This window comes from Ursus americanus, chromosome 4 (assembly GCF_024610735.1).
Source record: "Ursus americanus isolate L20-20 chromosome 4, mUrsAme1.1.p, whole genome shotgun sequence".
Lineage (NCBI taxonomy): Eukaryota > Metazoa > Chordata > Mammalia > Carnivora > Ursidae > Ursus > Ursus americanus.
Genome location: NC_142130.1, coordinates 16375608 through 16663965, shown reverse-complemented (window position 1 = coordinate 16663965; position 288358 = coordinate 16375608). Strand labels below are relative to the sequence as shown.

Here is a 288358-nt window from a genome sequence, read left to right as displayed (position 1 = left end):
TGGTTTAGTTGACATCCATCATCTCACATAGATACAATAAAAAGAAGAGAAAAAAATTCTCCTTTTGTTGACAATTCTTAGGATCTACTCTCTTAACAGCTTTCTGTATATTATACAGTGATGTTACCTGTAGTTGTCATGCTGTACGTTCCATTCCTAATACTTATTCATCTTCTAACTGCAAGTTTATCCCTTTGATCACCTTCTTCCAATTTCCCCTTTCCCAATTCTGCCACCCCCTTGCCTTTGGTAACCACAAATCTGATCTCTTTTTTTATGAGTTTGGTGGTTTTTTTTTTTTTTTTTTTTTTTTGTTATATGTGATCCTACATATAAGTGAGATCATTCAGTATTTGTCTCTCTCTGTCTGACTTTTTTCACTTAGCATCGTGTCTTCAGTATTTGTTAAAGTTCACAGGACAAGGTAGAACATGGTCTATGTTGGTGAATGTTTCATGTACATTTGTGAAGTGTGTATTTTGCTATTGTTGGGTGGAGTGCTTGATAAATGTCAACCAGGTCCAGTTGTTTGATGGTGTTGTTCAATTCTTCCATATTTTTTTGATTTTATTATCAAGAATTATTATTTATTTTATTTTATTATTGTTCTATTGACTGTCAAGAGAGAAATGTTGAAGGCTCCAAATATAATTGCAGATTTTCTCTTTTTTTTTCTGTTCTGTCAGTTTTCCGTTTTGGTTATCTTCAAGGTCTATATTCAGGTGTATACAAATTTAGGATTGCTGTGTCTTCTTGGTATGAATTGACTTTTATCATTGTGTAATGTCTTTCTTTATCCCTGGTAACTTTCTGTGCTCTAAAATCTTTTTTTGCCTGATATTAACATAGCCTCTCTGGCTTTCTTTTGAATAGTGTTTCTGTGGTAGATCTTTTTCTATCGTTTTACTTTTACCCCATCAATTTTATGTTTTGTCCACTCTGACCATCTCTGTATTTTAATTAGTATATTAGTATATAATTAGTATATAATTAGTATATTTAATTAGTATATTAAACCATTTGCTCATTTGCTTTCAATGCAATATTGATATGGTTGGATTTAGGTGTACCAATTTTTAATTTGTTCACTGTCCCCTATATTTTTTATTTTTCTACTTTTCCTTCCTGACTTCTTTTGGATTATTTGATTTTTTTTAATGCTTTCTCCAGATATTACAATAAACAGGCTTAAATTTTCACGGTCTACTTATAATTAATATTTTTGCCATGTGAAATGAAAACCACAGTTATACAGACACCGTTGTCTCTTTTTTATGTTGTAGATGACATATGTATAACATCTACATAATTTTAAACCACCTCAGGCAATGCTACCATTTTTGTTGCCAACAGTCACAGATATTTAAGAGAACATAAACAGAGAAATAGGGTACCTGGGTGGCTCAGTCAGTTGGGTGTCCGACTCTTGGTTTCAGCTTGGATCATGATCTTGGGGTCCTGAGATCAAGCCCTGTGTTGGGTCCCGTGCTCAGCAAGGAGTCGGCTTGTCCTTCTCCCTCTCCTCCTCTCCCCACACCCTCCCCCCCATAAATAGAATCTTAAAAAAAAGAGAAGTATAGTTTATTTTTTACCTGGATATTTACCACTTATATGTTTCCTTTTTTAATTCCTGAAATTCTGTTATAATCTCCCTGCTACCTGGAAAGTTTCTTTTAGTATTTCTTTTAGAACAGGTCTGCTTGCTAATAAATTTTCTTAGTTTCCTTCACCTGAGAATGTCTTGTTGCCCCTCTTCATTTGTGAAGGATGTTTTCTCTGGATGTCGGAATCTTGGTTGGTAGTTCTTTTACTTTAAAATTATTCCATTGTATTTTGTTCTTCATAATTTCTGATGTGAAATCTTCAGTCATTTAAATTGTTTTCCCCCTATATTTCCTGTGTTGTTTTACTTTTTCACAAAAATTTTTTCTTGAAAAAAGGAAGTTTTCAACAATTTTATTATGATGTATCTAGGAGTGTTCTTCCTTGAATTTAAGCTGTTGGGATCGTCTGAGCTTCTTGAATATATAAATTTATGTCCTCTACCAAATTTGGGAAAATTTTAGTCATAATTTCTTCAAATGTTTTTCTGTAGTATCTCCTTCTTTTCTCCTTTTGGAACTCTAGTGACCTGAATGCTAGAATTTTGAGGCTATTTCACAGATTCCCGAAGCTCTGTTCATTTCCCTCCCCTGATCTTTCTTTTTCTTAATCTCTGTTGTTTAGATTGGGTAATCTCTATTGATCTAAATTTAAGTTCCCTAACTCTTTACTCTGTTATTTCTGTTTTGGTATTGAGTCCATCTGATTAATATCTTAGTGCATGTATTCTTAGTTTCAAAATTTCCTTTTCTTTTTTTATAGTTTCTATTTCTTTGGTGAGCACTTCTGTCTTCCCATTCATTCCACAGAGTTTGCCTTTCCTTAATGGAGCACAGTTACAATAGCTGCTTTAAAGTCTTTGATAATTCTAACACCTAGTCATTGTGGGATTGGCATCTATTGATTGTCTTTGCCTTGAGAGTGGTTGAGATTTTACTGGGTCTTTTGATTAATGTTGTATTGTGTCCTGGACATTTTGAACATTATGTTTTGAGAGGTCTTTGGGTCCTATTAAAATCCTCTGGAGAAAGTCAGTAGTCAACCTGGCTCCATTTAGGTTGCAAGTCCCAATCCACCCTCTGTAGACTGCATCAGATGTCAATTTAGTTTTCAAAGACTTTCCAGTGACCATTGCCATCTGAGACCTGCAGCTGATGAGAAGAAAGGAGCCCTGAGTTTCTTGTGGGAACTCTGCCTATGGTCTATTGGTCTATTCAGGGGCAAGTCTGGGATTTAAGCAGTGGTCTGCTCTGTAAGGGCACTCTCAGAACCTTTGCTATTCTGCTTTGGATCAGTTCCACACATGCACAGCTCATTCATGAGCCCAGGACATCACGTATAGATTTAGGGGGTCCTCTTCTCTTCTATTCCTTCTTCTCTGCGATTCCTCCTACACTCTCCAGTTCTAAGAGACTCCCTCTCCTAGACTCCTGGCTGCAAAGCTGGGGTTTTATCTTCCCTGCACTGTCACACATTTCCCTTCATCAAGTCAGCCTCAGAGGTGAAATAGCAAGAGAACAAAGAAAGAAAAATAATGGGGATTTCTCCCTAAACTGTTCAGAACACATCAGCCTTATTTCCTAGTTTCTCCAGTCGAAGAGATGTTTCTGTCAGAGTTTTGGATGCCTGAATATTGCTCCAGCCACAGGAGTGCTGCCTGTGTCTGAGTTTACCTCAGGGAAGCACCAGGACAGTAAAAACAAAACAAAACAAAACAAAAAACAAAAACAAAAACCCTGGGGATTTTTCCCTACACTCTCTGTCACATAGATTCCTACCTCCATTCCCTGTTCTCTAGCTAGAAAGAAAAGATTTTCTTGGAGATTTTTCGCTATAAACTTGCTATGCAGGTCTGTGATTCAGGCTGCTTTAGTATCTAAGTAAGGAGATAGAGAAGGCGAAAAGGAAACTCCAGGAAACTCACTATCATATTGATAATTTCTCAAGTTTTGATTTCCCTACTCATTTCACATGCTAGTAATAACCTTCCAGAGTCTTCGGGAAGTTCCTTTATGTATTCTTTCCAGATTTTTTACTTGTAATTTGTGGGAGAGATAGCAGACTTTGTTGATTCAAACTGGAAGCTGCCTCTTATTTTTCAAGGCATTGACTGAAATGGTGCCCAACTGTAGTTGAAATAGTTTTCTATTTGTTGTGTCCTTCAGAGATGCTATGAATTAAATAGAATTGCAGGCTATCTGGGTAACTTATTTCCACACTACCATTATTTCTACAGGAAAATATATTCTAAATTCCAAATAGTCATCATATGAAAATAACATTTGGCACACAACTTGGTCTCATCATGTCTTCCAGATGACAAAAGAGCTTGGAGCCTAAAGTAGAAATTTGCTTTGTCCTGAAAGTTTCCTCTCTTTCTGTGTTCTGTACTCCACTGGTGGTTTTGGTTTGGGCAGATCTTTGTCTATGGCTGCCTCTCTGATGCAGAATCTGTGCCATGCTCTTTCCTCATTGGTTCACGGTCTTTTTGTTGATCTTCCCCTTTGCTTCTGTACTTCTGGGTCTTGATCTCATGCTACTATAGTCTGTTCATACCCTTCATACTGATACTTGGAGAAAATTACATTGGCTGAATGTATGTGCCCCTCAAATTTGTATGTTGAAACATAATTTTTAATGTGAGAATATTAGGAGATAGGGCCTTTGGCACATAATTAGGTCATGAGGGTGGAGCCCACCTAAATGGGATTAGTGCCCTTCTAAGAGGAGACACAAGAGAGATGATCTCTTTCTCTGCCACATGAGGGCTCAGCAAGAAGACGGTTGTCTGCACACCAAGAAGAGGGATTTCACCAAAACGTGATCATACTGGCATGCTGATCTCAGATTTTCCAGCCTCCAGAGTTGTGAGAAATAAATTTCTGCTGTTTAAACCACGCAATCTATGGCATTTGTTACAGCAGCCTGAACTGAGACACTGACACTACTGTGAATTTCTCACTACTGTGAATTCTCTCTTGATTGATTGATTCAAAGCTTTTATACTCTGTTCCAAGCATTGCTTTAGCAGTTGGGAGCTACCAAGTTAGCAGTGCACAGACCCTGACTTTCAGAGGCTTATCCTTTAGGAGAAGACCATAAACGACCCTATTATAAGGGCAGAAGAGAGGCTAGGGGAATTTAGAGAAAGGCTGGATTATTTCTTGCTGGGGGGTTTAAAGAAGACTTGATAAAGGAAGTAGCATTTGAACCGACCTGAGAGAAGAAGCAGGGTTTAAGTATGCATAGAAAGGAGGACAATCACACTTGGAAGAAACTGGAGGAAAGTCAAGGAACTGGAGAAGCATGAGTGGCAAACAGTGGGTTCTGTTCTTGGCTGGCGGTAAGGGATTCAGAAGGAGTAGCATTTGTTCCCTCCTCAGGCATAGATGCGTCATGGTATATCCATGATCCTGTTGCTCAGGAAACCTCCTCATAGCCTCCTATCTCTTCCTCAGCACCCGGGCTTCCGTAAGATGTGGTCATTATGAGGACTAAGAAAGCATTTATTGTGACGGAAGATGCCAAATAAATACCGGGGTTCCTTATTCTCTGAGAGCTCTGCCCAGTCTCCAGGTGTGGGTGATAAGGAGCACACTTCGGGAGAGGTCTTTTATCCCCTCAACACCATGGCTCTTCCAGCTCAGGGAGGCTCTGCTTCCGGGAAGCCCAGCGGTGAGCCCTCTGCTTCCCAGATGGAGCAAATTCTTCCTTATAATGACTGTAGACTGGATCCCTTCTGAAGCTTCTGGAATCTCCTCAACCCGCTCTGAAGGCATGTCCAGAAGGAGCGTTTCTAAAATATTCTAAGTAACTAGAAGGATTTTTAGAATAAGCAAATTGACTCCTAAGATGACGGCACTCGTTTGCATGTAAATTTTTTGGTCTATTTTTATTTTAAAGTCTCCTTACATCATACTCATCCTGCATATGGCTCAGAGCGGCCTGACATGCTTTTATTTTAGTCAGCTTAAGGAGGCTAATTGTCTCAGTGTCTCGTACAACCTGTTATTTATTCGAAAGTGCATTTGCAATAATGCATTAAATGGTAGCCTGGTGACCTGAAAGGGTTAACGCACCTCCCCCTTTGCTGAACTTCTTTACCTTAGAATCACTTAGGCACGTAGGGCATTCGACTCAGTGGATGTGAAATAATCATGTCTGACCCAGGTGCAGCGAGTATCAGCTTTTAAAACATGTTAAGACAGGGTCGTCTGCTGACCTGTGACAAATATCAGAGAGTTAAAGAATAACTGTGTGTTTTCTCACAGCAGTGCTTGCCATCATGGAATAAAGTCAAATCGAACCGAGGCTGGTGATGAGCAAGCCAAATATAAACAAGTAACAAGGGTCAAGGCAGTTTGAAACCTAACACACAAAATAAACTTTAAAAATGCAAACCGGTCATGCAACTTCCCTGCTTAAAACCCTTCAGTGGTTTCAGGATAAATAGGTCCTCAGCATGACATCAAGAGCCTCACGAACTGGTTCTAGCTGGATTCTCTAGGCTCACTTCTTGGGCGTACACCTGTGTGACTTTGCTAGGGCTGCCGTGACAGAACACCCTAGGCTGGGGGGCTAAAATAAGACAAGTTTATTTTCTCACAACTCCGGAGGCCAGAAGTTTAAGAACGAAGCAGCAGCAAGGTTGGTTTCTTCTGAGGCCTTGCTCCTTGGCTTGTAGTTGGCTGTGTCTTCGCATGGTCTTCTCTCTCTGTATCCAGATTTCCTCTTCTTATGAGGAAAGTTGTATTGGATGAAGGCCCACCTCAATGACCTTGTTTTGACTTAACCATCTCTTTAAAGGCCTTATCCCTAAATACAGTCACATTCTGAGGTACTGGGTGTTAGAACTTCAACTTAATGAAGTTTGGGGGGACACATTCAGCCCATGACAACACCTATGCTCCAGTCATACTAAACTCCTCTAGGCCTTGCTTGCTCTCACTTCTTGACTGTACGCATGCGGGTCCTTTCCATACTTACTTGTCTGGCCAGTGCCTCCCTGGCTTGAGCGATCCCCTCTGTCACTGCTGGGCTTCATCTAGAGGGCTGCTTAAAATCAACAAACATCAATCTGAATTGGCAATTTTAGGGGCTCAAAAAAGGAAATGAAGTGGAAATGTTATTGATACTTTCCCTGTCTCTCCCCCCATTTCCACATCTCTCCTTTTTAATGATACTTGCCAATCCTGGTCCAATGCAGGCCCCCCATCTGGGTCAACAGGTTAAAAAGGATGCCATGGGAAGGTGAGGGTCCATGTAGTCGTAAGAGCTAACCTGCTCAATATGGTAGCTGCTAGCTATGTAATGTTACATATGTTTAAATAATTTAAAATTAAAATAAAAAATTCAGTTCCTCAGTTGTACTAATTACATTTCAAGTGCTCAGTAGCCAAATATGGCAAGTGGCTACTGTACTGAACAGCACAGATATAGTCCATTTCCATTATCGCAGAAAGGTCTATCGGACAGCTCTGTGAGACCCCACAAGACCAACTTGGTCTGCGTTTGCTTCTTCTGCCTCTACCCTGACCCTTTTATTTATTCTGAGAGCAATCTCAGGTGTACTGAAGTAATAGTTTTTGGCTTTCCTGAAGCAAATAAAACCTTGACCTCAGAATTCACCTGTTTACTATGGTCCTTGGGTATGACTCACTCTTCACACCCTAGTGCTACTTGGCAATGGAATAAACTCCCCCCCCCTTTTTTTTTTTTTAAGATTTTATTTATTTATTTGACATAGAGAGAGAGACAGCGAGAGAGGGAACACAAGCAGGGGGAGTGGAAGAGGGAGAAGCAGGCTCCTTGCTGAGCAGGGAGCCCGATGCGGGGCTCGATCCCAGGACCCCAGGACCATGACCTAAGCTGAAGGCAGACGCTTTAATGACCGTGCACCCAGCTGCCCCCAGAAAAAACTCTTTAAACACAATTCTATTTATATTTATATCCAAAACTGTAGATCGGTTCAGGGCAAACATGGGATACAAGTGAAGGCTTTTATAGGTCCTCCAAGTTTCTTTTATATCCTAAGGCTAAGCTATAGTCTAACTTTATAGTCACCAAATATTATTTCCTCTTTCTTTTCCAATTAAGACCCAATCTTAGGGAAAAATGATATATAGTACTATTAGTCATTTCTTCCTTAGCATAGATTTATCATCGTACCTTGCCCTACAGTGTAGGATGAAATAGCACAATAAATATGGGATTAAGAAATTTGATTCTATCCTGACCAGTTATGTGAGCCTGGGAAAGTATTTTGTCCCTTTGGAATTTCTGTTTCCTGTGTTGTACATTGAGGACAATATGTCTACTTCATAGTGTTGTAAGAATTGACATAGGGTGTATAACACCTAACCACAGTATACACATACTACGTGTTAGCTTTTTTCATACTTTTTTCTCTCAAAAATGTTTGATTATTGGCAGGAAGAAGCTTTTTTGGTGTGTGGCGGTACCTTGCAGGAGAGGTAGAGTGCTTTCACAGAGCTCCTGACAAATATTCCCATGACCAACCCTGTATTTTGCCTAAAAATTCATTTGAGCCTGGGAGGAGGCACAAAAGGTGAAGCATTGTTTGGCCTTCTGGATTTCTTTTTCTGCAAGTGGTATTTTTTTTTAATTTAATTTATTTATTTGACAGAGAGATAGCCAGTGAGAGAGGGAACACAGCGGGGGAGTGGGAGAGGAAGAAGCAGGCTCCCAGCGGAGGAGCCTGATGTGGGGCTCGATCCCAGAACGCTGGGATCACGACTGAGCCACCCAGGCGCCCTGCGGGTGGAATGGTTTTTTATCTAATTTCCCTGACAGTATTCTAAGTCTCTTCATCATAGACAGAAGCCTCACATTTTTTTACAAGTGACTTCTGGAAGTTCTGGGAAAAGTTTCAGGGTGGCAGTTCATTATTTCTAGTGAGAACAAGCAGTGGATTTGACCCACCAGCAGACTGCATTCGCTGGGATTAGCTATGCACCTTTGCCTCTGGGAGAAATCCATACTAGGTTGGCCCAGTGACCTCAGTGTCAGCAGACTGACGACACTCTAGGGACGTGGAATAACAGGACAAGGTGACGATTGACTACCAGTGTTTAGTGAAGAGCTTGGTACTGGAGAGACAAGTTTATTTTTAAAATTATGCTTTTAATGGATTTTTATAATTCTCAATTACTAGAAGGCAACTCCAGAGGGAGAATAGTTGGAATGTGGACTTCTGATTCCATCATGAAGAAGCTGATTCAGGATTTTAGCATTTAAAGGAATGCCTTACTTTTGAGGAGAATATTCCTCTTGTATAGGAACAAAATTTGTTTTTCAAGAGGGTCACCTGTTGTTGAAGGTCATCACTGACAAAAAGGATGTGGTTCTTAGGAGTTGTAGAAGTAAGACTAATAGTGCTGAAAACAGTTCTTCATTTAATGACACAAAAACCTTCTCCAACTTTCTCCCCAAACTGAACTAAATGTATGTGGTTCTACCAAATAAATTACTTTAACCTTGTTTTTCCATGATATATTTTAAGTTTGAAAAACGTATGTGAGAGTGTTGCTATTGAAAGAGATTTATATGCCGCCATCTTATTTGTTTTTTCTGTGTCGTGACTTACTCAATAATTCAAGACATTTTAGATCTGAGCTTTCCGACCTTGTGAGTAGCCATGATGTCTGGGGTAGAATTAGTTCTTGAAGATTGACTGAGTTGATGGGGTAATGTGACAGTATTTTGATGGACTTCAAAGTATTCAAATTGTTATTTCTTTTATTCGCTAAGAGAAATGAAACTTCATTCTACTGATCTTTCTTTCCTTTCTTTTCCTCCCTCTTTCCTTTCTTCCATCTCTTTCTCCCTTAGTTCATTTCTTCCTTTTTCCTGATGGGCACAAGGAGTCTTAGTTTTACTACTTCTATGTAACATTAAATCTATGGAATCACTTAAACAGTATCTACCTAATACTCCTTTATTACAGGCATAGTCCTAGGCACTAGGGATACAATGGATGAAAGAAGTATATAAATTTCTGTCTTTGTGGAGCTTACGTTCTTGAAATAATTTCCAGATCTGTTAGGGGTCCTCTGGAAGAATTTTGGAGGATTTGTCATAAAGTGTAAAGGAGAATTCAGTTTCTCTGGTTTTCAGCACACATTAAAAAGCCATTTCCACCTATTTAATGAATTCCAGATGGCTCATTACCTAAAGTTTGGGATACTTGACCTTAACTTTGTTGTTATGGTCAAATGCCTTCAATATCTCTATCCTTAAATCTCCCATTTAAGTGAAACCCATCTAGAATCTTCCGTGGTTATAAGTCATTTATTAAAAATGAAAATTGTCATTTTTACTTTTTTTCTTTTTTTTAAAAATTAACCTTGATGTGTTGTCCTGTTTCCCCATTTCCACTGGAAGGCTTCTGAGACAAATGCCACCCAGATACGAATTCATCTTATTCATTTAGATTCTGAAATTTGCATCCCTTTTACTCTGACAAACAATAGATGGCAACATGTTCTGCATCAAGATCACAACCATTCTGTTTTTCTTATGCTTAACATATATTTGAATTCCTAAGCACGAACTGTCCAACTCTCAGACCATATGTTAACAAATTAGGTAGCAGGATTCAAAATACAAGCAGAAGAGAAAGCCCTCAGTAAGATCCATTTTACATAAATCTAGCATTTATGAATGGGAAAAGCCCAGCAAGTTTATAACAATTCAGCGGAAGTGAATAGTTCTTTTTGAACATTCTCCACTATATCACTTTCTATCATAGTCTGAACTATACCTAGCAATGCAAACTGAATACACTTAGCTAAGAATACACTCAAATGCTATCAGAAGAGAGGCTACTTGGAAAACCGTTTTCATTTTTCATATTTAATTTTCTCTTTCCCTAAAAAAGTGAGACAAATTATCCTTTAAATTACATAAACTTGATTTCTGATCCTCTATTTAAAATGATTTTTCCCGAGTACAACCATCTTAAAGTTTGACTTCTCCTTCAATGAGACTTATGTTTTTGGACATAGTATAGGGACTCTGGATTTGAGGGTCACATTCCCTTTCTTTTAAAGACTGAGGTCTCAAAATGGTGTTTGGTAGTACTTCTTTCCTTGGAAGCTTATATGTAAGACAAGAAAAAAACCCTTGTTCCTTTTTCCATTATTTCTTTCCTTTTCCAAACTTTTATCTCCAAATATTTAATGAAATCTTAGTTCGTATAAAGCCAGGTCTTCAGGATGATATTCTTGGGAATGAGAATTAATAAAAGTAATATCGTGATGTTAATAATAATCAGTAAATGCCATTTAGTGCCTATTCTTGCTGTGTACTTCACATAGTTTATTCATGAACATTATTTCATAAACTCTGGCTTAGAACTCTAAAGTTAGGAGCATAGGGTCCTGCTCATGTACGGCGAGTACATTGTAAATGTTAAATAGACTTGGTCTCTACATATTGTTAATGAAGAACTCCTTTCATTGTTACCCTTTAATTTGACCTCAGAGCTTTATTTTTGAAAGGGATATCAAGTGGGCCCAAGGAGGTGATTTGGTCCCTGGCTTCAATAGGGGTATTTATGAAGAGGCTGATCAGTTGAATTTCATGTCACTAGAAGACAGAAGCGGCGAGAAGGGCTTAAATTAAAAGAAGAGACACATGAGTTAAGGTGACTGAATTGACTGTTGGTGTGATGAAAGATGGAGTGAGCTCTCAGAGGGGCTTGTTGTGTATTCTTTCCTGAAAAAGTTTAAGCAAGTAATTAATAATTGTACATTTTTGTCACCAGAAAAAATATAATGATGAAAGGGTCAGTCTACCAGGAAGTTATAATAATTATAAACATATATTGCACCCAATATCAGAACACCTAAATATATGAAGTAAATATTGACAGAAACAAAGGGAGAAATAACAATACAAAAATAGTAGAAGAATTCAATACCTCACTTTCAATAAAGGATAAAGCATCCAGACAGAATATCAATAATGAAAGAGATGATTTGAACAACACTGTAAACTAAATGGCCCTAACAACATATACAGAGCATTCCACCCAACAGCATCATAGTACACATCCTGTTTAAATGTACATGAATCTTTCTCTAGGAAAGATCACATGCGAGGTCAAAAAACAAGTCTTCTTAAAAAATTTTTAATTCGAGTATAGTCAATATACAGTGTTACATTAGGTTCAGTTGTATAATATAGTGATTCAGCAATTCTATACATTACTCAGTGCTCATCCTGGTAAGTACACTCTTAATTCCCTTGAACTCTTTCACCCATCCCCCCACCTGCCTCTCCTCTGGTAACAATCACTTTGCTCTCTAGAGTTAAGAATCTGTTTTTTGGATTTTCTCTTTTTTCTTTCTTTGTTTTGCTCCTTAGGTTCCACATATGAGTGAAATTATTTGGTATATGTCTTTCTCTGATTGACTTACTTCCTTAGCATTATACTCTCTAGATCCATCCATGTTGTTACAGATGGCAAGATTTCATTCATTCTCTCTAGATCCATCCATGTTGTTACAAATGGCTGAGTAACATTCCATTGTACATATATATATATATATATACTTCTTCATTATCCATTCATCTATTGATGAACACTTGGGCTGGTTCCATAATTTGGCCATTGAAAATAATGCTGCAATAAACATAGGATGCATATATCCCTTTCAATTAGTGTTTTCATATTCTTTGGGTAAATACCCATTAGAATTAATGGATCATATGGTAGTTCTCTTTTAAATTTTTTGAGCAAACTCCTTACTGTTTTCCACAGTGGCTGCACCAGTTTGCATTCCCACCAACAGGGCACAGGGTTCCTTTTTCTCCACATCCTTGCCAACACTTGTTTTTTTGTGTGTTTTTGATTTTAGCCACTCTGACAAATGTGAGGTGATATCTCATTGTAGTTTTGATTTGCATTTCCCTGATAATGAGTGACGTTGAGCATTTTTTCAGGTGTCTGTTGATTATCTCTATGTCTTTGGAGAAATGTCTGTTCAAGTCTCCTGCCCGTTTTAAATAGGATTATTTGGTTTTTGGTATTGAGTTACATAAGTTCTTTATATATTGGATACTAGCCCTTTGTTGGATATGTCATTGGCAAATATCTTCTCTCATTCAGTAGGTTGTCTTTTAGTTTTGTTAATTGTTTCCTCTCCTGTGCAAAGTTTTTATTTTGATGTAGTCCCAATTGTTTATTTTTGCTTTTATTTCCCTTGCCTCAGGAGACATATCTAGAAAAATATTTCTATGGTTGATGTCAGTGAAATTACTGCCTGTGCTCTCTTCTGGAATTTTCATGATTTCAGACCTCTTATGTAGGTCCTTAATCCATTTTGAGTTTATTTTTGTGTATGGTGGAAGAAAGTGTTCCAGTTTCATTCTTTTGTGTGTAGCTATCTAGTTTCCTAACACCATTTTTTGAAGAGACTGTCTTTTTCTCCATTGTATATTCTTTTTTTTATAGTAATATTTTTTATTATATTATGTTAGTCACCATACAGTACATCCCTAGTTTTTGATGTAAAGTTCCATGATTCATTACTTGCGTATAACATTCAGTGCACCATGCGATACGTGCCCTCTTTAATACCCATCACCAGCGTATCCCTTTCTCCCACCCCCCTCTCCAATGTATATTCTTACCTCCTTTGTTCTGGATTAATTGATTATATAAGCATGGGTTTATTTCTGAGCTCTCTATTCTGTTTCATTGATCTATGTATCTATTTTTGTACCAGTACCACACTGTTTTGATGACTACAGCTTTGTAGTAAATCTTGAAATCTGAGATTGTGATACCTCCAGTTTTGTTCTTTTTCAAGATTGTTTTGGCTATTCAGGGTCTTTTGTGACTCCATACAAATTTTAGCGTTGTTTGTTCTAGTTCTGTGAAAAATGCTGTTGGTATTTTGATAAGGATTGCATCAAATCTTTAGATTGCTTTGGGTAGTATAGATATTTTAACAATATTTGTTTTTCCATTCTATGAGCATGACATATCTTCCCATTTGTTTGTGTCATCTTCAATTTCTTTCATCATTGTTTTATGGTGTTCAGAGTACAGATTTTTCACCTCCTTGGTTAAGTTTATTCTTAGTTATTTTATTATTTTTGGTGCAATTGTAAATGGGATTGTTTTCTTAATTTCTCTTTTTGCTACTTCATTATTAGTGTATAGAAATGCAACAGATTTCTCTATATTGATTTTGTATCCTGTGACCTTACTGAATTCATTTATCAGTTCTAATAGTTTTTTGGTGAAGTCGTTAGGGTTTTCAGTATATAGTATGATGTCATCTACAAATAGTGGAAGTTTTACTTCTTCCTTACCAATTTGGATGCCTTTTATTATTTTTTTCTTGTTTGATTGCTAGTGGCTAGGACTTCCATTACCTTGTTGAATAAAAGTGGCAAGAGTGAACATCCTTGTCTTTTTCCTGATTAATGGAAAATCTCTCACTTTTTCCCCATTGAGGATGATGTTAGCTGTGAGTTTTTCATATATGGCCTTTATTATGTTGAGGTATGTTCCCTCTAACCCTACTTTGTTGAGGGCAACATCATGAATGGATGTTGTACTTTGTCAAATGGTTTTTTCTGCATCTATTGAAACGATCATATGGTTTTAATCCTTCCTCTTGTTGATGTGGTGTATCACATTGATTGGTTTGTGAAAGTTGAACCACTCTGGTATCCCAGGAATAAATCCCACTTGATCATGGTGAATGATTCTTTTAATGTATTGTTGGATTTCGTTTGTTAATATTTTGTTGAGGATTTTTGCGTCCATGTTCTTCAGAGATATTGGACCTAATTCTCTCTCTCTCTCTCTCTTTTTTTTTTTGCAGTATCTTTATCTGGTTTTGGTATCAGTGTAATACTGGCCCCATAAAGTAAATCTGGAAGCTTTCCTTCCTCTTCTATTTTTTTGGAATAGTTTGAGAAGAATAGATATTAACTCTTCTTTAAATATTTGATAGATTCATCTGTGAAGCCATCTAATCCTAGACTTTTGTTTCTTGAGTTTTTTGTTTACCAATTCAATTTCATTGCTGGTAATCATCAGTCTCTTCAAATTTTGTTTCTTCCTGATTCAGTTTAGGGAAGTTGTATGTTTCTAAGAATTTATCCATTTCTTTTAGGTTGTCCAATTTGTTAGCATATAATTTTTCATAATATTCTCTTATAATCCTATGTATTTCTGTGGTGTTAGTTGTTATTTCCCCTCTTTCACCTCTGATTTTGTTTATTTGAGTCCTCTCTTTTTCTTGATGAATCTGGCTAGAGGTTTATCAATTCTGTTGATCTTTTCAAAGAACCAACTCCTGGTTCATTGATTTGTTCTATTGATTTTTTTTTTTTTTTAGTTTGTATTTCATTTATTTCTGTTCTAATCTTTATCATTTCCTTCCTTCTGCTGGTTTTGGGTTTTGTTTGTTCTTCTTTTACTAGCTCCTATAGGTGTAAAAGTAGGTTGTTTATTTGAGATTTTTCTTGCCTTTTGAAGTAGGCCTCTATTGCTCTAAACTTCCCTCTTACAACAGCTTTTGCTGCATCCCAAAGATTTTGGACCATAGTGTTCATTTTCATTTGTCTTCATGTATTTTTTTTAATTTCCTCTTTGGTGTCTTGGTTGACCCATTCCTTGTTTAGTAGCATGTGATTTAACCTCCACGTATTTGTCTTCTTTCCAGATTTTTCTTGTGGTTGACTTCTAGTTTCATAGCATTGTGGTCAGAAAAGATGCATGGTATGACTTCAGTCTTTTTAAGTGTGTTGAGTCTTGTTTTGTGGCCTGACATGTTATCTATTTTGGAGAATGTTCCATGTGCACTTGAAAAGAATGTATATTCTGCTGTTTTAGGATGGAATGTTCTGAATTTATCTGTTAGATCCATCTGGTCCAATGTGTCATTCAAAGTCACTGTTTCCTTGTTGATTTTCTGTTTAGATGATCTATCCATTAATGTAAGTGGGGTATTAAAGTCCCCTTTAATTATTGTATTGCTACCGATTACTTTCTTTATGTTTTGATTAGCTGCTTTATGTATTTGGGTGCTCCCATTTTGGGTATATAAATATTTATGATTGTTGTGTTTTCTTGTTGGGTTGCTCTTTTTATGATTATATAGTGTCTTTCTTTGTCTCTTGTTAAAGTCTTTTTTTTTTTTTAAGTCTATTTGGTCTGAGTGCTACAGGGTAACAATACTTCTATCTTTTCACTTCCACTTGCATGATAAATGCTTTTCCATCCCTTCGTTTTCAATCTACATGTGTCTTTAGGTCTGAAATGAGTCTCTTGTAGGCAGCATATAGATGGGTCCTGTTTTTTATTCATTCCATCGCCCTGTGTCTTGACTGTAGTATGTAGTACATTTACATTGAAAGTAATTACTGATAAGTATGTACTTACTGCCATTTTGTTACTTGTTTTGTGGTAGTTTTTGTAGTTCTTTTCTGTTCCTTTCTTCTCTTGCTCTCTTTTCTCACAGTGTGCTGGCTTTCTTTGGTGATATACTTGGATTCCTTTCTCTTTGTTTTTTTGCATATCAATGACTAGTTTTTGATTTGTGGTTACTATTGGGTTTACATATAGTATCTTATGTATATAGTAGTCTATTTTAAGTTGATGGTTGCTTAAGTTTGAACACATTCTTTACTTCTCTCCCTCCCATGTTTTAGGTATATGGTATCATACTTTACATCCTTTTATTTTGTTTATCCTTTGACTGATTTTTATAGATATACTTAATTTTACTACTTTTATACTTTTCTTACTCCTATTTATGGTCTTTCTTTCCCTCTCAAAGACCCCCCTTTAACATTTCTTGTAGGGCTGGTTTAGTGGTCATGAATTCCCTTAACTTTTGTTTGTCTGGGGTACTCTTTATCTCTCATTCTATTCTGAATGATAGCCTTGCTGGATGGAGTATTCTTGGCTTCTGGTTTTCCCCTCCCCCCCAGCATTTTGTATCTATCATGGGACTCTCTTCTGGCCTGCAAAGTTTCTGCTGAAAATTCAGGGGATAGCCTTATGGGGTTTCCCTTATGTAACTGTTTTCTTGGCTCTTGCTGCTTTTAAAATTCTCTCTTGATCACTACTTTTTGCCATTTTAATTACTATATGTCTTGGTGTAGACCTTCTTGTGTTGATTGTGTTGGGGGTTCCCTGCGTCTTCTGGATCTGGATTTCTGATTTCGTCCTCAGATTTGGGAAGGTGTTAGCTATTATTTTTTCAAATAAATTTTTCTGTCCCCTTTTTTCTCTTCTGCTTTAGGATCCCTATAATGCAAATGTTGTTATGCTTGATGATATTGCTGATTTCCCTAAATCTATTTTCATTTTTAAATGTTTTTTTCTTTCTCATGTTCAGCTTGGTTGCTTTCCATTACTCTGTTCTCCAGATCACTGACCCATTCTTTTGCTTCCTGTAGTCTACTATTTATTCATCTAGTATATTTTTAATTTTAATTATTGAACTCTTGGTTCAGAAAAGAACTATTGGGGGCGCCTGGGTGGCACAGCGGTTAAGCGTCTGCCTTCGGCTCAGGGCGTGATCCCGGCGTTATGGGATCGAGCCCCACATCAGGCTCCTCCGCTATGAGCCTGCTTCTTCCTCTCCCCTCCCCCTGCTTGTGTTCCCTCTCTCGCTGGCTGTCTCTATCTCTGTCAAATAAATAAATAAAATCTTTAAAAAAAAATAAAATAAAAAAAAAAGAAAAGAACTATTGGTTCTTTTTTTATGTTTCCTATCTTTTTGTTAAGGGTCTCATTGAGGTCTTCCACTCTTTTCTCAAGTCTAGGGAGTATCTTTATGACCATTACTTTATTTTTTTTTTTTATTTATTTTTATTTATTTATTTATTTATTTTTTTTATTAATAATGATTTTTTATTATATTATGTTAGTCACCATACAGTACATCCCCGGTTTTCGATGTAAGGCTCGATGATTCATTAGTTGTGTATAACACCCAGTGCACCATGCAATATGTGCCCTCCTTACTACCCATCACCGATGACCATTACTTTAAATTATCAGGCATACTGTTTATCTCCATTTCCTTTATCTCTCTTGTGATCAGTCCTATTCTTTCATTTGGGACATATTCCTCTATTTCCTCATTTTGTCTACCCCTCTGTGTCTGTTTCTGTGTGCTTGGGAAGTTAACTAAGTCTTCTACTCTTGAAAGTAGTGGTGTTATGAAGAAGAGCTCCTGTGATGCCCTACAATGCAATGTTCCCTGCTCACCAGAGCCTGGTGCTTCAAGTGTGTCTCCTGTGTGTGTTGCATGCACCCTACTGTTGTGGCTGAGGTATGTTTGCCTTGTCAGTCCAGTCATCTACAATAGTTCTCTTTGCCTGTTGTGGGCAGGGCTTGGTTCCTTTGTTGTTAGTGTGCTAGTCTGGGGCTGCTTCGGGATTGAGTTGAGTCAGAGGAGGAATTTGCCAGAGATGCAGTAATGCTGAACTGCAGGGTGCTTTCCCAGTGTTTCCCCCTGAGAGGCTTTCATTGGTGGCCAGGGCCTGCAGTCAGACCAGATGTTAGTCCCCAACCCATTGCTCGGACTGTAGTTGGACTGGTGTGTGTCATTATCTTTCTATATTGCTGGGGCATGAGTTGTTTTCCAGTGGTGCTGGTCCCTCTTGGCGCTGCTTGCACATTTCCCAGCTTATGCACCACTTTGGATGGGCTCTGGCCAAGAGTATATTGGAGGGGCAGATTCAGGTGTGGGGTGCCCAGTGCCAGCAAGGTCCATGCCAGTATGCTGTGGGAGGGGACTTGCGGCTACCCAGAATTCCTGCTGAGGCTGGCCAGTTTGGAGGGAACAGATCTGCAGAAATGTCCAGGGGCAGGGTGTGCTGTTATCAAACTAGATGCAGAGTTTTGGTACTGCACTGGTCCCCACAGGTGACTGTATATCTAGGCTGGGGGATCAGAGACGAAAATAGTGCCTGACAGTTCTTTTGTTCTTGGAGAAGTCTCCCAGTGATCCCTTCCCCTCTAGCACGTGCTCTCAGATTAGTAAAGAAATCTTCCCTGTACCCTAGGCATTTTTCAAAATGCTACTTCTATGCTATATCTCAGTGGGGCTGTTTGTTGTGCTATCTCTAAGAGTGAGGACTCAGTTTCCTATTGTCCTCCTGACTCTGAGCCAAGCCTGCTGACTTTTAAAATTTCAGGGGTTAAGCTCCACGGATTGTAAGACTTTGCAAAATTAGGCCCTTCTGATTTACAAAGCCAAATGTTATACGGATTTGTCCTCACTGTATGGGTTCCCCTGTGCCCAGGGTGCCTAGTGTGTCTGTTTCTTTCCTCTCTCCACATCCACAGTGTCCCTCCCTCATGGACAGTCTCAGAAGTCTGTTTAGCTTTGAATGCATCTCTGCCCTTCCTACCCTCTTCGATGTGGCTTCTTCTCTTTTAGCTGTGGAGTCTGTTCTGCCAGTCTTTGGATCATTGTTTAGGTTATTTACAGTGATGTGGGTGTTTTCTAGTGGTATCTGTGAAAGGAGGCGAGCTTAGGATCCACCTACCACTCTGCCGTCTTCCCCAGAAGTCCAAAAAGAAGCCTTAACAAGTTTAAGAAGACTGAATTTTACCAAGTATCCTTTCCGACCAAAATGGAACTAGAAATCAGTAGCAGAAAGAAAACTGGAAAATTCACAAATATGTAGAAATTAAAAACATACTCTTGAGTAATTATTGGATCAAAGAAGAAATAAATAATGAAATTAGAAAATACCTTGAGACAAATGAAAATGAAAACACGACATACCAAAAGTTACGGGCAAAAAAGAAAAAAAAAAAAGCAGTACCAAGAGTACAGTTCATAGCAATAAACAACTACAAAAAAAGGGAGAAAGATCTCAGATAAACAACCCAACTTTACACTTCAAAGAGCTAGAAATAGAAGAATAAACTGAGACCAAAGTTAGTACAAGGAAGGGAATAACAAAGATTAGAGCAGAAATAAATAGAAAATGAAGAAACAATCAAGACAAATCAATGAAACTTAAAAGTTGGTATAGTAAAAAGATTTTTTTAAAAAAGACACAGAATTGACAAAACTTAGACTAAGAAAAAAAAGACTCAAATAAATAAAATCAGAAATAAAAGAAAACCTGTTAAAAATGTTGCCACAGAAATAAAAAAACAACAACAAAAAAAGAAGAGATGTTATAAATTTTGCCACAGAAATCATGAGACTAAATGAACAATTATATGCCACAAAATGGACAATCTAGGAGAAATGGATAAATTCCTAGAAATACACAAACTACCAATATTAAATCATGAAAACAGAGAAAGTCTAGCAGCCCCATAACTAATATGGAGATTAAATCAGTAACCAAAAATCTCTCAACATAGAAAAACCCAGACCCGATGATTTCTTCCAAAGATTTAAGGAAGAATTAACAACAATCCTTCTGAAATTTTCCAAAAAATTGAAGAGGAGGGAACAGCCCTAAACTCATTTTATAAGGCTAACATTACTTCTGATACTCAGCCAGACAAGGACACCACAAAAATAACACAGGTCAGTATTCTTGAATATAGATGCAAAATCCTCAATAAAATGCTAGAGAACGGAATCCAGTGGCACATTAAAAAGAAAATACACCATGACCAAGTGGGATTTTATCTCTGGGATGCAAGCATGTTTCAACTTATGAAAATCAATCAATGTGATATACCACATTAATACACTAAGGGATAAAATCACATGACCATCTCGGGGCACCTGGATGGCTCAGTAGGTTAAGCATCTGCCTTTGGCTCAGGTCAAGATCCCAGGGTCCTGGGTTTGAACCTGAATTGGGCTCCCTGCTCAGTGGGAGTCTCTTTCTCCTCCCCCTCCTGTCCCTTCCCCTGCTCCTGCTCTCTCTTTCGTTCACTTTCTCTCTCTCAAATAAATAAAATCTTTTAAAGAAAGATACAGAAAAAGCATTTGTCAAAATTCAACACTTTTCATTATATCAACTTTCAACAAACTAGAAATAGAAGGAAATGCCTTAACAAAAATAAGGGCATGTATGAAAAACTTAACAGTTGAGATCATACTCAATGGTGAATACTGAAAGTTTTTCTTCTAGGATTAGGAACAAGGCAAAGTTGTCCATTCTCATCACTTCTATTCAATTTAATACCAATCATAGTCCTCGCCAGGACAATTAGACAAGAAAAAGAAAAGTTACCTAAATCAGAAGGGAAGAAATAAAATTGTCTGTTTGCAGAGAACATGGTCTTATATGTAGAGAGCCCCAAAGATTCTACCAAAAAACTGTTAGAACTAATAAACAAACTCAGTAAATTTGCAGATACAAAATCAACATGTGAAAATCAGTTGCATTTCTGTATACTAACAATGAACTATCTGAAAAAAAAATTAGAAAATACTTTCATTTATAATAATACCCCCAAAATCTAGTAATAAATTCCTTAAACTACTTAGGAATAAACTAGGATGATAGATGTGTATACTGAAAACTGCACAACATTGATTAAAGAAATTAAAGAAGGCACAAACAAATGGAAAGAAATCCTGTATTTAGGGATTGGAAAACTTATTATTGCCCAAATGTCCAAGCTACCTAAAGTGATCTATAGACTCAGTGCAATCCTTATCAGAGTCCTAATGACATTCTTTACAGAAATGGAAAAAAGAATTTTATAATTCATATGGAATCACAAAAGATCATGGATAGTCAAGTCCTGAAAGAAGAATAAAGCTGGAGGCATCACACCTGATTTCAAAATACATTGCAAAATACCTTGTAATATATATTACAACGTAGTTCACTAGCCAAAACAGTGTAGTACTGGTAGAAAGAGAGACAGACAGACCAGTGGAACAGAACTGAGAGCCCAGAAATAAATCCACATGTATGTGGTCAGCGTAACTTTGACAAGGGTGCCAAGAATACACAGTAGGGAAAGGACGGTCTATTCAACAAATGGTGCTGGAAAAACTGGGTATCCACATGAAAGGAATGAGATTGGGTCCTTATCTTACACCATGCACCAAATCAACTCAAACTGGCTAAAAGACTTGAGACCTGAAGTTGTAAAACTCCCAGAAGAAAACAGGAGAAACAGGTCATGATGTTGGTTGTGGCAATGATTTAATGGACACGACGCTGACAGCACAGGCAACAATAACAAAGATAAGCAAGTGGGACTAAATCAAACCAAACTGTTTTGTACAGCAAAGGAAGGAACCAACAGAGGGGAAAGACAACCTATGGAATGGGTGAAAATATTTCAAACCGTATATCTGATAAGGGTTTAATATCCAAAATATGCAAGGAACTCCTACAATTCAATAGCAGAAAAACCTAAAAACCCAATTGAAGAAATAGGGTAAAGACTTTACTAGACACATTTCTCCAAAGAAGACATAAAAAAGACTAATGGCTGTATGAAAAAATGCTCAGTGTCACTAACCATTTCAGGGAAATGCAAATTGAAAGCACAATGAGATATCACTTCACATCTGTCAAGACAGCTATTTTCAAGCAAACAAAAGACAGCAAATGTTGGAGATGATATGCAAAAGTTGAAACCTTGCACACTGTTGGTGGAAATGCAAAATGGTGCAGTACCATGGGAAACAACGTGGAGGTTCATGAAGAAATCAGAAATGCCACAACCATGTGGTCCAGCAACCTCATTTCTGGGTATTTATCCAAAAGAATTGCAATCAGGATCTTGAAGAGATAGCATAGAATGTTCACCGTAGTGTTACTCCCAATAGCCAAGATGTGGAAACAACCTATACGTGCACTGACAGAGGAGTGGATAAACGAAGTGTGGTACATACACACAATAGAATACTGTTCAACCTTAAAGGACATTCTGTAATATGCAGCAACATGGATGAACCTTGAGGACATTACGCTAAAGGAAATGAGCCCCTCACAGAAAGACAAACACTGCATGATTCTACTTATATGAGGTACCTAAAATAGCCACATTCATAGAATTGAAGTGTAAAATGGTGGTTGCAAGGGGCTAGAGGTAAAGGAAAAAAAGAGTTACTAATCAATGGGCATAAAGTTTCTGTTAAGCAAGATGAATAAATCTAGAGGTCTATCGTACCTATAGTCTGCAATAATGAATTATACCCTTAAAATTTTGTTAAAAGTGTAACATGTTAAGTGTTTTTACATCAATAAAATCAAAAAGAAACCAATTTTCTTCAGATACTTTTATGGTTCCATTTAAACCATTGATTCATTTAAAATTTATTTAGGTTTAAGTTTTGAAACAGTGACTTAACTGTATTACCTTTCCAAAAATTGATAGCTAGTTATCCCAGTGCTGTTTGTTATAGCTCTTATTTTTCCATTAATTTGAAATCCCATCTTTGTCAAAGATTTGATGTGTCTCGACTTTGTCTTATTTCAGTTATTATTTTTTCCTATTTCTGTACTGGTGCTATGCTGGTTAATTGCTTTATCTTTAGTATCTGGGAGGGCCAGCCATCTCTATTATTTCTTTTCAAATTTCTCTTGAATAGATTTTTAGTTTATTCTTTCAGAGGAAGCTCAGAATTATATTGTCAGGTTCTCCAAAAGATTTTTTAAAAGTTTGATGGGAATTATATTAAATACATAGATTGTTTTACTGAGACTCCTTTACAATATTAAATCTTTTCATTCAGGGATGTGGTCTCTCTCTAATAAAATCTTTTATGTCCTTTGGTTAAATTTTGTTATTTTCTTCATAGAAATGGTATGCTTTTCTTTTTTTGCCACCGAGAAAGGTATTTTTTTTCCATTTTATTTTATAACTAGATATTGCTCGTATAAAAAAAGCCATAGCTTTTTTTAATAATAATTTTTATTATGTTATGTTAGTCACCATACAGTATATCCTTAGTTTTCGATGTAATGGTCCATGATTCATTATTTGTGTATAACACCCAGTGCACCATGCAATATGTGCCCTCCTTAATACCCATCACCTACCTCAATACCCCACCCCCTCCCCTCTGAAGCCCTCAGTTTGTTTCCAGCGTCCACAGTCTCTCATGGTTCATTTCCCCTTCTGTTTACCCCCCCTTCATTCTTTCCTTCCTTCTTCTACCTATCTTCCTATTTCTTATGTTCCATAAATGAGTGAAACCATATGATAATTGTCTTTCTCCTCTTGACTTATTTCACTTAGCATTATCATCTCCAGTCCCATCCATGCTGCTTCAAATGTTGGATAGTCATTCTTTCTGATAGCTGAGTAATATTTCATTGTATATATGGACCACATCTTCTTTATCCATTCATCTGTTGAAGGGTATCTCGGCTCCTTCCACAATTTAGCAATTGTGGACAATGCTGCTATGAACATTGGGGTGCATATGGCCCTTCTTTTCGCTACATCTGTATCTTTGGGGTAAATGCCCAGTAGTGCAATTGCTGGATCATAGGGTAGCTCTATTTTTAACTTTTTAAGGGACCTCCACACTGTTTTCCAAAGTGGCTAAACCAACTTGCACTCCCACCAACAGTGTAAGAGGGATCCCCTTTCTCCACATCCTCTCCAACATTTGTTTCCTGCCTTGTCAATTTTTGCCATTCTAACTGAAAAAAAGCCATAGCTTTTTGTTACATTTATTAGGTAATGGCCACCTACTAAACTTGCTTATTGTTTCTTATAGGTGAGACCATTGCTGGTGTTTTTAAGAGGAAAATAGGTGGCCTGGGATCTGGGGAGGGACAGCTAACTGGTCACCTTAGAGGCCTCACAGATTGTGAACCTCAGTCTTGAAGTTACAGAAACTGGACTTTTACCAATTCTTCTCTCCCTGCCCCAGAAAGATAAAAACCACATTAGTAGGGGACTAAGTGGAAAAATGGATAAACCAGAATGGTAACTTATTTGTATACCATGGAGTGGTATACTTCGTAGGAATGGGATGCTCTTATGCTTCAATGCAAGGCACACTCATTCTTTATTACAAGGTAGCTGGGAAAGAAACTGAATGAAAAGTTTGCTTGGGGAGCAGGCAGATCAACGGTCTTGGAGTTCATCTCAGTTGGGTCATGCTGGAATTGAATTTCCTCGAATCCTAAGCAGATAGTAAATGTCTCTTCAAGGTCTAGAATATTAGAATTCTGCCTGAGCCATATTTATTCTCCTGGCTAGTCCTGGGCACATGCTCCTAGGTTTGCCTTCTGGACCCTGCATTTTTCTTTTGGCCACTGACTTCTATTAGTACATTCTTTGTTTAGATGTGTTCTTACTATGAAGAAAGTTGCTGTTTTTATTTTTATTTTTAAGTTTTTATTTATTTATTTGAGAGAGAGAGAGAGAAAGCACATACACGGAGAGAGGGCTTTCATGCGTGGGGGAAGGAGCAGAGGGAGAGGGAGAGAATCTCAAGCAGACTCCAGTTGAGTGAAGAGCCCAATGTAGGACTTGATCTCCTGACCCTGAGATCATGACCTGAGCCTAAACCAAAAGTCCGATGCTTAACTGACTGAGTCACCCAGGCGCCCCAGAAAGTTGCTATTTTTAGAAGAGTGAGTCTTTCTATAGGATCAAAGAGACTTTCTGTATCTCACCATTATGTCAATTTAATTAGATTAACTTTCAGAAGGTGTCCTTAATTTGCTGATTTCCAATTTAGAGAATATGTGGGAAAATTACCTAACTATGAATTCTTCCACCCCATGATTCCCATAGCCATAGTGAAAAAAGAGAAGGTTTGGTGGCCATGTTGGTTTCTGCAAGTCTTTTTGTGCAAATTAAGGTTACTAATACACACAGGTAAAAAAGTACATTTTGATGACAAAGGGGGCATCACCAAAGATGGGGAAGGATGGGATGGATAAAGTTTGAATGTGCATACCTGTGACCTTCGCCTGGTTCCCTTTCCAAGGCCAACACCAGCACTACAGCTGTGGCCATCGCACTGACAGTTGACGTATGCACCAGGGAAAAAAAAGCCTGGATGCTTTTGAGAACATTGTTAAGATAATGCACAGAGGGTTCCTTTCCTGTCTGTATCTCAGAAGAGTATGTTCTGTGTTCTCTTGAACCAGAAGAGGAAGATTAAGCCCCTTAGTAAAAAATGAGCAGATAAAACCACTCACCAACTTAATAAATAAATGTCACCTCATTATAGTTTGGCTTAATACAATTTATTGGAGTCAGTTCATTGGGTGTGATCTGAAACATTTGCCAGAAAAGGTTTCAGCTAGGTCTGCTTCAGCTGGGAAAGCATGCGGAATGTCTACCACATTCAGCAGAATACAAACAGAAAGAGGAGCCAGACAGGAAATAACATAGACTGTACAAGTAACCTTATGATTAACAAAGACTAATTAGCTTGAAAAGGAGCCCTTTATTTGCTGTTTGAACATTAGTGGTCCTTTGTTTGTTACCTTTATGATTTACGTGGTTGCTGTTTATAAATCACGCTCTAGTCTTCCCACATGCTGCTGAAAAGCGCTGATGATCTTCCTTCCACTTTGCAAATAGAGAGGTTTTAGAGTGTGTCTTCCTCAATGGGAAGTGTGAAAGTGAGTAGCCTTCCCAGAGCCTGTGTTTCATAAATCTTCTTTTCAGGACCATCAAGCCTGTCACAGTGCATTTAGCTAGCGGGCCTTCAGCAGGTGGGGGTTGGCACACGGTAGCCGTGTTCTGGAAGAGCTTCCGCGTCTCTCAGAATAAAAATTTGAGGACTAGAAGGGGAAGGCCTCAAAAAGTTGTTGTCGAATGACTAAAAGGAGTCCTACAAATAGGGCTGATTTGTTAATCTTTGGAACTGGCTGCCCGCCAAAGGTTAAGAGTATAAAGACTCAAGAAGATGGGTGCCTGGGTGGCTCATTTGGTTGAGTGTCTGCCTTTGGCTCAGGTCATGATCTCAGGGTCCTGGGATTGAGTCCCGCCTCAGGCTCCCTGCTCAGCGGGGAGCCTTGCTTCTCCCTCTCTCTTTGTCCCTCTCCCCTGCTCGTGCTCTTTCTCTCTCTCAAAAATAAATAAAATCTTAAGGAAAAAAAAGATTCATGAAGAGAATCAGGAGCAGACCTGAGCAGCCCAGGATCCAGCAGAGGCAGAGTAAGTGAGATCAGAGAAGGAAAGCGCAGAGCGTGGTGTCCCTGAAGGCAGGAGAGAGTAAGATGGCCACTTTGAGGGGAACCAGGAAAAAACCACTGATCTTTGGAATCGAGAATTAATGGCCCTCAGGGAGCGGTTTGAGCAGAGTGGGCAGAGCAGGGTCAGACCACAAGAGGTGGAAAAGGGAAAGGACAATCAGGGGAGGAGGCAATACAGCTGCGTGGTTAAGCACAGACATTTGCAGGTAGCTAGTCCAAGTCCAAATCTGCATTCTCTTTCGACCAGCGCCGTGTTTCCGAGGAGTTACTTCAACTTTCCAAGGCAGTTTTCTTGTTGGTTCAGATGAGCTAATGGCAGTACCTGCCTCAGGATGAATAAATGGGGTAATGCACATAATCACTTAGCCTGGGCCCGCAAGAAGCATTCAATAAATTTGAGTTGTTAGAAAGAAAGAGAGGCCATACATTTTAATATTTTTGAGGAAGCTGGAGAAAAAGTGATCGAAGAACAAGAAAACTTGAGAATATTTATTGGCCAGGTGAAGCAGCGAGTGTAAAGGAAAATATTGGTGCTGGAATAAAGGATGGTTAGTGCAGGTGTGGGGGGGGACTGAAGACAACGTGATGAAGGCAGAGGGCATTGGCCAAGCAGGCCTTTTCAGGCAGAGTAAAAGGATGCTAAAGAGCTTGCTAGATTACCCTAGAGGGAAGCTCACAGGTAAATTTATTTGCTGAGAGAATGGAGATGTAGTGAATGTTGAACGGCTTAGTAGAGGGACAAAGGTTGGAACAGAGCCGCGGTGCGTGCTACGGCAAGCTGGTCAAGAATGAGCACAAGATAAACGGCTGAGCCCTTCAGGCCTGGCTGATGACAGGATGATTTTGTGGTGGACCACGCGTCCAAAAGGCTGGTGAGGAGACTCTAATATTGGCAAAGCTCCCTGTGCAGAAAGAAGGTGCAGGGAGGGTGGGAGGGAGAGCTAAGCTAGAGTTGGGACTGGCAATAAGGTACAGCAGAGGGTCTAGAGAAGAGGGGTTCTGGAAGGTGGGTGAGGGCATAGTTGATGACTGACTGTGAGGTCCAGGTGGGAAACAAGCCAAGTGATGCCTGAAATGAGCTGTTGGCCAAGGAGACTGGGGAATGGAAGCAGAGGTATAGGCAGAGGTCAGATGGATATTTTACTGCGTCTGTTTAGAGTTCACATGAACTTGCATGGGGTTTGAGACATTGACTTCTGGAACAAAACTAAGGTAATTTTTACAATCAGAGAAAACCTGGCAAACCTTCACTAGAAAAAGAAACAAGCTTTGGGTCTGTCCCCTTTTGATAAAAACTAAAAAAAAATGCATTGAGGTCATTCAGTTTTCTTGGCTTAGGGCCCTCCCTGAAAAAGGACTTCAAGGTCAGGATGCCAGGAAATTGAAGAAGCTTTCTCTTAAACGTATTTAATCCTATGGGGACATATGGGGTGCGTTCTACTCCACACGTGGAGAACTGAACGCACAAAAATGAACTCTGTACTTAAGACTTTTTTGAAAATCTGAACGGTTGAATAGAAGTATTTTTGGCTTCCAGAGACAGTTTATGTATAGATGAGTCACTTCTCAGAATATTGAAAAAAATAGCCTCTTCTAATAATAAATATTACCTTAGTTAAAAGAATGCTTTTAACTCTCACAACAACTCTGATAGGTTGGTATATTAAGTTTCCTACCGCTGCTGTGACAAATTACTACGTCCACCGGCCTGAAACAACATGAATATCTTACAACTTTGGAGGTCAGAAGTCTGAAATGGGTTTCACTGGGCTAAATCAAGGTTTTGGTGGGGGCTCCCCTCCTTCGGGACACTCTACGGGAGAATCCACTTCCTTGCTTTTTCCCACTCCTAGACAGAGGCTGCCTGACTTCCTCGGCTGGGGCCCATTCTTCCATTTTTAAAGCTGGTAACACAGCATCTTCAAAGCTCAATCTTTCTCTCCCTGATCTCTGTTTCCATTGCCACATATTTCTCACCCTGACTCTTCTGCCTTCCTCTTCTAAGAGACCTTGTGATTATACTGGGCCAACCAGGAAAATCTGGAGAAATCATCCCATTTCAAGACCCTCAATTTACTCCCCTCTGCAAAGTCCCCTTTACCACGTATGGTAGCATGTGCATAGGTTCCAGGAGTTAGGACATGGACATCTCTGGGGCCATTGCTTCGCTTACCACAGTAGGTATTGTGACCCTGTTTCATGGATAAGGGAACAGACTCAGCATTTATGAGGTTTTCCTGAAGCCATGTAGCTAGTGACCAGCTCAAGTCTCTGAACTTTAAGACCCCATTCTTTCCATGACACCATGGCTACCTCTCTAGTCCTAAAAGAAGCCTTTGAGTTTTACAATTTTTTATACAAGTGCTCCATGAATATGTGCATGATTATTAGTTTCCCATGGCCAAAAACTTGATGGCTTAAAACAACAGAAATACATTCTCTCACAGTTCTGGAGGCCAAAAGTTCAAATTCAGTGTCACTGGGACAAAATAAAAGTGTCAGCAGGGCAATACTCCCACTGGAGATTTCAGGGCTTAACCTGTTTCTTGCCTCTTCCGGCTCCTGGCGGCTGCTGGCAGTCTTGGACTTGTGGCCACGCAACTCCAACCTCTGCCTGTCTCACGTGGCCTTCTCCAGGTACAGTGTCAAGATTCCCTCCACCTCTCTTATAAGGACGCTTGTGATGGCATTTTATTTTAACTAATTTTATTTTCTGGAAGCACCAGAAGCTAGTTTATTCAGTTCCTTATTTCACACCCTTTAATTCACAGATATAGCATTTTTCTTACAATAAAATCAATGACAAAGAAAGCATGAAGTCAGTGGAGAAACTCACAGTCTGATACCCCAGTGTCATGCCAGTGATGGGGCTGTTTCTTAGTTTCCCTCTGTATTATTTGTATGTTAGCTTTTTTTCCCCCTGCTGTTGTATTGATGGAGAGTTAGTTCCCTATAGTTTCATCTATTATAGTAAGGATCTGAGCTGGAAATGGTGTCTGATATGAATATTGTGTTTGTTTTTTTTTATAACAACATCTGCCATTTCACACTGCAGTAATTGGTCCTGGTCAATGCATCACCATCACATTACACGGCTTCAAATGACATTCCCAAATCCCAGGAAACACTAGATATGAATGATTACCCTGTAACGTAGTGTAATGGGACTCCCTGTTGGGCTGCAATTCAGTACTCACTTGTTTCTTTGATGTTTTGCCCATTTCAAAGTGAATCTCCACAATATTTTTATGTACAACACTGAGTTAACTAAAAATTCTCTCTGTAGGTGTTTATTTTCATGAATTCCTTCATCCTGATCATGGCCCCAAAGTTTGGCAAATACAGAGACTCTCCTGAACAATTTCAAAGTCTTAAAATTGTGTTGTCCATTGCACCTTTCAAGGTGTAGACAGTTTTTGAGTCACACTTCAAAGTTGTGTGTTAAGAAGTGACTGTGTTCCAGGTCAATCTACCTGGGTGGACACAGATAAGACCTGAATAGGGAGAGAAAGTCAGCGAGAATTAGAATTATACTCTTTTAAGGAATTATATCTCTTTAAAGTAAAAAAAAGGTTTTGAACAGGTAATGACTTCAAATGGTTCAAAACTCAGTTACTAAATGGTACCTGCTTAAAAATGTCTTTCCCTTCCCTATCTTCCAGCTACCGAATTTCTTCCCAGAAGGCATGTAACAATACCAATTTCCTGGGCATTTTGCAGAGATAGTCACGTAAACAAGGTAAATATACGTAGGGCAGACTGTCAGGAGGGTCCAGCCGGAGCTCTCAGCCATGAGCTGACGGTGCCGGCCATGACAGCATTTTGTCTTCTTCAGGAAAACCTTGGTTCTGCTCTGAAGGCCATTCAACTGCAGGATCAGGCCCACTCGGATTATCTAGGACAGTCTCTCTGACTTGGAGTCAATTGACTGTAGACACTAAGCACACCTGCAAATAATTGAACTAGAACACCTAGATTTGTTTGGATAACTGAGCCTGTGTCCTAGCCAAGTCAGCACATAAAACTGAAACACTCAATCCACATTTTGTCATCTCAACACTTATACACATCTCCCTAAACCATACTTACCTCAAATGAAGGCGATAGTCAAGTCATACTTTCACCTAACGTGACATAACTACCCTGCATACTGTGAAAACACGCTAACCCTTTCCCAGAAGAGGACACAAAGTCCTTGGCTGATGTTCACCCTTATTCTTGATATTCTGTAACTTAACTATTGTGATGTCAGCTTACCTATAATTAGTATTTCTTAGGTTAGATGATAAGGGGATAAGAAAGGGGTGAAAACAAATATATTTGTTTAAAATATATACAAACATTCATAACAAAATAAGGAGGAAGTACCCATAATTACTATAGTCCTCATTTTTGCAACTGGTCAAGCAGTTGTAGCTGGTATTTATAGCTACCTTCTTCCGCTACCCATTCTCTTTGCCCTCAACAAGAACCTCAGCTTATTTGATCTCTTTGGTAACCCAAATTTCATTGCTGAAGTGTCTGGGCCATTAGCATTCCTGCCTGAATTGGGTTATTGTATCTTTCCGTTGATTCTAGTCAGAGGGCATGATAGTACTAAGAGACACCCCAAGAGAGCTCCTATATTCCAGACATACTGTTCTTTTCCCTCATTGTGTAGTAGCAAGTCAGTTTCCCCTTGGTAATTAGGATCAGTCTCCCCAGCCAGTACAGCAACGCTCTCTTTGCCTATTGATTCAGAGCCATAAGGAGCAAGTAGCGGAGTGTCAGTCTTAACTTCCATTTCAAATAAATCATTGTTGTGTTTACTGGTGAGAGCATTGCTCCTTGTGAAACTTGGACCTCATGACTAACAGAGCAGAGGTTTACTGGGGATGGGAGGTAATGGGAATAAGAAGCAAACATTTTGGTAGTTGATGATTAGGGCTAATAGTGAGCGATGCCACTCCCACTCCCAATTCTCAATTCCTGGACCCATGAATCCTGGCTCTGGGAGAAATAGAACCATATTCTGGATGCTAAATTAGAGCATATATAGCCTCCTGGTGAATCTTGCCCAGCCCTGCAAGGTATTGCATCATTGTAACTGAGTCTTCAAAAGGCAATTCCACTGGTCTATCAAACCCGATTCCCTAGGATGGTGGCAACATGGTAAGACCAGTGAACTCCATGATCCTGGGCCCATTGCTCAACTTCTTTTGCTGTGAAGCGAGTTCCTTCATGAGAAGCAATACTGTGTGGAATAACATGATAGTGGATAAGGCATTCTATACGTCCAAGGATGGTAGTTTTGGCAGAAGCATTGCATGCAGGGATGGCAAATCCTTATCTAGAATAAGTCCGTTTCAGTAAGAACAAGGTGCTGCCCCTTCCGTTAAGGAAGTGGTTCAATGCAATCAACCAGCCGCTAGACGGTTGATCATTCTGGGGAATGGTGCCTTTTCAGGGCTTCATTGTTGGTCTCTGCTGCTGGCGGACTGGGTACTCAAGCAGCGGCTATAACCAGATCAGCCTCAGTGAATGCGTGTCCATGTTGCTGAGCCCACGTGTAACTTCCATCCTTGCCATCATGGCCACTGTGTCTGTAGCCCAGTGGATGATGACAGGGGTGGCTGGGAAACATGTTGATGGTATCCACAGAACAGGTCATCTTGTCCGCTTGAAGCGCGCCCTACATACTGACCTCTCCCTTAGTTCGTTTCACTAAATAAGTCCTTAACAGATACTCCATATCAGTACGTGAGGAGTTTTAAGAACACGCACATTTCTAAGAGTTCATTTTTTTCTTTCGTTTTGTGCCCAGACCGGATGTATAGCAACGTGATTCAGTGGAAGGCAACAACGAGGAGCAAGCTCCTTTCTAGACCCACATTGTGTAGTATATCGGATGTGTTGAGCTGACCTCGCAGAACTAGAATTACTCAGTCCTCAGCAGGAAGCTGTGCCAGCAAGACGCCAGAGACGTTCGCAGAGCTTCAGTGTCTAGGCCAGTTTTGGTCATGACTGTTGAGCCCTTGCATATGGTTAAAGGGCAGTAACCTAGACGAATGACGATTTGTTGGCTAGCCTTTTCTCTTCCCAAAGTTCTTTAACTCAATAGTGTCTATTCCTTTTATTCATTAGTTTGCGTATTCCCTCTGCAATCTTTTTGTGAGCAGGGACCTTGTTTTATCATGGTTGTACTTCAAGTGCTTTGCATAATACCCAATACATAGCAGGTACTCATTTCATAGTCACTGACCACTTTATTCAGCAAATATTAACTGAGTCCCTATTATTAATGCATCTTGAATGGGCACCCCCTCCTCTTTTCCTTATTTTTTCTGGCTATCACTTTTTCCCCACTTTCTTTTCTTTTTTTGACATAAAAGGAAAACAAGTCTTATTGAAAGGTAACTTAGTTCAGTTCAATTCTACAAATATTTACTGAGTGCTTACTTGGTGCTGGGCGCAAAATTGCAGAAGACTTTCCCTTGAGGCACTGCTTAGTAAAACAACAAAAACAACATAAAAATATAATTAAATATAATCAAAAGTAAATTCCATGGTAGAAATGAACTTTTGGAGCCAGGAGAGTGTCTTATAGCCACTATGGAAAACGTTATGGAGGTTCCTAAAAAAATTAAAAAATAGAACTACCGTATCATCCACCAATCCCACTTCTGGGTATATATACAAAGGAAGTGAAATGAGGCTCTCTGAGAGATATCTGCAGTCCCATGTTCATTGCAGCATTATTCACAATGACCATGATATTGACACAACCTGAGTATCTGTCTATTGATGAGTGGATAAAGATATATGTATGCCTGTGTATATACATACACATAGATGTGTATATATGTAGATATATATACACACACACATATATAATGTAATAAATAAATAAAATTTAGCCATGAGAAAAGAGGAAATCCTGCCATTTGTGACAACATGGATGGGCCTTGAGGGCATCATGCTAAGTGACATAAATCAGACAAAGAAAGACAAATAGTGTATGACATCACTTCTATGTGGACTCTAAACAAGCCAAACTTATAGAAAGAGAGAGCAGAAGGGTGGTTTTCAGGAGATGGGGGAATAGAGAGATACTGGTCAAAGGGTATAAACTTCTAGTTATAAGATAAACAAGTTCTAGATCTCGTGCAGCGCGGTGACTATAGTTAACAATATTGTATTGTATTGTTGACAGTTACTAAGAGAGTAGATCTTAAATATTCTCACCACATACACAAAAAAAGGTAGTTATGTGAGGTGATGAAGATGTTAACTAACCCTGTTGTGATAATCATTTCTCATTATATTAGGTTGAACACCTTAAACTTATACAATGTTATATGCCAGTTTCCCTGTGGGATGACGTGTCCGCCACCCACAGATGTAGCTGGCTTGATCATGTTCTCTTTATTGGGGAGATCTCTCTTCCTTTTCTCACTTCCTACTCCCCTCCTGGCATTTTCTGAACCTCCAGATAAACCGCTCGCACTTGAATCCCTGTCTCGGGGTCTGCTTCTCGGCGAACCCGAACCAAGACAGATAACACACCCAAAGTAGAGACAGAATCTGAATGCAGGCATTTAAACCCTGAGCCCATGCTCCTACCAGTTCCTCCACTGACACTAGGTGTCAGGTTGGGCAGAGAGCAGGGTAAAGACACAGAGGCTTAAGAAAGTCTCGTGGATTTAAAGAAATAGTTTAGTATGGTTAGAACAGAACATCTAGGGGCCAGGATGTGGGTGGGGGAGATGAGGTTGGAAATGCTACCTGGGGTGAATTCATGGTCGAGTTAAGGCATTTGAGCTCTTTTACGAAGACGATGGGAAGTCATTGCACAGTTCTGTTCAGGGTGTGATATGATCAGATATCCTTTGCAAAAGTTCCTTTTGGCGTTAAGAAGGAACTGGGGGTGAGAGGCCGTAGAGAGACCGGAGAGAAGACTGGTTCTGAGCTGTAGCCACTAGGCGAGTGACAGTGTGGTTAGAAAAGAAGGAGCTGATGTGACAGATGCTTAGGTCATAGGGTCAGTGCCACATGGTGATGGGTGTGGTTGTGGGCATGTGCGGAGAGTGAGAGGTGTTGGGTAGGTGGCAGGGAGAACTGGGGTGTGTATGAGTACGTGTGTTTCTGCGGGGTTAGAAAGGGAACATTTCCACCAGACATATTGAGCCATAGGTGGCTGGAGGCACCCCAGGTGAAGATATCCAGAAGCAGATAAAGATAGAGCTCTGAGATTTTGGAAAAAGCTCACAATTAGATAAACAAATTTTGGAATATCAGTTGATATTTGAAGATCTTAGAGCCTTAGGCATGGATGGAGTTCCTCGGGAAAAGGGGGATAAAGGCTGTGCACATGATCTCGTTTGCTCGCCACAATAACCATCTGAGGCAGGGAGGAAAGATTATTTCTACCATCATCTTGTAAGGGAGAAAATCAGGCTAGAGAGAGGTTAGGTGGCTTTTCCCTTAGCTGGAAAGGGGAAGAGCTGAGGCAAGGAAGAGATCCATTGGCTCCATGTCCAGTGCTCCTCTCATCATACTACACTGTCCCTCCCCAAATATGTTTGATGCCTATATTGAGTGAGACAGCCTCTCTCCAGAAAAGCTTTTTAAAAAAGAAAGTATCGTATCTTTCCTCATGTTATACATGTCTCTATTATATTGTAGAAATCTAGTGTATGTCTAAGCATGGTCTATAATGTTCTTTTCTACATTTTTACTTGTTTGCTGATAATTGGACAGACGCTTAACATAATGGTCGGATACATGCATAGATGACACCAAATCCCATTTCTCAAGGCAGTGCTTGCTTTGCTGGGGCCTTGGTGGAGGCTCAGCTTATGCTTGGTCGTTTTTCTCGGTCCATTCATTCCTGCATCACCTGTCACCGTGGTTGTCTTCCCTTTTCATTATTTTTGGCCGTGTGCTTAACATCCAACCAACTCTATAGAATTAAGTTTTAGGCTGTAACAACTCACCTTTATTCAGTGGACATCCTAAATGCCTCCAGCAAATCTTCCGGAGGTTTTTCTCTTCCTCCTTTTATGCTCCAAACAGTATCGTAAGTCATGTCAGCAAAAGACCCTGACATAGAGCCGCCTCTGAATACAGAGAACACAACCAGCCATTTTTTTGCCAAGATTTTTAAAAAATCTATTTCCTTCTCTTATTTGCCAGGGAAATGATACTGAGCTTTGGAAAACATTGCAGGAGCGGTTTTATATGTAACCCATTGTGACATGTGTTATTGCCGTATTTGTGTCATATTTTATCTATTTGGGAAAAAACCTGACAATGTCACATACACATAAGTGAGTTGGGCCCTTGCAACGTTCCTGGGGCAGCCGCACTACGAACTCAGTGGAACAGACTGAAGGAGCAGTTTGCAGATGCAGAGAGCAGAAGGGGGCTTGTCATGTTCTTGCTGTGGTTGACAATTTGCTTTGCCACCCTCTTTGAGCATATGGTAAGTGACAGTGAGAAAAAATGATCCCAGATTATGGCAGGACACCCTCCGTTGTGTTTTTTTCAGCTTTCTGCTGTTTTAACTAATTTCCAGTCAATTTTACTGATTTTGTTTTTGGCAGAAAAACATCACCATCCTGATCTTTTTCTTTGACCACCAGAATTTGCTTCTTTTGTTTTAATTGTGATAGAAATCAAGTTATAACTTACTTATAACTTATAAGGGACAGTTTCTAGAACTTCTGTCCCTTACCTTCTCCTCTCCATCCCCCTTTAAAATGTCCAGAACAGAGCCACTATATGCTAATGACTTACTCAGGAAGCAGATGTCAGAAGCCCTGACTGATAAAAAAAAAAAAAAAAAAACTTGAATAAGTTACTTTTTCCCCCAGAAGCATGTGTGTCTGCGTGCATGTGTGTAAGATTTCTTAAGCACTGCCACCCTTTTCCTAACACCAGACCTCCTGATTATCCAAAGTATTTTTGTGAGGGCAGAAAGTATTCTGCCTCTCGCTGTCTTTTCCTTTTTGGGAGAATAAAGCTATTTCCAGTGTGAGGCTATTTCGCTATAGATTGGGTCATTTTCTTCTTACTCTTTTCACTTTGCTGGAAATTGGAGACAGAAAGTAGGGGATGAACAACATTTCCATTCCGGCGTTAATAGCTTATGTTTATGTTCTCACGCTCAAGTGAAAGTAAGTGCCCTGTAACGCTGTGCATGAAAATGTCCACGTACTTGGATAAGGTGTGCCAGTTTCTTGACGTCTCAGAAGAAACAAGAAGTTGGATCCAGTGTCTGGCACTCTTGAATGGAGCCTTGGTGTTAACGACTCCGGTTCAAGTGTATACATTCATTTTCTACTCCTTTGCTGCATTTCCCCGTGCACCCTTGTTTCATTTATGGGTGGTTCTCTGGAACCCCTCAACTCAGATGCTTCTTTCCTCGGCCTCTTGTGCTTCTATTTTTTAATTTTTATTTATTTATTTGACAGAGAGAGAAAGACAGCCAGCGAGAGAGGGAACACAGGCAGGGGGAGTGGGAGAGGAAGAAGCAGGCTCACAGCAGAGGAGCCCGATGTGGGGCTCGATCCCAGAACACCGGGATCACGCCCTGAGCCGAAGGCAGACGCTTAATGACTGAGCCACTCAGGCACCCTTGTGCTTCTATTTTTAAAAATATTTCTAGGATTTCATGCACTGGCTAAATGAGGTTTGATACAGGGACCGAGTCCCTTCTCTTACTGCTTGGTGGGGAGCTGTGGACAGAAATTGCTTTCAGGGGTTTCTTCTCCAAAGAAACTGGGGAGCCTGTGATAGCCTGTGATGGAATACTTCGAATCAATCTCTTGACTCCCCATCCACTTTCCTGTGTTGATAAGGATGCTTTCAAATCTCCTCAGATCTGGCCTTAGGTATGAGACTTTGTCTGGCAGCGCGAAGGCTGGGGCCAGTCCCAGAAACAATTGTAGAATCAGTGAAGCTCATCTCACTCATCTCTGATTGACTGTGTGGCATCCGTCTTTGTACTTTTGCCTTCAAACTCTTAGTGCTTAGTACTAAAAATAATAATAGCCTTTGTCTTTTATTATTAATTGCCGTAAAGTGATTGTTATCATTTTATATTTATTATGGGCTAGATATTTTGCTAAGCATTTTAATATGTTATCTCGTATATCTCATATCTCATTTGGCTTTATGATTTGAATATTGTTATTCCCGTTTTCCAGATGAAGGAACTGATGCATGAGTGAGGTAAGTCTATTTCCCCAAGTCTCACAGCTAGTGAGTGGCAGAACCAAGATTCAAACTCAGGTCTGAATGATGCCAAGTCCTGTGTGCTAATCACTTGTTTACAGTACCTTCCCCTTCTTGGGCATTATTTCAGTCTCTAGCTGTCTGGAGTCTTCAGACTCTAGCTGTCTCCCATCAGAATTTACCTTCTGTTTCCCTATAGGTCTACTCTTAGGTTTCTGGTGGCGTGCATGGTTCTAGGGTGCGGAGGACTTATTGGCAGAGAAAGACAGCATTGCCTGGGGTCATCTGCAATTTTCCTGTTAGACCACCAGAATCTACAGTAAAAGGAACAGATCTCTAACTGTTGCTTTTCAAGTATTTTGTCATTTGGGAACATCTTCCTAGACAGATAAATCAACTTAATTTGCCTACTTTTTATTAATATATTCTATTATTCATTTATTGATGTAAGTAACATTTATTGAGCCCCTTCTATGGGCCAGGAATTGTATTGGACCAGATGATAAAAATATAACAACAAAATAAAACAGAGATGAATAAAATAAATCCATGCCTTCTAGAATCTTATAGGAGCACCAGAGAAATAAACCAAGATAATAATGTGGGTGATAAGTGTTTTTATAGAGGGGTGCAGTGGGGTGTTATGGAAGCAGAGACGGCAGGCACCTGGCCTGGGCCTGGGGAGCTCAGGAACAGCCAACTGGTGCAGACGAAGTTTGAGGGAAATCTTAGAGAATGAGTATAAGTTAGCCAGGTGGATAGAAGGGAGATTAGGGAAGGGAGTCTCAGGCAGAGGAAACTGTAAACACCAAGGCCCAGAGGTGAGAAAGAATTTGGAAGACTGGGGATGGCCACTGATTAGATGGCTAAAGGGTAGGGGTGTGTGGGGGGTGACAATGGGAGGGAGACTAGGAGGGCCAGTTCACTCCGTGATCCAAGTCATTGGCAGCTGCCCTTCTTGGGGTGTATGTCTTCCTAAGTAAAGGCAGAACGTCAGACTGGTCTATTGTCAGTTGAATGAAGACTTCCTCCTTCTAGAAGGCCTAAGATGCCCGCAGATGCCAGCATTGGGCTGGGCTCAACTTACTGCTTTACATACATAGAGTTGAATAAGAGTGGAAATGGGGGGAATGACCACAGGAAGGTGGTGTGTAGTTTTCCCAATGGGTGCTGTTCAGGGATCATAGGCTACACTGATACCTGAGGTAAAGTAAACTGCTGGCTTTAACTGGTCTTCTGAAGGGCCCCTTTGTTCCAGTTCTGCTTGGTTTTTGTTTTGTTTTGTTTTGTTTTTAATTCTGTTTCATGGTAAATGCTTGTAGTTTCTGAGGCTACTCAACTATTAAAATGCCTCATTCTTTAAAGCAGAGACAGTTGCTGATTTCCACTATTGGATAATTTGGACATGTGGCTTTTCAAACATACCAAGTAACATCTCCTAAACAGTCTTGGGTGTTTGCCAGGCTAACGTGAAGGTTGTTAGTACTTAAGGAGCTGTTTACTTAGCCAGACAGTGCGGCATTTTTAAAGAAACTGAGAATTGAAAAGCCTCTTTGATGGTGTTCGCACAAAACCAGTTTGTGGCAAGTGGCCTCCACTGGCTGGGCTCGACCTGGCTCCCGAGATTTTTGTTGCCAGATTCCTGAGCTGTGTTTAGAGCACTCTCTTTATCTAGGAAAGCTGAAATTTCTCAGCTGATTATGACTTTCTAGAGATGGACCTAAGTGGCATTGGCGTCGAATTCTGTATTTGCCACAACTGTTGAAAAGAAGGGATATATTTTATATGCAGTATGAGTCCTCCAGTCTGAACTCTGTACCTTCTTCCCAGTGTTGCTAGATGTTAACTACTGCAGCTGAATACTTTCAGTTAGATACAAACCCTGTTAATTGTTCCAAAATGATACTGCGGTCCTGTCATGGATGAGGCGCGGATGGCTGTTGTGTTTGCTTACCACCGGAAGGAGCTAAGTGTCGGGGTTTGCAGCTGCTTCACAAACTGCTGGATTTTTAATGCAGCAAATAAAAGGGTTGAGCTTTGGTGACTGTCCAGCTGGAGGAAGCTGATGAGTTTGGACAGACCTAAGTTGAGGGTATTATATCGATGTCTTGATGTTGAAGTCACCACGGCTTTGCAGATGGTAGGTCAGGTTGCGGGTGGTGAGTAATGCTTCCTGTGGATGTCTCGGTGACAAGATCTCTCATTGCATGCTCCAAGAAGGAATAATTTCCTTCTTCTCCTCCTGCTCTTTCTTTTTCTTCTTCCTCTTCTTCTCCTCCTCCTCCTCTTTCTTCTTCCTCTTCTTCTTCTTCTTCTTCTTCTTCTTCTTCTTCTTCTTCTTCTTCTTCTTCTTCTTCTTCTTCTTCTTCTTCTTCTTCTTCTTCTTCCTTCTCCTCCTCCTCTTCTTTTTCTTTTCTTTTTTCTCTTCTTCTTCTTCTTCTGTTAGGAATCATTTTCTTAAATGTTATGATGTGTGGAAATGTTAGTGGGTAGAAAGAATCCAGGCCTTCATCTCTTCATGTGCTCCTTAAATGAATTTACTTCCCAAACAACAGACAATGGGGCAACTGAATCTGTGCTAGTCCAGATAGGTATTTATCAGCCCAAAGAACAAGGCCTTTAAGAAAAGCCTGGAGAAATTCTAGTATCTGATGGAGTAGCGATAGTTTCTTTAATTAGATTTTCTAATTCCCACTCTCCTTTTCCCATGGTTTATGATCCCCTCCCTTCTTTTAATTTAGGTTGTTTCCTATCAACTCTTTCCTCTTCTTGCAATATCATTTGTTTCTAAGGGAACCTCTTGTCCTTTGCTGAAACCAAAATATCCCCAAATCTCTCATTGAATGAAAATCAGAAATTTCTTTGTCTTTTAAATTTTATTAATAACTGATAGAAAAATTGCAAGGTAAATTTTGCACACTAATTCTTTCTCTCCTTTACCCTCTTAGTCCCATGAGTTTTTTCTCCTTATATCAGGAGTATTTTTCTCCTTCAGCCAAAATCTCTTTTGGTAGAAACACTTGGTAAGAGTCTATCCAAGTTGCAGGTAGTGGACATCTGTTGTTTTTGCTTGCCCAGCACCTCTTCTTCTCTTCTTTAACATACACCCATTTTCCTTTGGAGAATTACTTGGGCCGCACTCAGTGGGGCTGCAAATTACGTGCCCTGCCTCTGTCATGACAGCTGATACAGAGAGAGTTGGCATTTTGGAGGACTGTGAGAAATGCTGGGTTATTGTCCTTCTGCAATTATAGACACAGGGGATTTTTGTGAACATGGGGCCATCTTTGCTGGTGTGTGAAGATTAAGAATACAACCAACAGAAGAAAACAGCTGAGAGAGAGTGACAGAGACAGAGAGAGAGACAGAGAGAGAGAGAGGAGATTTTTATGAAGAGAAGTTGCAATTTCTACCCAAAGCAATTTCTGGTACTGCTAATAGTGCGAATAGGGGTGAGATTGTGTAGAGGACCTTGAGCCTTCTCCATGTCCTGATTTCACACTATGTTGGTAACAGGTCATATTACAGCTTGCAAAGCCTTGGGGATTACATTTGTTTTGGAAGAACCAGACTAAAGAACAGTTCTGGAAGCTTTAGTTAAGTGAGTATATTGAGAAAACAACTTCTCTTCCTACCTAAATGAAGCACTTAATTCAGAAAGTCACTCCCAGAGTTCACAGATTGACATTTCCTTCCAGTTCCTTGGCCTTGCTCTGGGGAACAGTACCTTAGCCAAGACGAACTCATGGCATAATTGTTGCAACGTTTTGTCAGGAACATACTATGCTCCTAAGTAATCTGGTTACTTAGACAACTTAGTCTGGCATCATAGAGTTGGATGAGAACCTAACGTAGAACTTCGGATGTGTTACCATTCCTACTTGAGAGGGGGTACGGATTAAAATCCACACGGGCATCAGTGGGTTAAGCTAGCACATCAATTTAATTCATTCATGAATGTTTAGGTTCTAATAGGTTATTATTAATCTTTAAAAGTTGGTGTCATTTATAATTTTTTATTTATGTCATAATCCTGGTTGAATGTGTGATTTTCCATGGTTTTATATTCTAAACAAATGAAAGTTGCTCTTTTTCCATTCCCTCCTCTATTTTTTAATAAAATAATAGAATAAGTTAGTGACACAGAAGTACTGATCTGATTTTGTGTGAATTTAGTGGGTAGATATTATAGGGAGGCAGATTTCAAACTGTTATCAGGAAAACGTTCCAGCACTCTCTTATTAACTGGTAACCTATCCCACTGCTGGCAGGATTCAAGCAGTAAGTGTCCCTGTCACTAGATGATTCCTCCTAAAAGTGTTGTAGAAAGGAATTATGCATTGGTGTGGATTCCGGGCACGATGACATTTTAGAGCTAGTCTAGCTCTAAGAGACTATAAACTACTGGTGGTTATACTAATACTATTAATACTACTACATTTTGCTATTAATAGTAATAATTACCACTTGTAAGCATCTATTATATGCTATATACAGTACTAGGCATTTTGCGTATACATCCCAGGTAAGCCTCGTATTGAGCCCCTGTAGATATTATGCTCACTGGGGTGGATTAGAGACCTAACTGTTCTCTATTTTTTTCTTCATGTGTGTTGTCTTGACCTGTCTAGTGGATTACAAACTCATTCTTAGGAGAGAAGGCAGTGTCGTATACTTTGTATTATTCCTTACAGTTGCTGCAAACATGCAAGGGTGGAACAGATGTACCTTAAAAGTTGTCTGCTCGGTTCTGTTGTGCACATCACCCTAACGGGGTTTCAGAAGGGTCCTGAAACTTTGTTCTTTGACTCAAACTTCCCGTGTGGTACATACATTGGAATGGTTACGGCAGAACTGTGAGATCATTCTTACCGAATGTTTTACAAAGGGAGAGGGAAAAAGTAGTAGTTGGGAAGAGAAGGAACAACGTCCAACCTTTAATCACCTCCTCTTCCCCACCAGGACAAAAATCCCCTTACTTGCTTGAGCATTGTTCACTTCAGTATTTTGACAGGGGAGGGGAGGAAATTTAATTAGGCCTGTGAATGAGAAATCATTGCATTAAAATTATTGTTTTAACTCACCAGAATCAATTGATCATATTATTTTGCTCTCCTACAGATCTCCCTGTTAATATCAATGGAGTCATTACAGTGTCGAGATTTCACCCACTGAAATGTGATAAGATGTTCATGCTTTGACATATTGAAAATAATATTTGTTATATAAATGCTATGCATAATCACTCTTTTGGTCATTTACAGCAATGAGAGAAGAGTGACATGCTGGAACCCTAAATGTCACGTGGCCTACATAAGAGGTATTTTATACCATCATTACGATCAGTCATCTTTCTATAGAATCATATTTTTTATTATGGCTATTTGCAAGCAATCATTGGTGTATTTACCATTTTCTGGGTTTTAATATAATTGTAACTCAGGGAATTTGAAATCAATAGTTTTAGATGGGATATGCCAATTGGATAATGAAAGTGATTTGGAAGCACAGATACTCTGCAAGGGATATCGTCTTTGTTGAGTAATGTGAAGGCTCAGAGCTCTGCTTCTGGCAGGTGTAAATAAAGCTTTGGGCCCTAGCAAAGGGGCATGTGGCTTATGGGGAATATTAGCAGGGAGGCTGCTTTTAATCCAGGGACTGACACTAGTACGTTCTATCTGAGGATCAGATCTGTGCTATGCAGGTTGGGGAATGGTATTCAGTCTTCTTCCACACTCCTAGGATGAAATGCTAATGTTAAAAGGGAACTCAGTGGTCAACTGGCCTCACATTCTAATCTTATAATCAAAGAAGTCAAGAGACTAATTGAGAAGGCTGAAGTCATCGCCTAGTCACCATGTCTTGAATGACATCTTTGACTTCTAGTTCAGTGGTCTTTCTTCTTTACCCTTCACCCCTATAATCCTTTCTAAACCTTAGCATTCCTTGGTCTTATCTAAAACACCCCAAATCCACAAACATGGTTACTATAATGGAGCAGCTACAAGCTGGATATTGTCTCAGCTCTCTGCTGAATCTCAGTTTCTGTGTAACCTTGGTGAAGTTACTAAACATCTCTAGGCTTCAACATTCGTTTCTATAGAATGGGAAAATAATAGTGCTCCCTCCAATAGGGTTACAATAAAGATTAAGTTAGTTAACGTGCAATGTATTTAAAACATTATTATTAATCCCAGTTTATTCTCCTTTAATAATGAGCATTTTAATTGTGTGTACATTTAAATTACTTAAAGGGGCTGTTGCTTTTATGGAATTCAGAAAGGCAATAGTTAACGTTTTTTTCATGTCATTATTTTGAGATTTCTTAAATCTTATCTGAAACATCAGTTGGGAATTTTTAATTACAAGTACGAATAAAAAATAACTCATCTTCAGGTTACTTGAAGGGAAGCTCAAGGAACATTAGAGATTACAAATTTTCAGCTCTGTAGTCACAAAGATTTTTCTATCATCTTCAGAATTATGTTTTTCAATTAGGATAGGAATCGACTTTTCCATCATATTTTCAAGCAATATTCCTAATATTGTTTGAAAGTTGTGTGTGTTTGGGTGTTAAGGGAACTTTCTTTATAATCTCTTTAAATACGTTTATATATAGTGAATCATAGATTTTGGGACTACCACGGGCTTGTCAGCTTAGAATGCAAGAGGTATTCAAATCTTGCTGATGTAATGGATTTTGTTTTTAAAAATTTTAATTACACATCTGAAGCCCCAATTGCACCCTAAGGATTTATGTGCTTATGGAAAGTCAAACTATGAATTACAGTATTGCAGGAAACTTTCCACTGCATCAGATGGGTTTCACCATGCATTCCACAAACATGTTTTGTAAAATTTCCCAGTGTTTACAAAACTTTGATACTATGTTATAAAAGTGTACTTAAATATAGATGAGAAAGATAGATGTTTTTCTTCTTTTGATATTGATGTTAAATAAAAGATGGAATGTTTTTATTTAAAACCAATCCCTCATTCTACATCCATCCCCCCTGCATAATAAGTAAAGGGCAATGTGAACAAAGTCTTCCTTTAGATCTGTTATTCATTTTAAGTGCATGTTAGGAAAGGTCTACTCTGTGTATAAAATCTAGCAACAAAAAAGAGAATCGTAAATAGAAAAATAAAACATGTAGAAGAGACAAATATTCTGTGCACACAGTTTTAAAATCCCAACGGGGCACACTTGTCAGAAAGAGAGACTACACACTCATTAGTTTAAACATAAATTCCCAAAGAGTAACATTCCAGGAGGGAGTTAAGATGGCGGAGGAGTAGGGGACCCCTTTTTCAGCCGGTCCCCTGAGTCGAGCTGGATAGGTACCAGACCAGCCTAAATAACCACGGAATCAGCCTGAGACGCAGGATGATGCATCTGGATCTCTACAAATGAACATCTCCAGCGCTGAGTATTGAGGTACTAAGAGGGGAGCTGTAAACCGTGCACGGATATCGGAAGATAAACGGAAGGGGGAGGGAGCCGCCGCGTTTGGGCGCCGGGAAGCGGCAGCCACCTGCACGGGGGAGCGGGGGACACACAGAGGGCACCCGCGAGAGAGCGGACTGAGACCGGTGAGCCGTGAACGCGCGCGCGCCACCAGGCATCTCCCGGAACACCGGAATCCCGGTGCGCTCACGGGATCCAGACTGAGACCGGGAACTCCCGGAGCGCGCGCGGGGCGGCTGGCGGCTGGCGGGCCACCTGCACGGGGGAGCGGGCGGACTCGCGGTCGGCACCCGCGAAACAGCAGACTGAGACCCTGAACCGGGTGCGCGCGACACCAGGCTTCTCACGAAACTCCGGAATCGAGGTGTGCTCACCGGGCATAGACTGAGACCGGGAGACCCGGGAGCGCGCGGGGCGGCCGGTGGCTAGCGGCATTAGAAACACAAAGGACAGAGACGCGCGGGCCCGTGGCTGGCGGCATTAGAAACACAAAGGACAGAGACTGGGCGGCCGGTGGCTGGCGGCATTAGAAACACAAAGGACAGAGACGCGCCGGCCCTGGAAGTGAGGGCAGGGTCGCCGAGTTGGTGCGCACATCCCGGGACGCTGCAGGGTTGAGCAGCACCAACAGTAACAGAGTTAAAGTGGCCGGAACATCAGTGGAGAACGGGCCGCAATCCCTCTGTTCTGCGACAATGCAGCCTCTGCTGCTCTGACCCTCAGAAGAGGCATAGCCGGCCGCCAGGGAAAGCCGCCAGAGAACAAAAGCCTGGAAATACCAGCTCAGAGAGTGCCCATCCCCATCCTCCCTCGCAGGGGACACGGAGACTCTAACCAAACAGGGTTGCCTGAGTATCGGCGCGGCAGGCCCCTCCCCCAGAACACAGAAGGCAGGCTGAAAAATCAAGAAGCCCACAACCCGAGGCGCCTGGGTGGCGCAGTCATTGAGCTCCTGTCTCCGGCTTAGGGCGTGATCCCGGCGTTCCGGAAAGGAGTCCCTCATCGGGCTCCTCCGCTGGGAGCCTGCTTCTTCCTCTCTCACTCCCCTGCTTCTGTTTCGTTCTTGCTGACTGTCTGTCTCCCTCTCTCAGATAAGTAAATAAATAAAATCTTTAAAGAAGAAGCCCACATCTCTAAGATCCCTATAAAACAAGAGGCACGGCCTGGGACCCAGTCAATAATTTTGGGCTCTGGAAACCCCGCAACCTCTCTTCATCAGAATGACAAGAAGGAGAAGCCCCCCCCAGCAAAGAAAAGACAGTGAGTCAGGGGCCTCTGCCACAGAAGTAACGGATATGGATGTAACCAAATTATCAGAAATGGAATTCAGAGTAACAATGGTCAAGATAATGAGTAGACTTGAAAAAAGTATTCAGGAAAATATTACTGAGAATATACAATCCCTAAGGGCGGAAATGAGAGCGAATTTGACAGAAATTAAAAATTCTATGAGCCAAATGCAGGCAAAACTAGAGGCTCTGACGGCCAGGGTCACGGAAGCGGAGGAAAGGGTTAGTGAATTGGAGGATGGGTTAATAGAGGAAAAAATAAAATTAGAAGATGGTCTTAAAAAAATCCACGCCCACGAATGTTGGCTACGGGAGATTACTGACTCAACGAAACGATCCAATGTTAGAATCATCGGCATCCCCGAGGGGGTGGAGAAAAACAGAGGTCTAGAAGAGATATTTGAACAAATTGTAGCTGAAAACTTCCCTAATCTAGCAAGGGAAACAAAAATTCGTGTCCAAGAGGCAGAGAGGACCCCTCCCAAGCTCAACCATGACAGACCTACACCACGTCACGTCATAGTGCAATTCGCAAATATGAGATCCAAAGAAACAGTATTGAAAGCGGCCAGGGCAAAGAAATTTCTCACGTACCAAGGCAAAGGCATCAGAATTACATCAGACCTGTCTACACAGACCTGGAATGAGAGAAAGGGTTGGGGGAGCATTTTTAAAGCTCTTTCAGAGAAAAACATGCAGCCAAGGATCCTTTATCCAGCAAGGCTGTCATTCAGAATTGATGGAGAAATAAAGACATTTCAGAATCGACAGTCACTAGCCAATTTCGTAACCACGAAACCAGCCCTACAGGAGGTATTACGGGGGGTTCTATAAAAGTAAAAAGGCCCCAAGAGTGATACAAAACAGAAAGTCACAGCCAATACAAACAAAGACTTTACTGACAACATGGCAGAATTAAAAGCATATCTCTCAGTACTCAGCCTGAACATTAATGGTTTGAATTCTGGTTTCAAACGCCACAGGGTTGCAGATTGGATAAAAAGAAATGACCCATCCATTTGCTGTCTTCAAGAGACTCATTTCGAACCCAAAGATGCATTCAGACTGAGAGTAAGGGGATGGAGTACCATCTTTCACGCAAATGGACCTCAAAAGAAAGCTGGGGTAGCAATTCTCATATCAGATAAATTGGATTTTAAACTACAGACTATAGTTAGAGATGCAGAAGGGCACTATATTATTCTTAAAGGAAGTATTCAACAAGTGGATATGACAATTATAAATATATATGCCCCCAACAGGGGAGCAGCAAGATACACAAGCCAACTCTTAACCAGAATAAAGAGACATATAGATAAAAATACATTAATAGTAGGGGACCTCAACACTCCACTCTCAGAAATAGACAGAACACCCTGGCAAAAACTAAGCAAAGAATCAAAGGCTTTGAATGCCACACTCGACGAGTTGGACCTCTTAGATATATATAGAACACTACACCCCAGAACCAAAGAATACTCATTCTATTCTAATGCCCATGGAACATTTTCAAGAATAGACCATGTTCTGGGACACAAAACAGGTCTCAGCCGATACCAAAAGATTGAAATTATCCCCTGCATATTCTCAGACCACAACGCTCTGAAATTGGAACTCAACCACAAGGAAAAATTTGGAAGAAACTCAAACACTTGGAGACTAAGAACCATCCTGCTCAGGAATGACTCGATAAACCAGGAAATCAAAAATCAAATTAAACAATTTATGGAGACCAATGAGAATGAAAATACAACAGTCCAAAACCTATGGGATACTGCAAAGGCAGTCCTAAGGGGGAAATACATAGCCATCCAAGCCTCACTCAAAAGAATAGAAAAATCTAAAATGCAGTTTTTATATTCTCACCTCAAGAAGCTGGAACAGCAACAGAGGGACAGGCCTAATCCACGCACGAGGAAGCAGTTGACCAAAATTAGAGCTGAAATCAATCAAGCAGAAACCAGAAGTACAGTAGAGCAGATCAACAGGACTAGAAGCTGGTTCTTGGAGAGAATCAATAAAATTGACAGACCACTGGCAAGACTTATCCAAAAGAAAAGAGAAAGGACCCAGATTATTAAAATTATGAATGAAAAAGGAGAGGTCACGACGAACACCACTGAAATTGGAAGGATTATTAGAAATTTTTATCAACAGCTATATGCCAATAAACTAAGCAATCTGGAAGAGATGGAATCCTTCCTGGAAACCTATAAACTACCAAGATTGAAAAAGGAAGAAATTGATTTCTTAAACAGGCCAATTAATTATGAAGAAATTGAGTCAGTGATAAACAACCTTCCAAATAACAAAACTCCAGGCCCGGATGGTTTTCCTGGGGAATTCTACCAAACATTCAAAGAGGAAATAATACCTATTCTCCTAAAGCTATTTCAAAAAATAGAAACAGAAGGAAAGCTACCAAACTCATTCTATGAGGCCAATATTACCTTGATCCCCAAACCAGGCAAAGACCCCCTCAAAAAGGAGAATTACAGACCGATTTCCCTAATGAATATGGACGCCAAAATCCTCAACAAGATACTTGCTAATAGAATCCAACAGTTCATTAAAAGGATTATCCACCACGATCAAGTGGGATTCATACCTGGGATGCAAGCGTGGTTCAATATTCGCAAATCAATCAGCGTGATACATCATATCAACAAGAAAAGACTCAAGAACCATATGATCCTCTCAATTGATGCCGAAAAAGCATTTGACAAAATACAGCATCCTTTCCTGATTAAAACCCTTCAGAGTGTAGGAATAGAAGGTACATTTCTCAATCTCATAAAAGCCATCTATGAAAAGCCTACTGCAAATATTATTCTCAATGGGGAAAAGCTGGAAGCCTTTCCCTTAAGATCAGGAACACGACAAGGATGCCCACTCTCGCCACTATTATTCAACATAGTACTAGAAGTCCTTGCAACAGCAATCAGACAACAAAAAGGGATCAAAGGTATTCAAATCGGCAAAGAAGAAGTCAAAATGTCTCTCTTCGCAGACGACATGATACTCTATATGGAAAACCCAAAAGAAGCCACTCCCAAACTATTAGAAGTTATAGAGCAATTCAGTAACGTGGCGGGATACAAAATCAATGCTCAGAAATCAGTTGCATTTCTGTACACGAATAACGAGAACGAAGAAAGAGAAATCAGGGAATCCATCCCATTTACAATAGCACCAAAAACCATACGTTACCTTGGAATTAACTTAACCAGAGACGTAAAGGACCTTTATTCTAGAAACTATAAATCACTCTTAAAAGACATTGAGGAAGACATAAAAAGATGGAAAGATATTCCATGCTCATGGATCGGAAGAATTAACATAGTTAAAATGTCCATGCTACCCAGAGCAATCTACACTTTCAATGCTATCCCGATCAAAATACCGAGAACGTTTTTCAAAGAACTGGAACAAATAGTCCTTAAATTTGTATGGAACCAGAAAAGACCCCGAATCTCCAAGGAACTGTTGAAAAGGAAAAACAAAGCTGGGGGTATCACAATGCCGGACTTCGAGCTGTACTACAAAGCTGTGATCACAAAGACAGCATGGTACTGGCACAAAAACAGACACATAGACCAATGGAACAGAATAGAGAGCCCAGAAATGGACCCTCAGCTCTTTGGGCAACTAATATTTGATAAAGCAGGAAAAAACATCTGGTGGGGAAAAGACAGTCTCTTCAATAAATGGTGCTGGGAAAATTGGACAGCTACATGCAAAAGAATGAAACTTGACCACTATCTCACACCATACACAAAAATAAACTCCAAATGGATGAAAGACCTCGATGTGAGACAGGAATCCATCAAAATTCTAGAGGAGAACATAGGCAGCAACCTCTACGACATCAGCCAAAGCAACCTTTTTCATGACACATCCCCAAAGGCAAGAGAAACAAAAGATAAAATGAATTTATGGGACTTCATCAAGATTAAAAGTTTCTGCACATCCAAGGAAACAGTCAGAAAAACTAAGAGGCAGCCCACGGAATGGGAGAATATATTTGCAAATGACACTACAGATAAAGGACTGGTATCCAAGATCTACAAAGAACTTCTCAAACTCAATACACGAGAAACAAATAAACAAATCAAAAAATGGGCAGAAGATATGAACAGACACTTTTCCAATGAAGACATACAAATGGCTAACAGACACATGAAAAAATGTTCAAAATCATTAGCCATCAAGGAAATTCAAATCAAAACCACACTGAGATACCACCTTACGCCAGTTAGAATGGCAAAAATAGACAAGGCAAGAAACAACAATTGTTGGAGAGGATGTGGAGAAAGGGGATCCCTCCTACATTGTTGGTGGGAATGCAAGTTGGTACAGCCACTCTGGAAAACCGTGTGGAGGTCCCTTAAAAAGTTAAAAATTGAGCTACCCTATGATCCAGCCATTGCGCTACTGGGTGTTTACCCCAAAGATACAGACGTAGTGAAGAGAAGGGCCATATGCACCCCAATGTTCATAGCAGCAATGTCCACAATAGCTAAATCGTGGAAGGAGCCGAGATGCCCTGCAACAGATGACTGGATTAAGAAGTTGTGGTCCATATATACAATGGAATATTACTCAGCAATCAGAAAGAATGAGTTCTCAACATTTGCTACAACATGGACGGCACTGGAGGAGATAATGCTTAGTGAAATAAGTCAAGCAGAGAAAGACAACTATCATATGATTTCTCTCATCTATGGAACATAAGAACTAGAATGATCAGTAGGGGAAGAAAGGGATAAAGGAAGGGGGGGTAATCAGAAGGGGGAATGAAACATGAAAGACTATGGACTATGAGAAACAAACTGAGGGCTACAGAGGGGAGGGGGGTGGGGGAATGGGATAGACCGGTGATGGGTAGTAAGGAGGGCACATATTGCATGGTGCACTGGGTGTTATACACAACTAATGAATCATCGAGCCTTACATCGAAAACCGGGGATGTACTGTATGGTGACTAACATAATATAATAAAAAATCATTATTAATTAAAAAAAAAAAAAAAAAAAAAAAAAAAAAAAAGAGTAACATTCCAATATGTTAATTTGCCACAATAGATTTACCCATTGAAATCAGTCCACCAGTCTTGACCAGCAAATAGGATCTTAATTTTACCATCTAACAGTTCAATTGAAATAGAATAAAGATTTTCACATAAATATCTTAGTGACATAGACTTTCCTGGGTGGCAATAGTACATTTACTCAATGTTCAGTCCATTCACAGGTAATGAAACTCTTTGTTAAGTGTTATCTCCTCACACAGTAGCAGGGTCTTAAATGGAAAAGAGCTCTGTTCATTTTCTATTTAAACCACAGGAAGTGATTATAGAATTGCTTAATGAAAACAGCTTATTTTTGGAAATCAGTTAAAAAATCTAAAGTTATGAATAGAAAATAATAAAAGAGAAATAACTGTCTGGATTTCCCCCCTTCTTTACAGTGATATGGTAGAAATGTAAGGAAAATGCTTAACATCCTTTATTTAGGAAATCTGGTCCCTTCACCTGCTACCGGGCTCAGTTTTGAGTAAGAAAAGAAAGAATATTTTTGGCTGCAGCTTTAGTAAACAATGAATGATGAAAAATATTGCAGAAATGTCTTCAAGAGATCTGACAATTGAGAACACAGACTTTATCACGTTGATATCGTCTACATTCCTCCACAAAGCTTGGCAAATGAATAACTGAGCCCTATTTTGGCGGAACGAGAGAAGGATGTACTAGTTCCAGCATCAAAACAAGATTATGAAAACAACCAATCAACACAAAACAGTTTTCTTCTTCTGAATAATAAAGACATCATGTTTGCATATAGAACAGCTTTTGCATTATTGCTCTACGTATAAGAATATATTAAGGAACTCATAACAGACTGCACGTTACAAACTTAAGGTTCTTTGGTGAAGAATGAAAGAAAACAGTATTTGAGCTTTAAAGAAAATGATCTCATCCATATTGCTTTTATCTATTGATCCGCTGGATCCTCTCACAGAGCAAGGAGAGGTACTGTGTGAGTTTCACCATGGCAACGATTACCACGCCCCCAGCCATCATACATGTTGGCCAGAACAGTGAATGGAACAGCACGTTGGAACTGTAGAGTTTGGTTAGGATGACACTCTTCTGGTTTCCTTCGGGGTCAGAATAGCAGGAGAAGTGTTGATACTTCCTGAAGTTTTCCATGACAACACTCACCAGGGACATGGATTCTTCAAAATTTTTTCCACACTTAGGTATATAGGAGCACTGTGGAAAATGAGATAAACTGTCAGCAGAAGATACTTTCTCTGTGTGTATCTGATACTAGGAGGAGATGGGATATTGAGGTCAACTTAATGACCTGTGAAATAACCATGACGGTTATTCCTCTCATATTCAAACCAGTGTCTCCAGAAATCCCAAGACCTCACATGGTAATAAAAACAATGTTCGTAGGCGTCTGACCCAGATGTACCTAAATAGTTCATCCATGTATAGTTTAATTGTTGATTAGAATTGGATGACTCCAGTGGATTCTTTTTACCATAGCTAAGCATGGTGAGTTTTAATTATTCCCTATTGAACACACTTTAACATGAAATCAGAGTGTCAATCTTTCTGTCTTTTGTCTAGTCTCAGCAGTCCATGTAATATCAGAAGCTACCAGGTCTCTCAGGGAAAGTAGTTTATTCTTCTCTTTTAGGCTTGGGGTAATTTATTCAGCCAAGTCAACTTGGTCACTTTACTACTGTAGTCAAGGAAACACCTATACCTCTGGTGAGTTGCTGAAAAAGAATCCTGGAAAGTGTACAGATATCGAATAGTTAAAGAGCTGCGATGAATTGTTCGTGCCCAGTTAGTGTGGCAAAGTAACTTTTTCCATAAAAATAAATAAAAAATAAAACAGAACCAAATGAGTTTACTCTTCAACCATCACTCATCTGAAAATTTACACTGTCTTTCCTTTGATCTTTTCCCCTCTCTTATCTTTCTTATTGTATCTCTTCTACATGTCTCTCTTTTCTTCCCACATACTTATGTCCTTGGATTTCTTTCTTTTTATTTCTTTTCCTTCCCTGCCCTGCCCCGACTCCTCACCCCACTTTATATTTTCCCCCCTGTTCCCTCTTCCTGTCCTTTCTCCCTCCCCTGCCCTCTCTTTTCAAGATATAGATGGAATTAAGGAACTTTGAGTTTTTATTATTTATTGCATATACTTTTGAGCACATTTTTTCCTAATTTAAAAAGCAGTCTTTAAGAAGATGAAGTCTCTGTGACCCTTTTTCCTTGGTCTGTAAATGGGCAGTGACAAAACTGATTTTTTAAAAAGTTAGGAAGAATGTAATTTAAGTCACTTTCCAGGGAGATGTGTGGGTCCTTAGCTAACTCTTTCCCCTCTTTACAATAATTGCTTCCCAACAGGGAAAAAAAAAAATCCCTGCCCGTTATTATACACATTATCAAATGGTTAATTTAACTGATTTATCTGAGTTGGTTTGTGACAAGATCGCTGCCAATCCATATAATATTTTGGTGTCAATTAGAAAATTATGCCCCCTCTTTAGAACATATTATTTTCTGTCGAAAAATTGTCATAATACATTGATTTTATGAAAAAAACCCCACATTTTTCACTGCTGTTACCAATTTTTAAGTTTAAATATGCACATCTATGACTTTTACCATGTGACTGGTACCCCAAAGGTTGTGCAGTGCACAATTCCCACAACTGTATGTGGAGACACAAATGAGGTGGGCTATTGTTGAACTTTGAGGTACATTGATGGAAGCTTTGGCGGTAGGATCCTGGAAGACCTGTAGATTTCACGGGTAGAAAATGTAAAAGAGGTGGAATGAGTTTTGCTGATGGAGTATGTTTGGATTACTCTTTTCTCTGGCTTTATTAGTGGGCACACAGGCACCTAGCTTTGTTTACAGTGCTGCAATCGTTGGATTCTTTGGCTCTGCACAGCAGGAAGGTTCTTACTTCGCTAAGAATGGAGATTGAGCATGCTGGTATTTATCGTAACCCAGGCTGAAAGTAATGTTCTCATAGCAGGGCTGGTTGATACCTTCAAGTTTCATCAGCTAAGAATAAATGTGAGCCCACTCATGAACTTGAGTGCAGCGGCGAGCGGCACTGGCACAGCATTCAGGGTCTGAAAGTATCTCCAAAAACGCAGAATTTCTCAGTGAGTTACAACCTAGTATAAAATTAGCCTATGACTCCATGAAACAAATTTCCTACCAGTTCGATGTCTTTTGGATTAAAAGGGTTTAAGGCAGGATGGACATACCTACCTTGATCATTTTTTTCCTTCTTCAGAGCTGCCTCATGTCTTCACAGTTTTTAAAAATGTTTTCTGAAGCAAAGCGTTACAAAATCACAGACAAGCCATTTGTGGTTGAATTCGAACAGAACCCATTTAGATTACAAATGCATCAGGCTTCTGTACATTTTTGTGCCATAGTAGTAGTTTCCGTAGCTAACAGTACTGAGTTATTGAAATGATCTCAATAAAAATAGCATTCCATTAAAAACGGAGTTTTTTCTTTTCTAATACTCTTGTGACTTGATCTAGCTTTAAGATTTTTTTTAAAGAAATGTTTGTTAGTCAAATGACAATAATTCTGTCACTACGTAAGATTCTACCAAGTAAAATGAGATATAAAGTAGTTTTGAGACTGTCTAGCATGGTTGCGTACTGGTTTAATACTGCTTATTAAAGTTTCATGCCTTCAGGGTCTCAAATGTGTGTATTTGGAATGGCCAGATAAAGCACGTTCCATACGTGATCGGGACTGACTCTACCTTATGTCAATCATGCATTTACTTTTATTATTGATGGGTCCTTCCTTTGTCATTACGAATGCATGAGGTAGTATAATGAGCCCAAGTTGTGTTCTGTGGATCTGGTTCCTATGTTTCTATAGGCAATTCACTTGGCTTCTCAGAATCCACTTCTTGATCCACATAAAGGGGTTAACAGGGCCTTCCTGGCAGGGTTTGTGTGAAGATTCAATGATGAATATGCATAAAGCCTCAATGAATTTTCATTGACACATTTTCTTCTTGGAGTATCACATTGTCCATATGATCTTCTAAAGCCTTTAACCAAGTGCCACTACTAAACTCTGAAACTTCTAAGGAGGGCAAAATTATTAGTTATGTGATGTTCACAGGGGCAGTCCCGTTCGATGGCTCTTATGTTCCTAGCTTTTGTGTCCCAGGACATTTGACATTTTGCTGAATCCTACACTAAGATTCTCAGTTTCTTTTTCTATGGCTCAAAGTATAGCCATGTGTATGTTCTTGAGGCTGGTATGAATTTGGGGTAGAAGATTTAATGATCTCATGATTTTATCACATGCTTGGCAGATAATTTTATGTGATTGGTTTAGACTACACAGAATGCATTTCAACAAATGGAAACTTTACTATCCATGATTACTTGGAAAATGTAAGTTAGCCTAAAAAGATAAAATCCCAGCATTTTATTTTATTTTATTTTATTTTATTTTTTATTTTATTTTTTTTAATGATTTTATTTATTTATTTGACAGAGAGAGAGACAGCCAGCGAGAGAGGGAACACAGCAGGGAGAGTGGGAGAGGAAGAAGCAGGCTCCCAGCAGAGGAGCCTGATGTGGGACTCGATCCCAGAACGCCGGTTTCACGCCCTGAGCCGAAGGCAGACGCTTAATGACTGCGCCACCCAGGCGCCCCCCAAAAATCCCAGCATTTTATATCATACTTTTTCTAGCAGGAGGTGTGTGATAGGAAAGATTTAACTTTTAGAATCTGCATGATATATAACATAAAGGAACATATGAGTAATAATTTTATATACACAAGACACTTAAGTACTAATCAAACTGTGTTAATATATATTTACATATATTTTTACCATGGCCTTGGGTCATTCTTTCTTTTGTGCTTTAATATATGAAAATAGAAACCTTGTGAACCTCTGAGGCAGCCATTCAATGGAAGATTTAGTTTCACATCTCTCTTCTTAATCCGGAGTTTTGTTAATAAACCTTATTGCTTTCCCAAATCCCGTGAATTCTCCTTAGTATTGAAAACCGTAGAGCTGGCCCACAGGTATGACCTTTCCTCTCCCAGCTGAAGAAACCTGGCTCGTGACAACTTCTGTTCCCCTTCCACGGCAATGAAGGTACAGCAATTGCATCTTTTCTACAGTTCTTTGAAAAAGTGACTGAAAGTTTTCTTTTCTCAGCCTGAATTCCAGAATCTTACACATCAATAGAGTTATTTTTATTCTGGTGATGGAGAGAAGTTTTGAGAAACTACCTGTTGGGCTTTGCTTAGACGTACTTTGCGAGGCATATGTGAAGCAAATAGTGACAGGCCTTCACCCTAAAAATAAAAGCTGTGGGGAGAAGTGGGGGTAGGGGAACGGGGATGGTTTGGCTGAATAACCTCATGGGTCAGCCTCTTTTTTTTTTTTTTTTTTTTTGATGGTAGAAAAGGAGCTATCAATTCTCAGCATCATCCCAAGGGAAGGATTTGTTCTTCATTCGTACTTTTGTAAAAACAGAAGGGTTTTATTTTCAGAGAGGGGTTAGAACTTTAATGAAATCCAGTCAATGTTGAGTGTCTCTAATGTGCCAGCTAGTGTTCTAGACACAGCCATCAAAAACAGAAACAACACAAGACAGAGCATGAGAAAGAAACAGCAAGATGTTACAAAACAAGGGTGGGGGGTACAATGGGACCAGGAGTGAAGATAAAAAACTTGGAGTAAAGATCTGCCCTTCGCAGAGGTGGGCCACAAATTTGCTCTGAGAACTTGTTAGTAGCCTGGGCACCCTAAGCCCACCATGACCACGAGATAAAAACGAAAATATTCTCATGTGAAACAGAGGTATTCTTGGTTCTAAAGTCAGATGGATCTCTTTCTAGTGTCCTCAAAGAATGAATGTTGTGCACCTGTTTAGTAAGCCTGTCTGGTGTGTGATGTGCCAGGGTTTGTGCTCTGTGCTGGAGAAGAAGATGGGGTCACCATGTTCAGCGAGTGTAGAGATCAGCAACTGGAAGCCTTGGGTTACTCTGGTCCACATGTGTACTTTGAACTCTCGAGTTTTTTGGGTATCAGTAACGGACAGAAGAGGTGAGAGAGTAAATTCAGATGTTTCTTTCGCTTTTGAGACTTCTTGTTCCTTATCATCACTTCTAAAAAAGCAAATCCCACTAAATTTGGTTTAGATTGTTTAGTTTGCACTTTTAGTGTCTGCTTGACTTTGGCAAATGGGAGCGTTTGAGATGTTTGGGAGAGGAAAGGAAAACAGAATTCACACTCTGCTATGCACTAACATTTCTGTCAGTATTGTGACACAGGTCCCTCCCAAGAGATGTGTTCCTTTTCTGTGTGTCCCAGAGCTTTCACCTCTGTTGCAACATTTCTGCTTGATTTGGAGTAGAGAAGTGAAAAGGACCTAGGAAATCTACTAACTAAATGCAAACCATCTGGAGCCTTGAGATTAGTCAATATCCAGATGGCTAAGCCTTGGAGGCCAGCCCCTCCTGGTTTACAATGTATCCAATTAGGCCTAGAGTAAGTCACATACCTCCTCTGACCTTGCCCTTTGCCATGGTCCTCCTTCACAGCAATTGGAAAGCAGCAGATTCCTTCTCCATGCTTTTTTTCTTGATGCTTAGTGCAGGCTTCTTTGGGGGCACACTCTTCCTTTCATTTTTGCACAAAGGTGCGCTGGGCTGTCCCAGAATTTAGTGTTGGTGAGCAATGACTAAACTTTGTCAGTCATAAAAGTATTTCTGAATCTCTGGTCCATAGGTAGTTTCAACAAATGTCTAATAGGTATCCTTCAATTTAAAGTGCTAATTATGGGGATTTCATATGTCAATTTCCGGGCACTTTTCCTCCCTCCCCCCCGCCCTCCCCCACTTTGAGGGTGCACTTCTATCTGTTTAATATCTATTCTGTGTAAACTCATGCTGAATACACAGCCCTGGCCTTCCCTATGGATCACAGATAATTCTATTCTGTGTGCAACGGCCTTTTGGTCTTAAGCAGCTCTTGGTATGTGACGGAATGGCATGGATTCTCACCTCTTCACTAAAACGTGCCATCCGAGGATAAATATTTCATAGAATTGGATTTTTCATCCTCTCAAGAGGACACTCTAATGTTTTTCTCTTTAAGAGATAGCAGGATGAGATGAAGAGACTTAGATTTTTATTCAGAACTAATTAGTTAGTGAATGTGTGACTTTGGGAAAATTATTTCATTTTCTGAGCTTGGCTACATTATTGCAAAAAGCGGAGATAATAGTGGTACCTAATATGTGGGGTTGCTGCTCTAATTAAGTGAGTTCATGTGAAATATTTAATATGATACAGTGCCTGGCATGTTGTAAACTCTTGTTAAAATTTGACTATTATTTGAAGAGTGTGGTTTTAGTCAGGATTAAATGAGATGATTTTTATAAAGTTCTTAGCAGAGTGCTGGGGACACAGTATATAGCAGACACTTGATAAATGTTTGATCCTGTTATTTCTTATCTAGATTTTCAACTTCTATTTCATGTCTTCCCTCTTACCCTTACCCTACCAAATGCAATGCAAAGGAATTAAGTGCTTCCAAGCTTTGCTTAGCATTTTGGGATCTCTCAGCATCCAAACTCAGTTATACAAAATCTAGAGCAGTGGTCCGGCCACTGTCTGGAGATGGTTTTAGTTGTCACAGTTGGAGGAAGGAGGATGCTAGACATCTAGTGGGTAGAGGCCAGGGATGCTGCTGGATATCCTACGTTGTACAGGGCAGGACCCACCTCATAGAACAACGAATTATCCCACCCAAAATAACAGTGGTGCCAAGGTTGAGAAACCCCGGGCTAGATATGTATATATTCTCTGGATTTAGGAAACCCAGAAGGCTTCAGAATGGGTGGTGAAGAGAGGGACGGTGGTGAGTTTGGAGTTGCAAATAATTGGGTAATTTATAGAACTTATTCTCCACCAAAAATAGCTATCTTCCCCATGACAATTATCTAAAAAATATAATATAATATAATATAATATAATATAATATAATATAATATATATATATAATATATTACTATCCCACATACCAAAGAATGGATGTGATACTTGTTCTTTGTCCCTGTTTCTGGAACAGAGGTCCTAAAACCCTTGAAACTTCCTAAGTGATAAAATCTAGAAAGGTGTCTTTTGTGAGGTTAATAAGGTTAATTGGGGACCACACTTAAGGGTGGGGCTGGCTGCCAGGAGAACCACCCTTGTGATTAGAGGGTTAGAACTCTCCATCTTAATCCCCTGACCTCCGGGAGAAGGGATAGAGATTGAATCAATTGCCAATGGCTAATGGTCTAATCAATCATGCCTATATAATGTAGCCTCCATAAAACCCCAAACGACAGGGTTAGGAGAGCTTCCAGGTTGGCGAGCGCAGGGAGATCTGGGGAGAGTGGCATGCTTGGAGAGGGCTCTGTGCTCTTCCCCTACTTAGCCCTATATGGCTCTTCCACCGGGCTGTTTCTGAGTATCATTTTAAAATAAGCTGGGACTCTAATAAGCACAATGTATGTCTGAGTCTGTGAGCTACTCTAGCAAATTAATAGAGCTTAAAGAGGGGGTTGTTGGAAGCTCTGATAAGCAGGGCTTGTGACTGGCGCCTGAACTCTTGTGGGACGGAGCTTTTAACATACACAATCTACTGCTATCTCCGGGGAGAGAGTAGCAGATTTGAGCTGAACTGTAGGGCACCCAGCTGGTTTCGGAGAATTGCTTGATGGTGTGAGAAACACCCCCTCTTCCTGCCCCCCACACATTGGAATTGGGTTCAGAACCCCTTTAATGGACCTATTTCCTTGTTTTATACCAAACTTCATTTTAAATCCACTGTCAGACCAGATAGTCCTGCTTTGAGAATCCCTGGTAGGCAGAATAGGTTTTAAACTCTCAAAGGAGATCGCGTTGAAGAATGTAACAACCATAGTGAATTAATACTCAGGCACTGTTTATGCTGCCTCTGATGGCCTTGCGGCCCTGAGAGGCAGGGGCCCTTGAGCCCACTTGCAGCTCCCTGGACCAGTGGGCCAGTTGCTCTAAGGGAGCACGGGAGCTTATCAGCTTAAGTAGCTCCAATTGTAATGTTGAGGAGAGGCTGGGCACTGGGTTTAAAAGCTAAAAAGAAAGACTCTAGGAGAGAGTGTGAAAATTTAAAAATAAAATTCTTTCGGATATTTTCTACAAAGATACAGACAGCTTGACTGATACTCTTTTGCCTCCTGTTTGCTCAGTTCAAACATGGTCAGTAATGCCTTCTGTAGCTCAATAAAATTCTGCCCATTTCTTGGTAACTCTGGGGAAGACCATTCTTTCTAGTGAGCTGGGGGGGAGGGTAACAGGAAGGAGAGATCCACATACAGATTATTATTTTGTTTTCCCCAGGAATATCCTGAATATTCCTCATGTTGCATGAAGATTGTGGTTTAATGAGCTTCAAATGTGGAAGTAACTGTATTTTCAGTATATATGTTTCTTTTATTTTTAATTTTTTTAAAATTTAAATTCAATCAGCCAGCCTATAAGTACATCACTAATTTTAGATGTAGTGTTCAATAATCTGTCAGTTGTGTATAATACCCAGTGCTCATCACATCACATGCCCTCCTTAACACCCATCATCCAGTTACCCCATCCCCCCACCCACGTCCCCTCCAGCAACCCTCAGTTTGTTTCCTATAGTTAAGAGTCTCTCATGGTTTTACTCCCTCTCTGATGATTTCCCATGCAGTTTTCCCTCCCTTCTCCTACAGTCCTCTGCCTCTTATAATTCACGTATGAGTGAAACCATATGATAATTGTCTTTCTCTGATTGACTTACTACACATATTTCTGATTAAAGGCAAGAACATAGGTATCCAGGTGTGAAGAGCTGCGGGGCCAGGAAGGTGAGCCACGTTTGGTGCCAGCTTTTCTTGGAAGTATATGCTGATTGTAGAAGGGGACTGAGAGTCTAGAAAACTGAATGGCATTTTGGATAGCCTTGCAGAGCTGGGGGCAAGAACCATCACTGAGGGCCTATCAGGTAGGGGGCCTGATGACCTCCCATTCACTTTGTGTTGGGACCCTAAGGACTGCATCCTAGGAGTAATGGCAACAGACAAATCCTCACAGGGACTTGAGTTCAGGCTTGCATATCTCAAGTTTATGAAGTCAGAATGAGGTGATCACGTATGGCTCATACACTCAGGAACCTGGCAGAAGCAAATGGAAATACTTTTTGGAAAAGATTGACATGATGACATCATCCTAGGCTTAAAATTATTCTTATAAATGATTTTGCAAATATGATACCTAATAAAAAAACCCTAAATATTACAAGATAAACATGAAAACAAACAGGAGAAGAAAATTAAATAGCATAGGTCTGTAGTGGCTCTAGATATTGAAGTCCTCAAGACAAACTTTAAAATAACTATAAGTTTACTTTTTATGTTGAAGGACTTAGAAGACAAAAATGAGGATATTTCAGAAACCCGGAAATGGCAACACAGACTCCGATGGATTTTCTCAAAATGAACAATATAATATGAGAAATTAAGAATGCAGTGGGTGGGTTTAACAGTAGATTTGTCAGAGCTGAGGAATGAATTAGAAATTAGAAGGTAGGTCAGAATGTGGAATGAAGCACAGAGACATTAAAAAGAGAGAGAGTAAGTAAATAAGAGACGTAAAGAGAAAGCTTGGTATATGGACCAGCTGGAGTGCAAAAAGGAGAAACAGAAGTGAATCGGAGCAGAGATCATATTTGATGAAATACTGACCTAGAACTTTCCAAAATTGATGAAGAACATCAAGGAACAGCGAAGGAAGCCCTGGGAACACTAAGCAGGCAAATAAAAATAAATGCATACTCTGCCACATAACAGTTAAACTGTGGAAAACCGAATCAAATGGTCTTTAAACAGAAGCAGCGATTAGACTGAGAGCCGATTTCTGAATAGCAATAAAGCTCTCCAGAAGACAATGGAATGTTTCTGAGGTGCAGAAACGAAATACCAGCCAAGTTAGAATTTTATGTTCAGTGAATCTGTTCTTCAAGTAATAATGTCTGCATGAACTTCGAGTATCCATAGAATAAAACGGTAATAATATGTAAGTTGGAAAGATAATAAGTAGGAGTGAAGATGTTTTAATGTTCTTAAGTAGTCGAGATTGCAAGTTGTCATCTCTAGGCTAACCCCTAAAAGAATAGTAATACAACAGATAACGTCCAAGAAAAAAAAAGGGGGGGGGTAATGGGATTATTAAAATAATCCAGTGAGGAAAGGGTGGTCTTTTCATTAGCAAACTTGGGCAAATGGCTGTCCACATGAGAAAAAAAGAGAAACCCAGAAACCAGACCCCGGATAAAAATCAGTTCCACTCTAAACGTGTGAAAGGAGATCGTACTCTAAATGTGGAAGGAGAAATAATAACGTTTCTAGAAGATAATTGAGGAGAGTGACTTTGCGAACTCAGGACAGGTAAAGGCTTTTTAAACGGGACAATACAATACCAGAAAAACAAACCAAGCCAAAAACAAAGCAAAACAAAGCAAAACAGAAAAGCAAAAAGCAAAACCAAAAACAACAACCACCTCCCCAAGAAACCAACAATAACAAAAAACCCTCCCCAAAACCCAAACGTCAAAACCACCACCACCACCTTCACAACAGCAAAACCAGACTGACAAAGTTTGGCTATATTGAAATTAGAAAGTTCTTTCCTTCAAAGACATCACTAAGGGAGTGAAAAGACCACAGAATGAGAGAAGATATTTGCACACATATAACCAACAGAGGTTCATATCTAGATCTAGAAATTCCTACAATGAATATGAAGAAACAATCTGATAGAAAAATGGACAAGGGACTGGAACAGAGATTGTACAAACGAGGATATCCAAATGTCTCATAAATAAATGAAGAGGCAGCTGGCAATATTAGTCGTCAGAATCCCAAGGAAATATCACTACGTTAGCTAAAATCAAAATTACAGATGATACCACGTGTTGGTAAGGATTTGAAACAATAAAAACTCTCATATCTTCAGGGTTGGTGGGAGTTTGGAAAACCATTTGGTATTATCTACTAAACTTTCAGATAGGCGTACCCTGTGATCTCGATATTTCATTCCCAGGTTTATACCCAACAGAAATGTGCATGCTTGTGCACCAAGAAGACATATACGGGACTCTTCACAGCAGAAGTATTTGCAATCGCCCCAAACTGCACATGACTCAAAATGTCCATCAACAGTAGAATGAATAAACAAATTGGCACATCCATGCAATGGGATACGATACAAGAATGAAAAGGAATGTGCTACCACCAAGTGGCGTGGCTCTAACAAACGTGGTGTATGAAAGAAGCCAACACAAAGGGAAATATTCTGTATAATTCCATTTATATAATGTTGAAAACCAGACAAAACTGAAAGATAATGTATAAGGATATATGCTTAGATGACAACACTACAAAGAAAAATAAAAAAAGTAATGGCCATACTGTCAGGATAATTGTTATCTTTGGTGTGGGACAGAGCCTGTCGTTATTGGGAGGGGCAGGAGGGGTATTTTTGTGGTGCAGGAAGTGTTTTACTTCTTTACCCTCGTGGTGGTCTCTGTAATAAATCTTGAGCTGTGCACTCTTTCATTTCTTGCATGTTTCTGTATATGTGTTATAATTCACGGTTAAAAACAAGGTAATGGGGCAAATAAACCAAGCAGTGACCTAGTATCATGCTGACAGCAGACAGATACTGGTCCTAAATTTTTAACTGAGACTTTCTTTCTTTCTTTTTTTTTTTTTAAAGATTTTATTTATTTATGTGACAGAGAGACGGCCAGCGAGAGCAGGAACACAGCAGGGGAGTGTGAGAGGAAGAAGCAGGCTCCCAGCGGAGGAGCCTGATGTGGGGCTCGATCCCGGAACGCCGGGATCACGCCCTGAGCCGAAGGCAGACGCTTTAACGACTGCACTACCCAGGCGCCCCTAACTGAGACTTTCTATGGTAGGTTCACTCCCTGTTCGTAGCCTAACTAATGCATTCACAGGGCTGTGGTGATAAAATGTCAAAATGAGGAAATGGAAATTTGTCCTATTTTTGGATGCCTCTTCAACTTTGGCCAATTTCCAGTTCCACGGAGATCTGAGAGTTTTATGGGCATTCGCCATTGCAGGTCAGCTTCGATTTAAAGATCTGACTTGAGGGAAGATCTTGAAAAACAAACACTTGTGGGAGAGCTAAGCTTTCTATATTTGCAGAACAGGGTTAGGATTGGTATTATTTGTGGCTGCCACAAACGAGCGGAAGAGCAGACATTTTCAAATGACGGTCTCTGAAATATTCATTATGTCCAGTCCTCAGGGGTACCTGCAAGGATTCTTTTAAGTTATTGTGACCAAAAGGCAAGGTGGATTTCCTTACTTTGTGTCAATATATCACAAAGCAAATCCTATGTTCTAGCATCTAATTTCCAAACCACTGCATTTTTTCAATACATATAATATGTATCATCTAGGTGCTGATAATTATGATGAAAATAAGTTTTTACAAGAAAGAGTGGGGTTCACGAGAGTTGTACCCTAGTAATGAGGGCCAATTGTCCTACTGGAGAGTAGCATCAGGTTCTCTTGGCATATCTAAATTGCCACCATAAATCCCAAACTCAATATATTTAACTTAAAATTGGTAACGGCAGGTTAGTTCTGTTGACACTTTACTGGAGATCCCAGGCCTTATAAATACAAATGTTATGTACAGCTTTCATACAATACACATTTGTTAAGCATCCACCCCGTGGGTTTGAATATATCAGTGCTGGAAAATTCAGCCTCTCTGAACATAACATATATAAAGAAAGAAACACAGACACACGCACTATGACCATGGATGGAAGGGCTCCCCTGTGCCAGGCACTAGGGTCTGCTCTGCACCTTACAAACACAGCTCTGATCCTCAAAATGACCTCGCAAAGATGTTAGAGAAAAGGAAGCCGAAGCTCAGAGAGTGAGTTACAGCCCCATGGCCACAGAACTAAGTGACAATGACTGTGGGAAAGGAAAATACAGTTTCACCCCAGGGCTCTCAGGTATATGATGAATACCTGTTTTTTTGTTTGTTTGTTTGTTTGCTTTTCGGCTTGTATGACTTGGACTAAGCTGCACATTTGCTTTGAAAGACTCGGTCTATTTGTGTATAAATGATAGGATGTTTACTCTTCTAGATGAAAGTAAAGGGTAAATCTGTACTACCACAAAATGGGGGAATGATTTGTCTGCAACATGCACAGAAAATAAATGTCTCCTAGGCAAGAGTCAAATAGTTCTGTGAATGGATGAGGCAGGGCCTGCTGCCTAGCGGTAAATACCTTTGAAATGCTGGCACAGGGGAACTTCAGAGGGAGACGGGCTGAGCGTGGGAGCTCGGTGAGGGGGTGGCCGAAATGCAGTGTGCGTGTGCCACGCTCCTACCTTCTGATTGATTTTCATGGTCTCCTCGGTGTGGTAGAGAAGGAGCTTTTCCCCGGAAGAAGTCAGGTTCACGTACACCTGGAGGCAGGGGTACTGAGAGAGTTTCCAGCAGTCCGGACCACAGCTGAAGGAGCAGTTAAAGGTTTCTGTGATGGACGCATTCACCAAGGTGCACTGAGACTCCTCGGTCCACACGCTACAAGACAGGGGAGAGGAAACACAGGCCCAGATGCTAAGGACGAGGAAGGCGTCATCAGAGGGGATCATCTGAGGCTCCTTGAGCTGGAGAACCTTCCCCAAATCGACCTTACAATCTGTCTGTTAGAGTGAATGCCTTTGAATAGAGAAGCTTTAGACAAACTGCAACAGACACATGGATAAGCTTTGACTGGCACCTGAAAACTTTCCAGTGACTTCTGTCAGACATACTATAAGATCCAATGCTTGATTTAAGTTCGGTTGTTACTTCCTTCTCAAATTCGCTGGTAAGCACAAGGCATCTTTTACGTCACAACCTGTATCCCCCTTGGCGTCTTACGTTGTAAGCAGATCCCTGCCACACTCCAGGCCTCGTGTGCAATGTTTGGCCAGTTTGCAGGCAGCGAAGGTGTAAGGGAGAAGGGGAGGGAAGACGGCAAAGGGGCGGAGGGGCTTGACGTCTAACTCGATAGACAGAAGGACTGATATATTTCTTTATGGTCTTTCTAATAAGGGGGAAAAGATAATTCCACCCTTTTGTTGTACCAAAAGCAATCACTTGTGGCGTCTATCTTCACCCTAACTGCTGCTTTATATACATTTCTAAAACTTTGTAAGTTGGGTATATATATATTTTTTAAAAGGTGAGGGTCAGAGAAATCAGGAAACTTGCAAGGGCACGCAGCTAGTCAGTGATGGAAACAGCGATTCTACCCACTCCTGTATTTCTCTAAGGCCCAGGCTCATTCCATGGTTCTCTGTTGCCTCCCTTTGAACACAGTGGCAAAGAGGCCCTTCTATGGAGATAATGGGTTCATGTCAGTGCCCTGGGAACTGCTATTAGAAGGATTAGAGAAGAAAAAAAGCAAACTTCCAGCTGCCCATTGGTTAGTTTTTCATTCCAAAATACTTATAATTTTATGATCAAGGATAATATTTGTGATTAAGAAGTGACACACTAGCAATCAAAGTGTTACTTCTGGGTCTAAGCTGATTACCATAATGATCAGGAAACAGCACATTTTCTTTGCAGATTAATACCTCCTCCTTTTGCTGGACATGTGTTGACTTCCATTTTCATGTCCAGCTTCATTCCAGAGGCAGAATACCAGCCCTTACCCCCTCTGGTGTGGCAAATTGCATTTTCCTAGGGCATGGGTGGTCAGATTTTGCTTATACAGAGGGGAAAAGAGTCTTAGATGGTTCTAAGCAGATGTGACGATCTGAAAGCGGTTCTGGAATCAGTGAACACTCAGGCCTGAGGCATCAGCGCTTTCATTGAGAAGGAGCACAGCTGAAGGCATTGGAGACACAGAGTGGAGCAGCCACAAATGGGAAAGATGATGCCTTAATTTTAGCAAATTACTGTATTTCTGCTCGATTTTGCTTCTAAAATGAAAGTATTAATTTAGGTGGGGAAATGAATGCCACAAAATGGTTTGATTCTCTTTCAGATCGAAATCTCAAATTTTCATGTGAAAGGGCCTCGTTTCTTTAAGCTGAAGTACTGTGAGACTTTCCCCATTAGTTACAGCAATGCCAGGCTCCCCTGTGCTCAAAGCGTCCAATTTATGGACAACAGTTAGCTGGAGAGGCTGTGGGGATTTATCATGCGGCTTACTCAGTGGGAAATACACTTGCTGTTTCAGTATTTAATTGCCTCCCTATCTATTCAGTAAACCCAGGGCAAATTTTAAAACGAAAAGGGTCCAAACTCTGTTATTGTTAAAAGTTGATTCTTAGCAGTGTTTCTCAGCCTTGATAGCACATTAGGATCACTGCGGGGAACTTTGAAAGATGCTGGTCACTGGGTCCCACTACAGACCATTCAATCTGACCTTCTGGGGGTGATGGTGGGGGTGGGGCTGGGCATCAGTATTTTTTTAAGTTTCTCAGGAAGTACAAATGTGCAGCTGAGAACCACTGATGTGTGGGGTGACGAAGAGGGGCATGGGCTAGAAAAGGAACGATGGTGGAGAACAAAGGTGTGGAGAGGCAAGAATAGGGACTCTGGAAGGAGTGGGGTGTGGGTTTGAATCTTACCTCTGCCTATGCTACCGTTGTGTGGCATCAGACAAATTGTAACCATCTTGAGGCTCAGTTTGGCCGTTTTTATAGTGAGTATACTCATGTTGAACTTCTCTTATAAGGTATTTGTGAGCCTGAAGCAAGTCATGTCTGGGAAGGCCCTGCACGTAGTAGGCAGCCTATACACAGAACTATTTTTATCCTTGTTATTTGATAAGATTATTAAAAATAATATGCGCCAGGCATTGCTCAAAGTTCTTATTGGGAAAGAAGGAGAAAGAGAAGACCAATGACCGTGTCCCAACCACCCAATAGCATTACCTCTGCATGTACGAGCGCAGGAGCGTGATTCCCAGCAGAAAGTACATCATGATGGAGCAGACCATCATGGCCAGTCCCAGGAGAATGGCCCGGTCCTCTCCTGCTTTCAGTGCTGTGACAGTTTTCCTTTTGTCCAGGAGGTCGTGGTCCCTGATTTTTTGGTAAATATTTCTGAGGTTGAAAATAATACAGTCTTACATGAAGTTCACAGGTAATCAGCACACCCCTGAAGAGCAGGTAAGCCTCTGCCCATCGCTTCCTAGGGTAGAAGGATCTAGAGGAGCCCCCCAACCCTACCTGAATGCAATCAGATCCGAGCATGTGACTGACGGTTGCCTCCCAACACACACGTGTACATACCAACCTTGAGCAGAAACAAGTCACCCTTCCTTACTTGGGGCCCATGTCTAATTGGAAATACTTTTTCCTTCTCTTAAATCTGAAGAAAGAAAGCACTCCCTTCAACTCTTAAAATACTGCTTTGGATTTGCCATTTAACCTGCAGCTGATTATCATTGATCTTTTTATACTCTCTGAATACCTAATGGAGCACTAATTCAAATAAATGGCAGTAGACATCAGAAATCTATCAACTTAATACCTTATTTCCCTTCAGTAGTAATAGACAGAAGTTATTTTGGTTAACATTTTTCTCATGCTTAGGGTTGCTTAGGGCTCTGTTGACTTGAGATTTGTAAGCAATGTGAAAATAAGAAGTGGTGACCCGGTCTTTTTTCTTATAGGTATAAACACTTGAGTGAGTTTCAAAAAATATCAGTCAGGACTAGGCTCTATAACCTTGAATAGTTTTATTAGTATTTTTGTTTTTTTTTTAATTTAGAGCAGAAACATAGGGTAAGAAAGAACATGAGATTGGACCAAAGTGACTCCTGAGTTCAAAACCTGATTTCCCCAATAGCATTACCTCTGCATGAACGAGCGCAGGAGCGTGATTCCCAGCAGAAAGTCCATCATGATGGAGCAGACCATTACTACCTATGTGATCAATGCAAATTCCTCAGTCTTTGCAAAGTGGGAATAATGTGTAACTGAATTGTAATAGTTAAATGAGATGACGTAGGAAAATTATCCAGGAAAATGATTGACATGAAGCATTTAACAAGTGTTTGCATTGGAAAATGGGGTAGGGAGCTACAGCTCCATGACAGGAATATCAAAATATCCTAATATTGCTACACTCTTCCAAAGAATTTCTAAAGGACAGAATGGCAGGGAAATAAATAATGTAGAAAGCTTATGAGTGGAAGGCTTGATCCGAAACAAGATCTAGAGGAGAAGACAGAAAAGAAGTTGCTGGGGAGCTGGATGCTTGGGGAGATAAATGAGAAGTGTGGGATTTGGTAAAACAGATGACCAGGGAAGGAGCAGCTCAGGCTCCTTTAGTTTCTATTTTGAGAAGGGAGCTTTGGATTGCAGGGGTCCAGGAGTAGGGGAGTTGCTGGCCTTATTTAGGGCCTGGGAACAGAGAGAAAGATAAATAGAAAGCTGAAATGGAGGAAGAAACTCTTATGCCCTTTTTTTAGCTTTAGGCAAGAAGCCAATATACACAAGAATAACTTCAGATTTTCCTTTAAATTTTCTATCACTAGTCATTCTTCTTGCTTGGAAAAGAAACCAGAGTAAAGTAAAGAACGGAACTTTGCAGGGGAGGGGAGAGATGCCTGTTATTTGTACAATTGTGGGTATATTCAGGGCTTCTCTTTAGCTTTGTGCTCCAGCATGGCCTTACTGATGTTTATGGTTTGCATGCCATCCTGGTCGGCTAGTTCCTTCTGGGCTGGTTGTTAGATATTTTGAAGTGTGAGAACATGTATGGACTTAATATATTTCCAGAAGTCTTTAGGGTATTTATTAATCCAGTTATTAGAGTGTAAAATTAACCAATTAGCTTATTATTATTTAAAGTTCTCTTCATGAGGTAGTTTATACAAACCTGTTTCCTTGAAGAGTGGGCCCATTGTAGTAGGAGAATCATAGCTAAATAGAAGCCATATTTCTGTGATCATGTTCTTCCTAGCTCCCCCCCTTCTCACTCCCTGCTCCTCATTATCCTCAATGCCAGAGGTCCTGAGAGTCCATATCTTCCATTATTCTCTAGCTCCCAAGCCCAATTCCTCCAGACCAGCTGCTCTGCTCTGCTTTTGACTTCCATAGACTGGCAGTCACCCGTCCCCTAAGTTTTTCTATTTGTTTCCCGACATTTCCTTTGGAAAACATAAGATTCATATCAAAGTTCTTTAAACTTGACTCCTTATTAACTTGAATTTAAAAAATCTGTGCCCATTAGCTGCTAAAGCCAGCAGTAGGCAGGGAGAGATGGGCTCAGTTTCTGAGTGACTTCAAAGAGCTGTTGTAATGTGATGCTACTAAGCTATTATTTATCAAAATGTATTTAATTCTGATGGCTGCCTCGAGATTCGCATTTCCTGCAGATGGAAGCCAGCAAAGGAAAGCAGCAGTCTCACAGTTCCAGGGGATTAGGCTGTCACTCCACATCACTCATGTCAGACCATACCCATGAAAGATGCAGTGTAATCAGTCAGTTATGTCACCAGGACAAGAAGCATATAAAAATGATTCAAATGAGCAATTTAAAAGCAAATCACAATTTAGAAATGTTTAACAAATGTTGTTCATATGCTCTGAAATTTGTAGTGAAGAAGGAAAATGATTGGTTTCCGCACAGGCCAAAAGGTATGTAGGAAATCGGGATATTACTCAGCAAAAAGAAAGTGGATGAGTGGGGCCGTATCCACCAAAATCATCAATAAATTATTGTTGAATTCATGGATAAATTAAGGAATGAATGATTTGGGAGAACAAAGAGCTCAGTTTAAGTCCACAAACTTATCTTGAGTGCTGATAGCCTCTAGTTACTGGGGATATGGCCCCTGCCCAAGACAGGCATGAAAATAAATATCAACATAGGGTAGTGAATTCAATGATGGAGCGATTCACAGAGTGAGTACAAAAGAGGAGTAATTTTCCTTTAGCCTGAGAGAGCAGGAGAGGAAGCAATGAGGCATTAAGGTTAGGGAAGGCTTCCTGGAGGTAATACCTTAAGCAGAATCTTCAAGATTGAATCAGAGTTATCCAAATGAGACGGGACTCACGGGTATTTCAGACAGAAGGAATCACATGAACAAAGGGATGAAGATTTACAACTGTATGGTGACTGCCAGCAACTACAAACATTTTCATATTACTGGGATGAGTGTGGGGCCGGGGAAATGAGGTAGACGACTTTGGAAAGGTGGTAGGTCATGAAGGGTTTCGTAAGTCATTCTAGAGCTTGGCCTTTATCCTGTAGTTAACGGGAAGCTGTCAGAGAGTGACATAATCAGAACTGAGTTTCAGAATGATCACTCTGGCTGCAGTGTGGAGATTAGATTAGAAATGGAGCAAGACCAGGGGGCGCCTGGGTGGCACAGCGGCTAAGCGTCTGCCTTCGGCTCAGGGCGTGATCCCGGCGTTACGGGATCGAGCCCCACATCAGGCTCCTCCGCTATGAGCCTGCTTCTTCCTCTCCCACTCCCCCTGCTTGTGTTCCCTCTCTCGCTGACTGTCCTATCTCTGTCGAATAAATAAATAAAATCTTTAAAAAAAAAAAAAGAAATGGAGCAAGACCAATCGGAAAGAATTAGGAAATTGTGACTGTAGTGTTGGCGGGGGATGATGAGGCCTGGATGTAGGATGGAGGTAGGATAGATGGAGAGAAAGGGATGTATGGAGAAACACATGGAGATAAAACTGCAGGGTTTGGTGATTAATAGAATGTAGAGGATGATGAGGAAGTCAGAAAGATGTAGTTTTGACTTATGCCCAAGTACTTGGTTTGCATCCCTGGGGAAATGGTAGAAAGTGTTAAAACCGGGATTCTTACATCCTTACGCTTCAGGGTTTCCATGAAGGGACTTTGCTGCTCTGGCCAAGAAGGGAGAGGCCAATGGTGCCTTTATAGATTCTCCCCTTCACAAGCATAGTGTCCTGAGCTCAGGTGGAGGAGTGACTAATTTGATTGGCCAGATGGGTCAGAGCCTGACAGTCAAGGGGCCAGGTCTATCTTCTGGGTGAGTTTGCGTGTCATCGTTCATGTATGGCACAATTAAAAAAAAATCCTTTTGGACTTGTCTTTGTTCAGGCCTGGTATGTCTTGGCCTTCCTTTCTCCAGGCAGTAAGCCCCAGTGGGGAAAGCATATTCACAGCCTGAGACTATGTGGTTCTTTAGGTGAGCCCTGCCACGCCAAGCCATCTTCCGTGCTGTGTTTCGGGCTTCATACTAGGAAAGCGTGTACTTTGGGAGTTACTGGGCCACTACTAACACAGGTGGTGTTTCATCTCCCTTTAGTCCTTTGCATTTATTCTCTATGAATCTACCTGAAAGGGGGCAGGGAGAGACATAAGGGAATGAAGGCCAGTACGGTTCAATGAAGTAGAGGTCTCAGGAGAAAAAGTATGGGGCATGGCTATAAATTCAGTTTTGAACATGAAGGAGGTCCAACAGTAGGTATAGAGCATGAATTTGGATTTATAAGCTTGATGCAGATCTAGCCTTGGTATGTTCCAGAAAAGCAGTAGGTTTAAGCTCTGTTGAGGCCGTCTTGGCTTCATGGTGAACTATGAATCGATATGATGACATAAGTCAACATTTATAGATGGTGACAGCAACAAATAGTAGATATGTACAGTCTTTATTACATAGACAGGGAGTATTCTGTCCAAATCCTTTTGGTGAATGGGAGTTATTAATGTACAAGCCAAATCCAAGTACAGCAAAAGTCTGATAATAGATCGACAAGGCAAATCCAAGTATAACAAAAGATCTTGCATAGAAAAGGATTTTCTATTGTCCAATAAAGCTTTTTTTCCCAAGCAATAGTCAGCACAATACAATTTTTTTTCGAACTCCGTATTTGGATAGCTTCTTAAAGTTTGATATTAGGACTCAGCCTGCAGTTCATAAACAAATTATTTATGAGATTATGTGATAACAAACACGGCTATAAAGAGTAAAGTGTGTAAGATTTTTCTCCTTTGTCTTCCCTATTTAAATTCAGATTCCCCTGGTAGTTAGCCTGCTGGGAAATAAACTACTCATGTTAAGGCAAGGTAAAGGTTATTTATTAATTCATTTGTTTATTTGTCAATATTTTAAAATCCTCATAAGATGAAACACATGGTGCTGAGTTCTGGGGATACAAAATGAGTAAGACTCATGAGGGGGCTGGGTGGGAGACCAATGAAACCGATCTCAGAGTAGAAAGGGAAGCAAGTCAATGTGGTGGGACCATTGGCCAAAGGATCAGTTACTGAATAGCTAATTCACCAAGAGCCAATTTGCTGAAGGATCAGTTTGCTAAATGAAGAGTTTGCCTACTTTATTACATTTACACGAACAAAGACTCATTTTAAGAACTATTGTCTTAAGTATAGTAAATGAATATGAATACCTTTTTGTTACGGATATTGTTAAGAACACATTCAATCAAAAAGTACATTTTTCTTATGAATATATTCTTTTTAGCAGCATTGTAAGATCTATTTGACTTTTTTTCAAAGCTAAGCTTCCTAGGGAGACTGAGTCTCTCTATAAATACATTCTTATGAATACATTCATAGATATCTTTCTTGACTATGTGAATATATTCTTCTAATAGATATAACAAAAATTTAGTGTTTCATTTGTGAGAATCTCAGTTTATACTGATTATTTTTCAAAACTTTTTTAGAGTCATTTGCTGTTTTCCTAACATTTTAGCATCACTGAGATTCTTACGGCAAATTTCATACTGACTACTTTGATAGATTTGTCAGCTTTACCAATTAACCAAAATTTGTTTCTTTTAACTATTCATAAGGTATGGTAATTAATCTGGGACAGGAATTTTAACAGCTATTGAAGATTCTGTAACGTTTCATTTGAAAAGTTGTTTTTTTTTTCTTCCTTATAACATCATCTTACAAAATGTTTAATTTGTTTCTGCTCTGGTTCCTGCTATTGCAACCGGAAGGATCTGGGTAAAAATGGTGGGACCCTTTGCTGGGGGAAGGTTGAAGAAGTTGAACTGTGCGTAATGTGCAGTTTGGCAACCTGCTAACCCATAGAACTCTGTGGGGTTGCAATAATCATATTGAGTTTCTGGCACATAGCTAAATTTGAGAAATTCATTGAAATAATTGACCTTCTTCTTCTCCTCCTCCACTCCTCCTCTCCTTCTCCTCCTCCACTCCTCCTCCTCCTCCTCCTTCTTCTTCCCCTTCTTCTCCTCCTCCTCCTCCTCTTCCTCCTCCTCCTCCTCCTCCTTCTTCTTCTTTATAATGTCTTCAGGCAAATTGGCTATCACTGTGTTGGGTATCCCCTGAACTGGGCATTCAGCAAATTGGTGGTAGTGAACTGTCCCAGGGCTATGCTTTACAAGCATGAAGGTGGCACAGAAGTGTGCCAGTGAAGGCCATAACCTGATTTCAGCTGCAAAGATTAAGGGTCCTGTAACAGACTGAAGTGAGTTTTTGATAAGCAAACAATTGAGAAAGAGAAGAGTATCCAGGCAGAATGTGAGAGATTAGGAGTAGTTGAGTATGGTTGAATTCTAGGATCCTGTGGGTGGGGATGGCAGGCAGCAAGCTGGTTAGATATGCGGGGGCCAGAGATAAAGAATCTTGTGAGTCTTCCGAAGTTAGAAGAACCATTGAAAGAATTTAAGGAACGAAATAATATAATTACATTTGTATTTTAGAAAGATCACTCATGTTAGTGTTGCTGGTTGTTTAAAAAATTTTAGAGGCTGATTCTGAACCTCTCCCTGTGTTTCAGGTGTTCGATAAAGAGGAGTGGAAAAAAAGCAGTGACAGAGGAGGTGACAATTTAGATCTAAGCATCATTTGTGTCCAGAATCAGTAACACTGTGGGGTTTTAATGAGACTTTCTCATCAGAGAAACAAAAGACAGCGAGTGCTAGAACACAGAGACGGCAGGAAGATAAGTCCAGAGCTATGAGAGAGGTGAGAGGAGACAGGTGGGAAGGAGAAGTAGGTATGATATGAATAAAAGTAAAGAATTCTGTGTATCTGAAGTTACTTGGAGGAGATCCTTCAGAAACTCACACGTAATACTTAGCATACTGAATATTTATATTTATGTCATTTTGGCCTAACGAATACTGAGCTGCTGAAGAGTTAGAGCCAGACCACATTCATCTCTGTGGGCTCGGTCTCTCGCATTTATTAGGGTCACAAAACATGTTCCTTTGATGTGGCCTGGAAATGGCTACGATATGCTTAGGTTGTGAGATACCAGCGTAAGGAGGCTAAATGGCCGACTGAAGCTGAAAAAATCAGAGACCATGGCTAGAATAGGCTCTTGGCTTTTTTTTCCTAACAGTGCCCATTGGACTCTACCACCAACAAATTTAGTATTCTTTCCAGAAAAACTTCAAGCTTTCCAGGGACTGTGAGCTCTGATTTCCAGACTTCAAGGAAAAGAGTCATTTGTTAGATCCTATGGGAGTGAATCTGGGGGACAATGGATTGCAGAGTGTCCGCTGAGCTGAGTTGCTCTATGTTTCTGCTCGAGGAACAATAACCCATTATCTCACATGGCAGAGCTGGGAGTGGCATCAATTAAAACAACCATTGTTCTGCCTTTTGTCCAACAAAGCCTTCCATGGTTTTGAGATATGCTTCTTCATATGTATATCCTTTTCTATGAGTTCCAGATTTCATGTTTTTTTGTACCTTGAGCTAGGAGGTGTATTTCTATGCAGTCCATTTTGATTAATCTAATTATTATTGTTTCCAATCTTTCAAACTACACATTCCATTGGGTGAAATGTGTTTTGAGTTTGGGAACGAATGGCAGTCACATTTAATATAGTTATTAATATGACAGGTTTTGTCCATAAACCTAATGTTATTGTGAACTTATTAATCCACAGGACTTCCCAGGAAGTCTTGTAAGATTATTTTATGAATAAAAGACAAAAGATGAGAGCAAAATTATGGAAACAAAAGTAGGAGTTATTTCTTTTTAGTCCTGCCTTTAACTTACCAGATGACACAATTTCCCAATGATATCTTAATTTTTAATTCTTATTCATTTTTTACCTGATCTACTAGCATATTGGAATGAATAAAATGTCTTTAGTGAAAAATATAGAAGGAAAGAGAAAATTGTGTGAATCCTTTAGATAAGTCAGGGTATCCTTATAACCTAAAGCACTTTTGAGAAGCATTACCTTTATACTGACCACATTATTTGGCTCTAGGGCAATAATGTTATAAAAATAAGTAACAAAAAAATAACTAGAATGGCTCTATATATGGAAATAAAAATCAAGTTCCAAAGAACTCATGGGTCATAGAATAAAACATGATAAATTAGGATCTATTTAGGACTAAATGATAATAAAAACACTGTAGAGTGACTAATGGGATGTGACTAAAGCGATACTTGGTTAGAAATGTATAATATTATATGCTTGTATTAGATAATAAAGGGGCCTGAAAATTAATATGCTAGGCATCTAACTTAGGGAGTTATGAAAAGATTAAGAGAATGTATTAAAAGAAAATGTAAGAGGGAAATAGTAAATAATAGAAGATAAATTATATTAAAGGATCAATGAATACAAAATTAATTTTTTGAAAAGACTAATGAAATAGACAAATCTCTGACAAGACTGATGAAGAATAAAATAGAGAAGGACCAAATAAATGTTAAGAATTAAAAAAACCGGGGCGCCTGGGTGGCACAGCGGTTAAGCGTCTGCCTTCGGCTCAGGGCGTGATCCCGGCGTTCTGGGATCGAGTCCCACATCAGGCTCCTCCGCTGGGAGCCTGCTTCTTCCTCTCCCACTCCCCCTGCTTGTGTTCCCTTTCTCGCTGGCTGTCTCTATCTCTGTCGAATAAATAAATAAAATCTTTAAAAAAAAAAAAAAGAATTAAAAAAAACCATAAATACATACAGCATGGATTAGAAAGATAATAGAGGATATTTAAAGCAACTTTATAGCAAGACATTTGAAAACCCTGATATACATAATTTATTGAAATATACAGCAAATTCTTACAAATATATAACTTACTGAAAAAGATTCAGAAATAAGTAGAAAATTTAAACAGTTCTAAATTACTAAAAAATAGAATCATAAATTTAAAAAATCCTCATAATGGAAATACCAGGCTCTGATATTTTATAGGTGAGTTCTACCTATATTATACAAATCATTCTGGAGTATAGAAAAAGATGGAATGTTATCCAACCTATTTATGAGATTAGCAAATTTTGATGCCAAAAGTAAATCAGATAACATAAAAAGGAGAATTATGGACCAATTTCATTCATAGACGTAAATGCAAAAATTTTAAAAACAAGTTGGCTTACTAAATCTAGCAATACATAAAAGTGAAAACACATCATGATCCATTTGGGGCTATCCCAGGAATATAATGTTGGTCATTATTTGAGTGTCTATTAATGTTACATAATATATAAACATATTAAAGTGTTACCATCATATGAAGAGAAACATTTCTGATAATACTTAACACCAATTTATGATGAAAGCTCTTACTGAATTAGAAATTGATAGGAACATCCTTAATGTGATGAATAGTATAGAGGAAATATCTATAGTAAACCTGATGCTTAATGGTGAAGTGTTTAAAGATTCTCTTTATAAGCAGGAACAAAGCAAAGATGTTCACTATTATCTGTTTTATTTAATATATGGCATAGTATAATATAGCAAGAAAAATAAATAAATGGTTTATTTACTGATAAAAAAGCAAAAATATGTTATTCACTCTTGATATGACTATGAAAAAAATACAAAAGAATCTATAGATAAATTGTTAAAATTAATTAGAAAATTAGCATAGTTGAAATAAAAGTTGATATACCATTTCCCTTTCCATCTGCCTGTAAAAGTAGAAAATACAATTTAAACATTAAAAAATCAGTACCTATGAGTACTTAGGAATAAATCTAATGAACTATGTGCAAGTTCTCTTTAGAGAAATTATAAAACTTTATTGGGAGACATTAGGGAAGACAAATCAATGTAGAGATTAATTATATTCAGAGAAAGACTTGATACATAAGGATGCAAATTTTCCATAAGCTGATTAATAGATTTCATAAAATTCCAGTAAAATTTCAAGAAATTCAGTAAAAATTTCGAGCAGGGTAGGTATGACTTGACAAGCTGGCTCTAAGATTTATATGGAAGTACAAACATCTAAGGATAGCGAACACACTCCTGAGTACAAAAGAACAGGTAGGTGACTTGTTCTGTCCGGTGTCAAGGTTATTACAATGTTAAAGTTTGTAAGCTCAAGTGTGGTGTCTGTCTGAGGTAGGCAAAGCTGACCAGTGACACGAAATAGAGATCCCAAAACGTATCCATGTGTATGTGGAAACCTAGTATATGACACATGTGTGCTTCTAGATCACGGGGGAAAGGATATCCTATTTAATAAAAGGTGCCGGGCCAATTGGTTACCTACAGAGAAAAAAAATTGGATGCCTACTTCACAAAACTCAAAAGCCAACTTCAGATGATTAAAGATCTACTTGTGAAAGGCAAACCTACAAAATGTTAAAGAGACTGTGAACTTGGAGTAGGAAGGGCTTTAAAAATGTTCAAAAAATTGCCAACTTAGAACACATTAAAATAAGAACATATGTTTATGAAAAGACATCACAAAAAAAGCGAAAGCAAGTATCAAACTGGGAGAAGCTATTTGTGCAGAATAAACAGACAAAGGGTTAATATAAATTTTTAGAAAGAATTCCTATAAATCAATAAGAAAAAGACAAAAAATCCAGTAGAAAAATTGACTACATATTTGAACAGGCACTTCACAGAAAAGAGCAAGGGAAATTGGCTAAGTCTTATTAGTAATCTGAGACATGGGAATTGAAAGCACAGTGCCTTCAGGATTAATGAAAATTAAAAATCTGAAAACCCTAGGCAAGGTTGAAGAGCGATGAGATCACATTAATGGCTGCTTTGGGAAACAATGGCATTACCTGGTAGAGTGGAAGCTGTGCGTACTTTTGAACCATATATTCCTAAATTAGGTACATGTCTTAAGAAATATTTGTGCAAAGTGTATGAGGAGATATGGACAAGAGGGATTCTAGCAGCACCGTTGGTACAAAAAGAACTAGAAATAATGCAAATGTCTATTAGCAACAGACTGGATGAATAAATGGTCATGGATTCATATAATAATGTACTACACAGCAGGGAAAAGGAGTTAGAGTTACATCAGCACTGATAGATCATAGAAACATAGAAACTTTTTTGGTGAAAAAAATCAGTTGCGGAATCTTCGTAAGCCATGATTCCATTTATATAAAGTCTCCAAACGTTCAGAAGTAAACAATATATTGCTTAAAGATTCAAATGTGATAAACTCATGAAGAAAAAGCAAAGGAATGATAAGCAGAAAATTCAGGAAGGTAGTTATCCCTGGATAGGGGCTGGGAAAGGGAGGAGGGTGCTATTAGGGAAGCATCCTCAAGGACTTAAAAAATTCTGATTGCTTTATTTTTTAACCTTAATGAAGGGTACTCAGATGCTTATTATATCATCATCCTTTGTGTGTTAACATGATAAGTATTCCTTTATATCAGTTCACTATTTAATAAAAACAATCCAAAGAATATTTGATAAAAGCTCAGCTGTAATGTCCTTAGCCGATAAACGCTCTCTTCTTTAAATTCTGAATTAGTTATTGTTGATGCTGTTTTATTTTGCCGCCTGCAATTCAGGGATTAAACTAAGCTCACCTAACAAAGAAGTTTGTTCAGAGATGAAAAAGTATTCCTTCTTGCTGCTTGTGTGTGGAATAGAGGATAAGGATAGAAATCGGTGTTTTGCATACAGCAGATGATCAGAACAAGAACTGCCTTTGAATTCAACGAATGAAAAAAATGCAAAATTGACTTCACCTTCCCTTGAGCCATAAGACATTTGGTTTCAGAATTTTTGGTGGACTTTTCCTTCCACTTGGTTGCTCTGCCTGTCTGTAAGCTATTTCCTGATGTTCCGTCTTTTGAGGAATCCCAGGGAAGCCAATATCCTGACAAGCTTGGCTGTGGTCTTGGGAAGCGGTGGTGTGGAGTGGAGCTGAGGCTTTTTGGCTGCCTGGCCCCTGGGACTGCTGTAGGAGCACAGCTGGAGAAGCCAGACACCCAGAGGCCAGGTTTGCAGCAAGAGAAACTGAAGGTGGAACAATCACCAGCAGTTCTGGGCAGTGCTGCCCGACCACCTAGTTAATTTATCTCCAAATAATTAACTTGAGGACCTTAATTATCTAGACTCATTATCAGCCATCATCACCTTCATTGTCACCATGATTACTGCCACTAAGAGCATCTTAAGCAGAGCAATAGACGCTATTCCAAATCACTTTTAAAATCTGAGTCCTATCCTACCAGAGTCTGTGAATCAGGCAGTGCAGATGAAGGTGTGGTCCAGGGCGAGGTACAGATGAATGAACCATCACAGTCTGTGAATCAGGCAGTGCAGATGAAGGTGTGGTCCAGGGCGAGGTACAGATGAATGAACCACCACGCTGAGGATACTGGCTCAGTAGCAGATTCTATTGCTCTATTCACTGGCTGTTTTTCCATTTGTCTTTGACTTTCAAGGCTAAAACCATGCAGATTGATTTCACGGGCCTCAGCATTTCTACCCCATAAAGCAAGCTTGCTGAAAATTACTTCTTATAGTCAATATTTTAATTCTTTTAAATCTCATAGTTATTGAAATCATAATTTGAAAATAAAAAAATGAAAGTAGTAATTTAAGAGTTTCATATAATTTTAATGGTGTAGAATATAAAGCTAATTATTGGCTCCCTTTAACTCCTCAAACATTGCCAATATATCATATCCCCATGTTTGCTATCTTCTTTGATATTCAATTTTCAGCTGTAATTTAACACAATCTCTCCCCTGCAGGCTTGTCCCTTGACTGCTGCTCCAAGTATCTCATGTTTGAAAGAGCCTATGTAAACTATGGGATGCAGGGAAGAGAATATGACCTTGAGTTCAAATTCTGATTCCATCACTGGCTAGTTGTTGGACCCTGGGAAGTTATTTAAAATCGCTGAGCCTCAGCTTCCCCATCTGTAAAATGGACACAATAATCTCTATCTTATAAATTAAGAGAGCAGTTTATGTAAAACATATAGTATCCAGTAATTGCTTCTTAGGTATTAATCTTTTTGTAAAAACATCTATATGTGTATATATATTGAATAAGTTAAGTATATATATATATACACACACATATATATATATTATGTATTAATTAACTTATTCAATAAGAATAAATATGGGTATTTATACCCATGGGTATTTATAATAAGTAATATTAATTAACTTATTCAATAAGAATAAATATGGGTGAAATAAATCACACTTCACCTGCTCTGATGAAGTCTTCAAAATCTCAGACAGGCTAGCCGTTGGAAGTCACAATATTGCTGTAGGGCAACAAAATCTCTGCCATTTTTTCGCCATCCCTGTCAGTGGACTTTTTTCTTTTATTTAGGAAATGAGATTACATGCAAAATATGGAATTTTCAAATGACACACCAAGTGTTAGTCTTATAGTAAAGATCTTGCTGAAAAAGGATTCACTTGGCTTGAAAGCAAATGAAAAATAACTTGATTAAGCATTGAGAAAAAGCATGTGGAAATCTTGAGATGAACAAAGATAGGGAATTTTCAGTTGATCTTGTGTTGTGATGAGCACTGGGACTTTGTTCAAATGCTAGTTGCCTTCTGGGCAGCAATTTTACTTAAACATCATATCATTATTTTCCCCATAATTAAGATAGTATGACACATTACAAAGGATTTGGAAAATGGAGAAGGGAAAAACATGTTTTTCCTTCCAGGCTTTTTCCTATGTATATATATATTTTTTGTGGCTGCAATCATAGTTTGTATATAATTTTTCAACTTGATTTTTCAGTTACTATTATGTCAAAGCATTTTTAAGTGCTAAGTGATATATTACATTCCATGATTTATTTAACAGATTTTCTGTTATGAATACTAAAGTTGCTTCCAAGTTTTTTGCTGTAATATATAGTTACTGTGAAGAACAATTTTGGTTTTAGAATTTTTCAACGGATTTTCTTTGTAGGATAATACAGACTTTCTCAATTCTGTAGGATAATACAGAATTCTCAATTTCTCAAAACTGCATTCGAGTAAACCTCCCTCAGCTCCTTCCTTGTGTCCAGCACCATTTACCAAGCCTGGTTTCTATCAGATGCTGCAGACAGGTGAGCCTTGCTTAAGTTGCAGTAGATAAGCTGGTATAGATCGTGGTGTTTTAAACTTCACCAAACCCAAGTAATAGTGTAAGGCCAATGAGAAAAGAGAGAAGCAAAGAAAACAAATGGAGAGGAAATGAATATTTAAAAATGGTCGGAGAATTTTATGAATGGATTTATTCTCTAAGCCCAGGTGGGGGGGGGAGGTGCTGGACTGAGCTGTGTAATTGTCATTTTGTCTTTTATTAACATTGCTTTTGCCTTTCAATCTTTCTTCTCATTCCCCCATTCCTCCCTTACACCAAGCTATTCTTCTAAGGCCTTTAGGGCTCCATGGACTTGTCTATCCTCTTTTCATCCTCCCATAGTTTCTGCTTTCCTTCCCTGCCATATGTCTTTGAAATGCAATTTTCATCGTTTTGATTTCAGATACTTACTGTGCCGGGTACAGTGGTGGGTGCTGGAAATTCAGTGGACAGTAAACCACAAAGTCTGTGCTGGTCAAGATGACTGAATGCATAACTGAAAGCAGAGCAGGAGCTAGCCAAGTGATGAGTGGGTGGGGATGTGCATGGGTGAAGGGCATTTCTGACAGGGAACAGCCTTTGCAAAACTGCATAGAGAGTGCAAGGGGGAGGGCCAAAGTGTCAGAAGGCCTACTCCCTCGGTATAGAGCCCACCACACATTAACACTCGTGAAACATAAAGCTCGGTTGCCTCATGCTTTCTACTGGCATGCTGCCTGGGTGGTCAGGTTAAATGATTCTGGAAAGCCCTCTGAGTCCCTGTGATGTACCTTTTCTCATCATGTCTGTAAGATGAAGAAGTCCGGCCACTGGTCCATATAAACATCTTAGAGGATGTTGGTCCAGGGTCTCCTTTCCTTACGGTGGAAGTCCTGAAGGAATGGCGGAAAGACCTAGAAGGGGAACACACTGAAGTTAACTCCATTACGTTAAGTTTGGGAGCTCTGTATCAACAGCAACCACTAACTTCAGTGACTGGCTCTCTTAAATAAGGCCAGATTTCTGTTGTTATAGAGCAGGGCTTCTCAACCCTGGCTACACTTTAAAATCAACTGGGAATCTTTTAAAAAGCATGGAAGCCCAGTCCCTTCCTCAGAAATGTGCATTCAATTTTTCAAAAGGTTCCTCGTTGTTTCTAACGCACTGCTAGGGTGGAAAGCCACCGCCGTAGGGAAACATGGCTTTCTGATTGATGTTACATTCTATTCCTCCCTCACAAGTCTAATTTTGGTACGGTTTCACACCCTGTAGTACACTGTATTTTTCCAAAATTTTGGTTCAGATTTAGATACTAAAATTCTATTTCTCCTTTCCTATTCAAACTGTTTTCCTTGATGCTGACAGATGTGACATATTGGTGACGAAACATCATCTTTTAAATATGCTCTGCTGTTGCCGAAACTGTGGGTTCATTCCGTGGCGGCTGAGTCTCTGAGGAAGTCACAGCAGCAGAAGCAGAAGCAGATACTCTCTGGCCCCCCGAAAGCTAGGTTTATAGGATCCAGAGTCAGGATGTTAGAGGAATGTTGTGTTCTCTTGGTTAGGATTTGGCTTCTGGGTTAAGTTTTTTCATCTCCAAGCATAGCACTAAAAGTAGTTAGCTATTATTACTTATTTTCTACATAGTAATCATTTTCTAGAGATTTAGAAACATGAAATATCATAGAAATCATAATCATATCTGAAAGTTAAAATAATATTGAGCCAATAGAACAAAGGAAAGAAGGAAAGTGATTTCTTCATGATGTACAATCACTTGTGGCTTTCCTTTTGGTTGAACACCATATTAATGGGAGGCATGAGACTGGGAATATTAGCTATTATATGATATATTAGCTACTACATGTCAGGTACTTTGCATATATTATTTATGCATGTATCATGAGATGTATATACATATATTTATGTTGTGCTTATATTATGAGAACTGCAAGGTGGATGGTGCTATTATTTCCAGATTACAAATGATGCTTCCAGGAGATTGAAATATTTGCTCAGATTTAGAAAAAGTGAAGCCACGCTCCAAAACCAATGTCGGCCTGCCTCCAAGTCTCATGTTCTCTGTAGAAAGACATGTTATGGTCTTAGCCCAGTGATTCAGGAACTGTAATGTGCATATGAATTACCCTGGGGATCTTATAGCAATGCGGATTCTGATTCAATGGGGTCTGGGGTGGGGCCTGAGTTTCCACACTTCTTTCTTTTTTTTTTTTTTAATAATAATTTTTTATTATGTTATGTTAGTCACCATACAGTACATCCTTAGTTTTTGATGTAGTGTTCCATGATTCATTATTTGCTTATAACACCCAGTGCACCATGCAATACCTGCCCTCCTTAATACCCATCACCGGCCTATCCCTGTCCCCACCCCCCCTTCCCTCTGAAGCCCTCAGTTTGTTTCCCAGAGTCCATAGTCTCTCACGGTTCATTCCCCCTTCTGTTTACCCTCCGTTCATTCTTCCCTTCCTTCTCATACTGATCTCCCTGCTATTTCTTATGTTCCATAAATGAGTGAAACCATATGATAATTGTTTTTCTCTGCTTGACTTATTTCACTTAGCTTAATCTCCTCCAGTCCTGTCCATGTTGCTGTAAATGTTGGGTAATCATTCTTTCTGATGGCTGAGTAATATTCCATTGTATATACGGACCACATCTTCTTTATCCAGTCATCTGTTGGAGGGCATCTTGGCTCCTTCCACAATTTAGCTATTGTAGACAATGCTATGAACATTGGGGTGCATATGGCCCTTCTCTTCACTACGTCTGAATCTTTGGGGTAAATACCCAATAGTGCAATTGTTGGATCATAGGGTAGCTCAATTTTTAACTTTTTAACTTTTTAACACTGTTTTCCAGGGTGGCTGGACCAACTTGCATTCCCACCAACAGTGTAAGAGGGATCCCCTTTCTCCACATCCTCTCCAACATTTGTTGTTTCTTGTCAATTTTTTGCCATTCTAACTGGCAGAAGGTGGTATCTCAATGTGGTTTTTGATTTGAATTTCCCTGATGGCTAATGATTTTGAACATTTTTTCATGTGTCTGTTAGCCATTTGTATGTCTTCATTGGAAAAGTGTCTGTTCATATCTTCTGCCCATTTTTTGATTTGATTATTTGTTTCTCGTGTATTGAGTTTGAGAAGTTCTTTGTAGATCTTGGATACCAGTCTTTTATCTGTAGTGTCATTTGCAAATATCTTCTCCCATTCCGTGGCCATACCACGCTGAACATACCCGATCTCGTCTGAGTTTCCACATTTCTAACAGCTCTCAGGCGATGCTGATGTTGGAAGTCTTTAGAAAACACTGAGTAGCAAGGGCTCAGAGCAATGGACTTAAAGTCAGTTGTTGATTAGAGGCCCAATTTTGTCACTACCTAGCTATGTGGCCTTAAGAAAGTCACTTAACTTTGCTAGGGCTTGGCTGTTTTTAATCTGTTACATAGAGTGTCTGAAACAGAGAACCTTTACAATTACTCTCACCTCCAACATTTTGTGATTCAGTAAGTGGTAGAATGAATCTAGGCATACTCAGGCATCGTGTACTGCATTTCTGGGACTAGGTCTAGGAATAGATCTCCTTCTGCAACCAGGGGGTTAGCATCACAGATAGAAAGAACAGAGGCCATGGGGGTAGCAGGGGCCTGGTAACCCGTGTAGATGCAAGAAGTCATCCTCCTGTCCCTGGTCTCCTAGGACAAACGGTGGGAACTAAAGGGTACACCTGAATGATGCCCTCACCAGTTTTAGAAGGGCTTAGAAGTTGAATTTGCTGGCTCTTTAAATGACTTGCATCTGAGATATTTAAAGTTAGTTATGTTTCTTTTTGAAGATCTTTAAAGCATATCAAATAAGAAGGAGATTAGATCCACTATTAAAGCCAGTTAATCTTCAGGGAATAAGAATGATTTGAATCTACATTGAATGATCTACTCCATAAAAATGAGGATTGGCTTAAACTTCCAGGAAGCTCTTTCAACATTGACTCTGGTGGAATCTTCTGCTCGCCTTAGTCACTCCTGAAGGGCTAGGGACGTGGAATGGACAGAAAAGTGACACACGCTTGAGTTAAAGCAAAGCAATAAACTACTGAGGTCCCGCCTTGTTACTGGTTCTTAACCAGCATTTCATAGACACACCGTATATATTATAAATGCTTTGAAATCATTCCAAGGGAAAGGAGCTGCTGTGATTTTAATATACTTCGGATACTTTCGACTATGTGTCATCATTCTAGCGTGGCACCCTTGCTCTGTTGTTTTAAGATGGAAAGGGGGAGACGAAAGATGTATTCATTCCAATTAAATGTCTAAAGCTTGTTGGAAAGGACTTAATGGCTCCTCGGGTTAGTCCAATAAGTGGATTTGGAGTTTCTCCAGCCCAGTTTTCTTCGTAAAGACAAACTGTTACTTAAACCCTGCTAGGTTTGCTGTTAATTAAAATGAAAGGGAGTAGCTGCTTTAAGGACAACAGTATAAAGGTTCTGCGGGAGTTGAAAAAAATTTCTAGGCTTCAAAGAAACGCCCAGGATATGTTAATGGAAGCTGGTTTGGAGGTTTTCTCGGCTCAAAGGCAGGCCTCCTGAACTCTTAAATAATTACCTCAGCTCCGCTCACTTTATGAGACAAGGAACATCTCATTTGAGTTGTGATTAGGAAAGTGATAAAGAGACCAACAAAAGCACTTTCTACAATTTGGTCATTTGGAACCCTAGCGTCAGCGGAGATCTGCGTTAGCAGGGGGCTGCGGGCCGCGGCGGGCAGCCTGGGCCCCGTTCCATCACGAAGTGACCTAGGGTTTGCAGTGAACCTGGCAGAGCCGTGACTGTATGACGGCAGACGAATGTGGTCGGAGAACCAGCAACCCTACAAGATGCCATCTCAGCCCGGAATGAAAGCAGGTTGTCCCTGAGAATGTAACAATTTCTTTGTGGCAGGAACGATTTCTCTGTGTCAAGCACACCCCTCGTGGGTTTCCACCTCCTTGACTCAGTTTGCGCTTTCTCTCTGCCTTCCTTCCCCGCCTGGAGAATGAGAGCCTTTGTTTCCAGGGCCGGCTCGGATGCCACTTCTGTGAAGCTTTCTTTCACCCAGGTTAGCAGCCTCCTGGGCTCTGCTCCCAGTTCTTGGTATTCGACCCGTGTTCCAGCAAGGCAGGCTCTACCCTGCTTCCACGCAGTCTCCTCTGCTAGGCCGCGGGCAATGCAGGCCAGGGCTGCACCTGACTCACTTTTGTGGCACAGTGCAGGTCACACGATGGCACCCCGGTTGTGTTTGCTCCCCCACCATCGAACTATCCATTTGAGAACATGGTTGTCCATCTGACTTTGGCCTCCTGCGCTGTGGCTCACGGCCGCTGGGTGCCACTGGGGCTCCTTCCTGACACTTCCCTGAGCTTGGGATGTCCTTCTCTCTTCTCTCTCCCACCTCCTCTTGCTCCTTCTCCTGACTGTCCTGCCCCCATGGTCTTTTTATATTGACTTCGGCAGAAAGTTTCTATTGCTCGCTGAACGGTCATCCAGTAAGGTTTCTTTAGGAAGGCAGCATGGTCCCAGGAGAGCCAGATGGGGCCTATGCCTCCTGGTATCACCACCTACCAACTGTGTGCCTTTGGACAAGTCAGTTTAACACTTCTGTGTCTTCGTTTCCTCAGCTGCAAAAATGGGAATGGTAACACTTGTTTTTCTGGGTTGCTTGGAAGATTGATGAAATATCAGATGCAAAATACCTAAAGTTGGATCAAGGTGCCTAGTAGGAACATATTAAACATTCGTTTCTTTCTTTTTCCCTCTGTTAGTAGCTTTTATAGCAAATGGACTGTATTTTATCTTTTCGTAAAAAAAAATCCAATTAAGTTGCTTTGTACTTGTACATCGAGACTATTGATTTTTTTTTCCTGTGGGTCAGTGGCACTCAATAGAGGAAAAACAGTCTTCTGAGATACTGAGAGAATAAAATCTGAAGTACTTCCTCATTCACGTTAAGTTCTGATACCTATCCTGAGCAAGGAGAGCAGAAAGAGAGTATCCCTGAGCCCTGGCCACACATTACAATCATCTGGGGGAAATGTCTAAAAAATTCGGGGTCTCCAGCCAGACCAGTGAGAACCTTTGGGGTGGGGCCCTGGAACTGGAATTTTGAAAAACGCTGCTCAGGGATTCTGCATCGGGGATGCAGCCAAGGGGAGAAACGTTGCTACCAACTCTCAGCTTCTGATTTTGTTTCAGTCGAATCCTTTATGGAGACTCCTTCTGTCTCTAGAAGCTTCAGTTGGAGAGTAACAGTTTTGAGTACTACTCTGTGCAATGGCTTCTCCACTGGTCCCCGTGCCGAGGCCTTGAGGTGACAGCCGCAAGGACGAGTGGCATATGAGGCGGGGAAGGAGCGTACGGATGCAGTTTTCTTGTGTCAGTGGCCTTGAGCTACGCATATGGGGCGTTCTTAATGCACTCCGCTTTATTAACCAGCGAGCACGAGCCAGCAGAACTATTTAACACATAATTACATGCCTAATCTTGCGTAAAATTGTAACACTAATGACATCACAGCAGCAACTTAAAAGGTCACTCCGAGCACAGAAATTTAGGAGTGCTTCTAATCTGTGAGACTTTATCTTTGCAGACGGCAAATTACATGTTCTCCATAGGAACTGAGTTGTTTTGGCTTCAGGGCCTTTGGAGGGAGAAGCCAAATGTATGGTGATAATTTTAGACCTAGTGATTGAATTTAGAAAACACTGGTCCATCTTAAGAGCAGTTTAAAATGTCTTGGAGATGTTTTTTTCCAAAATAAGCTACTACGTCTTGTTTTAATTCATTGGGGCGTCCATTTGATGGCACTTATTAAGTGTCTTGTAGGTGCCAGGCACTGTACTGGGTGCTGGGGGCTCCAAGCCGCCATATCTGCTTCTAAGGGTGCACAGTCTATGGAGAAGTCAGAATAATAAATCAACACTTGCACTCTCCTGGAACTGCTCTTTCTCAAGGGTTCTGTGATTTCCCAGTGGGCATATCTCATAGTTACTTGTCTCTTCACATCTTATTTAACCTGCTCAGCTTACTGAATTTGATCCTAATATCGTTGGCCATTTCCCACTTCTAAAAATGCTTTACAACCTTGACTCATAGGACAATGCTCTCTTGTTTCTCTTTCTCACTCTCTAGCTGCTCCTTCCATTTCTTTGTTGGGTTCCTGTTTCTCTCTCCACCCTCTAAATGTCAGTATCATTTGGGGGACTAGCAAGTACTCTTGAAAAGTCTCTTGACAATGCCTCCTAACAGGGATGTGAAAGACATTTCTTCCCCAGTTTGATGCCTGAAAGACTGAGTGAATGGCTCTGTTTGCGGCTCAGTGGTGGGGATAAAGAAGTGTATTGCTGAACACTAATGGCCTCTTTGTGAAGAACCAAATAACAGAAAAGAGGTTCTGCGAATTTTTTATTGCAGACTACTTTTCAACAGCTGGGTTGATAATGTACAGACTTCTCTGGCTGGAGATGGGTGCGGGAGTTACTTGCGACCTCTGTCCCCTGTGTGGGCCGACTGTTGTTCACGTAATCAGGATGTGTTTGACTTCTGCTTCCAGAAGGACATAGCCCCAGTTAAATAATGGACCTGTCCTTTAGCCTGCTGCTGACTCGGCTCATTGAGCTTAGCACTTCAGAGGCTCTGGGCTTCTAATCTTCCCTCGGTAGCTGAGTAACTCTATTCTCTTAGTTAATTCAGTATTCATTTCCTCATTAACAAAAACTTATTATTGAAGATGTAACATATGGCAGGCACGGAGCTGGGTGTTGGGGATGTGTTGGTGAGCACAGCGCGTATGGCTCTTCTTTTGTGCACCTTATGGCCTAGAGGACGGGACAGACTGGTCAGACGGGTGTGCATGGGGTCTTTAATATGAGATCGTTATGCATGTGTGTAACGAAGTAAGTTTTGCATCACATCTACATCAGAAATGACTATCTCAGGGCTTAGTTGAAAAAGCTTCGAAACTAGTTTCAGGTTGATTCCCAGTTCTACAACGTGGTAATTATGTAACCTAAGTACATTGTTAGACTTCCCTGAGCCTCATTTTCCTCATCAAGAAAATCAGAGTAATAACAGATATCATAAAGATTCACCATGCAGATAATTTGAAATAATGTATGGCATTGAGTAGGCGCTCGGTAAATGTTAGTGTTTTTCATTTGGAGGAAGTAGTAGAAATTTTTTTCCCAAATTGCCATACCAATACATCAAGCCCTTCTGCTTGAGTCACTTAAAAAAAGTCTTATGCAGAAATGGAATACACATTTCTACATGGGCTTAATTAGTCCACTATTCCATAATTCATTTCTTAATGAGCTTTTCAAGCGGATAATCACAACTGATGTTCAATTTGATTCCCTCAATGCTACATATTTAAAACCAGTGTAATTGTTAAACATTCACTCTGTTGGGCATCACACATACACAGCTGGTGTAGGAAAACCTGCTCGTAACTCACGTGCACCTCAGATTGGTACAAATGACAGATTTATGCTGAAACCAGCCATCTTTTCTTGGTGAATGTGGTTTAATTCTTCTATTTCAGTTGAAAATCAACGACGCCAAACTATAATAAGAGCTTTTTTACAGAGAAGAGCTAGAAATGCCAATAATAAACATGAAGGTATGAGGTTCTTCTCCAGACCTATATAAATAATGCGTTTATATGCGTTGTTTCATTTAATTCTGTAACCTGTATGAGAGCTCTCAATATTTACCAAGACAGCAAAGCGATATTCAGAAAAGTAAACAAAGAGGCTCAAGCCACAGAGTTATTAAATGATGATGTCCGATTTTCAGTTCAAGCCTCTCTGACCCCGAAACCCATGCTCTCTCAACCTCTTTGGAGGTTTTGAGAGCCCTTTTGCCTCCTGGCCTCTTATTCCTCATATATAACATGAGGGAGTTGAAAGAGATGAGTCTAAGGTTCCTTTCATCTGAAAAATTTTACTTTGTTCCACTTTGGAAAATTGCAGCCAAGGTCCGTTCCTACGACTTGACTTCTAATTTGTCTTTGGTGAGATATAATTTCTTTCTATTTTACATTCTGTTAATTTCTTAAATGAAGTCTTCAGTTATACTAATGGGAAATCTAGTAAAGTAGAGGGAGGAGAGATTAAGCGCCAAGTAAGGAGGCAAAATGAAAGCCTCCCAGTGATCCTTGAAAAGGTTTTCTGTAGACCCAGGCATTGCTGTAGAGCTGGATATCTTGGGCACAAACCTTGTTTTGATGTTAGGATTCCAACAGACTCTTCTGCCTAATTTCTCCCGTTCCCTAGGCTGCCTCCCCACACAGCCCATCTCTACCCAATTGTTAAACCACCACTCTATCCCAAGGGGGAGCTGTGATAGTTGAAATTTTAGATGCTGTAGCAGATTGGTGAGAAGGATATTTTGGGGGCAAAAACATGGTTCATAGGTCCAGCTGTGGTGGTCACTGAATGAACTCTATTTGTCCATGGCCTCTCCCAGTAGGCTTTCTGAACTGACTATTGATAAATCATGTAAAATTCTACTCCTAAAGGAAACCAGCTGAACTTACTGTTCTCAGCCCCAAATTGAGTACCCCAGCTCTTTCTTTTTGCCAGTGGGACCATTCCTTTGATTTATCCTTGTCTTTAATTGCTAAATGGAATAGAAACCACGAGCTCAGAAAGCAGAGAAAACTTGAGTTCAAGCTCCATTTCTGCCCTTTTGCTATCAATATTACATTGGATACAAGCTAATTAACTTCTCCGAGTCTCAATTTTCATATCTATGAAGTGGAAATATGATGCAACCCTCAAAGTTTGTTGTGAGGATTAATCAAAATAATGAACCTGACATTATTGGCAGCTATTTATTTATATGTAGCTATTTATGTGTACATAAATAAATGTTTATTTATATATCCTAATACACCTAATATGCCAAATTAAGACCATTATCCTAATGAAGGGTTTTGAAACAGAATTCCAAACAATCATTGAATACTAGCTGGAAGAGATATCAGAAATAGTCTAGGGCTTATGCCAATATTGAGGCTTGGTGGTTTTGGGTTTTCTTGGATAGTTAAACTTTTTAAGACTGAAGATAAAAGGCAAATGTGTCTAATCACAAAAATAGGTTTTTACAATGCAAAGGCACTAAGCAGGTGAAGGAAAAAATTTTTAAAATTCTAAATCCTACTTTGATCCAGTGGAAGGAACTGTATTTAAAGAGCCAAGAAAAAAAAAAAAAAAAAAAAAAACCAGCACCGGAAAGTGATTCTTTTTTGATGGCTACAAGTTGAAGAAAAACCCATTCAAACTACTTGGATTTTATGGTGAATAAATATGAAATTAAATATATAGTCCTTTTTAAAATCTATGTTTTTACTCTTGTCTGGAAAATACCTGATGTGATAATTCAGTTGCTGAGGGTAATTATAATATAAATAATATAAATACCTTGGGATAGTTTGCTTAAAGAGTTTATATCTTCTGTTTGTTTCATACCTGATTTGGGGTTCTGCGTTAGGAACTAAGAAGCCGGGAGACTAATTGACCACCTACGAAGATGAGTGAGGGTCAGAAACTAGAATCCTGGTTATTCTTCAACCCACACATTAACCCCTAAATGACTACCCAAATTGAAAAGAGGCAGCACGGATCAAGGAGGCCGATGGGAATCACTTTTACCTCTCACTTTCGTTTCTTCCTTGCTCTGTGACATGGGATGAGTTAATTAACCTTTCTGAATCTCAATTTCCTTTTCTGTAAAAATGAAGGTTGTAATACCTCCAAAAATTGTTTCAGTATTTTCAGTATTAAGTGAGAAGACATGTCAAGTGTCTAGGACATCACAGGTACTAATCAAGGTAAGCCTCTCCCCAAAATGAACTGATTTGGTTACCTTGTCCAACATCTGTTATCAAGACCCAGAAGAACTGTCTGTATTCAAGTAGGAAAAAGCAGCCAATGCATATGGTTGGTTTCTTGAAAAACTGGACACCAATCCATTAAGCAGCATTGATTAAAAGTTTCTTCATATTAGAATGTGTTAAATAGATAGGGGTCAATGAAAGAAGTGATTTTCCTATCCCTCCTACCTCATCCACTCAGTCTCCAAATTCTTGTATATAATTTATTACTATCTCTAGAGAACCACTGTCCATAAAAGTATAATATGAACCACATATGTGATTTTAAGTTTTCTAAAAGTCACAATGAAAAGAACAAAAAGAAACAATAGAGATTAATTATAATAATAAATGTTATTTAACCTAATACACCCCAAGTATTATCAACATGTAATAAAATAAAAATTATTAATGGAATAATTTACACCTTTAAAAAAAACTAAGGCTTTACGATTCAGTGCATTTTTTATACTTGTAACACATGGCAATGCAGACTAACCGCATTTGAAGAGCTCAATAGGCACATGTGGCTAGTGGCTAGTGTTCTGAACTACTTTCAATCGTACTCTCTGTCACTACGTCAATTTTTGCAACAATAATACATCATCACGAACAATCGTATTTTCATTTATTGAGTACTTGCCACGTGATGAATCCTGTGTTTTATGTGCATCACTTTGACTACCGCCCTATTTTATGGAAGAGGAAGCTGAGGCTTAAAGAGATTAAATGATTTGAAGGTCATACAACTTTTTAAATGGCAGATCTGATGTTCACGTCCAGGTCAGTCTGATTCCAGTGTCTATCATGCTGTCTGTCTGGATTCCTCGGATAGCCTCCTGACGTTAGTTGCCTCACAGCAGGGCATTTTGATACGGTATGTCAAAAGAGGCACTTCAGATTGTAATACCAGTATTTGATTATTATTATTATTATTATTACCAAGTAATTTTTGTCCCAGGCATTCCTGACCTTCAGCCATCTTTGAGCCAAACCTATCTGTCCTCACACTCATGAGGACCAGCCACACCCTCATTTCATTCACAAGTCACTTAGAGGTGTAGGACTGGGGTGAGGTGCAGGGATGTAATCAGTGCTCAGACTGGGCCAAGATTGCTGGCGAAAATGCCAGCATTGTCCCTAAAAAGGGATGAAGTTTCCTTAGCTGATTCCAGATCTAGAACAGGTGCTATGCAAGAGGTATCATACCAAGGAGCAAGGCGTCTATCAAGGACTCTCAGGATCATGTCAAAAAGATTTAGGAACTGACCTAAAGATGTAAAGAAAGAACGATCTATCAATCAGAACAACAATAAAATGGATAGAAATATAGTTAATACGTTTAATTTGTGATTTCACAGTATTATTTTAAAAAACTAACTGGTTACCATTAGAAGATGGGAGGAAACAAACTTACTACTTTGAACACTGGTAAATATAGGGAAATAATCACTTATCCTACTTTTTCAATATTAACTAAAGCACTGGGAAATCAAATAGTAGGTTGAGTAAAGTTTCTCTTTATAGCAGTATTTCACCTAATTAAAGAGGATGGGTTATTAGAATTAAACTATCATCATTTTTCAACTCTTAAGAAGCCAAAGTTCCTAGACTTTGATCATCAATGACTGTTATCATCAAAAAAGGGAGCCAGTCACAATAACAATTATGAATTAGTCTTGTAGAAAAAACCCCAAACTTGAATCTGATCAATCCTCTGGAGCCAATGAACAATTCATGGAAAACAAAGAGAACAGAAGAACATGTTATAAAATATAGTGGGGATGCAATCAGTGAAATTGAGACTTTGAGGACAGACAACCTGGAGTCTTTAATAAATAATTGCTAAGATAAGAGAAGGAACCTTTAGATTAAATGAGACTAAAAAAAAAAAAAAACATTTGCCAATTGCAGTGTGTGAATTTTATTTGGATTCTGATTTATAGACTGTGAAAGAAAAAGTCATGTTCTCTTCTGTTTTCAGTCTTTATTGCAGTCCAGTTCCTCTAGAAGTGTTTTTTCTAAGCATACTTTTCGTCAGGTTACTTCCTTGCTTAACATCCATTGATGACTTTCTATTATCTGTAGGTAAATCCAAGGAAAGCTTTCACAGGCTCCACGTGCTCTACTTTAAGGAGGATGGAATGTGTGAACTCTAGGGAAAGCTTCCTGGAGGAAGGGGAATTGATAGGACAAGAAGGGGAAGAGTATTAGGCAGAGTTTCTGGGAAGGGGAATCCAATAAGCTCGTTGATGTGAGCACAGCATGTGGGGATCGGGTGGGAGGTTGGAACTTCTTGAAGTGGAGGGTGGATGTTGTGTAGCTGGAGAGTGAAGAGCTATGAAAACCAAGTCTGGGAGGAGTTGATACTTGTTGCAGTGGGATTCATCATTGTACTTTCCTTTTGTTCCCTAAGTATCGATATAAGATGAGGCTCTTCTTGAAAGCGGTGATTCTTAATCTTTTCCCCTTCATGACACACATTCCCATGCACTTTACTCCATAAGCATGACCAAGTTCTGAAGGTCAGGCTGCAGCATAGGCCCCCAGTTATGTGCCAGCTTTAATGCGGTGGCTTCATAACCAATCACAGTGCAATGTGTCTTGCCAGCTGAAAAGCCCTCTTGTGGTGGTGATGGTAAGGTAGAGTCCAGCGGCTGGTGGTGGAAGTCGGGGTCAAGAGTGCTAGAGCTACAGAGAGGAATGTTCTAACTGGCTAACAGAGCCAGCAAACAAATCCAGGTCAGAGAATGAATGCAAATACAAGCACCAAGGATTATATTTAGATTCAAAGATTGGCCTTGGTGTGTTCCTAAGAGAGAAAGGTGGTTCAGAACCATGGAGAATGACACACTGGCTTTCAGTCCTCTCAAAATTTGAGACAAGCTTGGCTCCAGGATGCAGGGAATCAGCCTGGAACAAGTGGGGAGAGGGTCCTCTACAAGTGAGGCAGGCTTGGAAGCAAGTGTTTTCCGTCTTCATCGGTGCGTGATTCTCTGTTTTCCCCCTTATTGACTATGTGGCTTTGAGTTGGCAATTAGGCATATCTTAGCTTGTTTCCTTATTTTTAAAATGGAATTATTACTGGCACATGGAAGGAACTCACTCAGGTAGCTCTTTTTAATGGATTTATCTCGAAGCTTCAGTTATGTCAAGGTCAAAAGATAACCCATTTCTTTTTCCCGACCATTCTCACCTTATATAAATTGACATATAAGATTAAAACTAAGCTCTTCTCAAACTCATGTCTGCCATATTGCTTTCAAAACATGTCAAAGAATGGAAATAAAAACTCCAAACAAATTGTAGAGGAAAAAGATGGTCATTGTTTCTTTCAAGGAATGGAATTTTGTAAGAAACAAAAGGAAATGCAGCTGCAGTAGCCAAGGATAGCTGCCACTGGAGTACATTTGGCTGGAATAGTCCATCATGAGTTGTCAGGCCAGGGAGATTGTTTCGGATGCTGCGGGGTATCATAGATCTAGAGTTTACACAGCACTGGATACGCAGGTTTATTGAGGGAAGCTAGATGACCAACCAAACTAAACTAGTGTGAGTGACATAAATATTTATGTTTTATGGAGTTTACTGAAAAGAATCAATTACTATAAACACCTATTCACTGCTAACTGACATGGTAAGCCCTTTGTCATCTGGGACTCATGAGATCCTTAGAGGTCGTTCTTCTCTTTTGTATCTGGTACTTCAATGTTTGGAATGTTCTAAGAGAGGAGTTATCTGGCTATTGATTAAAAGACTCCAGTGGTGAGGAATCTACTTTATCTGGAGACAGTCTTCCTCCCTCCCTCAGACCCATTTTTGGACATTTATATTTGTTGGAAAGTGTTTCTATAATTTGAGTTGGAATCTGCTGCTCTAATCTATTCAGCTGTCATATCCTGCTAATACTTCTTCGTTATAAACTGAATGTTATCCAACTGTTTTTCACATAACATGATCTCAATTTCTTTTCTTATTTTAGTCTCTTCCTCTGGCTATACTCCATCAATGTATTTCCCAAGTATCATGAGCAGAACAATACTAAAATTGATTATTTAATAGTGCTATATATTTTTAAATTAATTTAGTTGCCACAGAACCTCTACAAGATAGGTACTCTTATTATTCCTCTCTTACTGATGAGGAAACAGAAGCATGGAGACTTTAAATAACGTGCCCAAAGTCACGGAGCTGGTAAGTAGAGAGCTAGAAAATGAACTCTAGCTGCCTACATTCAAAATCTCTACTCTTAAACATGGCACAATTGTATTTTTCTGAATATAGTACTGCTAGTGTCATCTGATTAGGGTTGAGAATGACAAAACTATCACCTCTTTCTATGTATGTATCCTGAGAGACCACATTCATACGTTTGGCCGGTATGATTGACTGTGATACATACAGGGGTTAAGTCGAGAGTCAGATCCTAAAATTCCATACCTGCCTTGCAAAGACCATGCAGAGGTCCTTATCTTAAAGATGATGGAGTCCTACTTTGCATTTAAGATGATGGAGTCCCAATTTGCATTTTTTATTTTGATATCTGTCACGTATTTTTGAACAAAGGGGCAAACCACATGATCGTATTTATATATTTGAAACATTACTGTGAAGCTAGTAGTGAGGATCAATTAGAGCAGGATGAAATGATAAGCCAGGAATTAGATGATGATGAGGGCAATAATCCAGGCCAGATCCAGAGGGAGATGGTAAAGGATGAAGAGATCCAGGCAGTGTTTGGAAGGGTGTGAGGTCAGCACTTGGTGACTGAGTGGATTAAAGGGAGACAAGGTGATGGGAAGGAGATTTAAAAAGGATTTTCAGGTTTTCCTTGAGGACTGTGTAGATGGTGGCATCATTTATCACAGCGGGCAATGTAGTAAAAGGAGTGGTGCTTTGGGGCAGGGGTAGGGTGGATGGAGTTTGGGGGAGGGCACGGGGTGATCAGGAAAGATAAAGAAAATGCCAGGCAAAACGTCCAGGAGAGAGGGCTGCGGGCAGTGGACGTCTGCAGGACCTCAGACGGGAGGCCCAGCTGTACCCAGCATGCTACAGTTTGGCTTCTGTTCTTGGGAGCCCCAGAGGATGAAGTTTCTGAGCTGCCCTTGATGTCTTCCTGTGTCAAAACTCAAGCAAAAGCCTTTCTTTATTGCCTTGTCAGTTGTAAATGAATTTACTTTTACATAAAGGATGATGTTTGACAAGAGCCATATTCATCACTTCAAAATGTTCCCCGAATACTCCAGCAGGGTGACCATTTGGTATAAATGGCATGTCTGATGATTGTAAGTGGTTCTCTCTCAAGAAAATGAATTCCTATTGTAAGAATCTAATATTTTTAGTGTAAAAATACAAGAAATTCAAGTCCCAGGAAAATAAGAATTAAGAGTCTACTTTGTCTAGAATACAGATGTTAGGTCATTCTTCTTCAATTTTCTCTCTAAAAAAAGTATTCTCCTTTTTTTTTTTATCTTTTAAACAACTTTTGTGAGCTCCTCATTACAGATGCATTCATTTATGCAATATTTGTTAGAAATGTACTAGGTCAGATACCTACAGGATGTGAGGGATTAATTCCCTGTTTTTGGCCATTATCAGAAATATGGGAATTCTCAGGAGAAATCAAATGCTGAAGTACAACAGTGAACGTGGCGAATTAGCAACAAATATTAATTGGTGAACTGCTGACCATTTTTAATAGCCCATTTATTCTTGCGGGAATCAAATATTAATTCTTTTTTTTTTTTTTAAGATTTTTTTTTTTTTTGACAGAGACAGCCAGCGAGAGAAGGAACAGAAGCAGGGGGAGTGGGAGAGGAAGATGCAGGCTCCCATCAGAGGAGCCTGATGTGGGGCTCGATCCCAGAATGCTGAGATCACGACCTGAGCCGAAGGCAGACGCCTAACGACTGCGCCACCCAGGTGCCCCAAATATTAATTCTTGCTCCAGAGTATCAAACATGAAACAGTAGGTGTCTGAACTTTGATGCATTTTCTGGAATCAGGCTGCAAATATTACATGAAATAGAGAAAAGAGCCTGGTTCAGAAAGCAGTTCTGTCACCCGCATTGTTATGAGGGTGGTTCTGGGAGGTCTGTTAGCCTCTGGAAGTTGACATCTTTTGCTACCTTACAGAAGAGCTTCTAGTCAAAATTAAGGTCAAAGAGACAAGGAAAATACTGAAGTATTAGATAGAGGGAACACACATTTGACCTTTAAAATTGCCCTAGGTTTTCAAATGACATCCAAAATGTTGGTATCGGTTTGAGCTGTTGTCCCTGCCGTCTGCTCTGAGAGTAGGGAGAGAAAGATGGTAAAGTTGTTCTAAGTTTGAGTGGAGAAAAGGAAGTTCCTGTACTTCTAGAAGTAGTTCTTGGCAAGCCTATTACATGTGCGTCCTTTCCAGTCCAGAGCTGGGTCCTCCCAGTGTGTGCTTTCCCCAGTGTCTGTGACACGGGTCTGGCCCCACATGCCTGCACCTGTCCTGGTATATGAATGAGAGCAGATGACTCACTGAACTCTGAGTATTTTCTTGCTCAACCCCTTCAGATCTAACCACTTTCTCAAGACTGAGATGGAAACAAGGAGATCTGTGGAACAGAGGGTCCTAGGACACTGTAATGGACTGAATGTTTGTAATTCCTAACCCCCAAGGTGATAATATGAGGAGGTGGGGCCTTCAGGAGTTGGTTAGTTCACAAGCTGGAGACCTCATGCATGGGATTACTGCCCTTATAAAAGGGACCCCAGAGAGCTCCCTCGACCCTCTGCCATGTAAGAACACAGTGACAAGATGGCCCATCTATGAATAAGGAAGTGAATCTTCACCAGACATGGAACCAGCTGGCACCTTGATCTTGACCTTCCCAGGCTCCAGAACTGTGAGAAATAAACTTTTGTTTATAAGCCAGCCAATCTGTGGTATTGTTATAGCTAGTGGACTGCATGGACTAAGACAGATGTTAATGCTCTGTAGATCTCTTTCTTATCCTTATTTCCTTTACCCTCTATCTTTCCAAGATCCAGTCTGAAGAAAGGGGTAGCATTGACGGCTAGGGTTGTAACTGAAGCAGAAAACCCTGTCCTAAAAAACCCGAGTTAGTATGTTTGAATAGGGGCACACCGAATATTTTCAGCTCTGTGGCTGAAATGAAAATATAATGGCACTTTTTTTTATAAATGAGAACTGGCAAATGGAGAACTCCTTATCTCATGCAGTTTGGCAATCATTTTGGTAAAAGAAGATGAGGTATCATGAACTTTCAGAGGAATATGCCTGGTAAACTTCTGGAATCCCAAGGGGGACACTGATCTGGAGTGTGGGTTAGTGAGGAGGGTGAGGAGGAGCGGGGATGGACGTGCCTATGTGGTCATTTCTAAGATGTGCATACTCTCCTCACTACATTCCAGTGAAGATAATGTTCTGAGTATAGGAGTGTCCTCTTTTGTTAAAAATACATTTGTCTGAACAAAGGGGTAAGGCCTATTTGATTATTCTGGACTCAGATTTAAGAAGGGGAACAAGCTGGCCTGAGATTATTAAGCATTTACTGCTATAAAGAAGTAATCATTATGCAAATATATAAAGGTCATATTGATTAGTAAGGAAGCAGTAAGAGAGGAGTAACTTGCCAGAGAATAATGAATAAGAAATAGAATGATTTAGCAAGTGTTAAGACTAGATATCAGGAATCTCTTAGCTTCAAGCAAAGGGAACAGAAAGGGGGGGGGGGGCTTTGGCCTTTCCTCCTTTTCCTATTCCCAAATCAAAAGAGCAGTCATGACTGGGTGATCTGGAAGCCTGCCTGGGGCTGTAAGATGCCCTGGCCTATGCCAGGTTTCTCTTTGCAAGTACGGAAGTTGTAAGGGGAGTCAGCAGCAAAAAGTAATGGATAGCTTCTTCTTCTGAAACTGTCAACAGAGCTCAGAGCTCTGAAGTCTTTGAAGTGATGGAGGCAAGTAGTCTGGTGCCACTGGCTTTGAGATCCAAAGAAACCACCAGGGGTGTTCGGGTCAGGCTAAATATCTGAAAGGGTTCAGGAGGTGGTAATGGGGGAGGACCAAACTGAGCTAAGACAGAGTGATTGCTACCAGTTACATAAGACCCCTGACAGGCTCTAGTTCTTTAAACCTTGCCTCAAACAAGTCACTTTTTCAACATGTATTTACTGAGCACTGTTATACGCAAGGCAGTTACCTGCATAGGAAGTATTAGCAGAGGATAAACCCGATCCTCCTAAAGGTACTAAATTAAACCATATAAAATAGTGGCTATTTGGCCATTTTTGACCTATGCAAATGGCAATTCCATATGGTTTCATCTAACACATTCATGTGGGGATAAAGAGATGAAAAATAAGTGAGACCATACATTTATCGTGTCAACTGGGGACAAGTGCCTTGGGGAAGGTTACGCAGGGTAAGGAGGGTGATGCTGCGGGAGGAGGGGCTGATCATTTATAGACAGCAGTCCGGGAAGCCTCACTGATAAATTCACATTTTGGTAAAGAAGTAAAGGATTGAGCCAGGGGTATGGAGGTAAGAGATTTCACATGCAAGGCAGGAGATAACAAGTATAAAGATGCCAAGGTGACCATACTTCTCTTTTTTGAGGAACAGCAAGGAGGCCGGGGTGGCTGCAGCCGAGCAGTCGGGTGGCGATGGCCGGAGGTGAGTTAGAGACTTAGGAGGCAGGCAGCCAGGTCTCCAAGGGGCTGGAGGCTAGGTCGGGACTGTCTTCTGCCCAGAGTGACACGGCAGTCATTGCAGGACTTTGAGCATTGGAAGGCTGTGGTCGATGCAGACTTCCCTGGACTCCCTGTGCCGGGTGTGTTGAGGGTAAGGGGTGAAGCACAGAGTCATTTTCTGAGGTTGCAGAACTAGTCAAGGCACAAGAGGTCGGACTTGTGGAGTGGTGTGGTAGCAGTGGGGGTCCTGAATTGTGAGGGTAGAGCCTGACAGGATTTGCTGAGAGCTGATGGTAGGGTGTGTGAGAAAAAGAGGAGGCGAGGATGAGTCTGAGATTAATATGCGATTTTGCCGTTGTTAGGTAAACACAGATAAATTATCACTCCAACAGATAATTATAATTTAATGAGCATGGATGCACTTAAAAATCTCTGACTAGATTCTGTGCCATTGTTTTTCCCAAGAGTAAGTGTCTATTGGATTTACCCCGTGTTTATAGGCCTTTCTATTCATTCACTGGAAGAGTAATCCTTGTAGTAACAAGACCTAAAGGCTGAGAGTCAAACAGAGCTGGGTTCTGACTCTGCCACTTAGCAAAGGTGTGAGGTATCTTTCCTGGAAGCCTCAGACACCTCTGTTAGATGAGGCAAATAAAACCTACTTGGAGTGGTAGTTGTGCTTAAACGAGACGACGCATGTAATGCATGTACAAGATAATGCACGGCTCTGTGGAACAGCGATGACTATTTTATCTAAGGTCGGTGCTCATAAAATGTGTCCGGACACTGGGGGAGTGCTTGGCAGCTCTCTGCAACACCTTCACATGCTTCATCTTTTAACCTGTGGGGCGTTTATACTGAGAACAATTTTTATGATGGTTGTTCTTTTTATGTTGGTAAAAATAATGGTCATTCTATCGCAAAAAGGTCACTGAAATTTTGTGACCCTTATAAATTAATAAAAGTAATTAAGTGAAAACTGTGCTAGGCCCTGCCTGGTCCCTGCTAATGTCACACTTGGTCTCCATCTTCTGGCCATAATGACTTGAGGCTGCCCCTCTGGATCAGCTTTGGGCACTCAAGGTCAAGGTAACCCTAAGTCATTCAAACTAGATTTCTGCCGTGATTGCTATCCCTAAGTTCCCACAGATGTAACCTACATATTATCCTCTGATCCTAAGAATGGGGGACCTGCCTTCTTCTGGCTACAGCTTCTCTCAGAGCCTGGAGCTTGGTTCTCGAATATCTGCCTGGTGACCATGACCCTCTTACCCTATTACCACAGAATTTAGTGCCCAAACTGGACCACTTTGGAGAGTGAAACACAGAGCTATTGACAATTACGCAAGGACAACCGTATTTATAACTATGTAACCTATAGGTCTGGATTTGCATAGGCCAGTCCAATTTTTGCCATTGGTGCTTTTCTGTTCTTGAATTGTTTTGATTTGAACAATAAATTGTACAACCCACCTAAAGAGTTACAGAAACCTCCTGGGAGCAGATCTTTTTCTGTTTAATGGTAACTTTATCAGAGAACGAATTCCTATGTAATACATGCATCTGTTTCTAAAGTGTACTCTGGTCCATTTATATCATTTTCTTATTCTGGCATCAATAAAATTTTGATTACTATAGCTTCACAGTGCATTTTAACACAAGAGACACCGAGCCATCATTTTTTTTCTACCAAAAATTTCTTGGCTATTCTTAGCATTTATTCTTCCAGATGAATTATAGATGTATCTTGTCAAATTTAGTTTTAAAAATATTAGGATTCGGTTTGGAATTGCTCTGAATTTTGGGGTGAGCTTAGAGAGAATCAACATTTTTGCCAAATCAAATGTTTCTGTACTTCCTGCCTTCCTGCTTGGACATTTGACGATCATTGCTGCGGATTTACAATTCTTATGCTCTATTCACCTTTTGGGGTAGCCCACTGGTTAGATTTGTTGCTGGTCTCCACAGTCATTATTTATGCTACACAGTGGGTCTAATGCCCTGCACAAAAGATTGTACCATTTTTCAGGGTCTTCTGCTGAGTCAGACCCTATGTCTGTCGCACCCCAGTAGGAAGGCACTGTTTCCCATTCGACCCTGACCAGGTATGAGAACCGGTCATGCAAACGCCAACCATACGACATGATAAAATGTACTTTCATTAAGCAGTACAAGCATTCTGTACTTTTAGAGAACTTGAAAATGCATTTACATTGTGCATACTGTAATGGGAGTATAATGGTTAAAAATTGAATGGTTCCAGTGAATTCAAGGTAAATTAGAGACTGTACATATCAGGGGTGAAAAGCTAAATCGATGCGGTCAATTAAGGAAGGCACATTTTGGAAACCGAAGGAGTCTTTGCATTGCAAGTGGCAGGCTACCTTTCAACCTCATCCTGCTGGGCTGGGTAATGGTCCCAGATCTGTAAATGTGATGGCTTCTTCCTTGGGGGAGGGAGCGGGTGGTGTTTTGGGGTTTGTTTTACTTTGAGCATTAGGCAGTCCCCTCTGGGTAAGCCGGCAATTGCTGTCACGCTGTTGTTCAATGTTAGTACATCACAGGGTGTCCTTCTCTTTCGGCTTCCCTTGTGCAAAAATAAGAGAAATGTGTGAAAATTAAACACTGAATTGATGAGTCTGGCTTAGTTTTCTATTTGCTCTGTAAGCTAGAGATGGGCTCTTTTATTATTCTCTTTGTTTACGTGAAGGGAATGACGCCACAGGTCGGTGGGATGAGGAGAAAATGCAGGTCTGCAGCCTGAGAAGTACAAGCCCGTTGACTGTCTCCTGTAAGGGAGGCTCCTCCGGAGAAGTGAAAGGGGCAAAGCAGGGATCCCGAAAGCAATGCTTCTTGACCTTTTAAAATTCATGCCTCCCACAGTGCTTTCCATTCTGTTTTCTGACTAGTCTTGTGTGATATTGTGATTTATACTATGAAGTGCATATTTGGTCTTCTTCCTGTTTCTGGCACAAAGCTCCTAAAACCCTTACTTTCCTAAGTAAGGAAAGCTGCAAAGGTGTCCTTTGTTATGTTAATGAGGTGACTTTTGGAAAGCACCTTTGGTTGGGGTCTGGTTGCCAGGAGAATTGACCTTGTGGGTCAGAGGGTTGGAACTTTTGCACCCCCAACCTCTGGGGACGAGGGTGGGGCTGCAGCTTCCATCAGTCACCAATGGCCAGTGATTTAATCAATCCTGCCTATGCAATGCAGCCTCCCCCAAGCCCCACAAGGACAGGGTGAGGGGAGCTTTTGGATTGGTGAACACACAGAGATTTGGGGAGGGTGGTGTGCCTGGGGAGGGCATGGAAGCTCTGAGCCCTTCCCCCACAGCTTGCCCTGTGCATCTCTTCTGACTGTTCCTGAGTTACATCCTTTTACAATAAATGGGTAAGCCGGTAAGTAAAATATTTCTCTGAGTTCTGTGTTCTAGCCATTCTAGCAAAGTAATTGAATCCAAGGGCGGGGGCAGGTTTCAGGAACCTCTGATTTATAGCCAGTAGGTGAAAAGCACAAGTAACAGCCTGGAGCTTGTGATGGACATGATGCAGGCAGAGGGCAATCTTGTAGGACTGAACCCTTCACCTTTGGAATCTGATGCTGTCTCCAGGTAGATAGTGTCAGAATTGAGTTGAGTTGTAGGATATCCTGTGGGTGTTTGAGAAATGCTTGATATTGTGCGGGAATCATTCCATACCCTCCCCAACACACACACACACACACACACACACACACACACACACACACACACGGAAATAGGGTCCAGGAAGTAAGGTTAGGCAGAAAATCTCAACCAAGGCAGCACAGCAATTGGGGGAAACTGGCTTTAGGAGAGGAGCTCCTCCACTGTCTGGGAGGCAGATGGTCCAGGCATCAAGGTTTGAGGTCCAGGGACCTGAGAGCAGGTGGTTAATAAAGTGTTGCTGAAAGAATCTTTGATTAAATTGTTCTGGAGGAATCTATACTTAAGATCCTATCTGCATGGAGTGGATAATGGAGGGAGATCATCCCTGGGAAAAGAGCCAGTCAAACGGAATGTGGACACAGCAGCCCTTGGTCATGCAGATGATTAGATCGAAGGAGGAAGTGTCCGAACACAAGTCCCGTCCAGTGGATTGGCCCAACGTAGAGTGTGTGTGTGGGTAAGGGGCACTCCATCTCAGGACTAACGAGGCACAAACCTGCACACAACTTCAGGCATTGGGTTGTAGATGACAGGTGGGTCTTGACTGAGATTTTGTGGGTGAGGAGAGAAGGTGGATGGGGGAACAGTGGTCATACCTGTGGCACCTCATCCTAAGTCTGAAAATGAAACCTAATCCCTAGCTCTACTCACAGGGGTTGTAGATGGATGAAGAGGATGTTTTGAACTACTGGCTCCTTGTACAGTAAGTTCCTGCCTTTGGCATTTATTCAAGAATTTTACACAAGTAATTACTTTTTAAGAGTTTGGTTTGTGTTTCTGTTTGTAACACATGAAGAGATATGGCAGAAATGAAATGACAAAATATGAACGTAAAATAACAAAAATAAGAAAATATGAAAGTAAAGCAATTCAAGATAATATTGTAGTTGTCACAAGGCAGTGAAATTAATAACTGAATCACTTGCATAAAAGATATTTTTCATAGGAATCTGGGAGAGGGAGATATCTTTCTGGGGATGTTAAGGGAAGATTTTATATATGAGGTGGGATTGGAGATGAATTTTTTTGTTCCAATGAAATTTGGAGAGGCAGAGAGGAATGGAGATGTACAGAAGTAGATGGGGAGAGGAAGAAAAGCAGTAGGTGTATTGAAGGGATGGTGTATTGAAGAACAAAGAAAATCTTAAATCAAGATTAAAGGAGGGAGAGGGGGACAGAAGAAGGTTGAGTATAGAATAGAGTATTTGGAGTAGAAACGATAGGATATTTTGTGTCTTACAATTGCCATCTTCTTAGTAGAAGTAGGAGAAGGGCATTTAATTAAATGTGAGGGGAGCAGAGGTAAGCTTGAGGGTATGATAAATAGGGAGAAGTTCTAGAATATCAATTTTTGAGGAATTCTGGGTACTGGGGAGTAGACAAGTGGTTAATAAAAGCATTGCCTTGTACAAAACCAGAAAGGATAGAGTCCCCCCCCCCTCCGCCAAATACACACACATATATAAACAATACACAGCCAAACGGACTCTACCATAGCCGATCTAGATGCCTGACTGGCACGTGCTGAAGAGGAAGTAGGTGGGTGTTGTAAGAGGAGACTTGGTGCCTGGTCGTGCAAGAGGCAAGCTAAAGCATGTTTACTAAAGAAAATGTCCTTTTCTTATCTCGTCTCATGCTCCCTTTAGAAAAATAAAAAGAGGTAGAATGAAAAGTCAACAAGAAATGGGAGGTGGTTTTATTTTACAAAACAGAAAATGAGCAAGGCTGTGACAAGTCTTGTCTCTCCTCCTCTCTTAAGGAGGGGGCAGAGTAGTTGGCAGGTGGCAGGCTCCTTTCTCTAGCACGTGTGGGGTGTAGATGCCACCACAGGGCCCTTTAGGAGAGAAAGAATGGACTCCAGGAGCCCATGTCCAGTCTCACACTCTGGGATGATTATTTCTTTGGCGCCTGCTTTACAAGAGGGCACAAGTGCCATATTTGTGAACAGGAGGGTACAATTTTAATTGGATGTGCTCGTACTATCAGGATTGCTGTACTACATTATTCATTTCAGACATGAAAGAACAATATACTATTTCTTTTTCTTGCTGTTCTAAATTTAGTTCATTGTTCTCATTGATTGGTTTTCATAGGGTCACATGAAGCATTATAGTTTACTTATACTGGTTCAGTTACCGCATATCATTCTGGGTAATACAAGCCCAGACAAACTGCATTCACATCAGTCTAATGATAGTCTGCATTGGGCATCAATGCTCAGAATAATTAATTGCTTTGATTCTCAATGCTCGACCCCAGAAGGTGATATGTTGTAATGGTAGGGTATTAAGGATGTCTGTTTTTTGGGTGAATATTTATGAAAAATCAGTTTATAGTTCAGTATACCACCATGCTTATTATAATGAGTTTATTCACATAAAGATCAGAATATGCAAAAACATTTGTTCTTAACAAATGGGAGTTAGATTTTGTGTTTGATTGGCAAAATGGCAAATGGTATGACAGAAAGAACATTGGACTGTGAATCGAATCATGGGAGTTTAATTCTAGCTCCTTCATTTACTGTCTAAACTTGATCATTTAATTTCCCTGAGCCTTGGTTTCCTTTCCTATAAAATAATCCAAATAATGACTTGCATTCTAAAGTGGTTTCCTAGTTTAAAATGTCACTCTATTTAAAAGTGGCAATTGGGACACCTGGATGGCTCAGTCGGTTAAGTGTCTGCCTTCAGCTGGGGTCATGATCCCAGGGTCCTGGGATCGAATCCTGGGTTGTGCTCCTTGCTCAGCGGGGAGCCTGCTTCTGCCTCAGCTTGCCACTCTCCCTGCCTGCACACACACACACACACACACACACACACACACACACACACACACACACTCTCTCTCTCTCTCTCTCTCTTTCTCTCTCTGACAAATAAAGTCTTAAAAAAAAAAGTGCCAGTAACTTTGTGAGTGTTGACTTAGTCATTATTAGCCCATTTTTCAGTTTGTGAAACTGAGGCACTAAGGTATTTTTCATAGTCATGTCACTAGAAAATGGTAGAAGCAGGACATTACTTACTATTTTCTACTTCCAAATTGAAGATTTGTCCCACCACTCCACAGTGGTGTTTTGGCTTGATTCCTTTCCAAGAAATTGCTCAGGATCAAAAGATATCATCTAATCTTCCTCTCCACCTCAGTCACCGACTCCCATGGTCGTTCCCTAAATTTTATCATCACCAGTAACTGTATCATCTCAGGAATCTTGATTTCAAGCCTCCTATTCTAATGATTTCTAAATGGGGACTGTTATGAAGTGTGTTTATTCCAAGATTCTCTCTGTTCCAATTTTTTTTTAAAGATTTTATTTATTTATTTGACAGAGATAGAGACAGCCAGTGAGAGAGGGAACACAAGCAGGGGGAGTGGGAGAGGAAGAAGCAGGCTCCCAGCGGAGGAGCCTGATGTGGGGATCGATCCCATAACACCGGGATCACCCCCTGAGCTGAAGGCAGACGCTTAACCGCTGTGCCACCCAGGCGCTCCTCTGCTCCAATTTTTTAATCTTATTGAGTCCCCCAACCCAATGCCACTGCTTCTTCTCAATATCCATCAACTTGTCACCTCCTCTTTTTACTTCTGTCCTTTCCTAAATTGATTTCATGGTCTTTCACTATATCCCTACCTTACAGACACCCTTAACTCTTTTGCCTCACTTTCCCATCATTGTTTTTGTTGGACTAAACCCCAACCTTGGGTCAAAACAACTATCCATCTTCTTTGTTCCTGTACAGTGGCAGCCAAACTTTACTGAAGAAAATCACAAAGCCTGACTTACCGGTTTTACATTAAATAATGACTGTAAATTTCAAATGGCATTCAGCCATCACTTACAGTTCTCTAGTGAGTTCTATCTCTCTCTCTTTGAAACAATTAATTCATCTCTTCACCTTTTCTGTCAAACGTCCCACAGTTTCCAGTTCCCTAACTGATGACCTTGCCGTTACCACCACCGATCTATATGATGGTTTCCCCTATTCTGTGGGGGATACGTTACAGGACCCTCAGTGAGTGCCTGAAACCATGGGTAGTACTGAACCTCAGATATACTATGTTTTTTCCTATATAGGCATAATTCAGAGATATTGTGGGTCTGGTTTTTATTGTGAATAAAATGAATATCACAAGAAAACAAGCCAAATGCATTTTCTGATTTCCCAGTGCACATAAAAGTTATGTTGACACCATACTGTAGTTTATTAAGTGTGCAATGGCATTATGTTAAAAAGTAAATTACTTAATTTAGGAATACTTTATTGCTGAAAAATGCTATCATCTGAGCTTTCAGTAAGTCGTAATCCCTGATCACAGAACATCATAAGAAATATAATAATAATGAAAAAATTTGATATATTGTGAGAATTACCAAAATGCAAAACGGAGACACAAAGTGAGCAAAGGCTGTTGGAAAAATGGTGCCAATAGACTTGCTCAATGTGGGATTGCCATGAACCTTCCATTTGTAAAAAAAAAACCCAAACGGTATTGTGAAGTGTAATAAAATGATGTATGCCTGTACATACATGCCTATGATAAAGTTACTTATAAATTAGTCACAGTAAGAGATTAACCACAAAAACTAATAAAATAGAACAATTACAATAATTATAACAAAATACTGTAATAAACGTTATGTGAATGCACTCTCTTTCTCTCTGAAAATATCTTCTTATATTGCACTCTTATGATGATGTGAGATGATAAAATGCCTGTGATTAGTTGAAGGAAGGTGAATGACATAGGCATTGGGACATAGGTTTAGGCTGCTACTGACTTTCCGACAATATGTCAGGAGAAGGATCATCTGCCTCTGGACTGTAGTGGACCATGGGTAACTGAAACTGTGGAAAGGAGACTGTGGATTGGCGGGGACTACTCTACATGTGCTAGTATCTGTTTTCACCTTTCCTGTTTTTCCTCATGGAATGCCCTCACCATACACCCATCCAAAATCTTTCACTTTATTCTCAACTTGGGATCCTGTTCTCTCCTATTTCTGTAAATTTTTCTCTTCTTCAGTTGCTGTCCACCTCTCTTCCTCTTTATTGATTTGGTGATTATGATCATCCAAGTAGCAGGATTCTAGAATATTCCGTATTAAAAAAAGACACAAAAAAATTCACCTTGATCTTGCCTCTCCCATTCATTACTAACTCCTTGTTTTGCTGCTCATCTCCACAGCAAACCTTTTGAAATGAGTTGGGTATACCTGCTGTCTTCTCTTCCTCATTCTGCATTCAATCTTCATACATTCCAATAGGATGTTAATCCCCATCTTTCACTAAAACCTCTTTTCAGGGTCAATAATGATTTCTAAGGTGCCAGAACCAATGGACAGGTCTTTATTCTAAATTTACCTAAACTCTTATCAGCATTCAGTATAGTCGACTACTTATTTCTCAAGCAACTGTCCTCTTTGGGATTCCATAACACCATGCTGTGTTGGTTTTTCTTTCCATCTCTCTAATTGTTTCTTTTCAGTCTCCTTGGGTGGCTTCTTGGTCTCTACCTGTTCTCCAAATGTTGAAGTGACTTCTTTTCTTTGAGCTTCCAAGATGGCTTCATCCAGTTCCATCACTTTAAATACCATCTATAGCTATGTGACTCAAATTTGTACCTCCAGACTTACCTCCTGCACTCCAGACTCCAGTTTCTCAAGTCATAAATTTAAGAATAACTTGATTGGTTTCTCTACTTCACCATGCTTCCCCACATCCAGATAATCTCCGTACTTTGTTGTTTATATCTCCAATATATCTCTCAAACCAGTTTTCTTTTCTTTATTACTACTAAAACCTGGGTTTAAGCTACCAACATTTCTCCTATCTGCACCTCAGTGATAGCCTCATTTCTGATGTCTCTGGTTCCTTGATTTTCCCCTTATTGTTGACACATTACAGCAGTTAGAGAGATATTTGAAAGAGGGAGATTAGTTTGGACCTTTCCTCGCTCTAAATCTGCTAATTGATTTCCATTGCTCTTGACATTTGAACTCTTGTTGGGCCCTGTGTGCTCTCGCTGACATTATTATGTCCTATTCTTCTCCATCCATCCACATTGGACATGGTAATTCTCTTCAGGGCCTTTGCACATACTGTTCTCTCTTTCTAGAATGCTTTGCTCCCAGCTCTTGTCTTGGCTAGATCCTTCTGATCTTTTTGTGTTCAACTCAAGATCATGTCTCCAGGAAGGCTTTGAGTCATCATTCTTTCTAAGAGTCCCACTTGCTTTTCTTTTTTCCCCCCAATTACTTTCTACCATTCAAAGTTTTTCTTTATAATCATTCTCACAACTGAAATTAGTTTGTGTATTTGTTTATTTGTTTACTGTGTGTCTCTCTCAACCATAGGGTCAATGCATGACATTAGGAATCTTGTTTATAGTTTTTCAAATTTTCTCCAGTGCTTGGTATGTTTCCCATCACCTAGTAGGCTCTCACCAAGAATATTTGTTGAATGAATGCATATGCATAAGGCATGTGAAACTATTTGTTCATTGTGCTGTAATGGTGTAACACATTGTGGGTCTGAGCTGGATTGCTTTAGCAGATCAGTAACACGGGTGGTCTGTTTTGGGTACTAAAAGCTAGAAATCATAAGCCATATTGGCTATATTTGCCACACAACAGCTCTCTTTCCCATACGAAGCGCTATCTTTTGTTTTGTAGAATCAAAACTAGACTAATAGGATATGGATAGACTGTAAGGAAATGTTGACTCAGGTAAATAATATCTATTAAGAGAAGTTTATGGGGAAATGACTTTGTGTAAGATGAATATAATTGTATTTCTTCTATGTTTTGAAAAAACAACATTGAGCTTCTATTGCTTATTCTGTATGAAGGTCTGAGAAGAATACTTGGGCACCATAAAAAATAGTCTTAAAACACTAATATTACAGAGGTAAGGGATGGGAATCCAAGAGTATCACTCACCATGATTCATTCCTAGCTTCTTTGTCCAAGCTTGAAGGTTTTCTTTAAAAACAAGTTAAAGCTCATTCAGACTGAGAGTTAATGCAGACCGAGAGAAACTGCCCATCTCTCGACTCAAGTATCTTTGTAATTAGAGGTATGCTACTTTGAAAGGTCTCATACCGTTCCATTTTCATTGAATTCAAGAGATTAAAGAAATCATCTAGTATCTTGGGGTCAAGGCTCTAAAACTCAGAATTTCAATTGGTACACATCCTTATTAGTAAGTCAAATTATTGGATGATTTATTGATCTGAAAATGGTATAAGTAAGTAAAAAAGTAAACCCTAAATATCTTTTTTTATAAACACCCTTTCATTTCATGGCCTATATTTGCATCTTTTCCCACCTGATACTTAACTCTGAGGAATTGTTTGGCTTATAAACATTTTTATTTAGAGACCATATTTCTTATTTAAATTAGCATAGCACAATAGCCCATTTGGAAGCCAGCCTTGCCTCCCTATAGCCACCCTTGCTTAGTTCCTCTACACTTTTCTGCCAATGTCTTTGTTTTTCTTTTTCCCTTAAGTTTATTTCTTTCTTATAGAAGACAATTTAGCAAATGCTGTTAGGTACAAAGAAAAGCAAAGGAAGAAGGGAAAATTACTAGCCAGAATCAACTGTAGTTAAATTTTGAAATATGATACTCTAGGCATGAGGCTAATTTTGAGGAGTCCTTCTAGTTTGACAACAGTGTTGGGTGAAAATTTGGAAGAAGGTTGTGTTGTAGATGTAAATTAATTAATTTTTGAAATAGTTTGGACAAATCCAAAAATAGCACAGCAATAACATTGACATTTTGCTTTACTTGCTTGATACAAAAAGGTAATCCAACTGGGGTTAAGATTTTTGATTTTTTGTTATTAAAATGACCTCAACCAAAAGAATGTTTCTAAGATACTAATATGTATTTTTCTCCATTCCACATTAAACTTTAAACAAAAATTGAAACATTATAACTTTTAGAGTTTCCAAACCTGAACTTCCCACCCTTAATATGTGATGGAGAAGAAAAATAATGCTAAACTACAAAATAAGTATGAGCGAGTTCACAAAATGACATTTGTCAAAATGACTCTTTTGAAACCTTTTTATTTTTTAAATATCAGGTTCTTTCGCGGAGCATTTATTGGGCCCCCTGCTTTGCAGGTGCCCAGGCATGTCTCCTGTCATTGCCACTCCAGATGGAGGAGTTGCTGACGTTGCCTGCCACAGCGATGGTGCTCTCTGAGCTGTTGGTCATGCTTCCCTCCTCTCCTGCTGGCCTTAGCATCCCCGGGATGCAGGGGGAGCCTAATGTGTGCCAGCCAGAATGGGGAAATGGTCCATCTGCTCTGTGCTGGGCTTTAATTTCATCACCAGTGATGGCTGCAAAGCAGATGTCTGAATACGGGGTACGCAATGGCCATTTACTCAGAGTCCATGGTAGAGGAACTTTAGTTAGTCTGTTTATAGCCCATAACTCAGAAAGAGGGCCAAACTTGCTAAACAGGCTGTCTCTGAAGCTTGGAGGTCTATGCAGTCTCAAATAGATTGAATTGGATGGGAAGCTGGGCATGCATTGTTTCTAACTTGGCGATGCTGCTATGTAGTGATATGACCTTGGGCAAGTCCCTTCACCTTCATGCTTTGTCATAACAATGTGTCATCTGTAAACTGCAGATTATAGAATGTACTCTACCTATGTTCCCTGCCTGTTGTGAGGACATAACATCAAATCTCATTTATTCATCTGAGCACAGCACAAATGCTGCCTCCTTTGTAATCATCAAAAGGATAATCATTCTTTTTGATTTCTATGGGCATTTTATTAGCATCTCTCTTTGGACACATAATAAATACATTAGCAAATATGTATTAGATGTGCCCACTTTATTCCGGTGCTATTCTAAATCCTTCAGTGGTTATGGGTGATGGGGTGGAAGGGGGAGTAGTGGAATCAGGTGCAAAGAGAAGTAACTGAGTTCTTGAGGATTTACTTTAAAAATGATGCAAATTACCTATATTCCATCTGATTTTTCCCCCAACAACTTCTAAACTTTGATGATGGAGCCTCTTGCCTATAAAAAACCCTTGACTACCTCAAAGTATCCATCAACATACCCTGTGGAAAGTAATGACCACATATTGGACACTTACTAATGCCAAATGGTTTTCCAAATGCTTTACATGACTTAACTCATTCAGTCATCACCACAACACTATTACCATACACATTTTACAGATGAGATCAGAAAATGCTATAGAGAAGTTAAGTAACCTAAGGTTGCATAGCAGGTATGTGGGAGAACCTGGCATAGGCAGCCCGACCCCCTAGCACACACTTTTAATTACCATGATTACTTCTCACGGCAGTATGTGAATGAGTGAGGAATGTTAGAATGTTTTAAAGAGTGTAAAACACTTGTTACAGTTAAGTCATTACTACTACTTTTGTTCTATGTGTAACTATTACTATAGGATTATACTTGATATCGTATAGCATTTTGAGGGAAAGAATTCTCAGCAGTCTACTTTCGATGTTGGAGCCCAAGTACAGATAGGGAGCAAGCACCTGACCACAGTGGAGCAAACTTAGTATAAAAGATAAATTCAGTTGTGGAAGAACTAGAAAAAAAATGTCCCTAATTTCTTATCCTTACCTTGGGGCCATGACATTTAGGCAGATCTGGGTGACTTCTCATTACAGGCTTAGCCCACAGTGATCTCTTCCCCAAAAGACTCTGCATGAGTTTGTCTTTTGTACCCCAAACTGATTCTTCACTGACATTATTTTCACCCCCAATATACTCTTTCTATACCTGAGCTAGATAATGTAGCCTCATCTTCAGTTTGCCCTCTCTTTCACTTTGTGGTTATATCTTGCCAATTAAATGTTTCTCAAAGATATCCCTCTCCCTTCTACTCTGACTGCCGTTAATTTCAGTATCTCAAATTATACCACTGTAAAATGTTTCCAAGTAGCATCCCAGGCTCTGATCTGTATTTTCTCCAGTATTTCCTCTGGCTTATCATTCTCTAATTTATGTTGATCAAAGTCACATCTGATAATATCCTTCTCTGTTAAAAGGTGTTATTGGCACCTAATTGTCTCTAAGATAGACCATAAGCTTCTTAGCGTGGTGGACAAGGAATTCCTCAATTGGGTCCCAACCTGCTCTTTGGATATCATCTCCCATTGTACTACCTTATTTTTTTTTTGAAATTTTTATTTACTTAAGTAATCTCTATACCTGACGTGGGGCTTGGACTCATGACCCTGAGATCAAGAGTTGCATGCCCCTCCAACCGAGCCAGCTAGGTGCCCCCCAGGTGCCCCCCATCATACTTCCTTTTTAATCCAAAACATTGTAGCTACGTTGGACTGTTTACTGTTCTTGAAATGGATCATGTGCTCCCATGTCCCCAGGACATACACCCTACCTTCTTAAAAAATTCCTTTCCTTCTCCACCTGTTAAAATATTTGATCTTCTTCAAGGCAAGCTCAAGTGTCATTTCCTGATTACCCCAAGATAGAATACATTGCTATTTCTAACAACTCTGTGTTTATAGTTATCTTCAAACATTCTTTTGTTACAGGGTGGTTAATTTGCCTTTTCCATAATAGATAGGAAGATCCTGAACTTAGAAAAAAATAAGTCGTCTTTGTAGCTACACACCACCTAGCATGTTATTTTAGCTAGGCCTATATACCAAGTCCTATAATTTTAGCTTTCTGAATGTGTAGGGTTCTACTCCGTGTATAGACTGTAGGCTTTTGGGAGGCAGTGACCATTTACAATATGAGTTGGCTTCTGTATTTGGGGCTTTAGTTGACTTTACATTCGCTTTTACCAGTTAACATGCATGTGTAGGGGATCAAAAGGAAGCTATTAACTCTGTTCCTCCTTCCAGTGATTGCTGGGAGAGGGCTAAGAGAAGTAACACCTGCAAAGCATTGGATGCGTAATAAAAGCTCAACAGAGGTAACGATTGGTTAGCTTTATGGTTGAACTCCTTGGCATGTCATTTTATGTGACTGAGATTTGGCCTGAGCCATCCAATCTCAGGACTGATGGTCTCTCATAATAAAACACATGCGGAGTTAAATTCTAGAATACCCTCCAAAAGAACATTTCTCTTCCCTTCTTCCCCATTGTACCTTTAGGCACTTTTACCATGAAGCCAGTTGCTCTAGAGATAATCTATTAAATACTACCTTGTAAATGCCTCTAATTTTGAAGAGTTTTATTATCATCATTCTTATTATTTTATCTGTTTGTTTCTAAGCTATTTCTTTGTATCCCCTTGCTTTGGTCTTTGTGCAACATAGAAGAAAGCCCCACTTTGCAGATTACCATGCCTGAAGCATAGTAGGCAACAAATATTTGTGGACTCAAGAAATGGAGAATAAGTGAATGACCTCCATGCTCCTTAGGCAAAAAGGACACACTATTTATTTACATGAGTTGTCCAAATCAGTCATGCAAAACTCACTGGGACTTTTAGGCAGCATAGCTGGAAATGGTTTTCTACTCCTCCCTCAAATAACAAGTAGACCCATTGAAAGAATAGTGCCATGGTGGATGCAGGCAGAATTGCAAAGAACATGAACATTACATGAGGCAGGAAATTAATTTGTCTGCTGGAGTTGATGAGGAAGTTATAGTGGGGAATCAATGACTGTTAATCTCTATAGGATCTCTCCCTCTCTCATTATCTAACGAGGCTCTGTCAAGCAGGGAACTCATAAACTCTTACTGTCTGAAGAACAGTGTGGAATCAGGGTTCTTACTGGAAAACCTCACAAAGGTCTGTGTGGGTGTGGAAGTCCGTCTGAGTCCTTCTGGACAGTGTGTGCTGAACGACAAGGCAAACCTCCACAGTGATTTCTAAAACCCAAATGGGATTAGATGAGGATGGGGGAGGGGGACAAAGTTTATGAAGACATTCCTTCATCTATCAGACCCTGAAATAAGGGGCTGTTTGATTTTCCCTTCCAATTGTAATGGCTGACTGGCCATTCTCTTGCCCTCATGAATGGAGAATGTTTAGAAAAAGCTGAGTTGATTGACAGGGGCGTCTTTTGTAGATAGCTGCCACAGATTGGAATAATACCATGAGATTATAACATCAGCTACCTTATCTTCTTCTTCTTCTTCCTCCTCTTCTTCTTCTTCTTCTTCTTCTTCTTCTTCTTCTTCTTCTTCTTCTTCTTCTTCTTTTTTTTTCCAGAAAAAACAGTACTAAAACTCTATCTCCTTTCCCCCTCCTTCTCAGGATCCCTAAGTCTCCACTATTTTTCCAAACCATTTTTTTTTTTTTTGTCAAGGTCATTGACTAATAAGACCATGAGATCTTAATGGCAGAGTGGATTATTTTAATTTTCATTTGACCTCTTTTCTAGGTGATTTTCTCAGCAATGAGTGAGTTCCCATCTTTGCACCCTAAGAGTGGTTAATGGATGTATCTCTCACTTCCAGTTTTGTGCAGATTGTGTCTTCCTACTTATCTTTTCATAAGAAAGTGTTGAATCTGTTCTTTGCGTCCCTGCATCAACATTTGTTGACTGACTAATGTTTGAGAGTTTAATAGCTAATATTTATTTGGACACTTCTTAAAACACATGTCGTGAGACTATCCAAGTTCCATTGGCCCTCAAAGACACATGTCATGTTCAGAAGAATCTCTGCTATAGTTCTGTGATTTTCACATCTGTGCCCTTGGGAAAGAGCCCGTGTCTACAGTCTTACATAGTTACTCTGAATGCCATCACCAGATTAAAGGCAGAACAAAATGCTGAGATGATAAATTTAATCAGCTCTCCCAGAGGTTAGAAACATTTCTCAGACACCTATGCCCTGACACATCTATATTCCAATCTGTTCAATTTGGCTGTCACAATTTCACCCCAATTTACCCATTGCAAACACTTGAAATGGTGCCTTTAATTAAATCTCTGCACTCAGAACTTTGAGCAATGCCAAGTGAGTTAATTACCCAAGTTTATGGCTTTAAGCATTTCCTAGATGCAAATGATGAAAATTCTTAGTGAGTGCCAGCACCCAAATCTTCAAAGACTTCAGCCTTCTTCATCCACAGTACTGTTCCGAGGAGTGAGAGATGGGTGTGCTGGGTTCAAAATGACCAGATGGCACAGAACAGTATCTAGATGAAAGTTTCACTGTCAACTAGCAGATAGTTGTTTTTAGAAACACCCTCTCTTACTTTATTGAAAAAGTGGGAAGTTTCAAAGGAAAGTTGTAATCTGCTTTTGAGTAAAATGGATTAGAATTGTTACTGTATAAATTTTCTTAGGATAAGTTGCTTATTGCCCTGTGCTAGGTGTTAAAATTTGAGGTCAGGTAATGATCATGGATGCCAAAGTGTCCTGTTTTGGTGGAAATTTGTTTTATAAGGAGTTTCTCAGAAGGGAAGGAAGGAAAGAAATAACCTTTATTTTCCTCTTCTTTGCAGGCATTCAAATACATCAAATGTATTCCTCATGATAACTGTGTGATAGATATTAATATCCCCATTGTTATAGATAAAGAAACTAAAGCGCAGAAAAAGAAACTACATTAAAGATATTTGAAGGATTTGAACTCAGGTTTGTCAGACTCTTGGGGCCATGATTTCTCCATTAGACCACACTGTCTCTGTGGGTAATTTGATAAACAGCATTCAACCAGTAGGAAAGTCATTGAGAAAGTTTTTCTTGTTCCCTCTGAGATCACTGAGAACCATTTGTTTGTTAAACTGAGATCCTGGTTTGTTGCAATCACTACTACTTGTCAGTAAGAGATAGGTTTCTTTAGTTTCTTAAATATAAGCACTTGTCTTGCCTCTCCTAGTACAGGACAAGTCTCTGTGACTATTTCAACATAATGGACATGGTGTCACCAAGACACAAGGCCTCAGGATAGCTAAGGAATAGTTTTGTGTTCCAAGGTAACTTCAAATGTAATGCTCCAATCTCAATTTTCAGTAGCTGATTTCCATTTGTAGACATTAATCCAAAACTGTTAAAAATGTAAAGCTCACAGTATTTCCCATGGGCCTGGGAGAAAGAGTATAGACAAAAATCCAAACTCTTAGTGGAAAACCAATTAGTATAAATAAACTTTCTACTGAGCAGTAGAAAAAAGGATTTTATCCCATGCTGTCTAATTTTCTACCTCCACTCATAAGTCATCATTTTTCTTTTCTAAATATTGAATTTTTGCAGATTATTCTGGGAGTCTTAGTTTCCCCCAAGTTCCCCTTCCCTCTCCAAAATGGCATCTGGCAACATTTGAACTGGTAAGAACTGTGTGTTGACAGAACTGTGAAAGGTTTGTCACTCCTTCGTACATAAGCAGGAAATCTTGATATAGGAATCAAGAGGGGAAAAAGCAAATGTCTACTAGAGAGGATTTATTGTATCAGGCGAACAAAGTACTTTTACAGTAGACAAAGCTCCATGGTATGGACATAGCTGACTTCAGTTCTTTACTTTTTACTTGCTATTGTTGACTATAGTTTTGGCAGTAGTTACTTTTGAGTAAAATGATGACTCCAAGCTCTGCAGACTTTGGCCTCCATATACACAGAAATATCCCAGAGGAAATAAGAAAGGTTCATTGATTTCCAAGTCAAAAATCCCAGGTGGGAGTCCTACCTCTGGCAACAATGAACAGAATGAGCTTAGTCACCAGACTTTTTAAAGCTCAATTGTTGTACGTGTAGAATGAGTACATTAGAAATGTCAATCATAATTCTTGCCCTGCCTACAGCCCCTTTTATCTGGCCCTACTTGAAATAAGTAAACTCACTGCTTATAGCCCCAGCAAACTGACCCTGGGTAGATGCTGACATAAGGCAGGCCAGCAAACTTTGAGGGGATTTGTCATGAAAAGATGAGTGGGGATTTGAAATAGAAGGGGGGCCAAGAGAGGTCATGGTGAGTAGAAGTTAGAAGTACTTCAATCAAGCAACACTGAGATCGAGAAAAGATTTGCTGATTCAAGGACAGGACTAAGTTAGTTATTATGTCAGCACAGTCATTAAGACCATAGGTTTTGGAGTTTGTGGACTCCTATCAGCTGTATAATTATCAGCAATTTATTTAACTTCTCTAAGACTCTGGTTTCCTTTCAGCGAAATGAAGATAATAATAGTCCTTTCATCATAGGATTGTTGTGAGGCTTGCATGAATTAATACATGGAAAACCCTTGGAACACTACTTGGCACGTCACTAAATCCTATGTCAGCGTTGTGATGACTGTTATGGCCTGAGAAGCACCGTGCCGTGTGCTGTGTATTGACTTATGGCAGTGGATCCTTCAACAACTTTGTGAGGTAGGTTTGTTAATCTCTCCATGTTAAAGAAGTGGGAAATAAGGCACAGAGAAATTAATTAACATCTTCATGGTCACACAACTAGTAAGTAGCGGAGCTGGCATTTAAACGTGGGTTCTTGGGCTCCAGAGCCTGCTCGTTGACCACTACTTTCTGCTGCCTCTCTGTCATTGATCTGCCCCAATGAGAGGAGAGCACAGTAGAGCAGAGAGTGGCCAAGTCCTAGAGATGGCTGACAACTGGTTTAAAGAAGAGCAACATCAGCCCGAGGAGACTTACGGCTGCCCTGGGTCCAATTACAAGTCCAAGGAAGGCTGACCATGCTTGTTCCTGGTCTTGGAGTCCCACAAGATCCTTGTATATCCTTCCAGAAGGTATTCCTTTTCACGAGAGGGTTCCCGTGAGCCTCTGCTCTGAGCATCACAACAGCAACGAAGAGGAATTGATGAGCGAAGCCAGTGGGCACCAACCCTTGCTCTGCCTTGTTCTCTAGGATGGATGAAAGGTTGCTTGTGAACCTAATGAAACAGGGTTGCTTTGTTTTGGTCTTCTCCATCTACTTGACATTTAGCATAGTGCATAGCAGGGGCTCCTGAAATAGTCACTGAATGAAAGAGTAAAACCCTGTGATGCCTTATACAAATGTAGAGTATCATTACTTCCTTCTGATGACGGATGTCACTACTCTTTCTTTCAGAGACTAATTCCTCATGTACCAGGCTATACAGTTACAGAAAAGGACCTTCTGCTAGGAAACTGAGAATTCGTATTATAGGCATAAAACTAAGTGGTTCAGATTTCTTTTTCTTGAAGGACTAAGAGAGCAAAGAGGCATTTCAGGTTATTATTCCATATTTATCATGTCAACAATTTATCAGGCATGCCTAACTATAAAAGGCCCATTATAGCTTCATTTAATGTGAAATACTGTGTTATTAACTTGCCATATTAAGTGTATTTCATCCTAACCATAGTCATTTCAGAGATCACGGTCTCTTTCCATCTCTGCTAGTAGTTAAAATAGATTTAACTTCTATCACCACAGCACATCATATGCGAGCGCATCTTGACCTTCTCGAGGGTCACATGTCTGTACACTCTAAATTAGAATCTGTTAATGATATCATGTCATGAATCCCCAGAAATAGATGTTTTACATTCTGACTAACGTTGCACTCTCTTCAAGCAATGCCCTTCTTTTTCTGGCCGAAAATTCATAGCAAGACCAGTGGTCGATGAGTCTGAACCCTTCTCCCGCTTCCCCTTGATCCTCCTGCATTAAATGCTTAAAATTTAATGCTGGAGCTTATAGCGCCGTGAGCTCCAGAGAGAGAAGTGAATGAAAAGCCATCCTTTTGGGCTGCATCCCTGCGCAGGCTTTGGTGTCTGTGTTCCCCTCTTCCTCCCACGGCTGCTGAAACAGTTTGCCGTCAGAACACTCTCCTGTCAGAACTTTGTGGTTGACATGATGCAGAGATTGGAAAATGTCACTATTAAAGAATTACAGTAAGCAGGCCTCTTTCCGACCAAGTCCATTTGCGCCGGCAGAATTTTGTCCACACAGCAGGGGCCTGGGGGTTCGCGTCATCTGTAGTTGAGAGTCTCTGTTTGCTTATTCTTGGGGAAAATTCTGAAGATGAGAAAGCTCAGCTGTTTTGAGAATTCCTGAGCCTCTGTAGCCTTGGAGGATGGAGCTATAAAGAGGAGATGGGGGGGGTGATTGGGGTCGAGGTAGGGGGGAATATAATCTGCTATCTGATATGGCTGAGACAGGTTACCACCATAATTTATTTTTTTTTTGTTTTTGTCTTGATAAAAACTTAAAAATTAAATATAAATATTTCATTTCTAGAGTTGATTTTTTATTCTAACATATTTATAAATACCTTTTTTTTAAAGATTTTATTTATTTGAGGGGGAGAGAGAGAGAGCGTGAGAGAGTGAGTGTATGAGCGGGGTAAGGGGCAGAGGGAGAAGCAGACTCCTGGCTGAGCAGGGAGCCTGATGAAGGCTCGATCCCAGGACCCTGAGATCATGACCTGCGCTGAGGGTAGATGCTTAACTGACTGAGCCACCAGACACCCCAATTCTAACATATTTAGACACTTATAACTTCTTAGGGGGGGCTGAAACAGTAGGGAGAGGGTGTGTGCTGAGCAGGGAGAACATTGTGTCCGATTATGGCCACAGCCCCCTGGGCCCGTTTCTGCACACTCTGTTGTACTGCGATGGAGCTCGCGGGGTCCTATCTTAAGGCTTTTCTTCCCTTTACTCTTCCCCCTAGCAATCTCACTCACTTCGCAGACCAGGCTTCGTCCTAGTATTTCCTCAAGACCCCACTCCAAAAATCACATGGTTTCCTCGGCCCTGAACCCCACACAGGCCCGTGAGACATGCCTGGACAAGGCTGGGTGCCTTTGCCTCAACCGTCCAGTCCCCATCTGGCAGGGCAGGGGGCTGGCTACTTTTTGGCCAGCGTATGCCAGAGCATAGTGATGGGAGATGGCGGTGCCCCACGGCCATATTGAAACAATATTGCAAAGTGTGTGAGGCCATCAGCTCAAAACCCTTTCAGGGATTCCCCCATCCCCAGCCATATGCTTGGCACTACAGGTATGTTTGTCTTCCTGTATCTCTTAGGGCATTTTTTGACGGTTCCTCCATTATACCCGATCTGCTCCCCCGACAAGGGCTTTCCATGAATGCCTTGTTGCTGTTCAGGGAGACAGAGGAAGAGCCTCAGATTTCAACCTAGAAGATGTTAATTATGCTGGTGACAGACTTGCTGTAATGGGGCTTTATTGGCATCTTTGCTCCAATCTCAGAAAATTTAAACAAAACCGACATTTAAAATTCTGCTTTTGTTTTCACCTTGACCAGAGAAAGATTGCTATTCCTATGAGTTGAGTAATGATATATTGGGGCCAGACGGGAGGAAATCTTGAGGAACATCCGATGTCATTAGAGTTATTTGCTTTGCCACAGTCACGATTCCACAAGCATAGAAGGAGCATCAGATCAGAGAGATTTTACTCTAGCCGAGCCTGGGTTGCAGGTGCAGAACCCATCTGATAAAGGCCCCTGCCTTGTTGGGAGAGTGTGCTATTCCACTGGAGGTTTTATGAATGTGAGTAGCATTTGAATCTTCCTAAATGAATGTACCTAATTTTCCTAATCATTTACTGCAGAGTAATTTTAATGGCTGAACCCCATGGAATATATACTGACAGTGAAATTGCCTTTATAAGGTATTCTATGACTTTCAATGCTACGATTCCTTAGTGAAATGTATTTTTATGATGGATATTAACAGTTGGTTAGACTCTCCTTACCAGCAGCCCATTATATCCATAAATCAGTGCATCTGCAATATTTAAGAAAGATGAATTTGTTAAAACTTAGGCTTCTTCTTTCACATAATAATCTTTAGTGCTTATTAATTACCCAGCAATGTTGAATTCTCTACAATTACTGGATAATTCCAAATCTAGCCTATGAGCCTTGGTTAGATGTGGAGTTGGGATTTATAAGAGGGAGATTTAAATCATTTGTAAGGCAAGTGCATTCATTCAGCAGGCATGGACTGATGGTGTGCGGTCAGCCTGACCCCAAGCTAGACTGGAGGCCTGGCCAACAAAAGCAGGATACAGGCTGGCTCTCGAAGGTCTTGCATTCTCTGAAATCAGAAACAGCAAGCTCAGAGAATATCAACACCTTCCCTTTTCAACCCCAGCCCTGAAGCAAAGCACTGTAGCAAGAAGAGTCTTCATGGGTGAAACAGGAAAGAAAGCCCTGCTCTTAAGGGTAAACCACAGTCAATTAAGGATGGAAAAGAAAGCAGGAAGAAAGGATAGGGATAGATTTGATGAGGGGTGAGAGGCCTTTATAGAAAACTCATACAATCAATGGGAAAGAAAAACAAGGTTTGTCTCCTCTTCCTCCCAAGAGGGCTGAGAGAGGAAGGAAGCATCCGTTGAGTTTTGGCTACGTGCCATACACTGTGCTGGTGGTTCCACACATGCTGTCCCAATCATTTCCTAAAACAGCCCTCTAAGTAGATGTTAATGTTCATTTTTTAGGGAAGGGCTTGAAGCTAGAAAGGTTAAATAACTGCCAAAATTCACATTCCAGTATACGGTGAAGGTGATGTTCAAATACAGGCAAATAACTCCAAATACATTCTCTTTCATGCGACAGATCCCAACGCCTCGACCGCAAATGCACAGGCATGTTCATTCATTCATTCAGCAACTATTGAGACCCTAAGATGTGTCAGACAGTCAAGATTATTTCTCTCTCATCCCTTTCTTGTTGGCTTTAATGCTACTCTCTCTCCTGGCCTTCTGCTTTGTACCTTTTTAAGTTCCTCTAAACTTGTTACTTGTGAAGGATTGATGATTTTGCAACCCCAGTCTACTGTTTGGGAAGTGAAATCTTTTCGTTACGTTGAGAGTCTGATTTTTCTCCTGTAAAGTAGAGAATAGTAAAAATCCCTACCTCATGGTGATGGGTAGTTTAAATGAGGTAATGGATCTGAGAACATCTGTTGGGCAGATGGTAGGTGTTTAGCGTATGCGTGCTCATTAGTGTGTTCACAAAAGAGTCTTTCTCTGCAATAGAAGGTGATACAGACACGTCTCTGGAGAACAATTGTCCTGCTCATGGTGCTGATGGTGAATAATGAAGAAAATCCTTAAAGACAGAGGTCACAGGCTGCCTGCCTAAATACGTGTTTTATGTGGTACACTCAGTGTTAAAAAAAAAAAAAGTAGTTGCCAATATTTAAAATGAGACAATTTTGTGTAAAAAGCACAATTTTTTAATTCTCTTGAAGAGTGGGAAGACCTGTCGAGAGTAGGTTGGTGTTCCCACATTAACTGGAGCCAGGCAGTGACCACATGTCCTGGTTTGCCTGGGATAGCCGGGTTCGTGCCTATTTCCTTAGGATAATTAGTGGTAGCACACCTTTTCTTTTTGGTTTGGACAATAATTTATGTGTTCCCCTCATCTCTAGTGTGCAATATTGACCACTCACCTCGACTGCCTATTCTCACCTTTATGTTATCTGCCTGCCTCTGTAAGTATTTGAATTCGTGACCTTTCTTAAGGACATCTTATTCCTCTTGACTTTGTTTCAATAGCACACTGCTTTCTAAAGGATGCATCAGTTTGGAGGTCAGGAAGATTTAGCTTCTCTACCTTTAGAAACTATATTCACCAATCACTCTTAAATGCAAGGAAAGGGTAATGTCCTGTGAAGTGGCACCTGCCCTACGGAGAGCTTCCACCAGCCTTGGTAATTCACTGGAAAATTTGGACAGACCTAGACTGTCCAACTAGACAATTCATTTTGCTCTGCAAGGAAAAAATATCTGGAGTTGTCCCCCAGAGGCAAATTCATTGAAACATTTAAACAGTGGAAATAAGATATTATTTCCATGGCTATCCAATAATGGCCTATTACTTTTTTTAAAAAAGAGTTTATTTATTTATTTGATAGAGAAAGAGAGAGAGAGAATGAGCAAGGGGGAAGGGCAGAGGGAGAGGGAGAACAGACTGCCCACGGAGCAGGGAGACTGACTTAGGGCTCAGTCCCGGGCCCCCAGGATCATGACCTGAGCCAAAGGCAGATCCTTTACCGACTGAGCCATCCAGGCGCCCCATGGCCTGTTACTTTTATAGAGCTCCTTTCCTTTGACATAGAAGTCTCTCCTTCAACATGTCGCTTGAGATGGGCAGAAAAGTGTTTTTATTTCTAGTTTTACAGATAAAGAAGCTGACTGAGAGGTTAAGCAACACAGCCTAAAGTCACATAGCCTGTAGGTTACAGAAGTGGGTCTGGCCTTCAGTTCTAACGAATCCTGTGCTCCTGCATCCCACCTACCACAACATGCGTGCATGTACACATTCTTTTTCTGTTATCTGAGGACATGTCTCTAACCTAGAGGCCCCCCTCACACACACACACCGTTTATCTTGTAACTTTTTCCCAATTACATATCAATTGATCGCTGGAAATTGTATATTTTTATAAAAATATATGACCTTTCCATGGACTTCCATTACCCTCTTCTTGTTGAGAGATCGAATGGCTCAGTAAACATTTATTGTAGGGATACCATGGGCTAGATATGGTCTCTGATTTCAAGACACTTAAAGTCTGGTGAGGAAGGGAAACAGACATTAGTCAAATAATCACAAAGAATGTAATTAAAAGTTGTAACTGGTGGGGCGCCTGGGTGGCACAGCGGTTAAGCGTCTGCCTTCGGCTCAGGACGTGATCCTGGCGTTATGGGATCGAGCCCCACATCAGGCTCCTCCGCTAGGAGCCTGCTTCTTCCTCTCCCACTCCCCCTGCTTGTGCTCCCTCTCTCGCTGGCTGTCTCTATCTCTGTCGAATAAATAAATAAAATCTTAAAAAAAAAAAAAGTTGTAACTGGTGGAAATATAGATGGTCTCTGCCTTTAGAGAATTTTGCATTCCCGTGGGGGAAAAGGACTGTGAGTGGTAAGAGGGCACAGTGGAGGGGGTGGAATGAGGGGGTACTAGGTAGATCTATAGAGAGACAGAGAAAGCTTTTCTAAGCAAATGAAAGTTGACTTGAGGTCTAAAGTGGGGCTGGGGGTTGGGTAGGAGAGCTCTAAGCAGAGGAAAGAGGATGTGAAAAGGCCCTGAGGCAGGAGGAAATTTGTCTTACTGGGAGAAGTTGGAGAACACTAGTGGGTTAGAGCACAAACAATGAAGGGGAGGGTGTTACAACCTGAAGCTGCCAGATCACATGGGACTTTGGGGCCATGTTGAGGATCCTGGACAGTATTCTGAAGGCAATGGAGAATTAGTAATAGTTAAGCAAGGGAGTAGCAGGGTCAGATTTGAATTATGAAAACATCAGTGTTCCTGATATTCTAAAGTAGAATAGATTGATGGAGCAGGACCAATGGTGGATGTGCACATGTTATAACGCTGGAGGGGCTGGTGGCTGGGACTAAAGGGGGAGTGAAGTTGGAGAGCAGACGTAGCGTGGGATTAGAGACAGAGTCTCAGGACTGCTCTTAGGGTTCTGTCTTGGTGGTGGTGGTATCATTCATTGAGTTAAGGGGTGGAGCGGGGAACAGTTGTGGTGAAGGTGAAATTAACACTAAAGAGTTGATACCAATGGTTTGTCAATGGGCAAACATGCCGACTTTTCCTCACCAACAGACACCAATGTCTTCTGACCTCTTGGTGGGAATGTATTGTGGCCAATTTGTGGCCATTCGGTAGATAAATATGTACTGGCACCTACTTGAGTTTTTACAAAATATCAGTATTGTCAGAAAATGTGGTTATTTCATATTACACTGCTCTCTTCAAAGTGAGTATCTTGGGTTCCATTGGCCAAAGTCATGGCACTGGGGATCCACTTAAAAGAATTTTAATCTAATTCTGAGTAATCTTGTCATGTCTGAGCTGACCCTCAACTCACATTTTATGTGCAGTTCCCTTAAACCATTATGCGGAAATCTAGGTTTTTTTTCATGTTAAACTGTGATTGTTTTTTGTCTCTATCACTACATCGAAGGCTTCTTGAGGGCAGGGACCAGGCCACATTCACATTTGTTTTCTATGTGTCCAGAATATGCCTGGCGTGTGGGAGGTATGCAGCAAACGATTGTTGAATGAATGTTTTATATCATAGGTAAGTTTTAAATCTGTCATTCATTTGTCTCATTTTTGTCCCCACTGACCATGTACTACAATGACTATAGGAACGCTTTCTAGGAAGTAGCGAGGACGAAGTTTGAGGCCTAAACTGAAATCTTTCAGGCTATAGTTGGTTAAGGTACAAAGAAAAGCTGTGTTAGTCCCGTGCAGTATGAATCGTAGACTCGGAATCTTTAGCTGCCCGATTTGGGGGAAGAGATGAAGGTAAAGCTTACCATAATGCCGCCGTAACAGGGTTTGGTTACAGAATTTGGGAGGGGAGTAAACTGGGCTCTGGTCCTACCTCAGCTTCTCCTGTTCTTTAGTGAGGCTGGTAGACAGCCTTTCTGTGGTTATTCTACAGACTTCCTTTAAATTACCTGGGTAGGGTCATTCACGCATCAGAGACCATTGTTTGGCACCAGTACGTCAATTAATTTAAAAGATTAAACATTCTTGATTAGTTTGTTTTTTAAAAAACACTTTTTTGGTATTATGCCTCTTCCTGACTTTCCAACTTATTCTTGACAATATTCTGATGTGAGTCCGCCAGGAACTCGCAGAGTCTGTATATCCAAGAGGCTCCTTTAGAAACCCTTCTGACAGCTGGTGCACATTATGAATGTCATCCAAAGCCGTCCATCAAACTCGTTACCACGTGGGCAGAGGTGAATGGGCCTCTGGTGTTGGGTTGGGTGCTTCTACAGCTCGCGGGGCTTGGTCTTAGACATTCGTCTTTAGCCGCAGAACAGCAAGGTCCAGAAAGGAGAGTACAGGCTGTTCTTTGACGAGAAAGACAAGAAAGCCCAAGTGGGCACGGATGAGGGAATCTCAGTCTAGCAAAACATGTGCAGAATTTAGAAGCAGCCCCTTTTAAGCTATAAACATTTACCGTGGCTCTGGGACATTTTTGAGTCTTTTAGATAAGTTATCTTTTAAGTAACATTGAGTTTTCTTATGTGGCAAGAAATGGGTATTTCTATTTAATTAATTGTCTTTATTAATTGAAAGTTATCTTCTTTGCCATACTTAAAATACTGATGTTCAAGTTACTGTGCTATTCTGGAAAAGGCATTGGTTTGGTGTCCAGAGATATGTTGGGTTTGCAGCCAAGCTCTATTATTCACGAGTCTTGTGTCCTCAGTCGGGTACACTGTGAGTATTAAAAGGGGTATGCGAGATGGGTCAAATGTGTAGCAGATTTTATTTGTACTCATACAAACATTTTTTGGTTGTAATTGGATCATCTTTAACGGTGGATACACCAGTATTTTGCAAATATTTCCTTCCCCATATGAGTTATTAAAAACTCCTTCCTTGTAGTTGCTGAGGTCCAAAATCTTGATCCTTTCTTTCTCTCATATCCCACACTCAATTGGTCAGGACATCCTACTAGTTCTACTTTCCACGTATATCTAGAATCGACCACTTATTACTGCCTCTACTGCTACCACTTCTGACCCCAACTACCACCATTTCTTACTCGGATAACCACAGTGTTCTGGGTCTCTTGGCTTTCATTCCAGATTCCTTACGCTAAGTCTATACTCAATAGAAGCTAGGTGATCACTTAAAAATTGAAGTTGGATCATATCATCCCTCTTCTCAAAACCCTCCATTGACCACCTATATAATCCAGAATAGAGGTCAAAGCACTTATAAGGACTGATAAGGTCTAATGTGATTTGGCTTCTCATTACCTCTCTGACATCATCTGCTCTTGCTTACTGTACTCCAGCCACACTGGTTTCCATTCAAGCGCCTTGAGTATATAAGATATAACTTGTTTCAGGGCCTTTGCACAGACTATTCCTTCTGCCCACATGCTTTTGTTCCAGCTCTATATATGCCAACTTTGTTACCTGTTTCTAAAATGTCACCTTCTTGGCAAGACCTACCCTGACCATCTTAATTGAAATTGTAAACTTCTGATGCATGCCTCCTCAAATCCTTATTTTGCTCTTGCTCTATTTTTATAACTTTTTGTTATGGAAAATTTCAAGCATATGCAAGAATAGAGTACAATGAAGCCCCAAATATTATCACCCAATTTCAACAATGACTGACTATGGCCAATCTTGTTTCATTTACCCTCACCTACTACTTCCTACCCTAGATTATTTTGAAGTAAATCCAAAATCCTATAATTTCATTTGTTATTCATTTGTTATAAATTTGTTATATATAATATCATTTGTTATAGTCCATTGTCATTTTTTATTATTCAGAATTTTATTTTTAAGCACTATATATATACTTGTAAGTGCACATATGACATATATTATGTACATGGATTAGGTGGGTGTTTAAGAACAACATAAAGTGTCTACTAGAAAATTAGTAAAGTGTAGAAATCCAAAAATCACATAATTACATTTGTTATACGGTCAATTCTCATTAGTTGTGGTAGTTACATTCTATAAAGTTGCTACAAACACTGAATTAGCATATACTGAACCATTGCTTCTAACGGAAATACAGGGTTAGGATTCCATGAGCACTTGGTCACGTTTATGTCAAACAATCCATGCATAACTTTGTTTACGTGTGGTTCTCTTTAAAGACACCTTATTTAATATGTGTAATTGATTCATTGACATTGAACTCATGGCCCACAGCACTATAACTGATACACATATTTTCTCCATATGGCACATCAAAGCCTTCTTGTGCTTAGGAACACTACACAGGCTTCAGCACTATGCTTGGGGGCCATTTTAAAAAAAATCACTCACAACAGGTACAAAAATGTGAAAAATGTGGCACTAAAGAGATCATGAAAAGGACACTTGTTTATAGTTATGAAAGCTGAAACAGGAAAGCAGATCACTGCCTTGTTTGACTTCAGTTGAAAGCTTGTGTGGCAAATATTTTGCCACTTTGTGCGTGTCCATGAGCGATTGCGAAAACATTATGAGTATTGATTTTGGGGTTCCAAATAAATTGTAGCAAGTAGGAGAAATTGCAAATATGGAATTTGCAAATAATGAAGATTATGTTTTAATATTTACCTAACAGATAGAGCTTCTTTTAAAACACATATCATAATATTATTTCACCAAAATTTTAACAATTTCTTAGTACCACCAAATATCTAGTCCTTGTTGCACTTCCCTAATTTTTACTAAGTCTCTTTTAATCTATAGATTCCTTCTCTACTGCTCTCCCTTTTTCTTTCTTTCTTTCTTTTTTTTTATCTTACAATCCTTTGTTGAAGAACAGATTGTTTCCCATGGTCTAGATTTTGCTGATTGTCCTTCTAGTGTTGTTTAATATGGTCCTTTGTCCCCTATACTTCCTGAATATTGGTAGTTACATGTCTAGGCTTAATCGGTTTCAGGTTCTGTTTGTTTTTCTTTTTTGGAGAGATGATTTTATGGGTTGTGTTTTGTACTTCCATCAGAGAGCACATAATGTCTATCTCTCATTTTGTCATGAAAATAGCCATTGGTGTTCATTTCTTAGATCAGTGGCCCTTAAGTGATTTTTCCTCCCAGGGGTATTTCGCGATGTCTAGAGACAATTACCAGCATCTGGTGGGTAGAGCTGCTAAATATTGCATAATGCACAGGACAGTCCCCCACAACAAAGAATTATCTAGACCAAAATTTTAGGAAATGGTGATACTCTAATTCTATCATTTCTGATTTGTTGATGAGCTGAATGAAATACTTTTACAGAGAGAAACTCGCCCTCAAAGTTTAATCATGAATTTCATTTATGCTGAGATACAAATCATATAGAAATGGTAGGATTTAAACACAGTGGTGCTCAATATTGTCCCATTTTCAGCCAGTAGGAGCTTACTCAAGTAAGACCTGTTTTGCTCTATTTTCTTTCTCTTCCTTCCTTCTTGCCTTCTGTTTTCTTTACCTCTCTCCTTTTAATAAAATACATAACTTACTTATTTAATGTATTTATTATATATTATGTATCTCCCCCTACTGGAACAAGCATATTTCTTTCTTTTGCTTGTGAGTATATTTAAAATAGTCTCTGGTGCATAGTTGACACTTAAATATGTGTTAAATGAATAAGGAACATTGAGTGATGGGAGGTTACTATTTTAGATTGTGTGATCAGGGATAGTCTCTCTAGAGGGTGCATTAATATAAGAGCTGACTGACAAGAGATGCCAGCCAGCTAAAGAATTGGGGGGAGAGTGTTCCAGGCAGAGGAAAGGCTTAACACAAAGGTTCTGATGCATGCATTAGCTTAGTTTATCTGAGGATTGAAAAGAATACCACTGTGGGTAAAGAGATATGGTGCCAGGCAAAGTTGAAGAGATAGAGCTTAGTTTATCTGAGGATTGAAAAGAATACCACTGTGGGTAAAGAGATATGGTGCCAGGCAAAGTTGAAGGGTGAAGATCGTTACAGGCCATGGTGGAGAGTTTGTATTTTATTTTTTGTTGAGAAGAAATTGGAAGGTCTTAAAGTAGGAGAAGCGTTGATTTGATTTACCTTTTGAAAAGAAAAGTCTGGGTGATATGTGAAGAACTGGCCTTTTGGGGGCAAGAGTGGAAACAAGGAGACCAGTTCGGAAGCTGTTGGAGTCCTTGAGAACTAGGTGAGCCAGGGAGAGGGGGAGGGTGTTTGTGTGTGTGCTGGGGGGGGGGGGAGGTGGTAGTGACAATGGAAAGAGAGAGAAGCAGTTCAAATGTAAAAAACTGAAACATACAGGTGGATTCTGACTTAATAAATGCAATTACCTAAAACGTCTAGTAGGCTGTTATAATAATAAGCAACTGCACAGTGGGCGAGGTATGCAACTTGATAATTTGTGGAGCAAATGACACATGAAAACACAAATTTTTATGGCAGCACTTGATCGTCATTAGTGTTTTCAAATATTTTCAATCTCTAACTTACTACAAACGGTTGGCTTGTACTTCCCCATTTGCTTGTGGTTGGTTGGGGCAATCAGTAGTGAATGGAAGTGATGTGTGTCACACTGGGCTAGAGCATTTATGTATGTGTCAGTGTAAGACTGTCTAGAGGACTCTTTTCCACCAGGATGGCAAGATCATGGCTACTTTGTCAGCCTGGGTGAGCCTCTCCCAGTAACTATAATGAGATACCTCCCCCTCACCCCAACCAGCAGGCGAAGGACATGTAGCATGAGTGAAGAATAAACCCCTGTCATTTTAAGCCACTGAGATTTTATTTTGTTTTTGTTTTAAATGCAGCAAGTTTAGCCTCCTATGACTAATACATGGCATAAAAGGCAAAAGTCTTAAAGACAGAAAAACGAAAGCATCTTCCAGGAAGTGTCTGGGAATGACCACTATTCAAAAACAATGTCTACAGCCTGTTGAAATATATATAATACGCTGGGATGAAGAAAAGTATAAAATATGCCTGGAAATGAGATCTAGAAAATGTCATATTCTGCTGAGTGGCCATTTTATCAGTCTATTTAACAGGAAAAGAACTTTCTGAAAGAACCTTTGACCTGGCTGAGTTCAGCCCAGCACTAGGCTAATTGAAAATCTTACCACATGAAATATAAAAGTCAGGATAGCAGGAATCCAAAAGAAAATGACTTAAAGAAATAGGGTTTTCAAGATCATGGGTGGTACGGGAGATTAAACAAACAAACACAATAGAAGAAGAGTTGGAGAATTAATGAAATACCTGACTGGATTTTGGTCTGCTTGCAGCTGCGGATCCTGACTATGGAAGATACAATCATTTCAGCCATCTTCCTAATCAATACTATGAGCTGGGGCCAAATTGATTGTACGGTACATGAAACACAGTCTAGGAGAAGCTGATGAGACTTAGACGCCATGATATATTTGGCCTGACTCACTCGCTTACTCCATGCCACGTTTTGGTCGGTTTTGATAAAAATACAGTACTAAGGATTTTTTTTTTCTTTTCCTCATGTCCTAGTGTCCTCTTGGTTAACAAAGGTGACTAGAATGTGCGTTTTTGTTCTGGTTTGGTTTGGGTTTTTTTTGCCATGTTTGTTCAAGATTTGCTAACCTAGCACCAACTAAATAACTTCTTTGCCTGTTTGTTTTTCCTACATTTCATTTCTGGGAAATAATGTGATAGGCTAGAGTGACACACAAGCCTCTCTTCTAAGGAGTTAACCAGGCCTAAATATGCACTTACACAGCAACCCTTGATCCCTTGATTCTAGGCCCTGAGGACATGGGGCTAGGTAAGCTTGCAGGAGATTGAGATAGGTGCAAATGATGAAATAGGAATTGCATGCCCGGGTAACTTTCCAGAAGTGGAGAAGTTCTCAGTTTAATAGAAGGTGAGATACCAAGTCTGAAGTACATTTACCATTTTTTTTTTAAGGTAGAGAACATCCCTATAGAAAATGTCATTTCAAGGAGCATAATTTGCAACTGGGGGTGGAGGCAGGCATCCTCCTGCTGTAAAAGTACAGCACATATAAGGGAGAACGCGGATAAGAGAAAGCTGAACCTTCCCAGACCTGATGCTGACGGAGGCTACTGGTAGGCGCCTCTTGCAAAGAGCCGACAAGCACACAAATTCATCCCCAAGTTGATCTCATCTCTTTTGCTTCTTAAACAGACAGCGTTAACATGATTCATATCTTGGCTTAGAAATAGTCATTCATCTGTTGGTGTCGTGGGTAACATTGCTTGATGCCTTCTCCCCGACACTCTTTGTGTGAAAAATAAGCAATTGCATTTCCTTTCTGCAGTTTCTCCCCTTCTCCTTGGCCTATCATATTTCCCAAAATAACCTCACTGATTCACTAGAAAGATTTTGTGGATATGAATATGTCTTTAATGTCCTTTGACTGCCGGATCTAAAGATATGAATGCCGTTAGGGTCCACGTCCAGATGAAGTCACCCATCTTTATTATGCCTGATTCTTGTTCCATTTCTTTAATGAAAAATCACAGGCAGGAGATCGATTGGAATGAAAGAGCAATGTTAATATGCATTGTCATTATCAAAGCCTGTCCCAGAGCCAGGTGTGAAGTGACGGCTCAATAACTGTTTTTGTGATGAATGAGTGGATTCACCAATAACCACATTCTCACATAAGAATCGTACCTTTCAAGGCACTCACAGTCTATTGCAAGAAACAGACAAGTAAGCAGATGGTATCACTGCTTTGAGAAGTGTGATGTACATATTGTTAGCACTGTCTGTGGAATGTAACAAGAGCTTATTGAAGGGGTGATTAACACAAACTGGAGGGGGTTGTATTAGTCCCCATTGCTGCTATAACATACTACCACTAACTCAGTGGCTTAAAACAACACTAATCTATTATCTTGGACCTCTGTAGTTTGAAAGTCTGACACAGGTGTCATTGAGCCAAGTTTAAGGTGTGTCAGTAGGGCTTTCTGGAAGCCCTAGGGGAGACTTTTTTATTTGTCTTTTCCAGCTTCTAGAGGTTGTCCATATTTCTTGGCTCATGGCTCCCTTCCTCCATCTTCAAAACCAGCAATGGTGGATTTCTCTGACCCTCCTTCCTTAGTCACATCTCCCTCTGACCATAGCCAGGAAAGGTTCTGTACTTTTAAAAACTCAAGTGATTAGATTGGGCCAACCTGAATAATTCAGGATAATCTCTCCCATCTCAATTAACTTAATCACATCTGCAAAGTTGCTTTTATCTTATGTAAGGTGACATATGTTCAGGTTCCAGGGATTAGAACATAGACACCTTTGGGGAGCTACTATTCTTCCTATCACACTGAAAAAAGAGAAAGTGGAGGAAAGGCCCTAAAAGAGGTGACATTTTGATTTGGGTTCTAAAGGCCAAACTGAAATTCTCAAGGTGAACATGTGGGAGAGGAGGGATGAGAGGAGACGGAGGAGAGGAGAAGAGACATGAAGGAAAGGAGGGGACATGAGGAAAGGATTCTAGGCTGGATGGAACCTCAGCTTAGGTGGGGGAAATACATCCTGGCTAATACATAGATTCAAGGTATAATGAAAGCTAAAATTGATATTTCCTTGGACTTTCAAAAAGGCGTATGACTATTTCCTGTTACTTCAATAAATACCTAAACATTCAAGGGGTTTGCTGTTATTAGCTTACTAATTCTCGTTTAATTAGCAGCCCAATGAGGGAGGCAGATGCTAGATATTATTAATGAATATTGTTTGGTTTTAACTTGCAAACCAGTGGTGTCTAGTCAGGGCAATGATGAAGGGGTAATCACAACAGGATGAGAAAATCAAATGAAAGGAGAACTAGAACTGTAATATGAGAGACAATATGCTTTTTCAGTTGGTTGTGGGAGAGAGACCAATTATTAAAAATAGTGACAGGCTGTAATCTTGTGCTATGTTGGCTCCATAGCTCTTATTATTGTAAGCGTACATTTTATGTTTGCTGTAGCAGCTTTTCTACTTGAGGGCAACCGTAGAAGTACAAGCAAATAATATATTTTAAAGTCTATTTCATAAGAAGACAAAATGGAGCACACTCTTATCCATTAAAATAATCTCAATGTTCTTCAGATTCAGTGTATATTAGAAAACATCGAAATAAATACTTGAAGAAAAAAAACCTGTGAGCCCAGAATTCTATAGCTAGTGAAAATATCCTTCGGGAATGAAGGTGAAATAAAAGAAGTTTCAAGCAAAGAAAAACGAAAAGAATGGTGTGGTCTAAAAGAATCAGAAAAGGAAATTACTCAGAGAAAAGAGAAATTATACCAGAAGGAAACTTGGAACATCAGGAATGAGGAACGAGCAACAGAAATGGTAGAAATAGTAGACAAATGATATAGGTAAGTTCAAAGTAAAGGAGTAGGAAATGACATACCATGCAATTATTAATCAAAAGAAAACTGAGGTGGCTATATTAATATCTGAAAATGTAGACCTTTGATCAAACTAAATTACCAGGCATAAAAAGTAGCATATTACATCATAATAAAAGAGTCAATTCACTAAGAAGAAATAGCAGTTCTAAAAGTTGCATACTAACCACAAAGTTCAAAATACATGAGGCAAAAACTGACATAACCAAAAGGAGAAATGGATACATTCATAATTATAGTTCAAGGTTTCAAAATTTCTCTCTCAGTAATCCATGGAAAGAGCAGACATGAAATCAATAAGGACATAAAAGATCTAAACAATATTATCAACCAGCTCAATCCAATGTTTATAGAACATTCCATCCAACAACAGCACATAAAATGTTTTTTAAGTGCACAGGGGAAATTCACCAAGATAGATCATATTCTGGGCCAAAACAAACCTTAACAAACTGGAAGAACTTGAAATAATACAAAGTACATTATCTGCCATAATAAAATTAAACTAGAAATTAATATCAGAAAAATATCAGGACAAATCTCCAAATACTTAGAAATTTTAATTTCTAAATTTTTAAATTCTCTAAATTTTCTCTTCTAAATAACCTGTACCTATTTTGTATGCTAAAAACAACAAAACACCGATGAAAGAAATCAAAGAAGATAGAAACAAATGGAGAGACATGCTGAGCTTATGAATTGGAAGAATCAATATAGTAAAGATATCAATTATCCCCAGGTTGATCCAGAGATTTAGTGAAATTCCGGGCAAAATCCTGGGAGCCTATCTTTTTTTTTTTTTTTTTTTAAGATTTTATTTATTTGACAGAGAGAGACACAGCGAGAGAGGGAATACAAGCAGGGGGAGTGGGAGAGGGAGAAGCAGGCTTCCTGCTGAGCAGGGAGGATCCCAGAATGCTGGGATCACGACCTGAGCCAAAGGCAGACGCTTAAAGACTGAGCCACCCAGGCGCCCCCTTGGCAGAGTATCTTAAAGATATAGGCAATCTGGTTCTAAGTGTTATATGGAAAGACGAAGGAAATAGAATAGCCAGAACATTTATGAAAATGAAAACAAAGTCAGTTATACTACTGATTTTAAGACCTACTATAAAACTATATAGTATTCAATCCACTGTGGTATTAGTGAAAGCATAGACACATAGATAAATGGAACTAAAAAGAGTCCAGGAATTGATCCACACAAATATAGTCAACAGATTTTTTTTTTTTTTTACAAAAGTACAGACAATTCAATGGAGAAAGGACAGTCTTTTCAACCAAGGTGTTGAAACAATTAGACTTATATATGAAAAAAAGTATACAGAAATTAACATAAAATGAATGATAAATCTGAACTTTCAGCATTAAACTAATAAAATTTTAGGAAAAACACAGGAATAAATCTTTGTTACCTAGAATTAGGTAACATGACACCAAAATTCATCAAAATTCATCAAAATTCATTATTTTTGCTTTGCAAAAGACTATGTTATAAGAATGAAAATACAAGTTATGGACCAGGAAAAAATATTTGCAAGTTACATGTCTGACATGTATCCAGAATATATAAGGAACTTTAAAAATTCAACAGTAAGAAAATAAAGAACTTAATTTTTAAAATGAGCAAAATTCTTGATATACAAAGTATATCTAAAGATGGAAAATTAACATATGTTGAAAAGATACCCAACACCATTAGCCATTTGTGAAAACTAGTTAAAAGTAAGATAAGAGAGCATTACACATCTATAAAATGGTTAAAATTGAAACACACTAACAATTCATACTCAGTGCTTAACAGGATGTGGAAAAACTGGAACTTTCATACATTGTTGGTGGGAATGAAAAATGGTACAGCCGCTCTCCCACAGCATGACAGTTCCTTACTTAAAGTTAAATATACACTTAGTATATGACTCAGTAATTATGTTCTAGGCCATTTATCTCAGAAAAACGAAAATTCACAGAAAAACCTATAATGAATATGTATAGCAGATTGTGTATAATCCCCATAAATTGAAAACTACCCAAATATCCTTCTAATGAATGGATAAACAACTATTATATGTCCAGAGAACAGAATACTACTCAGCAATAAAAAGGAACAGACTGTGCATATAACAACATGCATGAAACTCAAATACATTGTGCTAACTGAAATAAGCCAGACTCGAAAGACGACAAACTGCATGGTTCCATTTATACGTCATTCTGGAAAAGACAAAGCTATAAAGCAGTGGTTGCCAGGGGCCAGAAGTGGGGCAAGGGTTTGAATACAAATGTGCAGGAGGTTGAGGGAACTCTGCTTTGAGTGTGGCGGTAGTGGCTACATGAATCTATACATTTCTTAAGATTCATAGAACCAAACACCATACAGTTGTATTTACTATATGATAATTTTAAAACATGAGAAGAAAAGAAATACTTGGACATCAAGATGGTAGAAGCTGACAAATCTGCTGCATGTCTCCAGTTTACAATTGTTTTTTGATGTTGAACAGGAGAAAACATAAAAACTGTGAACTTGGTCAGCTTGAAAATCATACACATTCCCAAGCCACTGGAGGAAAACAGGCTTGGGAAGCTAAAAAAATCAAAAAGAAAAAGAAATCAAACTTGGAGAAGGAATACGATGAAGCCAAATGCTGCCAGCTGCCCTCTGAGAGCAGGGTTCATTGCTTCTGAAGTGGCTCGGAGGCCCACAGCAGAGTCGCACCGGCTGTCACCTAGGAGTCATAAAGCAAGGCCCTCCCTACCTATTCACGGGGGATCGAGGTCAACAAGGCATTACCATAGCCTGAAGAGGAGGATCTTGAAAGAGAGCTCACTGGAATGTTCAAAGGTCCTACCCCTCCCTTGTGGTGAAAAGACAGTAGTGAGAGGAAAGCCCAGGACTCTGGCCTGCTCGGAGCAATGCCAGCCTCCCCACGCAGGATTCGGTCTGCTGAAAGGGAGTGCTGACACTCCGTAATTATAAGAGAAAGAATAAAGCAAGCACTGAAACTGCAAGAAACTGGGCTAAAATGTCACACACACTGTGCTCCGTAAACAGCCCTAATGCGAAGAGAACTGATTAGGCCCTGCCTGGTATAGGATGTTCATGGAAAATTCACAAGGCTTGGCTGGAGGCTGTGAGAGCTATTAGTTCAGGGCCCCTTCCTGCCTTTGGGGGTCCATAGCCTGAGTTGAACCCCATCTCACCATCACCTGGCTATCTCCGGAAGGGACAGATCTCGTACTCTCCACAGTCTTCTGAGGCTGTCTTATTCATCTTTGCATGAATAGTCTAGGACGGTGCCTGACATACAGCAGGTACTCAATAAATGCTTGCTGAAGTAGTTGATACTTCTGACTTTGTAAACCTCAAAGAGCCACATAAGTATGAGAAATTACCGTATTTGTTGAGGAGAGGCCTCCCTGAAGCTAGAAGCATAGAAGCTCGTTGTCACGCTTGATGTGAGCAGACGGGGGTTTTAACTTCAAATGTCTAATTCTCTCTGGAGGAGTTAGCTGAAGCAAACCCATGGGGAGTGTGGACCCTGTAGTCTGGAATTTGGGCAAGGTTCCAACATTGAGGTTGTACTAGTCTCTGTCAATATTTGGAGGGCCTGGGAGTAAACTTCCTGCAGGCACAGCCAAGTAAAAAACCAATGATAGCTTACGAGAGACATGAGCAGGCAAAGGATACAAGATAGGAGTAAGAAGGCCCAGACCGATTTTGAGGAGCTTGGAAACAGGTGGAAACATGCCATGCAAGGCAGCATGTAGGTGGATTGTTCCTGAACACAGTGGTGCTGGAGGCCGTGCTTTGGGAGCAGATGCCCAGTCTAAAAACCCAAGTCCTATTAGATACAGGAATAAAAAACATAATAGAAACACTAGTTTCTTCCCTTCAGGTTTCCATTTATATCCAGACACATCTTGATGTTGACATAGATGTATTTTAGGTTAGACATGTTGGAACTTGAACAGCTCATCTTTTTTCTTTCTCAAATTGCTGAAATTTGCCCAAATGTAAAACCCTAACATGAGCCTGACAAGATGATCATTTAACTTACCCCCAAAAAGTAGTGTTTTATGTTTTTAAAAGTAATGCCTAAAGAGAAAGACTGACGCTACTATTATTTGTGAGTACAATCTCCTCTTTTTAAGTGAGCCAAATCCTGGAGGGATGGGGGATGTGCCTAGGAGCTCTTCAGTCTCTGGCTGGGGGTCAAATATGACCTGGTCCACAGAGCACTGGTCCCCTCTAGTAACCAATGATCCAGTGTTGGAAAACATCTGCTGCTGGGATGTTTCTAAGGGTTATGGTATTAAGAAATGCAAGTTCTAATTCTGGTTTTTACCTGAATTACCACAGATCTTACCTGCTCTGTGACCTCTAGTGAATTACCTTTCTAAGGGTAAGTTTTCTCACTGATAACATGGGGGAATAATAGTATTTAGCTCATAAGATTGTCATGAGGAGATAAATGAGATAGCATATGAATGTTTAACATGTCTGACATAATAAGTGCTCAATAAATATTTGATATTATCATTATTATGTACATTACCTAGCCATTCAGAAATGTCAGAAATATCACATGTAGAAGAGAAGCCAAGACCACTGCTAGGGTATAGGAGATCAAACTGCAGAACTCTGCTCTGTCCCTTGGGGATGAGCAGTCCATGGTTAATTTGAAAGAACCATTGGTAGTTGGTGGAATTGTAGACTTTGGTAAGAGGCATGTGAGCATTCAGTTGGGAACAATTGATAGTAGGACAGACAGCCCTCACGGGAAGAGGGCACTGACAGGGAATGGTTGGACAGCATGGGAAAAGCTCAAGCAATTTCAGCATCTCTACCCAAACCTCGAGCAGGGCTGAGGGACCACTGCAGACCTCTGACTTGCTTCCTGAAAATTCAAGCCCTGTTCAACTAGGATCCTGGTCAGTTCTGTTTAGTTGTCATCCTACTACGAAAGGGAAGTTCGCGAAGCCAAAGGTCCTTTGTTAAATCATGTGATTAAAATTAGAGGTGGGTAGGAAACCAGAACTCCATTGATTAAATACACAAGCATCTAAAAAAATGCCAAGTGCACAGAGTGTTTAATAATCTCTAAGTGAGTCAAAGGCAATTACTTAGTGGGTATGGCAATAAATCCAACCACAGTAGCATGGTATGGTTTCCAAATAAACTAGATTTATAGTAGGCCTCCAAAACCAGGAAGACAGTCCAGTGATGCTGGTTCAAATTTGTCCCTCCTTGAAATAAATACTGCATCCTCGCCGAAAACCACGTTAGCTCAAAGACACAGGCAGACCCTACATCAAATATTGGGAAGGTAGACTTCAGAGGAATGGCTCACAGAAAACCTTTCACTATTTGCCTCAAATAACCACCAACTTTCTGAAACAAACAAGCACATAAAACTGCACCATTGCTCTTCATTTCTCTTCTCCCCAAGTGAACTGAATATTCAGGAGTTAACTTCTCTTCTGTGGCTCTTGCCGTCCCCCTAGAATAGAGCTCTAAAAGGAGATAGGCAGCAGTTTCAGAAAAGCATGAGGCAATAATCAGCCAACATTGCTTACCAAAGCACAAAGCTCTTGGGAACACAAGCCATTATTCAAATCAGCCCCAAACTCTCTTTTTAAAATCCTCCAACTGAAAAAGTAGGCTGGAACCTTCAAAATCACTCTGTAATTACCTCCAAAATAAACAAAGTGGTCAAATATTTTTTTTCCTCTTCAGTGCTATAGAAATGCCAGGGCAGACATACGGAATTTCAGGATCAGAGGAGAAGAACTTCAGAAAGCAGCAGATGTGTTATTTCTAGATAGAAGACTCTGGTTCAGCTGTGCTTTCCATGGTCAATCTCTCCTCAGTCTCAGAGAGAGAGCGGTCCAGCCTCAAGTGCAAAAGCTTTATCTCATGCTGACAAACATTAGGTGAGACTAAAGTGGACCTTATCTGGTAGTGACCTGCTTCCAAGCCTCCACTGGAGCAAAACTGTCTACCTGCAGATTACCAGGCACAAACTCTTTCACCTGACCCAAAAGAACCTTCTCGAGATCATTGCAAACTACCTTTCCAGACATGGCTCACTTACTCCTGCTCATCGTTCCCCTTTGTCTTTCAGAAGTACCTCATGCTTTCTCCAGAGCCTCCATGCTTACGCACGCTGTCCCAAGTGCCCTGCCTGTCTCCACTTGGCAAATTCCCAGTGGTCCCCCGAGACCTAGTTCAAAGTCACTTCCTCTGTGACACCTTCCCCAGGTGTCTCAGGAAGAGAAAGCTGCACCTTTCCCTACCCTTAGTACACTGTGCCCATCCTCTAGACTCTAGGGGAACGCTTGTAATATACCTGTTTGAGGGTCTTTCTCTGCAGTGAATTGTTCCAGGCAAGGACGGTAACTTGTGACGAGCGTAGGACCGAATACTAGCAAGTTTGAAGGAATATTTGTTGAATAAATATTGAAGTGAAATGTTTTGGGGTAAGTCTAGAAGAGCAAAGAAGGAAAGTCATAGCTGATACTTTCATGTGTGTGTGTCACTGAAGGAAGGGACAGTGCAATTTAATCATAATCAGGAATCTTTTCCTTGGAAAATTAATACCAAGTTTTTCTGGCTAGTAGCTACTCTGAAGGGTTCCATTTCCTCATGGGTAATAGAAAAGTGTGTGGAGACCCTGAGAGTTAAACAAAATAAGTATAAGACTTTTAGATGTAAAGGGAATTTCTACATCCCTTTAAAAAAAAGCAGACTAATAAGACAATACAGACAAATACTTTTACAAGGTTAGTGATCAGAGGTTTGTACACTGCGGGGGCTCCATTCCTTGGGAACTTCTATATAGGTTTGCCCCATGGGCCTGAAATTTTTCTAATGCTGGCCAATCTCAGACCAAGTTGTTGGAGGGGGTCATGGAGAGGACGTGACCTTTGGTTGATCCAAGAACCCGCCTGGGCTGTTGGAAGCGCCTCACCTGCTCCTGTTCTTACCCGCCATTTCTACAGCTGGAGCCATTTTAAGGATGTTGCTTTGAGATAGTGATGTGTTATTGAGACCAGCTGGATGGTATTTGTGACTGAACTCAGTTAAAGCCTCTGTATAAGCTTTTAAGAGGGCTGTGGGTGGATGTAGAGAGCTACGTGTTTTGTGGCCGCTCAGGGTAAGTCTTGTAAGTTCCCTTGCTTGTGAAATCTGTCACCGATTCATCTAGAGTGGCTTTCCTCTTTCTTTGTCTCTTCTTGCCCTCTGTATACAGGGGCCAGTTTGCAAACCAACACACATTGAAAAGTCTCTTTCCTTTAAATTGTGCCCGGGGAGCCCACCTAAAGACAGGCTTGTACGAGGGTGGTCTCAGCATGGCTCGGCAAGTGGCATTGTAGGGCACTGCTGAGAGCCTTAGGGGAGTCATTCCATGTGGCAGAGGTCAAGTGCCCGAGGGTAGGGTGGAGAGCTGGGGGTGGAGGGGTGGGAGGGTGGCACAGCAGAGTCTGGTCCCAAGTAGTTTGCCTCCTACATGATGTGGACTTTTGTACAAGGCAATTCCTGTCTTCGGTTTGGTTTCTAGATTTGTTGGACCAGATCTCCAAAGTGATCTCTAAGGACTATTTTTGCTCCAAGAGCGGGTGACTTCAGGAGTAGGTAAGTCCTTTTCTTCATTTTTAGCTACAGTATTATTTTTCTTATATGGATGCTCTTTAAACATTCATCTGGACCCGCTTTAGAATAGGAGCTGATTTTGTATTGTAATTTAATAATTAACAGTGACTTGACTTGAGAAACTTCCCAGGAATGAGATGCAGTTTCTCTTGAGTATTTGCCTATAACCAACAAGAAAGAATAATAACATAAGTTTAGGACCGCGAGATGAAGAGGCTCTAACGTTTGCAGAGTAATCGTTACACGCTGCTCACTATGCTTTATGTAAATCTGTACTTACAATGAGCATCTCCAGGTTCCAATTTTACCCTGATTTTACAGCGAGGAGACTAAGCATTGTCTTAGGCCAATGGGCTCAATTCATATTTGAATAACCTCTTCCTTCTTTTTCCAACGGAATGTATGTATTTATAGTAAAAGGAATACTAGAGACAAAAAACATAAGAAAATGAATTCTTGTGTCTACTCCCTCCTAGTCTACAGCTGCCTTTCCCTTCTGTTTGGTTTTAATTTCAAACATGATTTTTTTTTTTTAACCACTTGCTATTCCCAATTCATAGATGTGTTGGAGCTCACAGAATAAAATAGAAAACTTCTTTGAATAGTATAAAATACCATTGAAAACTCCAGATTCAGGAGGCAGTCTGCGCAGTGGTGAAGGCAGCAATCTCTGCCTCTGACATTTTACCACGTGTGAATCTGCATCCTGGCTCTGGTCTTTATCAGGCGTGTGACCTCGAGAAAGTTACTTCACCTCTCTGTGCTTGAGATTCCCCTTCTGTAAAACGGCGACAATAGCCGCTAAAGCTTTCGGAGTCTTGAGAAAATGACGTGTGTGTAAAACCCTTAACCTTACCGCACCTCTCCTATAGCCTGCATGGAATAAAGGGCTGCTCTCAGGATTTTCTCCCTACTCAAAGGGCCATGAAAGCAAAAACTCTGCCTTTTCCACACAGCGTCTTCCGCACTCAGACCCATGGCCAGCACCTGAGAAACACTTAATACATATTTGTCGAGTCAATATAACACCCACAGGCTTTCACATTACCGCAGCCGCCGCCTCCTAGACTGTACACGTTATTAATTAATACTCAGTCTCTTGGGCTAGGTTTCCAAAAGAACGGGCGAATTTTTAATCGGTCCCAAGTTCCATCCATTATACACAACATCCGCAGATTACAGCACCTGCGTGGTTAGGCCCTCTCATAAATATGCTAATCTTGTTATTTTTTACTGGGGAAGAGTGGCCTGGGGCTGGCAGGTACACTAGTAATCTCCTGGTTTGAGTAAGATGCTGAGGGTAGCAGCGCCTTCAAACTTCGCGGCACAAGAAGAGAATGACACTCGCAACATCAAGGTGGGAGGCACAGACTGTTTGAATACTTCGTGGTCACAGTGACCTCGGCAAGCGTCCTGTCTGATGGAGCGAGGGGACCAATATCTGTTGCAGGTCTCCCTAGACCAGGAAATGCACCTTCGTTAGTCCTTCTGACCACGCTGTATTTTACACTTCCCGCTTTCCAGACGTGTAACTGGAGGTTCAGGGAAGTTACAGAATTTGCCTAAAGAAACATAACACAATTTGAAAGGAGGTCCTCTTTTTAATATTTTTTATTCTATTATGTTAGTCACCATACAGTACATCCCCAGTTTTTGATGTAAAGTTCCATGACTAACATAATAGAATAAAAAATATAAAAAAACCAAAACAAATATTCCGTCTAAGAAAAAAATAAATGTAATTTCTTAATATCATCAAATATGTAGTCCGCATTTACATTTCCCAATTGTCCTGTATCTTTTTATTTGCATTAAAAAATGGATCTAAAGTTAAAAAAAAGTAACTTTATTTCTTCTGACTGGCCAGAGATGATATTGGACATGATGCTGGGACTATTCTTAATTTTAAGTGGAACTTTCAACCTTTTCTGAGGATTTGGTCTTCTCTGCCTTTTGGGGGTGAAATTGGGTTCCCTGGAAGAAAGGGTTTTATTGGCTGAGCGATTTCTTGCAGCACCAAGTGAAGCTAATTGTGCAGCTGGGCTGTATTCTGTGGTCTTCCCCCAACTTGCACAAGAAGCCCGTGGAATGCCTGATGGAAAGATGGTATCTTGTCCCGCCCTTATGACCAGTTCACCAAAATACAATCTTAAGGGGTTAGGTCTGGAGGTCTGCATTTAAAAAAAAACCTCTAGGTTGATGGAGTTAAGATGGCGGAGGAGTAGGGGACCCCTTTTTCAGCCGGTCCCCTGAGTCGAGCTGGATAGGTACCAGACCAGCCTAAATAACCACGGAACCAGCCTGAGACGCAGGATGATGCATCTGGATCTCTACAAATGAACATCTCCAGCGCTGAGTATTGAGGTACGAAGAGGGGAGCTGTAAACCGTGCACGGATATCGGAAGATAAACGGAAGGGGGAGGGAGCCGCCGCGTTTGGGCGCCGGGAAGCGGCAGCCACCTGCACGGGGGAGCGGGCGGACTCACAGAGGGCACCCGCGAGAGAGCGGACTGAGACCGGTGAGCCGTGAACGCGCGAGCCACCAGGCATCTCCCCGAACACCGAATCCCGGTGTGCTCACGGGATCCAGACTGAGACCGGGAACTCCCGGAGCGCGCGCGGGGCGGCTGGCGGCTGGCGGCTGGCGGGCCACCTGCACGGGGGAGCGGGCGGACTCGCGGTCGGCACCCGCGAAACAGCAGATTGAGACCCTGAACCGGGTGCGCGCGCCACCAGGCTTCTCACGAAACTCCGGAATCGAGGTGTGCTCACCGGGCATAGACTGAGACAGGGAGACCCGGGAGCCTGCGGGGCGGCTGGTGGCTGGCGGCATTAGAAACACAAAGGACAGAGACCGGGCGGCCGGTGGCTGGTGGCATTAGAAACACAAAGGACAGAGACGCGCCGGCCCTGGAAGTGAGGGCAGGGACGCTGAGTTAGGGCGCACATCCCGGGACGCTGCAGGGTTGAGCAGCACCAACAGTAATAGAGTTAAAGTGGCCAGAACATCAGTGGAGAACGGGCCGCAATCCCTCTGTTCTGCGACAATGCAGCCTCTGCTGCTCTGACCCTCAGAAGAGGCACAGCAGACCGCCAGGGAAAGCCGCCAGAGAACAAAAGCCTGGAAATACCGGCTCAGAGAGTGCCCATCCCCATCCCCCCTCGCAGGGGACACAGAGACTCTACCCAAACAGGGTTGCCTGAGTATCGGCGCGGCAGGCCCCTCCCCCAGAACACAGAAGGCAGGCTGAAAAATCAAGAAGCCCACAACCCGGGCGCCTGGGTGGCGCAGTCATTGAGCACCTGTCTCCGGCTTAGGGCGTGATCCCGGCGTTCTGGAAAGGAGTCCCTCATCGGGCTCCTCCGCTGGGAGCCTGCTTCTTCCTCTCTCACTCCCCTGCTTCTGTTTCGTTCTTGCTGACTGTCTGTCTCCCTCTCTCAGATAAGTAAATAAATAAAATCTTTAAAGAAGAAGCCCACATCTCTAAGATCCCTATAAAACAAGGGGCACGGCCTGGGACCCAGTCAATAATTTTGGGCTCTGGAAACCCCGCAACCTCTCTTCATCAGAATGACAAGAAGGAGAAGCCCCCCCCAGCAAAGAAAAGACAGTGAGTCAGTGGCCTCTGCCACAGAAGTAACGGATATGGATGTAACCAAATTATCAGAAATGGAATTCAGAATAACAATGGTCAAGATAATGAGTAGACTTGAAAAAAGTATTCAGGAAAATATTACTGAGAATATAGAATCCCTAAGGGCGGAAATGAGAGCGAATTTGACAGAAATTAAAAATTCTATGAGCCAAATGCAGGCAAAACTAGAGGCTCTGACGGCCAGGGTCACGGAAGCGGAAGAAAGGGTTAGTGAATTGGAGGATGGGTTAATAGAGGAAAAAATAAAAATAGAAGATGGTCTTAAAAAAATCCACGCCCACGAATGTTGGCTACGGGAGATTACTGACTCAACGAAACGATCCAATGTTAGAATCATCAGCATCCCCGAGGGGGTAGAGAAAAACAGAGGCCTAGAAGAGATATTTGAACAAATTGTAGCTGAAAACTTCCCTAATCTAGCAAGGGAAACAAAAATTCGTGTCCAAGAGGCAGAGAGGACCCCTCCCAAGCTCAACCATGACAGACCTACACCACGTCACGTCATAGTGCAATTCGCAAATATGAGATCCAAGGATACAGTATTGAAAGCGGCCAGGGCAAAGAAATTTCTCACGTACCAAGGCAAAGGCATCAGAATTACGTCAGACCTGTCTACACAGACCTGGAATGAGAGAAAGGGTTGGGGGAGCATTTTTAAAGCTCTTTCAGAGAAAAACATGCAGCCAAGGATCCTTTATCCAGCAAGGCTGTCATTCAGAATTGATGGAGAAATAAAGACATTTCAGAATCGACAGTCACTAGCCAATTTCGTAACCACGAAACCAGCCCTACAGGAGGTATTACGGGGGGTTCTATAAAAGTAAAAAGGCCCCAAGAGTGATACAAAACAGAAAGTCACAGCCAATACAAACAAAGACTTTACTGACAACATGGCAGAATTAAAAGCATATCTCTCAGTACTCAGCCTGAACATTAATGGTTTAAATTCTTGCTTTAACGCCACAGGGTTGCAGATTGGATAAAAAGAAATGACCCATCCATTTGCTGTCTACAAGAGACTCATTTCGAACCCAAAGATGCATTCAGACTGAGAGTAAGGGGATGGAGTACCATCTTTCACGCAAATGGACCTCAAAAGAAAGCTGGGGTAGCAATTCTCATATCAGATAAATTGGATTTTAAACTACAGACTATAGTTAGAGATGCAGAAGGGCACTATATTATTCTTAAAGGAAGTATTCAACAAGTGGATATGACAATTATAAATATATATGCCCCCAACAGGGGAGCAGCAAGATACACAAGCCAACTCTTAACCAGAATAAAGAGACATATAGATAAAAATACATTAATAGTAGGGGACCTCAACACTCCACTCTCAGAAATAGACAGAACACCCTGGCAAAAACTAAGCAAAGAATCAAAGGCTTTGAATGCCATACTCGACGAGTTGGACCTCTTAGATATATATAGAACACTACACCCCAGAACCAAAGAATACTCATTCTATTCTAATGCCCATGGAACATTTTCAAGAATAGACCATGTTCTGGGACACAAAACAGGTCTCAGCCGATACCAAAAGATTGAAATTATCCCCTGCATATTCTCAGACCACAACGCTCTGAAATTGGAACTCAACCACAAGGAAAAATTTGGAAGAAACTCAAACACTTGGAGACTAAGAACCATCCTGCTCAGGAATGACTCGATAAACCAGGAAATCAAAAATCAAATTAAACAATTTATGGAGACCAATGAGAATGAAAATACAACAGTCCAAAACCTATGGGATACTGCAAAGGCAGTCCTAAGGGGAAAATACATAGCCATCCAAGCCTCACTCAAAAGAATAGAAAAATCTAAAATGCAGTTTTTATATTCTCACCTCAAGAAGCTGGAACAGCAACAGAGGGACAGGCCTAATCCACGCACAAGGAAGCAGTTGACCAAAATTAAAGCTGAAATCAATCAAGCAGAAACCAGAAGTACAGTAGAGCAGATCAACAGGACTAGAAGCTGGTTCTTGGAGAGAATCAATAAAATTGACAGACCACTGGCAAGACTTATCCAAAAGAAAAGAGAAAGGACCCAGATTATTAAAATTATGAATGAAAAAGGAGAGGTCACGACGAACACCATTGAAATTGGAAAGATTATTAGAAATTTTTATCAACAGCTATATGCCAATAAACTAAGCAATCTGGAAGAGATGGAATCCTTCCTGGAAACCTATAAACTACCAAGATTGAAAAAGGAAGAAATTGATTTCTTAAACAGGCCAATTAATTATGAAGAAATTGAGTCAGTGATAAACAACCTTCCAAATAACAAAACTCCAGGCCCGGACGGTTTTCCTGGAGAATTCTACCAAACATTCAAAGAAGAAATAATACCTATTCTCCTAAAGCTATTTCAAAAAATAGAAACAGAAGGAAAGCTACCAAACTCATTCTATGAGGCCAATATTACCTTGATCCCCAAACCAGGCAAAGACCCCCTCAAAAAGGAGAATTACAGACCGATTTCCCTAATGAATATGGACGCCAAAATCCTCAACAAGATACTTGCTAATAGAATCCAACAGTTCATTAAAAGGATTATCCACCACGATCAAGTGGGATTCATACCTGGGATGCAAGCGTGGTTCAATATTCGCAAATCAATCAGCGTGATACATCATATCAACAAGAAAAGACTCAAGAACCATATGATCCTCTCAATCGATGCCGAAAAAGCATTTGACAAAATACAGCATCCTTTCCTGATTAAAACCCTTCAGAGTGTAGGAATAGAAGGTACATTTCTCAATCTCATAAAAGCCATCTATGAAAAGCCTACTGCAAATATTATTCTCAATGGGGAAAAGCTGGAAGCCTTTCCCTTAAGATCAGGAACACGACAAGGATGCCCACTCTCGCCACTATTATTCAACATAGTACTAGAAGTCCTTGCAACAGCAATCAGACAACAAAAAGGGATCAAAGGTATTCAAATCGGCAAAGAAGAAGTCAAAATGTCTCTCTTCGCAGACGACATGATACTCTATATGGAAAACCCAAAAGAAGCCACTCCCAAACTATTAGAAGTTACAGAGCAATTCAGTAACGTGGCGGGATACAAAATCAATGCTCAGAAATCAGTTGCATTTCTGTACATGAATAACGAGAACGAAGAAAGAGAAATCAGGGAATCCATCCCATTTACAATAGCACCAAAAACCATACGTTACCTTGGAATTAACTTAACCAGAGACGTAAAGGACCTTTATTCTAGAAACTATAAATCACTCTTGAAAGACATTGAGGAAGACATAAAAAGATGGAAAGATATTCCATGCTCATGGATCGGAAGAATTAACATAGTTAAAATGTCCATGCTACCCAGAGTAATCTACACTTTCAATGCTATCCCGATCAAAATACCGAGAACGTTTTTCAAAGAACTGGAACAAATAGTCCTTAAATTTGTATGGAACCAGAAAAGACCCCGAATCTCCAAGGAACTGTTGAAAAGGAAAAACAAAGCTGGGGGCATCACAATGCCGGATTTCGAGCTGTACTACAAAGCTGTGATCACAAAGACAGCATGGTACTGGCACAAAAACAGACACATAGACCAATGGAACAGAATAGAGAGTCCAGAAATGGACCCTCAGCTCTTTGGGCAACTAATATTTGATAAAGCAGGAAAAAACATCCGGTGGGAAAAAGACATTCTCTTCAATAAATGGTGCTGGGAAAATTGGACAGCTACATGCAAAAGAATGAAACTTGACCACTATCTCACACCATACACAAAAATAAACTCCAAATGGATGAAAGACCTCGATGTGAGACAGGAATCCATCAAAATTCTAGAGGAGAACATAGGCAGCAACCTCTACGACATCGGCCAAAGCAACCTTTTTCATGACACATCCCCAAAGGCAAAAGAAACAAAAGATAAAATGAATTTATGGGACTTCATCAAGATTAAAAGTTTCTGCACAGCCAAGGAAACAGTCAGAAAAACTAAGAGGCAGCCCACGGAATGGGAGAATATATTTGCAAATGACACTACAGATAAAGGACTGGTATCCAAGATCTACAAAGAACTTCTCAAACTCAATACACGAGAAACAAATAAACAAATCAAAAAATGGGCAGAAGATATGAACAGACACTTTTCCAATGAAGACATACAAATGGCTAACAGACACATGAAAAAATGTTCAAAATCATTAGCCATCAAGGAAATCCAAATCAAAACCACACTGAGATACCACCTTACGCCAGTTAGAATGGCAAAAATAGACAAGGCAAGAAACAACAATTGTTGGAGAGGATGTGGAGAAAGGGGATCCCTCCTACATTGTTGGTGGGAATGCAAGTTGGTACAGCCACTCTGGAAAACCGTGTGGAGGTCCCTTAAAAAGTTAAAAATTGAGCTACCCTATGATCCAGCCATTGCACTACTGGGTGTTTACCCCAAAGATACAGACGTAGTGAAGAGAAGGGCCATATGCACCCCAATGTTCATAGCAGCAATGTCCACAATAGCTAAATCGTGGAAGGAGCGGAGATGCCCTGCAACAGATGACTGGATTAAGAAGTTGTGGTCCATATATACAATGGAATATTACTCAGCAATCAGAAAGAATGAGTTCTCAACATTTGCTACAACATGGACGGCACTGGAGGAGATAATGCTTAGTGAAATAAGTCAAGCAGAGAAAGACAACTATCATATGATTTCTCTCATCTATGGAACATAAGAACTAGAATGATCAGTAGGGGAAGAAAGGGATAAAGAAAGGGGGGGTAATCAGAAGGGGGAATGAAACATGAGAGACTATGGACTATGAGAAACAAACTGAGGGCTACAGAGGGGAGGGGGGTGGGGGAATGGGATAGACCGGTGATGGGTAGTAAGGAGGGCACATATTGCATGGTGCACTGGGTGATATACACAACTAATGAATCATCGAGCCTTACATCGAAAACCGGGGATGTACTGTATGGTGACTAACATAATATAATAAAAAATCATTATTAAAAAAAAAAAAAACCTCTAGGTGATTCTGATGCACATTAAAGTTTTATGAACAAATTCTAGGACTTTGGAGGACACTGTACCTGGTGGACCCCAGAGACTGGCCTTACACACTGAATCTAGAGAGGCTGGGGAGTGGGGACAGCCTCCAGGCTTCTCGGAATGAGGGCAAGGTATTCCAGGGTCTAGGCACCAGGCTTCCTGCTCCTCTGAGGAATGACAAAGTCTGGCCTCTTGGTTCTTAGAAGATAGCTGGGAATCCATTTTCATGGGAGAGGTAGGGTCAGGCCAAGAAGAGGACTGTCTGGCAGTTACCAAAGGGACCAGGCTGTGAAAGAAGTTTTGGGAATTTAGGATTAGTTAGGTTCTCTCTGTGTGAAATGAGAATAAAATAACTGTTGCAGGCTGAATGCCAGGTTAAGGGCTGGTGATGTGAAGGGCTTTGTTTGTATCATGGCCTTTAATCTTCACAGTGAAAATCTGTGCAAATGGGCACAATTAAAGTAGAGGCATTATGGCATGATGGTGTTCTGGAAGACCTGGGTTTGATTTTGACTCCATATTGGCAAGTGCTGTATCCTTACCCCTCAGAGACCCTTTTCCCTTGTGTGAAAAGAAATTAATGATCATATCTACTTCATGTGGTGATTGTGAGCATGAAATGCAATGAAAATAAGCCAACGATGTAAAGGGATTAGCATAGTTCGCAGGATATAGTAGGTTCTCAATTAATGTCCCCTTGACAGCAGTTTCCGTAAGGGCAGGGCTGAAGTCCACTCAGTTCGTCACTCTGTCCTCAGTTCTTTGTGCATACTAGGCAATCAACAAACATTAAATATGGGTTGAATAAATGAGTGCATAATGGAAGTAACAGGAGGCATTCGAAGGCCAGGGCTTCATCAGAAACCTAGGGAATTATAATATTGATACTATAAAATGGTTTAATATTAAAATGAACAAGATCCTCAGGGAAGATGGAAGTCTTTCTAAACTTTGCTCCCTACCCATTTAATACCAAGAAGAATTTGAGTGTTTTGAATGCCTTTCGCCTGCAAAACGGTTTCTCTTTTGTCTCTCTCTCTCTCACCTTCCCTTTCTCCTAATTAGGAACCCTCTGGAAACAATCTTGTGTGCAGGCCTTGAGTCCAGTTATAGCCCTCTATAAGCAAGGGGGAAACACAACCCTGCTTTCCTTTAGCTGGCATACAAATATAGAATCCAGGATTATTAAGGTTTGGAACGAGGCACCTAAGAATTGTGTCCAGAGAAGGTTCTCTCCAGCGTCCCTGACTGTAGTGCATCTTCTCCTCCTATGGATGTGCTTAGTTCAGAGACTGTGATTGGGAAAGGAAGAAATGAGAAGTCTGGAAATGATTGTAATTTGAAATCTAGGGCTCTGGAAAAGCCTTGCTCTGTGAAGGAGCTGGAGCTGCGGCCCTGCTTGATTCCTGTGGCCTGAGGGTGCCATGAAAGTCAGTAGAATTTTTAACTATATTACTTCAGGTCCCTGGAGGCACCTGCCAGGGCAGGGGATCTGAGTGCAAGACACAGCCAGGGGCCCCCGTGGCTGGTCAGGGCAGCCTGGTGTAGGTAGGCTTCAGGGATGAGAACGGCTGAGGATGCATTTCCAGGGCATCAGCTGCCAGAAACTGCTTTTTTTCCCTGGGCTCCTCTGAAAGTCTTTGAAACCCAATTATGAATTTCCAAACAAGCATCTTATCCATATAATCTGTTACATTATCTGTAAAAATGGTGGAAATATTTTTTCCCCAGAATTGTAGTGAGATGAAATAAGATCTACACAGAATTGCCTAGACGAACAGCACAAACGAAATCCTGGGGGGACTGGTAAACAAGTACTAGAACTTCATTACACCGATGTAGTAATTAAAAAAAATTCTCAACTTCCACTAAAACAGAATTTCTCCTTGACAATTCTCTCAGTGCATTTGAAATTACTGAACTTAACTGAATGAACAGAATTCTATTATTTAGAAATAACCCATAATTTATACTTTTTCCTACAGAAGTGCCCTTTCTGATGTTTAATTGACAGTGTTACTGTACAAAAAGAGTTTCTTAAACAAAAACCCACATTGTCTTTTGCTATTGATCTTGCACTGTGACAGCTGCTAGTGACAAGTCTCAGAAAACCTGTATAGAATCAGACGCCCTCTTCTGTGGTTCTGTTTCAATACTGTGTGTGTCACAGCCTAGGGCTGGAAGTCAAATTTAAGACATCCTCAAAGCTGCGGCACAGGTGACTTAGCTAAGGTGCCTGGAAAGCAGGAAGTATGTTGCCTAGCAACCAGAAACATTTGAAAATATCCAGTACATCTTCTGTTCAGTGTTCTCAGCCTTCCTGTTTTACCAATTCACGAAGCAGATGTCAAACTTCCCCTTTAAATTTTAAAGGCATGAAACACAATAGTGAAAAGCAGGGACAGCGCTTTCATTTGCAAACTAACACATTGGCTTCAACTCCAAATCTTGGGGAATTTGTAGAGACTCCTTTCCTTCATGTTGATTTCCCCTTCCTCCTCCAAGTAGAACTAGTACACCATCTTTCCCCGCCCCCCTCCTTTAACCTGTAAGAAGAGTTAAGCTGCTTATAAACCAGGGATGCTTGCCCAGAATGTTGATAAAGAAGGCAAGAATGAAAAAAGACTTGAAAAGATCATTCATTCACTGATTCATTCTATTGTTCTTTCATTCATCCTATGGTGAATTAACAAATGAATGCAGTGCTGTTTAGTAATAACTACAAATCAGACACATTTGAGCTCAAATTCCTATCTCCCTCTGAATGACCTCATCTGAAATTATTTAACCTCTTACCAAATTTCAATTTCCTTTTCATAAAAGGGAATAATAGGACCTGGCTTATAGTGTTTTTGTTTTTGTTTTTGTTTTTTGAGAATATAATGAAATAAAGTAGGTAGAGGGGTCAACACAGGTTACGGTACAGAGGGAGTGCTCAATAAATTGTGGGTGATACAATTGCTACATTATTTTTGTTGGTAAGTTCTCTAAGTCCAGGTTGTGAAACAGAGGTGTCTGTAGCTTAATGGAAGAGAATATAGGCTCTGGTTTCAGACTACCTGATCAAACAAGTTTCTTAACCTCTCCATGCCTTGATTTTCTCAGGTATAAAAGGAGGCTAACTCTAGCCTTTTACTCCACAGGTTGTGAGAATGGAATTCGAGACTACATGTAAAGAGTGTAGCCCAGTGCCAGGCACATAGGGTTAGCACTCTACGAAAGTTGGCTACTATCTTCATCCTTCTATATCCTTGGCACTGGAGTTACCAAGATGAATAAATCCTGGTCCCTGGGCTTGAGTAGTCTCCTGGGGGTCCAGGCATTTGCTGGAGCACACTTGAAAGTAATTCCCTAGAAGGGACCATGGTAGTAAAGGTATACACAGAAACCTATGGAAGCCCCAGTGAGGGTGTTATCCTAAGGCAGCTGTTGCAACTATGGTTCTCACACTTGGCGACACATTAGAATCACCTTTAAAAATGACCGATGTCTGCATTGTCCTCCCAGAGATTCTGGCAACTGGTATGGGGCATATAACCTGGGCATCAGGATTTTTCGAAACTCTGGGATGATTTTAATGTAAGCCTAGTGTTGATACTGATCATATTTACTACGAAACTGGCACAAGTATCTGGGAGGGGCCACGAGGTTCTTACCCTTGTTACGTCTACCTTGCCGCTAGCATTTCAGAGGAGCAAGGGCAAGAGTAGCAATTCCTTTTCCAGGTGGTAGTATTAGCAGGAAAACTAATACTGACAGTAACTGCTATCATTTATTTGAAACTTACTATGTGCCAGGCACTGTGCTGGGGGCTTCTCCTGTATCTCAGTGAATCATCCCAACAACCCTAAAACTTAGGGGACTTTTATTTCCTTTGCTCAGGTGAGGAAACCAATGATCAAAAATTTAACTCCTTTACCCAGAGTCTCAAGGTTAGCAGGTGGCAGATGCCCCTGCTCCCCACAACTCAGCCATGGGCTATTACTCCATACCAGAGACCTTGAAACTAGACCCTGGAAATCAGTACCACTGTCTGCTCACATTCTCTCCCAGGCCTTTCTCCTTGAATTTCTACTTGCAGATTGGGGGGGGGGGGGTGTATGCTTGCTGTGTGGTACTCCAGTGGCTGTGGTTTGTGTTGAAATGTTAAATAAGCTAGCTGTTAGGCCTCCTGTGGGGAGGAGCCTGGAGTTGCCCTGGGGACACAGGGCCTTGGTGTGGACTGCAGTGTGGCTCTGAAGAGGACTGGGAGTTGGGGAGGTAGGGGCAAGTTAGGCATTAGAGCTGGGTGGGGCTGAGGCTCTTGTTCATCATGGAAGACATCTGGGCCTGGCGTAGGGACCACAAGCCAGAAAAAACCAACTTGCTCCTTTCTTGACATTCCTGAAGTTACAATGGCCCCGGCCTGGACTGGGAGTGGAAGGCTGTGAGGTTAGCAAGACGGGAGACAAGACCAGGCTTGTGTCTAGTCCAGTTTCACCTTCACCCACTTGGAAATAGTGTAGACCTAAATGTGGTTGCTTCTACACACTGAAGAGGGTAGGTCAGTAAGGGTGGCTAATATGGCCTTACACATACAAAGGGCAGGTATAACCACAAAAAGAACATCAACTGTTGTTTGGGGAAGGTCTACTCTGTGAGGACCCTTTGCATACATTATCTCTTTTAATTACAAAAAATCCTATGAGCTTAGAATTATGGTCTTGCTACAGATAATAATACTGAATCTCTAATACTATAAGTTTTTTACTGAAGGTCAAACAACTGGTGATTTGAGAGCTAGGCAAATGCCTCCTGTCTATGGCTACTGACACTCTTAAAGGCAGAGAGTGGGGGGGTGTGAAATATAGGAGTTAACCAGTATGTGTCTTAGAGTGGGTATTCACATCGATCCTTCAACAACTGGTCATGAGATCTGATGGGCCAAGGTTCTCCCCTACCCTGTAAATGCTTAAAGGTGTCTCCTGTGGCCTGATATGGGGGAGGTAGAAACCAAGACCTGCTAGGACCAAGGCCAAAGTGTGTCTTCCATGTTGGTACTCTTCTCCTTCTGTTTATGGGTTTATTTTTCTATGCAAACCCTTTTTGGAAGAGGGGGATGGGATTTTATTCCTCTTAACATTGATTCTGGGTTACTTGGCATTCTATTTCCTGGAGGAAATTGTTTTGACTCTAAGTTTGGGGTTTCCTTTTAACAATAATTATCTCAGATATGCCATATCTAAATAACAGTTCAAAAGGCATAGGAATGAATAACTTTAAAAAATTAGGAAAAAAAAGAGACTGTTACAACTATAAAAAGCATTCTTTTTTTTTGGGGGGGGGGGTCTTTCCCCAAATACAAACATCAACCCTTCTGGGGGATGTGCACTTGTTATGTGGATGTGTGTATCCGGAACTCATTTTCAGACCTTCTTTTCTGTGTGATTAAACTCTAATTTGAACATTCCGGTGATCATAAATTTTATGAAAATAAAACCTCATTTATATTACTTGAAAGTAGCCAATGAAATAGGAATCCACAATTCATAGTATCTTATAGGGGTTCTTCTCTAAGCCAGTCTCACCTATGGGATGGCTTATGGGGCAATTCCCGCCTGATGACTGAGAGGTCTCTGCTACTGGCTGAATAATCTCTCCCACCCCCAAGTGCTGCTGTGCAGTGACAGCATGGTCGTCACAGGCCTGTGACTCTGAAGTAACCACCTGGGACTGTGGCCAAGGAAGCATCCCTACATGGATACCTGGGGGGGGGGGGATACCTGTGTAGGGCCAGGGACTCAGAGTAGGTCTCTACTCCCGTCAGATCCAGCTGCTAGGGGGGTTGCGTAGTGATATAGTCAGTGGACCATTTTCCCAGAGATGGTTGGAGTGGGACCTCAGCTTAAGGGCTGAGCTTGGGAACATGGTGTTCTCTGAGACCTGGGACCATGGATTTATGGGAAAGGGCCTCAGTCTTGGTTTAGAGGTCTTTGGAGAGGTGGCCAAAGAAGAGTTTGTGCTAACTTGGATTCGAATGTGAAGGGGAAAGGGTGGCAGTAGTCGGTCCCTAGAGGGGAGAACAGAAACAGAAGAGTCTGGAGACTTGAAGAAGTTGCATTTTCTAGAAGTCAGGAACTGATGGTTGGAAAATACTGTGGCCACTCAACTGTCCCCTTTATCTAGCCTTAACTGAAAAGCCCCAGGGAGTGGGCTGGTCCTGAGCACATGCAAAGGAGGCAGAGCTGAGTCTTGATTCTCTCATTAACTGGTATTATGACTGAAAAAGCCAGTTACGCGTTTGAGTCTCATGTTCTTAAATTGCAGGAGAGGAGGAAAAGTGATTGCTCTCTTGTTCTCCCGTCTGACAAGATATTTTTAAATAAAAGTTTTCACTTTTGTGAAAGGAGAATATTTGTTTAGAGCAGCTCTGTCCAGGAGAATTTTTTTTTTTTCTAAAATGATGGAGATGTTCTATAACCCTGTACTGATTGATATGCACCCACTGGCCACAAGAGGCTCAAATTGAACACTTGAGATATGGCTAGTGAGTCGAGGCTACAGAATTTTAAATGTAATTAAATTCATTTAACCTCACCTTTGGGTGATGCCCAAAACATTTTACAAATGGAAGAAAACAGGGAAGAGATGATCTCTTATTAGGTGTCCTTTCTCCCTGGGGACTGCCACCACTGTTTGGAACCATCGGAGATAATTGAGACTGTAATTTATATAGAAAATTAAACAGAGCATGCCATTTTTTTTTTAACCATGGTACTTGAAACTTAATTGTTTTCCATGGAGGATGGAGATTTTAAATAAAATTGTCTAAACATAAAAGCACTTCATCAACTACTAAAGCTGTATTTCTCAAATTTCAGCATTATAAATTGAGAGGATTCTCTTCTCTAGGGCATGACATTCATTGGTCTTTAAAGAAAAGCATTTCTTTTATTGCTTAAGAAATATACCTTAGACTTTCCTCCTGAATATTCCTTGGGCTTTTAAAACTCTGGGAATCGTGTTGATTTATGCCATCCTTCAAACCACGCAATTTCTCACTTTAACGTCTTCTAATAAATGCTTGAAGTTACTCCCAGATTAATTTCTCTTGAATTATTCAGTATTTAGAAAGCGCTTGGGTCTATAGCCAGCAGTGGTCACATGGAAGAGCCGAGATATACACACTCATGTACATAGATACATGTTCACAGGAACAAGGCCATTGGAGAGCATTTATGCCATTCGCGTGACTCTCAAAGCTTTCGTGAGTCATTTATGCTAGGTATATATTTTCCCACGACTTTTGGCCCAACGTTAACTGAGTACCATTAATTAAAGAATAAGGGTCCCCCCCCTGCCGTGATTAAAACACTTGTATTTTTCATAATTTTCAACCTGGACTTAAATGGCTACTGTTTTTTTTTTTTTTTTCTTTCTTGGCATCTGAAAGGGACTTACTGGGGTCTCTACGTGACCACCTGACTGAAATGCCCAGCTGGAAGCCAAAGGGGCACAAATGGAGAACTAAAATATCTCCCTGTTTTTTCTCTCTCTTCTTTTTCTTTTTCTTTCTCCCCAGCCACATTCTGTTTGTTTTCCTGAGAGCTTTAGGAATAGTGGAATGGTGGAAAGCATGTAGGCAAATCCCAACATCAAAGACATTCCAGCTCTGTGGCCCTGTGCTCAATTTCAGCTTCCTCTTCTACAAAACAAGAATATGAATTTCTGTTAGACATGAAATGTCAAGGAATCCATACCTAGCAAATGGGAGCCCCTTAATAAATGGTTATCAGTATTAGTGGTCAGACTTCATGGTCATTCCCTTTATTTTCTGATCCTCTGTCCATTTTTGTTTTCCTCTATTTTTCTCATTTCTTTTCTGTTAATGTTAATTATCCTTTCCATATTCCTCTTGGCTATCTTAAAGCTTTAAAGGAATAAGTCTATGTGAATAATTAAGTAACTTTCATCTCTTTCTTCATCTAGATTTCCTTCTTTAGTCTACTAATAGTCCTCCCTGCTAACTAGCCCATCTCTATATCTCTATTTTATATATTTTAAAAGGATGGTAAAGTTGAGGATACCCCGAGGATGAAGATACTTAAGCAAGAGTAAAGGAAAAGTATATTAAGTATCCACTTTATATCAGGCACTGGGAATAGCCATGTGCAGCAAGGAAGGAAGGTGTGGTCTGTGTACCCTAACTCCATTTGCTTCTGTGAACAGAGATTTGACAATAGTTGGCTCAGATGAGGTTCCTGTCCCTTGATTAACAGTTTTCAGCACCGGTAGTTACATAGAAGTGAATGCTATTAGAATTTTAAAGAAAATCACCAGACTAGATTTATTTTTGCTTTCAAAAAAAAAAATCACCTAGCATGTAAGCAGCTTTAATTGAGTTCAGATTAGCTCTTATAGTAAAATCTTAGAAGGGGAGGAACTTTGGCTCCTATCGTATAGTTCAGTGGGGCTCAGCTTCACATTCACCCAGGCAGACTCTCGAAGCTTTAGGACTCTATTGTAAGAGTATTTTAAAAACATGAACAATTTCTTGGGTTCCTTTTTAAACATTACTCTTCAAGGGGATGTTGTGGTTGAGGATGATTTAGAAAAAGATGAGCTCTTATTTCTCTTAGTGCTGTTGGCAGAAGAATGTTCTCCATTTCTTTTTAAATCAGCCACATTAGAATTGGAAGAATATTGAGAATTCTTATGTTCTTGAAAGAAATAGCTATGTAATAACACAGAAAATTTCTTCCCTTCTTTGGATCCATGTTTCTTCTTTCAAGGACGAAGGATATTGGGTTAGCATTGTATGGTCTGAAAAAGTCCTTTCAAGGAATTGGAGTTCCAGGGCTCAGGTGATTTAACTAACCATCCTGGTTAAGGGATGGTAAGCTGGAAGAGAGCTTGTCCATACACTTTCCAAAATATTTGTCTACTTCTTAAGGGGTTAGGCACAAAATAGAATTTTAAAGAAATTTGATAAATGTTTTAGATAGTGAAGTAGGATTCCTTAGCTGCTAGGAGAGAAGTACTGCATTGTGTACCAGAAGACCTGATGATTTTCCACCTAGTTTGGCATCCATAAGCAATCAATATGAACTTTTGGGCTTTAGTTTTCCCATTGTAAAATTAATGTAATTGCATCTGCACGGAACTATTATGAAGATTGAATGTGATTATGCACATGAAAGTACTTTGCAAACTCAAAGGCTTTAATAGATGTTTAGATCTCTGGATCACTTTGGTCGCTTTTGGGGTATGTTTCAGAAATTCCATATACTGTCCTTAAGTTGGTTGAAGCAGTGACCAATACACTTCATTCCAACCCTTTGTCTACCACATGAGGATTTTCCTGTGGGTGAACTATCCCCACAGGATAGTATTGAATATGACCACGTTTTTTTCTAATGGGAAACTTATTTTATGTCAATGGTATGTTCTTAAAACTTTGCATGGTATATACTTTGAATAACTGAAGGCTAATTTTCCCAAATCAGTAAGTGTAAAAGAGAGTACATTTTTGGAACGTGGAAAGCTACAGCCATTATGGCAATTTCTCCCTCACTTCCTCTTTCTTTCTCCTCCTCTCTTATTATTGCTCCTGTTCTCCCCCATTTTCCTTTTCCTCTTCTTCTTTTTCTTCTTTCTCTCTTCCTCCTTTTTCTTTTCTCCCCCTCCTTCAGAGATGTTTTTACAGATCTAGATACAGAATTACCTATTATTTTTTTAGAGCTTTCTCTCCTAAATCAGCAGCTCATTGTTTCTTGGTACTTGTTTGTCCTTTTTAAAGTATTTTATCAGATCTAATCTTTCTTGCAAAGTTATTTATTTTGGGAGTTTTTTGCACTGGCAACATGATTTGATTAGTGATTAGAAACTTTGTTATAGTATTTAAAAAGGACTATATAATCCTAAGTGTGAGTGCTACAGATTTCCATTTCCATTCGTGGAAACTCAGTTTAGCTGAGTTTATTTAAAAGATGGCAAGGGTACAGCCTATAAGAAAGCAACAAAGAATGAAAACCCTTGAATGTTTCCAACCTATTTCAACATGTGAGTTTTCTTTATGAAGTCCAGCTACACATAACCACTGCTGGAGTCCCTGATATATCAACCCCTTTCCCTTTGGTGAGGTTCCCCTCGTAATAGTAATAATATTTCATTTTTTCAGTGGACATATTGTGGAGTGATGATAAGTGTATGATTGGAAAAGATTTGAGTTCAAGTCCTGGTACCACGACTCAACTAACTTTAAGACCATGGATAGACAATTAACCACTTGGTCCATATTTCTTTCTTTAGACAAAGGAAGGGGGAAAAGAAGTATTTCTCAGAGTATTTGGGTGTCAAATGAGATCATTTAGATGACTGTGTTCTATAACTTCTAAAGTGTTCTATAAATGCAGTATGTTATTACTAGTAAAACTTCTCATCTTTGGGGCACCTGGGTGGCTCAGCCATTGGGTGTCTGCCTTCAGCTCAGGTCATCATCCCAGGGTCCTGGGATGGAGCCCCACATTGGGCTCCCTGCTCAGTGGGAAGCCTGCTTCTCCCTCTCACACTCCGCTTGCTTGTGTTCCCTTTCTTCCTGTCTCTCTCTGTCAAATAAATAAAATCTTTAAAAAATCTCATCTTTGAACACTACTCAAAGCACAGTAAAATGGGAGAAATCTAATCTTAAAAATCTGATTACCAGGGGCGCCTGGGTGGCACAGCGGTTGGGCATCTGCCTTCGGCTCAGGGCGTGATCCCGGCGTTGTGGGATCGAGCCCCACATCAGGCTCCTCCGCTATGAGCCTGCTTCTTCCTCTCCCACTCCCCCTGCTTGTGTTCCCTTTCTCGCTGGCTGTCTCTATCTCTGTCAAATAAATAAATAAAATCTTTAAAAAAAAAATCTGATTACCAAGATGCTTGCATTATTCTCTCCTTTTAGAGGAGAGAATGTCACAGAATCACTGTAACAACAAATTTACATTATAATACGTAGCACTTAGTATTTTCTTTATATTACGATTTCCTGAATATTGCTTCATTTAAAATTTTGTGATACATATGAATGCTCTGAAGACTTTGGTTTGGTTTAAGCCAAAAGTGATGATAAGTTCAAAGCTTATTTCTCTGTTTCTTGTATTTTTAATACTTGGAGTATTTTTTTTTTAACAAGTGAAAGACATGGAAACATTTGTTCAAATAGGAATATGCACTGATAGCAAAGCTGATAGACCTTGGTATTTACATTTTTTGATGGGAATATGAAGGGAGTTCACCATATTTATTGAAGTATTACTCTGTTTTTCTTTTTCTTTTTTTTTTTTCATATTCACCAGCTTCCTTTTTTCCTTCCACAAGAATGAAAGAATATACAAGTATAAACAAACAAATCTACAAAGAAATGAAATTTGAGCTGGAAGTTCAGTAGTTAAAAAAAATTAATATACCAAATTCCACATTTAGATAATTTATTTTATTTTTTTTTAATTTTTTGTCTTTTCTCCTTTTATTGTCCCTGGAATTGCAGATAGGATAATCACATTACCTCTGAGACAGGTACTCTCCAGGTATAATGTCACAAGTTATGAATGAAAAAGCTTTCTTAGGGAGTTTTTAGCCTCAGAGTTGTTTCTGTGCTGTACGAGTTCTATTTCTGTGAGTCCTCATTCTAAATTCATCATTATATTTTTTGTTGTTAAAATAATTATTTAGTGTGTTTTCACTTGAAACCTGAGGTGATGGAGATCAATAAGATTTGATGACAAATCTTATAGAATTGTCAGAAAAATATGATCATACGCTTGAATTTTAAAAATTCATGCTCTAGTGGCTAGACATCAGCTTTATTCTGGAGATGAAGTAGCAAAATTTATGTCATAAGACTAAACCTCAAATTATTGTCCTATAAAATATTTCACCTGAGCACTCAAAATCTCATTTGTTTCTTTTATTTCAAAACTGCTAAACTTTGAGAATTCTTATGTGAAATGTCAAAAGCAAAGGAGAGAGTTGTGTTAGCCCACTTCATTCTTGGTTCCCAGTTTTGTTACCCATAGACCTAATCTCTTTTCTTCCCTCCTCTTTTATTAATAAGTTCAGGAATATTACCCAGGCTTTAGTTGACAGTTACCTTAGCCATAGTAGACCTGAAGTTTTCAGTAAGATTTCAATTATTTCAGGCAAAGGTATTTTTCCTTCCAATTACATTCATCTGTAGTTTCACCTTTAGGAAGAAAACCTATCTAAAAATAGGTAGTTTATTAGAGATCTTCTGTTTCCAAGGAGTTTTGGACTTTCCCCTTTATCTTCATTTAGATTTTCAGAGAAGACAAAAATCCTGTAAATACTGAAATTTTCAAAATTGTAGTATTGTTCTAATATTCTGTTGGTTGCTCAGGAACAGAGATAGCAGTCATAAAAATAAAAAATAACAAATTGAATAATAAAAATTGAGGTTCTGCATCAAACTTTATGTTACAAACTCATGGTCATTTCCGTAGTTTTTGAAACTTCCTCCCTGACCTGCAGTGCTATTTGTATCTCCTGTGATTGTTTTACTCACATGATTCCTGGGCATTATTCTAATTTCCACAAGCAGCGTTGAGGTTTCCACTGGATACGGGTCTTGCCTCTCATGTTCTCCTTTAGCAATAGCTATCGGATCCCACTGCGCAGCCATGTAGAAACTCCAGACTCATAAACCGTGGCTTATTACAAAAATATGATGAGAATCAATAAAGAAACTTTTGGATGTGAACATTAGTCTTCCTTTTATTAAGTCATGATCCAAAAAAATCTGATCTGACTTTCCGAATTATCCATGCAGTTCACTCTCATCATGAGAGGTAAATCAGGAGTCAACCCTTTCTTAGTGGCACTGCCATTATTTTGGAAAATGTCCCTGCTGCAGTCAAAAATGTAAAGGTTTCCTTAGTTCCTATTTCCAAGAGCATCCTCGTGCAGATTCCTGGATGGAAATGCAGAGCTCTTCATGTTATTGTTAGTCTCCTCCGCTGGGCCATTTTGTCCTTGGTTGGTATTTGTTTTCCTAAATCAAGCGTGCTCAAGAGATATTCCCCGTCTATCTAAATCTGTTCACAGATTCCCTATAAGAGGCACTTGCTAATTTGCTTCTGTAGTTTAAAAAAAATAATAAAAGCTGTCTGTACTTCTTGCCAGTAGATATTCATGATCCAGAATAGCTTGGGATGTGATTTGTTCCCCTTCTAAATAGAAGGTTTTCTGAACTAAGCAGATAGAGTATGTCTAGCTATCACTCTGATTCATCAGGGAGTCTCCTTGGTAACTAGCTTTCTCTCTTTGTGTTTTGAGAAAGTTCTTTCAATTAAAAATGAACAAATTAAAAGTTGTATGCCATATACAGATATGAACCTAGGGACGTATATAAAAAGGTATTACTAAAAAGTGATAGTTTCTTACTTGCAAAAGTGTGGGAGTAGCAAGGTCTCTGTCTTTCCCTAGCATAATGAAATGGGAATGTGTTCTAGAACACTAGTTAGGGTGACAGGTTTTCAAAATGGTGTTTTAAACCATATATCATCATAAATTCACAAGAACAGGGGGTTGTGGTAGTCAGTGTTTTTTCACGAAGCTTGGAGGAGTTTTCACTTGAACCAGAATTTGTAACTTGAGTGGCACTTCTCTCTAATTTAAAAAGGTAAAGGATAATTTACTCAGAAAATATTGACTGGACTATTAAATGCTTAATTAAGTTTTCTTCTTTCAGTTTCTACCTGTCATTGCTTGTTCTTTCAGACTGATACTGTTTAACGGAGGCAGCACTTCACGGACTGTGGCAACGTTATTGATGAACTTCATAGGGAGATAAAAATTGCCTAGGTGTGGAGTCGATAACTTTATGACAAAAGTCTTCTCACCTGCATGCCAATAGCTCTGCAAGGCAGTGTGATGATGTTATGCAAAAATTAGGTTACTGTATATTCAGTACTAACTTCTTAATTTAAAAGTAGAGTCAGTGTTGGCATGGCTGGCTGGTTTGGCAAGGATACGCAATAGCAGCCTTGATCTCTGACTGCCTTTGGACGGTACTCACGCTCACAGGCTAATATAGTGGTGCTAACCCTATGTGTCACAAGACAATAGTCGCTCCATGGGGCATATGAAAGAGCCACTAAAACAAGCATTCCCAAGTGTGGTTTTCTTGGGCTAGAATATCATTACTGCTAATTGTGGCCTGTTTAATGAGCTTTTAAAATACTGATAGCTACTGGTCGTAGGCCCACCCACACTCCCAACTGTCAAGGGTAGTTAGTGGCAGAGCCTTGGCATGAATATAAACCCAGGCCTGTCGCACGTCAAAACCTTTGTTCTTCACCAAGCTTACTCTACCTGTTACTTGATAGACCTCTCTTCGATAGTCTGTGACCTCTACTCAGGTGGAATTAGGCAGAGGGAGTGTCCTTGGAGAAGCTGTCCAGCATTCAAAGTTCTGAAGGAAATATAAGAGGAAGGAGCAAGCCTTCATCCAGATGGATGAAGGATTTGTATATCTGTTTAGGTAAGAAAGGAAGAATATGGCAAATGAGTATTTTTGACCAGTGTTTGATAAGCCTATAAAATTGGGGTCATTAGCAAAGAGAAGTAGTTGATGGGTAAAGGTTAAAAGGAGATCTAGGCTGTGCTGATAGTCACTAGTCACATATGACCACTAAGTACTCGAAATATGGCTAGTCCAAATTAAGATGCCCTGTAAGTGCAGAATACACACCTGAATTTTAATACTTAGCATAAAACAGATTGTAATATATTACATTAATAATGTTTACATGGTAACAAGTTAAAATGATAATATTTTAGATAGATTAAAATCATCAAAATTGATTTTAGCTATTCTTTTTACTTTGCTTTAATGCAGCCATTAGAAAACTTAAAATTATATATATATAATTATATAAATTATATATATAAATATATATAATATATATATATAATTATATAAATTATATATATAAATATATATAATATATATATTTATATATATAATATATAATATATATAAATATATATAAATATATACACACACATATGTGTGTGTGTATATATATATGTGTGTGTGTGTGTGTGTGTGTGTGTATATATATATATATATATATATATATATATATATGGCTCATTTTTGTAGCCTGTGCAATATTTCTACTGGACAGTGTTGATTTAGAGTTTGAACTTGAGGGGAATATTGCTTAGGAGATGTTGAAGGGAAGATCTGAGTAGGTAAGTGATAAAATGAAAATTATACTTAAGATTGTATTCTTATAGCTGTTACAGAATAGAAAAATTTGCAGGGAGAAGACCTTAGAGGAGAGGAAGAGATGGCCGATACCATCATTGTACATACACTATGTTCCAGTCATGCTGGTCCATTACCTTCCTTAATTCTCACAACTACCTTGCTATGTAATTATTTATGTTTCAAGATGAGAAAATTGAAGGGTAGAACTGCTAAGTAATTTGCCCCAAATTATCTAACCTAGTGACAGAGATTGAGGATCCAAATTCAGACCTGTTCCATGTCCTTCCACTTGACCAGGGAGATGGAGAAAAATGGCAGGAGCTGCTGGGTCATGACTATGGAGATGGGGAATATGAAGAAAACACATTAGCAGAAATCTTAGCAGGCCTTGAGAAGAGACCAGTGTAAATGGTTAGGAAAAGGAGATTTAAGCAAACCTTAGGGTCAAGAGCCTTGGAGATGTGGAGTGAAGTGAAATAAAGTTCCAAGTACCAACTTGGGGGTTATGGTGATGGAAAAAGTGCTGATCTCTGCAAAATCCATTACATGAATTAATTACAGTAGCATATATGAATTGGGCTCCCTGTAGTAAGACACTGTCTAGCTGGATGAGAGGCAAAAGGAACCACAAAATAGAGTCTCTAGTCTTATCTACTTGGGAAGGCAAGAAATAAGCCTCTGAAACTGGTAACAGACCTCAGGGTAGTGTAAATAATGGCACCTGTCTAGGAGGTAGGAGGTGTAAGTTGGTTCTCACCCTGGATTTTTGGATAACTAGTAGTGTGACCTTGTGTAAATTACTTAGTCCTTCTAATGGTCAGCTTCTCATCTGTAAAGTTGGCATAACATTATCTTTTCATGGCTGCTAAGAGGACCAAAATCCAAATGAGTAAGTACCAGTATCCCTATGCATACACCTTATAAATTGTAAAGTGCTGTAACTGACTTGAAAATCCATTCATTAGCTAGTAATGGGTTAGACAGATATAGGACCACTGTTTTTTTAGGGACCCTTGTTAAATCTACAGATGTTGTCAGGCTTCTGACTCATTCCTAGTAGCACCTAGTAGTGAATTCCATTGACCCTTCAGCTATTTTAAGAAGTAACATTTATTAGGCATATATAACTAATTTTACTTCCTACAGCAACTCTGTAAAGTTGGTATTGTGAGCCACATTTTATTAATGAGAAAACCAAAACTCTGAGTTTCCGCAACTCTATTAGTATGTGTGAGAGGATGGCTTTAAATCCAGGTTCTCTCACACAAGTTTCTGTGCCCTTGACTCCAATTCCCAGAGTCTGATCCTTTTGTATTTGGAGGAGGACCCAGGTATGCATATTTGAAAAAACTTCTAGGGGTTGTAATATGTATTGAGACTCAGGAACCACGGTTCAGGCAAGCTCTTTGGAACGAGTGTATTGTGAGGCAGCTGGGAGCTTGCACTGTTAGAACAGTTTCAACCTAATTTCTGGAGCTTCTTCTGATTGTCCTACTCCTATCCTGCAGGAACACACAGGCAGCCTGAAAATCTTTCAGTGAATCCTCTTCAGATGCTCCGGGTGTTCTTTGGGGTCATCTGTTGAAGGCATCTGGGGCCTAAGAGATAGTCTAACAAAGTTTTCAGACTCCAACTCTGTTATTTTTTTCTTTACTGGGGCACTTTTTGCTGAGAGAATAGGGGTGAAGATTAAAGGCAAGGTAGTTAGATGAGGAGAGTGGGGGTCTTCTCTTGATGCCTAGACTGGGTACATATAAATGCCAGTAGAGAGCCCTAGGGGGGAGATGTCAGAGATATAACTGCAGTAGTTTCAAGAGTCAAAAAGAGAAATTAGAAATTCCTGGTACTAGAATTGGGTTCTAATATTTTTTCAGTAAAATTTAATATTAAGTATTTTAGCTATGTTTCCGTTTTCCTGCCATTTAGATTTCCCAAGTGATAAAAACTCCTCAAAAATAAAGGGGGAAAAAAGATTTGGATAAAGAACAGCCAAAGTGAGTGACAGCTAGCCTCCAGACAGCACAGCTAGGAGGTGTAGAAGCTGTCAACACAGCTGGAGGACATGAGCAGTCCTGGAATAAGTGTGCTTCTAGCCAGACAGGCCTTAAAGAGACCTCTGGGGCCTCACTAGGCAGGCACTGGCAGAGTCAGATTAAAAGGAAAGGCACAACCCTTCTTGCATCTCCGGCTCCCTCTAACCTTATCTCTCTCCCACAGGCTTTGCCTCGATTTTATTGGGATTGGGGGAGATGTGCAGTCTTTTTCAGAAAGTAGAGGGAGTAGGAGGCAGAAACAATCAGCTGCTAGTTTGCGTGCAGGGGGATGCTTCATGGCTCTTTGGGGCCTTGCAGTCTGGGGTGGATTCTATCCATTCTTCCCCATGGTCTCGTGTGAAGGTCCGATTCTGTGTTCTTCTCCAACTACTTCGGGGGGAAAAGGCCTGAAAGAGGTCTTTAAAAGACATTTCTAAGGACAGAACATCTTGTGAAGGGGGACATTTTAAGCCGCCCTGCCTCAGTTCCTTGTTGGAAAGAAAGTGGTCATCTTTATTTTAACTGTCAACCCCAAAGATGAAAGGGGACAGAGTAGGTAGGCATGAACTTGGGTATAACTCCCCTATTCCCAGAGATCCTGAAATGTGCTGTGGTCTCTCCTGCCAATCCCTGAGACCTTCTTGAACATGGTCTTCACCATCAGCTCTTTTTCTTTCTTTCTTTCTTTTTTTTGGGGGGGTGGGGGGTGGAGGGAGGGATGCATCTAAATCAGCATGCCGCTCAGACTTCCTTGTATAAAATTATATTTTCATGTGTCCTTATACCTAAATAGACTACAGGCTCTGAGAACAGAAGTTGGGTTTATGGAATATCTACTGAAAATCAGGTGCTATGCTGGAGATTTTAATACTTGCTCATTCATTCCACTGATAAAAATTGGGCCCTTAGTAATATCTCACAGTAGTAATGAAAGTAGACATGCTAATGTAGCGTGTATCTTTTGGGGGAGCCAGCCATCAGACAAACAAATTGACGAGTGAACAAAACAATTACAGCTTATTAAGTGTTAAGACGGGTGTAAACAGTGCTGTGATTGTAGAGAAATGGAAGGGTGTCAGGAAAGTTCTCTAGGTCCCATTTACATTGAGTCCTGTAAGGTGACGAGAAAGTCATGATCATGCTAGTGACTGAGAGAATCCTGTGGCAACAGGACATTGCATGTCCCCACGTTATTTCCAGGTCATGTCCATCTCCTCTTCCTCCATCACTCAAGTGCCTGACACAGAATACAAAAAGGATTTGGATATGTTCCTTTTCCCCTTCTCATGCAGACAGAAGAATCCCCAGTGGGACAGGCTTCTGAGTCTTCATGTATTGGTGGCTCTGTATGTTTGGGTGTATGTCAGAAATGAGGTGAGCAGCCTACATAAAATGTTTCCCAAGGCAACCCTATTTTGCTCAGCCTTTCCCATTAGGCTGCTACATTCCATGAAGATAAACAAAACAAAGTCTGTTGGTTTTCTTAAGTAGTATTGCCAGGTTTTCCTCTCTCCTACCTTCTTCCTCTTCCTTTTGCCTTTTTGGCTAATTTCTTAAACTTGGTTCTCTCTACATGGTGTACAGATTATAGACCAGGATTGTCAGGAAGAGGTTGGGGAGTGAAACACGGAGCTGCTGGTGGGAAGACCAAACTCATGTGGCCATGGGCAGGGGAGAAGATGGGGGGCTGTGGTGATTCATCTGGGCCAACAAGAGGCTGCTCACGAAGAGGGCTGGCTATGTCATGACCCAGCTTCCCTGCAGGGCCAGGGTTTCTGCGTGGGAGCCCCTTTCCATTCCTTGTCCCTTGTCCATCCCATTGTCTGCATTCTTTTGATTTCTTTCATTGTTCAAAGTCTACAGTTGCCCTTTATGTAAATGTTCTTCTTAATATCTTCCAGGGTTTTTCACAGGAAAAGTGCTATCATTTATAAAACTACAAATAAATGGAGGATGGAAAGAAATTTCTCAGCCAAGAGGCCCTCTGTGAATTGATGTCAGCATGGGAAAGTTTGCCAGAACTCAGAGAATGGGAAATCAATGGTTTTTGTTTAATTTGGTTTTACTTATATTAATGGGAGCAAAGGTTCTATCATGAGGAAATGGAAATTAGGCTAAAGAAGCCTACTCTTCTCTGACAGGCTGAGTCATTCTCTCTTTTGGCTGTAGTAAAGGGAGCAGTTGACTCTGACCATTGCCTGATGCTGACCAACTCTGTGGCCCAGGGCAGGCCACTCACCTTCTCTGAATCTCCATTTCTTCATCTGACATGGAGGGAAATGCCTCCGTCACTCTTGGGAGAATTCAGTGAGGTAATGCAACTGGAAGTGTTTTGTAACATGCTAAGCAAATGGGAGGCATTATCTTTCCCTGGCATGGGAAGGTCAGGAATAAGAGTGTCAGGTAAACCATGAGAAAATTGACTAGAGTGTAAGCACATTGATTATGCTACCTAGGATCTGTGTCAGGCCTCACAGACTGCCTTAAGGACATTTGCTGTGAGAGGTTACATTACCTGAAGTGAGTTATGTTCTGTCTCTTTATAGGTTATTGTTACCTGGGTGCCAATGAAAAAGTTGGGGCCTAGGGTAGGATATTCAATGGGATCGGGATGCTGAGAGGTCTCAGGAGGAGGGAGGAGGTGCAATCAAGAACAGTATGCCAGGATTTTCCTTTTGAAGAGACAAAGGGGTGAGCTTGGAGAGAATGGTGGGGGTTGGAGGGGAAAAAATGGGTAGGTGAGGAGGATGTGAAGGCAGAATTTGGATGGAGAAAGGAGAGCAATGAAGCAGTCCTGCTATCAGTCACAGCCCTAACCTTACCCTTCTCTGTGTGTCTGTCTCCATGGTCTGTCCATCTCTCTGTCTGCCAAAAATTGGACTATAGCCCTAAGCCTGGGGTGAAGCCCTTGTCCCATGTGCCCACTGGGCTAATCTTGTCACTCATGTCATTGAGTATGTCTGGGCTCTTGGGCTGGCTTTATGCCCTGAGTGGCTTCCACTTCCTAACTGGGGCCTGGGCCCTGCCATGATGCCAGCCTGCTTACCCTAACTTCCCTTTCTAGGTCTGAGTACTTTCTCTAAACCTCTGCATCAGCCTGGTGTAGGAGCATTAACATGAGTCTGGGGTCAAAAGATTTGAGTTTGAATACTGATCCTATCACATACTAGTTGGGTGAGTTTAGGCAGCTGATTATCCTTTCTGAACCTCAGTATTCTTATCTTTAAAATGGGGTTAATATTTGTGTTTTGAACATTTGTGAGCTAATTCATGTAAAGAACCTAATAGACTTGACACATATGTGGTCAGTAAATGGTCAATATTAGGGTTATTCCACATAGGGAAGCCTCTGAGAGCCAGCATGCTCCTACCTGCCTGACAGGAGGCTAGAGACACCTCCACCCACTGGATCTGAAATTTTCTGTATCTGTCTTCCTTTTGTAATAGTGCTGTGGACTCTCTAATTTATACTCTGGTTTCTATTATTCACAGTATGCCTAAAACTGAGTCCATTCTCTTGCCCCAGAAGTGGTCTAGAGCAGACAGGTCTACTTTTAGATACACTTTTCTAAGAAAATTAGTGTGAGCACTAATCAAATATTACTTATATTGTCAAAGCAAACACTTTAAAAAGAAAAACCTAAGGAAAAAAATGCTCAGATGCTAACTTGCAGTCTTTACTTACCCACGCCTGCCCTTACTCAGGTTTTGTCCTGACTCTACCCCGAGCAGGTGTGGCAGAAGTTCTGACATCTACAGAAATCCATCCCTGTGGGAAACTGGCAGTTCATCCTTTTAAACTTAACTTCACCTTGATCTCCTTGGAATGCCCTCAGAAACCTGGTAGTTGGTTCCTAGCTCGATTCAACTTAGAAGAATAAACTTCGTTATTTTAAACCTCATCAGGTTCTAGAAGTCTGGCTGGTGTTTACTACTCAGTAATTTAAATACACCAGGCTTTTTACCAGTGCTTATTAAAAGGCTCATTAGGCTTTTAAATAATAATAGCTTTTATAATAGGACATGAATGAATTACAAAATATATCAAAATCATATTTTAAAATTACATTATCCTTCATTCAACATTTAGGAAATATTTGCTGAATACCTACCTCATGCCAGACCCATGGTGCTGAGGATTCACAAACAATAAAAATCTCCGCCCTTGGAGATTCTCTTCTACTGTAATAATTGGTAAAGTTAGAAATGTGTATTATTGGAAGACAATTGTGCAAGGCACACATTAGGTAGAAAAGAGGAATAGAAAGTGCAGGATCTGGGGGCGCCTGGGTGGCTCAGTCATTAAGTGTCTGCCTTCGGCTCAGGGTGTGATCCCAGGGTCCTGGGATCGAGCCCCACATCAGGCTCCTCTGCTGGGAGCCTGCTCTTCCTCTCCCACTCCCCCTGCTTGTGTTCCCTCTCTTGCTGGCTGTCTCTCTCTGTCAAATAAATAAAATCTTAAAAAAAAAAAAGTGCAGGATCTGCAGTCATAATTGTGGTGGTCTTGCCAAGAGCAGGTGAGTCATGTGGAATTCTGGGAGAAGAGCACTCTTGGCAAGGAGAGCAGCAGGTGATAAAGGCCCTGAGGCCAGAGCATGCCCTCTTTATTCCAGGAATAGCAAGGAAGCCATGGTGGCTATACCACACTGAATAAGGGGAGAACAGTAGACGAGGTCAGGCTGGGGTGGACAGATTATGAAGGGTCTGGGAGGCCATGTAGGGACTTGGGCTTCTACTCTGGGAGAGGTGGTTTTTGAGAAGATGAGTGTCATGGGCTGACTTGCCTTTTAACTGGGTCACTCTGCCCATCTTGCTGGGAATAAATTGTAGTGCGGCAGAAGCAGGGAGCCCTGCAAGAGCAGATGAGTGATGCAGGCAGTTTGGGTTAGCGTGGTAGAAGTGGTTGGTGTCAAATTCTGGCTCTTGTTTGAAGGTAAGATCAACCAGACTTGCTGATAGATTAGATGTGGGGACTGAGAAAAGAGTCAAGGATGTCTCCTACACTTTTGGCTTGAGCAACTGAGAAGTTATTGAGAAGGAATGAGTGTGGGTGAAATAGGTTTGGAGAATATCGAGCATTTACCTTAAAATGTGAGGTTTAAGATGCGTATTGGATACCAAGTGGGGATGTTGAGTAGGCAGTAGGATCTAGGGGTCTGGAGTCCAGAGTACGAATATAAGGAGCTGTGAGTTTATGGAAGAGTTGTAAAGCCACAATTTAGGATAAATCATTCAGGGAGTGGATGGAGAAAGGGTGAAAGAGAGATAGGAGAGATGAGGAGTAAACCAAGGAGATGGGGCAAGAGTGGCCAACGGGGCAAAGAGGAAATAAGGAGAGAATGGTATTCTTCAGTAAGCAAAGAAAGGAGGAGGGAGGGATGAAATCAGTGGTCAAATACTTCTGACATGTAGGTAAAGTGAGGCCTGAGAATTGATATTTTGATCAAACCAATAGATCGAGGGTCAATTGGTGGAGTTATATTAGGCAAAGTCTAAATAAATGAATTTAGGAAAGGAAAGGAAAGAATTGGGAGAGAGGGAATACAGACAGACTTTTAAAGGAACTTTACAGTAAAGGAAGGTAGAAAAATGAGGCAGATCCTATAAAGCAGTGGAATCGAAGAAAGGTTCTTGAAGGATTGGAGAAGAATAGCCAGGTTTAAGGCTGATGGGAAAGACTCCATGAGAAGAAAACATAATGGTACAGTGGTGGAGCATTGTCCTGGGTGGGCATGGAATCTAGTGCCCAAGGGTGGGGGTTGGCCTCTCCTAGAAGCCTAAAAAGTTCATCTGTAGCAGGAGGGAAGGCAGGACTTAGGAGCACAGATACTGGGAGATGGGGAAGTATGATGGTGGGAGCTGGAGGAAGTTCTTTTATTTATTTTATGGTTGCTTCTGTTTTTTTTTTTTTTTTTTTCTTTAGTGAGTAGGAATTAAGATCATCAGCTGAGAGAGAAGACCCAGCTACATGGGCTGGAGATTTGAGAAATAAGATGGAATAGAAGATCACACTCGACTATAGACTAGGGAGACGTTAATATGCTTGCCCTAACACCCACTTGAGGTTTATGGTCATGAATAAGTGAGACTATCTTCTGTTGTTGTATGTTTGTATTCAGCTATTTCCAACTGCATGGGTAGAAGTGCAGAGTAAATGGAAAGCTAAATTTAACCAGGGTTAAGCCGGGGTTGACGTTTTGCCAAGTGTTATGAAGATGGGCAATGGAATGGAGGAAGCATGTGAAGGAATGATAAAAACAAAAACAAAAACAAACCCATAATTGGTTATGGACATGAAGCTGGGTAAGAGAGAAGGTGAAATAAGGGCATGAAGGAGGCAAGAGACAACAAAAGGTTAATATGATCAGTGCCTTGTTGATCTTGGGGTCATCAGTGATTTTTGGCAAGGTGCAAGATGAAATGAGCTGGGGAGATGGGAGGTGGTGGTCAGAGAGTTGGATGCTTCAAATTTAGATGATGGGCATTTTGCAGGTTTGGGGAAGGACAAGCGTGGAGGTGTGACCCTAGGAATCAACGGCTGAGATAAGAAGGTGGACACTATCATGGGAGGAAAAGAGTTTCAGAAACTGAAAGGGAAGACTCATCGATGTGAATATTAAAGTTGCTAAGAATTTGAAGAATTCCCCAAATCTAGGTTAAAGATATTGAAAACATTAATTTAAGACACACTATTATCTTCCTCAGCATGCACAAATCTTATATTGCTCACTATGGCATTTCCCTGCAGGGATATGACATCATGAGGCCAACATTAGTACAGACAGTTGTGAATGTTAGGTGGCTGTCCTCTGCATTTCCCTAAGCAATCTTTATGTTCCTCTAGGATAGCAGTTATATTGTCATCATTCTTTTACCTATTGGTTTTCCTAACCCAACCATAAGTGCCTTAAAGACAAAGATGATATTAGTTCTCACAATAGCCTCAGGCTGGCATAGTGGCTCAATGGGTATACAATAAGTATTTATTATATGTAGCGTAGGGTGGTTAAAAACATGAATTCTGAAGTCTGACATGACTGGGCTCTAATCCCAGTTGCCTCTTACTAGCCGCATACCCCTGGAAGAGACACTTAAGCCCATTTCCTCATCTGTAAAATGGGGGCAACAATAATGTCCTCTTCTAGGGATGTGATAAAGAGTCGATCGGATGAGGCTTTACATGTAAAGTGCTCAGCCTCCTCCTGGTGCATAGAATACGCTTCGTGAACTTTCACTACTGATGCATGAAGGCAATAAAACTTCATATTTGGGTTAGTTCCAGAGGGGCACACTTCTACATCAGCCAGCTGGAGCTGCAGTCCTTCAGAGAAGAAGGGTATTGGGAGCAGGCTGGCTGACTGGTGTCCAGTGATCTGATAACATGCCCAGTGAGAAATGATGAAAGAATAATTCTGTTTTTTATTAGTAGAGCAGACTTCATGATCTCTTGGCAAAGGTGTGCACTTCTCCATACATATAGCCCAGGAAATGCAGTGGCTCTGTTTCCATAGCTACTCAATGAACTGACTGGGGTGCTGGGTCCTGCTTCTGTGTTGGCAGTGGTTACTTTATTTTGTCACATGCTGACTAAACTAGAGCACACACTTAGGATAAATGCTCATGCTTAAGCATAGAAACTGCTTTTTCGCAAAGGCACACTCAAAGCAACATTCCTGTACTCTTTGTTTTCAGGGAAACAAGGTCAGACCCAGGGCAAGGTGAAGTGGGCTAAATGCATGTTTTCTCATGCCAGGGGAGCCTTTTTTTCTGCTCCTCATTAAGCCCCCCATCCTTTTGATTGACCAGAAAACTGCGCTGAGGATCATGTTTCACCTTCCGTCTATACTCTGTGCTTTCTCTTTAAGCTCAGATCTTGCTGCTCTGAGACACTGGAGGCTGAGATAATGAGTCTAGGCTGCTCATATTTTCTGTCTAGCAGATGGGCGCACCTGTCATGTGTGGGCAGACCGACTCTCTGGAGGTTGGGCAGTGGTGGTGTTTTGGGCCCTCTCTCTTTCTAAATGGCACAAGGTTGCACAATTAAGGGAGACCCCAAACATCTTATGTCAACCCTCAGAGCAACCGAAAAGAGTCTCTTCTTGTCTTTGAGGTTAGAATTTTAGCAGAATTACCCGGAATTGGAAACTTGAATTCTAAGAATGTTTTCATTCAGTGGGCCTAGAAGTTTTGGGGAAAAATATGGATGTTTTTATGTACTCTCTAGATCTCTTTAGATTTCTCCAGGTTCAAGACAACATCAACTAAGTATTCTATTTTTTTTTTTTTTTTGTAGCCTATGCGTTTATGGGTATGTGAGACAGAGCAGGATAATGGCAGGGAGGTGACTTTTAGGAGTCCATTCTTTTAATGCAAGCATCAGATTGAATCTGAAACAGCTTTCTATTCCAGAGTTGATTCCATTGTCACCTGTTACTTGCTTCTGCATACAGTCCTCCCAGGAGGAGGAAGCTTATTCCTTTGCGCACATCCCTAGGCAGAAAAACATCTGAAGGGTGACTCAGAAGACCTCAATTTTAGCCACAGAGCAGTTACCCAACGAGTGCGTGACTTTGGGAAAATTGCATCACCTCCTCAAGCCTCACTTCCTTCTTAGCAGAATTAACAATTTAGCTACCTTACAGTAGAAGCAATATAGTGGAGTGGTTATACTTTTTGGTTAGGAGTCAGATAACGTGGTTCAAATCTTAGATTTAAAGCTTAAGAACTATGTGACTTTGGTCCTTAATTTTATCACCTGTAAAGTGGGGATAACAGTCGTACCTAGTTTATAAGGACTGAGGCCTTCAGTGGTGTAGCCCTCCCATGAGTCAGTCAGTGGGCTGTGATCTCTAGGTAGGTTTATTCAGCTAATTTTAAATCTACCCAACACCAATATAATAAAGCCCCTAGCATTAAGTTGTTAGTTGTTCTTGTTATACTCTAAGGTGTCTTGCACCTTAAAATTATCTTTTATTTAACATTCCTCGCTTCTCTAGTCCCCAGTCCCTTTACCTAGTGCGTAGAGCCCAGAGATGCTGCTAGACTGCCTGTGATGCACTTTTCCCCACCAACAAAGAACTACCCTGCCCTTGAGGGTTGCTGGAGCATGAAGAAGTTTAAAGGCTGCTTTGCGAATCTCTTGGAGATGCATTTTCTTTCTCTTTGCCAAATATGTATGTATTGGCAGTGGTGATGCTTCTGGCTCTATGTGAGCGGAGATGGAGTAATACCCATTTTACATCCTTAACTTTCCAGTGGGAAAGCTCAACAAGTCTAGAAGAATCAGCAAAAACCTCATCTGGCCACCCTCAAATAAAACTCTCGGCTGTATCCACTTGTGCTCTCTTGCCCTTATCTCTATGGTTTGTTGCCTCTTTACCTTCCACTTGGGACATGGCCCCCTCTACAGCACATGCCCTCATCTTTCATAACTATTAAAATCCTACTCATCCTTTAAGGAGGAAAGAACTCAAATGTGATTTTTTTTTTCCCCATGATGGTTTTATAAATCCTCCAAGTATTTTCCTTTGTCCCCTGACTCCCAGACCCCGGGGACATCTCATGACCCATTTGCCATCCTGCCTGGTATTACAAGCGTTGCTGCTCCTGCCTAGTCACTCCTCTTAAATGTTAAGTCCCTCAAAGGCGGAATTGCTTCTAATTCTTCTTTGAATCGTGTAGAATTTAGCACACTATGTTGTACACAGTAAGGGCTCAACCAACGGTTGTTGAATTACAGTATTGTCCCCATGACTAAGCTCCACTCCCACTGGTCCCTGCAGGCATCCATGACGTCCCTCAGCCTGCACAGGATTCCTGTTTTAATGTTCCTAGTTAGTACTTTCACAACCTCCACACTCACGCCTCCTTCCCCCCTCTCCTCAGTGATGTGCAAGCTATCTTAGGAATGCAGCACAAAGCGGTAGCTGCTATTTATAAAGTAGAAAGTGGTCTGTAGTCCCCTGTGGATCACGTGTCCATCCATCTTCATTTATGTTTGAGAGAGGTGTTTTCTACAAGCTCTTGGGATTTCCTATTTTTCCTATCGCACCACCTACCCTACTCACTACCCCTATCTTTGAGGATTTTAATTTTATTTTTGCCTTGGTTTTAATTTTCCATTTGATTTGGATTTCTTCCCAGTTCCTTCTCTCCTCATAAAAAAGCAGAAGCAAGAGAGAAAAACCCCACTAAGCTATGAAAATGTCTTTTTATGAATTGGACCTCAAGATGAGAACTTCATTACTAAAGGAAAAATGAACCTCTGCTCCTGTGATTTGGTAATGGAAGTACGGTGTTTTATAAAGTCTTGAGCATTTCTTTTTTATCATGGTAATATATAAACCATTTAATGTTCTAATCACTTGCTATTGACAACTGGAAGACATGGTAATAGTAGCTTTATTTTTAACACTGATGAATTCAATTTGGGTCAGCTCATAAGTACGCAGTGTTCACACACGTGTGCTGGAATTGTGATTCAGACATACACACTGGAGCAATACTATTGATTGCACAGATTTATAACTTCAGGACCTCATGAGTAATGAGATTCGTTATTTCAGGTCTTTAAAGACCTTCTGAACTCAGCCCCCTGACAATTCTCCTTCTCCACCCCCATCTAACCTAGCTTTTGCCAGGGTTATAATTTCAAAGATAATCACATGTCTTTTTTCCTAAAAACATCTGTCGGTTCTCCACTATGTACAGCATGGGGTCCAGAACTCCTTAGTGTGGCAGAAAGGGTCTTATACTCCACTCCTATATATCTCTTTACCCCTTCTCCCACTCCTGTATTCAATACACATTTTATTCTAGCCAAGGCAAACTGCTGTCCTTTCTTTGAAGACACTGTGGACCCTTCTGTGCCTTTGACCCTCTCAACAACAGCTTTCCATTTCCTGGAGGGCTCTGCTTGTCCCCATGCCCCCATCTCCTCTTGACATGCCCTTATTCTTCCTTCTATGAAGTGATAAATGTGAAAAGAACTAGCAGAGGGCTGGGTCAGAGCAAGGGCTCAGTAAATAAATGTAAATAAATGTTTAGTGAATGAATAGACAACTGGGTTGGCAAATTCAAAGGAAGATCTGTGTCTCATGAATGGGTTATGTTCTGGATATTTAGAAGTCGGTTTAACTCAGCACGACTGATCCATGTAGAATATTGTCTTTATATGAAAATATACACCCTTTCCTTCCTTGAAAGCTCCCAGTGGCAAAAGAGGACCCTCTTTCTCAATAATTTGCACAATAATTATTGCCCTGGGGGCTCCTGCTCTATCAGCCTGGGGGAGCAACCCAGGGGGGCAGGAAAGGAATGGAAGTTTGGGCAGGAAGGACGATACTCAGGAGTGGGGCTTTGGCCCGAGGTCAGGGATAGTAGAGGTTCTGATAGAGGTTTATATTGATTTGCTAGAGCCGCCATAACGAAGTACCACAGACTGGGTGGCTGAAACAACAGAAATTAATTTTCTCATAGTTTTTGAGACTAGAAGTCAGAAATCAAGATGCCAGCTGGGTTGGTTTCTTCTGGGGCTTCTCTCCTTGGGTTGTAGATGGCCGTCTTCTCCCCGTATCTTCACATGGTCTTTCCTCTGTGTGTGTCAGTGTAATTTCCCCTTATTATAAGGATACCCATCAACTTGAATTAAGGCCCACCCTAACGACCTATTTTAACTGAATTACCTCATTAATTATCCTGTGTCCAAATGCCATCACATTCTGAGGTACTGGTGGTTAGAACTTCGGTCTGTGAATTTTGGGGGGATACAATTCAGCGCATGAGAGGATGGTATTGGGGAGGGACATCAGTGGCTCCTCAGAGGAACCCCTAGAGGGCAGGGATGCTGCCCTGCCTTGGCAGTCTTCATGGTGCCTTCATCGTCGTGGTGGGCGTTCAGTACAGGTTTTTGAACGGAGTTCTAGCTTTCACTTAGAAGTGAAATGGGATTCCGATTAGGTCCCTCCAATACATTCAAGAGCTTTTCTTCTCAACCTCTTTTTCATGTATGAATATTATTAGCATTTTGTTCACCTTCTCATTTTTTTTTTTTTGGACCTTCTCATTTAAATCATCATTGAAAATATTATGATCCATGATCAAGGGGTGCCTCGGTGGCTTAGTTGGTTAAGTGTCTGCCTTCAGCTCAGGTCATGATCCCAGGGTCCTGGGATTGAGTCCCACATCGGGCTCCCTGCTCAGCAGAGAACCTGCTTCACCCTCTCCCTCTGCTGCTCCCCCTGCTTGTGTGCTTTGTATCAAATAAATAAATAAAAATCTTCAAAACAAAACAACAAAACAACCATGATCAAAGATTGAGGCCTTCCCTTGTGATTTGAACAGTGGACCATGATTTTTAGGTAGGTTTATTTAGCCAATTTAAAATCCACCTAATAGATTGCTATGCAGGCCACATTTCTCCATAAAGATAGTTTGTTTACATGTTTATTTCACTAAGGGTCTTTGTGAAATTTTTGTTGATGGGTTTTTACCCCCCGATTTTTAAAATTAAAAAAAAAAGACTCGAGGTGGCTCTTAAAATGTAGACAAGTCTGTCTCGAGCATCATCTTCACTTCTCCCTTTTATGACCTTGTTGCAGATGCCAGTGATGTTGATCTGATCTGTGTGACTTGTTCTCAGTGAACCATGCTGGCGCCTAGTAATTGCCATTCTCTTGTGTCCACAAACCACGTTTTTAAGCAACCTTTCTGGAACACTGACATCTACTTCCCTGGTCTGCAGTTCCCCAATGACACATGAATCTACATTGAATAGAGGAAGTAGGGCTAAAGTGTAGAGATCTACACAGCTGCTCCGTGGGCCATTAGGATTAGCTGGCGTCATACTTGAAAGGCTTAATGGGGAATACTGTCCTAGGACAACCATTCTGTAGTACTTGTACTGATGGAAAGATGCTAAGGAAAGCTCAGATCCAAGACAGATGACTTGTGTGGTTTCAGTCTCACCATCATTCTCTTGACATTAGACTACGTATTTATTCATACATTGATGTGTATTCTCGCTCTAGGAGACAAACTCCCTGAGGGCAAAAACTTTCCCTGTTTTGTCTGCTGCTGCCGCTGGCAGTTGGATACAGTTCTGATATGAAGCAAGTCACTTAGATACTCTGAAGCTAAAATTGCTCCTATGTCTAATAAAAGTACCAATATTTGTTCTACCTAACCTCAAGGTCATTGAGAACATCTTAATGAGATGTAAAGGCAATTTATAAACTATAAAGTGACTTGTAAAGATAAGCAGCTATAAGATATGTGGTTTTCGAATGACGAAAAACAAGATGAGACACTTGTAAAGAGCTTTACTGTCACGTAAGGAGTTCAGACTTGATGGACTACAAATCAAACCTTTAAAGGAATCTATTCATTTGCTGTGTTACCAACTCACAACTCAGCTTTAAAAAAAAGTGTTGAATTTGATTAGAAAAATCCAAAATAAAACAGCTATAGCCATATTTGAAGGCACAGATTGTTGAATTTGTGGGTGACGCATGAACCTCACTTCCCTTGTTAATAAATTCCCTTCAAAGGTATGCTTTTCCTCTTAGATGATTCTTTTTTTTGAGAAATGCCCTTTGGTAAAACCTGAAAGGTGGCTGAGAATTCCTTGAAGCAATTTGTTTAAATAATCACATGAGAAGATCCCTCTTAAACTTCTCTGTAAGCAAACAAATGCTACAAAGCAGAATGAATTTTATACCTTTCGGAAGTCCATTAATTTACTTTCAGTGGCATTAAGTAATGAACACTGTTATAGCAAGGTCACAGTTCCATTTTATATCAAACAGCTATCCTTTCTCATATATGATACATGAAGCACATTTCTTGCTCAGGGCAAAATGTTTTATTAAAATCATTTCCTTTGTTCTTTTGTATAGACTGTTCTTTGTGACAATAAAGATTGTCTGCACGACATATCTCTTTAGGACAGCCATTGTATAATTAGACTAATAGAGCTTAATCTAATGCTACATTAATTTTCTTCCATTTTCTCCAAGAAGGAAGCCACTATTGTTTACATGACAATGCGATTTCTTTCTTTTTGTTTTCTTTTAATCGTGGGAGATTTATATTTGGGGCAGTAGAGAACATAAATATCAGGGTATGGCAAGGCTTTTCTCAATCCTCTGGGTACAAAGGATCCCTGATAGTTGAGCAAATAGACCAATTTTTATATCCTACGTCCCTGTCCCCAATACCACGATTTCATTATTCAGCCATTCTTGATGAAAGGGAAAACGTCCTGTAGCAAATGGGAGGGTGTGACCAGGTTGCTTGACTTTAGAACCATCCCCTCTGTCACTTGAACTTGGATTTTTACAGCATTTCACCCAGACTAGTGCCAAAGTCTCTCAATTGGTTTCCCTATCTGTCTCTGCTCCTCTAATCCACCTTCCGTCTGTGGCCTGAGAGATCTTCCTAAAATGTCAATTGGATCATGTTATCCATTCTCCACCCTCACTAAAGTTCCCTAACTCTTTCATATGTATATAAAGCTCTCCATCTCTGTCTGCAGAGTGGCTTTCCAGTGTTGACCCTCTCCCCCCATCACTAGCATTCCCAGATGCCCATAGGGGAAACCCAAATGCTCTTCTACTTTGAAAGTCCTGTGTGATACAAAGTGAGGTAATAGTATTATCTTTTTATGCATTGAAGACACTTTAGGTATCAACTAGGTCCCTAGAGAGCAATTATGTAAAGTCCATTCGTATAATATGAATGACTTTAGAAATGAAAAATAATTTGTTTTTAATTTGTATTTCGTTAACCTTCTAGAGGTCCATGGTAGCTCTAAGTCAAAAAGAAATCATTTGGAGATGAGATTAGCAATGTCCTCACTGTATCAGGAGGTGGAAGTTTAAGAATTAAAGGAGAAACTGACACCACCTAGAGAATATTAGGGGGAGTTTTTTTTTTTTAATAATTTTTTATTATGTTAGTCACCATACAGTATATCCTTAGTTTTTGATGTAATGTTCCATGATTCATTATTGGTGTATAACACCCAGTGCACCATGCAGTATGTGCCCTCCTTAATACCCATCACCAGCCTATCCCAGTCCCCCGCCCCCCTCCCCTCTGAAGCCCTCAGTTTGTTGCCTTCAAGAAAACTCTCCCTATGGACTCTGGAAAACAAACTAGGGGGAGTTTTCTTGAAGGCAAGTGTGGTGGAGTAGTTGACTGAATGGAACCTGAATTCAAGATGTCTTAGTTTACACATGGGACACTCCTTTACGTTCTGTGTAAGATAGCCTATCACTGATGACTCTCAAAGAATCTTGCCTCTTATATGCAAATCCTTTTTGAGATCTCTCCCATATTCACCCTAGGTTTGGGACACTAGCAGTGTGACACAAACAAGCTTGAAGGGTACAACTTCACTGGGGCTTTCCCTTTGTTGCTTCTCACTAAGAACACTTTTGCCACCAAGTGAAGACCTCTGGGTTAGCCTCCTTGAAGATGAGAGGCCACACAGAGAATTCCTGCTGTCCCAACCCCTCTAGATATGTAAGTGAGCTCAGTCAGCACCACATGGAGCAGAGGTGTACCATCCCAGCTAAACACAGCCCAAATTGCTGACCAAAACAATTGGGAACAAATAAATGATTGTTTCTTAAATCATTATGTTTTGGGGTAGCATACATAGCAGTAGCTACTGATACACTGGAAAAGCCAAGTTACCTAACTTCTCTTAGACCCATTTTGTCATTTCTAAATGGGGCTAATTTTTGTAACTTAGGGATGTGTAGATCAAATGAGAAAATCCATTCAGAGCCCTTAGCATAATAAGTGATTAATAAATATTAGTTATTATGACAATATTACATATCGGTAACTATTATAGCAATCGAACTATTATAATTTTATTTCACTAAAGTTTGGAGTCAAATACAATGTTTTCATATTTCTTGATACAATTTCTGAGATATTACGTACTTTTCATATGTGAACAAATAGAAATTAAATGACACACTTGACAAGTGCTTTCCAAGTTTGGCCTCTCTTCATTGTGTAGCAGATGATAAAGCTCTGGTTTCACTTTTTGAGTAAAATGCCACAGAGAAGGTATAAGACTTCACGATATACATTTTGTATATGGTCCTCCTCCTTGGGCATATTTTATAGCCCTCAATAATCTACTTCGGTGTTTATTTCATTTTTTTATCTTGTATTTTATGTGTTTCTAAGTTACCTCAAATTCTTTTAACACCTTTTTGAAGAGGGGGCACCTGGGTGGCGCAGTCAGTTGAGTGTCCAACTCTTGGTTTCTGCTCAGGGTTGTGGAGTTGAGCCCTCTTGGGCTCTGTGCTCAGTGCAGAGTCTGCTTGAGTTTCTGTCTCGCTCTATCCCTCCTCCCTGTGCTCGCTCACTCTGTCTCTCTCAAAAAAAACCCCAAACAAAAAACTTTAAAAAATTATGAAGAGGAATTAAAAAAAAGAATATAAAAATACTATTTGTGTAATGATATGGCCCTTTGATGAGTTTATAACATGAGATAAAGTTGAGTAAAGGGTAGTAGGTGAAAGAAATAGTTTGGCAATGGGTATTCTATTTTTTTTAGGACTATCTAGGAGAGTAGAAGTCTATTTCTATGACTATGCAGTACTTTCAGTCCTTTAGAATAAAAACCTGTTCTTATAATGATGAAAACAATATTTATTCAAATTCAGAGTTAGTGCCTCTGAAATATTCTGTGTGGCTTTGGTCGTACCATTTCTGAGATGAATATCAACAATAGATTTTTAAAAAATTTCTGGCTTAATTTCAGTACCATCTGTTATCTTCTTGATTAATATATCTGAACTTCTGTTTCCTCATCTGCAAAATGGGGTAATAGTAGCCATCTTGCCATGTTGTAAAGATTTTAGACGCATTTTGTGCCTGGAACAGTGCTTGGATTATTGGATGTGTTCAATGAGTTGAAGATATACAGAGCAGAGCTTCTCACACTTTAATGCATACATGAATCACCTGGGGATCATCTAAAAAGTCAGATTCTGAGCCAGCAGATTTGGAGTGAGATGTGAAATTTTGCTTTTCAACAAGTTCCCAGATGATGCTGGTGCTTACAGTCCATGACCTTATTTTGAGTAGCAAGCATAGACAGCAGGAGTTGATAAATAATGGACCATAGGCCAAATCCAGTAGTTGCCTGTTTTTATAAATGAAGTTTTACTGGAACACAGCCATGTTCATTTGTCTATGTACTGTTTATGTCCGCTTACACACTGCAGTGGCAAAGTTGAGTGGTTGCAACAGAGACTGTATGGCCCACAAAGCCTGAAATATTTAGTATTTGGTATTTTATAGGAAAAGGCTGTCAGTTCTTAATACAGAGCACTGTAAGTTCATGACACCTTGAGAGGGGGTAATATAATGCTGTTGAGGGAGAAGGATGACCTGTCTAAGGAATCAGGTTATTACAATATGTCTCATGGGGTCCTCAGATGCTGGGAATAGGTGGGACTTGATCTGTGAGTGTCAGGCACTGTGTATAAGATACAACAGGGCTGGATGACAAATGAGCAGGCTTTGGAGTCTTGGTGCTGCCAGTTACTACCTCTGTGACCTTGAGCAAGTCATTTTAACCTCTCTTTGCCTTGGTTTGCTCAACCGTAAAATGAGATTCATCAAACCAATTCATGGGTTCTATTAGAGAATTAGTGATCATATATAAAAGATATTTAATGTTTAACCGGCTTTAGAGTAGGTAGTAACTGTGTTATGGTCTGTGTGTCCTCCTGAATTCTTATGTTGAAACTTAACCCCTAAGTGATATTAGGAAGGTGAGGCTTTTGGGAGTATTAGGAATTAGTACCCTTATAAATGAGGCTCCAGAGTGCTCTCTAGCCCCTTCTACCCTGTTGAGAATACAAAAAGAAGTCTGAACCCTGGAGAAGTATCCTCATCTGACCATGCTATGGCATCTTGAACTCAGACTCCCAGTTTCCAGAACTGTGAGAAATAACTGTCTATTGTTTATAAGCTACCCAGTCTGTAGTACTTTGTTATAGCATCATGAACAGACTAAGACACACTGTTCCTATGGCCCTGGCCAGTAAGAGTGAGTCTTGCCAGTTGTGAGAGACTGGCTGCCAGAACTTCAAAGCCTTTGTGATGCTCAGAGTCAGGCGGGTAGCTGTTTCTGGGTTCTACACAGTCCTCTTTGGGAAAGGGCCCTGGTGAGAGCTTGGTCTCAGATGGTGGGGCTGGGTTTCATGTAGCACTCCAGTCCTGGTGGTAATAGTTTAGAACCCAAGACCAAAGTCTTATCACAGGGATAGGGAAACAATGGTGATTTTAGGGAGTACTTATCATGGCCAGTTGGTTTACTAAGTATTTTGCACACATTGTTTCCTTTTTTTACCCCCAGTTTTATTGAGAAATAATTGACATACGTCTTTGTATACGTTTAAGACACACAGCATTATGGTTTGATCAACATATATTGTGAAACGATGACCACCATAGGGTTTATGCCATTCAGGGTGCGTCTGCTGGTAATGTCTTTGGGCAGTGGATGTACTAGTTGGGCATGGGAACTGTTTGAGCTCTGAGGATAGGGATGGGGGTGGGGGAGAGAACAGTTGGATAGGACTGCTCATTTGGTTCCCTACCCACGTGACGCTGTAGGTTCCACAGTTGCCTGAATTCTCTGGTCAGTCATACTAGATGGTAGGGACTGGGTACTATATTTAGCTGTGGATGGGGCTATAAATTGGCCTCCTACCCTAGTAGGGTAGCAGGCTGAGACCCAGGGCCTCCACACCTTGTTGTCTGAGAGCCCAAATGAGACCAAGAGTGTGTACTAAATTTCCTGGTCAGGTGAGGCAATTGGTGTGGAACCATGGGCTGTGCTCTCTGTTCAAGTGCCACTGTAAGCAAAGCTATTGGATGGGCTGTGTGGTTTCTCATGTGCTCTGGTTAGATTCCCTAAAGGCTGTATTCAGTAACGAGCAGGTCTATGAATTGATTCTCTGCCTAGGTACAGCGGGAGAAGCTGCTCTAAAGCCAGTAAAGCTCTTTGCTGTCTTAACCCAAGTTCCTGTACCCCAAGCTCCCCGGCCAAACAGGGCCACTGGCTTTGCTCTGCCAACTATTGGCTCTGTTGCCCTTTCCTAGGGTTGAGCATTGCTGGACTGCAAAGCTTCTAGGAAATTGTCAGCAGCCCTTCTGGTCAGATGGGGCCAGAAGGCACTTTGGACAGCAGGTGGGGCTAGGCCTCAGTTGTAGGCATGGGCAGGAAGGGGAGGGGCCACTCCAGACTACTCTCAATTTCCCAAACTGGCTCTCCAGTTGTGGGGGGATGGTGGGCAGGAGCTACCCTCAGCCTTGGCTATGAATTAATCCCTCTGCTTATGCGTAAGACTGCAATCCTCCACACCCATAACTGGTTTTCTTTGGGGTGATCAGCTCTGCCCACCTACTTCTTGGCTCCAGTGTTGCTGGGCCACACAGCTTCCAGGAGTTGTTGCCAGTTCTCCTTGTCAGATCGGGCTGGAAAATACTCTCCACAGCAGGGGAGGCTGTGACTCTGCTCCCTGCCTGGGCATGGGCAAACTGGGTCTAGGGCCAGCAAAACTCCCTATTTGAGGATATGAATTAGGTAGATCTGTACCCTGAGAGGTTCTCTAGTCAGAGTGTGTCCCCAACCTGGTTCTTTAAATGAGCAGAGTTGCTGATTGGGATCACTACTTGGGCTCTCCTGGTTTGTACTTGGTCTGCCAAGATCTCTGTACTGATTGTTGCAAGCCCACTTTTCTCACAGTCTGGTTCCCAATGGTTGAATCATGCAGATTCCTCTGCAATCCCAGTAGTACAAGATCAAAAGAGGGGCTCCCACAAAAAGACCCCAATGTTTGGGAACTGTTAGTCTACTTGGGTTCTCTTTTTCTCACTAGAAGAGCCGGAGGCTGAAGGGAGACCTCTCCTGGTACTGTGCTGGCCTGGGAGAGGGGCCATGTGATCAATGTGTAGCTGCTTCTCTTACCCTTCTAATGCAATCTGTCTTGGTCTTTGTGATGTGTGTGTGTGTTGGGGGTGGGCTTGCTTCAGCCTCACCCTCATGTTCTAGGATTCTCTCAGAGGTGTCTTGCTCTTGAATAGTTGTTTGTTGTTATTGTGAGGGGGAGGGAACTCAGGAATGACCTATTTTGCCATCTTGATGATGTCACTACATTTAATCTTCTCTACAAACTCTGCAATATAGATGCTATTCTCCTAAATAAGGAGAAAACTGGGGTAATAATTAATCCGAGGTCAACCATGTAGTAAGTGGCAGAGCTGCATTAAACCCTGATTTAATATCCATGCTCTTCCACTTGGCCATGAAGCTTCCATACTGTAAGTTAGATGGGAAGGCTGCAACTTGGTAAAGAGATTAGTTCTCAGGGGCTCACCCTAGACCTGTTGGAATTCTAGTTAATTGTGGGAATATCAGTTCCAGGCTTCATTCACTGCTCAGAAGGGGTCTCCTAAAAGCACAGCCAACCTGACTAATAAGGTGGGAAATTGTGTGAAGCTTAGAGGGCAGATTGGATAATAATAGTAATAATGATCCTAGCAATGGCTCCATTTATAAAGTACTATGATGAGCCATGTGCTACATACACAGTTAATTAAGATAACTTGCTATGAATTAAGAATTACTCATTTCAAGAGAAGTTGAGTAGCTTGTTCACAAAGCCTGTGTGGTTTCCATTACAGATCTGAGTGGACAGATAAACTGAGCCATGGAGCATAGGGATTGACCAAGTCTGGGGCCACATTTGTTCTGATATTAGCTAAGGAGGTAAGCTTGGAGAAATCATATATCCCTCTAAGTCTCAATTTCTTTACTGTAAACAGAGGGAATTTCACCAAATAATATTTTGTGGATATCTGAGCTCTAACATTTTCAGGTTCTATGAAATTTACAATAAACTTGACTCATACTATTTGGAGATATTTGAACTTTTAAGAATTAGAGTTTTCAGGAACATGTTGAGACTTTTAACTGTTAGAGTTCATAACATTCATTTAAATATTTAAAGGTGAGGGACCCATGTCTAAATGTGGGTTTGTTCTTTGCAGATGTTTTGTCTGGCTGGCAACTGAGGGTTTAGAACATTCTGCCTTGAAATCAAATTGCATAATATTATGCTTCTGTGATTTTCACCTGGCAGTTGTCACATCAGATCTGGCCTCCATTCTGGAAACATGCACAGAATTCCAGAGTGAGTGCTTCACGCATGAACTGACTTTGCTATTTGAAATGTTAAAAAACATCCTTAGTCTGTTGCTTTGCAAAGCTCCCTTAGCAGGAGGGGCTGGAAGGAAATGTGTGTCTTTTGAGTGCCCCTTCACTTCACTTCACTATGGGATTTCTGTTGAGGCCCAAGCTCAGGCATTAACCTAAAGAAGTGATTTGGTGTTCATGTAGTCTGATGGGGTGGGAGCTGTCTGCCTCGCATGGGATTCCTGTTCACTCAGTACTGTGCATGCCAGTCAGGCTTAGTGAAGTTTTCCTAATTCAGGAAGGTAACATTCTGGACACATTGTAAGCTTTGGTGTAGTTGTCTGAGAGGTCCTTTAAGTTTATTGTTTTAGGCATCATTACTAATTCGCTGTGTGTACTGTATGGCACTGTACAGGAGGCTGGGGGTAAAGTAACAGAAGGAGAAGAAATGGCCCTCTGGGCTTTTTTCCCACTGGTTGGCATGCATTCCATCTAGACTGGAAGGCAACCAACCACACATTAAGTAGTTAGCGAAGAGGTTCAGTTTTTAAACTACTGCTAGGGAATGTGACACAGATGTTCAGAAGAAAGAGAGAACAATGGAAGGATCAGCACAGAGGCTAGACAAGTATTCTTGGAGTATTTGGTAATTGGGTGCCAGAGGAAAGGAGAGAAGGCTATAAAGAAGGTAACTTTACCCTGATTCAATAATGTAGGTCTATTTGTCACTCACGAATGGATGTTTTGACTTAAATTTCTCGGTGACGAGCAGCCTAGCAGCTTACTGGACCAGCCCTTTGGTAGTAGGAGGAAAACCTGTTTCTTAAAGCTCACACTTGGGAAGTTTGAGAAATGCACTGGGAAAATGGCATCTCTTTGACAAGATGTTAAGTTTTGGAGCCTATCTCTCCTCCTATCCCCTCGTTTTTCTTCCTCTCTTGCTTTCCTTATTTCTCTTTCCTGGACTCTTTCCATGCACGATGGGGTTCTAAAGTGCCAGTTCCAAGACAGAAGTAATGATAAAATGGGGCCAGGTCAAGGTCAAGAACTTGGGAGAGTATAGAGCAAAGCATTAATTATGGAGCCCCAAGTCTCATTGATGACAGGCCACAGCCATGGCAGCGGGCGTCTGTCCTCTATGGGAAGCTTGCCAGGTGTTACCTCATTTTAAAACAGACTCCTGTGAAATAGGCGGAACTATGTCCATTTCACAGGTAAAAACCCAAGGCTTAGAGAGATGACATAACTTGATTAAAGTCACGAGGAGTAGCAGGGGTGGGGTTTGTTTCCAGGTCCTTCGCCTCCAACGTCTAAGCCTTAGGCTGATAGCAAGAGACTGGAATCAAAGCTGGAATGTCTGAGAACCCGCAACTTAAGACAAACCCTTACAACCTACAAAGATCCAGAGCAGTCACGTGTGAACTCCATGAGCCTGCACAAACGGAGTCAGAGGCCTGTCCTCTGTGAGGTGGACCCCTTCGGGGGCAATATAGCAGGAGGGAAGGTGGAGGGGCTCTGGCATGAGTAAATGCCTCTGCCATACCCTGGCTCTGTGGCCTTGGACAAATTACTTCCGCTCTGTGAGCCTTATATTTTGCATTTAGCAGGGATGTAGTGACAACCGAGACACGGAGGACAGTTAGCAGGCAGAGGGCCAGGACGCTGTAGGTGCGAAACCCCAGAGGCCCACTTTACATTTGGGTTTCACCAAGTACCTTTTATTTTTTTTCCTTCAGCTGAGTCTGCTGCTTTTCTCCTTCACTCTAAGGAAGGCACGTTTTAATCATTTTGATACATGCTGCTTAAACTTCACACATGAGACTTAGAATATGGGCTGAGACGAGTTCAGCGTTCCTTGAGATGGCTGCAAGAACACCCTGTCACCTTTTCTATTAGACTGATGAACATGTTCCTGACATATGCTATAATGCCATTATTCAAGATGAATTCTCTGGTGATAATTTCCACTTTATAGGAATATCATTTCAATTCAGCATTCAATAGCATTAATGCTTATTAACCTACTAAAGAAAAGAACTTGACTGTTCCTAGAGACTCATTTCTGAAAGTTCCTGGCTCTTATTCCTGCTGGAGTTTAGTTGTCAGAAATAGAGTTCCATTTGCATTTAGTAGACGGTAAAGATCTCTCAGAAGAAATTGAACACAGATCCCCAATTTATATTAATGTAATATAATTGAGGTCTTCGTTGTCAGACGCTAGGCAAATTTAGGTCATGTTTACATGTAAGCCTGCTTTTATCATGTTTGCATGTCTGGATAGGAGACCATAGCTGCCATTTTCAAAAAGGTAACTACATGCCATTTGGGGACCTGCTTTATGGAGAATGTACCAGTCCCCCTTGGTTTCATTACCATTCCGTCTCCTGTAAAAGGGCGCTGATAGCTGCTGGGATGCAGACCCCCTGTTTTCCCTGGGGAGGAAAGTGAATTCTGATTCAGGAAGTCTGGGGAGATCTCACGCTTTACAAAAATAACTTTGCAGCGTGGGGCTCCGGGGGAAAGCCTCGGAAGACCAAGGGAGTTGCTTTGGAAGTGTGGCTCCCAGGACTAAAGGCCTGGCAGGGCATTCTCAGCTGGCACCCCTAGAGGACCCTCCCTGCCTCTCTGGAAACCCCACTCCTCAGATCAGTAAGCCACAGTACCATCACTGTTTCTGTGGGGCGCTCTCACTCTCCGCATTTTCTCTCTGTCTTGTTTTGTGTTTTCCTGAGAATACTCTATAGAAAAGACTGAAAAAGCTCCAGAGGACATCAACAAGGTTGGGGCTTTACTGCCCTGGTTGAGTGTGTGGTTCTTTCACAATTACTCTAAAAAGCTTTCCCTTTTCAATGTCTCAGCACTCCATCTGGACTAGGGCTGTGATGTATTCTTCCCCATTCCACCTCCTACTTCGCGCGGATGAAACCCAGAGATCATGCTGCAGCCAATGTTTGCCCCTGAATTGCTCGCCCGCGGACTGAAGCTGCCTTATACCGCTTTAAATCTGGGCTTGGGTATCTTCTTATTTACACAGTGCTGTCACATTTATGGGAGAATTAAAATTAATACTCAAGCATGCATTCGTGGTTTGTCCAAGATTTTCTCTTCCACGGAAAGGGGCATTTAAATATAATACAGATTACTAAGATCCATACACCAAGAGCTAACATTTACTGAACATTATGTTAAGCACACGATAGACTTTATCGGTTTCGTTCTTATGACTCTCTGAGGTAGCGACCATTATGCTCCCTATGTTGTACATGAGAAAACTGAGGCTTAGAGAGCCTGAGTGAGATGGTGTAGCAAAGTGGCAGAGCCAAACACTGAAGCCGTCAGCCTGAATGAATACAGAGCTACTCTTGCAACAAGGGCGCCACAACATCCTTCAATAAGTACAGTAATAAAGTGCCACTTTACCGTTTGGGGATTGAAACAGGTTGCCTCTGTGATCGTCCTCACCAAACACTCAACATGTAAAAGCAACAATGAAAGCAAACAACGGTTTCTGGTCTATAGTTTAAAGTCCTCTATATAAAAGCACTTTAGAAAAATTGCCGGTTTTGGCTATTTTTTTCTCTATCATTATTTTTTTGCTATTTTTATTATTTCCTCTTATTTTGGAGGGTTTGCTCTATTGCTCCTTTGAGTTGAATACCCAGTTGAAATTTTTGGTTCTTCTTGTTTTGCGATAAATATATTTAAAACTATATGTTTTCCTGTAACTACTATTTTAGTGGTGTCCCTCACATGTTGACATAAGACGCTTTTACTGCCCCTCAGCTTGAATTATTTAAGTGTGAATAAATAAACCCAAAAGCTGCTTCTCTGAAGAGACAAACAGGAGAAACCAACCTATGGCAAGACTAATTAAAAGATGAGAATACTTGAGGTCTAGAATGAAATAAGAAAAATAGACACAATAAAACATAAAAATAAAAATCCAGTAAATCATTGCATGCTAGCAAATTTGAATGAAATGAAATGATACATTTCTGGAAATGAACAAAATGTTAAAATTGGCTTAAAAAGAAAGGGAATTGTTTAGTTCTATAACCTAAGGCCTCCAGGTTCAGCCCATCTCACAGATGAGAACCAAACTTATAAGAAATAGGTGGTTTCTATCTTATGTGGTTTTAGGAAACAGAAAAAGGGAAAATTGTCTAACTCATTTCATGAGGCTAGTATCACTGAGACCCAAGACAGATACGTATAGCACATAAAACTTACAGGCCAATTTCACTGATTATTATTGATGTAAAAATTGCGGATGAAATATTACCCAAATCCAACATTGTGTATTAAAAAGTCATAATCATTTTAATTCTGGAACCATAAAGATGATTTGACATGAACAATTTATAAATGTAATTCAATATGTTAATGAATGGTGAAAAATTTATGATACCTAAAAATCTTTTAGAGAACCAGACTTAATTCTGTAAAAAAAAAATTATATGCCAAAAGATTATGGCAAACATCATACTTAATAGATATGCTTAAAGACACAACAAAAGGATGGCCACTATCTCTACTACTGTTCAATACAGCACAAAGGTATCCTGGCTATGTGATACCAAAACTGTAAGAGGAGGCAGGATTGGAGAGGAAGAGACAGAACTGCTATTATTTAAAAATGACATGATCATTTATATCAAAAATGAAAAAGAATGCAAGCCTAAATTATGAAAACTAATGTTTAGCAAATTTACTGGGTATAAGGATAACTTAGTATTTTTTATATTAGCAAAAATTAAATAGAAAAGCATAGAAAATCTAGTATTATTAAAGGCTATGACTATAAATCACCAACATAGAAATTACTCTAAAAGATGCATAGGGCCATTGTGGATAAAGTGTAAAATTTTCTTAAGAAATCTAAAAGAAACATGGATAAATGGAGTCACAGTACTATGTTTATAGATGGGGTGTTATTGTAAATGTGTCCCTAATCTCTAATCTATTGATGTCAAGTTTTTGGGTATTTTAATTGAATATACAAGTTGGCTCTAAGCAGTATCTGGAGAACTTAAGGTACAGAAATAAGATAATTTTTAAAAAAGCAAAGAGGGGATTTTTTTTTTACCCAATATTAAATGTATAACATCATTAAATTTAAACATTTGAAACCTATTAACAAGGTTACAGTTGTATGTTATAAATAGCTTCACAAACCAGTGGAGAAAAGATTGATTATTTTATAGATGACATTGGAAGAATTGACTCATTATATGGGGGGAAGGGGGGAGTTGATCCCTACCTCACAGCATATGTAAAATATCTGTAACGGAAATAAGTTCTGAATGAGAATGGCACAAATAAAAAAGAAGGCTATGTTTGAGAATATCTGTAATTTTTAGTTAGGGAAGAATTTCTTGAACAAAACCAGATAGCTTAAAACAGAATAAAGGTGAAAGATTTAATTACATCAGAATACAGGTTATATTCAATGAAGGAGAACACAGGTAAAACTATCAGAAATTACAAACTGAGAGAAGTTATTTGCAAAGCATAAAATAAAACATATAACATCTAAACCATAGAACTACAAATCAATAAGCAATGGGAGGAAACCTATTACTTAGAAGATGAGATATCTATGTGTCATGAACTGATGGATAAAATTAACCTAATAATCATATCAGGATATGAGTGATATCACAATATCATTTAGAGAAATGCAAATTTAAACAATGAAATAATACTTTATAGCCACCAGATGACCAATATTAGCACATCAAATAATGTCATGCCTTGACAGAGATACGGGGAATTGAAAAATGGTACAGAAATATGTCAGTGAAATTAAGTATGCAAAACTTGATGCCTCGGTATGTATACCAAAAAAACTGTTGAACAGATTCATAAGGATACATGTGTGATGATGTTTATTTGTCCAGTTGTTTATAGCAACAGGATGTAAAGCAATTAGGTGCCTATCGCTAGGAGAACAGATAAAGGTGATCTATGCATACCGTGGAATATGAAGCAGTGTTTGAACGTAAGTTAGGTTTACAGGAAAGCACGAATACTTCACTTAAGAACAGTGTTACGAGGACAAAGAAACAACTTATTTTTAACCTAATACTTTCTATGTATGTTACATATGAACAACAATACTATATATATTTGAAGAACACATGTGTCTCTAAGTGGATGTGTGGAAGCAGGATGAATGGTTGTCTATTCAATACTAGAGTCCGTGCCTATGGTGAGGAGGGGAATGGGAGCGTTGGTAGAGGACAGGCAAAAAACCAGACGCTTGCGTGCATTCATGATGAGAGTTGGTCATGAGCTGAGAAATAGGATTAATTCAATTTTGTGCACCTGAAGTCAAAATGAAAAGGGAGGGGAGGGAAAGATTAGGTATATTCTGTAAATGAAATGAATGATTTTTACATATTGGGGCATTATTGATCCTCCTGTTTGAAAATAATAATAAATCATTATGTCTTTAATCATTTGGCCTAAAATAAGAACCTTATTTTTCATGAATTGTTAGTCAATATTTATTTAATGGCTATCTTTCTTATTTTAAGGCTGTCAGATGTGTCCATATTGTTCATTTCTCTATCCCCAGAACCTAAAACATTAGGACTGGCCCATGATACATGTTCAATAGAGATTTTTAAAATAAATCCGTGAAACCGAGTTGCTTATCAAAAACACAAAGTGCAGGCTCCCTAACTGTTTCTGAGCACTTAATATGTGATAGTAAGTGGTGTATACTCTTAACCCTCAGAGCACTCAGTTGTAGGCTTCCTTGCTTGTGCTTCGTAGATGACAAAACTTGGGTTTAGAGAGTTTAGATAACTTTTCTAGGTTTCTAAGTGACGGCGCTAGGATTTTAACTCAGGTTGTTTGATTCCAGAGGTCTTTTAGTTACAGGACATGGCCAGATCCTGAAAGAAAGTAGCTATGCTCTTTTTCTCATTCATTTTGGTCTCCAAATTTTGCCTTGAGTATATCTCTAGAATATAGAAAGGGAAACATGGGAAAAGCACACAAGGAACAAACTTAAGCTGCCCAAGAAGAATATTCTTCTTCGGCTTATTCTTCCACCTGCGTCATTACACATGCAACCCAGAATAATGCACCAGAAGGCAGGCCAGGCCTTAGTGTTGATCTGGATAGATTATGAATTAATCCAGCGGAATCAAATTCTAAACATACGTTATAGTTTTACATTCTATCTACTTTCCATTATAGGATAGCTGTAAGATCGTATTTGTTTTCCTTCGAGCTTATTAGCGTTTCTCCAACAATGAGATTAGATATATGAAGAGGTGGATCCAGATTAATTATGTGAATATGTAATAAATCGTACTCCTGAAAATGCCCTTTAAATAAAGATAACATATCTGTGGTGCTGGCATCGTTTTAATTGAAGTCATTTTTCTCCTTCCTGAGTGGAGGATAAATGTTCCCTAATGAACTTTGTCACCGTGGCCAGACCAAGTTCATTAACAGCATGACGCACTATTAACTTACTATCTAGAATTGTGGTTTTGGAGATTGATTACAGAGGGCCCTCTACCCACGCTCTTTCCTGCAGTCCTATCTGACCAATTCTCAGATCTGCTGGCCTAAAGGAATGGCTTCAGCAGAGCTCGCAATAGTAGATCCTGACTTCTTTCCGGAGAATGTCATGTCTTTGCTGGGCGACAGCATCAACAGCATCCACTGCCTTGCAATGCTTACCTTTATACTCCTCTTTAAGTCAGAACAGATGCCATTTGCCCCTCAGAGATTTAGTCTACTTTTTTTCTGGACTGCATAGCTAAATTATGCTAAGTCTGGGCCAAAATGAAGCTCGAAGTTAAACCAAGCTTTATGATCTGGAGGAAACAAATTGACACGCCTGATTGTAATGACAACCTGTGTCACAGACAGTGAGCCATTGCCGGATCCTTGCCTGTCTGTTTCCAGAGCCTTACTAGAGTCTACGGCCCAGCACAGGTGGTAACGTGCCTTGGGCTCTGCCCTACAGCTGTTTGATTTCCCTGTGATCTTGAAACTGTCTCCCTAGGGCTATCAACTAGGTAGGGAGACAGATGCATTTAGGAAATGAATGTTCTCAGACTTACTTCTCTAGATACGGTCACCTTTTGTGTTACAAACCACATTTTCTTGTTTTCATATCAGAAACTTTTGAAAGTAGTGAGAACCTTGAATTCAGTGAAATGCATGTAGTTGGTTTCCAGAAATGGAGAGCATGCCTTCTACCTGGAATAAATAAGTGTCCTTATGTGGTTCCAGGAGGACCCCCATAAAACACCTGTCTCCCCACTCAAGTGGTTCCAGAAATTCTGTTAAAGTTGCTCAATATCTAATGCTTTTCCTTCTGTTGAAAGGTAATATATAAACACTAGGCTTATTGGTCATGTGGACACACTTGGGTTTCCAGACCCTTTTACTCTTGGTGCTTTGCCTTATTCCCTCCCTTGCCATCTCTGTGAGCAACTCTCAGATGCCTTCCAGAAGTAACTGCATCTTGGCTGCAAGTTTTCTCGGGTCTGCTCAGCAAGACAGGAGTTCCATTAAGAGATGGTGCTTCACCAGTGGAATACTCCTAACTAGAGACTGGATAAAAAATAAAAAATCCTGCTTTCTCTGATGTCCTTCTACCCTGGCTTCTAGGGCTTTCCTGCTGGGATTCCCTATCAGTGGCCTGAAGAGGTAGCTGGTTTTATGTCACCCCTTCACAGGCTGGAGGTCTTAATTTCTGGTCTTAATTCCCTTCTTCCTATAGGTGTTTCCTTCCCCTCACAAAGAAACGACTAGCGCTAGAATCATTGTTTCAGGGTTTGCCTTAGGAGAATTCCAAATATGAATGGCAGTGAGAGAGCACATGAGAATCTTGGATCTTGAACAAGAGAGGGGACCTACCATTAGAAAAAAGAAAATGACAAAACCCAAGAGCATATCTATTAGGGGCAAAGATCTGTGGAAGGCATTTTCCCGTATGTTTCTCCACTTAATGACAGTTCTATGTGGTAGATCCTTATCCCCTTTTATAGATGGGTAAATGACTGCTTGATAAAATGAACTTACTCAATGCACAACAAAATTGAGGGAAAGATACAGAGATTTTTTATACATCTCCTACCCCTACACGTGCATAGTTATCCCCATTATTCACTCCCCCACCGGAGTGGTACCTTTATTACAGTTGATGAACTAGATTAACACACTGTAATTACTCAAAGTCCATAGTTTACATTATGGTTCACTCTTGGTGTTGTATATTCTATGGGGACCTTGTCTTTTCTGAACTTAATGTTCTGAAATAGTTATAGAGTCACAGGAAGTTGCAAAGAAATGTACAGGGAAATACTGTGCATCCTTTACCCAGTCTTTCTTGATGTTAGCATTTCATACAACTGTAGTACAATATAAAAAAAACCAAGAAGTTGACATTGGTATAATCACTAGAACTTATTCAGATGTCATCAGTGATTCATGCACTCATGTGTATGTGTTTATATAGTGCTATACAACTTTACCACATGTTTAGCCTTGTGTAGTCACTCCTCCAGGCAAGACATTCAACTGTACCATCCATCAGCACAAGACTCTGACGTGACCTCTTCGTAGTGCTTTCTGTCCACTCTATTTCTATCTCTAACCCCTGCCTACCACTAGTCCATTTTCCATCTCTGTAATTATTTTATTTCATGAATGTTACATAAACTAATGTAGTAGATATCCTTGGAGATTAGCTTTTTTCACTTAGCAGAATTTCCTTGAGGTTCATCTAGGATGTTTATAGTTTTTTTTTTCTTTTTAGTACTGAGTTGTATTTCATGGTATGTATCTATCACAGGGACCTTTATTTTTTAATCTCTGTGTTTCCTGTGTGGCACCTGGCATGTGGTTGTAGCTCAGCATAAGCTATGAAAGGATAATTGACTCTGCAGATAACTTGCTGTGTCAAATATTTTGCATGAGTCGGGAAAGCTGAAGTTGGTTATTTCTACACCATTTAGAAGAGCCAGATCTTATGACCTGCTGATTCGAATTCACCACCATGAGTCCTTCTAGATGACCAATCTCTTCATTTGACTGATGAAGAACTGGATTAAATAAGACAAACTGACAAAGCAACTGTATTTGCATGTTGTGTGCTCTGGCCAGATTTGAAATTGGTGGTATGTTTGAATTTAGCCTTTCATGTCTCGATAACCTCATGTGATTTTTACCCTGGCAATGAAGGTCAACTCCCAGAAAATGAAATTGCATTGATGATGGAGTTTAAGTGTAAAAATCTGATTGTCAGAACTTTCCCCCCCAACTTATATTTCCAATAGTAATGTTTTCTATTTCTATTATGCTTGAAAATTATAAAAGGCAGTTTTACATCCATCATCTTTTTTATTCCTGAATTAATACTGTGAGGTATGTGGGGAGTACACAGCACTGGTGGGGCTGAGTATTATTGTCATTGCACTTGTCAAATGAGACCACAAAACTACAGAAGTGTCAGGTGATTTGCCTAAGACTGAAAAACTACTTAATGAATGAACCTGGCTAGAACTCTGATCATCATTCCACATTTATCCTATTGGACTGCTGTTTCTCATGGGTAAGCAAACCCTTTTTAGAAAACAAGAAATCTTTGCTTTTTACTTGGAGACTATTTTCATCATTTGTCTCTCAAAATCTTAGCATCAAAGTATCCCATGTGTGTATTCCTACAATATCCACTCGCTGAAAGTCATGTTTGTAAAAAAGACAGAAGCTCTATCTTGATTGTTTTTCCCCAAACAAATCTTAGAGATACTTAGAATAAACTACTGTATGTTATTACAGATGATTGCAGTAATTTATTTTACCTGGGAGCAAGATCCAGCTATTTAGTAAATCTTATAAAAAATCTCCAGATGGCTTAATTATATCATTTTAAAAACCAAGCATATAAAAATAAAATGGATAAATAAGCGTAATTTGGAAACACACAGTGATGAAAAATGAAAGTTTGAGTCTTTAAAAATGAAATCTTTACATTCATGATAAAAATTCAACAGACTAGGAATAGAAGGGAACTTCCTCAACTTGATAAAGAACACGCACAGAAAACCTACAGTTAACCTCATAATTAATGGTTAGAAACTGGATGCTTTCTCCCTAAGATCAGGAACAAGGCAAGAATTTTCTCTCATCACCTCTAATATCGTACTGAAGGTCCTAGTTACTGCAATAAGACAAGAAAAATAAAAGGTATACAGTTTGGGAAAGAAGAAATAAAACCGTCATTGTTTACAGAGAATAGGATTGTGTATGAGGAAAATTTGAAAGAATTGACAAAAGGTCTCCTGTGACAAGTGATTATAGCAGGGTCACAAGATAGAAAAGTAATATACAAAAGTCAGTTGCTTTCTTATATATCAGCAATAAACAAATAGAATTTGAAATTAAAGAAGAAAGTACTATTTAAAATTGTACCCCCCCCAAGAAATACTTAGGTATAAATCTAATAATATGTAAAGTATCTGTATATAGAAAACCACAAAACTCTGATGAAATTAAAAAAAAAAAAAAACAGATATTCCATGTTCATGCATTAGAAGACTTAAGATGCCTATTCTTCCCAACCTGATCTACAGATTTAACACAATCCAAGTTAAAATCCCAGAAAGCTACTTTGTAGATACTGATCAACTGATTTTGGAGTTAATCTGGAAAGGCAAAGTTCTTTCTGGAGAAGAACAGGATTCATACTCCTGGCTTTAAGATTGACTGTAAGGTTAATTAAGACAGTGTGGTATTGGTGAAATGATAGATACATAGATCAGTAGAACAGAATCGAGAGCCCAGAATTAGGCTGAAACAAATATAGTCAACTGATGTTTGACAAAGGAGAAAAGAATATTCAAATGGTAGTCTTTACAACAAATAGTGTTGGACCAACTGGACACTAATATGCAAACAAACCTGGACATAGATTTTATATCTTTCACAAAAATTAACTCAAAATGGATCATAGACCTAGATGCAAAGACAAAACTATAAAACTTCTAGAAGAAAACATGGGAGAAAACCTAGGTGATCTTGGGTTTGGTGATGAGTTTTTAGCTATGACAAAGCACATTCATGAAAGAAAAATTGATATGTTGGTCTTCATTAAAAAATGAGAACTTGGGCTCTATGAGTTGGAAATTTTTTGTTCTAATAGCAAATTTTTAATCCAGCTGAATTTTTGAGCAGAAATAAAAAGAGGAAACTTTTCAAGATTTTGAGACTTATTAATAGATGTTACATCTTGTGCCCATTTTATTGGATTGTAGTAAGTGGTGATATACAAAGTTCATAAGAGTGTGAGGTTTTTTTTTTATTTTTAATATTTCACTATTACATGACACTATTTCTGGGGCAAGGGAAGTCAACTTGTATTTACTGAGCACCTATTCTGTGTCAGGCACTGTACTAGATACTTACATGCATAACTGTAAGAGGAAATCTCTTCCAATCTTAGCCATAGAGTTCATACATCCTCATGCTACTCACTGATTCAATCCCTCATTCCATACAGAAGTAATAGAAGAATGGTCTGTGGGACACACACAAATCAAGAATTTGGCCACAAAATAGAGAAAACTTTTAATTTCAAAGGTCTTCCTGATATTCTATAGAATGAAGTGGTGGATATAGATGTAAATGTGCTATCGTGGGTTCCCCTCCCCCCTTTTTTTAATGTTCCAGGAGGCCTTAGTGGACTCACAGAAGATGGAACTACAGGAAGGAACATGCAGCAGGAGAATGGACAATTTAGGATTAAGTTGAGAAAAGCCTCTTTTTCCCCGAAGGGGAAAGTTACTCTTGAGGGTGAGGAGCCGGGGGTTGAGATATTATTTTATTTCCTCATTCTATTTTATTTTTATTTTTTAAGAAGGAGAGAGAAGGGGGACAGGAAGAGGGAGAGAGAGAATCTTAAGCAGGCTCCATGCCTGGCATAGAGCCTGGCGCAGGGCTTGATTCCACAACTTGAAATCATGACCTGAGATGAAATCAAGAGTTGGATGCCTAACCAGCCACCAGGCATGCCTATTTTACTTATTTCTATTAAGAACTCTACCATGTATGTGTTATTTTGACCATTTTATAGATAATGAAGGGAGTCTAACAGGATAAGTAATTTTTTCAGGATCACAAAGCTAATAGCAGAAGCAGAGTTATATGCTTGTTTAACTCTAAGGGTAATATTCTTCTCTTTTGGGGTGGTGTAGTGTAATGGTTAAGTGGGTAGATTCTAGTGTCAAGTTACTTTGGCTCATTTTCTGGGATTTCCATTAGCTATTTAATCCTGGACAATTTATTCATCATATCTGTGCCTCAATATTCCCATCTGAAAAATAGTGAAAATCCTATGCTCCTATCAGATTGCTGTGAGCAAGCAGCAATGTAATGTAATGACAAGCTTCTAATGTATTACATGGTACATAATAAAAGATCGATACAGGTCAGCTAGAATTATTCCAACATGACCTTTCTTCTGTCATAAGCAGCCAACTATATTTTAAGCTGCTATTTGGATTCACAGACATCAAAAAATATCTGACCAGCAACTTGAATCTTAGAAGGGCCATAAATAAATGACTGATGGTATTTTGGGAGGCTTATGTGGAAGGAGTTTCACCATAATTTGTTAGTCTAAACCAGGACAGCTCATCTAAACCACTCCTCTAATCCATATGTTCCTTCCAGTATACTTGTGGCTGAAATGTAATTTATTCATATCTGTCTCCTTTGACGAGGCATTCAATACCTCAAGTCTATGTATGAATTGGGGTCATGATATATACAAGCCACTACATTTTTATAGTTTACAGGAGTTTACAGTCTTGTCAAGAGTGTTTTTTATAAAATATTTTAACATAAAAAGTGAGAAGTGCAGTAAGAAAAGTGTAGATTAAGTGCTATAGGTGTTTGGAGGTAGAAAAGATTGCTTCTGGCAGGAAGATGTGGAAAAGCTTCAGAGAAAAGGTAGCATTTGATTGGTGCTTTGACCCAAGAGTAGATTCAAACATGTAGAGATAATAGTAAAGGCGATCTAGGGGGGAATAAAAGCAGGGAAAATATAAAGGTAGGACAATGGAGTTCAGTAAGTGAGAAGTGTATGTGAAAGAGATTAGAAAGAAAGTTTGGTTGAAATCAAGTTGTGGAAATCAAAAGCAGTCTAGGGAATTTGAATCTTATGTACAGGCTAAAGGGTACAATTGAATGTGTTTAAGAATAATAGACTCTGACCTGCCCTTTGGGAAATAACTGTGGTGGCCAATTACAGGCTGGGCTGAGAAAGAGAGAGAGAGAGAAGGTGAGGAGGTGAATGAGGTATTGTGGAAATCCACAAGGGGGTCTGAAATAAGGTGCTGAGGGTGAAAAGGACATATCTGCAGTGAATTGTGGGAGTCGACCTGGCAGCCCTGAGCCATATTTGGATGAGTTTCCAGGGACTGAGAGGAATCTGATAAATTTTGAGGCTGTGTGGCTAAGAGAATGCTGGGAAGCCTAGATAGAAATAACAGTAGAAGTAGAATTGACAGAAATACTGAAGTCACTGGGGGTCCTAATGAGGATGAAGTTCACCTCTAGCACCTCCAAATGGAACATCCAGTAAGATGTTAGAAACAGGAGATGGGGAACAGTTTATCAGAAATGAAAATAAACACCATACGCAGGGGTCATTATGATCCTTGGGTTTCTTCTACCATCCTTGTGACTGACTAGTATCCCCCGCTTCCCTCCATGAGTTTGTTAGTGTTTGTTCCATAAACCGTCTCTGTTCGCATGACCTTCATCTTACTGATGCTAGATCCTTTACACCAACCCATATAATATTAAAATCAGATGGTGTGACACTTCAGAAATTTCCTTGTTCTAGAATTTCACCGTAAAGATGACGAGACTAAAGAGCAATGTAATTAAGTAGTCTCTGAAGGTTATTAGGTATTAATGATGGGTCTGCTCACTTCTCCACCAGTGGATTTCTGCTGTTGCATGAGCTACCTCTCTCCAAAGCTGCCCTGTATCCGAAGATACTTCTGCTCACCCCTGAGTCACAAGAAACTGCTGACCTCAGGAAAAGAAAAAACAATGCTCGGAAGAGATCCCACTGAAAGAGAAAGATGGTTCTTGAAAAGGGGGCCCCAGCTGGCTTGCTCAACTTACTAGGCAAGTTGTGTATATTTGTTGCACATTGAGATGAACAAAACCATGGAAGCTTCAAGGTAGCAAGAGGCTGAGGGAGTGCACTTTCTCTTTCTGATTATGTATTTTTAAAAGTCCCCAACAAACAGTAATCTCATAATTAGGACATGCGTTTGCATTTATTAATGATATTTCTGGAAAACATAATTCATTGAAATCAAAGGGATGTTTTGTGTGGGAAGTAATTTGCTGTAAATCCCTGGGTTGAGGTTGAAAAATTAGAAAAAAAATAAGATACTTATTTTCCTATTGGAGTCACGGATTCCAACCACATCAAATACACAATGAATCAATTATATCTAATTTTAAACCCAAAGTCCAAAATTAGTTTGGTAAAAATGAACAAACCATATACTCGATGAAGTGTGCAGGTAGAATTTCCTTTTTGTGCTTCATTAACAATGATATTAGCAAAATTATAAAACTCTAGCAACAACAGTTCTTTGTGGTGCTAAAGACTGTGCCTTAGGTCATGAGCAGTAATTGAAGTACTGAATTTTTATAATTATAATACTTTATTTACCATGCTGTGATCTTTACAAGGATTATAAGATGAAAAACAATGTATGCCAAAATATAAATGTTTAAATGTGGCCATATGGACTCGGGGTGAATGACAAAGTTTCTCCAGCTCTCTGACTTGATCACACAGCCTGGGTGAAGAGGGAGTTTGATCTAGAAGCCTGGGCCGAGCTGTGTCATGAGCGATGAGAACCTGGTGTGGAGAATATCGTGGGTTGCCAAATGATACCTCCTCAGAGCTATTCCACTGCAACGACATCTAAAGCTGTATTTTGCCTTTCCCTCTGCCTGGTATGAAAACTGAGCTTATCACAAGGAAGGGGTGTGTGTGTGTGTGTGTGTGTGTGTGTGTGTGTGTGTATGTACAAATCTCCTACTGACATAATGCCATTATGTCCCAATAAACCCATCATAAGTTGAAAATATCCTAAGTCAACAAAGCATTTAACACACCCAACCTAGCAAACGTCGTCGTTTCACCTAACCTACCTTAAACGTGCTCAGAACACCTACATTAGCCTACAGTTAGTTAGGTAAGGTCTTCTAGCACAAAGCCTATTTTATAATAAGGTGTTGGATATCTCATGTGATGTATTGAATACTGTACCGAAAGTGAATAACTGAATGGTTGTATGGGTGCAGAATGATTGTGAGTGTGCCCATGTTTACCCTCCCGATCGCCCGGCTGACTGGGAGGTGTGGCTTGCTGCCGCAGCCTGGCGTTTATGAGAGTATCATACTGCATATTGCTAGACTGGGAAAAGATAAAAATTCAGAGTAAAGTTTCTACTGAATGCATGTGGCTTTTGCACCATCATAAAGTAAAAAAATAAATTTATAAGTTGAACTGTTCTAAGTGGGGGGCCATCTGTATGTTTTTGTGTATGCACCTGTGTAAAGGAGATTTTAACGATTGAAAACCCAGAATCCCAGGTCTGTTGGAGACTTGTCTTAGTAACCTGCTTGTCTCCAGTCCTTACCAGTCTGTTGATAGGGAGAAGACAAATCGGTATTTTGTATCCAAATAGTGCTGGCTCTTAGCTCTCCCCAGTTAAAGCACACTGGCCAAGTACCCTCTCTTAGCAGGTATTTTGGCCCATCTCCCGGGCTGGTGAGCACTTGCTCAATCAAGTCTTTGTCCACTGGGCAATGCTGGCCTTCTTCCAGGCTTTCCACCGCAGAAGAGCACTACTGTGTATAGACTGCTGTCTCCTGCTGTGTCCCAATGTTAACAACCACACACCGAAACAGAGATCCATTCCCTTTGATCCCCGAGTCCAAAAGCCTCAGTATATTCTACAAGGGGCAGGAGGAGGGGAGCTTTTCCTCTCCACGGGGCTCAGACTTGTGCCACCACATCTTACATTGCCTCCACCTCTGATTTCCCCCAGGCTTGGCGAGACCAAGATTGGCCACCTCAAAGGTAGTTCACCGATCAGACAAAGAGAGGTTTGCAGAGCCCCAGGCACTGCATAAACTTAATCTCAGTTGTCCCTCTCTTCTGCCTTCCTCAACATTTCTCCCTCAGACCTCAGATCAGAAAGATGGCAGCTGTTCATTTTGTCTCTTAAGGAGTCTAGCTCTGGATTTCATAGCATTGGACTGAACTATGGGTCTTAGCAGGCTCCCAGGGGTTTAAGAGCTATCTTGTGCTGCTTTTCCCCTTGGTCTTCGCTCTTTTTGTGCTGCAAAGTTCTTGTTTGTTATGGAGATGAAGGCAGAGGGACACACCCAGTAGTCAGAGCAGACCCTGCGTTTTCAGCCTCAGTTTTGAGGTGTGTACATTTCCTGAGGCGTCCTGCTGCTTTGTTTCCATGGGAAACAAAAGCATTAGAACGACAGAGTCTTGCCTCCCAGATGATGCAGAATAATTTATGATTTCAATTAAATTGCTCCCAAACCTGTTGCACTGTCAACCTGTTGTAGTGAATGCAAACTAAATAGGCCATATTTTTATTTTGAAGAAGAACCTTTTCCAGGCAAAGCTGGAAACCATTCATGACATGAAGCAGTAGCTAGAATTGCTCTTTTCTCCATAGGAGAGTCAACATCTAGATCCATTATGTTTGGTATGCTTGTATGGATTGAAAATTACATTAAAGAGTCAACATCTAGATCCATTACGTTTGGTATGCTTGTATGGAATGAAAATTACATTAAAACAATAAAGCCTTAGTAAAATTCAAATTAGTTCACCAAGGGAGTGGCAAGAGAAGCTGAAATCCATAAGTCGAATTTTAGACTGTAGCTTTGGTCCCACCTTTTCTCACCAAACCCATCAATTTGAATTGCAACAGATAGCACACCCGATTGGAAGATTTGAATTTCCCTTTCTCATTCTTTAAACACTCTGACTCTAGTCAGAGGGGGCCATTCATCCATCCAGCATCCACCATGTGTTGTTTGTTCCTAAACATGGGCAGCAAAAGGGAATCCAGGAACACCAGCTGGACAGGCAGAAGCTGGGTATTTTGTTGGCTTGTTGTGGGTTGTGGGGTAAAATGCAAACAGGCTCCTTTGGCTAGAAGCTTAGCTCGTTCTCCCAGTGTAGCTGTGATTGACAACACTCATAACTTGTCAGTCCCTTTTTGGCCCAGGCTAGACAGAAAGCATCACTGTGAATGACATCTTTACCAGAAATCTCAGAAGGTACTGAGAGGTTTGTCAGTCCCAGAGAGGAATGAAGCTCAAGTGGAAAGATGGCCAAGAGGGTTGGGAGCGAGTGAGAAGTAATTTTCACCTCCAGGAATCATGAGAAGACTAGAGACAGTCTCCGCCTTTCTTGAAGTTCAGTCATCTGAAGCCTTCGGAGAGTGAAGCTTCTAACAGGAGACAGTGGAAACACTTCCTCTGTCTTAGGAATGCCCTGTAGTTCTATCAAGTTTTTTTGTTTGTTTCTTTGCTTGTAAATAATGCCTTGCATCAAGCGTTACCAAACCAAAAGAAAAATTTACTTTTTCAGATAATCATAATTTGCTTCTTAAAATACTGAATCTAGTTAGGCATTCAGGGAAATTTTTCTGAAAACTATTCTAGCATTTCTGACCTTAGGGGCAGAGCCCACTGATGTTATGGAACATACTCCTTGGCATTCTGAATCTCAGGCCCCCATCTACAACATCAGTTTGCATCTACTGATACATATAATAGCTTCTGTTATGTATCTGGGAAGGTAGATACAGGAAGAAATGACATAGTGTCTGTTACCCTGTCACTTCCTTGGGTTTCGTGTACTGGTATCTGGAGCTTGTAGTCTAGTTATCAGGACCCCAAAGTGGGCACAATTGTTTTTAAGAAAGAATTTGTGATATTCTAGACCCAACCTAAGCTTGATTAGGGTCCAGGTGACAAAGCATAGCAAAGAATTTGGAAAGGATTTTTTTTTTTCTGTGACTGGAATCAACATAGCTCAATAATAGTCCGTTATCTTGGAATTGATAGTGGCTTTACAAGGGAGATTAGGGCTGGCAGTCTTGCTTGGAGTGCTAGGACACTTCTTTCCAAGTTGATTTTATGTTCACACACACATTTTAATTTAGATCGCAGGTTTAGTTGGCATGGGTTCTAGGAGAATTTTGCTGGAAATTTTCAGGGAAGGGGGGAACTGAAGCCCACCCAAGCCATCCTGGGCCACATGGTCTTTCTTGTCATGGTCTTCACGTGAACACAAATGGTTCAATGGTAGCAGGTAGTCTCTTAAAAAGCAACTTCAGAGAAGTGGACGTTGTGGTCATTCACACATGGAAATAAGAGCAAGAGAGAAACAATATGGCGGACACCGAGACAGGATGAGCTTTCTTCTTAGCATTGGAGATTCAGAACTGTACTTGGCATAACTATAGATGGGAATCTGTTGGTAATCCCTGGTAACATTGGGAGTATATTAAATATTATCTTCTTGTTCTAGATTTCTCAGAACTGGCTTATAACGCAGAACTGCCCTTGTAGAGCACAGAGGTATGTAGAGCATTTTGCCTTACTCTGCATGGGCCCAAACTTAATTTGGAGGTTCAATTTGGAATTCCATGTTGGCTATTTCCACAAGCCCAACTTCTTGAATTATTTGTGTTCATTCCATATTTCTTCGAGGTCAAAGAATTTCTTACTGATCTTTGTATATCTGTCAGTGTCTATCGTAAAGCTGTTCATGTGGTAGGTACTCAATAAATGTTATAGAACAATTTACAAAGATGACTGTGCTCTCAGATTATTGGTAGCCTTATTCCTCAGAGAAGGACCCTGTTCATGTGGATCCAGACTTCTCTGATTTATGACAGAGTCCCAGTGTAATTTCAATGTTTCTTATGCTTCCTGAACTCCCATACTCACCCCAACCAAATCAAACCTTACAGATAGACCTGGCACTTTGATTGCTCTTGAATTTGATGCAGCTTTTCAGAATTTTGATACAGTATTTGTCACCATCTTCCTTTCCAGGAGAGATGAGCCATTCTGCCCATGGTAATTTTTCCTACAGAATTGCTTTCAGTTCACCTTTGCTTGCTCTATATCATAGAACCTACTATTTATGATAAATCCAGAGGGAGAAGGTGGTGTGAACAGATGTACAAATGTAGAAAAATTTAGGACCCTCTCTAGAGAGCAGTGAGTAACTTAATATGGCTGGTACCAAAAATATAGGAAGGGAGTCAAAGAATAGAAGTTTGGGAAGCTAACTGGGGCTTGGAGTAAGGAATTTGGGGTTATGATGTAGATAATTAGAAGTCATTTGAAATTTAGAAATAAGGAGTGATCTGAGTGAAAATATTCTTTACATACATTTATTGCAACTAGTTAAATTTACTTCAGTTAATAAAGTAAACATTGTATTCAGATAAGGATTAAGAGAAGTCTATTTAAGTAGACTGAGATTTTATGGTAGAAGTAGTTATTATTTTGGGGCCATGAGCGATTTAAAATTGGGAGTGTTTTCTTAGATATAAATATAATGGTTAAAAATACACATAGTTGGAAGTATTCTGTCCAGGGCAACCCAACTAAAATTCTTCAAAAGACTTAATCATTTGAGCATCTCCCTTTCTCTGGTATGATTTTCCCTTTCTCCAGATCTCAGGAGACCATAGGGTGTTCCTTAATACAAAAGTTAGGAAATGGCCTCCCCTGGCAGAATCTATTATATGTGCTCCTAGATGGTCTACTGCAGTTGTATCTCCTGATAATGATGTTTCAATTCATTTGAACCATACCCTCAACTGGGCATTTACAAAAACTCCTTGTTTTCTCTCTAGTTTTAAACTATAGTTCCCTGAGAATATTGCTAGATCACAATCACCAAACCCCATTCTCTAATCTTAGGAATGATGGCTAATGTACCTTCTCCAGCGTTTGACCACATCTGTTCTGTTATGGAAAGTTAAATGATCAGTGCACTTTAATTAAACCAGAATCATCATTTTTTGTTCACAGGTTTCCTTTTCAAGAAGTATTTGTTTAGGAGATGAACTGGGAATAGTCTAGTATTAACAGAGGAAAGCTGAGTACTCTTTACTTCTTGTGTTCACTCCTTTCAGCAGTATGCATTGGCACAGAATCCAAGAGAGGGGAATTTAAGGAGGGTCTTGAGGAAGGGTGGGAGCTGTGCCAGGGGAGAGTTCCATATAAGACACATATAGCCTCGCTCTAAAATCACTCACATTAGAAGTATGAGTTTGAATGTACTTTGAAAACATTACAGATATGGAGGAAGATCTTATATAGTTAATTTGGGGCTAAGCTGTCACCTTAATTAAAACTAGCTAGATGGTTAGTTTACACTCCCGGGCATTGGCCAGAGGTTCGCACTAGCTGCTTCCACACAGTTACAGCTGGCCTTTTTAGCACTCTCTGGATGTTCAAGTTTCACTTTCCTTCCTCCGTCAAAATTTATGTTCCTGGCTTTTCTTTGCATAAATCAGTGACTGAAATATGAGCAGAATATTTGATTGCACTGGGGTACTAGCCCCATAATATCCTTCTTAGTCTTTGGGAAGCAACAACCTATTTAAATACAGTGTTGTCAGGTTAGCATAGTCAGGGTTGAAATGGCTTGTGAAATACAGGTGGAGAGAGAGCAGCATAATCAGCAGCTGTGGGTCTGTTCTTTTCCACCTGTGACCATAAATCAAATGGTCACCCTGATGAAAGAAAATTAACAAAAGGTTTTCAGGGACAAAGTTGAGGAGGTATCTGAACATTTGGGGGGAAAGTTGTTTCCTGGAGAATGTTATTATAAAAGTGAAAAAAAGTCAAAATGAGATATCATTTTTATGATGCTCTTAGAACAAATATGAAGGTTTCTTTAGAAAGGACTAAGGGTTTTGGGTTTCTGCATCACCCTAGTGATGAGCTCCTGACCAGATATAAAAATAGCCTCCTAGGACTTTCTATTATAACTCCCTAAACAGATATTCAGAGTCACACAATCTGACTTCAGTCTAGTTTCAAAGGCAAGCTTAATGAACTGACACAGCATAAATGGATTATAGTATTTTCTTTGTAGTTGTACATTTAAGGAAAAACATTGCCTGATAACCAAAAGATAGGGTGATAATGAACATAAAGAGTTTCAACTTTTCTTGACGGTCACCTCAGAAGTTTAGGCTTTTAATAGAGAATGAAACAAATCTCAAAGTTTGTAAATAATCTAGCTAATCAAGCTCTAAAACTCTGAGGCAATTAATAAGATGATATTACTACTACTTAATTTACAACGGACATCTAAGCACTTATAAATTGCTTTTCTAATCTTGGATTTTCTCGTTGGCCGGTGTAAGGCAGCGTAGGTATAGTAATAATGATCACTTGCTTACCCTGTGCCAGACACTTACGTTATCTAATCCTTTCCACAGTTGTTTGTGGGAGACTTTATTATAATTTTCTCCTTATAAATGAGGGACAAATGTTCACAAACGTTAAACAACTTGTTCAGGTCTGACATTTAACCAGTGGTGGAGCTGCTGTTCAAATTCAAGTCTCTCTGATTCCAGGTTTCCTCTGTTGTTTTTTTGCAATATCTTTTATTGAGTGAATATTGCCAGGAATAGAAGTTTACAGAAGGATTTCCTGCTATATTCCACTTTCCTTAATGGTATCCTAGGGAAAAATCAAGTCTCACTTTGTAGGGTAAGTCATGTCAAGGTTTTGCCTTTGGCAGTTAATACATTTTGAGGGATATGCACAGATGACCCCTGATTTATCTGAGAAGGGGGGAAAAGTGAATAGGTGTGTATTGAGCATTTACTGTGTGCCAGGTTTGTAGACACGGTATGTCCTTTGATCCTCATGACAGTCCATTTTGTAGAGAGGAAGCAGGTTCAGAAAAACAGTGACTTGCCCAAGTTCACCACTAAGTAGGTAAAGAGTTAGGATTTGAACCCAAGGCTATCTGACTGTAGTTCCCCTCCCTTCTCTCCCTTCCTGCACACCGCTCAAGGCCTCCTAAAGCACAATATCCTTTGTGGCAACCTCTGTTCTCTTTTTTTTCCTGATAGAACTATTAGTATAGGTTAGAAGATGGAAAGCTACTCAGGTTCTTCTGAGAGCCCCCAAATTCAAGGTATTATGCAAGTTACTAACATAGAGGTTAAATAGATCACACTGAATAAATGATGTATTATTTCAATGAGTATGTTTAAAATGGAGAAATTGACCCTAGGCAGCATTACACGTTTTCCACAGTGGAGTTCAGCTATTTTCTTTAGTCAGACATTTTAGCGCAGACATTTTGCAGCTGTGAAAATGAACTTATGTGCTTTTAAAAATCCAAGGCAATAAGGAGAAATATGTTTAAAACACCGAGCTGTTCATGGGTTGGGTGTCAACCAATCAAGGATAAAAAGAAATGGGTACACTGGAAATAGGTTTTTTTTTTCTTCTTCTTCTTCCTCTGAGTCTTGATTAAAGGAAGCTGGGATCCGCCTTTACTTGAATGCTTGTGGCAGTTTAAATTTGCCCTAGCATGGTTCGAGTCTACTATGGATGAGGGGCCTTGGGTGAGCTAACAGCTCTGGGAACTGGGCCCAGACAGAAATAACAAGTAGGTACTAATCTATGTGAAACTTGAAGCTCTAAAGTGGGCAGCTGTGTCTGATGTAATTTCTCATCCCTGTGGTGCTATTGTCCTTTGGGTAGCCTGTGATGTGAGACTTTGTCTCAGGAGCACTTCAGGGCAGGTGTTGTGCCTATGAGATTAGACCTATGTCTTACTCAGTACTCAAGGAAAGGGCTAGCTGGGATTGACGCCCATGACATCATGGATGGCTCTGACATGACATTTTAAATGGAGGCCTTGAATATAGTCCAACATTATTGATTTGTAGACATCTATAGGGTTTTTGTTTTGTTTTGTTTTTGCAAAACAGGAGTTGGCACAGAGGCAAACTATGAGAAAACCTGAGATAAATTACATACACTTGCTGAATTTTAAATTCAAACATTATTATTTTTATTTTCTACTGAACTAAGAGATAAAACAGTTTTTTTTTTAATTAAACCCAGTGGACTGGTTTGAACCTGTAACTAATTCATTAAACTGGAACCAGATTAGAACATCAAAATATTTTTTAAATTACACATGAGTCACTGAATATTATTCAGTTAGAGTCCCTAGTGCCAAGGGCTTGTTCGCTATCCTATCAGAACTAAAATTCAAGTTCACAATTTTCCCTGCCATGTGTCTATCTGTGTGGGGACACACAGATGCTATTAGATGCCTTGGTAGTAGAATGGAGAGAGAGAATACCTACTAAATCAGTGCTTCAAGCATTTTGTTTTAGCTACAAGTTTTCTCCCTCCCTCCCTTCCTTCCCACACTGACACTGAAAGTCAACGTATGTCAGATAAATGTTGAAGCAAGCCCTGAGGCCCCAAGCCCAAGTGATAGATGATCTCTGATGCCCCTCTAAGGAATACCAGCACACCATGGAACATGGTTTGAAAAGCCCTGCCCTAATGATATTGTACAGGATTTGGGTTCTTTGGTTTCAGACATTTCTTTGGCATAGATGATTCCTACAGTTCTGTCTTGACATCTCTCCCAAACGCTAATCTTACTTCCAGTGGCTAGCTATCCATTGTTCACATGGAATCCTTACTGGCATTCCAAACTTGACATGCCTAATACTGAACCGATTCTATGTTCCTCTTATACTGACTTTGTGTTAACATAGCCACCATTCTTCCAGGTAACCAGGCTTATAACCTGTTAATTCTTTAGTTGATTCATTAATTTATTTCTTCTCTCCAACCAAGAAAGAAAAAAATGTCCTACCTCGTTATGAGACAAAGCACTCTTAGTGTCAGGCGTGGTCTGTGATGCTATGCTAAGATTTGAAGTGAGCAATGGGGTCAATAAGGGGTACTTGGATAAGGAGGGACCGGCAGGTACCTCAGAAGAGGATACAGAGCAAAGCTGAGGCAGCAGTTGAGAGGTTTCTGGAGTCATGGCAAGGCTGGAGCTCAGACCTGGGGCAACCCAGGAGAGCATCGTCAACGGTGATTAGTTTAACCCCACGTATGGTAATTTTCACCTGGGTTGTCTTTAAGGCACTCCATGGCCTCATGCATTCAGGGGGCTAGGTTCTTCTTTTGGCTTTACCATTTACTAGCCGTACGTCCTTGAACAAACAACTTTCTGAGCTACAAATTCTCAAAGGTAAAATGGGGATTCCTTCCCTGCCTTTCAGTTTGTGGTTAGAATTAAACAAAATAATAATGAAATATGCATCATAAGTTTTAAAGTGCTCTGTGCATGATGATGGTGTTAGGTGGCAAGCTCTCTGAAGTCAGCCTTTCATTTGTTCATTCATTCAAATATTTGCCAAATGCATGCTGTGTCTAGGTACTATGCTAAGCACTAGACAATACAGTAGTAACTACAACCTCTACTTCTTATGGACAGATTCTGCCCTACAGAATAGATGGGGAGGTGCATTTTATTTTTTTTATTTTTTTTTTTTTTTAAAGATTTTATTTATTTATTCGACAGAGATAGAGACAGCCAGCGAGAGAGGGAACACAAGCAGGGGGAGTGGGAGAGGAAGAAGCAGGCTCCTAGCGGAGGAGCCTGATGTGGGGCTCGATCCCAGAACGCTGGGATCACGCCCTGAGCCGAAGGCAGACGCTTAACCGCTGTGCCACCCAGGCGCCCCTTTTTTTTTTTTTTTTTAAAGATTTTATTTATTTATTCGACAGAGATAGAGACAGCCAGCGAGAGAGGGAGGGAGGTGCATTTTAAATTGTTATGCAATGAATAGTTTTGAGATATATTACACTTACTATGTGCCAGTCTTATTCTAAGCCTTTAACTTATTTAATCCTCCTAACAACTTTATGAGCAAGGCCAATAAGGTCATCCCATTTTACAGATGGGGAAACTGAGGCCAAGAGATTAAACAATGTTCTTAGGGGTCTCGTAGATAGTAAGTGGTAGAGACAAGACAAGAACTTACTCTGGCTCTAAATTCTTTGTTGAAACTAATAATCACTATTTCAGACTACCCCCCATGTGTGAGCTGGAACATCTGGTGGGTGAGAGCAGTCACTTTCAAATTCCATAGATAACTACTTCTCTGATCTTTAGTTCCTTTATCAGAAAATAGGGGAGAATACTAATACCTTCTTCATGGGGTTATTTGGACGATAAGATAATACTTGTAAAGGATTCAACACAGTAACCAACATCAAAAATGCACAATAAATGTTAGTTTTTAGCTGTTGATTATGGTAAGTGCAATGGAGAAAAAGTGCAGGGTGCTCCAGGGAGTAAAACAGAAAGACCTTGTTTCGACTGGCAGGCCAGTACTTCTGGAAGAAACCCTGAAGCTGAGACCCAAAGGATGAAATAAGAACAAAGGTGTTAGAAGGACAAGGGTGGAGTGAGCATCCTGTGTAAGGACCCTGGGCAAGAAGACTGTTAGTTCCTTCCAGGAAATGAGTAGAGGTCAGTGTGGCCGAAAGAGACGGAGCAAGAGAAGCAGGAATGGGAAGTTAGCCTGGACAGGTGGGAGGGGGAACTTGTCCATCTGTTCCTCCCTTGTCATTCCCACTACCATCAGGCTAATGTGAGCCCCATGATCTTCGGCCTAAATTATTTCAATGACTCTCTAATTATTCTTCCTGTCTCTACTCTCTGGCATCTTCCATTCATTGTGCATATACAAGGGAACTGAATGTCCTAAAGCATCCCTTTGATCATGGCATTGCCCTACCAAGAAACCTTCAAAGGTTTGCCATTGCCTATCAGATTAACTCCAGACTCCTTCACCAAGCATGCAGGGGCATCTCCAGTCTTGTTTCTACCTATTTTGGGTCTTCTCTCTCACGACTACATTTCACATGCCCCAAACTCTTTGCAATCTTGCCCTATACTTCCCTGCCTGGAGTGCATCTCTCTTACCCCTTTGTTTCCCGTCTTGACCTGTATAAGTTTCAGGACTGTAAAAAATGTTTGACATTAAAATATTTTAAATGTAAAACCTACATGTAGTAAAGTACAAAAAATCATCCATAATTCTATTACCCAGTCTAACTGTTGTTGGCATTTTGCCACGTTTTTTTTCCAGTTGCACATGTGGAGGTTGAGAACTTAATTCTTACATAGTTCTCATTATAATATCACATCTATAAAAATTCTCTCAAATGTTATTAAAGGGCTGCATGATATTCTAGTGTAGAAATATACCATAATATACATAACCATTCCCTGATGGGAACTTCAGTTTCTTTATCCATAAAAAAAAAAGGCCTATTTCTTAGGGTTGTAGTAAAGATTAACTGAGACATATATTAAAGTCCTCTCAACAGTGCCTTGGACGTGGTGGGTGCTCAATAAAAGATGATTGTCGTTCCTTTTATTTTGCCAGAAAGTCTCCCCATGATTCATCTGCTCTCGGCTGAGGAAAAGCATACGTACTGGGGAAGGAGGGAGTGTTCCCATAGAAAGGGCTTCTCTCTGCCCCTGAAAGAAGTCCTAGCTCTGCCTATGAGAAGCAAAAGGCTTCCAATTCCCTCACAAGATAAACACTCTTAGACTCAGAAAAAATTATCCAGGAAATGCACATTTGTATTTTTAGCAATTCGTTGGGTCAAGGAAAGAGGTTGGAAGTTTTACTAAAAATGTGGTTTGAAGACGATAGCAACTAAGTTTGCTTCTGTTTTCTGTGGCCCTTATTTCTACATATAATTGTAGATTTTAGACTTCGGACTTTTCTAGCTTAATTGTTACAAGCAGAAATACCTTTGGGCCTAGTTGTTACTCTAATAAATCTTCATAATAAAATGTCTTACTTTATCCCGTTACTCCCAACTTGATTGCAAGTCCAAGAGCAATCCCATCCGTCTGGTGTTTAGAGCCTGGAAATCTTTGGTAATTCCATCTGACGGCCATCTTTTACCAAGTTACACATTCAGCACTTTGAATTTTTCTTTAGGTCTCTATTTCTTCAGCCATGGCTGAGCAGGCTGCTTGAGGATACTTCTGTTTTTTGCATTTCAATACCCATATGATTTCTGCCTTTTATTCTTAGAGGTGACAAGCAGTCCCATATCTTAACAATACCTGTAATCCCTGCAGTGGATGGAGCTTAGTGTATGAGGCTCTTGAATCTCGCTCTTCCTCTTTCACCAGACTGTAAGCTCTGAAGCCAGAGGCCATGTTATGCTCTCCCCTGTATCCTCAGAACCCGAACTGTGTCTAATACATGGTAGCTGCACAATGAGTATAAGCCAAGAGAATTGATGACTATTGCTTCCTCCTCTTAGTAGAGAACGTTTCTAGGACATAGGCTTTAAGATCCAGCAGAGCTAGGTTTTAATGCCAACTCCACCCGTCACTGGTTGTGTGTTCTCGGGCAGGTCATTTACCTTCCCTTGCCCCAACTTCTCCTCTGAACAGTGGGGAAAATAGTTCTCATCTTGCCATACGACTAAAGGAGATAACCTGTGTGAGCGGGCTCACCACTTAGTACACTCATAGCCAAAGAACGTCCTTTCCTTTAGGAGACATCCCAATTTAAATTTTAAATTCTCTTTACCTCTCCTCTCTCAAAGACAAAATTCAGAAGAGAGTAAAATGTGAGGGAAGGGCTGTAAAAAGAAGTAGGAAGACTGGAAAATTTGGCAAGGACACAGTTTTCTAATCACTTTTTCCGATTTTTATTTTAGTGATTTTAATCTTACAAAAATAGGTTCTTGTTTGTTAGTCAGAAAGATTAGCTTCTCTTAACCTTCCTATTTCTCCCTTGTGAGTCAAAAGTGAGAAGGAGGCATGAAGGGAGTGACAGAAAGTGTCAAAACTCTCCATACTCATCCCCTGAACGCAAGAATGCGGCTCCCTAGGCCTATCCTGGTAGCTACGTACTTGGGTACTTGGTCTGGCCTCCTCTTGAAATCAGGTGAGGTTAGGGAAGCATTTGGGAGGATGGTTAAGTGCACATCTATGGTCAGATGGATTGTGAGGACAAAATAGCATAATTCATGTAAAGAAAACTTGAGCAGAGTGTCAAACATGATGAGCCCTAAACAATTGCAATATTTATGATGATGACTGAGGATGATGATGATGGCTGGAAGGGAAGCCCCACAAGGACAAGTAAAAAAAAAATTGTGTTAGTTTTGCTAATTTTCTTAAACCATTTTATTGAGGCATATTTGACATGTAAAAAGTTATATGTATTTAATAGATACAACTTAAGTTTGGGGTGATTTCTTTTTATTTTATATATCTTACCTTGTTGCCACTTTATTTTTTTATTGGGGGGGGTGGGGTAGGAGGGGCAGAAGGAGAGGGAGAGCGAGAATCTTAAGCAGGCTCCATGCACAGCGGTCAGACTGATGTGGGGCTCAATCTCACGACCCCGAGGTCATGACCTGAGCAAAGAGTCAGACACTTAACTGACTGGGCCACCCAAGTGCCGGTGGGGTGATTTCCTTTTAAATGTAGGAAAGTGAATTTGAACTTGTGGCAACATAATTTGATACTGGTTAAAGTTTTTTTCTTATTGTTGACTACATATTAGCTATAAGAAATAAAACTAAATTTACTTTTAAAAATACCATCTATAAAGTGATTATAATTTTATTAAAATCTCTCTTTTTTTTTTTTCTCTTGGTATACATTGAAATGTGCCAAGGATGATTTGTTAATGTCAAGGATGCTTTATTCTCAGTAATCTGTTTTCTTTCAGGTTACTTTAAAATTTTCACTCTTGTATTTTTTGAAAGAATTTAACTTTAAAAAAAAATGGTGATAACATTTCTTTAGAATAACACAATGGTTTTTAAAAACAAACTAACAAACACAATTAGAAGCAAAAATTTTAATATCCTAGTGATAGTTGATTGTGCATTATAGGAAGCTGGATAATTGTTATATTCTAAAAGGAACATAGAAACAACACACAATAAAGATGACCTTAAAGTGAGCCAACATCTAAGCAAACAGAAAAAAAAAAAACATGTCTGCCTCGCTGCCCTATGCCACATTTTCCCAGTGGGATGGATGGGTGTCTGTCTAGTACTAAAATTTCTTTAGGGAAGGAAATGGAATTATTTCTTTGGTCATGCATTCTAGCCTGATCTAGGGCGGGAGGAATGGGCTGGAAGATAAGATACCTAGATCCCGTTTTCCATTTTCACAAATGGTTTGGTATGAATCTGTTGGCGTATCATGAAAGTGTACTCTCTTTGATTTTTCCATCTATGAAATGGGGATGATAAAACCGACCCCACATATATTTTAGGACTGTTTTAACAATTTAATAACTGGCAATTTGAGCATTTCAACTTGCACACAATGTCCTGACAGGTCAAATGACATTTATCAGCCTGTGGGTGAAACCGTAAATCCTTATATATCCTTGTTCACTTTCCTTCTTGGGTTAGAAACCTCTGGGAAGTCCTGCTTTTTTTCCCCAAAGCATTTATGCTGTTGTTTTCCTTTGGAAGTTTGAATTTCATTTTCTTATCTCCTCTATTTTGTTCTTGCCTCTCTCTGATCCTCTATATTCCATGACTATCTATAATTTTATTTCTCTGCAATATGTATTTTCATGTTTGTTTCAAGTGATTCATTATATGGACCCATATTTTTAGGCTCTCCTACCCCCTCTGTGTTCCCTGGGTCTCCTACCGTATCCATATTGAAATTTAATTTAAAGGAGAACCCTAGAGCTACCACAGAGATGTCATTCCTGCAAGCCGAGTAGTAAAATGGGTCACGTGCACGTCGATTGACCCTTCCATTAAAGCTTTTAAAGAAAATCTGTTTTTAAAGAATTGTGTTAACAAGATACTAGAGCGCAGAAGGAAATTTCTCATGTTTGGGTAGTCACTAGTTTGACCTTAGAAATTATATGATTTCTTTGTCTTCAGTATTTGCTGATAAATCAATTAGCAAAGCTGAAACACATGAACACACACATTTTCTGCGTGAACTCTGAAGGACTAATGTGAACTGAAGTGATAATGACGTTTACTTTATTCTCTACCTTGGTAATCCTATATATAAATTTTCAACTCTAATAAAATAACTCCATTGCCGAGAATGAGAAACACACAGCTCCAATGTTAGTCCTGAAGTTTGGGTACTTTAAGAATAAGTATCTAGTGGACTGGTGTAACCAGAGGTTTGAAGAGATTCAAAGGCGTTTAAAAAACAAACACACTGGTTTTAAGCAGGCCGCAACATACTCAATCTGTAAGCCTTCCTGTCTTTTGGTTTCACTCTTTATTATCCACTTCCCCTCAGCCGATCACAAGTTTCGCGTTCTTTAGAACTCAAAGATCTTTAAGAGATGTGTCCCATTTGCCATTGTTACTGTCCCTTTCCTTACACCTGACTCACCACTGAGTTCTGCGTTTAATCCTAGTGTCATTCCCCTCTTTAATGCATAAGTCGAGGGGCGTATACTGCAGAGGGAATAGTACTGGTCTTAAATCGGACTCTGGATCTGATCCTAGAAAGCTACTTGACAGTAGGCAAGGTATTAAATCTCTTAGGATCTCTTTTTATAGATAGTAAAACAAGTGGGTTGAGTTTGATAATGTCTAAGCTTTCGTCAAGCTGTGATTCTGCTGGTCATAATGTGTTCTGTTAGAATCATCAGTACCCTGTCTCCTGTTGACAGTATTCTTAGGCAAGCCAGTATCTTAGATAAAGTCTAATCATATCATCCAATTGAGTAATTTTACTTACTAGGAAATTGATAGATGAAGAGATTTAGTTTGTGTCAAATAAGTTAGACAACAATAGGGTAGATTCTGGGCTTTTCCACATAAGCCAAGTGACTTCAAAATATGTTAGTCACTCACAAATCAAAGGAATGATTTAGTAAAGGGAAGACTAACTGGTATTTGTTAAAATGAGATTTTCTGGATTACTCTGAGTTTGAAAATCAAATCTTGTCAGCCCAAACTTGTGAATTACATTTATACTTCATCCATTAAAAGAAAAAAATCCATAAAACATTTAAAATCTAGTTTTGAACATACTGTAGTTTTAAAACAATAGGCTGCACTTAGACTGTGAGGAGAAGGTAATGGGGATTTCAGACACTCCAAAGCCCTGGCCGAACACTAGGAAAGATTCACGGTTCTGGCTTACACGGTGTTTCTCCAGGTTCAGTGGTCTCTCAGCATGTTTCTGTGTTGGGTGCTGTTCAGTTAACTTGTTTGTGGCATAGTCTTCATATTTGTGAATACATTTCTTAATTTCTCTTGCTCATATCTGACTTTGTCTGTCTTGTCCCCACGCTACTCTCACACTCCACTCTAGCTGTTTGCCCATCCTGTGGTTAATTCTCACTCTCGTCCCCACACAGCAGTGACAGTGACGCTTATACTTAAGGAACAACACTCCTGTCGGGTGCCCCAGAAGGGGGAGACTGTTGGGGAGGGGTGGCAGAGAGGAGGGTGTGCTGAGGATGTGATGAGAGAAAGAGAGCAGAAGCAGGATGCCCTCGAGGGAGAGAATCGAGCAGAACCCTGGTTGTTGGCTTAGCCTGCCGGGCTATTCTGGTCACCGCGGGACGGCTCTGGGTCTCCTTGGTGTGCGAACTCTTGTTCCTGGGCTTTGAGCTGTGTTGCAGGCACTCCTTTCCTCTCAGACCAGTATATGTGCAATGTCAGTTTCGTTTGCCAGCCTCCGAGTTTGTTTTGCCATAGACATGACATTTTCAAATGTCTCTGTACATAGAATTAAGGTGCTTAGCAAGAGAACCCACAATAGAGTTTCCAATCCACAAGAGGATTTCCGCTGCACAGAGTATGCGATCATCATGTTGGACTGCTTCCAGGTCCCTCTCTTATCGTTCAGCTAGGGTGCCCTCCCCAGGGTCATCGCACTTTGGTGTTTCTAAAGCCAGTGGCTGCGGTGATCCTCTCTTGTTTGCCCTCTCTACATTTGTAGATCACTCCCTCCTGGAAATGCTCTCTATTTGGTGCATTTCTTGGGCAGTTCTGCTTACCTCTCTGACCATTTTGGTCTTCTTTTTTGGTTTTCCTCTTGCTCATTCCTGAAATTATCATTTTTATTTCTTTTTTTCAGGATTTTGTTCTAGGGCTTCTCTTTTTGTCTACATGCTCTCTCTGGGCCATGTCCACAGCTTCAATCTCTATCTCTGTGCTTATGCTATACCTTCCCAGGACCTTAGCCTGTGTCTCCAGCCTGTTTTGCTATTTCTTTTAGCTCTCAAATAGTATACTTTTGACTACCTACTTTACAAACCTTTGATACAATGTCCATTTGATTATTTTTTTCTTTCAGTAACCTATTTGTTTTTTTTTTAATTTTTTATTACGATATGTTAGTCACCGTACAGTACATCCTTAGTTTTTGATGTAGTGTTCCATGATTCATTGTTTGCTTATAACACCCAGTGCTCCATGCAATACGTGCCCTCCTTAATACCCATCACCGGCCTAGCCCAATCCCCCACCCCCCTCCCCTCAGAAATTGATTATTGCTTTCTATCTATGTAACTCATAAGCAACACTCTCAAGACACAAATGCCGTTTTCTGCCTCAAATGTGCTCTTCCTTTCCCCCTGTCTCAGGGAGTAACATGATCCTCCGACTTTATACTCTGAACACCCCATTGACCTTGATATACAGTTAGTCACTGAGAACTGTGAATTCTATGGTTTCCATACCTGCTTATCACCACTTGCAGCACGCTGGTCCAGGCTGCTACCATTTCTTAGTGTCACAGCCACCTTCTAGGGAGATTTGCTTCCAGCCCCCTCCAATTGCCAACCCCACTCTACTTTTTATATTACTAGTTCTCAATATATGGTCCCCAGACCAGAGACTTATTTGAACTGCAAATTCTCTAGAGCTGAAACATGAGAAACTCTGGGAGTGGGCCTACCTGTCTGTGCTTTAACTAGCCCTCTTGGTGGCTACGGTGCTTCCTAAAGTGTGAGAACTCCACCAACCTCATGGCCTGATGGACTTCATGATCATCCTTCTGAACTCCTTACCCATCACCATGTCAGCCTCTCTCCTGCCACAGGACCTTTGTATGTGTTGCTTCCTCTGCCTGAAACTTTCTCCTCCTCTTCACCTGGCTGAGTCCTCCCCGTGTCTCCGGGTCTACTTAGATGCTACTTCCACCAGAGCTCTGTCAAGGGCTTGGCTTAAGCATCCCATAGCACTCTGTCCCATAGCAACATCAATTTTTCAAGGGCTCCATTTATCATAATTGTTGATTTTGCCTGGCACAGCCTCCAGGAACTCCCTGAGGATTTGGACCATGTTTGTTCTATTCACTGAAGCTCTCCCAGAAGCCAGGATTATTCCAGGCACATAGTAGGTGACCCACAAAAAAGATTATTGAACAAATGATTTTAGTTTGAGCCCAGTATCTCTGTGGCTTCATGATGCCCTATAGCTGCTCCCCAGCTCCCCGAAACTGCACTTTACCCTGTATTCCAGGCGTCTGCCATATCAGCCAAGGCATCTGAGCTGGTGGCCTGGGCGTTAACCTAGATCTATCCTCCTTACATCGCCCTCCCCCCAACCACATCAGGACGGTCAGTAAGCCTGTTGAGGAAAAATTATGCAGAACCCTGTTATTAATTATAGAGACATCTAATAATTCAGTCTGGCAGAAACCCTTCAAGTCAGCTACTCTCCTCCATTCTTTGCCAAGGCTACTCAAGGTGGGCAGGCAATTACTGACCAGATATTTGCATAATGGCTTTCCTTTTGTTGCCTTTGTTCTTTTCTGGCCCCAACTAATTGCTTGAGAGCACCGCTATTAGTTCTCTACTTCTTCTGATAGGAACCTTCTCTACTGGTGTATAAAATTTAGGTAACTTGCTTTTTCAAAGCACAGTGCAGAATTTACTATTGGTGCTATCAATTTGGAAATATCAGAGGAGAAGACAAGACCTCCAGGTGAAATAGAATGAGGACTTTTTATGTATATTTTCTTTACCTTGTGACTTTGAGGGCCTACTGAGAAGGGGCTAGGAAAATAATGCAGTTTTTCGCTTTTCAATAATCTTTATAGCAGCTTTCCTTCTGAGTCAGCTGTGGACAGACATTCACTGACCCCAAGTTTATGCAATCCAAGGAGTTTTGTGTTATTTTCATTCAACCCAGGACTCCCCACAGGGCCACAATCATTAAAGAGTAGGGGGGCACCCAGGGACCTTGACACTATCACCTTCTTCACCTCTTATCCACTCCTGCTCCTGCTCGTCTATTCCTACCATCTCTGCCTTGTGGTCTGCCCACCCCCCTCCCAAAGCAGCAGATTCCTCCCCAGTTAACTTTTCTAAATAAATTCTTAAGCAGAATTCTGTCTTATAAAATAGACAAAGCTGCTTTTTATAAGGGTGTGTAGATTTTACTTACTAAAAGTCAATGTATTCCTCAAAAATTAAAAATAGAATTACCATATGATCCAGCAATCCTATTTCAGAGCAGGTATCCCAAAGAACTGAAAGCAGGGTCTTGAAGAGATATTTGCGCACCCATGTTGACAGCAGCACTACTCACAATAGCCAAGAGGTGGAAGCAACCCAAATGTTTATCAACAGATGAAAAGATAAACAAAATGTGGAATGTACATACAATGGAATATCGTTCATCCTTAAAAAGGCAGGAAATTCTGACACATGCTACAACACGGATAAACTTTGAGGATATTATGTTAAGTGGAATAAGATAGTCACAAGAAGACAAATACTGTATGATACTACTTACATGAGGTATCTATGGAAGTCAGATTCATAGAAACAAAGAATGGTGGCTACCAGGAGCTGGGGGTAGCGGGTAATGGGGAGTTATTGTTTAACGGAAGTAGTTTCAGACACAAAATGAAAAAGTTCTGAGATTGGTTGCACAAAAATAAGCATAGACTTAACACTACTGGACTGTACAGTTAAAAATGGTTAAGATAGTAATTTTCATTGTGTATTTTGCCACAATGAAAAAAAAAAGTAAATGCACAAGAAAAAGTCAATGTATGAGAATGAATTTGAGAAATGCAGATATTTGAAATCTTGGGTCTTAGGTGACCATTCATTCTTAGTATTCAATATATGTTCTGAGAATGAATTTGAGAAACACAGATATTTGAAATCTTGGGTCTTGGGTGACCATTCATTCTTAATATTCAATGTATGTTCTGTTTTTGTTGTATGACATTAAAAAAAAAAAAATCCCATAGCCTGGTGACTCTCCCTACTTCCTTTTTAAAACAACTTGCCTTATAATTCCAGGCTATTCACCAATTAAGGATCTCAGGAGAATATTGAATTAAATTTGAAACAAAAATTCAACCATTATTGATATGTTAAAATTTGATTTATGTCACATCGGAATTTTTGTCAATTATTCTTTTAACAGTAATTAAACAAATATTTTAAAAAACAAATTGAAGGCAAATATGTTATAACCTTTGCAAAAACTCCATAAACCCCAGAGTTTTGGTGAACTACAGTTTGAACACTACTATTTCAATAGACTGTAAGTTTTTACGTGGTTACCACCTCTCTCCAATTCACACATCGGCTAGACTTCTTTTTCTAAAACACCGAAGTGACCTTGACATTTCTCTGCTTAAACATTCTTGGCATAACTTCATCCCTGTAGTGTGGTGCTCAGCCCCAGCTGTACCTGGATAGCATTGAAAATTGCCACTTCAGGACCTTCCCCAAACCAAATAAATTCAATCTCTTAGGATGGATCTGAGTGTATTTCAGAAGCTCCTCAAGTGTAATGTGCAACCAGAATTTAGAACAACTGACTTAGAAGAAAGTATATATATTCCTTAACACGCCTCACTAGACTGTGAGAAACTGATCTTTCCCTAATGATGCTTAACTTCAACATGGCCGTGAGCACATTGGGTCGCATGAGGTTCAATGGGCACATGTACACTCTAATCCCTTCTTCCTGCTTGGGCTGCTTCCTCTGACTCTAGCCTTTTCCATTCTATCCCCTGACAGACCGGTGTTCCACCTTGAAAACAGTTCAAGTATCACCAATTTCATGTTAGTCTCTCCCTTCCATTACCCTTCCCTCCCTCCCTCTCTCGACTGATCAATGAACAAACTGTACAGCAACTTTAGCTTTTCCTTTTAATCTCCCTCACTGTCTGGCTTATTGTTGATGTGTATCCCTGGGGTAAGTTTCCTTACCAGAATGAATGCATGAATGAACGGACAAACGAATAAATAGAATATCTAACAGATGCCCCCAAATCTGATCACTTTACCTTTATATGCCAATTCAAATTCTGTAGTGCTTTACAGACTTTTATTATCTATAATTTGCATCTCAGAAAAGTGATGCTGTGTAGTTATCTCTTGACTGGACTCAAACCCAGGGTCCTCTGTAAATCCCACGCTCATCCCGCCAGACCCTCTCCTACCTGGAACTATTCCCTGGCTTCAGATGGAGAGAGTGTAGCTAAAAGGTCAGGTAATCTGAGCTCATGACTGTGTACTCTGTAGAGATTTGGAGCTGGTATTAGACTCTAATGAGAAACTTAAGGTCTATATACCTCATCTGTTGTCCTGTATTTTTCTAGATTCCTTGTCATCAAACTACCCTCCCTCCAAAAGTTTAAAAATCTGAGTTCTTATTAAGGCTTCCATGATCTGCTTTCCATGCCAGTTCTTCTCTCCCCAGAATTTAATATTTGAAATATTGCAGAGCCAACACAAAAGAGGGAATTGCAGCCAAGGAGGTTATAAGCAGGGTCAGTTTCTTGCTGGTAGAGCTCGGTCAGAGAGGGAAAGATGAAAATGAGTGCCAAAAGACCTTGTCCATAACCATGTAAAACAGTACCCATGGCAGTCTGGAAAATGAAGGGTGAATGGCCCCTCACTCAAAGAGATTATTGTGAAATGACTGAGATGGTGGCACTCCAGCACTTCCAAGATTTCTGCTTCAGCAGTCTGACTGCAACTCATGGTGAATGCTGTGTTTGTTGTATCCCTGCGTTAGTAATGGAAATGACAATGTGACTTTGTCCCCACTTTCATGCTTTGCATGCCAATCTTAGCCCAATCGAAATTTTCCCTTTGATTATTCTGTGGGCCTGGCTGTGCAAACTCAGTGTTGTGCGCGTTTCATGAGGAATGAAGCTGAGGAGAGGCAAGTGGCTTTTAGATGCCAGGATACTTATAAGTGAGCTTTACTTTCTCCAGTACTCTGTCCTATGGGTCATCTTCTCTGTCATGATGATGATATTGGAGACAAACTTTAAACTAGACATTAACGGAACGGTTATTGAGCTTCACATTTTGTATCTTTGTACCTATTAACGTCACAATCAACATAACATTCCAAAGTGCCCTGCAATCATAATTGAGTCAGCAAGGCAATGATTTCCAGCTGGCTGAGGAGCCTCCTTTATGGTGTGATAAAAATCCATTATGGGCAAGAGGCGTAAGAATGTCAGCTTGTGACCTAAACTCCTCCCCATGATGCCTGTTTAGGGCAGGTAGCTCGAGACTGTGTGACTAACCCTGTTCCTTTATGAGTGTCAGGTGTCCGCAGGAAGTCTGGCACTGTGTAGCGAAGAACAGCAGGCACACCTGTGAAGCCTGAGCCTCAGGAAGGAAACCCCACTGACCCTCTTCTCTTCTCTCCAGCGATAAGCCACATAAAAACCTTGATTTGAAACAAACAATGGAGTAGATGTGTGAACTGGAAGAGGTTCGCTTATAAATCACATCTTTTGATTTTGATACAGATTTATGGGAGCTGTTTGAGAAACAGATTTGGAGCCCGATACAAAATTGGATCTTTTGTCTTTTAGACACATGGAAGTTCTTTTCAATCTGGCTGTTGTTGAAAGTATCTGATTCATTCCTGGACTTCAGTAGTTATAACACGGTTTTGACAATCTCCAGGGTGATGGTGGTGGTCAGGGGGCAAAGGGATAGAGGATGGGAGAAGACTATGAAATATTCTGAGGGATCTTTTAAGGGAGAAACAAGAAGCAGTTAACCTCATCTAGGGTGGGGGGAACAGACCATAATTTAACTTGTGTTGATGTTGTCTCATGGAGAGTGGGACAAGGGCGTGATGAGGGGAGGTGATAGGGCAGCATTAAGGAAAGAGCTTGGACTTTGGATTACTATAGACTTGGGTTCGTATCTCAATTCTTCCAGTTACTAACAACTATGTGACCATAGGAATTAGGTCATGTCATTCTGAGTTTTTTTTCCTCATTTGTAAAATAGAAAATGTCGTTCTGGTTAGAATTATTGTATAGTTTAGATAACATGGGGGAAAGGCCAAGTTTGTAGCAAGTATAAAAATCAGTGGTCTTTGTTCTTATTCTGCACTGTTGTTGTTGTTGAGGCGAGGTTATTAAAATATCTGCATCTGGATGCAGGGGAGTGTGTGAGTAGGACTCAGAAACTTAGTTCGTAAAGGGAAGGTGTCCAAGATGGGAGGCTGAGGATGGAGAGATATCAAATCTGAGTGGGGAGCAAATGTATGCCTGGACATTTGAAGGTACAAATCCAAGCACAGAGGTGGCAGGGTTTGACAAAAGGGTGAGGTCGTTGAGTGGAAGTTGAGTCCAGACACATTCTCAGGCACATTTTTCTCTTCCATGGTGCTGCTTTGGAAGGTCCAAGTTTCCATGCCTGAGGATGTTTCTGGAGATTTAACCCAAATCCAAGACATACATAGTGCTTCTGACCTGCTGGTGGTAGCCAGTAAGGACCATTTATTTTTTCAGACTTCACTGTGAAATGGAAAAGGACTCATGCTTCTCTTCCTGTGAAAGTCTTATTGGTCTACAGCCAAAGCCGGGGTGGACCTCAGGCTCCTCAGGGAGGTGACATGTAGAAGTGGCACGGGCATTTGTTGTAACTGTAAACTGATAAAGATTGTAAACTGTAAACCATCAATGTGAGGATATGAGAAGTTTTTAATGTGCCCAAACACCTCCTTTGGCTGTGATATCCATCTAAAACTCAACGGCCTCATCATATTGATGTATTGATTTTTGCTGCTTTTTGCAAATATATGATCACTAGGCATAGAATTAGAAGACTCAGTAATTCCATGCTTAAGCTGATAATTGCATTCACCATATCTATAGCGGATAGTCTAATAAATAACTTCATGAGTTGTCTGTTCTTGGAATGAGAGTTGCCGACAGGTTTTCCATAAGAGAATAAAGTGAAGAATGAAATCTCTTGAATAATACTGTTATGAGACTTTTGTATTATTTACTTTACTCTGCAAGTTGGTATCTCAATCAGCATAATTAATTCATTCACCTCACTTTTTAAAGTGTTTTTATGTTAACATTCCTCTTTATGTTTATATTCACTTATAAATAATGCCTACAGTTGACAACTTACAAATGAATTTCTCTAGATGGAATCTTTCCCTTAAAGTCCAGACTCCTATATCCAACCTCCTACAGTACATCCCCACATGAGTGTCCAATAGCCATTTCAAATTCAACATCCCTAAGACCGACCTTCTAATTTGCTACCATCCCCAGCAAATGTGCTCCTTCTGCTATATCTCAATAAATGGCTACTCCATTTTCCTATTGCTCTGACCTCCTACTTGGAGGTCATCCTTGTTTTTGTCTTTCTGTCATACCTTACATGAATTCATCAGCAAATCCTATTGGCTCTAGTTTCAAAATACATTCAGACTCTGGCTACTTTCCACCATCTCCACTGTTTCCAAACTAATTTCTTGCTCAGGCAGTTTCTTCCTAATTAATCTCTCTGCTTCTGTTCTTCTCACACTTCCCTGCTCCCACAGACCATTCTCACCACAGCAGCCAGAGTGAGCTCTATGTTAACTGTAAAACACATCATGCCACTCCTTTGCTATGATCCTTTCAATTATATTCCATCTAATTCGAGAATAAGGTCCTTCATGATCTGCCCTATTTTCTGCCTCCCACATATCTCCTAATATTTTTCTCCCTCTTCACTTTGCTCTTGCCTCAGTGGCCTCTCTGCTACTGATCAAACGTCACACATATTGGGTACATAGGGAGGGAGGAGGCATCCCAGAAGGAGAGAACAGCATCTTCAAGGTCTTGGTCCTCAAAGATCTTAGCGTGATTGGAATTTCAGTGCCTCTGGGGGGGTGAGCCCATACAAAGATATAGGCTTAGCCAGGGAATGAGTGGTCTGGTATGTGATGTCCAAGAGTATGGAAGACGATCAAGTGTATTTTGGGAAGCAAAACTTCACACACTACAGACATTAAATAACCATTGGTCAAAAAAAGTAAGCCTTGTCCAAAAATCAATAGAATAAAAGTTTGTCATCAGCTGGTTTGCAGAGTAGATCTCAATGGGAAAAAATCAGATCAACGACTCAGAAAACTACTTAGAAATCAGTTTAGGAACCTTAACTTAATTCAACAAAAAAGCAGACTCATAAAGGACCAAGTCAAGTTTTTTTGAAACTGTTCTCTGGCTAGACTCTATAGTACATTTAATTGTGGGTATCAAGACAAATCTCATTCGATTGTCCCTCTAGGAGGAACTGAGTCAGGTGATAAATGACTTCTTCCTGGCTTGCTTATTTTATTAGACACTTTTTTCATTTCTGGTTCTTGTTCCCAGATGTATCATTTTCCATTTCACACATCATAAATATGTACATAAATATTTTAAGAGTTTGTTTCTCCAGGTTGAATATATGCCATTTAATAGATGTTAGTTCCAACTGAGAAGAACCTAAGGTCCTAAACCGCTCTGGCCTTTAAGCTTAAGGCAACCCAGATAGCATCAGGAATAGCGTGTTTGAGTTCCAGGGACCTCAGAGATCATCCACAACATCCCCAACCCGGGGACCCCGCTGTCCCTACTTCATTTAAAAAGGAAAAATCGAGTAGCAAGGAGACTTGCCAAACCTCATAACTGTGGAGTCCAATGACTCGGAACACACAAATGATGTTTTCTGAGGCCCTATTACAGCCAAAGGGTCACACACACAAAATAAAAAGAACGGGTGTGCACTAGAAGCCCTGGGAAACATGCTAATAATACAGGCCCTTCTTGTAAGATTCTGATTCAGCAGAAATTTTCACTTTTCAAAAATACCTCCCCACCATGATGTGAATATAGACAGCCTGTGTACTACAGTTTGAAAGTGGCTCAAATGAAACAAAATATTCAGGCCCAAACAATGAGTTTACCAAAACATATAGACCTTCTAGGATTATAGTATTACCCAGGTGCTAGACTGATCGATACTACACTAAAAAAATTCTTCTCTACTAACCTCTCCTGTTATGGAAAATACATAAAGGCCTTCACAGTGCTCTTTGTGGCTGATACCAACATAACATAACTGCAAATCTAGCTGTCCCTTTCCAGCAATTTGAGTGTCAAGCTCACCTAATTTTGATGCATTTCACGTATGTGTCATTCCTTAAAAGAGTGTGAGATAAACATGAAATAATGTCTGTGTCTTCAGTTAACCTGTGTCTTAGGAAACAAGATGTGATCCCTTCTTTGGGGGAGGCAGAAGCTGATCAGCATTACCTTTGCGTTCCACCTAGGACTCTCAGTTTCTCAGAGTCTGAAATAATGTGGCCAAACTATGCCTTGGGAAAGGCTGTGTGTGAGGACTAAGTGAAAGACCACGCATCATGTAGCTTGAACATGATCTACAGGTACTGGTAGGATTAAGATAAGTCCGACCTTCCTTAAATATTGCCAGTAAAAACAATAAGCCCCACCCAAAAAAGCCTGTGGAAAACAATGTCTACTACAGATGCGAGGAGGGTGTACTCTTCTGGGTTCACATGAAATACACAAACTTGAACTGGGTTATTATTAAAAAAAATTGCATAAAACTGAAGCAGCCTTTAGGAATCATCTAATCCAGTGATTTTTACCAAAAAAAATTATAGCTACAGATTCTCTTTTTCAAACAAAGTTTTATATAGAACCCCCAAATATAAAAAGATAAAGGCAGAGCTGCTCTGAATGAAGCCAGGGTGAGGGAGAGGCTGGCCTGATCTCAAGCTGCTGACTGCCGGACTGGATATCCTACATCAGAGCCCCAGGGCTGCAACGGAAGAGCACTGTTTGAGTCCGCGCCTTCTTTTCTGAGAGCAGGGACAGGCCATGGAAGTTAGGGATTTGCCCATAGCAGGAAGGGGTGGAGCCAGATTTGAACAGCTCACCCTGACAGTCTCTTTGTACTCATCAGAAGGGCTGGCTCAGTGCTGCCAAAGCGTTTCTTCAGGGACATTGGTCTAAAGCAAGGAAGACAGGAGTGCTTCCTCCCCGCTAGGAACGTCCAAGGCTGAGAAACAACAAGCTCCTCCTTTATGCGTACCTTGAAGCTCCTCTGGGTAGAGTTTATGGTTTGACAACAAGAATGAGCTCTGGAAAAGGGAAAGGCGGTGAAAACCTGGTGATCTTTGCAATTCAGCGGGGTGTGAAACATCATAGTCAGCCCTTCCTTTAGGCAGACTTGTATATATGTTGACCCCTTAAAAGAATTTTTATTATTTTAGCATTGCGTATTAATTGTATGTGGGGAGTCTGAGATTTTCCTCTGGCAGTTCTCAGGTGTGTGGGACTGACTGAGAGGATGGGAATCACTTTAATAAACACCCCTCAGAAGGGGATTTGAGAGACATTAGCCTCCTCTCCATTCTAGAACATACCATGTTTTATAAGTTTCCTCTGCAAAATTCTGAAGCAATTTGCTTCCAGTCACTAATCTTAGGTGGTTTTTTAGTGGTTTGTGCGACATCATTCAACACATTGAAATAAAGTTAGTAGGCTTGCTTTTTTTCCCCCCTTCAAATAGAGACCAGGAAATCTCCCTGTTGGGGGGAAAAAGAGTGTGCTAGTTCTGTTCAAAACATAAGTGCCGGATGATTTAACTCTAGAGTTGACCTTTGAACAACATGGGTTTGAACTGCATGGATCCAATTCTACGTAGATTTTTTTTCAACAAATACAGTACGCTACTGTAAAGGCATTTTCTCTTACGATTTTCTTAACATTTTCTTTTCTTTAGCTTTATTGTGAGAATACAGTTTAGATACATAGGACACGCAAACTCTGTGTTGATTGCTTATGTTATTGGTAAGGCTTCTGATCAACAGTAGTAGGCTATTAGTAGTTAAGTTTTTGGGGAGTCAAAATTTGTATGTGGATTTTCAACTGCATGGGGACACGGGGTTTATTCAAGGGTCAACTTTATTTTAAAAAGTAATTAAACTCTTAGAGGAAAGGAGGATGGTTGAGGACATGAGCATCGGAATCAGATTTGAATACCGTTTTAACCAGTTATAAGCTGTGTGACTCTGGCAAGTAACTCAACTGCTCTGTGCCTTAATTTCAACTATAGATAGAAGATAATAGTAGTGCTAATTTTATAGTGGTGTTGTGAGGATTAAACAAGGTAATGTACAAAGCTCTTAGTGAAGTAGAAATTTCTCAATTAAGTGGTCAGCTATTATTCGTTCTGAGTGGTGGGACAAGGGGTGATTTTTCTCCCTTAATTCCCTCCCCCCCAAAATTTAATGCAATTGTATGTCATGGTATGACAGAAACGAAAGTTATAAACATAAAAGAAAAAGTATCCATTTTTGAAAAACTGAAAAATTTGAAAGCTCTTTGCTTTCCCATATTCAGTGGCAACGAAACTGATGTTTACTTTTTAAATGTAATAGTGTTTATGAAGGGGAGAAAAAGAAATGGGGCGAATGGACAGGTAAAATTGTCCCACCCACTCTTCTTGAAAATATACCTTCTCCCTTCTCGGTGTCTCTGTAGCACCAAACAAGAGAGGGAAGTGGGAATAAGAGGAAGAATGAGAAAGGTGACATACAGTTTTTCTGGTTAAATGTTCCCAGGGTTTAAATCTAAGGGGATGGCATTTTAATCTCAGGCCGACCCTCCTCTCTGTCACACTTGTGGGCCACTTTGAGTATGAATATGGAAGTGGATCTGACTTGATCCCACCTCTTGGTAAGTTTAGATAAAAAGATCATTAACGTTTCTAGTTCATAATGAACAATTTAATGCATTAGGATTTTCCTCAGGCCTCTTGCTTTAGAAAATGGCAGAAGGGAATTCCGGGTGCAACCAGGCTTTCGCCTTGCCCTGCCATTTTGGTCCATTAACCAGGAGGAATCTGTGGAATGGCTACCCTGGGTCCGGGTTATAAAACTGACGCAATGGGTCCCTGCCTTTCCAGAGGCCCTCACACAGTCCTTTTTCAGATGGGCGTGGACCCTGATTGGGCTCACTAATGAAGGCCGGGGTCTGAGTCCCCACATGGGATGGGGGGGCTGTTTCTGCCTGGGGATTGTGGCTGGTGATTGTCTGTGGGCTGCGTAAGCGGCATCCAGTTGAATCAGCACAAGCGTCAGGGTGTGAATGTGGGCTCAGGCAGAGCCACGTATGTTGGCAAAACCGAATCCTTTTAGTGCTTCTATCAGAAATCTGGGGTCTAGAAACTTGCTGTGGACCTGCGGGCTTGGAAAGTGAGAGCTGAGAGGTTGGAATGTTGGAGTAAAAACCGATTACATTTGTTTGTAATAAGCTTATATTTTAAATCATTTTCTTTTTAGATAAACTTGACTTTATTTTTTTTTATAAAGGGTCCTTTTTAAAGGCTGTAGAAGATGTTTCAAAAACAAAACAACCTAATAAATACGTATTTAGTGTTTGATTTGAGCCTGAGGGGAATCACTTTATGCACATAGACCTGTCGGGCCACTTGGTTGTGTGACCCGAACGGTTATTAGCTGTTGAGTACTTTCTAGGAGCCGGGCCCGCGCTGCCTGTTTTATAGCCATTAGCTCAGAAATTACTCACGGTAGTCCATTGCAGGACCCTCCTGTTTTCTCCACGGGGAACCCGAGGCTGAGAGTGGCATAGTAATGCCTGCAGAACTAGGAGTGCCATGATGTTGGGAGTAACTCAGCCTCTGTGTCTTCAAACGTGAAATGAAAATCATAATAGCTACCTTCCAGGGTGCTTGTCATGAAAAAATGAAGACACACACACATACATAAAATAAAATATAAATTATACGTAAAATGTATTATATAAAAATTAAAATATTAAAAATTACATGTATGTGCACGTGTGCGTGTGTGTGTGTGTGTGTGTCTGGTATATAATAAACATTTAGTAAATATCATTATTTTAACAGAGGTCTCCTTTCTACAAAGGCCAGTTTGCTTCCATAGAGGAATATGTGGTGAGAAGTGAACGAAGAAGCTTTCATTTGGTTTGCTAACACACTCCTAGGGGACAGTTTAGTTACCCTCTATCATCTCCCTGCTCCAAGTTTCCTGAAAATCCTTTCTCTCTTGCATTAGTGAAATGAATTATTCACTCACAGGAAACTTTTGCTTTTCCTTTGGGTGATAGTGGCAGGGATTTGAATCTCTCCTTCAACTCCTAGTTAGAATGAGCCCCGCTTCTACCTGGGTGCCTTTTTTCCCTGCCAGGCTCTGACCGACTGAAAGGCAGCGGCTGAATTTGGTGAAGATTATATTTCTTGGCTTCTGCAGGTGTTCTGTTAATTGCCATGTCCTAGTCACAGTGTCACCTGGACCCTCGGACAGGAAGATCACTAGAAAATATGGTCAACATCCAGAATTCTGTTTGTTGAGGAAGAAAGATCCTTGGATTCCAGGGTTTCTTTCTTCCATCCTGGATTTCCCAGAACTTCCTAGGCCTTAGCTCAGACTGGGATAATCCATCTGTATTGGAAAATTTATTAGGTGTTACTTATTAAAAATGGTTAAATGAATGGGGTGCCTTGGTGGCTCAGATAGTTAAGTGTCTGCCTTTGGTCATGACCCCAGGGTCCTGGGATCCAGCCCTGCATCAGGCTCCCTGCTCAGTGGGGAGTCTGCTTCTCCCTTCCCCTCTGCCCCCTGATTGTGCTCTGTCTCTGTCTCTCACTCTCTCTCAAATGAGTAAATAAAATCTTTAAAAAAAAAAAAACGGTTAAATGAAAATTTTTCCTGGTAGAAAAATGTACCAAACCTGAAGAAGTTTACACCCATATGATATTAGAGGAATAGATAAATAGACCAATGGAGTAGAATAGGGTGCCGATCATGTCCTCCAACCCATCTACTATGCTTATGTGATAAATGTGGCATTGTAAATCAGGAAGGGAAGAGACTGTTAGGCCCATTTGGAGAAAAATAAAAAAGAATATTCCTCTGATACCATCCAAAACAAATTCCAGGTTGATTAATATTCTAAACACAAAAAAGTATATTGCCCTAGAAAAAGTATAAAGGAATAATGTTTTAATCTTGATGTCAAACCTGGAAACCATAAGGGAAAAGATTGGTATATTTCACTGTAAAAAAATAAAAACTGTGACACAAAATACATACGTAAATGTAGAAAAAAATATTCAAAAACATGTTAGCAGTGGTTACTTTTTGTGAAAGTAATGCAAAGGGCGTGTGGCCATATATTACTTGGATTACTAGAGAAACATTGAAAAGAAAAATGTTTAGAGAGAATGTATATGTATTTAGCTATTGATCTATCTGAAAAAAATGATAGGGTTTTTAATCACTACACAATTTTACCAAACAATTGTATCAGTCCTATTTCTTTTATTAGTAGAGATTATTTTTTTCATCTTTTTTTTTTCACATGCTTCTAGAAAAACTCCCACCCCTTACCCCTTTCTCATCTTCTAAGAAAGATTGTAATAGAAGAGACCGCCTTCAAAAACTTACTTCTAAAGACCCAGGATTTATTTTAAGCTGAAATAAAATGTTAACTAAAATAGTCCTTCCTCAGGCTCCCTGTTTAACCTGTTACCACAATTCCTACCCCCCCCCACTGTCTATTGGCATATCACAAAATCCCTTTTTAATTGGGGTCTCCACTGGTGTTTGCAGCTGGAAATTATTTCTATCTTTCAGGGTAGGAGAAAGTTGGGGTTGGAAGGAACCTTAGAATTCATCTAGTCAAATATACCTTCCCAAACTTGGTTCCCCTCCCAATATCGCCTCTTGGTTCATGAAGCTGCCTCAGTCTCAAGAGTCAGGGGAGACAGAGCAGAGAAATAGTGGATAGGGGAGCTGTGGCAATTCCTAAACCTTAAAATCTTACCAAGTTTTCTATACCTCTCTACCATATAGAGAAAAAAAATCAATTAAAGATCATTTTATAAAAGGTTTTACTTTCTGGATAGAACGTCTGTTCCACCAGACGTACTAAGCAATAAACTTACACGGCAGTGTTGGAGCATTTATGAGAATGAATCATTCCTAAATTATCAGCTTACATTATCATATAAATGATCACTTTTGTTTTCTCTCCCAATAGTGCTATAATCTCTAATAAAGCAGTTTATACATGTGTTAAGCAAGACTACAGTGCCCCAGAAAACTAGCATCATATTGCTTTAATAATAAAAATGCAAAATTATTCAGGCAGCTTTCATCGGATGCCCAAGTCTCTGGATCAAGTCCCAGTCAGTCTACCCTACACCTGAAGGAAAACAAGTCCGACTTAAGCCCGAATACAGAACTGTATGAAGTGTCCCCGGCTTGGCATATTTAAAGACCCAGATCAGACTGCCGCTGGTGGAATCGGCTCCTGTCTCAGACACTCTCCTCTTCCCAACTCTAAAAACTCCTCCTACAAGAATTTGGTTCTCTAGAACAGAAAATAAGCGGAAAATAATGATCCTACCTTTGATGCATGGTGGCCATGATATGGACAATTAAAAAGAAGTGCTCTAGTCTAGTGAAAAGGATGGCTAATATAATAGTTTGAACTTAAGTGATGCAGATTGGCTCTGTGGAAAAAAAAAAAAAAGAACCCTGAGGGGGGAAAACAGACCTTCATAAATTTGATCATACGTCATGTGGGACAAAAGAGCCATTGAAATTAGCGTTTGTACAAGTGTATTTTGATGATGCTGTTTTCAACAAGTTCTGCCAAAGTCTTGAAACCGCAAGCGCTTTCAGAGTTGATAATTGCCTGGAGAGATAATCTACTTTCTGTTCACTGAAATCTAAGTGAAGGAAAGAGTATCCTGTCCAGAGAGTTTTAATTGGCCTGAAAGCCTTAATCAGATGATGAATTTTCCTCTGCGGACCCCTTTCTTAGTCTGTCAAGAAGAGCCTTGCTGCTAAATCTGAAAATGTTGGCAGACAAACATTCCTTAATAGAAGTAAGGACATTGTAGGTAGGCACACACAAATACGATATACGAGCAATGGCTCTGTCTCAGATGGTTTCTGTTTGTTTTTTGAGGGGGATGGTGGGGCAAGGAGTGCAATCTTTTGACCGTGGAAAAGAGCAGGTGTAATAATCAACTCGCCTTTCTGTCAAGAGAGTACATTTGAGTGGGTCCCACTTACTTGATATTAATATAGTAGAAATCTGACCATTTGGTCCAAAATCAGGAGTTAGGGATGATTTTTTTTTTTCTACATACAGACTTTGGCTCTTGGAGGGTGGGGGAGAGAGAATGCCTGAGAGCTTGAGCAGGCTTTCTTCTGTAACATCGGAACAACCATTGCCTGGGGCAAAGTGCCCTGCAATGTCTCCCATTAAGCCTCACCATTTCATCTTGGCCTAGAGATGCAAAAATCCTCTAATACTCCAACCTTGGACCAATTTCTCATTGTTGTTCAGGGCTTTTTATGGTGGAGAGTGGGCTACTCTGGAGCCACTAAACTTGTCTGTTGGTTGGGATACAAATACCAGGAGCCACCCCTTTCCTCGCCTTCTAGAAGCAGAGATGCTAATGCCATCTGCCAGGACAACCTTTTGGCTAGCTGCCTTTTGTCTTCTGTACGTTTCCTTTGTGAGTCTCCTTGCAGAAGTTGAACATCACAAAGATAATGTTGTTTTTGGTAAAATAAGTGATTTGAACCCAGGTTTCCCTGACTGCTGGCAGCTGGTGGTTCAGTCTGGAGCCTCATCTCGGGTTTCTACTCTCTTCCTGCTATTGTATCACATTTCAGGCATGAGAACAGGTAATTATAATACTGGGGAGTGCAGTGAACACCCTGCTATGGGAACAAAAAGTAAGGAGTCACTACTCTGCCTGGTTTCATCCATCCTGTTTCAGTGTTTCAGAGTTTTCGGAGTGTTTTATGTGCATTATCTCATTTGTTCCTCAAAATAGCTGTGAAGAGAGTGGAGTAGACATAATTCCCAGTCTTATGAACGAGAGTTCTATGCCTCAGAAAGGTTAGGTAACTTTCCAGGATCACACAGCTAGTAAATTTTAGCCTCGAGAAGGGAATTTATCTTCTGCTTCCAAATTCTAGCCTCCTGAGGTCATCATGGTGAGAGAGCCAATCGAGGTCAAATCATTATTATTTTAACATTTTGTGAGTCAGTCATATTGGAAAATAATAGTTCAAATTTCTGAACTGAATATTTATGATCATAAAACATTGTCTCTCCTGAATTAAATAATGTTCCTGATAAATTCTCAGCCAAAAAGAGATTGAAACTTAGCATTATTGAATTTCCTCTTTATATAACTTAATTCTGGTTTAGATGAGAAAATGAGGTTTAGCCAATGAGTAGTATAAAATTAGCCGAAGAATATAATGTAATTGCTTATGTTACTTTGTGAAATGCAAATAGCAGATGGATCATATTTAAACAGCCAAGTATCCTAGCAATTTTTATAATAACTTCTTTATTTCTGAAGCATGCATTTTAATGCATATTAATATGTCTAAGGTAGCCATTTTACGCACCAAGTAAATAATGTGCCCTCTACGACTGTTCATGTTAAGTTCTAAACCATGTATTATACTGAACTCAACATACATTATTTTTCCTCCTATAATCAACCGGACGTATAGAAAATTATGCCACCTCGAAAGAGGACTAAGTTCATTAAGTTCTTATTTTGCCCCAAATTTTACCTACACCACCTCTTTTAATCCTAAATTTTACCATTGAAGAGTTGAGCTTCAGAAAAATTAATTTGCTTATAGTTACTCAACTACTTATGATAAAAATATTTAATGTAAGTCTTTGCACCATGCTGCTTCCTAAGAGAAATTATTGTTTAATTCTTATAAACATACATACAAACCAAATCATATAAAAAGTCCTATTTCTGGAAGTTCTAAAGAATGGATGTAGAAAGAAAAGATCATTTTGCAGAGGAAAGCTCAATGTAAACTGATTGGTGAAGGGGAATTAGTGATGGATGTCCAAAAAAAGTGACATATAGAACAATTTCCACCAGTATTTGTAAAATTAGACAAGCTGTGACAGGTAATTACACGATCCTGCCTAAAATTAAAAAAGGAGCAATTAAAATATTTTAGTCATGCTACGTACCTGTTTTTATATGAGTTTAGGATGATGGAGAAAGATGGCAGGATCTGGGAATGCAACCTCTAAATTGAGGAAAAACTTCTGACAAAAAATTACGTTTTTATGAGATTTAGGTGTGGAAATTATAGTGCACTTAGCCTACATAAATGGCAAAGTGAAGGGACTTTGATTTTAAATAATGTTCCTAACAGGGATGACATAAATATATGCACGTGAAGTATTTTTCCCAGTGAAATTTAGTCTTGGGAATGTTCTCTCCATTGAACACCATGTGTACATATTGTAAGAATTTTTGGATTACTCACAATTTCCAAAAAGTGGGATTGATCGATGCCTACCTGGCTTGGGATTCAATGTCTTTCCTCCTCTCTACTTGATAATAGTAAGACCATAATCCCTTGTATCTAAAATTGCCTTTACATCCTTCATTTCGTATTGGCTTTTACCCTATCAATAATCCTGTGGAGTAGGGAATCCTACCTGATTTATCATAATTTCTAGGAAGAAATCGATCACTGGTTGGTCACTTTATTATCTTGGATTTGTGCTTCTACATATTTGTAGGTTGATTCTTCATAGCTCATAATAGCTAGTATATATAATTTAAACTTGGTAAGTTAATTTTGAACGTGTTTGGGAGGGGACTGCTATAATAACTTAGCAGTCTTGATATATTTTTCTTACAGTATTAAGATATAATTCACTACTGACCGCAATAGTGACTCACTCCTCTACTCACAGGGTACCTGTTCCTTCTGTAACCACCCAGCCAAAGTTAGCATCTCGTCCCCTTCCCCACTCCTGGTCATTTTTATTATACATTCTAGTACTTCCACAGCATTTATCACCAGCTGAATTGGTCTTATTTATTTTCTTACTTTTACCATTATCACTCCCAACTAGAATGAAAACATCACGAGGACAAAAACGTTAACAAAAAATCTTGTTTTCACTGTATTATCCAGTACATAAAACAACAGGAGATTGAATGAATACAGGTGTGAATGAGAGAGGACAACAACATGGTCACCTTCGAACCATAGTTCTCCTCCCTTCACCCTCCATCCAAGCCGACTGGACAGTGAATGGCTGGCACCTGACTCAAGGTGGGGGAGGGGTGGCAATCCTTAGGCTCCACGGGGATATCTGATATAGCCTGGTTTGGAAAAGATAAATGTATATAGTGCAGCCCTAAGGTAAAGTCCAAGGTGGGTAAAGACAGGTGGAATCTGAAGGAGATATGCTCCCAGAGCAGAGCGAGAAAAGACAAGCGGGGAGAAAGCAAGCTCACATGTTTCTGTAGCAAGAGGAAGAGAAGCCCTGTGAGGAGCTAAGTGAAAGTGGTGGAGACAAGGAGGGAAAAGGCACAAGCCCTGCTGACCGGGTCCTCAGTGCTGCCTTGATTTCCAAATAAGCTGCAGCTTCCAGCTCTTCCTCCACGGGGACCTGCTCTGTCTGGCATCTCCTCATCTGTGGTATAATGTGCTTCCTTAGTTTCTGTGCCCTTAGTAGACCTCTGTTTTTACATCTAAAAGTGCCTAATCCAAATATCCTTCTTGATGTCTAATTTAGAGTGCAACATGTTCCGTTCTGCTCTTAGAAAAAAACATCTAACGATGGAACAGGATTTTACAGTTTAGGGAGTGCTTTAATGTATATTTTGCCATTTTGCCTGACAGCCACTCTTCTCTGTGAAGTGGTTCTTGATTTCCTCTAGGTGGGAAATTTCTCTCTTCTGTACTTTGGTATCACTTTAATCTCTTTTAGCCTGTATCGCAGGCTTTATTTGTGTAAATGCCTTACTTTTGCTACTAGATACTAAACGTCTAGGAGGCAGAGACTATGCCCTGTTTATTTCACCCCTCACAGTGTTTAGCATCATGCCTCCTATAATGTTGCTAAATAAACTCTTTGTTCAAATATTGAACTGGTTTTAAGACTGAAGATAGATTGATACCATGAACTCTGATTGCATTTATCTATCCTAATGAGTTAGACCTTAAATTATAAACTTTGGAGTTGTTATTTAAAATATTTATTTCTTCAAATATATTTGTATATAAATATAAAAATATTTATATTTGTTATTAGATTTGTCTTATAATCCAGAGAGTCCACAACAATTTCTGGAAAATGTTCTGTAATAATTGCATGGCTTTGTGTATAAATGATCAAAAAGAACATTTACAATAGGCACCCTCCTACAAAATTAGTGAACTTAGTTCCAGATCCATTTCTTTTAGTTAATCCAAGCCTTTGTTTAGATTTTTAGTCTTCAAGATTATAACTTTTCATACTACGTCTTCGTGAGGTTCTTCAGATTTGGTGATTGCTTTTCCTACTGTGCAAGTGGCATTCTGAGGACAGATCTGGAGTGAATAAGGTTATTATCCATGGGACCCACATTTGCCTCAGAAATGCTAGAATTTCCTTCTGTTTCATTTTGCTATTTTGTTTTTAAATATTCAGAACTGAAGAGGGGAGAATAAAACCAACAACAGAAATGCACAAGATGACAATTTTTGCTCTAAGGGCAGTAGTGATAGCACTAGAATTTTGCATAAAATAAATAAATCTCCCTTTCTGTTCTCACTAGATATAAGGTTCTAAGCAGCTATATTATTATATGCTGAGGTCATATGTTTGAGATCCTTGGTACTTTTACATGAGTATTAGTTAGAATAGGATATAGGAAAGATCAGACAAGATAACATTTGGTGTTTGGATGATTCTGTCCTTGAAAAAAAAAACACAGTGAATTTCTGTTTCTTTAGCTGCTCTGTTAAATGGAATATTTACACATTCATTGCTCATTCAGTAAACATTCATCGAGCACCTGCTGTATCTTGCTACGTACTGTGCTAGGAACAGAGGCAATAAGATAAAACATGGAAGGAGACACACAAACAACTGACTGCAAAATCCTGTGGTAGGTACCCAAGTAGAACCTGATAATTTACTATAATTGAGATATGCACAAAAAAGAAGACCATCAACCCTGCTTTGTAAGGGAGTAGGAAGATTGCTCAAAGAGTTTTATGGACTGATGCTTGAAGTTGAAGAAAGAATGGCGTTTTCAGATAGCAAAGTCTTATAAGGACCTTTCAGAAGGAAGGGAGATTGTGGGCAAAGACATAGTAATGTAAAATGATATGGGCTCTACTGGGTAACTGCACAGTTGTTCAGTTTAGCTGGAAAGAGGAAGTAGAGTGTTGGGGAAGGCGTTTGGAGAGGAAAGGAAAAGTAGATAATGGATGGCTTGTAAAATCACCCTAAGGAATTTATCCTTTATTGTGGGGGTAATAGGGAGCCCTAGTAGGGAAGGGTTAAGAATATAATTGCAAGACTAGAGTTTAACTATGTGAAATGTAATTTGGGGGGAGTAAGGTTGGGATAGTGAAATGATTTCTCAAGTTGACACATATTGTTAGAGCATTGAAAGCAGCAATTGAAAGTGAAAGACTGTTTTGCTGTCAATTGCTGTTCCTATTCTTCACACGTATAGCAATTTTAAAGTTCAGAAACTATTGGCTAAAACAAGTTTAAGCACATGGTCAAATACCATTCCAGAAAGCATATTATGCCTAGCTGTCTACCTGCCTATTTTATTCTTTTCAAAGGAAAATACAGATGCATTAAAGAATACATGAACACAAGTGAAAAGAGAGGAAAGTGGATTATTATCCACTTTCATTGGAAGAGGTGTTTCCAATACATGTGTCCATAGGTACATGAGGAGTAGTGGTGTAGAATAGAGCTTGAGTCAAAGGAACTGGGTTTGAGACCCAGTTCTAACATGTTAGTCATATGACTTCGAAAAGTTAATTGATTTCTCTGATCTTCAATTTACTCAGCCTTAAAATGGGGTAACACATTCCTGCCTTAACTATTTTATAAGGTTAATGTGAGAATCTTGTGAGACAATGTTGTAAGTACAAAAGTGATTAATTTATACATATTTTCCAAACAAGGAATCCTGAGGAATGCCAATAGCAAGAGATCATAAGTCATTATTAGAGAAACTTTCTTCAAAATGCTTGCACATATCTACTCCAGAAACTATCCATCTCCAGGCTCACCACTCTCTGTTCTGTTTTCCACTATGTAATGCAAATGTAAGAATTTATTTTTATGAACTGATGGTGCCTGAATTGGAAATTTTACCATTATGAATGTTACACGATGATTATTTCTCCAAGCAAATAGGACATTTTCCAGAACTAGCCTCATGGAATGAATATATATATATGTATGTATGTATGTATATATATATATATATATATATATATATATATATATATACACACACACACATATATATATATACATATACATACATACATACATACTAAGAAAATGTAGTTGGGTCAGTGCACATGGTTTATTTTTAATTAAAAATTTTAAAGAATAATAGTTTAGTACAGAGGAAAGAGAATTTTGAGTGGAATCGTTTCACTTGTTCATTTAACTGGCTCAATTAAGCTATGAAATTATATCCATAGGAAAAATATAGATTCACATATTCACATAGTTCACCTCACTTACAAATATTCAATTACCAAATATTTATTTAACATATTATTAGAGGTTGTTCGGGAAGATAGATTAGCAACATTAGAATTGGAACTTCAGAGCACTTCCAGTGAACTTCAAAGCATCTGCAACTCTGGCAAACTCAAAAGCTTGGCTATTTTTTATGCTCTCTTTATCCACAAAGTAATTACTATGTGGGATAATATAGACCTGATTAGAGCCCAAGTAAAAGCATTGTTGAGCTCTGTCAGTCAACTGTTCAGGGTTGTAGGAACTGGCTGTCTTGTTTGAGGGAACTGGAGTGAGTATCCATAAACCCCACTATGGGGAAAAAAAAATCCATAGACAAAGGATCACAAAATAGTTTCTTTTTCCTCTTCATCTTAGAATCTGAAGACTTAAAACTCCAACTTACTGTACCAAGATTGCTCAGGTTCCTGGCCAGTAGATGGCTCTCTATTTTTTTTTTTTTTTTAAACTAAGACACTGTCCAATGTACTGAATTTAGTACAGGTTGAGAGTAACTTCTGTCATAAAGATAATTGAAAGAATGGAGCTTGTGTTTTGAGGCCATTTTTTCACTAGTTAGGTGAACTTGAATGGAGAGACCTATTGAGTGTTGAGTGTTTTAAGTGGATCTTTCTCTTCTTGTCTTTATAATTAGAATGCAAGCTCAGTGAGTCCTTTCATGCACATTTACAGATTTTTTTTCCCTTCTGCTCTTATTTCTCATCCATGTTGCAAATTGATGATAAAATTGTGTTAGATCTGTATCATCTAATTGTAGGCAATGCTGACATATTTCACTGCATAGCATGCGTTTTTCAATTCTTATACAATACTATTAAACACCTATCATAAAAGACAAGTTGTTTTATTGCATACCATAATTTATATCTAATCCTCAATGTATAAATTATTAGGTGTCACCTACATTTTAGATTGTTCTATTTAAACGAGGAACTATAGAAAAATGAGAAGTAAAACTAGACATATATATGTGGGACAACTAAAAAGTAGAAAGAATGAAACTATAATGAGTTAGAGATTTTATTCAAAGGGCATATAGGGCCTCAGTATTTATAAAGCATATGGTCAATTTATTGAGGCAACAGAGGTAGATGTGGTGTTATGGGAACAGTACAAAATGTTTAAATGAGAAGATGTCTGGCTTTCTCTCTTGGGAAAAATCTTGAAATCTGAATTGCAGTTTCTTAATCTGCAAAGTGATAATATAATATTTACTGCATAGCTTGTTGAATGGTTACACTCTATGAGATGATATCAGTAAAACTTTTGTGTAAATTGTAAGATAGCATACCTTTTTGGTCAAAGCTCATTTTCTTCTTGGTAGTCCATGGAGTCTATTACTCATTTCCTTTTCTTTTTGTAAAAAAAAAGGAAAGTGATGCATTTTATATTTCTCTTGACAGCCATTTCTTTGTGGAGGGGTTTTTGGTGTATTGGTTGGTGTTTTCTGCTCCTCTTCCCACTTTTTGCTCCAGAATCAAGTATTCAAGCTTTTCCCCCCCTCCACAATAGCTAATGGCAATTAGGAACTGAGGGATAAAGACTTTGTTACTCTGAGTTATTAACAAAAGAAACTTTTATTTTAGCAAGAGCAAAAAGACATCATTACTATTGGTCACTGTCCAGAGAGAGCTTGGAAATATTTTAATTATAGTGAACTTCTATTACAGCAGTGTTCATTTTAATGAGACCTGACTTTCTAGTCTTATCTTTACTGAAATATTTTCACATTTTCTCCACTCACTTTTTCCGTTTTCAGACTAAATACAAATGGACTTGTAGGAACATCTTTTTGGTGATTAAAAAATGATGATTAAATCGTGGTCTTCCTTTAGAGGGTTATAATTTGTCTTCCTAACATAATTGTAAATACATGAAAACCAGAAAACCTTGAGAGAGAAGCTTAGATGTGTCATTGTAGAAAAATTGGTGAGAGACTCAACTTTTAAGATTGTGAACTTTCAAGATAGTGATGACTTGTAAAGGGCTAAAAATATTTTGAGTGGTCACAAACCACTTCACTCTGAGTATTAAGGGAAGCATCATCTACAGGAGAAAGAGCCAATGCAAACAAGCCTAGATGTGATAAGTAACAAAAAGGAAAACAGATGTGGCTATATTTCAGGTATCTTATTCAATGCCAGTAACAGGGAAACAGTATTAAAATGGGCACTGTTACCTGGAAGTATAACTTATTAACATGATATTTTATCTTCTGCCCCTTTATGATGTGAATGAGAAAAAATGGCATGCAATAAAAAGATACAAGTTGAAAGAAGAATAGATGTAGAAGCCATTGCCAGAAACCGTCCTGCATCATCTCCTAAAATCACTGAATTTTAAGATAGAAGTTCTGATGTTTTTAACTCTATCAGAAGGTCAAAGACAAGTCCATGGCTCTAAATATTTACATTTGTATAATTCTTGATCATTTACAGTTTAAATGTATACAAATGTATTGTGTATGCAGTAAAGAACTGTATAATTCTTTACAATATAAAATTTTGTGAAAGTTATCCCTTTAAATTAGTGAGTGCTCACAATGTTTAATGAACCACATCGTGAGGAAAACACATCCTCTACTTGGAGGAAGCTTAAATCCTGATGAGGTCTGGGGCATGTAGACCACTGACTATAATATTACAGAGGCTCAAGGAAGGAACCAACAGAGGATATTAACGTAATTTATTGTAGGAACTCTAGTTAGCATCTATTATTTGGTCTTTCCTACATCTTTCTTTTGGAAATTGTCCCTTTCTCTCATCATATGTTTCTGGTAGGGCTATCAGTAACAGGGCAGTCCTCCCCCCGACCCCAGATGTGGTCACATGAACCAAGGTGGCAAATGAGAATGCCATGATCAGTGCAGGGCCAGTCAAATCCACGCAGGGTCACGTAGAGTCCCTTTTTGGGTAAATAACGTGGATGTTTGAGAGCCTTTCTGTCTTTCTGAGGGCAAAGTCTATGTAAGTCAGAAGTTGCTGGTGGCTATATAGTCTTAACACAAGGAGAGGAATTTCTGGAAGATGTAGCCAGTCCAAAAGACAAGAAACCAAGAAATGAAGAAAGGACATCTTTGAGCAGCAGATCTAGCTATGCCCAAAGTAGTCAACTTCTGACATTTTTACTTATATGAGCCAATACATTTCAATTTGTTTGGCTGTGTTTGAGCTGTGTTTTTGTCATTTATATCTGGAGTCTGAATAATAGACTCCGTTCTTTTGAAGCAAGTCCTAACTTTATCTATGACCTTAAAGATTTCTCTGTACATTCCAGTTAGGATAAATGTATTTATTAGTTCAACAGGGATTTCTCAAGTGTCTTCCTCCTAAGAGCTGTGGAATACTATGACGATTAAATTGATTGAATGTACCCAAGATCATAGCATGAATGTCATCAGAAGGTTTTGTACTCTTTCAAAGAGGAATTCTTTCCTCTTCCATTGTAGATGCTCAAGATATCACTGGCATTTATAAGAGTGTATTTGGAGGGATTCACATTTTATCTGTGATTTCAAATGGACAAACAGAAATGTTATGGAAGAAACACTAGAAATATACTTCCAAGCTAGCATAGTTACACTTACAGAAGTGTAGTGATTGGTCCAGTTTCAACAATTTTTCAATAGTCTTTTAAGTCTGAGACATTTGTGAACTTTGACCCACATGAAGAGAAAAAAAGATACTGTTCTTTCTTTCTAACTTTTGGTTACATATCTTCTCCTTCACCTGTGTCTGATTATGTATTACATTATAATCCAACTTTTCATATTCATGGCAGTATCATGTAGGAATTGATTTTCCATACATTCCTTTTTTTAAATAACTGAAAATTATCCCCTTACATGACAAAATTGATTTATAACATTAAACACTTGAAAGGGATCTTTAAAAGTTAATTACATATTTCCATGTTTTTTCAAAACAAAGTAAAATAACAACAATATAGCTACCATTTAAAAAAATACTTATTTAAGTAATCTTTACACCCACCATGGGGCTCAAACCCTTGACCCCGGGATCAAGAGTTGGATGCTCTTCTAACTGAGCCAGCCAGGAGCCCTTAGAGCTACCATTTAATAAGTGGATTCTGTGTGGTGATCCCTTTGTTAGCCATTTACACTTAACATCTCATTTAGACCTCCTATCATGGAAGAGATACAATTCTTATTTAACAGAGGAGTAAACAGAGGATCAGAATGGTTAAGTAACTTAACCCCAAGATCACAAAACCACAAAGAGGTAGAGCTGGGACTTGAACTCAGATCTGACTCTGCGGCTACTATTCTTATCACAGTGTCATCATTAAGAATGTAAAGTGTGTGCTTTGCAAAGATTAATTGATGATCTCCCCAGCTTCAAATCCTCTAAACTATATGCCCTGGTATAAATGCCCTCACACTTTTTTTCTGTTTTTTTTCTGTTGATTTATGTATGACATTTATAATTTTCTCTGTATTTATTGTCAGAATGCTAACTGTAAGTCTTCACTGTTTTAAGTAGGTCTGGCAGAAGCAAAATGTGTCCTCCACTTCAGCTGATTGCTTCTTAGCTGCTTTAAATCTGGGTACGTTTTTTAGGATAACTGATCCCAGGTCCTCTGTAGCCATGTGGAGACAATGATGATAATGGTAGTAATATGGTGATCATTTATTGAATACCTTCTATAAGCCGCTAGATGTATTACATATATGGTCCACTTTATCCTTACTTTTAGACCTTTCTTTTGGTTGCTCAGGACTTTTCCTGCTTGTTTTCTAGGTCTTAGGTAAATTTCAAACAGATAATATTGACTAATGGGTAAATGATATCTTGTTTAAGTGAGCTACTTAGACATATATATTCACATATATGCACACTCTGAAGCTCTGATTATTTACATTGACCTTTCTAACTCTGGTCAAATATTGGCAAGGGTAAAGATGGGAATGAGAAAACCCAGAATGGTGATATGCCAAGGACACTTTTGATACAGTCATGATGTGCTGGTTGGAAAATGACTTAACTACTTCTGTTAAATGCTGAAAGGTGTGAAGGCATCTTATTAATTCATGTGATTACTTGTTATTATGCATCCTTAGTACCTAGAGCTACAAGAGGTAGGAAGTTTATCTTTAAATAAATGCTTCTCAATTATACTAACAGCAATGTGTTTGGGTGTAATTTTTCCTGTGAGGCCATCAGGTGGTTAATCTGTAGAATATAGGTGCACATTTTAAAGCACAAGTCTGCTTGATAACATTTGCGGTTTACATTGTAAATGTATCTTTAGTAAAATGAATTTTGCTGAAATATCCCCACCTGAGGAACATTCATATGAAGTTTTCTTGATTTTTACACTCTCATCTAAATGTAAGTCAAGGGCATGGATTTTGATGTTGTGTGTGTGTGTTTAATACTCTGCTCCTCTCTGACACTGGGTTCAAAATAGAAAATAGAGGGGTGCCTGGCCGGCTCAGTTGGAAGAGCATGTGACTCTTGATCTCAGGGTTGTGAGGTTGAGCCCCATGTTGGGTGGAGAGATTATTTAAAAACAAACAAAAATCCAAAACAACAACAACAACAACAAAATAGAAAACAGAGAGACAGTGGTTTTCTGGAAGGAGACAGGATATATTAGCCTGATGCACTGACCTGTGCATTTTCATCTGGGTTTGGATACATTTTTTAACGTGACTTGTATGTTAGTCCCTAGGAGTTTTCTCTGAGTTAAAATTGTCAAGTAGTTATCTACGTGTGTACATGTGTACAAGTGTGCATGTATATTTGGGTGATGTGCCTAGATACTGTCTACTTGGATGCTGCAACCATTGAACTTTCCAAATGTGTCTGAAGTTTATATTTGAACCTACATCTACAAGTAGCTAACAGTGGTTCTCATGATAGAGTGATTCTCATAATAGAGTTATTCTTATGACATACCTGTTCGTCAGAGTCCACCCTACTCGAAAGAGATTATTCATTATCACTTTGTTTTATTTGTCCACTCTCAGTATCCTTGGAACTTCAGAAATATTTTTAAGTGTTTGTATTCATGTTCTACTCTGTCCTGGTTGTGTTGTTTCAAGGATCTGTACCTCATTAATACTGATAATCAACAGTGTTGTTAAATATTGTGATATTTCTTAAAATCCAATTCTTTTGACTGCCATGGAATTTCTGCTATGAAGATGTGATTTACTAGAATTCTGATTTTTCAGCATGATGCTGTCTGAGAAGCTGACGTGACACCACACGGTCTAGTGCAGACCTCCATGTCTAGAAGTATGATTACCAGCTGATGTGATGCCACACGTCCAGTACAGACCTCCATGTCTAGAAGTATGGATTCTTTGGCAGGGAAGTGGATTTAGAGTTGCTGCCATGGCCTCCATCCATGCTCAAATTGATTTTCCCTGGAAAGTTTTCATTTTTTTCTCTCAGGTAATTCTACTTTGTGTCATTTTCCACCCTAGACAGAGTAAATTCATTTCAGGAAGGGAGAATTCCCAAGTTGTAAACTTAGAAGTCAATTCTGGAGGAAGCATTGTGCTTAATTCTGACTGCCAGCTGCTGCTTATGTGACTTTGGGCTCATTATGACTTTCCATCTTCTTAAAAATAGAACAGCACATATTTGTTTAAAATAGTTTAAATAATACAGAAGAGCAGAAAGTAGAAAGTGGCCCTTTCCACCCTAGCTCCTCATTCTCATTCTCTAGATGTAACTACTATCAATCACTCAGTAGGTATTATTCCAGACCTTCCACTATGTACATACAGGTGTATGTATATTTTATTAATAAAAAGTTGACTTTGCTACATATAGTTTGTATCTTGATATTTACACTCAAAAATATTTCTAAGATCTCCTTCTGAATGAGTTTAACTTCATCTACTTCATTCTTTTTATTACATTCAAAGCATTCTAGAGTATAGTGGTATCATAAGTTATTTTACTGAAGAACCTTTAGGTTGTCCCCAGATTTTCAATATTACTAATAATGCTACAGTGAAGACAATTGCACATAATATCCTTGTGCACTTGTGAAAATATTTCTGGGGAATAAATGGCTACAAATGGAATTGCTGAGGTAGTAATTTTGCTCCTTAAAATTTTTGATAGATTCTACTGAATTACTCTTCAGAAAGTTTTTATTGATCTATAATCCCTAAAAGTGTACATAAGAGTAAAATGAGTTTATTAAATTGAACTCTAATTTTCTTTTGTATAAAATGGGACTAAATTACCTTTTTCTTAAGGTTGACCTGAGAATTAGATATAACACAGATAAAACATCTAGCACTGTGACTGGCCAAAAGTGGATACTTAATAAATCTTTATTTTCTCCAATTGCTCCACTTTACCCAAAGTAACACTGAAACAATTATCAAATGAGTACAATTTTCCCACCTGGATTATACACAGTGTTCCTGGCACTCCTGTATTCATATCTACATCAGTGCTGAGTTTCTTAATTCAGTAAGTTAGCTCTGGTCACTGTTGTCTTTATATTGGTCATTATCCTTCTATGACACGTGGTGCCCATTGTAATCAGAATTTCAGTATTTTAAAAGTACTTTGCAAATGTCTTCTCAGTCTTTTGTTATACCTCTTTGTTTCCATGTGATCTGGAGTTTTGAGACATGGATTTCTGTTTTGAATGATAAAACATGGAAGTGCTCATATCTCCTTGGTCTGACAAAAAGTCATAAAGGAGGGTTTGAGAGATTCGCAGATCCTAAATTCTGATGCTTTTTTGTTGGAGGACTCTGGGGGCATTCTGGCAGTTCCTTTCCAAAGTCCCCACACTTTCGTTGAGCCCTCCTTTACTTGATAGGATTTTATATAGCTCCCCTGTACTTCAGCTGATTCTTATCTCAAAGCTGGATGAATCTTGTCTGAGAAGTGAGATGTGACGCACGAGCATCTGGTTGAAGAGAAGAGTCGTTGACCTCTTGGGGTTTTTTAGGCACATGCAACTGAATCCAAGTTTAGAAGTTACCTTAGAGAACCATCCAGACCTGGACACCGGTATCTCCAAGTCTTGGCGGACTTTCTATCTGTCAGAATACTGACGCCCAATCATCCCCACGAGGTGCCCAGTGTCCAATCACCCACCAACAGAGCTCGTTTAAGCTTTGGACAGCTCTGAATATCAAGTCCGTTTTATCTAACTTAATAGACACTTCTGCATTTCTTCCTCTGTGCAGACAGTGTTCTGGGTGCTTTATAAATATTAACTTATTTAATCCTTACTGGCTGCCCCTGTCTTTCTGGTTCCAACTCTTAAGGAAAGATAAAATATTTCTAATGCCTTCTCTGTTAAGCAGCCTTCAAATACTTTGAAGACAATCACCAGGCTCCCCAGGGCCTACTCTTTTTCAAATTAAAGAATTCCAGTTCACTCTGTTGTTTCACATACCGCACGATTCTGAGTTATTTTATATCCTGACCACTCTCCTCTGAATGTCCTCTGATTTGCTAATGACTTTTTCAGGGATTGCAAGCTGTCTGGTTCTGGCCCACAGATGTGTTTTGCTTGGCACAGTCTTTTTTTTTTTTTTTTTTAATTTATTTTGTTTTTAACTAAAACAGAAAAAGCAAGAGAAAATGGGATGCCTTTCCGCAGGCTATGCATTCTCCAGCTCCAAGTTTCTATTAGCACCTTTTGTTTTAGTCCTGGCTTCACTCATCTTGGCCTCTCAAGCTATCTGCATTTGGGACCCCTGCTGAAATGTCATATCCAGAACTGAACTGAGATGCAGTCTGGCTACAGCTCAGTAGAGGGGATCCTTCCTTCTATCAATATTGCAGATGCAGCATTCTCTCTCACAACATACTTCCTTGCAGCACGTCTCTAGCCCAGTAATCAGCCATTCCTCCACACAGCTTCTGAGGCTGGATTTGATCATTTTTCCTTCAGAATAAAGAATTGAACCTGCACCAAGTCATTATTGAAGAGTATACGCTTTCTTGACAGTTGAGAGATGGAGGCAAGAGAGGGTTTAAAAAACCCAGCATTTCCCTTCAGGTCTCTTCCCGAAGCCTGACGGCTCTTGGGGGTTCCTATCTCCTCATCCCTTCTCTCAGCACCAGCATGTAACTTGACTGCCCCTGTGTCCTTTCCCAGAGTCATTTCTTGGGGGCTTTTTTTTTTGTTTAAGATTTTATTTATTTATTTGGCAGAGAGAGACAGCCAGCAAGAGAGGGAATACAAGCAGGGCGAGTGGGAGAGGAAGAAGCAGGCTCACAGCAGAGCGTCCCAATCCGGGGCTCGATCCCAGGACTTTGGGATCACACCCTGAGCCGAAGGCAGACGCTTAAGGACTGAGGCACCCAGGCGCCTCTCCTGGGGGCTTCTTGATCTCTTTCCTTAATACAGAGCAACTTAGTCGTGGGCTAGCTGTGCCAGACCTGGTGGTCACAGCTGTCCTCTCAGCCAACAGAGCCCCCGCTTAGCAGGAACTCCTTTCCAAAGAAGGCAGCAAGCGACTGCCATAACCAAACGTATTTTTTCCTACCGAAAGAGCTCACTTGTTTTAGAGCTAGGCAACACATCCAATCCAGTGCTCTCTTCCTACAGATGGAGAAAGCCAGATCCGGAAGTCACATTCGTTAACTAAGGCAGCGCAGCGAATTAACGGGAAGGTAGCTCTCTGAAGCCAGCAGGTCTGTATAGGTTAAATTGTCCTGTACACGATGTTACTAGAAACTCCGTGTTTATATAGGAGCAGACACTCACTAATCCTTAGTGCAGTAAGTCTTGGCGATATTATTTTAGATTTGACCTTGTCTGCACCAGAGGGGATCATGGAATTTCCTCTCCCCGTACAGACCCACTGTGGTTGCTGCACCCCGACTTGCGGCTAAAGGGTTGCTGTACTCCTTTCCCGGCTGAGTTTTGCCAGGAAGTGCCTTTGAGTTTCCTGACAGAGCATCTTGCAAAAGGTGAAAAAAGATCACAAGGTGAGCATTTGCTGCTACACTCACACTGGAATCTAATGTAACAATATTACAGAATGATGGGATTTTGGAGTCAGAAGACCTTACCCGTAATCTAATCTGATCCTCCCCTACATTGAACCCTGAGGAGGTTTAGACCTGAAGGGATCAGCCTTTGCTAAAAGCCCTAGAACTGTTTCCTTTCAGGACCCATAATAGAACCAGGCAGTTCTATCTAGTCTAGTTGTGTAAGTCCGTACTGCTCTCATGTAAACAAACAAGAAAGCCTGCTTCCTAGCATTGTTTTGTGTTGATTGATAGCGAAGGGGATCATGTGCCACTTACAGTAATCTCTTAAGATTTTATAATAATCCTTACATTATCCTGTTAAACTGGTTGTAGCTCTGTGCTTAATAGATTGAAATCTATTATTCATAATGCCGTCTTGTTCTGTTCAAATAACATTATCCTTATGACTAAAATTTTATGGATTCATACTCCATTTCCTAGCACAGTGAGAGGAGAAAGCATTAGAACAAAGAGTTTTCATTTGTGACTTCAAGTCAGTAGGTATTTTTCAGGTACCTACTGTGTGCCTGGCATTATCTTGGGCACTTGCGGTGGTTCAGAGGCAATATATCGCATGACTATGAGCCTCAGAGAACTAATATTCTGTTGTGGGTGTTGAGTATCCAGAGACATCTGGAGAATAGTGTGCTATTGTCTCTAAGGATGGTGGGTCAGGTAAAGGCACTGACTTGAGATCAGGCGGGGTTGGGTTTGCACCTTGGTTCTTTTATATATTAGCTGTGGTATCTTAGTTAAGTCTCAGTGTCCTCCTCTGGGGATAAAAATAACACTCACTTCATAGGATTATTTCCAAGATTCTGTTAAAAGACAAGACCAAAGTCACTTAGCACATGCCTGATATAATATTGCTCGGAAATGTTACTGATGGCATCACTTGCGCGGGTAGAATCAAGGTGGAGTACGAGGGAGAGCCCTGCCCTTGGAGAATTGTGGACGATTGCTGTGGGGCCTTTACACCAGGTGCCATAGGTGGTGGTATCTTTCAAGCAATTAAAGGTTTTTGCAATTCTCCAGTGGGAGTAAACCACAGACTACGGAGAGAATTTGACAGCCATTAAAACCAGGGCTCTGCAGTTGGGAAATTTAAGAAAGAAAGAAAAGAAAGAAAAGAAAGAAAGAAAAGAAAGGAAAGAAGTTAGCTGATGTTTAAAATCTTTATTATTTTGTGTCAATAAGGTCAATTTCTTCAAAACATGTTAGAAAAACCAAATCTCTCAACACATTCAGGGGAGGGAAACTTGGGCTATGGGTCTGGAATATATAGATTTTATTGGTTGATTGACTGCTGGTTGATGGGTTAGTTGAGTTCCATTTCTGTGGGTCAGCGTTGCCTGTTTACCCACAACAGCAATCTCAAGCCTTGAGGAACAATCCTAAGAGTAAAGTTGGGAAGAGCAATCACCTCACTGGGGCATTATCTTCAATTTAATTTTGAATTATTTGTTCTTGTGAGAAGTGTCCGCCAGATAGACGTCTCCCTTCCTTTGACTGTCAGCATTTCCTGTTCATTTCAGGCTCTCAGACAAAGGCCTCCTGATTGGTTGTCAGTTACACATGTTCCCACCCTGCCTTATCTTGAACACCCTCTGTTGTTGCTAATAAATTAGGCACTCAGAGGAATACATTTGAACCAAATGGTACAAAGTACTTTGGAAAGACTTGAAGCATTTTGTTTGGTGATCTAAGATAGTCAAATGAACTTCCTAATTACTTGCCATATCTTGCTTCCTTCCAAGTTCTTTTGGTCCTCATTATGTATATTTTCTCCGTTTTTTTTTTTTTTTAAGGATTTTATTTATTTATTTGAGAGAGCAAGAGAGCCGGGAGAGGAGCAAAGGGAGAGGGACAAGCAGACTCTGTGCTGAGTGCAGAGCCTGACACAGGGCTTGATCCCACGACCCTGAGATCATGATCAGAGCCAAAATCAAGAGTTGGGCACTCAACAGACTGAGCCACCTAGGTGCCCCTCTCCTTTTCTTTCTTTCTTTCTTTCTTTCTTTCTTTCTTTCTTCTTAAACAGGGAAAATAAACTGAATATAGGGAAGGAAAATGGCTTTAACAATGCATCTGTATAATCTGAAAGAAAAAAGATTATGTCTAATTTGAAATGAAATGTTTCTTAAACAACTTTGCAGTCAGGCTATTAATAATTTTGCAAAGCTGGTGACAAATATCAGAGCACACTGGAATATTAGGGATCTGTGAATTGCTGTCAGTTTGAATTTGTATATATTTTCTCATCACTAAAATTACTGTGATCTAGTTTGCAGAGGAAGAAAATCTGTAAATAACACTATTGTCAAATATGTTTGTGTGAGACCATTTGTATGTATGCAAAATTAATTAGAGATCTCAACACAGACTTGGATAATTAATACTAGTAAAGATCAGAGACTTGTTGCCTAAAACAATCAATTAGGATACTTTTTCTAGAGTTCTCTAGATGTTTATATCCATTCTCCAATTCAGTTTGCATGTCTAGACAGAGCTTCTTTCAGAAAATTGATCAAAAAGAAGAAAATTCTGGCACTAAAATAACCGAGCATTTGAAAGGCTGAGAAAAATCCTACAGCTCCATTAGATTAGAGTTGAAACCTGCAACTTGTGAATGAACTGTACACCGTTTTTTAAAATATGAGAAAATATACACTAGAATCAAGAAACATCCTGAATCCAACAGAGAGAAGAAGAATTAGTTCCCCATGAAAGGAAGCATTCCCAGTTATCAGTTATCAGCTCGCTGCACTCCGGAGTTTTTGGTCCTACAGCTTGTTCCAAAGCCAGGAAGCATCGCCTTTTCTAATTTTCCATCCTCTAGACATTCTCTGACACATCTAAACGAATACTGTTCTCTTTAATTGTAACTTCTTTCTGCATAATAACCATCACCATTTCCTCTGCAAAATAAGCACAGTTCTCTGGGAGGTTCTAGCTTACCTATGGTGCATGGCACCCCGTCACAGCACTCTGCTCCCTCAGTGCTTCCCAACATGCCCACAGGGCTCCTGAGATGACCCGAAAGCACACTGCACACTTGGATAGGTTAAAAGAAAAGGAGGAAAAGAGAAAGGTGCTCTGGGATATTTGTGTTCACTGGTCAGTGCCCTCCCGGGCTGTGCGGGATGTGGGAACAGAGCAGTCAGCTGTGCAGGGTAAATAGCAACTAGCCTGGTGTCTGGCACAGTGAACCAAAGGTAGTGAAAAGGCCACTGACGCACAGAGCTGAGAGGGAACAGTATTTACTCTAGTGCTTTTCTACTTGACACATAAGACACTGGAAGTGGAGACATACCTTCATTTAATTAGATTAATTTTTAAAAATTTATATTAAAAAAAAAACCCTGGAACTATGATCCATGAGATATTCTGCGTACTCTGTTTTAAACTATTTCAGAATATTTTTGTGGAGGATGATGGCGACAATGAAAATATAGTCAGAAATGGAAGGGACTTGAGAGGTGACTGAAGTCGGTCTTCCCACTTTATGGATGAACAACCCCAGGCCCTGAGTGTTATGACCACTGTGCACACGCTGAGGCCATGCCGTGCGGGGGACCCCCCGACCTTGTTAGCGCACACTGCCCCTTCTTTTTTTTTTTTTTTTTAAAGATTTTATTTATTTATGTGACAGAGAGACAGCCAGCGAGAGAGGGAACACAGCAGGGGGAGTGGGAGAGGAAGAAGCAGGCTCATAGCGGAGGAGCCTGATGTGGGACTCGATCCCAGTACGCCGGGATCACACCCTGAGCCGAAGGCAGACGCTTTAACGACTGCGTTACCCAGGCGCCCCTACACACTGCCCCTTCTTAATTACCTGGAATATATCTTTTCTTAGTGTTGCAGGCTCTATCTTGCCGCTTCTCTAGGCTTGCAAGTTTTCCTCCTCCTCACGGCTGTATTTCAAACAAGGAACTGAGTGTGGCGACTGAATTATTACAGTTATCTCTGTATTCTATGGGCAATTTAAAATTGGCTTGGGTTAAAATGGGAAACTTCGCGCTAGTCGTAAGAAACTCTTAAGAGACACAGCAATTCAATCTGGTTCACATAATAATAGCAATAAAGAAGAAATTGAACATTTTTTTTCCCTCTCTTGCAACGAGCTAAAAACAATTTACGGATTTTCTTAATCCTCCCACAAGATCTGCGGCCATTTTTCTCACTGAGGACCGCAACCACAGAGGTCATGAGGCAGAGTGTGTATGGGAACAGCAGGTGCTGGAGTGGGAACAGAGGACTTTGTTTCAGGGTCCCTTGGTGGTACTAATGTGCCATTTGGTCTGGTTGAGTCACAGAATCTTTCTGAATCTCTGTCCACTCACCATTTAAATGGGAGGAGTTGGGCAAGGTGATTTACAAGATGCCTTCGTGGGCGGGTTCTAAGTGATTTCACGGACATTGGAATCCACAGTTTAAATTTTCTCCCATTTGATACCCCTGCTTAAACAAGTCTTCCTTAAGGCTCTGTAACTTTACTGTTCTTCCAGATCTTTCCTTGTTTATAAATTTTCTTTTTTCTTCTCCTTTTCCTAAGAAGAGTGGGAAAGACAGTAATGCCTTTTTTTGTGTGTTAGGAGGTCACCAACCAAAAAAAAGAAGAAGAAGGCAGTAAATGGACAGTTACCTTATTTATCCCTGGTGGAATGCTATGGTTGTTTGGGATTTGAAGTTTCTTTCATGACGTCACTCCTGCCCCTTCCTCCAAGTGTCTCTTGTTCTACTTTATCAGACTGAAACCATCCATTATTTCTTTCAATATTCTTCCTTCAAAATTTTCTCTTCCTAAATCATCCCTTCCTTTCTCCTCTACCCCAATACAACCATAACTGATTTTAGAGGAAGAAGAGCACCTTTGACATCCAGAAGCAACATTTATTGTGGCCTTAATCCAGTGTCCAATTCTTCTGAGTCAGTGGTTCTTCTGTCTGTATACATATTAGAATCACCTGGAAGAACTAGAAAATAATACAGGTGCCTGTCCTACCCCAAAACAATTTAATCAGTATCTCTGCAGATCAGAACTAGGCATAAGTATTATTGTAAGGGTCCTAGGGGAGTTTAATGTTCAGAAAGGGTTGATAACCAGTGCTCCAGGGTCTCAAAACATTAATTAGCCTTTGTTTATTCTTCAGCTTTAATCCATTTTACTGGCTCCTTCTCGTCAATCTGCAAATGTGCTCAGCCTTCTGTTATCTTAATAAAACACATTCTCTTGTCCCTCAAGCTATGATTCCATGCCTCATCTTTCCTCCCACTTTACCCTCTCAATTGTTCTGCTCTGGGGTCATTCCTGAAATAGCTTTCTTTGAGGTCACCATAATGGCCAAAATAGTCCCTCTGTCTTCACCATCCCCAGGCTCTCTGCAGGGCCTGACATTCCTGTTCATCATTGTCTCTCTGAAATTCTGTCTTCCCTTGGCTTCTGCGATTCTGAATTCTCTTGGTTTCTTCCCCAGGTCCTCAAAGGTTCCTTTAAAATTATACCTCTAAAGTGGCCCTGAAGTATAGCTGCTTCTCACCGTTTTACCCTAGTTGCTTGTAAATTCTTGATTTGTTCTTTCCCCCAAAGCGATCGCCTGAGTTTAAATGGTCACATTCATGAAAATGGCTCTGAAATCTACATGCTGCTTCTGAGTTACACGTTATATTTCACAAGGAGACATTCTTATCTGGATGTCTTTCCTCCATTTCAAATTCAACATGTTCCAAACCAACTCATCCTCTTCTACCAGTTCTATTCCTTCTCTGCGATCCCTCAACCTACACTGTCTTCCCAGTTTTCTGGGCTTAAAAAGTCTGGTTATCTGTCATGTTTCTCTCTCTCATTCACTCCCCATATCCCATAAATCCCCAAATTGATTCTTCTGTCATTTTTAAGACATCTGTTTCTCCTTCTCACTTCTAATTCTTATCCAAGCCCTTGTCTTAAGCTACAGATCAAATATCCTGTCTTTTATTTACTGTTCCAAATTCCCAGTCAAAATTAGCCTTTCCTTTCTTGGTGATCCCAAAGCACTTCATGGGTCTACTATGAGATTTAGCACATTCTGCTTTTTAATACATCACTGTGTGTACAGCGTTCATTACTTAATTGTAACTCCTGAATGTCAGAGACCATATCCTTTAGGGTGGAATTAATATTAAAACAAGAGACTTAACAATTTACCTGAGTAAACCACACACACACACACACACACACACACACCACGTACAACACAACCGAAGTGGTTATGCCCCATAAAGTTTAACGGTGGCATGAGGCTTTGTGAACATAGGTGATACTGTTATCGCTTTGACCAGTTTGAATTGATCACTCATCATACCAACACGTATTTATGTCATTTCATTCAAACTCCCAACAAACCTGCAAGGTCAATATTATGAGAATTCATTTTATAGATGCAGAAACGCACTGAAAGCATGAAGTGACTTGCCCAAGGTCACACAGCTAGTAATGGAAGAACAGGGGTCAAATCCAGACACAGAACCTCACAGTCCTCACACTGTGGGGTCCCTACCCTGTACTCACACGCTGGGGGAAGAGCCTTGGGTAGGGAAAGTTTTGTGGATAGTGAAGAGCTGTTTTATTGCTGGAAAATAGTAAGATGTTCTGCTTGTTCTTTCTTTCGACTCTCATCGTTCTTTTAATTTCCCAATTGTAGAGTGAACCTGAGGAACAGGCAATGTGGGGGGCTTTCAGCGGGCATGGAGGAAGTCACTCTTTTGCTGTGCCAGCACCTCTGCTCTGTCAGTCCATCACTTTTATCATCTCTGTCCTTCCTGAAGGTACAGTCACTAAGAAATACCGATTAAAATGACAAGAACCAGGGTGCCTGGGTGGCTCAGTTGGTTAAGTGTTTGCCTTGGGCTCAGGTCATGATCTCAGGGTCTTGAGTTTGTGAGCAAGCCCTGCACTGGCTCCCTGCTTAGCAGGGAGTCTGCTGCTCCCTCTGCCCCTCCCCCTGCTTGTGTGTTCTCTCTCTCTTTCTCTCTCTCTCTCTCAAGTAAACGATATCTTAAAAAAAAAGAAAAAGACAAGAACCTTGGACGTGGTCATATGTTCTGATCAGCTGACTTCTGAGAAAGAATTTGACAGCCACATGAGGTCCCCTCTGGACAACAGCTGTCCATGATCAGGTCACTTGCAGAGGGCAGGGACCTGGGTCCTTCACACAAACCCCATATGTCTTTGGAAACTCAGCAGGACTTTCTTTTAAGTCATCATCAGTACTAATTTGCAAACAATTTGAGGGCAAAGGAACATGTCCTCTAGTCTTTTTATTAACCTTTATATCTTCCTATGCTACTGACTCTGAATGTGAATTATACTTGTTTCATGGCAATAGTGCGAATTTGAGTTCTTTATTTTTAAGGAGAAGCAAAAACGTAAGTGTTTCCTCTCGAAAGGGGCCCAATAACTGATTATTCACAAAAGCTGAATTAAATTGATTTGCAGTTGGGTCACTTCTACATCAGAGGAAAAAGAAGGGATTTTTTTTTTTTTAATAAGGTTCTGTGAAACCCTGATAAGAAAAAAATGCTTTTTCTTTAAACATAAATTTTTATATACTCTCCAAATCTTACTATGATTTCAAGGTTCATCTATAACAACAGATGAGGAGGCATGGTGCTTTGGTACCAGCTGTAGTTTCAAGATCTGACTCTGATAAACATTTCAGGTTTGAATTCTTACCAGAAGTTCATTCAAATTTACCCATGACTATAATGCTCTGAAAGTTGTTATAATAACGCACACTGCTTTGGAATTTCTTGGCAATGGTGATTAATAGTAAAGACTCTGGAATCAGGATTGGATCATCTGAGGTTGAATCAAGGTCATAACACTTACTATGTTACTTTGGACAGATTGCCAGACCTCTCTGTGCCTCAGTTTCTTTTTCTGAAAAACAGAGATAGTAAAACCTATTTATAATTTGTCAACAGGATGAGATGACGGAGTATAGTGCTTGACTCATGAATAAGTCATCAAAAATGTTAGCCATTATTAATTTGAATAGTTTCTGATAAAACAGTTTGGCTCCGGCATATTCCTTTTCAATGATTTCTTCTAATTATCTACTCTTTTTCTCTACCTACCGTTACTCCCTCTCAAGTTTTCATTTTGGGGTAAACCAATTTAAACAATGTCCCGTACCAAAAGAATCTCTGAAGCTGACCAGAAAGTGCTCATTGCTATGCTCAGCCAAGAACTCTGTCCCTTTCTGTCTCCCAGGCACCCACCCCATCATTACTTGCATTTGAGTGGCTTGCCTATACATCTATTTTTTTATTTTGTTTTCAACAGGTCTTCGTAAAAGTCTGCACTGGCCAATATCTAGTTCATCTTGCACAATTTTTTTCATCAAGTTCTATAAGCACATCTACACCAAGACTAGTCCCAAACTGCATTTCGTTTGTTTTTTGTTTTTGTTTTTGTTTTTTTCCTAGCATGGTGCCAGATGGCACTTAGGTTATGATAATAAAGGAAATCTGTTTTCTTCCTCATATTTTCTGTCTCTGTCATAAATCTTAACTGACTTTAGATGAACAGCAATTGAGAGGTTCAAGTTTCAGGTGAAGATCCAGTTTGAATTTCACTTTAAATTTTTATTAGAAATGATTTGCTTTTGCAAATATGAATTAATTGAATGCCATTTTAGTGGAAGCTTTTTGACAAACAGTGATAAAAATCCAACCAAGCTGACACTTTGGCATAGGGCAGTTTCGTTTTGTTTTTGCTTATCTTGATTGAAGAACTACCAGTAAGAAACTCCTTAGCTCTTATGCTTTTGAAACATGGATAACATCACACTGCACTGCCTAAGAAAGAAGGAAGAAATCTGAACACCATTAAAGGTGCTGTCGGAATTGACTGGTATTTATTCACAAATCTAGCAGACTACTGAGGCATAAAAATGTGTATCTTATTAGGTCATTGCTTCCGAATACAGATTACAATAATTTCAGGGTAATAGAGTGTTTGAATATCTACAATTTAAGGGAAGCAAAAGCCAGGAAAATTATTACATTTGCTTGAGTTAAAACAGTTACAGACAACGACAACAAAACATCAGCAACAACACAAACTTGTAGAAACGAGAGGACCTGTGATCCAAATTCTACCTGGACTGAGGAAAGGTGATTTTATAGGAAAGCAGCCCATGTACTACAATTAATGAGCTCAAGGCTGATTTGGGGAAAATGGGCTAGGAAGGAAATAAAGCTTATAATGCCACTGATCTATATTAGGTTATGGAAAGTATTATCAAAGAGAATTGGGACATAATTTATATTTTATCTGAAATGAGTTGTCAACCTGAATTATCTTAGAGATTGGTGGCAGAAGAACGGATTCACTTTTTTGGTTTTGTTATTCAAAAGATAAGACTGCAGGAAAACAAAAACAATTTGACGATATGTTAAGGAAAATATGTGCGGTCTGTTACAAAACATTGTGCTCATTTGCTTAACTCTCCTTTCCTTTTTGCTCCTTCTCAGTGTGGAAGCTCGTGGGGGGAACACTGTCAAATCATTCTTCCATAGTTACCATTTAGAATCATGTCTGAAACCTTGCTCAGCATCTGGGTGAGGGCCAGCACCGTGCATTAGGGGTTTACTTAGTGGGTAAGGAAGAGAGCAGAGATAGATGTTAATCCACAGGAAAGCAGATTGTCCCGGTCAGACCTTTATCCATGAGTCATGTGCTTCCCTCTGTCTCCTGGGGCTCTGGGCAGGACCCTCTTGGGACCTTACAGTCCAGGCCTGTATCACTGGGGCCCGTGCAGATTGGCACCTGAGCAGAAAATATGTCAAATGGCCAGCAGGTGTCAAATTTAGTGCTCGAAAATTTGGGAGTCCGTCTGGCGTCAGCTTGAACCCCAGCTTTGCCACCTACAAGTTGTGTTACCTTGGGCAAGCTCATTACTCTTTCCGAGCCTCAGTTTTTGCAAGTATAAAATGGGAATAATAGGAGCACTTGGGTCTATTCTGAGCTGAAAATGAGAAAATCCTTTTTTTTTTTATAAAGATTTTATTTATTTGAGAGAGACAGCCAGCGAGAGAGGGAACACAAGCAGGGGGAGTGGGAGAGGAAGAAGCAGGCTTCCAGCAGAGGAGCCTGATGTGGGGCTCGATCCCATAACACCAGGATTACGCCCTGAGCCGAAGGCAGACGCTTAATGACTGTGCTACCCAGGCGCCCCTGAAAATGAGAAAATCCTTAGCAAATGCCTAGCATCATGCCTTAATTGCTAGGGGTTCACAAGCTACAGGTGATATTATTATGTAAAGTGCCTATCATTTACAAAGTGCTCAATAAAGGTCTTGTTAGCTGTGACCATATGAAAAGTGAGCGGCTATTTCTCCATGGTTCTTGCCCCCAAATCCTCTCTGGAAATGTCCATGTCTTAGTGAAACAGCCTCCAGAAGCAGAGATGATGTGTTCATAGCGAGGTGAGGCAGTGTGGCCTGGGGTCTAGAGTCAAAGGAACTGGGTAGAAGCCCGGTTCTGCCAATACTTGCTGTGGGACTAGGGTCAGGATTCTTAGTTCTGTCTTTGAGCTTCAGTTTTCCTATCTTAAAAACCTCCATTTTGTGATGATGCCTCCTATACTGAGTTGTGGGACTCAGAATAATTCCATGTGAATTCCATGTGTAATGTTCAAAATGAGGTAAGACGCAAGTTCACCAGCTATCAAGAGGCCCTCATGGCCTTCCTCTCAAAAGAAAGGGTATCTAGACCACTCCTGCATCCTTACTGGCTCTTTATCAACTGCCCTCACTCTTGTTTTGCTTTTTGAGGAAAAATTCTTTTAAAGAACGGCCTGCTTCCTCACCATCTGCTCAGTCTTTTAATGATAGTGAACCTAATTTTGATGCTTAACCTTGTTTTGGAAAGTGACCTCTCATTTCGCCAATGAATTAGTAAAAGCCAAATCATAAATCTAAAGCCCTTCCCATCCGAACTGTCTGTAACGTTTGACATGAGTACCCGATCCTACCTTAATCCTAACAACAGACAACAGTCTTGAAGGGCTACTTCCTGCTGTACTGTACTAGCCACCTGCCCATTTTATTTAGGAGGAAACTGAGGCACAGAGATGGTAATTTTCCGATATCACAGAACACCCACATAAGTGTCAAAAAGAAAAAAACAAACAAACAGAGAGGTAGATTGGAACCCTGTTAATGCTGATGCTTCTTCTTGGTACTTTATCCTTTTTTAGCTTCGATTTGTAATCTTTCTCTATGAAAATACCCAAAGCGCTGTGTACTTTTCTTATGGCATCTGTCTCACTCCTAACCCCTGGAATGTGATATATAATCTATAACCTCTTTGAGGACATCCTTTAGCATAACGTCTTTTGGGGACAAATTATTTTTTAACAAAGAATCTTTAGATTCATTAGACAAAGAATCTTTCCTTGGACTGATAAATCTGAAGAGTGAACACTAAGCAGGAACATGAAAGCATCAGTTCCTTCCTGATCATTTATAACCAATGTAACACTGACTTTCTTAAGCTCAGAGTTCCCTTAGAGTGAATCGGTCAATAGGGTTCTCAATACTCTCTCAGGGGTAGAGAAACATAGCTGAAGCGCCCCGATGTGCACACTTTGTTTAGAAGTTGCATTGGAAGGTCTCATTGCTGTTCTGATTGATGACAAAAGATCCCAGCCAGGGGAGGTGTAATGTGAGTTAGGTAAACTCTAGGTAAGGTAATGCTCAGGAGAGGAATTTGAGCAAGTTTGTGTGATGCCCAGAAGGCCCATAAACAAGAGACAATGAGTGTTGTTACATTTCCTGCTGACCTTTATTTAACAGAACTTTCTTATTAGAAAAGAGCTTGCTTTAGCTCATTGTTAAAATTCCTGTTTGTTCACCTGCTTTGAAAAAGGAACAGGCAAGAGTGAGCATGGTGGTAGATTAAGAGTTTGCCTACTTGGTGTTGGTGTAGCGTTCTCTTGGTCTCTTTTCTAAGGTTATCATTATATGAATATAATGAATATATAATGAATATATATAATATGTACATAATATTATATAAATATACACATATATATATTGGGCGGAGGGGCTGATGTATGAAGTCGATGCAAAGCACAGCGTGGGACACAATGGTATTTTAAAGGAAAATGTACTAAGATATAGGAGGACTGCTAGATATAATGAAACTTCAATTTTTGTAAGTGAAAATAATTGAATATGAGCAATTTCATAGGGTTCAGCTTTTTACAAGACACCTCAGCTTATACTGACCCAAATCCTATAATGTAAGTGAACTATCCCACTTAACAGAGACGAAGCTCAGAGAAGTTAAATGGTTTTCCCAAGGGCATGCACTAGATGAATTTTGAACCCAGGTCAACTTTCTTTCTGTTCCATAAAGGTATCTTTTTATAAATGTGTCTCTTCATGAAATTTGTAAGTAGAATTAAAAAAAAAAAAAAAGCAAAAGGATGTATGTGTTTAACTATGTAATAAGTATGTAGCAAAATGTAAACCCTGCTGAAAGAGCTCAAATCCTAGAGAGGTCCCTTCTAGCTTGGGGGACAATGAATGGAAAGGGAGAGGGAAAATAGAAAGGGTTGAGAGAAGGTTCTATCCAGAAGGGGACATTGGAGAGTTGGTACAAGTTTGACAGGTGGAAATGGAGAGTGGGGTGGGGGGAGACATTTCCTGGGTGTTTAAAGTGCATTGGGCCAAGGGACAGAGGCATGAGGATGTTGTGACAGGTATGGTTGAGGGGTGGCAAGTGGTACAGTTCAGTTGTATTAGAGGGTAAGAAAGGCGAGGTAAAGATTAGGTTGGAAATGTATCTGGACATCAAAACTTGGAGGACTGTGATGACCTGTGCTGTTGGGTGAGACTTCATTTGCTCGGCTAAGCAAGAGCCACTGAAGAGCTGTGATGGCAGAGGTTCCATGATCAAGGTCATGCCTTGGAGCTACTCATTAAGAAAGGCCAGGGGGAGAAAACAGGGTGGGTAGAGATTAGAACAGTTTTTTTATTTTTTCTTCGAAATTCACACATGATATATCTGTGTAGGCTGTTTATTAAAGTTGTAGGCTTTACCCAAAAAGATTCTGATTGAATACAGGCCACATGAATTGATATTTTTAAAAAGCTCCCCCAGGTAATTCTTATGCCAGAGATTTAAGGATAGCACTTTGAAAAAAAAAAATCAGACTAGAGGCAAGGAGGTTCGTGAGCAAACTATCATAATAACCAAGGTGTGAGAACAAAGGGGCTTTATTTGCATAGGGAGGAATAAAGATACAGACACATAAGATTTTTGAAGGAAGACTCAATAGGACTCAGGCCAATTGGGTCTATAGTTGGGGAAGGATTCAAAGAAGTTGGGCCATCAGTAGCACAATGAATGGAAACCTGAGGCAGAGTAGATTTTTTTTTAAAGGTTTTATTTATTTGACAGAGAGAGAGACAGCAAGAGAGGGAACACAAGCACGGGGAGTGGGAGAGGAAGAAGCAGGCTTGTAGCAGAGCAGGGAGCCTGATGTGGGGCTCGATCCCCATCACGCCCTGAGCTGAAGGCAGATGCTTAATGACTATGCCACCTGGGTGCCCCGGCAGAGTAGATTTATTAGGTCTTACCATGAGTTCAGTTCTGCCAAGTGAGTTTGGAAGTGTAGACAGCAGCCATAAAGTCTACCAGGTGGCAGGCAATGTGGGACTTGGGTTGGGGAGCAAGGTCACAGCTGGAGAGATGGTTTGGGATGAAAGTAGTGACAGTATTTTCTTTTTCTTTTCTCTTTCTTTCTTTCTTCCACGTTTCATTTGCTTTTTTAAAGATTTTATTTATTTGAGAGAGCGAGAGCATGAGCAGGGGGAGAGGCAGAGGGAGAGGGAAGAGCAGACTCCACGCTGAGCAGGGAGCCTGATGCAGGGCTCCATTCCAGGATCCTGGTATCCTGACCTGACCTGAAGGCAGACGCTTAACTGACTGAGCGACCCAGGTGCCCTGAGACAGTATTTTCAATTACTGAAAAGTATAACAAAAAATAAGGGAAGGAAAAAGAGGATCCAGCAAAGAGGAAAGATAAGAAAGAGCTGTAAAGTAGGAGGGGACCTGGGAAATGAAACATAATTATAATCAAGGAAAAGAGAGGATTTCAAGAAAAAAATGAATCATTCTGTGTGTGTATGTGCGTACCATATGTGTGTGTGTGTGTGTGTGTGTGTGTGTGTGTACTGTATATAATATGTACCATATATATATATAATTGAGGGTCATGAGGGCGTGAAAAAGCCAAATTGGGTGACTTTTCCTGCAATCACAGGAAACCACTGTTGTCAGAATTCATATACCAGTGCTTTAAAAAAAAATGAATGGGGAGCAAGGAAGTGGAGGTGGTAAATATAGACTACAACTGCAAGATGTTTTTGATCAAAGAGAGCTCTAGTCATGTTCCAGGGCTCATAATCTCACCATCTATCCAGATACTCAAGCCAGAAGTCTAAAATTGTCCTCGACACCTCTTTCTTCTTTACGCCCATCCTCTCAGAAATTAGCCAATTACCAACTCTCTGATATGACTTGTTGAACATGGCTCCTCTGGCCGCTTGTCTGCCATTTCACTGCCACCTGGTCTAAGCCACCCCCATCTGGATGGTTACGATAGCCCCTCCATTGACTTTTCTGTACCCATTTGCTCACCTCTGTCTTGATCACCACATTGCGGCGGATCAATGACAGAGACACCTTTGCAAAGCACAAGTATCTTCTCTGCCTCCTGCTTAATACCTTGGATGACTTTCCACTGCCCTTTGCGTCACAAGCAAACTTCTTCACAGGACCTATAGGGCTTACCTAGCCAGATGCTTTTTTGTCTCTTCAGCCTCATCTTTACCACATGCTGCTTGATCCCTGCTCTCTAGCCACACTGGCCCTTCCTCAGAGCACAGTCCCCATTTACTCTCTGTAACAGGCTTCCTTTTTATCTCATTCATTAATTTAAAAAAATGGATTGCCTTTCACTGGAGTGCAAGCTCCGTAGGAGTAGGAAGTCCCTACCCCTCCCAGCCTTTCCCACACACAGGTGTGACACTTGATAAACATTGAATAAGTGAGGGTGCCATGCTTCAGCCTTGCACATGCATTTTCTCTGCCTAGAAAGCTTTTCCTCTAATGCCTGCTGCTTTCACACTTTTTCTTTTTTTTTCTCACTTTCATGCTTCTTCGTTTAGCATCTCAGTCCTTTCTTCTTCAGAGAAGCTTTTCCTGACATTTTTGAGTACACTAATGTCTCTAATTAAATAATCTCTTAGTACTTATTACATTTGTAATTTTACAATTATTGGTGTGACTATTAGAAAAATATCTTTCTCATCCAGCTCTAGAACGTCCATGGTTAGGGATGGGGTCATTTGTGAGCTGGCTCAACATTGTAACCCCAATACACATCATAGTGCCTAGTCCACAGCGGATACTCAGTAAATATTCGTTGAATAAATGAATGCATAGTTGAATGAATGCTGACATGAAATGAGGACTGATCAATTAAAGGCTAGCAGAATGGAGAGTAGATATAGATTTTTTTTTTAAGATTTTATTTATTTATTCGACAGAGATAGAGACAGCCAGCGAGAGAGGGAACACAAGCAGGGGGAGTGGGAGAGGAAGAAGCAGGCTCACAGCAGAAGAGCCTGATGTGGGGCTCGATCCCATAACGCCGGGATCACGCCCTGAGCCGAAGGCAGATGCTTAACCGCTGTGCCACCCAGGCGCCCCCTAGATATAGTTTTTTTAATGTGGACACCTGAGCACATCAGTCTAGGGTAAGAATCTTCTTCCAGTAAACAAACTAAACACCATATGAAATCAAAATTACACACAAGGCAACGTTTCATATAGGCATATAAATCAGAGCATATCTCCTATTTTTTATACCATTTTTTCACAGTTGCATTTCAGCAGACACTAGATCTACTTGTCAGGAGGGAAATAGGCCCAGAAGATTGAGAAGCAGGTTGTAATAGACATTTTTTTAAAAGACTTTATTTATTTGATAGCGAGCACAAGCAGGGGGAGCAGCAGGCAGAGGGAGAGGGAGAAGCAGACTCCCTGCTGAGCAGGGAGCCGAATGTGGGGCTCAGACCAGGACCCTGGGATCATGACCTGAGCTGAAGGCAGATACTTAACTCACTGAGCCACCCAGACGCCCCTGTAATAGACATTCTTTGGCCAGTTTTCTTTGTACCATGGTTATCGTTATCTTTTATATACCCGAAGAGATTTTCTCAAATTTGGTAACATGTTATCTAGGCCTTCCTTCTCCTTTAGATATGCACTTCCTCTCTCTCAACTTTTTTTTTTATTCATTCCAACAGAGAATTGAGTCCTGTACTGTTCTATTTTTATGTTTTTAAAGCAAACAGTTGCCTTGAGCTGTCTACACAGAAGCCCCACATGGCTGTTGCCCAGCACCACGCAGGATCAAATCAAACTGCTAGGAAGTGAGGTTAAAGCAGGCATTGGTTACTCCCACAGAGAGGGAGAAACCGGATCAATCCTGTTAGAGTTTTGCCTCTAAAGTTAGGTATTGTTTTCTTCCAGATGTCAGGTTGTTTCCCCCCTGCCTTAATTTCTTCATTTGGAATATACCAGGAAATTAAATAAAATCCAAGGACCATCAGTGGCAAATTCCACTGGAATTTCAGAGGAAATTCCAGTTCACTTTGATGGAGCTACAAATCCTTCACATGGTCAGAAATTTTCAAACGATTGTACGAGAAACTAAATTCAAGACATTCAAGAATTATCTCATGGGCAAGTTTTACCAAGTGAGGGGTCCTGGATGGCTCAGTCAGTAGTTGGTTAATCATCTGTCTTCCGCTCAGGTCATGATCTTGAGGTCCTGGGATGGACCCCTATCCACACCTGCCCCCCCACTGCTGTCCTTGGGCTCCTCCCTCAGCAGGGAGTCTGTTCTGCTCAAGGATTCTCTCTCTCCCTCCCCCTCTGCCCCTCCCCCTGCTCATGCTCTCTCTCTCAAATAAATAAATAAAATCTTAAAAAAAAAAAAAGATTTACCAAGGGCTTCTCTCTCTACCTCATAAAGTGCTGTATGCAGCACAGCCAGAATGATCCTCTGCATCTATGAGAAGCAACAAAGATTGTAGATTTGCATTTGAATTGCCCTTTTTTTTTTTTTTAACTTCCTAAGAGTTTCACTTGGAAAGATACTTTACTTTTGTAGATAAGTTATGGAGTCAGATGTTTGACCTTTACTAGCTTTCCAGTGAAAAATTTAATAATTAAAAGACTTAAAAGTCTAACCAAACTCATTATCTATAAAGTCCTGAACTATGTCACCAAGCACAATGGAATTCCCCAGACATGTGTAGTGTCGTAAGGGCTTTATTTCGACAAAGTTCCAAGTTGAATCTTCCTTTGGTAGAAGCCTACGTGGATTGGTTTTATGAATTATTTCCAATGACAGAGATGTGTGAGTAACATAATTCCATGGATAAACAGGCAACCTCAGAACTCACAAAACCCCCTTTTCCTTCCTCTTCCCTAAGAGCCCTGTCTGCACCATAGTGCACAAAGGGGATTCAGTGCAATTAAGTTTTGTGTGGTTTCTAGAACCCTCCATCTCCAGTCAAGCAGCCTGGTAAGTAATGATAAGACGTTTACCTGATTTCTGTACTACGGCTCTACCTCGGGGAATAGGGTGAAGAGAAGAGTGTATATCAATCAAAAAGTTATTCTTAAAAAAATCATATATATTTAATTTGTTCTGTTCACCTAAGAATTATAAAAATGTCGTGTCTGCTATCAAGGAGTTTGCAACCTAGTTACCTGGGCCAAAGATTACACTTTAAAAATTAGTTACATGTTTTACTACTTGCCTAACTATTCTTATTTACACATTGAGTGGGTTTGGTGAAAACTGAAAACGAGCTTCCATGTCCAGAATATTCTAGAGTTTTAATTTCACACTCAGGAAAACACCAAAGTGACAAGGAACCTGCACGTGGGATTCATCTGACATTTTCCCTATTTAGTACAAATGCTGGCAAATGTAAACCAAAGCCCTGCCGTCTGGTGGTATAAGCATCTTCTCTCTCTTTCCTCGGAAGTCAGCAGGCTTGACATTTTGACAGCTGATTTATTTTTCCCCTCCCCCTGAGCTGAAATTCTCACCAAGGCTCGTCTGTCACCCTGGCTTTGATGAGGAGGGGGCTTAAGGTGTTTGCTGTCTGAGGCTGTCAGACTTGCAGTTGGCTTCAAATGAAAAGCTCCACCATACTCTTTAGAAAGCCAGGGTAGCTGCTGTGGGCAGACAGAAGAGCGGAGAAGGGGATGGGGAAACAGTCATAGAAGCAGCCGATATAAGCCGGAGAATAGGGGGAGAAGAGATGAGAGGACAGGTGAATGAGAAGTTAGTAAGCACAGGGCAGGTCCAGGGCTATCTTATTAGAAAATAGTTTCATGCAGCACTTTTTTCTAAGGTACATGATTTATCTATCCCCTTGGTCATTTACACTCCTTAGGTCAAACTGGACACTAAGAAATCTAGTATAGACCGGCCTTCCTTCCTTCCTTCCTTCCTTCCTTCCTTCCTTCCTTCCTTCCTTCCCTCCCTCCCTCCCTCCCTCCCTCCCTCCCTCCCGAATTACTTATAGAGCATTAACTATTTGCCAAGAACTCTACCAGGCCCTGGAAATACTGAGACGATCATGACCCAGTCCTTAACCTCCCGGGACTTACAATTTAACTGGGGAGGAGGGCAGCAGGTTAGTGAATCAAAGATCCCAGCGCAGTGTGCTAAGGGCCATGGCAGAACCCTGCACAGAGTATTCTCAGAGCAAAAGGGAGCAATATTCTGTGAAGATTTAAAACAAAAAATCAAACCTTGAAAATCTGTGACATTTTAATGACAATGGCATATCCACCATGTTGGAGAGAGGCAGCACTATTGGGACCAGTTGCACGTAAAGAGGTGAAACTGAGACATGACACGATATTAAAGGAAACACAAATGCACAAATGTGATCGTTAGCGATACAAACCGACCTTCAAGAATCTGAAATTGGAGAAGTTGTTGGGTGTCAGGTGAGGTTCAGAACTGATTAAAGAAAAATTTAGCTTATCTAGTAGATTCGTATTTGAGAATGTCTTTCAATAGTTTAATTGGAGGTGCTAATTTTTATTAAGCAATGAAAGGAAATTGAATTCCTTTGCATTAAGAAATTGGTAGTGTTAAATCTAGAATAATTGATGATGCTAATTGCCAATTTCATGCATGTCCCGCACTGAAGTCCCGTTACCTGATGTGTTCATTGGATCAGTTTAGCAATCATAAAGGCCAGGTAGTCACATTTCGAGTGGAGACGAAGGTGCTGAGAACACAGCCTGACAAAGCCGAGGGTAGGCGGCACTCAGATAAAATTCTTTTCTTTTTTTTTTTTTTTTAAGATTTTATTTATTTGACAGAGAGAGTGCGCACACAAAAGAAGGGGGAGCGGCAGGCAGAGGGAAAAGCCGACTCCCCATTGAGCAAGGAGCCTGATGCGGGGCTCCATCCCAGTAGCCTGGGCTCAGGACCCGAGCTGAAGACACTTAACTGACACTTAACTGGCTGAGCCACCCAGGCACCCCAGATAAAGGTCTTTGAACATGAATCTGTAAAATTGGGTTTGGTATCTCAGAAAAGCCTGTATTTTCTTGATTTTTCCAGAATTGCTTCTTGCATTTTGGGTCTAATCAGAAATGAGCAAATGTGAAACATTTCCAGAAATTCTGTTTCTGGTGCTGGCCAGGTGCTCAAACACCTTGAGATTTTATGTGATACCTTAATGCTTAAGTGATTCTTAAATGGTACCTACGGGGTGACTTTGGCGGCACGTAATGCCAAGAAATACGACCTCAAGGACATACTTGAAACCAAATCCCTCAGTGCCACACACACACACACACACACACACACACACACACACACACAATGTTTACAAGTTTCATCTGAGATAGTAAAAGAGGGAAAATAGGTACTATGTGTTATGCACACGCATGGTGCTATGCACAGACTACCCCATTTAATCCTCACAACCCCACAAACGATGTGCTATTTCTACCTATGTTTCTGCTGGAGCAAAGGAGGCTTAGGGAGATTTTGACAACTGGCAACGGGCGGAAGTGGGATTCAAACCCAAGTCTTGCGGGTTGTGAAGCTGGGGTTCCAACACTCCCTTATGGTGATGTCTAAAGACTGAGGTTTTCTTAATTAGTCAATTAGTGTTTGTTTAACTTGTTTCACGGCAGTTTAAATATCCTTTTTGGGGGGAAAGGATACATGAAGCACCCACATTGTTCACGGAGGAAAGAAAAACCTTTTCTTTCAGATTCTGCCTTTTAAAACATTCCCCTATCACTGGCAGCCTTTAGCCAGTAAATACATTAAAGAAGGTTAATCTGTCATTCTATTTGTGAGGAGTCTCTCTAGCTGAAGGGAGAATAAATCCGGTAGCTTACGAGTTCTTTGACCTTGAGCAGTTTGAGTAACTTTCGCACCTTAGTTTTTCTAGCTGTTGAATGGAAAGTTTAGTAGCTGCTATTCGAGCATACTGTGACGGTAAGATGACAACAACAATGAGAACACTTCCTTTTTAAGCCTCTTCTCTGTGCCAAGTACTCTAACGAGGCACTGATTCACATGGTCACATTTCATCTCTAACCCAAAGAAGCACCAGTGCGGTAACTGAGGCTCTGTAAGATTTTTAAAAATGTCCCCAGTCACATAACTATGAAGTAGAGAAGGTGAGACTCAGATCAAGCCTATCTCTTCCTACAGCCTTGTGCTTGTCTTAGACGCTGGGTCCTTTTCCCATCACACTACCTCTCTAGACTATAAACCTTCGAGAAATATTGGGCTTTATTATTTGTACCCAATTTGGACAATAAGACTATTTGATTATACTTTAATTATTTGAAGACCTGTATTTTATGAATGCTGGACAGGTCACTATTCACAAGACCATGAGACTAACCATGCTGATTTAGAGAGCAATAAATGGAATGTAAATGACTAGTACCATTATTAGTTACTGTTAGTTGAGTCTTATGGCCAAATAAAGTACTGGGGTTTGTATGCTTAGAAAGGGGTATTGAGCCCAATTGTATCTCCCAACCTGGGTTTGCCATCCTTTCTCTCATCACTAGCAGAGAAAACATAGAACATGTGTATGTCCGTAGTTATTTGTACAGATCTGTGAAGATGTCTTTTTGAAAAAGAAGTCATCTTAGGATAAGATCAAATTCAGGCAAATTGAATTTTTATTTGCTTTGACATAGATTGAAATCAGTGATGTGATATTTTTTTCCCTCCTGTGTGGAGAGGAGAAAGAAAATCATCTTGATAAATCTCCTTGACTTTCCTCAAGGTGTCCAGTATCTTTCTCTTTGGAAAAAGCAACAGGGCATTTTGACACGGCTTTGACCCTCAAGTTGATAAACTTGTGCTTGGAGCCTAATGCTACTGACGGATTTCGATGCGGACAAATATTCAGTTTCTATATTCATCCGTTTATTCATTCGACAATAGGTGCTATAGATGCTTCTGGGAACACAACAAAATCGCTGTTCTCATAGAATTTACATTCTAGCAGGAGAGACACAGACAATAAAAACTCAACATATAGTAAGTTGGGGGATAATTTGGTATGGTATGGAGAAAAAGCTGGGACTCGGAATAGGAAGCATGTAACAGGGTACGCGCGCACACACGCTCCTTTTCTGGTAAACCTGGTTTAAGAAGTAGGAGGCATTGGTCTACTAGAGAGGATGATGCTGAGTTTTTTGTGATGTGCCAACCAAGAAACCCAAGGAGAAAAGGACTCTGGTAGGAGAATAGCACCTCTTCATAGTCATGCCCCGACCAACAAATGACTTCAGAATTTGGGGTGAAGATAAAGTGGATGATATGAAGTACGTTAATGGGGAAAAGATGGCCACATGGTTGCAAAAGGAGGTGAAACTGTGTAAGTCTCCTTGTGACTATTAATATAATACCTGCTTTTAAAAAAAAATTTAGTAGCTATAAATAAATAAAGAGAATAAAATGCACCAATAATATATACTAAGAGAATTTCTAACATTTCAGTGTACATTTTTCTAGTTTTTTCCTACATACATATGTATAAAAATTAGGATTATATTATATATACATTATTATAGTCTGTCTTTTTAATCTGATACAATAGCAAGACTATTTTTGGAAGATTCATTTGTAATCTTTTGGTAAGAGGAGAAAGCTGATTGAAGAAAAGATTGTGTTAGCTTGAGAAATGTCTGGTCCAATATCAACCAATAAAGTAGAATGATGAGTATGTGTGTGTATATGAGAGAGACAGAGAATAAGGGTGATTGTGGACTTGGTGAATTATGTCTTGGTGACTGATACGTTGGCTGTGTTACCTGTGGGGACTGAGAAAACAAGGCTGACTAAAGCTTTGCTTATTTTTTATGTCAGGGTGGATTTTGGACTTGTTTTCTGGATAGCTGGAGAATTACTGGTTTTTCATTACTAGATTACAGCACAAACTGAAAGGGAAAAATATGTGTAAATGCTTTGGTTGATATCTACCAATATAAAGAAGTAATGAAATTAATTTGTGATACAAAGTAGGTTGTTTTGACTAAATTACTTAGTTTGGCTTTCCCCACATCTTACAAAGAAAATAAATTCCATATCTCCCCTATATTTTTCATGTTGTGGGGTCCAGTCTAGACACATATACCTTGAAGATTTGATATAGGAAATTTTTCCATAAATCTGTGAAAATTGTGAAAAGTCATTTTAGTTTATCAGTAAAGTGTTACGAGCATGGTGACAGCAAAATTTCTCCTATTGACAACTTTTACGGCACAGACTCCTTCTAAAATAAATGTTTGATGAGATTAGATTCAGAAGACATTGGCAAGATGAGAGTCAGTGAAAATCTTTCAAATAAATATAATTAATGAAAGCAATAGAAATAATATTCAGCTGTAAACTTGTGATAGTATGTGAACTGTGTGTGTGTGTGTGTGTGTGTGTGTGTGTGTGTATTTCTGTTTGTGTATCGTAAGCTCTCTTGTTACGTATGGGCTCTCGACTGGTGAGCACAATTGGCTAGAGGATGGGACTTTACAAGGTCAAGGTCACACATTCCACTGGCCACATAGAGGCAGAAAACTGTGTCACAGTCATCAATTGCACCAGAAATTTTACACAGTCGTTTCATGGACACATACTCTTGGTCACATAACTAGACAAGAGAGTTGGGCTGGTTCAATAATATTCATCACACTATCAGGAAAAATAGGCATACAACTTTAAGCATAGATGCCATACCCTACAGGGCAATGATGTCAACTTTGTGAATGGCAGTATATACACAGAAGCTCACAAATGTACAAACACAACTGCGTTAGACAAAAGAAAAAGCCCTACTGAGCCTTACCTCCGATACTTAGCTGAAAACAAGCATACCATAACTGTCTCTCACTTTTTCCTAGTTAATACTGCATTGATACCAAAGTTTTAGAAGAATATTACATTCTTTGATAAATATACAATTATTCTTTGTATCTTTATAATTCATTACAATCAAATCAGTGCATCAGAACCTAGGGTTTTTCAAAAGCTAAAGCAACATCTGTACATTTTGGAGTTGGGGAAGCCCATCGGGGAAATAACGCAACAGCACCGAGAAATGCACTCAACTACGTTTCTGCCACTTCACATTGAGGGTCATATGCAATGACAAATTCTGAAACTTGCACCATAGATCAAGTTGGGGAAACATGAGTTTCTGACCATTGCATTTTTGCTTTAAAAAGCTCAACCTATGATTTCCCGACATTGCCTTTTCTGATCGAACTATGCCAATCCCATAATAAAGTATAAAGCAGTATTAAGTTCCTCTGCAAATCCACTCATTATCTGCTCGACTTTGGAACCCAACTGCCCTCTCCTCTTTCAAGGAGAATTGTGCTTTTACAGTATTCATTAAAAAAAAAAAAAGAGGAAAAGAAAAAGGTACAACGTCAAGTCCGTAACCTCTAAGGAATCACTATTTCCATCTGCAGCCCGGCAATAGTCTAAAAGCAGGAACAGGAACAGAGAGAAAGCCCCTTCTTTTAATCTAAAACTCCTGCTCTGCTTTAGCAAAACCATTACTACAAACAGTGTGGATCAGCCTTTCGATATGCAAAATGGACGAAGGTACCAGTTTTCTTTGATGATAAATTAAATCTGAAGTAGTTCTTTATCGGGGAAATCCGTTGTAATTTTTCAATTTCCCCCTTTAAAAATTAGACTCTGGCTATCAAAGCACGTTGACCATGGGAATAAAATATTTATCTAACAGGTTTCAAGTCTTAACGACCACTTCCTCTTCGTGATTTTTCTTAGACCTTTATGCCTCCCACCTACCAAAGTCTTCACTCAACCCTACCAACAGCCCAGCTGGCACCACAGATAAGAAGCAAACTGTTTTTTCCGTGACCTCTAAGCATTCTACTCCAAGGGAAAAGCAACGTGGAATGCACACTCAGCAGGCTACCAGCCTGGAGCCAGTTTGTCCTCGAGGCATTTCTGCCATAAAATATAATACTATCCACTGTGTTTTGCTCTAAGCTGATCCGTCCCCCACTCCCCTCTCTCCCCTTGCTGCTCTCGCTCCGCACCTGGCTGCGATTCACGACCCACAAGGCATACAGCAAACAAAAGCCCGACACAGCAACAGATTCCTTTGTTTTACATGCAAATCCTACCTCCGGTAGTTGTCACATCTTCCTCAAAAGCCACGCTTAATTTTCAATGACAGCGATCCGGTGCAGTCCTCCAAATAGCCACCGGTAATCATCATTGCCTCGCGTGCCTAAAGCCTTTCTGGACCATTAATGTCACAACCCTTGCTAACTCATAGCTTTAATACTCTCCGCTCAAAATGTCTGAAAGAGTTTGGGAGGACAATAGGAGTGACAGGCACGCTAGACAGCCATGCTTGAGATTAGTTATCAGAAGCTCCGTGAAAGCTGCTTCATACTGTTTTTAAAGCGTGCAGGAGGTAGGATTTATTAGCCTATGACAGGCATGCTGTTTCTGTTTTTATTAAATACTGTAATAGGCTGTCTGTTAGCAATGCTGTGATAGGTCCAGCATCACTTCCCACTGCTTTCGAATTCTCATATTAAAAAGAGAGAGAGGGCTCAGACTTCCTTAGGAGACGGAGACGGACACCACCCAGCCTACGGATCGGATTTCCAGACCCTCTATAACTACAGGAGAAAGAAATCCGTGTGCAAATGGTATTTGTACGTGCAAAGTGAAGTTGGGAATAAACACTTCAGGGTTCCCCAGACAATTCTCTCACTCCCAGCAAGGGACTCCTGCTCTCCCCAGTTACAAAAATAAGAGTTCTCTGGAGTTAGATAAGAGAATCAATCTCCATAGGAAACCATTCCTCGTCATTACTGAGGAAGGACTGAGGGTATGCCTACATGCAAAATCTCAAATGGTCTATCAGATGGGCTGCATGGAGCAATGGGCGCGTTCTTTATTTCATGCTAACTTACAGAGCTCTGTGTTGCAGTTTGAAGCAATCCTGTGTGCGCTGCTGTCAGAGTGCAAAGAACCAAGGGTGGGTGCAAGGGAGGGGGTGACCCACGCTGGGCAGTCATGATCATGGAAGATGGAAGAAGGATTTCTTACCATTGGTCAGAGATGGGGCTGGAAGTGCTACTCAGAAAAGTTGCTAAGTACTTTCCAAATAGGGAAACAGAAAAAAGTTCTTGGTAGTTCACAGTGACATAGAGAATGTGCTCTGCTTCAACTACCCAGATTTTGTCCTTTTTCCCTACTGTTCTTTCTCCCCTCGTGCTATCCCAGGAGCAATAGTTATGTAGCAGTTGCTATGGAAACCGAGTGGTCGCTCCAGCAGAGGGGCTCAGGAAGGTTGCAGATGGAATACGGACCGAAGTGTACTATGGCCGGCCTATGGAATTGAGAATAGGGAGCGACTGATGAACACACAAAAACTACTACAAAACAAAAGCCCAAAGGGAGCGATTGTAAATCACCGGTATTTAATTACTGGTGTTTTGTTATCTGGAAGTACTACTATGATCACGGCTTCCATTATTTGATGATATATAAGAGCTGAATATCTGAACTGCTTACATGTCTGCTAAAAGAAAGACACCTTTTTTTTTTCCTTTGGTTTTTTTTTTTTTAACTCCTGGTTGTCAGTTTGAATATGCCTTGATTGTATGTGAATTTTAATTATTACTTAACTGGTCACAATTTCTTCTCAAAAAAAAAAAAAAAAGTCTGATTTAGCGGGAAATCTCCTTGTATCACAAACCGTAACCGTGTTTCATTCTGAATGAACATCCTTGTAGTTGTTTCTCTGAGGCAAAACCAAAATCACAAAATAATGTAATCTGAATTTCAGTAAAGAATTCTGTTCCCATTATGTTTGTAGGACAGAGAAAAATTTTTTTTTTCATTTTTCACATTTGTAGTTCCTCAAATAGGGGGGAAAAAGATTTTTTTTTTCTTTTTTTTGGTATTCCATGTCCAAAACCTTCCACCAGCCTTGTGATCATGCAAAAGAAACTATTTCTTACCAGAGTAATTAAAATTTCACAGTTGTAAGGAGTCTGGGGAATACAAAATTATCATCTTTAGTGCCTCAGTTTGTAATTGGAGTAACTGACACCACCGAAGGGAGAACACAAAAATTCCTAAATAAAATTGTTGGGAGGCGATTCTTCAGGATTTTATGAAAATCCTCTTATATAGGCAGGTATATCATCCAAAAATTTGTAATGGAAGAAGAATTATTTCAGGGGGAAAGGATTTATGATATTCTCTTTAAAAATGATGAGAGACAGTAGTAGTATAAATTGAATATCCCAAATATTTTCTTCAAATGTCAGAGAGTAACATATGACAAACACCATTAACAACACCATGTATCATTTGTGGGGAGGGAGAGGGAGGGACAGAGATAGAGGGGGGGAGGGGGAGAGGGAGAAAGAGTGTCACAAAACTCCCCAATTGGATATTTCCCTCCAATCCTACCTATGGTTAGTTCAGCAAGTAGCCACTACTCCTACAGGAGACAAATGGACAAGATCTGGATCCCGGGATGGAGGGAGGGGGTGGGTCTGGGGCAAAAGGTCAGCGCTGCTTTAGGGAGGCTCTGTCTCTGGCAGGGCAAAGATTACATGACCTCTCTGAAGATGAAGGGGAGTTACTGAAGGACCCATTAGATGGGAGTGGGGTGGGGTGGAAGGTGGTTTGTTGGGTGTCATGGAGGAGGAGTAGAGAATGAGGAAAGGAAACTCAAGGGAGAAAGAAGAGGGAGAGGGATCTATGAGGGAGGAAGGAAGGAATTTCTTGAGGTGGCCTGGTCTCAGAAGAGGACACAGGCTTTGAAATAAGGAGGCCTGATTTCGACCCTCGGTTCTGTGAGCCCTTTTGGGGTCTTGTGTAAAATGGGATGCTAAAATGACTGTGGCAAGACCGCAGTGACCGTGACAAGGGACGTGAGGAGGGAGGAGTGTGGCTCTTTGTAAACCGAACGCTGAAGTAAGTGCTAGTTCTACCTGAGGAGGGAGAAAGAGGGTCAGGAGGAGGGAGGTGGTACAATGGGAAAGAGGCGGAGCGAACAAAGGGCAATGGCGGGAAGAGAAGGAGAGAAGGAGGTGGGACTGGGGAAGAGAGCGGGGAAGTAGAAGAGAAGTTCTCCTGTGGAATCATGGAAGATAGAATTCCTTGTTTGCTTTGTTTTCTGAATCACATGCCAGTAACTGCTGTTGCATTTTAGTTCTCCCCCTATAATAAAGTTTCAGATAATAAAGGTGCTCCCACCTTTTTGAACAAGAGAAGAACTTATGCTGAATTTGTTGAAAAGCATGCTCTACCATTTCGGAAACAGCTGATCTGAGGATTGAATTTAGTCATTCTTAGCGTTGCCATTTTGGATGGTTCCCTGGAGAATGAGGTTTGGGGCAGCAGAAGGCAGGAACTGAAGTGATATTTCCGAGCTATATAGCCAGACACATTCAGCCGGAGTACCCTGTGCATCTGTAACTCGACGACATTCTCAACGGCATCTGCTCTCTGAATGCACGTAAAAAAAAAAAGACTTGTTCTGGAAAGAATTTGTGTATGTTAACAAATATTAGGTGGAGAACCGGAGCCTGGGCGAGAGTGATGTGATCACAAGTGCAGAGAATTTGCAGTTTACATGCACAGCCTGCAAGTGAAACCATTTAATGAATGGAACGATGATGCATAATTTCATTATGAGTCATCACTATTACAATAAAAAAAATTGATAGATACATAACCAGAAAGTGTAGCTATCTGTTCCAGATACAGGAGCTAATTATATTCTGGAGTATATAACTTATGCTCTGAGTGACTGCTTTTCCTTTGTTGTGACTATTTTTCTAGGAACAACAGGAAAGTTACTTTAGAAACCACTTCCTTCCTGTTATATTCCTGTGAACGCTGAAGCTGACTCACTCTGAAGTCCAAGTTTAGATCCTTGAAAGAGGCACTCTCTAGTGTAAACGTGAAATTTGGCCCTAGAAAATAATGACAAGGAAACAGTTGAAGACAATGTGACATTTAAAGCACAGTGTCTGATTGCCAAGACGTGACGAAATGCCTTTCATTGGTATACCTCACTTGTCATGAAGATTTTCCTTCAGATTAGAGGTTAAAAGAAAGTTCAGTAAGGAGATGATAATTTCTAAAACTTTACATTTATATATATTTACACACATCATACTTGATCGTCAGAACAAAGTTATCGGGAGGCAGGGAGATATGAACAGTCCCATTTCCATCTGGCGAGATTGAGGGTGAGGGAGGTCGAATGACTTCCCCGATCACATAACCTGTAAGTAGGTCTTCTAACGCACAACCCAGTGCAAGTTTTGCGTCATGAAAATTTACACCTAGCTCCGAATATTTGTCCTGAAATATTCAGAAATATAAGCACTAGAAGAATCTTTTTAACCTTTTGAAGTATAAATTGGATCTTACTGCCCTATTTTTTTTTTCTTTCCATCTGGCATATATTCATGCTGCGTTTTTCACTCTTTTTTTTTTTGCAGCTTTTTATGTTTTTAAGGTAGAGTTGGTAAACCTTTTAAGAAGACAAACTATAGATTTTTACAATTCTGCTAACTAC

General features: G+C 40.1%; 1 protein-coding gene across 1 annotated transcript; it reads right to left on the bottom strand.

Moving 5' to 3' along the window:
- Positions 1 to 51747: 51747 nt before the first annotated feature.
- On the bottom strand, positions 51748 to 284440 carry KCNMB2 (potassium calcium-activated channel subfamily M regulatory beta subunit 2). Its single transcript, XM_045788686.2, has 5 exons — positions 283920 to 284440; positions 83898 to 84020; positions 68779 to 68949; positions 66232 to 66427; positions 51748 to 52969 (listed from the first exon to the last, which is right to left on the bottom strand). Exons 2-5 carry the CDS (start codon positions 83951 to 83953, stop codon positions 52685 to 52687), a joined length of 708 nt encoding a protein of 235 aa, XP_045644642.1. The 5' UTR covers positions 83954 to 84020; positions 283920 to 284440; the 3' UTR covers positions 51748 to 52684.
- Between the last annotated feature and the right edge of the window lie 3918 nt (positions 284441 to 288358).

Excerpts from the sequence above, each read along its gene's own strand:
- KCNMB2 (XM_045788686.2), bottom strand. The coding sequence starts at position 83,953 with ATGTTTATATGGACCAGTGGCCGGACTTCTTCATCTTACAGACATGAT. Across the intron at positions 68,950-83,897 it reads TACAGACATGATGAGAAAAG|AAATATTTACCAAAAAATCA; the intron begins GTACATCACAGG and ends TTTCAACCTCAG. Across the intron at positions 52,970-66,231 it reads CCATGAAAATCAATCAGAAG|TGCTCCTATATACCTAAGTG; the intron begins GTAGGAGCGTGG and ends CATTTTCCACAG.